Genomic DNA, 252,683 nt, shown 5'->3' with positions numbered 1-252,683 from the left:
TTCTGGGATCTCATCCTGCATTGAAAGGGGTCGTTTTGCGGTATGTTTTGTATGAGCATGCGGTAAACTAGGTGAGCATTTTGGTACTCTGGTGGAAGCAGACGTGTGATATCCATTTTATGTGTGATGTATCGCAGTTGTGTGTTACTGTTTGCAGTGTGTTTTCTCACTTCTAAGCATGTATTTTGAGTTTGTTCTCTTATATTTAAAGTGCAGGTCTCTACCTGAGTTGTGTGTCTCTTCCTGCAGTATCCGGTATGAGTCCTTTGTGAGACTTTGAGTGCACTTCTAGGACTTCAGAGATCTGTTTCAGACTCCCAGGACAGCGTGACTGTTGTAGCACAAATGCAAACTGTATGTGAGACAATGTGTGTCCTTGGCAGTACTCTGCATTGTGGCGTGAGAGGATGTTTGTTGGCTCAGTTTGTTCTAAAGCAGGTGAGTGTGTTTTGTACTGCTTCTACGTTATGCATGTTCTAGAGCAGGATAAGTACTGTTTATGTGATTAGTAGCTTTCCTGACCTGGATGAGTACTGTAGGTAGTTATGTACTAATCATGGGATTGTGGAGATTTGACTAGGGAAATTCACATTTTACTCAAATCGTTAGAAAAATTTAAGATTTAGGATTTAAGATGTTGCTATTGACTTCTCATTTCTCCGTGGTTCTAAATTTACAAAACCCATGTGTATGTCTGAATGTGGTGCAAATACGGAACTTAAGGTTATCCACTCCGGTTCCTTTTAATTGTTCTTGAGCAGGAAGAGTAATCTGTGAGTGTGAGTGTGGCATAGCTCTGCTAAAGTCTTTGTTCTAGAATGGAATGAGTACTATAGAAGATGTTAAATTCTAGAGCAGGATGGATACTGTATGTGGGGTATAACTGGAACAGTTAACACTATCTGAAGTTCTCTGGGTGTTGGAACATCGCAGGTGAACTGTGTATTGTAATCAATCTACTTCAATAAAATGTTAACCGATAAACAAAGCAACTGTGTCTGTCTTATCTCTTACAAAACATCAAATAGAACTGGGAATTGACATTAAATATTGTCAGCCATTATCTGTTTCCTGTGTAACGTCTTAGATGTCATTTATACAGACAAAGTGTGTGTACTCTAAGCATGTCCTAAGCATGCAGGAATATGTCGCTCAGCATGTCCTCCTCTTTCCATGCAGGAATATGTCTCTCAGCATGTCCTCCTCTTTCCATGCAGGAATATGTCTCTCAGCATGTCCTCCTCTTTCCATGCAGGAATATGTCTCTCAGCATGTCCTCCTCTTTCCATGCAGGAATATGTCCCTCAGCAGGAATAGGTGCCTCAGCCCGCTCGCCTCCTTCCAGGCAGGAATAGGTCCCTCAGCCTGTTCTCCTTCCAGGCAGGAATAGGTCCCTCAGCCTGTTCTCCTTCCAGGCAGGAATAGGTCCCTCAGCCTGTTCTCCTTCCAGGCAGGAATAGGTCCCTCAGCCTGTTCTCCTTCCAGGCAGGAATAGGTCCCTCAGCCTGTTCTCCTTCCAGGCAGGAATAGGTCCCTCAGCCTGTTCTCCTTCCAGGCAGGAATAGGTCCCTCAGCCTGTTCTCCTTCCAGGCAGGAATAGGTCCCTCAGCCTGTTCTCCTTCCAGGCAGGAATAGGTCCCTCAGCCTGTTCTCCTTCCAGGCAGGAATAGGCCCATCAGCCTGTTCTCCTGCTTCCAGGCAGGGATAGCTCGTGTGACGGTCTGCCAATTTAGCACCGTCACGGATACCCCTTTTCCAAGAGAAATGGCAAATAATTCCCACAGGGAGTCCTTACAAGGACTTTCCCCGTTGAATCCCCTGCAAGCTGAAACAGCAGACACAGGAGTAAATCTTCTTTCCCTCCAATAACAGGACGACACCGTTTTGGAGTGTAAGCTGGAATAGATTTTAATGGTGCCACATTTGGCCTTTTATGCAAGTCCCCAAGCAAGGTGTACGCCCACATGGACCTTGTTTGGGTCAGGGACCCAAACTTCCAAACCAATAATAACATATTTACAATGTAAGGCACTCCCACACAAGGCATGCAATATGTTCCCTTTGCCTGGGAGATAATTGGGTTAATGCAGTATCTGATCCAATTATCTCCAGGCAGAAAAGACGCGTATCTAAAAAGTCCCAAAAGTACACTAAAACACATGATATCCCAACAAATGTCACCTCCCCTGATAGCCCTGATCTGGGTGAACAACATACCCAATAATCACCCAGATCAGTTCAGGGGTTCAGAAATTCTATGGAAGTCATTTATTTGACTGACTGCAGGCATGGTCCCATGCCCAAAACAGTTTCAGAGAATCAGGGCTTGTGGTCGGTCTAGTTCGGTAGTTTGAAAACAAACAAACTACCGAACAGAGTCATTAGTCTTACCCTGGAGCTTGTTCCCTTCATCCAGACGAATGATACCACCTAACAGTGCTCTTCTAACTTGTATAGACACAAACGCATGCGATGATGGAAGTCCAGTGGTGTTCAGGAGTTTCTGTATCCGATTTTAGTTCCAGGAGATTCATGCCCAAACACCGCTGCCTGCGTTCATGCGAACAAGATGGCCGCCACCTCGTGGTTGTCCATAGGAATTGCGGCCACCCAGACGAACAATTAGAACACTGCTGTGAGAAACGTTCCAAGTTGTTAATAGGCGTTAACAAGCTCCATGGTGGTTTCTGATTTGTGCGGTTGTTAGGTAATTCGAAGTGCCGCTTTGAAAGTTCGAAGTGTGGCCATATAACTCCAAAAAGGCACGAACAGAGACTGTGACGGACACCCAGAGTGTGGAGGGGTATGTGCCGTCAGGGACGTCCTTCTCCCTTAGTAGGAGCAGTGCTGTAGTGTTCTCCAGTTGATATCTCAGCCGACCAATGATCCAATAAAGCTGTGAATCTCTTACAAGAGCTAGTAGTGATAGCTGTATAATGGCTCCCTACAATCACCAGACAAGGCTACATGTTGAGGGTTAAGCAGGAAAGTTTTAATGGTAGCCACACTGGCCTTTTATGCAAGTCCCCAAGCAAGGGGACCTTGTTGGGGACAGGGACACAAATGTATACACCAATCACAATAGAGTTACAATCTAAGGCACTCCCACACATGGCATATAATTAATTACTGTATCAACTCAATTATCTCCAAGCGAAAAATAATACATTTTCTGGAAATACCCCAAAATCACACAAGTACCCCATAAAAAGTATATCCCCAATCTGGGTGAGCAATCTATCCAAAAATCACCCAAATTTCAAGGGTTTGGGATTCGCATGGAAGTCTCATTTCTGACCGACCGCACATGAGGCTCCAGCCCAGAATAGTTCCTTAAAATCAGCTTGTGTGGTTTGTTTGATGGGTGTCCCTCTAATAATAAACCAGTACCCTGGTATAAGCCCAAAAGATAAACGAAGGCTGATGGTAGCAGAATGAAAAATCATATTGGGTAGTGTCCAGTGACGGGTCCGCCCTCCAATAAGTCAATCAGAAAAGTCAATACTGAAATAAACTGCAACGTAAACAGTAACTGATGGGAACATGATCAGTAGTCCCAATGGGGTGAGCATATGAGAGGGCCGCACTCGCTACCAACGTAATAAGTATCCATGTCCACACCAGGCTGCAGTACGAGAGGACTGCACCCTCTAATAATAAATTAGTGTCTATATCAGTGACTGGCCCAGTATATGAGGGGCCAGTCACTGATATAGACACTATATTTGCAATAATATCACTATCTGGCTGAGTAATGGGAGGGCCGCACCCTCTTATTAATACAATCAGAGACCCTGTCAGCCTTTGGGTGAGTATATGAGAGGGGTCACCCTCTAATCACATAATTTGCCTCAATATCAGCATTGGGGCGAGGTTATGGGAGGGTCGCACCCTCTTATAACACCATCGAAGTCCATAACAGCCTCAGGTTGAGTATATGTGAGGGGCGCACCCTCTAATAATGTAAGTCGTAGTAATATCAGCATTGGGCTGAAGTCTTGAGAGGGTCCACCCTCTAACAATGAAATTATTCCCATTACCAATCATGAGAGGTGGATTCAAAGCGGCAAGAAAACCAGACTGACAGAAGTCGAAACGATAACACAGCCTAGGGCCGCGCCCATGAGTCCAATAAGGGAGGGTGGCAGATAAGCTGTAAACTTGAGAAAATAAGAAAATTAAACGGCTGCTTGGATCCCGTGCAAGTGCGCAGGGTCCAAGATGGCCGCCAGTGGCCAGAGGAAATGCTGGTGACGTTCTCTGCGATCCACGAAAGCCCGGGGAGTCGGAGGAGGCCTGAAGCGAGGCCTCTCGACAACCAGAGCGGGAGGAAAAAAACGAAAGACACCAAGAAAGAAACGATGGAACTAAAAACCAAGAAAAAAATAAAGAAAACTGATACTTCATGGAAAAAGTACCATCACGGAAAGGAACTAAAGGACAGGAAAACCAAATAGGAAAAAAACAAACCATAAACATGACCGATCTATCTACCAAGACATAGTAAGGTATAGAATACGTAACCAAAGACAGAAGAAAATAACTAAGAAGATACCACAAACACCCACCGGTATGTCCTGAAAAACCGAACCAAACTATAAACACCTAAGGTCAAAAAAGATACACCTCGACCTAAAGGGCCGTACACGGGTTATACGAGAGAGACCTGACCTGACATGGCAGAAAATAAAAAACCTTTGTAACCGGGGGAAAAACCCCAGTTAGGATCATCAGCCCCCAAAGGGGCACAGCATGCACCACAACAGACAGTGAAGAATAAAAAAAGGAGTGAAAGGTAGATCAAGCCAGGCAGGGGAAGGCTAGACAGGCCTAAGGCAAAAACATATATGAAAGGAAAACACAAGGTAGGAATAATGGCATAAACAGGGGGAGATGACCGTAAATAACACCCCCTAAGATCAATATACAAATAAATCAGCCTTTATCTACCCCACCCCTTGCTAACTCCTGACTTTGTGCCAACATTTGGAACCTGGTTGCTAGGTAACCACACAACTTCGGTTCGAGGGCTTGCCAGATTAGGATGCCGTTCTGGCATCCGTGGAGGAGAATCCATTTGTGAGTAGGGAGACTGTAACGGACCGTTTCAGCAGACAAGGGGTTAAAATACGTTTAGGCGATATGCCCCTTTCTGAGAGACAGGCACAGCTACTGCAGAACACCAAACTCCCGAACTGGATACAAAATAGCACTCCAAACTGGAACCTCACGAATAGCTGCTAGCAGACGAACAGGAAAAGCAGACATCAGCTTACACTCCTAGCAATCGATCTCCAACAGCATACAGTGAATCCCCCCAAGAACGAGACAAGGCTCCGTGTTGAGGGTCAAGCAGTGGTTTGAGGTGCTGGTACACCCAGCCTGGTTTTTATTACAAGTGAACACATACAGGCCACACCCAGGGGGAGGCATAAAATAACCAATAGTATCACGGGTGCAACCCACACATCCCCTCCCCTTAGTGTGACACATAATCCCATTATACATACAGTTAAAACATACTTTTTACCCAACTTTCATAACTCTAAAACCATACATCACATTCACATAAAAATGCATATCCACAATCAATCCATTCAGGGGAACAACATATAAAAAAATGGCATGAATCAGACCAGGGGTTCAAAAGTTAGTAAAAGTATCTTTTGTTCCCCCTGGCTGGCAGAAAAAACATCCCCACAATGCATCCTGGTTTCCTCCCTTCTACCCTGGAGATAATTGGAGAAGTAATCCAATTATCCAGGACTAGAGGCAGACTCCATTAACCACATGGTTGCAAAACGACAAACACTTTAAAATACATAAAGTCACATTTTACACATAACACGCAGACATTTCACATATCCCCAGATAGCTCAGGTCTGAGTGCACATTATTAGGTGAATGGCACTCAGACCAACCGAATACAGTTTAATCGCCATAGAGCCAAAGTCTTTAATCACACGAATAGGCTCCATGGCATAGCTATCTGGGTTACCACAGCTCACACAGGGCAAGTACCAAATGACCCCACTGTATTTAAAGGGCCAGAATGAGTGACATACACTCTGGTATGGCCGAATACTGTTTTTAAAGGGCCCAATCTCCCAGGGCCATAGTCCAAAGGCAGCAGGCGGACAGCCAGGCTTCTCCAATGCAATGTGGCGAGATTGCTCTCGTCACAGAGACTGATTCGCGGTCAGCCTACCCCAGTTCTCTTTGACATTCTACATTCAGCCTATGTTCGACCATGTTACATCTTCACCATGATTAACTACGTTTGGCTGCGTTACTTATTCATTTAGGTTCGGTATGTTCGTCCACGCTGCATAGTCATTTTGGTTCAGTAGCCTACGTTCAGCCATTTTCAGTTTGGGTCAGTAGTACATTCTGACTACGTTTGGCTATGCTACAAATTCATTTTGGGTTCAGTTCATTTTGTCTCCATACATTTTGCCTGTGTTCGACCACGCTACATTTTCAATTTTGTTCAGTAAATTCAGCCTTCGTTTTGGCACATTAAATAGCCACTGTGGTTCAGTACATAGAGAATGCTACATTTTCAATTTGGTTCAATGCATTAGGCCTGCGTTCAGCCACACCACATTTCTCCTTGGTTCAATACATTAAGCCAACATTCATTGGCCATTACATACCATTTGTTATATAATCAGTTAGTCTCCAGGGAGTTTTACCCATTTTTACTGTACTGCACCCCTAAGTGCAATTTATACTATGTCCTACTTGTGCTTTTATGAATCTATTTAATAAATTGATTGTTATTGAGTCTCTCTCACCAAACAGTATTTGATGATATCCTACTTATTTATCTTCTACGCAATTTTCATTGAGATTTACAAAGTTGCCAAAAATAAACCATCACAATATCTTTGGCTCCAACAGTGCAACTCTTTTCATTATCTGACATATTTGGTTTATTATTTGACCTCCATAGTTGAGCAAATTTCATTTTTAAACAATTAGCAGGAGGTTAGAATACAATTCCAATTAATTATTCATATTTAAAGAAGTTCTCTAAGGCACTTTTACTAAATTAAGTTTTGTTTGTGACTATTAATTACTAAAGGGATTCTCTAGTGCCAGGAAAACAAACCCGTTTTCCTGGCACTGTAGAATCCTGCAGTGCACACCCCCATCCCACGTCGCTGAAAGGGTTAAAACCCCTTCAGGCACTTACCTGAATCCAGCGCCGATGTCCCTTGGTGCTGGGTCAGGCTCCTCCCACACCAGCATCCGCCGGCGGGGGAAGACCTTATGCTCATGCTGCGCGCATTAGACCTCCCCACAGGAAAGCATTATTCAATACTTTCCTACGAGGATTCCGGTGACGCTGGAGGTCCTCATGCATAGCGACCAAAAGTAGTCCCTAGTCCCTGGTAGACAGCCACTAGAGGAGGACTTAACCCTGCCATGTAAATATTGCAGTTTATAAAAACTGTAATAATTACACTTGCAGGGTTAAGGGTGATGGGAGTTGGCACCCAGACCACCTTAATGGGCTGAAGTGGTCTGGATGCCTACAGTGTGCCCCTTACGTTACATCTTGAGTCCATTACTTGTTTTGCTACTGCGTGGCTTTGCAGGCAGTCACACTACAGGTTTCTTGGAGGTTTTGGACAGCATTATCATATGCGTTGTCACTGCTCATTTCTCTAGGTTTTGCCGCAGTCAAGCTCTGTGGTGCGTAAGTTGTTTACAGCTTGGCTGTGAAGGAAAAAGAAACAAAGTTTAGAACTGTCTAAAAGTACTTTAATCAATGTGACAGAAGCTCTCATGTTATGGCTTTCTGAAGAGCGGTACCCTTGATAAAGGCAGCCAGTTGGTGCCGAAACGTTGGGGGGTTTGGTGACTCGTGTTTCTGTCTGAGGCTTGGAAGGATTTTTGTGGTAATTTATTACTATTATTTTATTGTATCTGCCTTTACTTCTGTTACTTTGTTTATATTTATTTTTTCTTATATGTTTACATTCTGGTACTTTTTTGTACATAATAAAATTTAAATATTTTTTTGAGATTGTTATGGTGTGCATTCTATATCCTATATACATTTGAATATTTAAAGCACTTGAGGGAGTGCTTATATGGTTTGCACCTGGCTGTTTTTATATTGTTTTGTCTCTCCATGTGCTGTTGATTTGAGAATGGCTTTTTGAAGAGGCCACAGACCCACTCACTATGGACCTGGTCCCAGGAGTTCCTGAAAGAAGATTGGACATTTGTGTAATGCTGGTATGCAAATGAGGCATATGTGATTAAATGTATATATTATTGCTTTTTATTGTATTTGGAAATGTTATTTGTTTTAATGTAATGTATTTAGAATTTTAATTGCTCATTTGCTAATGTTCTATGTGTTTTTTATTCTAAATGTTTGTCACCACATGTTTATTGATTAGTCCCTCAAGGCAAGTCCATGTCCAAAATAAAGTTTTGTATGTTAGTACCTTTTAGAACTGTGTGTCCTGTGTGGATTTTTAGGGAACCCAGTAACAGAGTTGTGGCGGAACCAACCTTGCCACTGTGAACTGGAGAAGCCTGGTTGCTAGTTAATAATATTGGATGTATGGTTTTAGAGTTATGAAAGTTGGGTAAAAAGTATGTTTAAATTGTACGTATAATTGGGTTACCTCTCAGGCTAAGGGGAGGGAATCTGTGGGATGTAACCATTGTGTGATTGGATAATGTATAATTGTATGTGGGGGTCTCCCTTGCAGGGGAGAATTGCATAAAAGCAGAGTGTGTGTGTAATTAAACCTGAGTTCTACCCTCAATTTGGAGTGCCGTCTCTTATTGGGGGAATCTACTACAAGGGATTGCTATGCTTGTCATATTCCCTTGCTACATCCCTGTTAAAGCTCTGGTAAGCGCTGGTTCCTGTTTTGCTCTCTGAAGAGTCTACGGTGGTTATGGTGTCTGCTGCAGTGCTTGGAGTCCTCAGGAAACGCTAGGAGCATTCTTCAACGGAGGTACCCAGTCCGGGTGCCAGGTAATCCGTTACAAGAGTCTTTGGACCTGTTGGCTCCCTCTAGCCCTGGGTTAAATCAAGAGAGCTAGGCCTGAGAGTCAGAAGTGTCTTCATAAGACTGACTGTAACGGACCGTTTCAGCATAAAAGGGGAAAAATCAGTTTAGGCGATAATCCCCTGTTCTGGACACAGGCACAGCTACTGCAGAACACCACACTCCCGATCTGGATACGAAATAACACTCCGAACTGGAACAGCTGAACAAGAAAAGCATACAATCGGCTTACACTCTTGGCAGTCAGCTTACAATCCAATCCCCCCCAAGAACGAGACGACACTTCATTTTGAGGGTTAAGCAGGAACTCAAGACTGGGACACCCAGTCTGGCTTTTATTACCAACAAGTACATACAGGACACTCCCAGGGGGAGGATGAAATTAACCAATCACATGGATGTACCTCCCACACATTTCCTCCCCTTAGATTAGCACTTAACATAATTAACAGGGACACATTTTTACCCAAGTTTTGGATGTACCCTAAATACTTGGGGTACATCCACAAATCCAATATCTCCAGATAGCCCTAGTCTGGAGGGACAACATATGTTAAAATCAGCCCATTCGGATAAACGGTTTGGGAGTTATGGGACTTTAAAGTATTGACCGACCGCATGGGTAAAGTATCCGAAAACAGTTCCATGCATTTTGGCCCTGCGGTCGGTCACAAACAAGGGAACGCAAACAGACGAATTACTTGGGTTATAGAGACTAAGAGGGATTCGCATGAATCCCCTAGTTCGTATGTTTCTTTCTACCGAACGACGGGTCATTCGGTAGTTTCTATACGAAATCCTGGAAGTCTGGAGGTCTCAGCGGTGTTTGCCTAGTCGAGTGTCCGATTTCAGTTCCAGACGCTCGACGGCAAAACACCGCTGTTCGGCAGTTAAAGATGGCCGCCGCCACGTGGTTGTTTCACGAATGGCGGCCACCCAGAGGACACATAATACATTACATGGATTGCCAATTACCTGTTTGCAACATTGTTGCAAACGGTAATTGGAGGCACACTTAGTCCTGGGTGGTCTGGTTGTTCGGTAGTTTCCTCCATACAATGAATGGAGTGATTCTACCGAACAATCAGATGAATGCTGTACACATATATAACCCAGGTTAACTGCATACAAAAATACATACAAGACATGAAAGTATTAAAGGCAGGATTACTGTACTACGCTCCACAGTCTTAAAGGTACAGTAGTCCCAAAAGTTCCAATATGTCCATCACTGCTTTTAAAGGGCCAGCAGCAGCAATACAAATTGTTACATGCCCAAATATAGTCTTTAAAGTGCAATATGTCCAGGGGCCATAGTCGCAGGGCAGGAGGCTAGCAGCCAGGCTTCTCCAGCCCACAGTGGCGAAGTTGGTTTCGCCACACTGACTATGAGCAGAGCTGCAGAGGGAACGATACCTGCCTGGAAGGGAAGCTGCAGAGGGAACGATACCTGCCTGGAAGGAAAGCTGAAGAGGGGACGATACCTGCCTGGAAGAATAGTCTGGTTGGGTGGAAGAGTTCTAGAGAAACCCCAGTCAAGCTTTGGCGACTGGGGATGGAGTGTTCCAGGATCCTGGCCTACGGAGTACAGGAGCTCCGTTACAGAACATGATTCTCAGGCAAAGGACACTTGTACCATATGTTATTAATACCGGTGTCTATCAATTTGCTTTAATCATTAATTTCACATCATTGGTTTGTTCATTTTTTGCCGTATGATTTTTCTTTTTTTGCAGAATCCTGCTTGGATATATATTGCCTGCCAATACAACAAACTTATATGTATAATATATACAGTATTGTTATTGGTATTATTAGCCTGTAGTTGTATGTTATATATCTCTTTAACATTTTGGTATGAAAAAAAGTAAAATATTGTATAAGTAACAATATATGGGGCGTATACAGATACATAGGTAATTACGAATATATATTCGAGATTACACAATTATACAGAGCTAAATTTCTCCTCCCCTCCTACACCCAACAGATATACAAATAACCAAAAAAGTGTAGCGCTGCATATAAGCATAAACCAAAGTTAAAAGAAACTTGACCAAGTAAAGTACAGTGGTGATAGTAGATATCGACAAAAATACCTTGTAAAGGATCCTGCTATCCGTGCAGCGCTGATCCTTGTAGCGTCTCCCGAAATCCAAGCTGAAAAGAGTGAAGTAGTGATTATAGCTCCCAATTCCCCAAACATGAGTCGAGACTTCATGAAGGGGTAAAACGAATGTGTTTATTGATGGCCAAACTCAGCCCTTTTATGATGGTCTTCCACCAAGGACACTCCCACATGGGACCTTGTGGAAGACTGTAACAAAATATACAGAACCAATCGTACTTTACAAATATTACACCCACCCACAGGAAGAGTGTAACCCCTCCTCTCTATCCCGGAGATAATTAACTTAAGTGGTTGAAGAGAACCTAATTATCTAAGTGATACTTTGATTCATGGTTCTGGACCATTTGCTACCCCGCAGAAAGCGGCCTATCAAAGGCTCTTGATCGACCGGAGTGTCGTGAATCGTACTATGCGCCGTCTAAATAGCGGAACGTATCCCGTTAATGAAACAGTCGCATCCTTCCAAACGGTCCGTAGTGAAAATTATGATAAAGATTCAACATCGAGGTAGATAGGGGTAATAAAAGGATCGCAGTCCCTTTCCATACCCCAGCGAACTCCAAGTGTTCCATGCGGATAAGTTATTTCGGGGAATACCTGTTGTCCATGAGTCCCATAATAGGTCTCTAGTTGGTTGCGATAGTCCCTTGACATACCAGTCTCCCTTGGAAGACACCAATCCACCAACTCTAGCCGCTCCTGCATTATCAATAGATGATGTTCTCCTTTTGGATCTGCTCGAAGGCAAGTTAAAACTGAAGAAGCAGAGGATGATCCCAATTAACAACAATCATTGTAGGTGCCACGCTTGGCTCCTTTACCTCGGTAATGAGTACTATCGAAGTCCTTGCCATTCTGATCCCAATTTCATAGGTGTGCCCGGATCTCAGGCAGTGAGCTTTCAGCCGATGTCTGGCCCGGTAGTGAAGTGGTCCTGGGAAATAGTCAAAGGATTATGGAGCCTTTCCGCCGTACCCGTCGGATTTCCTTACAAAAAATCGCTATCGCTGATGTGGGAAGGTGTAATCCGCCCAAGGTGGAATCTATTCCGAAGTAGAGGTACGTAGTTACTCGGAACTGGGATCGAACCGACTCCTCTCTGTTCACTATGAATCCCAACAATTCCCGAAACAGTAACATAAATCTCGTTTGTAGACGTAGTCAGGAATTGGACTTGCAAAAGGTCAGCAAGTCGTCTAGGTATGCTACAGCGGATACCCTTTTCTCTTCAGTGCGCCATGACCAGCTTCCGAAACTTCTTGAGGCACCATGTGAACCAGTAGGTAAGTGTCCTTCAAATCCAATCTTGCAAACCCCTTTCGAGGAGTAGGTCTCCTAATAGATGTATACCTTCCTTCTTGAGTTGTCGGTACGCCCCAAAACCATTGGGTTGGTCTAGATTGATGACTGGGCGATAGTCTCCTGTCTTCTTCCTTACTACCAAAACAATAGTCCGTCCGCTTGAGGTCCTTGTTCTTTCGTCCCTAACTTCAAAGGTGTAAAATCCATCTTTAATTGGGCTGTTTTGCGCCGTTCTGTGCCACTGTCTGCCTTGCGTTCCTCCAACCTACATATTGCCCTTTGCACCCATTCCTTCACATCGTGAGTTTCTAGAGGTGTCTTGGGTGGGGTCAGTTCCGCAAAGTATAGAATTTTTACTCGGGGATGATCATGTCCAGTAATTTATCCTAACTTCTCTTACACCTTTACGTGGACCCCGGCCTGATCGGGATATAGATATCCCCGCAGTGACACCGAGCTCCCTGGTGAGGACTATCTTGTTCGTTCATAGAGGGTATGGGCATTCCACCCTGAGCTTGTTTCGGACTTCTTTTCCCTGAAGCCGGAAGTTGGCAAAGTGTGCCCGGTGCTCCGGTAAACCCCTCTCGGATGACCCTGGATGTCGGGTGGTATGTGAGTCAAACCAGATTGTCCAGTGTGCCTAAGGAAACCTTTCTTGCTAGGCGGATTCTGTCACTTTATCTCTTCCGATGGAGACTCTCCATTCTCTCATGATCTCCAGAGAAGGGGGAGGGGTGAAGTCCTCGTCCCCTGATGATGGAGCCTGAGATGTTTAATGGACAGGACGTTCTGAGGGACAGTTCCGCTAAGTCGGGGTGTTCTGTTTCCCCTTTGGGGGAGCCGTGTTGCGCCCTTCCAATGGTGTTTAGGTGTAAGGTGTCCGACTTGTTAGTCAGTATCTTGGAGAGGACTTCTTCCTCCGGAGCTGCCCTGGCGGCTTTAATCCTCCCCTGAAAATCGGTCAGGGGAATTGAGGGAAGTCCGACCTGTTGGTTAACACCTTTTCGGTCTGTGGAGCCAGGATCGTACAATAGTACGCTTATTGCCACTCAGTGTGCCTCTGTGTACAACTGTGGTCACCCAGAATTTCGATCAATAGGTACCACTTTCTCAGGATCTGGGTAGCGGTCTGAGAATGAGGACACCCTCAGTAGGATCGGGATGAGCGGTCTGTGATGTCGGGGCGTAGCCCGAGTATGTATAATCCAAGGGTTCATCCTTATATGTCCTAGATTTGTGGAGTTTGGCAGTATTGTGAGTTCTCCTTCTCGGTTAAGGGTGTGCGGATCCTCCAGTTGAAGCATAGAGGTGTCGGAACACATGCATCTAGTGTGCCCTGGTCTGTGCATACAATGACAGAGCGTACTCTGAAGGTAGAAGCCCTAGAAAAGGGCGTGGGGGTCACCCCTTCGTACCTATGCCACTAGCACCGTAGTAAGACTAGCCTGGGGGTCATCCAGCGTAGGGGGGGGTCACCCCTGTATGTATGTCTCTTATGGCATGTTGAGACACTCTCTCGGTTTGTGGGGCACCGAACAGGTGTCAGGTACGGCAGTACACTTATTGCCACTAGTGGGCCTCCACGTACAACTGGGGGTCACCCAGAATTGTTTCAGTCAGTACCACTTAAAGATTTCCTGGGAGTGGTCTTAGGAGGGGGTCACCCTCAATAAGACCGGGATGAGCGGTCAGTAATGTCGGGACGTAAGCCCGTGTATGGGGAGGTACGGTAGCCTCCAAATTATCCAAGGGGTCACCCTTATTGGATATAGTACTGTGGAGATTTGGCAGCACCGTGAGCTCTCCTTTCTGGTTCTGTCGACATACATGTATCCATTGTGTTCCGGTCTGTGCATAGGGTAACAGATCGTACTCCGTGGTTATCAGCCCGTCCTAGGGCGTGAGGGTTAAACCCCAGTATATATATCTCCCTAGTACTGGAATCGGATTCGCTTGGGATTCGCCCAGCGTAGGTTCACCCAGTCTATGTATGTCAGTAGGACAGGGACCAGATTCGCTTGGGGGTCACCCAGAATAGGGGGTTTCCCCCGGTATAAGTATGTCAGTAGGACAGGAACCAGATTCGCTTGGGGGTCACCCAGCGTAGGGGTTTCACCCCAGTATAGGTATGTCACTAGGACAGGGACCAGATTCGCTTGGGGGTCACCCAGCGTAGGGGGGTTACCCCAGTATAGGTATGTCACTAGGACAGGGACCAGATTTTCTTGGGGTTCATCCAATGTAAGGGGGGTCACCCCTGAACCACAATGTCACTTTGGAGAGGTGTCTGCCATGCTTGGGGTTCACCCAGCTTAAGGGGGGTCACCCCTCCATTATGTGCCTCCACTACTGTGTCCTGTATCCCTGTGGTGATGGAGTATATCCCGTGGTTGTGAGGTCCAGTGGGATTAGGGAGCTGAGTAAGTTATCAGCTCTATTTAATTTCCCTGCCAGCAGATAGAGTAAAGCATCCACTATGTGCCCACAGCAGGGAAAAGTCCAGTCTTAATCCTCCAGATTTACAAGAAAACTTTTATTCCACATGACATTTGTATGTAACATTATAGAGCAAACTGCCAGCAGACCTGAGTACTGCATCCAGTATATGCACACAGCAGGGATCAGTCCTACATAAGTGGACACTCCATGCATAATCCTGTCAACTTTATTCCACCTGCCAGTGTTGTGTAACAGGATTGATTTTAGCAGTGAACATTTAATACATAATCTCCCAGAAAAAGACTTGGAGAACTTCATTTCACAGGAACTTTATTTTTGACAATGTAGAGCAGACTGCCAGTTCGTGGGAATCACGAACTGGCTAAAACCGAATGGCCGACGTGAATCTCGCGAGATTAAAGATGGCCGCCGTTCGCGCGCAAATGCGCCGTGCGGTCGGCGATCGCGGCCCGCCGGTACAGTACTGAGTCCACCCGGTACCCCCAACCCCCAGAGACCTGCCCTGAAGTCCTGGCACCAGAGCAAACAAAACGCGATCACGGTAAAAACGCTGCAATCCGCGCAAGATTAAATCGGAGAAAGTGAAACAACAAAGTACCAGCAGAGACAAGTCCAATAGAAAAACGTAAAATCAACAGCAAAAAAATCAGGATAGAAGGACCAATGTAATCCCCACAAAGCAAAAGGGAATTAGCAAATTATCATATTAAAGAGACAAAGCTAATACCAACTGAAAAGGCAACTAGCAAATTATCAGGGAAGAAAAGCAAGTCTAATACCAAAATGTAAAAGCAATTTAGCAGATAATCAGGGTAGGGAAGGGAGAGGGTAGCAGGGGACAAATACCACACCATAAACATTCAAATATAATGATAAATGTAATATAAATGAAAACTGTTTGGAGCAAAATACTCTGACCTGTGCCTTGGCTGGTAAGCGGCAAAGAAAGAGGAAATCATGTGACTGTCAGGGCTTTATATATGGATGTGATGCCTGTTACTGATTGGTTTAAAGTTTTCTGATTGACTTGTGCTGCTGGAGGCATAAAGTAAAGAAAGTTATGCAAAATACTCGCCTCCTGTCATTATTAAAATTAAGATTATAGGTACACTACGTTAGCATAATCTACAATTATCTCCGGGCAAAGAGAAACATGTTCTTTTTATTTTATAACAAAACAGTATTAAAATATATAACTTATATTTCACCGAACATAATCCCCATATTCCACATACCCCCAGATAGCTTGGATCTGAGCGCATATTATAGGCGAATAGCGCTCAGATCCCACGAACACAGTTAGCAAAAACGTCAAGCAAAGTCCAAGTTCACCAGTTGTTTGTGCAATTCAATCCGAAGAGAGCTCCGTAACTGTAGCTACCTGGGGTCGGTAGGTCTTTGGTGAAAGAAAGTCCCGAACGGCAAAGAGATTAATATGTTCGGGAGATATTACCCGTATAGATGAAGACTTCGTACGTATCAGCGGTGGGTGGCGGAATAAGTGTCCGAAAATAGTTCCATAGGATTGTTGCCTTTCCACCGCTGAGCGTTCAACGGTTTTAAAATGGCGACCGCCACGTGTTAGTCACATGAACGAGGGCCACCATGCTTTTCGTTAATTAACTTGCGTTTAACCGCAAGATCTGGGAGGTAAATGAGGGGCACACGACCTCAGTGGGAGGTCGGGTGCTTCGGTAGTTTTATTCGGTTCTTTAGTATTATACAAATTAAGCATAATATGCATGGTCAAACGAAATGCTGTTTCTGAGGCTGGTAAACAGGGATTTCGTTACATACCTAAAATAGAAATAAAATCCAATAGTGTAAAACTACTAATATGCAAAAAGTAAAGAAAGTACCAATTAAGCATATTAGGTGATGTGCATCTCTGTAATGAGAAGGGGTGTGGTCTAATGACATCAACACCCTATATCAGGTGTGCATAATTATTAGGCAACTTCCTTTCCTTTGGCAAAATGGGTCAAAAGAAGGACTTGACAGGCCCAGAAAAGTCAAAAATAGTGAGATATCTTGCAGAGGGATGCAGCACTCTTAAAATTGCAAAGCTTCTGAAGCGTGATCATCGAACAATCAAGCGTTTCATTCAAAATAGCCAACAGGGTCGCAAGAAGCGTGTGGAAAAACCAAGGCGCAAAATAACTGCCCATGAACTGAGAAAAGTCAAGCGTGCAGCTGCCAAGATGCCACTTGCCACCAGTTTGGCCATATTTCAGAACTGCAACATCACTGGAGTGCCCAAAAGCACAAGTTGTGCAATACTCAGAGACATGGCCAAGGTAAGAAAGGCTGAAAGACGACCACCACTGAACAAGACACACAAGCTGAAACGTCAAGACTGGGCCAAGAAATATCTCAAGACTGATTTTTCTAAGGTTTTATGGACTGATGAAATGAGAGTGAGTCTTGATGGGCCAGATGGATGGATTGGTAAAGGGCAGAGAGCTCCAGTCCGACTCAGATGCCAGCAAGGTGGAGGTGGAGTACTGGTTTGGGCTGGTATCATCAAAGATGAGCTTATGGGGCCTTTTCGGGGTGAGGATGGAGTCAAGCTCAACTCCCAGTCCTACTGCCAGTTTCTGGAAGACACCTTCTTCAAGCAGTGGTACAGGAAGAAGTCTGCATCCTTCAAGAAAACATGATTTTCATGCAGGACAATGCTCCATCACACGCGTCCAAGTACTCCACAGCATGGCTGGCAAGAAAGGGTATAAAAGAAGAAAATCTAATGACATGGCCTCCTTGTTCACCTGATCTGAACCCCATTGAGAACCTGTGGTCCATCATCAAATGTGAGATTTACAAGGAGGGAAAACAGTACACCTCTCTGAACAGTGTCTGGGAGGCTGTGGTTGCTGCTGCACGCAATGTTGATGGTGAACAGATCAAAACACTGACAGAATCCATGGATGACAGGCTTTTGAGTGTCCTTGCAAAGAAAGGTGGCTATATTGGTCACTGATTTGTTTTTGTTATGTTTTTGAATGTCAGAAATGTATATTTGTGAATGTTGAGATGTTATATTGGTTTCACTGGTAAAAATAAATAATTGAAATGGGTATATATTTGTTTTTTGTTAAGTTGCCTAATAATTATGCACAGTAATAGTCACCTGCACACACAGATATCCCCCTAAAATAGCTATAACTAAAAACAAACTAAAAACTACTTCCAAAAATATTCAGCTTTGATATTAATGAGTTTTTTGGGTTCATTGAGAACGTGGTTGTTGTTCAATAATAAAATTAATCCTCAAAAATACAACTTGCCTAATAATTCTGCACTCCCTGTATACACAGGTAAGATATCTCAAAGAAAAAGTGGAGGCATTGTCAGGAATGTTAGTGAATGGAGAGTAGAGGATACAAGATCAGAAGCCAGCTAAAAAACAAGCTGGTTGTAAAATTAAAAAACCTCTCTCCCTGTTAAACTAACATAGGAGCAATAAAGAATAGAGAAAATAATAATAATTATAACCACATGATAAACAGAAAAGGAGTTAGGCAAAAAGGGCCGTGCCCATAACCGAAGAAAAAGAAGCAAATGCCCAACGCGCGTTTTGGTGCTATTTGAGATGCACCTTCATCAGTGGAAAACATTCTACTAACCAGAAAATCTCTTAAATATCTTATCTCCCAATGGTGTATGTCTGCAATCATCCAATACACTGTCCGGACAAATGAGAGGGGATGTATCCCACGCTTGATTGCAATTACGCTTTGATTCAAGTGTAAGCGAGTTTCATACTCCTTTTCTATTGGTTGTCTACTCCCAGGGTGGAGGGAGTCCAAGTCCCTCCCAACGTGGTGTGGGCTAGGCAGAGTCAGTATCACAGCATCCTCCAATGGATGGTGAGTTGGCGGGTAATTAAATTGCCCGTCCGTCTCTGTGGGCTATCACTAATAGCTCCATATCCTCCCACATGGTGAGGGATCATTCACAACATCCTAAGGCATCCATCACTAGCCGATATGGGTACCAAGTATATGTAATTGGTCCCGTCGGAGCTATTCTCGAGTAATGTTCACTACAAACTTTTGGTGTCAAATGTACATGGAGATCTGGACGTACAATTTAACTATTTGAGAATTAGTGGATTAGAATATCTTTTCAGATCCCCTCTGTAATGGCACCCCAAGGAATAAAAGGGTTAAGCTGCCGTTTAGTAGTTCTTCCCCTTCCAGAGATACAGGCACAGCTACTGCAGAACACCAAACTCTCAAACTGGATACAAGGGAATGCTCCAAACTCCCGAACTGAAACCTCACGAATAGCTGCTAGCAACAGAATATTCAAGGATATATATATTTTTTTTGACAATCTTTATTTAGTATCTTTTTTCATGTGGAATACAAGTAACGGTGAGAAGCTGTACAATGTGTCCTTTTCAACAACAGCATCTGTAATAAAGGAAAACTGTGCCGCTAAACTGTGCACTTCTAACAGTCGGTTTTACCCAATGCACCAGCCTGGGTTCAGGCCTGCGACTGTGGCCTTGTCAGGTTGTTAGGCTATTCGTAAAGTGACCACTGCTGTTTTGTTGTTTGTGGTCGCTTCCCCACCATATGTTCCCGTCTACCTCTCAGCCCTGTGTGTTAGGCGTTAGTACACCGGTTCTCCTTCTATATGTCAGTCGTAACTGTATCCCTTTTTTTTTTTTATGAGCCCTTTGTACGTTTGTGTCGGGTGTTTTACTGTTGTGTTTACGGTATGTAATCTACAGTACTGGTGACCGTCACCAAGGTCTATATTCCACGTTCCGTGGTTGTATAGCTACTCCTCAGTTATTTCACCGTTGTGGAGCCTACGGGCTGGTGCGGTTACGCTCTCTGGGCTCTTGTTGCCGGCAGTCGGTCTTTGTGCAAGATTAGTCGGTCTTAGGGGGTGTGTCCGGGTTTCTGCCCGTGCCACAGTCAGTTGTGTTGCTGGTGTGGGAGTCTGTGCGTTTGTATCGGATCAGGTCAAGTTTCCACCCCAGGTGCTACTCAGTTCTACAGCTGTGTCTCTCTATCTGCTGAGTACGCGGGGGTCCGGTGTTATGTCTCCCATTCTGGTACGCTTTCCCTGATTTGGTGTAGATGGTTTAAGTTTCGTGTGTCTGTCTGGGTTTAACCAACTGTTGTGTGCTTCCCGTCCTATCCAGGACAGATCGTGTCCCTAATGTGGGCCTGTCCGCCTGAATAAATGGTCCTTAAACTGTCTGCGTTAGTCGTTCGGGGAACGGTCTGAGGTCCAGTCATGAGGCGGGGGGTGGGTGTTGTCGATATTGGGGCGGGGGGTAGGTGGGGAGGTTAGGTATGTGTGTTCTGGGCTTCTGAGGGCCCCTGGGGTATCGCACTTGGGGTCGCTAATCTGTTGGCTAGGTATGTTGCCCATGGATACCAGGTCAGTGCACACTGCTCCTGTCTTCCATGGAGGTCTGCCGTTAGAGTTTCCATTGAGTGTATTTCTTCCACCTTTGTCACCCATTGCTGGAGGGTGGGCGCCCCCTTCTGTTTCCACATCGCTGGAATGAGGGACTTGGCTGCATTGAGCAGTGGTAGCGTTAGGGACTTCTTATATGCCTTTATGGGAGTGGGGGTGTGGTGTAGTAATATCGTTAGGGGGTTTAGAGATATCCCTGAGCCTGTTATTTCGTGTATCTCCTCCCTGATCTTCTCCCAGTATGAGGCGATTACGGGTCATGTCCACCATATGTGGAAATGTGTGCCAAGGTGTGAGCCGCATCTCCAGCATGTGTCCGGGGTGTTCTCGTGCATGCGGTGTAAAATGTCGGGTGTTCTGTACCAGCGAGTTAATATTTTGTAGCTCAGTTCTTGGTACTTCGAACTGATGTGTGAGGGTGAAGATCTTGTCCCATTCCTGTGCGGAAAGGGCCTCTCCCGAGTCTTTCTCCCAGTGGTCCTTGAATCCAAGCACCACATCCCCACTGGTCTGGATCTTGAGCATGGCGTATAGGGTCGCGATACCCCTGGGAATGTGTGTTCGTTGTATGCACAGGAGTTCAAAGCTGGTGAGGGGTCTGAGCAGGTGCCCACGTCCCGGTAGGGATTGGAAGTATGATTTTATTTGGTGGTATCGAAACTGTTCGAGTAGCGTTGGCGTTCTATCGGGGCAGAGGTCTCTGAGTGGTTTAAGTCCTTATGTGCCATACCATTGGTGTAGATACATCCAATCTGCCTGTTGGAGGCCGGATAGGTCGTTTTTGGTTAGGGCATCGGCAAGGTCCGGGTTGTGCGTGACGGGCGTTAGGGGGCTAGGAGAGGTGGTAAGCTGCAGTCGGTAGCGTGTAGCTATCCACACTCTAAGCGTGGCATCGATCAGGGTTTTTTTGGTGTGTAGATCTGCGTACGTGGCAGTGTGTAGCCACAGTCTGGAGGGTATTTTTCTATCTGTCTGTTCTAGTTCCAAAGTCACCCATTGTTTTAAGGGGTGTTGTACGTGCCAGTCCGTTAGTCTATGCAGGTGTGTGGCGCGGTAGTGCGTCTCTATGGGCCTCCCATCTGTTTCGGCAGTTCTAGGGTGGATTTTTTTGTGCAGGTAGGGCGAGAGTTCCAAACGAATCGGCGGATGGCGGTCGTTATGGAGCCGAAGAAGGCTCTGGGCACAGTGATCGGCACTGTCTGGAATAGATAAAGTATCCTGGGCAGCACATTCATTTTAACCGCATTGAAACGCCCAAACCAGGAGACATAGTATGGGGACCATTTCTTAAGGTCTGCCTGCAGCGATTGTAGTAGCGGGATAGTTATGGTGGTATAGTTGAGACGGGTCCTTGGGCAACCATATACCCAAGTATTTCAGTTTAGTGTTGCACCATTTGAATCGGTACTGGGCGTAGAGGTGTGTTGGGGGATCTTTGTGGGATGGGAGATGGAGGGCCTCGGACTTATCAGTGTTGAGCTTAAGGTTAGAAATCGCTCCAAACTCTCGGAAAGACGTGAGGAGGTTAGGCAACGAGAGCAGCGGCTGTGTAAGAAAGAACAGCATGTCGTCCGCGTATGCGGCTACTATGTATTCATTACGACCAGTGCTGAATCCTGTGATTCTCCCATTCCATCTGACCGCCCCCAAGAACGGTTCCAGGGAGAGGGCAAACAGGAGGGGGTATATTGGACATCCCTGGCGGGTGCCATTCCGGATCGGGAAAGGGGCAGACAGTGCCCCATTAATGCGGATCCTTGCCGTGGGACTCATGTACAGGGAGAGCACCCATGACAGCATGTGTGGACCAAATCCCATGTGTGCGAGTGTGCTCTCCAGATACAACCAGTCCACCCGGTCGAAAGTCTTTTCGGCATCAGTTGACAGTAGCAGAAGTTCCTTTCGATGCGTCCGCGCTATGTGTAGGATGTTCAGTGCTTTGATTGTGTTATCCCTCCCTTCCCTACCTGGGATAAACCCGACCTGATCTGAGTGTACCAGGTGGGAGAGGTGTTTCGCGACTCTCAGGGCAATGGTTTTAGCAAATAGCTTCAGGTCCGCGTTTAGCAATGATATGGGGCAGTAACTTGCGCAGTTCGTCGGGTCCTTGGGTATCACTGTGACTTGCCCTCCTTAGGTATCACTGTGACTATAGCTGCCAATGTGTCTGTGGGAAAACGGCCCCCTTCCAGTATGGAGTTGAGACCTCGCAAGAGGTTCGGTAATAAAATGTCTCGGAACGTGCGCGGGTATGTCAAAGGGAGGCAGTCTGGTCCTGGAGCTTTGTGGGTTTTGGAGAGTTTTAGCGCCGCTGCTAATTCCTCTATCGAGAGGGGTTGTTCCAGGTCTTCCTTCATTTCAGAGGTTAACTTTATGTCTACGTTTCGTTCTAAGAATTCCGAAATTTGGTTAAGCCGCGTCCGTAGTGGGCTGGGGGTGTTGTATAGGTCTGTGTAGTATTCTTCGAATGCTCGCTGAATTCCGTCCGGCAGACGTGTTTCAGCTTTATCTCGGGGTTTTATTTTATGTATGTGGCTCGCTATCCGTCGGTCGCGGAGCTGGCGGGCTAGCAGCCTGCCGCTTTTGTCCGAATGTTCAAAAAAGAACCGGGCAGATTTTCTAAGGGTGCGTAGGAGTCCCTGGTCTAGTATGTCTCGTCTCTGTCTTCTGAGCGCCGTCAGTCGGAGGAACGTGTCCTCGTCCTGGCTTTGCTTATGAGCTTGTTCCAGTTTGGCAATTTGTGTGTTTAATTTGGCTAGCTGTCGTGTGTGTTCTTTTTTCCGTTCTGTACAGACCTTAATATAGTGTCCTCGAACGACGCATTTATGGGCCTCCCAGGCGGTCAGGGGTGGTGTGTCTGGGGTGTTGTTGGTATCGAAGTATTGTGCCAATGCTTGTCTGACTGGCTCTGTGTCTTCTAGTTTGAGCCGCAAGTTCTCGTTTAGCTTCCAATGTCTTTCCACCGGTTTGTGTAGTGGGGATTGGATCTGGACTATCAGACCTATGTTTGCCCGGCGGAGTATGGGTAGGGCCTCCTGTGCTAAAAAGATGTAGTCAATCCGACTGTAGCGCTGATGCACAGCCGAATAGTAGGAATAGTCCCTGCTGTCCAGGTTCGCCGCCCTCCAGCAATCTACTAGTCCACTCCTTGTCAGGGCTCTCCCCGCAGAGCGTATGCAGTGACCTGGTATAGAGCATTCCCCTCTAGATGTATCTAGCCTAGTGTCTGGCGGTGTGTTAAGGTCTCCTGCCACAATTAAGAGGCCCTCTCTGAATTTGTTTAGCAGTGTGAGTGTTTTGTTCAGGAAGACATGTTGCTTTCGGTTTGGTGAATACAGGCAGGCAAATGTGTAAGTGTGTTCTGCAATGGTCCCCTTGATAAATAAGTATCTCCCCCCTGGGTCTGTCCATTGCTCTGCGCATACGAACGGGACATTATGTGAGAATAGGATAGCCACTCTGGCTTTTTTTTCGTCCGTGTGGTTTTAGTAATACCCTGTGGGGTAACGCCCGTTTTTCAAGGTGGGGGCCTCAGCACCTTTAAGATGTGTTTCCTGCAAGAACGCCACCGAAACGCCCTCCTCCCATAGGGTACGGAGTATTTGGGATCGCTTCTCGGGGACGTTCAAGCCTCTTACGTTGTTAGACCACAGGGTAAGCGGCGCCGGCTCGTATTTGGAGCCCATCTCTGTCTGCGCTTGGTGTGGGGTGTGGGTATGACAATGAATCACGGGTTAGAGTTTAGGGGGTGAGTGGGGAGCAGTCAGGTCGATGTCAGGGGTAGGAGTGTCGGTCTGTAAAGAAGGTAACTATGACTCGCTTCGGAGTCAGTCGCCCACCGGTGTCCAGTCCCCACGGGGTGTGTCACCGGAGTAGCCTCCGAGTATAGGTACAGTGTGTCCGTCACTTGGGGTAAGTGGGTCATCCGGTCTGGAGCAAATGGTCGTATGTATCGCACGGCACCCAGCCCACTAGTCGTGTCCATCAGGAATTTTTCCTTCGGTATGGGGATGTTTTATGATCATGCCTCCCCGTCGATTTGCCACCGCGGGACCATGGGTCTCCGGGGTCTCTTTAGTGTGAGCCTGGTTGAATGTCTGGTCCCGTGGCACCTTCAAGGTCTTGGTCTCCCCTAGGCCCCCCCCCTCCGGCCCAACCACCCCGGTCCAGAGTTCGTTGATGGGTTTCCCTTCCTCATGTGTATGCGTGTGGGTATGCATGTGTAATGGGAAACTTGTAAACATCGTTAACATTATAAACATTACAGACCAATCCGCATTATTAAACTTTCCCTTCTCCCCCTCCCCCATAGATCGAACCCCTCCTCCGGCGGGTGGTGTGTTGACCTATATTGCCAGTGAGCTTGCAATATAGCTGGGAGAGATCCGGTCCGCGGGCCCCCTTGGGTGTGCACATTACAACCCAGCCCCTAGGAGAGCAGGCAGCAAATTATGTCCCTTGGCGGTCCCTCCGCAGTCGTGGGGCGCAGGGCTCTGTGAGCACGTTCTATTCCGAAATCTGCCGGTGCTCTGTCCCCTAGGATGTTGGTGAACAGGCCCAGCAGGAGCTCTGGTAGTGCCTCCCCAGCGGACTCAGGGAGGCCCCTTATGCGGATATTATTCCTCCGCCTGCGGTTGTCCAGGTCCTCCAGATGCCTCCTGAGCTCTAGTAAGACATTGCCTTGTCTGGTAGTGGCGGTATCTGTGGCTTGGCGGTGGTGTAAGTTTTGGGGCCGGTCGGCCTCCAGGTCCTCCACTCTGCGTTCCAGGGCCGTCAGGTCCCTCCGCACCTCCCTGACTTCCTCTCTGATTGCGGCCCTTATTTCAGCCAGCATCTCCGTCTTGTCAGCGCGGGATAACATGTTAGCAGAGATTGTGGCCAAGTCTGCTGCTATTTGGGTAAATGATTCCCCTCTGCCTGGGCCCTGTGTTAGGCTGTCGTTGCTGCTCGCGTCCGGGGATGCCGGACTCGCGGTGTGCCGAAGTACCCGTCCATGGGTCCCGAGGTGCGACCCAGCGAGCCAGATTGTGAGGGGCCTGGGGTGTTTTGCCTTTTAGTTTTTCCCATCATGGGTTAATTTGTGCGTGTGTATCGGTGCTGTAGTGAGCTGGGGCCTCAGAGCTGTAATGAGATGCGTCCTACTCCATACCCGGTCAGGCCACGCCCCGGGATATAATTTTTCAATGTAGGGTAATAGCTGCTTGATCCAAGGATAAATCTGACTGTCGTTCTGGGGTCAAGAAGGATTTTTATTTTCCTAGTTTGTTGCAAAATTGGAAGTGCTTCAAACTGTTTGTTTTTTTTGCCTTCTTTTGGATCAACAGCAAAATACAAAAGTAAGGACGGCTGAACTTGATGGACGCAAGTCTCTTTTTAGCTATGTTACAATGTAATAAGCAGTTCTCTATCAGGTACAGAGAAAACCATGGGGCTGGGAGGGGGGATTACCCTGTAATGTTGAGTTGGAAATCCCTTGCCTGGGCTGTTGCATAAAAGGCCATGCATGGCCTCCAATAAACCACTTCACCCCCAGCATTCAGTCTCGACTAATGTCTGTGGGGGAAAGCTATACCTGCTGTGACAAACTACCCTTTGCCACTGGCTTTTGGAGGAGCCTGATTGCCAGCCTCCTGCCCTATGACTATGGCCCATGGCTAACACTGTGTTCCCAGACTGAAAAAAGGCTTGTTCATGCCTTTTTCCCTATGTGGTTCGGTAAATTGAATTCACAGAACAAACCGCCGACCACCCTGCCTGTGGAGTGTGCTGCTCGTTAACCACCCAGAAGCTGTGGTTAACCGCAGCTTAATTGACGAATGGCTGGGTTTCCGGCGTTCGTATAAACGAACACGTGGCGGCGACCATTTTGTTTAGCTGTACGCGCTCAGATGTGTTTTGTCATCGAACGCCTGGAACTTTTTTCGGCTACTATTTCCATGAACACCGCTGAGACTTCTACCTTCTGTGCATTCGGCTAAATTCATACAAACGTCATCTTAATAAAGGTGAGACTTTTTTGACCTAGGCGACTTCTCTTCTCAGTGACAATACCTCCTGCTGCACTGAAGGTCCTTTCTGACAGGACACTTGAAGCGGGGCAGGCCAGAAGTTCTATCGCAAATTGGGATAGCTCAGGCCACAGGTCAAGCCTGCACACCCAGTAGTCAAGGGGTTCATTGCTCCTCAGAGTGTCGATATCTGCAGTTAAGGCGAGGTAGTCTGCTACCTGTCGGTCGAGTCATTTTCTGAGGGTGGATCCTGAAGGGCTGTGGCGATGCGTAGGAATTAAAAAGCTCCGCATGTCCTCCATCAACAACACGTCTTTAAAGCGTCCTATCCTTGCCGGCGTGGTCGTGGGAGGAGGAGGATTACTTTCACCTCTTCCCCTGTTAAATTCCTGTTGTGCTGTGACAGCAGTGGTTGACGTGGCTGAAGTTGCTGGACCAGGAGGAGGATGGCGGCTTTGAGTTTGTGTGCTGCTTGTACTCATGTATCCCTGTTATCTACATTGTAGCGGAGAGCTGATATCCCACAGCTATTCTCCACGTAAGATCCCAGTGAGGCTCAGGAACAAGGCAATAGTAAATCCACAGGCAGAGTTTCCAGCAGGCAAAATCCCCAGAAAGACAGCAGTATCCCCACAGCACTCCCAATAACTGGACGACACACAGTTTCAGGAGCAGAACTGACAAGCTTTAAACCACAGTGCCTTATAAAGCATGCTCCCATGCAAGGGAGGGGTTTCCAACAATTGGTACAGTGTCCAATCCGGGATTAGTAAGAGGAGGGGAGGAGATGTGTGGGAGGGATTAGTAACCTCCCACACATCTCCTCCCCTCCTCTTACATCATAATCCCCTTATACTGTACCCAAATTCCCCCAGCTTCTGGATGTACCCCTAAACGTAGGGATACCCCTTTAAAAATCCTCTGATAGCCCTGATCTGGGTGAGCGGCATACTCAAAAATCACCCAGATCGGACCAGGGGTTCGGGAGTTATGACAGATTTGACCGACCGCATGGGTAAAGTATCCGAAAACAGTTCCATGTATTTTGGCCCTGCGGTCGGTCACAAACAAGGGAATGAAAACATGTGAATTACTTGTGTTATGTAGCCTGGGGAGGATTCAAATGAATCCCCCAGTTCGTGGGGTTCTTTCTACCGAACAGCGAGCCGTTCGGTAGTTTCCCCACGAAGTACTGGAGGTCTGGAGGTCTCAGCGGTGTTCGCCTAGTCAAGTGTCCAATTTTAGTTCCAGACACTCGACGGCAAAACACCGCTGTTCGGTAGTCTAAGATGGCCGCCGCCACGTGTTCGTATCCCGAATGGCGGCCACCCAGAGAACAAAGACCACACTGCACGGATGGCTAATTACCCATTTGCAACATTGTTGCAAACGGTAATTGAAGGCACACTTCACACAAGGAGGTCTGGTTGTTCGGTAGTCTCATTCCCTTGCTTTATTCGAATGATTCTACCGAACAACCAGAGGAATTCATTTCTTTTACACACATAAAACTGGCAATATACACGAATACATTGATTCCCATGAATTTTGTAGGACAGCCCAGCACCATCCGCTACATACATCCTCTGGCAATAATGGTTGCGCATCACTCATTTCTTCCAACTGATGTGTAAATAACTCCTCTGACATACCAAGTGAAGCGGCTTGGTGCTAGTGTTGGTGGTGGCGGCAGGCGGGCGAGTGGTAACTTGAGAGGTGCCCGAAGCTAAACTGGAGGAGGATGGTGCGTCAAGCTTTCAAGCGGAAGCTGTAGAAGATTGGGTGTCCTGTGTTAGCCAGTCAACTATGTCCTCAGAACTTTTCCAGTTCAGGGTACGTGACCTCTGAACACTGGGCATTATTCTAGGGCCAAAGGGAATCACAGCACCACGACCACGACGGCCCCTGCGGGGTGGCCTGCCTCTGCCTGTCATTTTTTTTTTTGATTAGTGGTACTATGCGTGCAAGCTACTGTGACAACAGATATAAGGGGCACTGTGCACTGGCAGAAGTTGGCAGAGTAGACGCTGTAGGCCTGACACACACGCTTGCAGACAACTAACTGCTATTCAATCTATTACAGTCAAAATTTTATTTTGTTTAAAAATGTACACTACTGTTACACCAGATATGAGTTGCACTGGTGTGACACTGTGCCCTGGTAGGCCCTGAAACGCACACGCGTGAAGGAAACTGACTGCTATTATATTACAGTCCAAAAAAGTTTAGTTTTTTTTTTTAAATGTGTATCGTATAGGGCTATTCCAAGCTAGGGAAATAAGAAATATATGGCATAGTGCAATACTGTATATATTATAATTGTATATATGGGCAAGTGACAAATGTTCACTCACACTTTAACATCCCAAGAACTGCCTTCAGAAATATACTTGGTGTGTCTTCTTTGCTTCAAATACTTGGTAAATGTGGATCTCACATAAAAAACAAAGTGCAAAAAAATAGATTGGATGACTGTATGAGTAAAGAGTAAAAAAAGCATTTATTACTTACATCAAAGTAAATAAAAGCAGGTAAATGAGTCCAACGCGTTTCTTCCCTGTTAGGGACTTCCTCAGGGACAATCTTTAACAAAGATGATGAATAAAAATACATCCAAACCTAGTTACAAACATCCCCTAATATATACCACCCCCAATCAGTCCCAATGATGGTTCTGCAGATCATTCCATTTCTCTTCAGCTGTTTGCAATTATAATTTGAGTTACTTCCGGGTTTCGTGTGTCCTGTGCGGTCACGTGACTTCCGTGATGACGTCATGCGTTCCAGCTATGCGTTCCACCTTCATTTCGGCTGTCACTCATAATGACAGGCTGAGATGTTGAAAAAAGTCCAAAAAAGACTGTTTCTGAATAGAAATACAAATGGGGGGAGTGTACAAAAGGGAATGGCAAAGAGGATAAAGAGATATTGCTAATTTAAAGGTTTTTTGAATAATATTTATTTATAAAAGACAAAACAAACACACCAATAACCTGTGTTTCTTACATTGATATATTTGTCAGTGTGCATGAATGCCTAACTCCATACTGCATAAGGCAGCATGCACACTGCATAATGTAATATGCACAAGCCAAGATATTCCAAATAATGCCATAAATGCGTTAAAAAATAATTCTGCAAAAAATATATATATAAAAAATAGTAATAATAAAAGATGCGAAATAATAAAACATGGTAGTTTTTCTACCTTCAACAGAAAATCTGTAATTTTAAAATTAAGGCATATCTAATGCCACTAGAAGACCAAGTATTTATAATTTTGAGAGGAAACGTTCCTCTATAATCGATGGTAGGAAAAAATAGAATAGATTCTTGGCTTGTTCAATACCAAAAAACATACAGAGGGATATATGACAATATACACCACCCATAGAGAGCAAAAGAAAAGAGAGCAGAGGAAAAAAAGCAAGCTATTGGGACACCAGATATGAGTGAGTGGTGGCACGGGGCAGGCCCTGAAATGCACACTCGTGAAGGAAACTGACTGCTATTATATTACAGTCAAAAAAGTTTTTTTTTTTGTTAAATGCAAGCTATTGTGACACCAGATATGAGTGGTGGCACTGGGCAAGTGGGCACAGTATACGCTGTGAGCCTGACACACACGCTGCCTGACAACTAACTGCTATTCAAACTATTACAGTCAAAATTTTATATTTTTTTTTTTAAAGGTACACTACTGTTACACCAGATATGAGTTGCACTGGTGTGACACTGTGCCCTGGCAGGCCCTGAAACGCACATGCGTGAAGGAAACTAACTGCTATTATATCACAGTCAAAAATGTTTTTTTATTTTTAAATGCAAGCTATTGTGACACCAGTGAGTGAGTGGTGGCACTGGGCAGGCCCTGAAACGCACACTAGTGAAGGAAACTGACTGCTATTATATTACAGTCCAAAAAGTTTTTTTTTTGTTTTTAAATGCAAGCTTAAGCTATTGTGACACCAGATATGAGTGGTGGCACTGGGCAAATGGGCACAGTATGCACTGTGAGCCTGACACAGAAGCTGGCAGGCAGGCAGGCAACTGCAATTACATTACACAGAAAAAAAAAGCAGACTGATGTTCTAGCCCTAAAAAGGGCTTTTTGGGGTGCTGTTCTTACAGCAGAGATCAGATGAGTCCTTCAGGACTGTAGTGGACACTGAATACCCTAGCCTAGCTATCAATTTCCCTATCTAATCAGCACCAGCTACACTTTCCCTCCTCTCACTAAGCATGCAGCTTCAGAATGAATTTAAAATGGATGCTGGGAGGGTCTAGGAGGGAGGGTCTGCTTCTGATTGACTGGAATGTGTCTGCTGACTGTGAGGTACAGGGTCAAAGTTTACTCAATGATGACGGATAGGGAGCAGACCGAACAACGCATATGTTCGCCATCCGTGGCGAACGCGAACAAGCGATTTTCGCCTGGAACTATTCGCCAGCGAACAGTTCGGGACATCCCTACAAGTCACAAATTTCTTTTTTGAGTAGAGCATTTTCTAAAATCATAACTCTTTGCAAAGGTCATACTATAATATGCGGTGATTTTAACTGCATATTGGATCCAAACATGGACATAAAGAGGAGTGGTGGTAAACATCCGTTACACCAGACCACCCTCTTGAGTTCAACATTTTCTAAACTTATTAATTTGCATGATCTATACGATACATGGCACAGTTTATACCCAAACGATAAAGATTACACCTTTTTTTCAAATGCACATAGCACTTACTCTCGGACATGTGTCTAGTGGATAAATTAACATTAATGAATGTCTCTGAGATAAAAATAGGTACTAGGGTTTGGTCTAATCATGCACCGGTTGTCACCACCTTTAGAGCACAATTCGCAGTAAGGGGTAGAAGCACATGGCGCCTTAATGAAATCTCTCTTAAATCAAACAAACCTAGTCTCCCAAATAAGCACGACAATTAGGTATTTTTATAATGATCATCTCTTTGATACTTCAAGCTCTGTAATAAAATGGATGACACTTAAGGCAGTCCTGAGAGGGTTATTTATTCAAGCAGGCTCAATACAGAAAATAAAGATATTGGCAGATAAAGAAAGTCTCCTAAACAAACTTAGTGAATTAGATAAAGCAAATAAATTGAACCCCACTAAAATAATATCTAAACAGATAGCTGTAATGAAACAAGAAATACAAGAGATGTCCGTAAATATAATAGAGAGACAATTAAGGAAACTAAAACAGACACATTACTTGCAGGGCAATAAGGCTGGTAAATTAGAAAGCAAATTAAAGTCCCAATATTTACAGACTAAAATTCCATTCTTGATAGATTCAAACAGCATAAAATTGTACAATCCGCAAGATGTAGTGGAGGAGTTGGGCTCCTTTTACCAAAAATTATATAATTTAAGGCTGGATATAAATATGTACCAGCCTTCAAAAGATGAAATATCTACTTTTCTTAATGAGGTTAATTTGCCTAGATTAACTACTCAACAATGTAATGTTCTTTCTGAACAGTTTTCTGAAGATGAAGTAAGAAAGGCGATATATACACTTCCTAAAAATAAAGCTCCGGGCCCAGATGGGTTTTCAAATAATATTTTTGTAATTTTTGATGCTCACATCTTGCAAATGTATTTAATTATTTTAAGGTAGCTGGGTCTTTACCGGAAGAAATGCATTTGGCCCATATTATTACTTTACCCAAACCAGGTAAAGTGCCCAATGAATGTGTTAATTTAAGACCGATTTCTCTACTAAATACAGACATAAAAATATATGCAAAAATTTTGGCTACACGAATGAAACCTATGTTAACAGATTTGATTTCACTGGAGCAATCAGGGTTTGTACCGTCAAGAGAACCAGATGACAATGCCCGCCATTTTTTAAATTTAATCACTTGGGCACAAGTCAGCAAACAGAAGGGTTTATTATTAGCCCTCGACGCAGAGAAAGCGTTTGATCGACTAAACTGGTCTTATATGCAGGAAGTATTGCTAAGAATGGGGTTCCCCCAGGGGCGGTTTCTGGGGAGCGCTGAGTGCTGATGTGTGATCCTGGCTCGCCGTGTCCCAGTCTCTCACAGAGTGCGGCCACAGCATGCCTTATCACCGCACCTGGGACGAGTTCGCTCCGGCCGCAGAGAAACTCTACCAGGCCGACCCCATGAAAGTTCGCGTGGTGCTAAAGTACAGACACTGTGATGGCAGCCTGTGCATTAAAGTAACAGATGATGTTGTGTGTTTACTGTACAGCAGTGTTCCCTAACCCCCGGGCTGCGGACCGGTACCGGTCCGTGGATCAAACGGTACCGGGTCGCCCGGATCCCCCCCCCCGAGATTCTCCCCTGCCGGGTAATGCAGGGCTGGCATTGCCCAAGTGCCAGCCCTGCAATGTGCCTGCGGACCGGAGGGGAGATCAGAGATCTCCCTTCCCGGTCCGCAGGCACTGTGCTGACAGCCGGCAGGGGAGGGAGTGAGAGAGGACCCGGGAGCTCTTACCTGCAGCTCCTCCGGGTCCTGCTCTTGCGAGATTTAGAGCGTTGCCGCGGTAACCACGGCAACGCTCCAAATCTCGCGAGAGTGAACTCTAGCCCTGTAACTGGGCTAGAGTTCATCTCACCACCGCTGGGACCACCAGGGAATCCCCACCGGACCACCAGGGACTAAGAAATGTCCCCCCTCCTCCCAGTAAAGGTAAGAAGGGAGGGGGGACATGAATATATTAATTTTAATAAAATAAAAAAAAAGAAAAAGCCACCCTACCCTCCTTACCCCCCCCCATACACACACTGCCCCCATGCACACACTACACACACTGCCCCACAAACACTGCCCCCATGCACACACTACACACACTGCCCCACAAACACTGCCCCCATGCACACATTACACACACTGCCCCACAAACACTGCCCCCATGCACACACTACACACACTGCCCCACAAACACTGCCCCCATACACACACTACACACACTGCCCCCATGCACACACTACACACACTGCCCCACAAACACGGCCCCCATACACACACTGCACACACCGCCCCACAAACACTGCCCCCATGCACACACTACACACATTGTCCCACAAACACTGCCCCATACACACACTACACACACTGCCCCCATGCACACACTACACACACTGCCCCACAAACACTGCCCCCATACACACACTGCCCCACAAACACTGCCCCCATACACACACTGCACACACCGCCCCACAAACACTGCCCCATGCACACACTACACACACTGCCCCCATGCACACACTACACACATTGCCCCACAAACACTGCCCCCATACACACACTGCACACACTTCCCCACAAACACTGCCCCATGCACACACTACACACATTGCCCCACAAACACTGCCCCATGCACACACTACACACATTGTCCCACAAACACTGCCCCATACACACACTACACACACTGCCCCACAAACACTGCCCCCATACACACACTGCCCCACAAACACTGCCCCATACACGCACTGCACACACCGCCCCACAAACACTGCCCCCATACACACACCGCCCCACAAACACTGCCCCATACACACACTACACACACTGCCCCCATACACACACTACAAACACTGCCCCCATTTTTATTAACTCTCACATGAACATGCTATATACATTCAGTCTGCGTATGTGTGGGACCCTGAACCAACAATTTTGAGTCTATGTCTTTATGTGACTGTGTTTGTGATTTTCGGACTATGTATGTGTCTGTGTGTTTTTTTAATATATGTGACTGTTTTTTTTTTGTCTTATTAAATCAAAACAAGCGGGCCACGGAAAAATTATCAAACGTTTACCGGTCCGCGGCGATAAAAAGGTTGGGGAGCACTGCTGTACAGGACCGACCAGGCACAGGATGTAAAGAGGATTGAGAAATTCCACAGTCAGCTGATGAGAGTAATGGTTGCCAGGGAATCCCGCAGCACTGCCATGGAAGCAGACTGAGAATCTGATAGCGCAGAGAAACGTGTTTCGGAGTAATCACCATGAGACGATGAGGGAACAACTGAGAAAACAACATGATTATAGGATGCTCAGATTAACTGAGAGAACGCTGAAAACAAACAAGAGGGCAGTTTGTGTCTATTTGGACATCTGGGGAAGTTTTAGATATTCTTTCAGTTGAAAGACTCTATTTATTTTTGGAATTGGATCAAGAAATATAAACCCAACTCTGGACAGCATTCTTCCAAAATAAGCAGTGTTTGGCAGGATGTAAACTTGTAACTTTTTTTTATTTTTATTTTTTTGACATGGCAAAAATTTATACTCTAAAAATTCAATTAGCAAAATGAGTCTGCCATGTGGAATGGTTTTTACAAGATCCTTCTAAAACAAAAAGCTAGATAAATGCTTGAATTTTTTTTTCTCTCTTCCCCCCTATTTTTTCCATTTGTACCTCCAGTTATGTGTGCCCAACCATGCAATCTTTGTCTTAAATCATTATAATTTTTGATTGCGCAGAATCCCATTTTTATTTCAATTGTGCTATTTACATATGTTTTAAAGTGCAAAAATAGTGTGCCCAATGTTAATAGAGCTAATATGGTTATATTGTGTAAATCTGGGGATTCCTGGACATTCCCTGTGTGAGGACACCAATACGAATTCTGGCTAGCACATCAAAATGTCTGTCTCTTCTTGAAAACAGGGTTATTAATGCATAAAAAGTTAGACTGTTTTGTTGAAGAAATGCTTTGTTTCCCCCCCCCCCCCCCTTTATTGAATCTTCTATATGTACCTGTTGGGGAAAAAAAACTAATTTTAGAAATGAGTTAAAGAGGAACTGTCATGTTTGAGTATTTTTGAATCCAGCAAATAAAGATATCTGTTATTTGAGTTAAAAAAATGGGGTTCCCCCTAGCATTTTTGAATAATATAAGGGTTCTTTATTCTAATCCTGTGGCCAAAATATATAACTCTGGATTTTTGTCCAGATCATTTCAAATTACAAATGGATCCAGACAAGGATGCCCACTATCCACACTGATTTTCATTTTGTGCATGGAACCCCTAGTAAGACACATTAAAGTCCAGGAAGGAATTAAGGGTTTAAATACCCCAATAGGGGATTTAAAAATCGCTCTTTTTCCGGACGATGTCCTATTATTTCTATCAGCTCCAGAATCCTCAATGCCTCAATTATTGAGCATGCTTGAAAGATATGGCCAATTGTTATATTATAAAAAAATAATTCAAAAAAATCACAGGCATTGGTATTAGGGCTCTCAACAGATACTACACAACGCTTAAAATCATTATACCCATTTGACTGGCACAAAACATCCATATCGTATTTAGGTATCAAACTTCCCATAACACAAACGCTGATAATAAAAGAAAACCATCTACCATTAATACATAAATTAGACCACCAACTCAAAAATGGGAAAATAAAGAAATATCCTGGTTGGGTCGTATACAAACAATAAAAATGATGATTTTGCCCCATATTCTATATCTTTTTTGGACATTACCAATTACCATTCCAAATACCATACTTCGGAAGTTCCAGGCACTTATCAATGCGCATATCTGGAAAAGGAAACCCCCACGAATCGCACAAGACCAGCTTTGGCCCCCATTTGCTAAAGGTGGTTTAAGTGGTCCAAATGTCAAAACTTATTATAAGGCTACACTACTTGCTCAAGGTCTTTCAATACTTGAAAGGGTTTCTCCTCCGTTATGGCTGGCACTAGAAAGTGCACGGTTTTTACAAGGCTCATTATCGTTCGCACTATGGTCTGGGAATATAGTTCCTAATACGGCAACAGAGTTGTTCCCAACCACAAAAACTCTTCTCCATATATGGAGAGAGTCAATTAACCCCTTAAGGACACATGACGTGTGTGACACGTCATGATTCCCTTTTATTCCAGAAGTTTGGTCCTTAAGGGGTTAAACTTTCGGTAGCACAAGATTTATTATTTTTTGCACCCCTGCAGACTTTGACTGTTTTTACGCCAGACTTGCAGTTGGAACCTTGGACACAGCTAGGCGTATGCCATATACGGTCATTACTTAATGGCTCAGGTGCTGAATCATTTCCCGACTTGGTTAAAGAGTACTCCCTACCACCCAGAGAAATATTCACATATCTAAGGATTAGGAATATTCTATACACAATCAAAATTAAAGAGATTCAGTCACCAGCACCGTTTGCACTAAAATGCATGAGGAAATTGCCTAACAGCAAAGCATTGTCTTTTTGTTATAATACTCTGCTAACACAGGAGGAACCTAAGAAACAGAAATATGTTCTAAAATGGGAAAGTGATTTAGGGGAATCATTCTCGCTAACAACTTGGTTTCAGGCACAAAGGAAAACTAAAGAGGTTTCCTGTAGTCTTAATCACTGGGAAACTTACTGCAAAATTATTATGCAATGGTATTGGGTGCCAGCCAAATTAGCACATATTTACCCAGGGGAAAGAGGAGAATTAGCCCTATAAGGTCTCTAATGCAATAAGGTAGGGAGCAGATAAGGGGATAACCCTAGGTAAATAAATGGAAAGAGAAAAACGAATCTGTGCCAGTATGGTACTAAGAAATCTGTCCCAATGTTAAACTGAAAAGGGAACAATAAATTCTTTATTAATTAACTAAAAACAAACTGATACTGAGTCACTAGGTACTAATGTCTCTAGGTGCTAATGTCTCGAGGGACAATAGCTGAGGCAGAAGGTGTGACTAATACCGTATACTACATAAAGAGCATCCCCAAACGGGAGGGGAGTAAATAAGACATACACAAATACAAATAAAAAGAAGCGGGCATTAACCCCAAACGGGGGGAGTGGGGTAATAAGGCCCACCCAAAAAGTAGAGGTATAACTTCCGCTGCTCAATGCAAGTGATATGATTACCACACAGTAGCATACAATGTTACTAAATGAGTAGATAGCAAAATCACCAGCTATATGGTAATCGATACAGTGTAGCTTAAACTGTCAGGCTGCTAGAGAAAATCTCAGATACACAGCACCGAGAGTGTAAAGTATATGTACTGTATGATAATAACACAATAGCTGGGAGATAAATTGTAAATGTATAGCTGTGGCTAATCAGTTTGCTCTTTCTCCTTCTTTCTTTATCCCTTCTTTTACCCCCCCCCCTTTTTTTTATTTTATATCTTGAAGTATTCAGACTGTTTTAAGTTGTTCATTTGTGAACCAATATCAAGGTTTAATTCCGGATTATAAGAACGCATCTGCTTTTTAACTGTCCAGCTGCAGATAACTAACTCCACACATAGTTGGCTGGTATGCATGGAACCCTCCATGGGTCTCTATTAAGCCTCCTCCTCTCGAACACCAGCCCTCTGGTGTACAACAGCCTGATTTATCTTATGTGTTTTTTTTGCAGTGAGTCTCCGATCAGTCTCTGGTCAGTCGCACAGACAAGCAGAAAACCCGCCGCCGATGCCAGTTAAATCTTTAGAAAAAAGAAAGGTGTATCCCGCGCCTAGTATATTATATGTGTAAAATATACATACATGTGTTCTCAAGTATATTCAGAAGAAACCGAACCTCAGAATAAAACAGAGAATAAAAAACAATAGTGCAATACAGTAATTAAAATATTTTTGACGGTGGTGAGTACAGCTATATATAATCCACTCACATTTATACGAGCTATAACAGAGCTCAGCTGTGCAGCGCTTGGACGGTACAATCCCCGTCTTGGGATATGTTGTTGTGGTATATACAGGTGCTTCCAAAGTGCAATATGCGTGGTATATGCAAAAAAAAAGGAAAAATGGCAGCCAATGGTGAAGTAAGTACCAGTAATGGTGTAAATAATGGATAGTATTGTACTTACAATTGCTAGAGCATGTAACCTGCTCTAGTGTGGTCAGCTTAGGTGGTATAATCCCCACCAAGGATATACAGGATCCAGGAGGTAAAAGAATGAATATAAAAAGTAACTTTAAAAGTATACTTTAATATTAACAAAATATAAACAAAAACCATAAAAGGTATAAAAAGTTAATGTCCCACTTAACGCGTTTCGCCTCACAGGGCTTCTTCAGACTTCTGTACATTATCCACAAGGTTTGGGAATCCTTGTTTGTATACTGCTGCCTGTCCATTATTAACTATAGTGAGCGCCTATTACTCTATCTTTTTCCCAGTTAAATCTTCCCATAGTTTCAAATCAAGCCGCCCTACCATATACATCAGCCAGGGTCAACTTTTGTGGGTTTCACCACAAGACTCTGTTCAGTAGTGCTCTTTCAAAACTTTCGTTCTCAGCGCGAGGCATTCAGGGACCTCAGTCTTCGGCACTCCAACACGCCACAAACATACGTGCCGCATCGCTTACATCATGCCATTCAGACGATGCCGTAGTTGTATGTTATATGGTTCTATGTCTCCTAGTTAGTACATAGTACTTTAGAGTGCTACAAGGGTGCAGATTGCTTTTAGTTACCCATAAGTTTATCAGTTGTCAGAAGCCATTAGTTATGGGAACCATGTTTATAACAAACACCCCCCTCATGTTTCATACTATGCCTCCCTATGACAAGTCCCAGTGGCTCCAATAATGATTTTCTTCTGTTTCAGGTATGGCTATAACGGCTGCTGCAACAGTACATTTAATGGCAGAGTGGAGGAGAAAACGTTTAGGGTTTTAGGAGTCGATAAGCATTCTCACAATTTGTTTTTGGGTCCAGATTTGGTTGATGCACTGAGCCATGTTCAGTTGGGAAGAGACAGTATTTCCTTCCAGTAACTGGTCAGGAGCCGTGGTTACATCCGATACATTATCTTACAACCAGCATAGTTTCAAGTTTTCAACATTTCTCACTGGTATTACTTTGCTCAGTCTTGCCAATGAATTACATCATTAAGTCCTTCATGCTTATCATCCTAGCAACATAGGACATTTTCTTGATATGTAGTCATTACTGAATCAGTAAAGGTACAAGTAGGCCTTTGTTGATTATTTCTGTTCTGACATTAGGTGGTATTAATATTTTTTGCCCTCTTTTTCAGGCTTATCCTTTCACCGGTTTCAGCACACCACAAGCGACTTGCTCTAACTGGTATATCTCAAACCCTATTGTATGTCCCCGACCACAAATAATTAAATATTTACAACATTGTCTGCTGAAGTTTTCCCTCACACACAAACCAGCTATGGAGAACCTCTGCCCCTCCGCTAACTCTGAATAGAAACATAGAATGTGACAGCAGATAAGAACCATTCGGCCCATCTAGTCTGCCCAATTTTCTAAATACTTTCATTAGTCCCTGGCCTTATCTTATAGTTAGGATAGCCTTATGCCTATCCCACGCATGCTTAAACCCCTTTGCTGTGTTAACCTCTGTGACGAACCCATCTGTATAGACTTATATTGCTGGTTCTTCTGTTTGCCTTGATTTCATGGATTTCCTGTCCGTATGCCCTTGTTCGTCTGTTTTCCCTAGTACCGATTGAAACTACCGAACAAACGGACACCCAGGAGAGGAGTGTGCTGCTTGTAAACACCTTGACCACAAGTAGAACGTTGCGGTTAACCGCAGACCCCTCTCCATTCCATTCGTACGGGTGGTCGTCGTTCGTATGCCGACCACGAGGCGGCGGCCATTTTGGACACGAGGAGAATCAGCGGTGTTCGGTGCAAAACCTATGGAACTAAAAATGGATGCTTTATCTACCGAACACCGCTGGAGGCTGCCGCCCACCTTCTATTTCGTTGAGGCGTACGAACACCGGTCAGTTCGGGAGTTTCTATAATTCGTATGGACTTTACCCAGGTAGCCATCCCATGGAGTCATTCGTATACCGAAGGACTTGTGAGAGACTTTGACTCCATGGCGATTGAACTGTGTACATCGGATCTGAGCGCTATTCGGTAGGAATATGCACTCAGATCCAGGCTATCTGGGGATACGTTACACGAACCATATGCAATCGGTATTTCTGACTTTATGTATTTTATTGTATTTTCTTTATTATGTTTTAAAATGGCGATGGTCTCTATCCTTGGAGATAATTAGGTTTCTCCCTAATTATCTCCGGGATAGAGAAGAATGATTTATGGGTAAAATGGGAAGGGCTTGTATTGAAGCCACTGCGATTGGCTACTGTCCAATATATTTTACAGTCTTCCACAAGGTCCCCTAGGGGAGTGTCCACCTTGTGAAGACCCGCATAAATACCGGGCAGGTAGCCCCCATTAAACACATTCCTGTTTGACCTTCAAGACGGAGCTTTGTCTCGTTTGTGGAGGGATTTACTATTGGGACAGCGTTTTCGTTTATTTCTAGCTGTGAAAGGATTTCGGATGGATTGCTGATCGGGAGTTGCCGCATTCGTATGCTCCGTTCGGGAGTTTTACGATCGGTTGGACTAAAACTGCATTTCTGGAGAAAGGGGATTATCTACTAAACGGCGGCCCCGTTCCCCTGGCGGTGAGTGTCGTAACAACCTCTACCACTTCAGCTGGAAGGCTATTCCATGCATCCACTACCCTCTCAGTAAAGTAATACTTCCTGGTATTATTTTTAAACCTTTGTCCCTCTAATTTAAGACTATGTCCTCTTGTTGTGGTAGTTTTTCTTCTTTTAAATATAGTCTCCTCCTTTACTGTGTTGATTCCCTTTATGTATTTAAATGTTTCTATCATATCCCCCCCTGTCTCGTCTTTCCTCCAAGCTATACATGTTAAGATCCTTTAACCTTTCCTGGTAAGTTTTATCCTGCAATCCATGAACCGGTTTAGTAGCCCTTCTCTGAACTCTCTCTCTCTAACGTATCAATATCCTTCTGAAGATACGGTCTTCAGTACTGTGTACAGTACTCCAAGTGAGGTCTCACCAGTGTTCTGTACAATGGCATGAGCACTTCCCTCTTTCTACTGCTAATACTAATAATCTGAGCTAACACAACATGGCTGGCTGCTAGGTTGTCACATTGCCCCTAACAATGCTTCCCGCACAGACACAGGCCAAGAACAGGTGTACCAAGAACAGGTGTAGGGAAGGGGGTGGAACTAGATGCGAGCTTGAGCAGGAAAGGGCAGGGAAAAGTGTAGTGTGCAGCCACAATGCGTGAGGCGTAAGGAACATCTGGCGTGGGAGGTATGTCACGGTGTGAGTAGGTATACCAGGCCAGAAATTAAAATTAAGCTCATTGAGTCGGAGGGCTTGGCAGCGATGATAGAAGCAACACGTTCAAGTAACTAATTTAATTTAAAAGGAATTAAAAATGTGGACATATTGATCGCACTTTAACATCTGCAATTAGAGGAGTTTGTTATAGTGAATACAGTGTTCCTTTAATAGTCGATCACCTAAATAATAACCATTAAAATCCATTTACACAGCATTACACGCATTCAGTAAACTTAGAAGTAGGACAGTTAATCACTTGCAGCTCGTTAGATGCAGGGCTCTCCTTTAACGAGTCAGCCAGCCCCTAGCAACATGTCAGTATATTGGAATGATATCGAATAGACGCACAGGATTACAAACTGAACAGGCAGGATTTAAATCAGAATAATAGAAGCTAAATGTCATGATAGGGAACCCCTTGAACCAGGTATGGTCTCCTGGAAGTAAAACCAAGTAAACATGGAATGAAATAACGTCAGGCTTCGAAGTAAATCCATGCAAAAATGGTTTATTTATAGGCTGAATTTAACTATGTGCTACATGGTCACCAGGTAACATGCTCCATGAAATCTGCCAGACATATTAGATGATTTGTTAACATCTGAAAATTACATCTACTGGTACAACAGCTTTAAAGGGTTATTCCAAGCAGGGCCAGCCTTAGGCCATTAGGCGCCCCCCAAAGACAGTCAGCCACAGTTACAGTCACACACACAGGCAGACAGACACAGTTACAGTCACACACACACACAGGCAGACAGACACAGTTACAGTCACACACACACACAGGCAGACAGACACAGTTACAGTCACACACACAGGCAGACAGACACAGTTACAGTCACACACACACACAGGCAGACAGACACAGTTACAGTCACACACACAGGCAGACAGACACAGTTACAGTCACACACACGCGCAGACACACAGGCAGACAGTCACACACTGTCACACACACACAGGCAGACAGTCATTGGGCAGATTAGATGGGCCGAATGGTTCTTATCTGCCGTCACATTCTATGTTTCTATGTTCACACTGTCACACACACAGGCAGCCAGTCAGACACAGTTACAGTCACACCACAGTCAGACACAGTCACATACACACACAGGCAGACAGTTACAGTCACACACGCAGACAGACAATTACAGTCACACATGCGCGCAGACACAGGCAGACCGTTACAGTCACACCCGGGCAGACAGACACACACAGTTACAGACACACACACACAGGCAGACAGTCAGACACACACAGACTGACAGACACAGAGTAGAGTCACACAATTACCTCTTTCCATTATGGCTGGAAGTGAGGAGTAAAGGCAGTGCAGCTCCTGTAGCCTAGTTGTTGGGGAAGCAGGGACTCCTTCCTGTGCAGCAGTTACCAGGAGATTCTGGGAGCTTTAGGCTCTGCCCCTGCTGCCATTTTAGCCCCTCTGGGCAAGCTCCCCCATCCCCTCCCCCCCCCCCCCCCCCCGCTGCCTTGCTCTATACCTTTTTAGTCCCGGGTGGAAAATAATTAATCCTCCATCCGGGTACTTGCTGTCCCTGCACTCCTGTCACCCGGCCATGTTTGAGCTGTTGTGGCCACATGGCACACCCTGCTCCATGACGCACTTTGCTCCCTCTCCGCTTGCACACCCCTAAGGCCGGCACTGATTCCAAGCACCATCACCATGTCAGTGATGTGAAGTGGTCATGGTGCCTGGAGTCTGTATGTATAGCTTTTCCGTAAAGCACAGTCCTGTCAGAAGTGTAACACCAACTCCAGCGCTGTAAGCACTAGCGACAGACAACCAATGGGGCATACACACGTCCCCCCCTCAGTCCTTTCTCCAGCCTGTACCTCCCTCTGTGAGTGGGAGTGACATGACCAGAGGAGGATAGGGCTGCCGAAAGAACAAGCCAGCAAGGCTTACTCCATCCAAAAACAGTGCTTTATCTTATTTGATTGGAACAACCCTTTAAAAATATATATATAAGTGTAACATAAGCGTTTGACGGATCTTAGTACCATACTGTCCGGTGTGTGGATACAGAACTCAAAGTTAATCAGGAGTTGATCCTTCGATGGGTGTTGATGACATCTATGTAATAGTATGATTAGTGTTTAATTCAGCTAAAAATGAATCATCCTCAGCAACTGACCCAGTTACAGCTGCAGGAATGAGTGGAAGATCAGTTGATGCTTTTGATAACATTTCAGTGACTTTATCAGCCAGGATGGTAACATCCGATTCGTCTGATGCTATATTACTGTAGGCGTCATTCATGCTTATAAAACATAAAAAATTATCATCGCCCAATCTTTCACTGCTTGTAGAGTTTACATCTGCTGGATTGCTTGTATGATCAGTTGCTTCTTGTGCAAAGCTTTCAATGGTGCTATCAGGCTCGTCGGGTGAGATATTATGGATATCAAATTCACTTTGTAAAAGATGTATAAATGTATTGTCTTCATTACCAGACCCTTCACTGCTTGTGGACTTGTTGTCTGTCAGTATGATTGGAAGATCAGTTGGTTCTTTTCATAAATTTACACTGGTATCAGACAGGACTGTAATCTCAGATTCATCCGCTACAGTGTTTATAAAACGTAAAAAATCTTCATCACCTGACCCTTCACCAGACTCTTCACTGCTTGTGGACTTGGTGTCTGTTGGCATCATTGGAAGAACAGTTGGTTCTTTTGATGAATTTACAATGGTATCAGACAGGACTGTAATCTCAGATTCATCTTCTACAGTGTTTATAAAACGTAAAAAATCTTCATCACCTAACCCTTCACCAGACCCTTCACTGCTTGTGGACTTGGTGGATGTCGGCATGATTGTAAGAACAGTTGGTTCTTTTGATAAATTTACAATGGTATCAGACAGGACTGTAATCTCAGATTCATCCGCTACAGTGTTTATAAAACGTAAAAAATCTTCATCACCTGACCCTTCACCAGACCCTTCACTGCTTGTGGACTTGGTGGATGTCGGCATGATTGTAAGAACAGTTGGTTCTTTGGATAAATTTACACTGGTATCAGACAGGACTGTAATCTCAGATTCATCCGCTACAGTGTTTATAAAACGTAAAAAATCTTCATCACCTGACCCTTCACCAGACTCTTCACTGCTTGTGGACTTGGTGTCTGTCGGCATGATTGGAAGAACAGTTGGTTCTTTTGATAAATTTACACTGGTATCAGACAGGACTGTAATCTCAGATTCATCCGCTACAGTGTTTATAAAACGTAAAAAATCTTCATCACCTGACCCTTCACCAGACTCTTCACTGCTTGTGGACTTGGTGTCTGTCGGCATGATTGGAAGAACAGTTGGTTCTTTGGATAAATTTACAATGGTATCAGACAGGACTGTAATCTCAGATTCATCCACTACAGTGTTTATAAAACGTAAAAAATCTTCATCACCTGACCCTTCACCAGACCCTTCACTGCTTGTGGACTTGGTGTCTGTCGGCATGATTGGAAGAACAGTTGGTTCTTTTGATAAATTTACAATGGTATCAGACAGGACTGTAATCTCAGATTCATCCGCTACAGTGTTTATAAAACGTAAAAAATCTTCATCACCTGACCCTTCACCAGACCCTTCACTGCTTGTGGACTTGGTGGATGTTGGCATGATTGGAAGAACAGTTGGTTCTTTTGATAAATTTACAATGGTATCAGACAGGACTGTAATCTCAGATTCATCTGCTACAGTGTTTATAAAACGTAAAATATCTTCATCACTTGACCCTTCACCAGACCCTTCACTGCTTGTGGACTTGGTGTCTGTCGTCATGATTGGAAGAACAGTTGGTTCTTTGGATAAATTTACACTGGTATCAGACAGGACTGTAATCTCAGATTCATCCGCTACAGTGTTTATAAAACGTAAAAAATCTTCATCACCTGACCCTTCACCAGACCCTTCACTGCTTGTGGACTTGGTGTCTGTCGGCATGATTGGAAGAACAGTTGGTTCTTTTGATAAATTTACAATGGTATCAGACAGGACTGTAATCTCAGATTCATCCGCTACAGTGTTTATAAAACGTAAAAAATCTTCATCACCTGACCCTTCACCAGACCCTTCACTGCTTGTGGACTTGGTGGATGTCAGCATGATTGGAAGAACAGTTGGTTCTTTTGATAAATTTACAATGGTATCAGACAGGACTGTAATCTCAGATTCATCCGCTACAGTGTTTATAAAATGTAAAATATCTTCATCACCTGACCCTTCACCAGACCCTTCAACGCTTGTAGACTTCGTGTCTGTTCGAACTATTGGAAGATCAGTTGGTTCGTTTGATAAATTTACACTGGTATCAGACAGGACTGTAATCTCAGATTCATCCGCTACAGTGTTTATAAAACGTAAAAAATCTTCATCACCTGACCCTTCACCAGACCCTTCACTGCTTGTGGACTTGGTGACTGTCGGCATGATTGGAAGAAGAGTTGGCTCTTTTGATACATTTTCACTGGTATTATCAGACAGGACTGCGATCTCAGATTCAACCTCTACAGTGTTTATAAAACTTAAAAAATCTTCATCACCTGACCCTTCACCAGAACCTTCACTGCTTGTAGACTTGGTGTCTGTCAGAATGATAGGAAGATCAGTAGGCATTTTTGCTAAATTTTCAACAGCATTATTAGACAGGGCTGTGATCTCAGATTCATCCAATGCTACTATTACACTTGAAGTTACCGCCTGGTCAGTTGGGTTAGTTTCCAGAACAGCTGCAGTGTTAACAGGCATGCTAGTGTTTGCATATTGAACAGTTGTAGTTACAGAAGAGACATTTTTGGGTTCACTTATGGTTATATCAAGAACATTAATGATTGCATCACTGACACTTGTTCCCATGATACTTATGGTTGTAGGTAGAACAGTTGAAGTAGCATCAGTGACACTTGTAGTTATGGGTAGAACAGATGGACTTACATCAGGGACACTTGTGGTTGTAGGTAGATTAGTTGGAGTAGCATCAGGGACATTTGTAGTTGTAGGTAGAACAGTTGGGCTAGTATCTGTGGCACTTGTGGTAGAAGGTAGGACTGTTGTGGTAGTATCCACGGCACTTGTGGAAGTAGGTAGACCAGTTGTGGTAGTATCCACAATACTTGGGGTTGTAGGTAGAACAGTTGTGGTAGTATCCACGGCACTTGTGGTAGTAGGTAGAACAGTTGTGGCAGTATCCACGACACTTGTGGTAGGAGGTAGAACAGTTGTGGTAGTATCCACGGCACTTGTGGTAGTAGGTAGAACAGTTGTGGCTACTTCTTGTATGTCTGGAACAATTGTAGTTGTAGCTGGAGCTGCTGGGGTAACAGTGTTTTTTGTTGTGGCTGGAGCTGTTGGGGTAACAGTGTTTTTTGTTGTGGCTGGCACTGTTGTTGTGGAAACAACTTTGGCTGTAGTTGGTATAGTTGTAGTGGCAATGGCCTTGTCTGTAGTTGGCATAGTGTTGGCAGAAACAGTTGTGATTGAGGATGGCACTGTAGTTGTCACTGTTGTTGGTGGAATGGTTGTGGTGGTTGAAGGCATTTTGATTACCGGATCTGTAATAAAGTAAAGTAAAGCGATCAACAACAGTTTTTCATGTTATCATATCAAACGTTTTTCTCCTCTGTCTCTCTTCCTCCGTGCATCTCATATGTTAACCCCTTAGTGACCAGACCATTTTCCAATTTTTTTTTACCAGGGCTGTTTTTACATTTCTGCGGTGTTTGTGTTTAGCTGTAATTTTCCTCTTACTCATTTACTGTACCCACACATATTATATACTGTTTTTCTCGCCATTAAATTGTCTTTCTAAAGATCATCATATCCTATAATTTACTATAAATTTTTGTTATAAAATATTATGATTTTTTTTTTTTTTTTTTAAACACACTTTTTCTCACTTTGACCCCTAAAATCTGTTAAGCGTCTACAACCACCAAAATAAACCTGTGGTTAAGAGTTCCTAAATTTTGTCCTGAGTTTAGAAATGCCCAATGTTAACATGTTCTTAGCTTTTTTTTTGGAAAGTTATAGGGCAATAAGTACAAGTAACACTTTGCTATTTTCAAACCATTTTTCTTCAAAATTAACACAAGTTACATTGTAACACTGATATCTGTCAGGAATCTCTGAATAACCCTTAACATGTATATATTTTTTAAAAGAAGACAACATAAGGTATTGAACTTGGGGTATTTTGACTCTTGTCATGCGTCCATTTTACCACCAATCTATGCCAAATTAAAAAAAATAAATAATAATTGGTGACTTTTTGACAGACATAGCAATTTAAGAATACATGTACTGAAAACGTTGTGTTACTGCCAAAGAACACCCCAATATGTGTTCAGCAACATCTCCTGAGTACAGTATACAATATTTTTTTTTATTCTTTATTTTTATTGTGCATAGTGTTACATACGTGCTCGTTCCGCCCCAAAAGCAGGTAACAAGCCAGAGAGTTTACAAAGCATACATACATACATTTTTAGGACTTCGGTACAGCGTGCACATTTTTGAAGGTTAGTAAACAAGCATTAACTATCATAAGAGTAAGTTAACTTTTGTAAGAGTAGATTGTATTATCGGTGGTACATAGCTTGGTAGTGAAATTATGTTGTGTCAAACTGCAAAAACATTCTGAAGACGGTCAATCTGGTAACTATGTGTTCTGCTGAGTGTCATGTTGATAATGGGAAACTATCTGCCCTTTCCTGAAATGCTATACTGCAGTACTGGGTCACAGTTAGATTACAAAGTGTTAAAGTCATGAGCTAAGCAATGCGTTATACATCTGTTGCCTAGTGCTCTAAACTCAAATGTGTGATCAAAAGCAAAATCAAATAATAATAATCAAGTGTATCTACTGGCTGGTCAGCGCAACACAAGGTATGGTATGTTGGTGAAAACTCAGGGTGGACGTGTCCGGCTAGGTCAGATAACATACATATAAATTGCTTTGTTAAGGTATTAGCGACATGTAGAGGCAGACTTTTCAACAACTTAGACAGATTCAGATAATCATAAGATGTAGTCTATATGGGTTACTTAGACATGAGTGAGTGTAAGACAAGCCAGTGAAGCATGAATGACAGCAGAGTAAACTATTAGAAGCAAGTAAATATACATCGTGTGAGATTGATAAACCGACAAAATCAAGTTGTGTCAGATAGGGGGTGACAGTTAGTACATTTTAGACATTTTAGACTTGAGCAGGCTGGCATTAGCGCTATCAGTGAAGAGATCTCGTGTCATGCTCGGCTATAATTATCCCTACTGTAGCTTAGTGATCGCTGGGCGTCATTTGTGAGGTTACTGCATATTTTGCATTGGTATTATATTTTGTTAGAGTGCCCCTCTTAAGCTGGTAATGAGACAGCTTCTATGTTTGGGTTACCCTGGCATATCAACTAAGGGGCAAAACAAAACGGACATATGTGACGGAACCATCCGTCTGTCTAGTACTTTCGTGGATCCGGCTAGTTTAGGCCATCCGTCTAAAGGACTGAGTTGTGATGTTATAAAGCATGTTTTACCGTTCCAGCCTGGTTTCCAGCTAACATATGGGTGGCCGCCATTTTGGGACTGTTGCACGTGTTCGCGGCCATCTTGCGTACGAACAGCGGTGTTTGCCTGTGAACGCGTGGAACTAAAAACGGATACCCAAACAGGCGAACACCGCTGAGACCTCCATACACCCAGAAGTTCGTGTTGGAACTACCGAACAACGAGCCATTCAGTAGTTACTTGTAATCAGCTATGGGGAATCCAGCGAACTCGGAGATAGTTGTGGATGATGAGGATTTCGTATGATTTTAACCGGCGAACGGAGACCAAAACTTGTGGAACTCTTTTCGGCTAGAAGATCCGTGCAGTCGGTCAAAACTTCAATCGTCCATAACTCCCGAACCCCTTAACCGAATGGGCTGAGATTTGGACAGAGTGTTCCCCTAACCAAGACCTTTCAAGCGGTGCTGGACTCAAGGGTGTACCCCCTGGTTTTGGGGTACATCCATAACTGGGGTGAATTATTGTACAGTTTAATTGTGTTATGTGATTATCTGAGGGGAGGAGAGGTGGGGGTGTTACCCTGTGTATAATTGGTTATTTTCATCCTCCCCCTGGGAGTGCCCTGTGTGTGCCCTTTCCTAATAAAAAGCAGGCTGGATGTTCCAGTCCTCAGATCTTGTTTTGACCCTCAACACGGAGCTTCAGTCTCGTTATTGGGGGGATTCTTATTTACGCTCAAGGACTATTATTGGGAACTTATGCCGTTTGGTGGATATCGTTACTCGAGAGATTACTACTTCCCCTGGTTATGGTTCGTGGATGATACAGTATACGAATAAGGACTTGATATGGTGAGAGGGGAAGGTAGACTAAACGGTGACTTACTTATTAAGACAAAAGGTGTCTTAACAATTGGTGGCAAGCGACGGGATGAATCCCACAACACAGAAGGAAAGAAATGCAGTATGAACAGTTAAGACGTGCTACTCTTAAGGACATAATAGAACGCCGAGGTCGATCAGCAAGCAATTTAAAGAAACGAGAAATTATTGCTTTGCTAAGGGAAATGGATGCAACACAGGGAACGGAGAACGCTAATGTGCCCAGCAGTTTGGATTTAACACCCGAGGAGATACAATTTAACCAGGCAGTGCAAATAAGGCTGGCACACTTTGGCCCCAACCCCTCAGCAGATATTGTGGAACGTGTGCAAGCCGCAGTAGCAGCACACCAAGCGCTCCAAGGAAGAGGAGCTGCAGCAGCAGAGGTACCCAATAACGATTCCGGAAGGAAAAAGGTACCATTTGCTGCATTCAAAAATTGTATTGAAAATGAAGGAGAGATCGATGGGTTCCTGGCCGATTTTGAGAGGCAGTGTGCCCTCCATCAGGTACCCACAGACCAATGGGTCACCATCCTCTCTGGGAAATTATCCGGCCGGGCTAGTGACGCATTTCGGGCCATCCCAGAGGAGGAGATCACCAGCTACCGGGCAGTGAAGGATGCGCTCCTAGCCAGGTATGCGGTGACCCCAGAAGTTTACAGACGGCGCTTCAGGGAAACCAACAAACAAAGTGGCGATTCGTATGTGGAATGGGCCTGCAGAGTTCACCGTACTGCAGCCCACTGGATGGCAGGATGCCAAGCAGTATCGGTAGAGGTACTACAGGTATTCTTACTGGAACACTGTTTCGAGAAATTGCCTACCGGGGTCCGGGAGTGGGTCAGAGATAGAAAACCCTCTACCCTACCTGAGGCGGCCCGGTTGGCAGACGAATATACTGATGCTCGCAAACTGGACAGTACCGTTGTTAAAGTTCCGACCAGAGTGGAATACCGACCAGCAGCCCATCCGACTCCAACAACCTACCAACCCCCAGTGCATCGCAGCCCAGTAGTACCACCGTCCAATAATTATGTACAGCCATCCAAATTTAATGCCAGGGATTATTCCCAACCCATCCGGTGCTTTCTGTGCAAACAGTTGGGACACAAGCGCCCGGAGTGTCCGCTGAACCAAGCTAACCAAGCTCAGTCCTGGAGGAGATCAGCCAACCCGAATCAGCGACCACCACAGCCTGCTGCTCACTGTGTAGATCAGGAGGAATTCTGGGGTATTTTGCACGAAGCCGACCCGGTGCAAGCCGCCCATCAGGACAATCGCCAGCAACACCGGCAGACTGTGAAACTAAATGGCCGGGTGGTAAATGGACTTAGAGACACAGGAGCCACCATGACACTGCTCCAAAAGAACTTGGTCTCAGAACACCAGCACACCGGAGACACAGTGGCCGTGAGGGTAGCAGGGGGAGCCGTATTCCGGTTACCTGTTGCCCGGGTTCACCTGGACTGGGGAGTGGGCGCTAGACACGTGGATGTTGGGGTTATGAAAGACTTGCCCGCTAATGTGCTTCTTGGTAATGATTTGGCCCCTTTGGTTTCGGCCTATGCTCCAATGGGCCCCTTGGACGTTAACCCAGTGACTACTCGCTCTCAGACCCGTGCCTCTGGAACCAGCCCACCTGCCGAGGAGGCCCAGGTAAGACCCCTTTCCCCGACTGACACCTTAGCTCAGACCCCCTTACGTTGGGATTCCCCAGAGGAGTTTGGGAGGGAAACCCGGGCAGATCCTACCTTACAAAAGTACAGGGACAGAGCAGATGCTGGAGAGGAAGGGATAGACGGAGAGCGGTATAAGTGGGTGGGGGACAGGCTATACAGAATCCCGAAACCTTCTCAGAAAAAGATAGCCCCTCCGCAGAACCACCAGCTGGTGGTGCCCGCGGAATACCGGCAGGAGCTTCTGCGGATAGGGCACGATGTCCCTTTAGCAGGACATCTAGGGTCACGTCGCACAGCCTATAGGATCTCCCAGAATTTCTTTTGGCCCAACTTCAACCAGGCTGTACGGATATATTGCAGTACTTGTGACACATGTCAACGGGTAGGAAAACGGGGGGACCACCCTAAGGCTAAACTAACAGCGATGCCTATTATAGGGGAGCCCTTTTCCCGCATAACTGTTGACATTGTGGGTCCACTGGCCAGGGCTAGTCCATCAGGCAAGAAGTATATTCTTACTGTAGTGGACTATGCCACTCGCTATCCAGAGGCAGTAGCGCTGTCGAACATAGAGGCAGAGACAATTGCTGATGCCCTGGTTAGGATTTTTACCCGGGTTGGGTTCCCTAAAGAGATCCTCTCCGACCAGGGAACCCAATTTACTGCGGTGCTCACCCAGCAGCTGTGGAAAGTATGTGGCATTAAACCCTTGCTTAGCTCGCCTTACCATCCACAGACTAACGGTCTCTGCGAGCGTTTTAACGGTACCCTCAAGCAGATGCTGAGGACCTTTACGGACACTTGCAGGGACTGGGAGAGATTCTTGCCGCACCTTCTGTTTTCATACCGGGAGGTGCCCCAGGAATCTACTGGGTTCTCCCCTTTTGAGTTACTGTATGGGAGACGGGTCCGCGGACCCCTAGATCTCATCCGGGGACACTGGGAAGGGGAGACTGAGCAAGAAGGGACCCCCATAGTGCCATATGTTCTGGAACTCCGGGACCGCATGGAGAAACTATCCCTGATGGTAAGGGAGAATCTCCGGGCGGCCCAGGGGAAACAGAAGAGGTGGTACGATCGGGGTGCCCGACAGCGAGCCTTCCAGGTGGGGCAAAAAGTATTAGTGCTCAAACCTGTGAAGGCCAACAAGATGCAAGCCTCTCGGCAAGGCCCGTACAGGATAGTGGCGCAGATCTGCGATACTACCTATTTGATAGCCAGCTGTTCAGACGAAAGGGTCCAGAGATCCTTTCATGTGAACATGCTGAAAGAGTATCAAGAACGACCTGAGAACATTGCAGCTGTATGTGCCCCAGCTACAGATGACCCTGAGAATTTGCCTCTCCCTGATCTATTAGAAAGGGACCCCCAGACTGACCTCACCTCCCTCGTACAGTTAGGAGACCGGTTAAACCCCACAGAAAGGATCCAAGCGAAACAGTTGTTATGGGAGAAGCAAGCAACTTTCTCCCAGGAGCCAGGTTACACCCACCTCGCTATACACAAGGTAGAGACCCCCGGACAGACCCCCTTACGACAGCCGCCCTACCGTATCCCTGAAGCAGTCCGAGATGGAATGCGGAAGGAGATACAGGAGATGACCCAGCTTGGGGTCATCGAACCCTCGGACAGCCCTTGGGCTTCGCCTGTAGTCCTAGTACCTAAGAAAGATGGGACCACCCGGTTCTGTGTGGACTACAGGCGACTCAACGAGCGGACTACCACTGACGCCTACCCAATGCCCCGGGTAGACGAATTATTGGATCGTATTGCCAGGGGACGTTATCTGACCACCATAGACCTATGTAAGGGCTACTGGCAGATTCCCCTGGCCGAGGATGCTATCCCCAAGTCGGCCTTCGTCACCCCATTTGGCCTGTACCAATTTAGGGTCATGCCTTTTGGGATGAAGAATGCCCCGGCTACTTTCCAACGGATGGTGGATAGACTCCTGGATGGCTTCCAAGAATTTGCCTGTGCATACTTGGACGACATAGCGATCTATAGTGGGTCCTGGGAGGAACACCTGGTACACATAGGGGTAGTGCTGGATAAGATCCGGGCCGCTGGCCTGACATTGAAGCCAGAAAAGTGCCATGTAGGTATGGCAGAGGTACAGTACCTGGGTCACCGAGTGGGATGTGGGAACCAGAGACCAGAGCCCGCCAAAGTAGAAGCGGTGGTTAACTGGCCCACACCCACTACTAAGACCCAGGTATTGGCCTTCTTAGGGACAGCAGGGTACTACCGACGTTTCGTTCCTGACTACAGCTCTATTGCTAAGCCCCTGACAGATCTGACGAAAAAGAATTTGCCTAAGCAGGTCCTGTGGTCCCCGGCTTGTGAAGCTGCGTTCCAGGCACTGAAACAAGCTCTCGTGAATGCCCCTATCTTGGCTGCCCCAGTCCTTAACAAACGCTTTCTCGTTCACACAGATGCTTCCATGTATGGACTGGGGGCTGTGTTAAGCCAAGTTGGGGAAGATGGAGGAGAGCATCCTGTCGCATACCTCAGCCGAAAATTACTACCCCGAGAAGTGAGTTATGCGGCAGTTGAAAAAGAATGTTTAGCCCTAGTCTGGGCATTGAAAAAGTTAAGTCCCTACTTGTATGGGCAAGAATTTTCCCTTGTAACAGATCATAACCCCCTCGTTTGGCTTAACCGGGTCTCAGGCGACAATGGGAGACTGCTGAGATGGAGCTTGGCATTACAACCTTACAACTTTACTATTAGCTACAGACCCGGAAAGCTGAACGGAAATGCGGATGGCTTATCACGACAGACCGACATATCCACCACCTCGTAAGTCCGGACATCCCCAAGTTGACCCGCCACAGGGTCAAGCCGGGTCTGCCGGAGTGTTCCACAAGGGGGGAGCCGTGTGACGGAACCATCCGTCTGTCTAGTACTTTCGTGGATCCGGCTAGTTTAGGCCATCCGTCTAAAGGACTGAGTTGTGATGTTATAAAGCATGTTTTACCGTTCCAGCCTGGTTTCCAGCCGTTCACCTCATTCTGCACGAACTCCCTGTCTAACATATGGGTGGCCGCCATTTTGGGACTGTTGCACGTGTTCGCGGCCATCTTGCGTACGAACAGCGGTGTTTGCCTGTGAACGCGTGGAACTAAAAACGGATACCCAAACAGGCGAACACCGCTGAGACCTCCATACACCCAGAAGTTCGTGTTGGAACTACCGAACGACGAGCCATTCGGTAGTTACTTGTAATCAGCTATGGGGAATCCAGCGAACTCGGAGATAGTTGTGGATGATGAGGATTTCGTATGATTTTAACCGGCGAACGGAGACCGACTGCAGGGCCAAAACTTGTGGAACTCTTTTCGGCTAGAAGATCCGTGCAGTCGGTCAAAACTTCAATCGTCCATAACTCCCGAACCCCTTAACCGAATGGGCTGAGATTTGGACAGAGTGTTCCCCTAACCAAGACCTTTCAAGCGGTGCTGGACTCAAGGGTGTACCCCCTGGTTTTGGGGTACATCCATAACTGGGGTGAATTATTGTACAGTTTAATTGTGTTATGTGATTATCTGAGGGGAGGAGAGGTGGGGGTGTTACCCTGTGTATAATTGGTTATTTTCATCCTCCCCCTGGGAGTGCCCTGTGTGTGCCCTTTCCTAATAAAAAGCAGGCTGGATGTTCCAGTCCTCAGATCTTGTTTTGACCCTCAACACGGAGCTTCAGTCTCGTTATTGGGGGGATTCTTATTTACGCTCAAGGACTATTATTGGGAACTTATGCCGTTTGGTGGATATCGTTACTCGAGAGATTACTACTTCCCCTGGTTATGGTTCGTGGATGATACAGTATACGAATAAGGACTTGATATGGTGAGAGGACCCTTGGTCATCCAGGGTCAGTCTATGTTCGTCATTATAAAAGTGTGGGAAGAGACAAAGCAATCTGGAGATAAAAGTGCGGCCTTGTGGAATGATGCGCATAGCAAAATTTAAGGAACCTAATAGGAATTGTAACTCTATACAATTGCATGAACTTAGAAGGATTGATGCAAGTGAGTATGTTCCCTATCTTGTCTAAGCTTCCCTGCATGGCAATAGAATCTAGTTGGATGCCTAGGAAGTTGATGATAGTGTCCGGGCCTTCTGTTTTCTTAGGGGATACTGGAATCCCAAAGTAGTCAAAAAGGCTAATGGCTTCACTGAGGTTTCTTGGGGGGAAGGTGTTTTCTTTGACCATTAAAAAGTCACCTAAATGATAATGGATATAATAATGGATAGTCATAATGGATGACTGTGGGGCATCTGGATATGTTTAGTAACAACCAGCATAGAGTCTCTGCAAACATGTCAAATATTTTAGGGCTACTTTTTGACCCAAAAGCTAAACGTGAAAAAAAATAGTAACTGCCTTCCCATTTAATGCTATGTAGGTGCCAAAGTGTGGGATGGATTGGTAGTAGTTTAAAAGGGTTGACTATATCAGTCTTGCTTAAACAAGCTCCCACCCCTGCTTTGATGATGGCTGTAATGGCATGGTCAATGGTGGCGCACTGTAGGGAAAACTCCTCAGAGGGACTCAGTGAGTTGAGACTCGGAATTGTAGAGGTGTGGGGTGCTGATAAGTCAATGATTAGCCTTAGTTTTAAGAAGGTTTTCTCTGTGACCACACCGACGGGGTTTGTCCTCCATGCAGTAAATGGTGGGGACTGGAAAGGCCCTAGCAGGAAGCCCTCAGCAAGTACTTGTGCTATGAGAGTGTTTACAGCCGTGGGCTTCTGCTGTGCTGACTGCAAGTTAGGGCATTCTATATTCCCTGAAGGCATGTGTATGATTGAAAGCCTCCCAAAAATGCTGAGACTAGGAAATCCACCAGATATCTAGAAGGATGTGTGGACAGTAAAGCTGACAATGTATTAATGTTAGTACAAAATGAAACAAGGTAGGAACACTCCAATAATGAATACAAGTTAGCCCCATAAGGAGCTCTGTGCGAACTAGATATAAGGTGCTCACTTACATGGGGCTCTATCCCCAAAAGCCCATATACATGCAAATACAAATTGAGTAAGGAGCACAACCATAAATGTTTATATACACAAAAAAAAAAATCTTTATTCAATGGGTACACATTAATAGAATATCTCATTACATGAAAAACCAAGATATAAAGTCATATCATGTTGTAAATGAACAACCAGAAAAATTCTGTATATATATATAAACGCCAAATGTGTAATGTATGAATAGCAAAATACCAATATCCCTGGAGACCAGTGTAAACACGCCCCCTCTGGCCCCTCCTTGTGGATCACCAGATCATTATTATCACAATTTCATTGCACTGGTTTGCACTTTCAAGTTTAAGCACTGGCACTTTGTTAAAGACATGAGCAGCATTTGTGATCCTAAAAGGTCAATACTATACAAATGAGATTCCCTGACTTCACAGTATAAATATGGCACACAGCTATGGTAGGTGCATCATAGTCATTTTGAAAGGGAGATCACGATTTTAAGTGTGGCTTTTGTAGCCATTATTTTGTTTATATATTTGTTTGCAATTGCACTGTTCAATTTTCACAATTCACTTTCTGCATACTAGGGGTAACCGGGCAGAGAGTTCAGGGAACCCTGCTTTGAATACATTAGCACTTTAATGCACAAGGGTGCACTGAATATGGAATGTCTTGTTACAAGGGGGAAATAAACAGTTACATTTTGTTTGTTTTAAACTGTTTCCAGTATTCATGGCCAAAGGCATTCTGTTCCCGATCGAAGGACAGACACTAAGACTGGGACAGCTTGTTCTCTGTGCATGCGCCAGAATCTCCCTGATGATGGGGAACGCTGGCGCCTAGGAAGTAATCCGGAAGGTGAATAATAGACGCTTAAGCGTCATGATCACCACGGCAACAAGTCCATTTATTGAGGATGTCAGCTTGATTAATGAAACGCTGATGCCGGGCGGTGTCTGTTCATGCATTCAGAGAGCAGGATGGCCGGCCCTCTACACAGCTGATCTGTAAGTCTTTTTTGATTATTGTCTTTATTTAAACACTGTGTGCTTCATTTGTTTTATGTTTGCTGACCTGATGAAAGCTCCCAAGTGGAGCTGAAACGTTGACTATTGGAGTAAAATTAGATATTTTTTTTTTACAAACCCTGGGAGTGCTGACTATTTCTGTTTCATGTCTAAAAGTGCAGTCGAGCACCGGGTCAAATATACACTGAGTGAGTAGGAGTGCAGGGCTTTTTATATATATATATATATATATATATATATAAATGTAAATAATTTTTAATTTAAAATCTGTTTTATAACTTTAAAGGACCACTCTAGGCACCCAGACCACTTCAGCTTAATGAAGTGGTATGGGTGTCAGGTCCAGCTAGGGTTAACTAATTTTTTTATAAACATAGCAGTTTCAGAGAAACTGCTATGTTTATGAATGGGTTAAGCCTTCCCCCTATGTCCTCTAGTGGCTGTCTCATTGACAGCCGCTAGAGGCGCTTGCGTGCTTCTCACTGTGATTTTCTGTGACCGGCTGAATGCGCGCGCAGCTCTTGCCGCGCGTGCGCATTCAGCCGACGGGGAGGAGAAGAGGAGGATCGGAGGAGGAGAGCAGGAGGAGATCTCTCCGCCCAGCGCTGGAAAAAGGTAAGATTTAACCCCTTTCCCCTTTCCAGAGCCCGGCGGGAGTGGGTCCCCGAGGGTGGGGGCACCCTCAGGGCACTCTAGTGCCAGGAAAACGAGTATGCTTTCCTGGCACTAGAGTGGTCCTTTAACAAACTTTTTTACAGGCATGGGGGGACAGCCTGAGAGCTCTCCCAGGCACTCCCCCTGCAGGCACTGCACAAGCTGGCTATTCCAGCAATGTGATCGCAAAAGACCCACATGGCCCGAGGGGGCAAGTCCCCACATCGCGATCGCCGGCAGGGGATCGCCACCGGTCAAGTAAGTGAATAATTTGGCACAGACGTACCAGGTACATCCGAGGTCGTTAAGAACAGATTTTTGTCGGACCTACCTGATACGTTAGAGGTCGGGAAGGGGTTTGTGGCAAAACTAGCCACTTAAGAATGTATTTTTATGTATGGGATACTATCCTTTTAAGACTGTGAGAACCAAGTTAATACCTGTATATGTATATTGTGCGAACGAGAGCATTCATATGCTGGCAGCAAGAAAGCCACCAGCATTCATACAGTAGTTTCACGAACAGTGAATTTCAACACTGTTCGTGAAACAAACTAACTACCGAATGGGAGACCACACACAGGAGGTCGTGTGGCTCCCATTAAATATTGCAACAATGTTTCCTTCGATAATTATTGAGATTCAGGGTGGCCGCCGTTCGGCTACCGACCACGCGGCGGTGTGCCATCTTGGATCCTTTGTTAGCCTAGCGGTATTTGGTCGTCGAGCGACTGGAACTAAAATCGGCTACTCGACCGCTGGACTTCCAGGCCGTTCGGGTGCACCGGTTCTTTGGTAGTTTGTTCCCCTATTGGCAGTCGGTACTTTTAATGTGAATGTAAAACACTATGTGTTTCGTGCGGCGTTCGGTTAGTTATGCTGGGATCTGAGCGGTACTTTCACAAAATGTGTACTCAGACCCCAGCTATCTACCGAATGGTCATTTGTTAAAATAAGAGGAATAATGGGAAAGTTACCTTAACGCTGGTCCGGAATCATCTGGTACCTAAAAATAATCTAACTATGGACTGTGTTGCTGTACGGGTGGCGGGGGCGATTTACAAAGTACCCACTGCCAAGGTACATTTGAATTGGGGAACGGGCACGGGAATGTGGAGGTGGGGATGATGCAGGATTTACCCGCTGACGTCATTTTTGGCAACGACCTAGGGGAGCTGACTTCAGATTTTGTTCCCTAACCCACCTTTCAGGAAGCGTACCCGGCAGCAGGCCCGCACCACAGCTCCACCTAACCACTCTGAGGCTCAGGTAAGCAATGAACCCCCCATGCCTGCTGTCATGCTCTGGGCGACCCCTCTAGAATTTGGTTCCAAAGTGGCCCTAGACCCCTCCCTGCAGATATATAAGGATCGCATAGACAAAGACCAGGCAGGGCTAGAAGGGGAAAGGTACACCTGGGACAAGGGGCTGCTGTACCGCCACGCAGAAAAAGTAGTGGCCAGATCCATACCCCTACCTGTTAAACTGTTAATAGTGCCTCGGAAGGTTAGACTGGAATTATTACGCATCGCCCATGATATTCCCCTGTCTGGGCACTTAGGAATCAGCCGCACTAAGCACAGGCTGACCCAGAACTTCTTTTGGTCGGGTATCTCACAGGACGTTAGACGATATTGCCAGACCTGTGATACCTGCCAGAGGGTAGGGAAGAATGGAGACCGATACAAAGCTCGGCTCCTTTCTCTACCCATAATTGAGGAACCCTTCAGTAGGGTGGCGGTAGATACCATAGGACCCATAGCAAAACCCAGCCCCTCCAGCAAGAAATATGTCTTGACCGTGGTGGATTATGCCACCAGATACCCTGAGGCAGTGGCCTTGACGAACGTGCACGCGGAAACAGTAGCAGATGCGCTGATGCGAATATTCTCCCGCGTGGGATTTCCCCGGGAAATTATTTCGGATAGGGGCACTCAGTTTACCACCGAAGTCACACACCAGCTCTGGAAGATATGTGGGGTACAACAAATCTTGAACTCCGCTTATCACCGCCAGTCTAATGGGCTCTGTGAACGATTTAACGGAACACTCAAACAGATGATCCGTACGTTCATAGACACTAAGAAAGACTGGGAAAGGTTTCTACCCCACTTACTATTTGCCTATAGGGAAGTACCCCAAGAATCCACCGGGTTCTCTCCTTTTGAACTGTTATTCGGGAGGAGAGTGAGGGGCCCCCTTGATTTAATCCGGGAACACTGGGAGGGAGAAGGGACCATTAAAGGGAAACTCCAGTGCCAGGAAAACAATCCGTTTTCCTGGCATTGGAGGTTCCCTCTCCCTCCCACCCACCAATCCCCAGTTACTGAAGGGGTGATAACCCCTTCAGTCACTTACCTGAGGCAGCGGCGATGTCCCTCGTTGCTGCCTCCTCCTCCACGCCGCTACTCCTACTGTCTCCGTCGGCCGGTGGGCGAGACTGATCCCGCCCACCGGCCGAGGAGACCTAATGCGCATGCGCGGCAATGCCGCGCATGCGCATTAGCGCTCCCCATAGGAAAGCATTGAAAAAGATTTTCAATGCTTTCTTATGGGGAAATGAGCGACGCTGGAGGTCCTCACACAGCGTGAGGACGTCCAGCGACGCTCTATCAAGGAAAATCCTTGCTACAAATCAGGAAGTGACCTCTAGTGGCTGTCTAGTAGACAGCCACTAGAGGTGGAGTTAACCCTGCAAGGTAATTATTGCAGTTTCTAGAAAACTGCAAGAATTACACTTGCAGGGTTAGGAGTAGTGCGAGTTGGCACCCAGACCACTCCAATGAGCAGAAGTGGTCTGGGTGCCTGGAGTGTCCCTTTAATGGTACACCCATTGTAACCTATGTGCTGGAGTTTAGGGAACGCCTGGAGGCTCTGACCCAGACCGTACGCGACAACCTCTAGGTGGCCCAACAACGACAGCGCAGATGGTATGATAAGGGAGCCAGGGAACGCAGCTTTCAGGTTGGGCAAAAAGTATTAATCTTACGGCCCGTCCACAAGGACAAGCTGCAGGCTTCCTGGCAGGGCCCATACAAGGTGGTAGAACAGATATGTGATACCACCTATGTGATCGGTCCGCCCACTGGCACGGGAGGCAAACGCATGCTCCATGTGAATATGCTCATGCCATACCACGAGCATACCGAAGAGGTAACTGCGATCTGCGCGCCTGCTACCAAGGATTTCGATAATCTGCCACTCCCAGTCCTCCTAGACCAAGAGGGCCAGAGCGGAGACCTGGGAGAAGTACAGTTAGGGGAGCGGTTAAACCCCCAGGAGCGAACCCAAGTCCAAAGGCTAATCAGGAAAAAAGGAGCCACTTTTTCCAAACCCCATTGGCCACTCACAAGGTGGAAAACCTAGAACAGACCCCCCTTCGCCAACCCCCTTACCGCATACCAGAATCTGTGAAAGAAAGTATGTGTAAGGAGATTGATGAGATGCTACAGTTAGGGGTGATAGAACATTCTGACAGCCCCTGGGCCTCCCCAGTAGTGCTATTACCGAAACGGGTCTTCTGTGTAGACTACCGGAGGCTCAACGATAAAACGATCTCAGACGCTTACCCTATGCCCCGGATAGATGAGCTCCTAGACAAAATGGCCAGGGGCCAGTACCTCACCACGATAGATCTGTGTAAAGGGTACTGGCAAATTCCGCTAGCCGAGGACGCCATCCCCAAGTCAGCATTTGTCATTCGTTTGGCCTGTATCAGTTTAATGTCATGCCATTTGGGATGAAAAATGCCCCGGCTACCTTTCAGAGGATGGTAGATCGGCTACTGGATGGGTTTCAGGAGAATGCTTGCGCCTATCTAGATGATATAGCCATTTTCAGCTACTCCTGGCCCGAACACCTGATCCACATAGGAGCCGTACTAGACCAGATTAGGGAGGCAGGACTGACCCTCAAACCTAGTAAGTGCCACATAGGGATGGCAGAGGTTCAGTACCTAGGGCACAGGGTAGGAAGCAGACACCAGAAGCCTGAACCCGCTAAAATAGAGGCAGTCGCCAAGTGGCCAACCCCCTGCATCAAAACGCAAGTCCTCGCATTCCTAGGTACCGCAGGGTACTATCGTAAATTTGTGTCCAACTGCAGCACCCTAGCCAAACCCCTCACTAACTTAACCCGTAAAAACCTCCCCAAGATAGTGGTATGGGCCCCAGAGTGTGAACAGGCATTCCAACAGCTCAAGACGGCGCTTATTAAATCACCTGTACTTTCTGCTCCTGATCCAACTAAACGCTTTCTCGTCCATACAGACACTTCTATGTTTGGATTGGGAGCAGTACTGAGCCAAGTCGGAGCAGATGGCGGCGAGCACCCAGTGGCTTATCTAAGCAGAAAACTTTTACCCAGAGAAGTAAGCTACGCCGCCATTGAAAAGGAGTGCCTGGCTGTGGTGTGGGCCCTCAAAAAGCTGCAACCCTATTTGTATGGGCAACCATTCACATTACTCACAGATCACAACCCGTTGGCGTGGCTGAACAGGGTGTCCGGAAACAATGCCAGGCTGCTGCGCTGGAGTTTGGCACTGCAACCTTTTGACTTTACTATTCACTACCGCCCTGGGAAGCAAAATGGCAACGCCGACGGGTTATCCAGACAAACAGACCTTGAAAAGTGATCTGAGAGTACTCCTCCGGACATCCCCAAGCCGATCCGTTGGGATCAGACTGTGTATGCCGGCTTGGTTCTGGGGGAGCATTGTGGCAAAACTAGCCACTTAAGAATGTATTTTTATGTATGGGATACTATCCCTTTAAGACTGTGAGAACCAAGTTAATACCTGTATATGTATTTCGTGCGAACGAGAGCATTCGTATGCTGGCGGCAAGAAAGCCACCAGCATTCATACAGTAGTTTCACAAACAGTGGATTTCAACACTGTTTGTGAAATGAACTAACTACCGAATGTGAGACCACACACAGGAGGTCGTGTGGCTCCCATTAAATATTGCAACAATGTTTCCTTCGATAATTATTAAGATTCAGGGTGGCCGCCGTTTGGCTACCGACCACGCGGCGGTCAGCCATCTTGGATCCTTTGTTAGCCTAGCGGTATTTGGTCGTTGAGCGCCTGGAACTAAAATCGGCTACTCGACGGCACGAATACCGCTGGACTTCCAGGCCGTTCGGGAGCACCGGTCCTTCGGGAGTTTGTTCCCCTATTGGCAGTCGGTACTTTTAATGTTAATGTGAATGTAAAATAGTATGTGTTTCGTGCGGCGTTCGGTTAGTTATGCTGGGATCTGAGCGGTACTTTCACAAAATGTGTGCTCAGACCCCAGCTATCTACCGACCGGTCATTCGTTAAAATAAGAGGAATAATGTGAAAGTTACATATTTTTATGTGAAATGTCAGTTCTGCTGTACGGAGGGATAATCCACTTAACTGGATATTCTAGTGGGAGTATTCCTCTCGTACAGCAGTGCATGATGGGAGAAATGTCCAGGTTGTCCAGTAGACATGTGCAATTTGTTTCGGTCCGAATATGAATTCGGACGAATTTCGGGCAATTCGGACATTCGGGTACTTCCGAATTGCCGAGATGCCGAAGTGTCAAAGTGCCGAAGTTCCGAAGCACAGTATTGCCTAAGTACTAATATACTTACCCAGTGAAAGAAGAAGAATGTTACATTGTAAACAATTTTAAATAAAAAGTATACAAACATAGCCAGGATTCAGCTGTAAGAATTTGCAACACTTACAACAATCAAGCATTGGGTGGGGGCCCTAAAGTAAAATAAAGGGGGGACGACATAATGTCCTCCCCCTTGGCCCCCACCCCTGAGTGGTGGGTGGGGGCCCTATAGTAAAATAAGGGGGGGACATAATGTCCTCCCCCTGGCCCCCACCCCTCAGCGGTGGGTGAGGGCCCTAAATACTAATAAGGGGGGGACCTAAGGTCCTCCCCCCTGGCCCCCACCCCTGAGTGGCGGCTGGGGGCCCTAAAAAATTTTTGTCGTCCCCCAGGTGACTAGAGGTCCCCAAACCCCTAGTCACCCTCCCCCCCAATAAAAACTATCCCCCTACCTACCCCCTCAACTTAAAAACTAATGGGGGGGACCTTTAACTAAGTACATGTAAAAAAAAACAACAACAAAAAAAACTTACCATTCAATGTTTTCTTTCTTCTAAAATCTTATTTTTTCAGCCCCAAAAAAGGCCAAATAAAAAACCATAATAACCGACGCAATTATAAAAAAAAAAAGAGCGCTAAAATAAATAATCCATCTTCACCCATGGAGGGCTCCGCGCAGACTGAGCTCTGTAGGGCGGGGGAAGGCTTATAAAGCCGTGCCCCGCCCTGCAATTAGGCTCAGAGCACTCTGATTGGTGGGTTTAAGCCATCCAATCAGAGTGCTCTGACAGGTAAATGAAGAGACTGACATTTACCTGTCACAGCACTCTGATTGGTTGGTTTGAAATCCACCAATCAGAGTGCTGTGTGTCATTTTACAAAGCGTGGGAAAGTTCTTTGGAATTTTCCCACGCTGTGTAATTTGACTCATAACTCTCTGATTGGTGGATTAAGATTCAAACCTACCAATCAGAGAAAACATTGAATGGTAAGTTTTTTTTTGTTTGTTTTTTTTCAGGTACTTAGTTAAAGGTCCCCCCCATTAGCTTTTAGGGTGAGGGGGTAGGTAGGGGGATACTTTTTATTGGGGGGAGGGGGTGACTAGGGGTTTGGGGACCCCTAGTCACCTGGGGGGGACGGCAAAAAATTTTAAGGGCCCCCACCCGCCATTTAGGGGTGGGGGCCAGGGGGGAGGACACTAGGTCCCCCCCTTATTCCAATTTAGGGCCCCCACCCGCCGCTCAGGGGGGCCAGGTGGGGGCCTGGGGGGAGGACATTAGGTCCCCCCCTTAATAGTATTTAGGGCCCCCACCTTCTGCTCAGGGGTGGGGGCCAAGTGGGAGGACACCGGGTCCCCTGATCAAATGTGTTATGGAACAATGTCTACAATTCAATTAAAGATGTACAATTATATTTTAGGAAAGTAGTTATCTGCCCAATTGTCAAGTGATCTCTATCGTTGGCCATGACCTGTCTATCTTGAGAATGTGTTGTGTGTTAGTCATTTCTCCCGAGCTGCTCGTCGGTGTGTTTGTGCTGCTTGGAGTTCCAAGGACAGTCTGCAGCTGTAAATTATCCCTGGGGAAGCATTTCTGCCCTAACAATCTCTATCCAGATTTACAGTATAGGAGCTGCCTTAGGTTCTGGGTTCATCATGTGGGAGAAACTATATCTAGATTCACCATGCTGGTCAAACTGCTTGTAGAAATATAGTAGTACCAGAAAAAGAGTATCTAGTCTCACTGTGTGGAAGAAACAGAATATAGACTTGTTGCATGGGAGGATCTCTATCTAGACTCTGAGTGGGTGGGAATCTGTATCTAGACTCTGAGTGGGTGGGAATCTGTATCTAGACTCGGAGTGGGTGGGAATCTGTATCTAGACTCGGAGTGGGTGAGCATCTGTATCTAGACTCTGAGTGGGTGAGAATCTGTATCTAGACTCTGAGTGGGTGAGAATCTGTATCTAGACTCTGAGTGGGTGAGAATCTGTATCTAGACTCTGAGTGGGTGAGAATCTGTATCTAGACTCGCAGTGGGTGGGAATCTGTATCTAGACTCGCAGTGGGTGGGAATCTGTATCTAGACTCGGAGTGGGTGGGAATCTGTATCTAGACTCGGAGTGGGTGGGAATCTGTATCTAGACTCGGAGTGGGTGGGAATCTGTATCTAGACTCGGAGTGGGTGGGAACCTGTATCTAGACTCGGAGTGGGTGGGAATCTGTATCTAGACTCGGAGTGGGTGGGAATCTGTATCTAGACTCGGAGTGGGTGGGAATCTGTATCTAGACTCGGAGTGGGTGGGAATCTGTATCTAGACTCGGAGTGGGTGGGAATCTGTATCTAGACTCGGAGTGGGTGAGCATCTGTATCTAGACTCGGAGTGGGTGGGAATCTGTATCTAGACTCGGAGTGGGTGAGCATCAGTATCTAGACTCGGAGTGGGTGAGCATCAGTATCTAGACTCGGAGTGGGTGAGCATCAGTATCTAGACTCGGAGTGGGTGAGCATCAGTATCTAGACTCGGAGTGGGTGAGCATCAGTATCTAGACTCGGAGTGGGTGAGCATCAGTATCTAGACTCGGAGTGGGTGAGCATCAGTATCTAGACTCGGAGTGGGTGAGCATCAGTATCTAGACTCGGAGTGGGTGAGCATCAGTATCTAGACTCGGAGTGGGTGAGCATCAGTATCTAGACTCGGAGTGGGTGAGCATCAGTATCTAGACTCGGAGTGGGTGAGCATCAGTATCTAGACTCGGAGTGGGTGAGCATCAGTATCTAGACTCTGAGTGGGTGAGCATCTGTATCTAGACTGAGTGGGTGAGCATCTGTATCTAGACTCTGAGTGGGTGAGCATCTGTATCTAGACTCTGAGTGGGTGAGCATCTGTATCTAGACTCTGAGTGGGTGAGCATCTGTATCTAGACTCGGAGTGGGTGAGAATCTGTATCTAGACTCGGAGTGGGTGAGAATCTGTATCTAGACTCGGAGTGGGTGAGAATCTGTATCTAGACTCGGAGTGGGTGAGAATCTGTATCTAGACTCGGAGTGGGTGAGAATCTGTATCTAGACTCGGAGTGTACCATTACATGCATTACTATGGCAGTATTGGAGATACCATTATGCAAGTTACTATGCCAATACTAGTTACCATTATGTGAGTTACTATGCCAATACTAGTTAACATTATGTGAGTTATGTGACAGACCCATCCGTCGGGACTAAAACTATTTGGGTTCGTCTGATTTGCCCAGTACTTATGGTCCCTGAGAGATTATGCGAAGGGTTGTGACTTTGTATAAAAGACATTTCAAGTACAGCGGAAACTAATGAACCGCCCAAGCTACCAAAGTCCTCGAGGTGGCCGACATCGGACAAAGGACCACGTGGCGGCGGCCATTTTAACTTCGAACCCGCCGACCCGTATTATCGACGATACTTCGACAGTTCAACGAAAGTCGAAGTACCGACCCACCTCGAACGGGACTTAGCCATTTTTAGGCCAGCAAGTGACCGACCGCACAGCCCGAATCCAGGGAACTATTTTGGGCGAGAAAAGATACCTGCGGTCGGTCATAAACGGACATTCGCGTAACTTTTTATTCACTGAAGGGATTGATGTGATTTTTGAGAAGGGTTATGTTTTCAGTATGCTGAATCTGAATATGTGTCTCTTATGTGAACATGATGAATGGATTTGAAGTTATGAAAGTTATATAAAAGTATATTTCAAACTGTATGTATAATAGGATTATGTGTCACACCAAGGGGAGGGAATGTGTGGGATGTAACATCGATGCCAGTGGTTATTTTATGCCTCCCCTTGGGTGTGGCCTGTGTGTGTGAAATGCAAATAAAAGGCAGGCTGGCTGATCCAGTCCTCAGTTCATGTTTTACCCTCATAATGGAGCTTGGTCTCGTTATTGGGGGAACCGGGAATACAAGTGACTAACGACTGTGTCTGGAGCTCGGAAGGTGGTACCGTAACAACTGGTGGCAAGCGACGGGATGATCTTCAACGCCCAAAGAAACCGCTACGACCAAGAATAAAATGGAACTACAATACCAAAACCTGAGAAGAGCTACCTTAAAAGACTTATTGGAACAAAGGGGCGGACAGGCCAGTAACCTCAAGAAGAGGGACATTATTGCTTTATTGCTGGAAATGGATGGAGTACCAGCGGCAGAGGGAGCCAATGGACCCAGCCCCGACGACAGAACCCCCGAGGAGGCAAGATTTGACCGGGCGGTAAGAATTCGGCTGGCCCATTATGGCCCCAACCCCTCCGTAGAGATCATCACCCAGGTTCAAGCCGCTGTGGAGGCCAGCCTGCTACGCCAAAACGGTGCTGCAGCGGCCCCAGTCACAGCAAACCCGGGGGACAAACAGAAAGTGCCATTTGCGGCCTTCAAAGCCTTCAGTGAGACCGAAGGAGAGATTGACGGGTACCTTGCGGATTTTGAGCGGCAATGTGCCCTGCACAAGGTACCCCCGGCAGACTGGGTTGCTATACTGTCCGGCAAGTTATCCGGCCGGGCCAACGACGCTTTTCGGGCTATTCCGGATGAGGAGATCGGGGATTATGTTACCGTCAGGGAAGCTTTACTTGCCCGATATGCCGTTACCCCCGAGGCATACCGGAGGAGGTTCCGGGACACTGCAAAGACCACTGGGGACTCATACGTGGAATGGGCCTGCAAGGTACATCGCACAGCCGCCCACTGGATGGCAGGATGCCAGGCGGTGTCGGGAGAAGAGGTGCTGCAGATGTTTCTATTGGAACATTGTTTCGACAAATTGCCGACAGGGGTCAGAGAGTGGGTACGAGACCGTAAGCCTTCCACTCTACATGAGGCGGCTCGCTTGGCCGATGAGTACACTGACGCTCGCAGACTGGACAATTCCACCACCAAGGCCACAGCCCGAGCGGAATACCAACCAGCCGCTGCCACGTATCAGCCTCCCATAAACAGACCATCCGCACCCCCTCCAGCTGCCCAATACCAACGCCCACCCCGGTTTAACGCCCGAGAATACTCTGAACCCCTTCGGTGCTTCCTGTGCAATCAGCTAGGGCACCGGCGACAGGAGTGCCCGATGAACCGTGCGAACAGGAACCAGTCCTGGAGGAAACCCACGGGGGCCCCTTCCCCAGCACCTCTTCCAGCAGTCCACTGTGTAGAGGAAGAGGAATGCTGGGGCATATTACATGAGGCGGACCCTGTTCAGGCTGCCCACCAGGACAATCGACAACACCACAGACAGAGTGTAAAGGTCAACGGGAAGGAAGCCAGTGGGCTACGAGACACTGGTGCAACCCTGACTTTGCTCCAAAAGCACCTAGTGTCCGAAGCTCAACATACCGGGGATACCGTGGCAGTACGAGTAGCCGGGGGTGCAGTATTTCGTCTACCCGTGGCCCGGGTACATTTGGATTGGGGAGTGGGCGCTAGACACGTGAATGTGGGGGTCATTAAGGATTTACCCGCTGATGTTCTTCTTGGCAACGACTTGGCCCCCCTGGTTTCGGCCTTTGCTCCCATGGGCCCCGCTGCAGTGGACGCTGTTACGACCCGTGCCCAGACCCGTGCCACTGAGGCCGGCCCACCTGCTGTTGAGACCCAGGTAAGACTCTCTACCCCGACTTGTACCTTAGACCAGGCCCCGTTCGGCTGGGATACCCCAGAAATGTACGGGAAGGAAACTAGGGAGGACCCGACGTTAGCCAAGTACAGAGCCAGGGCCGACGCTGGGGAAGAAGGAGTAGGTGGAGAACACTACGAGTGGGTGGGGGATAGGCTGTACAGGATCCCGAAACCTTCCCCGAAACCGAATGCCCCTCCGCAGAAACGACAACTAGTAGTACCTGCAAAGTATCGGCAGGAGATTCTGCGGATTGGGCATGACGTGCCGTTAGCAGGTCATCTAGGTTCCCACCGCACAGCTCATCGAATCACCCAAAACTTTTTCTGGCCCAATTTTAACCGAGATGTGCGGATGTATTGTAGCACGTGCGACACTTGTCAACGGGTAGGTAAGCGGGGAGATCATCCAAAAGCTAGGCTACAGCCGATGCCTATCATTGGAGAGCCCTTTTCCCGCATAGCCGTTGACATTGTGGGTCCACTGGCCAGGGCTAGTCCATCCGGTAAGAAATATATTCTTACTGTGGTAGACTACGCCACCCGTTACCCAGAAGCAGTAGCGCTGTCTAATATAGAGGCAGAGACGGTTGCTGATGCCCTGGTTAAAGTCTTTACTAGGGTCGGGTTCCCTCAGGAGATCCTCTCTGATCAGGGAACCCAATTTACCGCTGTGCTCACCCAGCAGCTGTGGAAGGTGTGCGGCATCAACCCGCTACTTAGTTCACCCTATCATCCACAGACTAACGGTCTCTGCGAGCGATTTAATGGTACCCTCAAACAGATGCTGAGGACCTTTACTGACTCTTGCAGAGACTGGGAGCGATTCCTGCCTCATCTGCTATTTGCATACAGAGAGGTGCCCCAGGAATCAACTGGGTTCTCCCCCTTTGAGTTACTCTATGGGAGAAGGGTTCGTGGACCCCTAGATCTCATTAGAGGACACTGGGAGGGGGAGACGGAGCAAGAAGGGACCCCCATAGTGCCATATGTTCTGGAACTCCGGGACCGCATGGAGAAACTATCCCTGATGGTAAGGGAAAATCTCCGGGCGGCCCAGGGGAGGCAGAAGCGATGGTACGATCGGGGCGCCCGACAGCGGGTCTTCCAGGTTGGGCAGAAAGTCCTAGTGCTCAAACCTGTGAAGGCAAACAAGATGCAAGCATCTTGGCAGGGCCCGTACAAGGTGTTAGCTCAGGTATGCGATACTACCTATCTTATAGCCAGCTGTTCGGATGAAAGGGTACAACGATCCTTTCATGTGAACATGCTCAAGGAGTATCAGGAACGACCCGAGGATGTTGCAGCAGTTTGTGCCCCAGCTACTGACGACCCAGAGAACTTACCTTTACCTGACCTGTTAGAAAGGGATCCCCAGACCGACCTTACTAGCCTCGTACAGTTAGGTGACCGACTAAGCCCGGCCGAGAAAACCCAGGCCAGACAGCTTCTGTGTGAGAAGCAGGCGACGTTCTCCCAAGAACCCGGGTACACCAACCTAGCTATACACAAAGTCGAGACACCCGGACAGAACCCCCTACGACAACCCCCATACCGTATCCCGGAAGCAGTCCGAGAAGGAATGCGGAAGGAGATACAGGAGATGACCCGGCTGGGGGTTATTGAGCACTCAGATAGTCCGTGGGCGTCGCCCGTAGTCCTAGTACCCAAGAAGGATGGGACCACCCGGTTCTGTGTGGATTACAGGCGGCTCAACGAGCGGACTACCACTGACGCCTACCCGATGCCCCGGATAGACGAGTTACTAGACCGCATTGCCAGGGGGCGCTATCTGACCACCATTGACCTATGTAAAGGGTACTGGCAGATCCCCCTGGCCGAGGATGCTATCCCCAAGTCGGCCTTCGTCACCCCGTTTGGCCTATACCAGTTTAAGGTTATGCCATTCGGGATGAAGAATGCTCCGGCTACCTTCCAGCGTATGGTGGATAGGCTCCTCGATGGCTTCCAGGGATTTGCATGTGCCTACCTGGACGACATCGCGGTCTACAGTGAGTCTTGGGAAGACCACCTGGTACACGTAGGGGTAGTGCTGGACAAGATTCGGGCCGCCGGCCTGACTCTGAAACCAGACAAATGCCATTTAGGCATGGCAGAAGTACAGTACTTGGGTCACCGGGTGGGTTGTGGGAGCCAGAGGCCCGAACCTGCTAAGGTGGAAGCGGTAGCTAACTGGCCCACACCTATCACCAAGACCCAAGTGCTTGCTTTCCTAGGGACAGCAGGGTATTATCGACGTTTTGTCCCCGACTATAGCACGATTGCCAAGCCCCTGACTGACCTGACTAAAAAGAACTTACCTAGGCAGGTCCTGTGGTCTCCAGCTTGTGAAGCCGCGTTTCGGGCTCTGAAGCAGGCTCTTGTGAATGCCCCTGTCCTGGCTGCCCCAGTCCCTAACAAACGTTTTCTTGTCCACACAGACGCTTCCATGTATGGACTGGGGGCTGTGCTGAGCCAGGTCGGGGAGGATGGAGGAGAGCACCCTGTCGCATATCTCAGCAGAAAGTTACTACCTCGAGAAGTGAGTTATGCGGCAGTAGAGAAAGAGTGTTTAGCCCTGGTCTGGGCACTGAAGAAACTGAGCCCTTACCTATACGGACAAGAATTTTCTCTCGTGACAGACCACAACCCCCTTGTCTGGCTTAACCGGGTCTCTGGGGACAATGGCAGACTGCTGAGGTGGAGTTTGGCATTGCAGCCTTACAATTTCACCATCAGTTACCGGCCCGGTAAGCAGAATGGGAATGCGGATGGGTTATCCCGGCAAACAGACGTCCCTATCCTACCTAAGTCCGGTCATCCCCAAGTTGACCCGCCACAGGGTCAAGCCGGGTCTGCCGGAGTGTTCCACAAGGAGGGAGCCATGTGACAGACCCATCCGTCGGGACTAAAACTATTTGGGTTCGTCTGATTTGCCCAGTACTTATGGTCCCTGAGAGATTATGCGAAGGGTTGTGACTTTGTATAAAAGACATTTCAAGTACAGCGGAAACTAATGAACCGCCCAAGCTACCAAAGTCCTCGAGGTGGCCGACATCGGACAAAGGACCACGTGGCGGCGGCCATTTTAACTTCGAACCCGCCGACCCGTATTATCGACGATACTTCGACAGTTCAACGAAAGTCGAAGTACCGACCCACCTCGAACGGGACTTAGCCATTTTTAGGCCAGCAAGTGACCGACCGCACAGCCCGAATCCAGGGAACTATTTTGGGCGAGAAAAGATACCTGCGGTCGGTCATAAACGGACATTCGCGTAACTTTTTATTCACTGAAGGGATTGATGTGATTTTTGAGAAGGGTTATGTTTTCAGTATGCTGAATCTGAATATGTGTCTCTTATGTGAACATGATGAATGGATTTGAAGTTATGAAAGTTATATAAAAGTATATTTCAAACTGTATGTATAATAGGATTATGTGTCACACCAAGGGGAGGGAATGTGTGGGATGTAACATCGATGCCAGTGGTTATTTTATGCCTCCCCTTGGGTGTGGCCTGTGTGTGTGAAATGCAAATAAAAGGCAGGCTGGCTGATCCAGTCCTCAGTTCATGTTTTACCCTCATAATGGAGCTTGGTCTCGTTATTGGGGGAACCGGGAATACAAGTGACTAACGACTGTGTCTGGAGCTCGGAAGGTGGTACCGTAACAAGTTACTATGCCAATACTGGGGATTCCATTATGTGAGTTACTATGCCAATATTGGAGTTACCATTATGTGAGTTACTATGCCAATACTGGAGTTACCATTATGTGAGTTACTATACCAATACTGGAGTTACCATTATGTGAGTTACTATGCCAATACTGGAGTTACCAATATGTGAGTTACTGTGCCAATACTAGAGTTACCATTATGTGAGTTACTATACCAATACTAGTTGCCATTATGTAAGTTACTATGCCAATACTGGAGTTACCATTATGTGAGTTACTATGCCAATACTGGAGTTACCAATATGTGAGTTACTGTGCCAATACTAGAGTTACCATTATGTGAGTTACTATGCCAATACTGGGGATTCCATTATGTGAGTTACTATGCCAATACTGGAGTTACCATTATGTGAGTTACTATGCCAATACTGGAGTTACCATTATGTGAGTTACTATGCCAATACTGGAGTTACCATTATGTGAATTACTATGCCAATACTGGAGTTACCATTATGTGAGTTACTATACCAATACTGGAGTTACTATTATGTGAGTTACTGTGCCAATACTAGAGTACCATTATGTGAGTTACTATGCCAATACTGGAGTTGCCATAATGTGAGTTACTATGCCAATACTAGTTGCCATTATGTGAGTTACTATGCCAATACTGGAGTTGCCATAATGTGAGTTACTATGCCAATACTAGTTACCATTATGTGAGTTACTATGCCAATACTAGAGTTACCATTATGTGAATTACTATGCCAATACTGGAGTTACCATTATGTGAGTTACTATGCCAATACTGGAGTTACCATTATGTGAGTTACTATGCCAATACTGGAGTTGCCATTATGTGAGTTACTATGCCAATACTGGAGTTACCATTATGTGAGTTACTATGCCAATACTGGAGTTGCCATTATGTGAGTTACTATGCCAATACTGGAGTTGCCATAATGTGAGTTACTATGCCAATACTGGAGTTGCCATAATGTGAGTTACTGTGCCAATACTAGAGTTACCATTATGTGAGTTACTATGCCAATACTGGGGATTCCATTATGTGAGTTACTATGCCAATACTGGAGTTACCATTATGTGAGTTACTATGCCAATACTGGAGTTACCATTATGTGAGTTACTATGCCAATACTGGAGTTACCATTATGTGAATTACTATGCCAATACTGGAGTTACCATTATGTGAGTTACTGTGCCAATACTGGAGTTACTATTATGTGAGTTACTGTGCCAATACTAGAGTACCATTATGTGAGTTACTATGCCAATACTGGAGTTGCCATAATGTGAGTTACTATGCCAATACTAGTTGCCATTATGTGAGTTACTATGCCAATACTGGAGTTGCCATAATGTGAGTTACTATGCCAATACTAGTTACCATTATGTGAGTTACTATGCCAATACTAGAGTTACCATTATGTGAGTTACTATGCCAATACTAGAGTTACCATTATGTGAGTTACTATGCCAATACTGGCGTTACCATTATGTGAATTACTATGCCAATACTGGAGTTACCATTATGTGAGTTACTATACCAATACTGGAGTTGCCATTATGTGAGTTACTATGCCAATACTAGAGTTACCATTATGTGAGTTACTATGCCAATACTGGAGTTGCCATAATGTGAGTTACTATACCAATACTGGAGTTGCCATTATGTGAGTTACTATGCCAATACTGGAGTTACCATTATGTGAGTTACTATGCCAATACTGGAGTTACCATAATGTGAGTTACTATACCAATACTGGAGTTGCCATTATGTGAGTTACTATGCCAATACTGGAGTTACCATTATGTGAGTTACTATGCCAATACTGGAGTTGCCATTATGTGAGTTACTATGCCAATACTGGAGTTACCATTATGTGAGTTACTATGCCAATACTGGAGTTACCATTATGTGAGTTACTATACCAATACTGGAGTTGCCATTATGTGAGTTACTATGCCAATACTGGAGTTGCCATAATGTGAGTTACTGCTTTCTGCTCAACTTTTTGATTGAAATTATGAATTTCAATATATTTATTTCATGACTGTACCTCAGCTGAGGATCTATGCAACACACAGTGCAATATATATTACTACGTGTTATAGTGTTCTTAGATTATGTGGGTGGTTGAAGCTACATGGTGATTGAGCTCTGCAGTTTCCACTTCTCATTTGTAAACTCACCCATAATTCTCAGACATATGTGCCTCTGGCTATGGTTACTCTCCCTTCTGTAAATATCTCTCAATTTGAGCTGCTTTACTCTACATTACTGCTCGTACCAGTGTATGGGGTCCAGATGATCTGGTGTGGGCCCATTTTGGCTTGGACCTCTTATCAGTGCTCCAAAATATTTCTAGTCATTTGTTTTGAACCATTAGCATGTTATATTTAATGTATCTTTGTGTATATATTTCTTTTCTGACAAACTGAAAATGTCAAATTCTGTTCGTTTTATAAAATATTTTATTTTTATTTTTTTATTTCAGCCTCTATAAAATATTTGTGGAATGAAAATCATTAACCAGTATAACGTGTCCGTTATCTTGCAACATTTTACACAGGATCTGAAATGTTAGTATAAAAGTAAAAATACTATTTTCTCACATGGAGTAGATGTCACAAAATAGAATAATAAAAATGGTTAAATACTTTGCTTATAGATATTAGGAATGGCAACATAATGTGGAAATGATGCTGAGAAGCAGACATTAAGTCCACATACAGTAAACACAAATTCTAAAAGGTATCTAAAACTACTATAGCAATTTATATCAATCTCTTGAATGCTAGTGTAATATTAACAATGAAATGGTAGAGTCCATTCACTCTACCCCCCTCCTTGACTATGTGAATGGTATGTCCCATTGGAACTTCCTTGATTGTTTGGAAGCCGGTAGGTTGCTAACATTTGCAACTTATTTGTAGGAATTAAATCAGTGACTAGTGGCTTCTGGCAGAGAAATTTGTTTTTTTTTTCTACATGCTGGTAATCATAACTAGATTATAAATGAGGGTGAATGACGCTTTATTGACTAGATTACATTGCGCATGTTAGAGTGCATAGTGTAGAGGAGCGGTCTAGATGCAGTGGACTAATTTATTTAAACTGATGTATCAACTGTTTTCACTCTACAATAAACCAGACCGATGACTGACCGATGTTTTCCCTGGCAGTGTATTGGATCCTTCATGTGATCTATAACCATCAGGTAGGATCCTCCCCAACACTCACTATAATTGATATATGTATTCACATATGTTTTTTATATATATATATATATATATATATATATATATATATATATATATATATATTAATGATAAAAAATAGTATTAAAGAGACACTATAGTCACCAGAACAACTACAGCATATTGTATTTGTTCTGGTGAGTATAGTTAGTCCTTTCAGGCTTTTTTCAGTAAACACTGTCTTTTCAGAGACATTACAGTCTAGATACCTCCACTATCAACTCCTCAGATGGCTGCTAGAGGTGCTTCCTGGGGCAGTGCTGCACAGTGTGACAGACATTCAGTGTCTCTACCCTCTGCATGCAGACACTGAACTTTCCCCATAGAGATGCATTTATTCACTGTATCTCGATATGCCTGGATTAGTCAGGGTGGCATTTGCCTCTGCCCGCTGCCCTCTGCCCCTCCTCATTGGCAATCTCAGCCAATCCAATGTTTTCTTATTGGAAAGAATTATAATTGGTGGAGATCACTTCTAAAGATGTCAGTCAAGAGGGGAGATCAGGGGCAGTGCCAGCAGCAGCAGACTGGAAAAAGATTTTACTATATTTAGGGGGGCAAGGGGAGGCCAGGTGGGCCAGATGGTGGTTTTAACACTATAGGGTCAGGAATTAATCTTTGTGTTCATGACCATATAGTATTCCTTTAATGCAAACAATGCAATAATAAGTTAATCATTTATAAGCCAGGAATGATGTCTGATTTCCTTCAGAAAATAGCCACAACTTAAACCACCCGCCAGTTATTGATAGCTGAGATAAAATTTAGATTGGGTAATTGTGGTGAAAGTAACCTTGCCACTGGGTTTTGGAGAGGCCTGCTTGCCAGCCTCTTGCTCTGTGACTATGGTCCCTGGGGTGTATTGCCTTTTAAAAACACGATTTGTGCATATTGGGACTTAGCACAATGCCCCTTTCAAACATGTGGTGGCGGCCATCTTAAATTGTCCAGCAGTGTTTTGTCGTCGAGTGTGCACGGTGGGGCAAAAATAAGACTTCCAGGAAATTCCTGAACCCCTAAATTTATCTGCGTGATTTTGGATATGTTGTTCACTCAGATCAGGGCTATTAGGAGATGTTACTTTTGTGGGGATATGTTGTATTTTGGGGGACTTTTCGGGGTTTGTAAAAATGTATATTTTTCTGCTTAGAGTTGCTGTAATTGAGTTAGTCCATTGTCTTTGTTAATTGTATCACAGGCAGAGGGGAGGGTGTACATTTTCTGGGAGTGTCTAACTGTTCAATACTGTTCTGATTGGCTTTGTGACTTTGTGTCCTGTGCTCACCTGGGTGGTAACCTTGTGGGGAAAATTGTATAAAAGACAATATACCCTCAGATCTGCTGAGTTCCTGTTTTACCCTCAACATAGAGCCTTGTCTCAAGTGTGGGGTGATAGGCTGCATCTACCCTGGGGATTGCTATATCACTAAACTCCCCAGGGATTATAATCACTAAGCTCTTTTAAGAGCTTGTTCCTGCTACTCTCTCCTGGAGGAGAGGTTCACCCACTGGATCCTGGAGCCTTGTCGTAGGTCCAGGGTGGGTAGAGGACGGTGAGTTCCCAGCCAAGCTTTAACAATGGATGTGGGGACTGCGGTGCTGATGGTGTCTGGTGCGGTGCTGATGGTATTAGGAGCATCAATTGATGGAGGGCCCATCACAGTAATGGTCTGTAGACATTGTGGAGAATAATTGTTTATACTATGTCATTCATAGAACTTCCAATAACACTCACCTGTGCAGTAGACATCAAGCTTTATGGACCCGGTGAGTTTGTAGACATAGAACCTCCCAGGACAAGCTTTGACAGGAATGGAGGATCCAGGTAGGCAGCCAATCATTGCGTTAATGATAAGAGGCACCATCTTAACTCCCTCTCCCATAGCAGGATGTGGGCCATCAAGACTAAAGGGCTCAAGGGAGCCACACTTAAGGGGGCCAACACATCCCTCTATGAGGCTTAAACCAGCACGACCAGTGAATCGGAACCAGCCAATGTTGTATCGGTCGTTACGGAACCTGCCGGTGGACTGGATGGTGGACAATCTGGTTTCTCCATCCAGCTCCTGATAGTTTTCACAAGGATCAGCACACTGAATGTTTCCATTAACAGTCAGACAGTCCAGGTCATTTGGACAGACATCGGATGGACAGAGAGAATCCCTTTTGTTTAAACATAGGAAAATCCCTTTCTTATTGATGCAGGTGGCTGGAGGAGAGCACTTGTTAAGTGAGGCATCTGCACATTCATCGATATCAACGCAAGTCTTCTTTTCCTTGTCCCAGGTGTATCCTTTGGAACAGCATTGGGAATCTTTGCAGGACAGAATTCTAGTGCAGTTCAGACCATTTCCAATATATCCATCTTTACAGGAGCAAGAAACGTATCCCGGTCGTTCATCGCAAATCACTCTGGTGACGTTACAATCATTGCAGGTTTTAGCAACTGGAAGACAAAAATACGCAGACTGTATATAAATATTACTATAGGAATAAGGATCAGACTGTATATAAATATTACTATAGGAATAAGGATCACACTGTATATAAATATTACTATAGGAATAAGGATCACACTGTATATAAATATTACTATAGGAATAAGGATTGCACTGTATATAAATATTACTATAGGAATAAGGACCACACACTGTATATAAATATTACTATAGGAATAAGGATCACAGACTGTATATAAATATTACTATAGGAATAAGGATCGCAGACTGTATATAAATATTACTATAGGAATAAGGATCGCAGACTGTATATAAATATTACTATAGGAATAAGGATCGCAGACTGTATATAAATATTACTATAGGAATAAGGATCGCACACTGTATATAAATATTACTATAGGAATAAGGATCACAGACTGTATATAAATATTACTATAGGAATAAGGACCACACACTGTATATAAATATTACTATAGGAATAAGGATCATAGACTGTATATAAATATTACTATATGAATAAGGATCGCAGACTGTATATAAATATTACTATAGGAATAAGGATCGCACACTGTATATAAATATTACTATATGAATAAGGATCGCAGGCTGTATATAAATATTACTATAGGAATAAGGATCGCACACTGTATATAAATATTACTATAGGAATAAGGATCACACTGTATATAAATATTACTATAGGAATAAGGATCACACACTGTATATAAATATTACTATAGGGATAAGGATCACAGACTGTATATAAATATTATTATAGGAATAAGGATCAGACTGTATATAAATATTACTATAGGAATAAGGATCATACTGTATATAAATATTGCTATAGGAATAAGGATCACACACTGTATATAAAATTACTATAGGAATAAGGAACACAGACTGTATATAAATATTACTATAGGAATAAGGATCGCAGACTGTATATAAATATTACTATAGGAATAAGGATCACAGACTGTATATAAATATTACTATAGGAATAAGGATCACAGACTGTATATAAATATTACTATAGGAATAAGGAACACAGACTGTATATAAATATTACTATAGGAATAAGGATCACACACTGTATATAAAATTACTATAGGAATAAGGAACACAGACTGTATATAAATATTACTATAGGAATAAGGATCGCAGACTGTATATAAATATTACTATAGGAATAAGGATCACAGACTGTATATAAATATTACTATAGGAATAAGGATCACAGACTGTATATAAATATTACTATAGGAATAAGGATCACACACTGTATATAAATATTACTATAGGAATAAGGATCACACACTGTATATAAAATTACTATAGGAATAAGGAACACAGACTGTATATAAATATTACTATAGGAATAAGGATCGCAGACTGTATATAAATATTACTATAGGAATAAGGATCACAGACTGTATATAAATATTACTATAGGAATAAGGATCACAGACTGTATATAAATATTACTATAGGAATAAGGATCACAGACTGTATATAAATATTACTATAGGAATAAGGATCACACACTGTATATAAATATTACTATAGGAATAAGGATCACAGACTGTATATAAATATTACTATAGGAATAAGGATCACAGACTGTATATAAATATTACTATAGGAATAAGGATCAGACTGTATATAAATATTACTATAGGAATAAGGATCACAGACTGTATATAAATATTACTATAGGAATAAGGATCACACACTGTATATAAATATTACTATTGGAATAAGGATCACACTGTATATAAATATTACTATAGGAATAAGGATCACACACTGTATATAAATATTACTATAGGAATAAGGATCAGACTGTATATAAATATTACTATAGGAATAAGGATCACAGACTGTATATAAATATTACTATAGGAATAAGGATCACACACTGTATATAAATATTACTATTGGAATAAGGATCAGACTGTATATAAATATTACTATAGGAATAAGGATCACACACTGTATATAAATATTACTATAGGAATAAGGATCACACACTGTATATAAATATTACTATAGGAATGAGGATCAAACACTGTATATAAATATTACTATAGGAATAAGGATCACAGACTGTATATAAATATTACTATAGGAATAGGATCAGACTGTATATAAATATTACTATAGGAATAAAGATCAGACTGTATATAAATATTACTATAGGAATAAGAATCACAGACTGTATATAAATATTACTATCGGAATAAGGATCGCACACTGTATATAAATATTACTATAGGAATAAGGATCACACACTGTATATAAATATTACTATAGGAATAAGGAACACAGACTGTATATAAATATTACTATAGGAATAAGGATCACACACTGTATATAAATATTACTATAGGAATAAGTGTAACGGATCACCTGGCACCCCGACTTGGTACCTCCGTTAATGGATGCTCCTAGTGCTTCCTGAGGACTCCAAGCACTCTGGCAGACACCATAATCACCGAATCTGAGAAACCTTTAAATTCTCCCAAGCGTATGAATGTTGTAGACCATTGAATAGGAACCATACGAATAGGCTTGTACTCCTAGCAGTCAACTGGAACAGCATGCAATAAATCCTTCCCCCAATAATGAGACGACACATCACTTTGAGGGTAAAACAGGAACTCTGGACTGGCTCATCCAGCCTGGCTTTTATTACACTAATCCACATACAGGCCACACCCAGGGGGAGGCATAAAATAACCAATCACATACATGGTTCAGCCCACACATCCCCTCCCCTCAGATAACATTAAACTCAATTATCCGGTACACTTTTTCAGCCAAGTTCTGGATGTACCCCAAAACCCGGGGGTATACCTTTAAATCCAGCATCGCTGGATAGCCCTTATTCAGGGGGACAACATATTCAAAATTCAAGTAATTCGGATGAATGGTTCGTGAGATATGGGGTTCCAAAGATTTGACCGACCGCATGGGTAAAGTATCCGAAAACAGTTCCATGCATTTTGGCCCTGCGGTCGGTCACAAACAAGGGAAGGAAAACAGGCGAATTGCCTGTGTTATAGAGCCTGGAGAGGGTTTGAATGAATTCCCTTGTTTGTGGGGTTCTTTCTACCGAACGGCTGGTCATTCGGTAGTTTTTATACGAATTCCTGGAAGTCTGGAGGTCTCAGCGGTGTTTGCCTAGTCAAGTGTCCGATTTTAGTTCCAGACACTCGACGGCAAAACACCGCTGTTCGGTAGTTTAAGATGGCCGCCGCCACGTGTTTGTTTCCCGAATGGCGGCCACCCAGAGGACAAAGAATACATTACACTGATTGCCAATTACCTGTTTGCAACATTGTTGCAAACGGTAATTGGAGGCACACTCATTCCTGGGTGGTCTGGTTGTTCGGTAGTTTCACTCAATATACTGAATGGAGTGATTCTACCGAACAATCAGAATGCTGCATACAAATCACCCAGGATAAACTTAACACATCTATAAATACATATATAATATTACAGGCAGTACACTTGAATATGCTTCACAATCTTAAAGGGACAGTAGTCCCAAAAGTCCCAATATGTCCATAGATGCTGTTAAAAGGGCCAGTAGCAGCAATATACAGTACAATATGCCCCAAATAACCCAGGGGCCATAGTCAGTAGGTAGGAGGCTAGCAAACAGGCTTCTCCAGGGCCCAGTGGCGAGGTTGGTTTCGCCACAATAAGGATCAGACTGTATATAAATATTACTATAGGAATAAGAATCACAGACTGTATATAAATATTACTATAGGAATAAGGATCGCAGACTGTATATAAATATTACTATAGGAATAAGGATCACACACTGTATATAAATATTACTATTGGAATAAGGATCAGACTGTATATAAATATTACTATAGGTATAAGGATCACAGACTGTATATAAATATTACTATAGGAATAAGGATCACACACGGTATATAAATATTACTATAGGAATAAGGATCACACACTGTATATAAATATTACTATAGGAATAAGGAACACAGACTGTATATAAATATTACTATAGGAATAAGGATCACACACTGTATATAAATATTACTATAGGAATAAGGATCAGACTGTATATAAATATTACTATAGGAATAAGGATCACACACTGTATATAAATATTACTATAGGAATAAGGATCACACACTGTATATAAATATTACTGTAGGAATAAGGATCAGACTGTATATAAATATTACTATAGGAATAAGGATCACACACTGTATATAAATATTACTATAGGAATAAGGATCAGACTGTATATAAATATTACTATAGGAATAAGGAACACACACTGTATATAAATATTACTATAGGAATAAGGATCACACACTGTATATAAATATTACTATAGGAATAAGGATCACACACTGTATATAAATATTACTATTGGAATAAGGATCAGACTGTATATAAATATTACTATAGGAATAAGGATCACACACTGTATATAAATATTACTATAGGAATAAGGATCACACACTGTATATAAATATTACTATAGGAATAAGGATCACACACTGTATATAAATATTACTGTAGGAATAAGGATCAGACTGTATATAAATATTACTATAGGAATAAGGATCACACACTGTATATAAATATTACTATAGGAATAAGGATCAGACTGTATATAAATATTACTATAGGTATAAGGATCACACACTGTATATAAATATTACTATAGGAATAAGGAACACAGACTGTATATAAATATTACTATAGGAATAAGGAACACACACTGTATATAAATATTACTATAGGAATAAGGATCACACACTGTATATAAATATTACTATAGGAATAAGGATCACACTGTATATAAATATTACTATAGGAATAAGGATCACACTGTATATAAATATTACTATAGGAATAAGGATCACACACTGTATATAAATATTACTATAGGAATAAGGATCGCAGACTGTATATAAATATTACTATAGGAATAAGGATCAGACTGTATATAAATATTACTATAGGAATAAGAATCACAGACTGTATATAAATATTACTATAGGAATAAGGATCGCAGACTGTATATAAATATTACTATAGGAATAAGGATCACACACTGTATATACATATTACTATTGGAATAAGGATCAGACTGTATATAAATATTACTATAGGGATAAGGATCACAGACTGTATATAAATATCACTATAGGGATAAGGATCACAGACTGTATATAAATATTATTATAGGAATAAGGATCAGACTGTATATAAATATTACTATAGGAATAAGGATCAGACTGTATATAAATATTACTATAGGAATAAGGATCACACACTGTATATAAAATTACTATAGGAATAAGGAACACAGACTGTATATAAATATTACTATAGGAATAAGGATCGCAGACTGTATATAAATATTACTATAGGAATAAGGATCACAGACTGTATATAAATATTACTATAGGAATAAGGATCACAGACTGTATATAAATATTACTATAGGAATAAGGAACACAGACTGTATATAAATATTACTATAGGAATAAGGATCACACACTGTATATAAATATTACTATTGGAATAAGGATCACACTGTATATAAATATTACTATAGGAATAAGGATCACACACTGTATATAAATATTACTATAGGAATAAGGATCAGACTGTATATAAATATTACTATAGGAATAAGGATCACAGACTGTATATAAATATTACTATAGGAATAAGGATCACACACTGTATATAAATATTACTATAGGAATAAGGATCACACACTGTATATAAATATTACTATAGGAATGAGGATCAAACACTGTATATAAATATTACTATAGGAATAAGGAACACAGACTGTATATAAATATTACTATAGGAATAAGGATCAGACTGTATATAAATATTACTATAGGAATAAGGATCACAGACTGTATATAAATATTACTATAGGAATAGGATCAGACTGTATATAAATATTACTATAGGAATAAGGATCAGACTGTATATAAATATTACTATAGGAATAAGAATCACAGACTGTATATAAATATTACTATCGGAATAAGGATCGCACACTGTATATAAATATTACTATAGGAATAAGGATCACACACTGTATATAAATATTACTTTAGGAATAAGGAACACAGACTGTATATAAATATTACTATAGGAATAAGGATCACACACTGTATATAAATATTACTATAGGAATAAGGATCAGACTGTATATAAATATTACTATAGGAATAAGAATCACAGACTGTATATAAATATTACTATAGGAATAAGGATCGCAGACTGTATATAAATATTACTATAGGAATAAGGATCACACACGGTATATAAATATTACTATTGGAATAAGGATCAGACTGTATATAAATATTACTATAGGTATAAGGATCACAGACTGTATATAAATATTACTATAGGAATAAGGATCACACACGGTATATAAATATTACTATAGGAATAAGGATCACACACTGTATATAAATATTACTATAGGAATAAGGAACACAGACTGTATATAAATATTACTATAGGAATAAGGATCAGACTGTATATAAATATTACTATAGGAATAAGGATCACACACTGTATATAAATATTACTATAGGCATAAGGATCAGACTGTATATAAATATTACTATAGGAATAAGGATCACACACTGTATATAAATATTACTATAGGAATAAGGATCACACACTGTATATAAATATTACTATAGGAATAAGGATCAGACTGTATATAAATATTACTATAGGAATAAGGATCACACACTGTATATAAATATTACTATAGGAATAAGGATCACACTGTATATAAATATTACTATAGGAATAAGGATCACACTGTATATAAATATTACTATAGGAATAAGGATCACACACTGTATATAAATATTACTATAGGAATAAGGATCAGACTGTATATAAATATTACTATAGGAATAAGAATCACAGACTGTATATAAATATTACTATAGGAATAAGGATCGCAGACTGTATATAAATATTACTATAGGAATAAGGATCACACACTGTATATAAATATTACTATTGGAATAAGGATCAGACTGTATATAAATATTACTATAGGTATAAGGATCACACACGGTATATACATATTACTATAGGAATAAGGATCACACACTGTATATAAATATTACTATAGGAATAAGGAACACAGACTGTATATAAATATTACTATAGGAATAAGGATCGCACACTGTATATAAATATTACTATAGGAATAAGGATCAGACTGTATATAAATATTACTATAGGAATAAGGATCGCACACTGTATATAAATATTACTATAGGAATAAGGATCACACTGTATATAAATATTACTATAGGAATAAGGATCAGACTGTATATAAATATTACTATAGGAATAAGGATCACACACTGTATATAAATATTACTATAGGAATAAGGAACACAGACTGTATATAAATATTACTATAGGAATAAGGATCACACACTGTATATAAATATTACTATAGGAATAAGGATCAGACTGTATATAAATATTACTATAGGAATAAGGATCGCACACTGTATATAAATATTACTATAGGAATAAGGATCACACTGTATATAAATATTACTATAGGAATAAGGATCAGACTGTATATAAATATTACTATAGGAATAAGGATCACACACTGTATATAAATATTACTATAGGAATAAGGATCACACACTGTATATAAATATTACTATAGGAATAAGGATCACACACTGTATATAAATATTACTATAGGAATAAGGATCAGACTGTATATAAATATTACTATAGGAATAAGGATCACAGACTGTATATAAATATTACTATAGGAATAGGATCAGACTGTATATAAATATTACTATAGGAATAAGGATCACACACTGTATATAAATATTACTATAGGAATAGGATCACACTGTATATAAATATTACTATAGGAATAAGGATCACACACTGTATATAAATATTACTATAGGAATAGGATCAGACTGTATATAAATATTACTATAGGAATAAGGATCACACACTGTATATAAATATTATAGGAATAAGGATCACATACTGTATATACATATTACTATAGGAATAAGGATCACACACTGTATATAAATATTACTATAGGAATAAGGATCACACACTGTATATAAATATTACTATAGGAATAAGGATCAGACTGTATATAAATATTACTATAGGAATAAGGATCACACACTGTATATAAATATTACTATAGGAATAGGATCACACTGTATATAAATATTACTATAGGAATAAGGATCACACACTGTATATAAATATTACTATAGGAATAGGATCAGACTGTATATAAATATTACTATAGGAATAAGGATCACACACTGTATATAAATATTATAGGAATAAGGATCACATACTGTATATACATATTACTATAGGAATAAGGATCACACACTGTATATAAATATTACTATAGGAATAAGGATCACACACTGTATATAAATATTACTATAGGAATAAGGATCAGACTGTATATAAATATTACTATAGGAATAAGGATCGCACACTGTATATAAATATTACTATAGGAATAAGGATCAGACTGTATATAAATATTACTATAGGAATAAGGATCACAGACTGTATATAAATATTACTATAGGAATAGGATCAGACTGTATATAAATATTACTATAGGAATAAGGATCACACACTGTATATAAATATTATAGGAATAAGGATCACATACTGTATATACATATTACTATAGGAATAAGGATCACACACTGTATATAAATATTACTATAGGAATAAGGATCGCACACTGTATATAAATATTACTATAGGAATAAGGATCAGACTGTATATAAATATTACTATTGGAATAAGGATCACACACGGTATATAAATATTACTATTGGAATAAGGATCGCACACTGTATATAAATATTACTATAGGAATAAGGATCACACACTGTATATAAATATTACTATAGGAATAAGGGCAGACTGTGTATAAATATTACTATAGTAATGTTGTGGACAAAATATATAGCTTAGTAAAATGCCTATTTACTCCATTTAGTTATAATCAGTATTATCTAATAAATTACTAAAATGGCCACTAGATGTCACTCAGAAGTACCCGACCCATCAACTAAACACTCTCATTTTCAAGATGGTGCTGGAATCCAGGGGAGAACTTCATGACGACAGTAATGACATATGATGGCACACCCAGTAGGACATGCTTTGATAAATCACTTAACACTTAACCAATTGTTGATGAATTCTTCTCTGCTATCTATAATTATGCATATGATGTATTTCTGCCTTATAAGGGGTCCCGGCCCCCTGATTAAAACATTCCTGAGTTTGTCATCAACCTGGAAATATGGTGTCCCGTGTGTTTACTTTGGAAAGCATGCAAGCACATATTGAATGAATTTATGTGAATTATTGTGTTTTATTATATATAGATAGAAGTAGATAGGAAGTTACGGAGTGATATGTTGTATGGACGGCATTTGGTAAGTGAAGCTGATACAGTAATAGAGGAATATTTGAACATGCTAAGTGTAATAGGCAAGTGAGATTTATTGGAATAATAATCAGGTGGAAAATGGCTATAGGAGCTGGTGGTTGGATTTTGTTAAATAATAGAATGTTTATTTGTTTTGTACTTTGGTGGAATGTACAACTGAATTTAGGGGATATTGTAAGTGAGAATGGGATATATATATAGAGGGAGAGACTTTTGAGATGAGGCAGTGAGGGATAGTATGTATTGGTCTATACTGACTAATAAAGTTATGAATGACGGTTGCTGTGTTTGAGTATATATATCTTTATGGGTTGTTAAATGCATAATGTTCTCAACTGTCCTATTTAACTTGCCAGGTTTATTTATAGTTTAGTATTTCATTTTGCAAAGAATGTTGCTTATCTGACTTATTTTATTAGTTATAATATAGTGTAATGTTGAAAGTACGTCAGCCACCTCCATAAAAGATGGCGCCTAGTACAGAACGAGGTTGGCCCTGCCAGCCCCGTGACCTCTACCCAATTAACATTATCTACGGTCACGTTTTCTCCTAAAGTAACGTCACTTCCGCCCTTACCATGCCCCCACCTCCTGTCTCTTCCTTTCCCACACATGTCATGGTCGTCACCCCCCTCACTTCCTCCCTCTCTATCATTTCCTTCACCGCCCCCGTCATGGCTGCCTCCATCATGGGGCATACCCCTATTATGCTCGTCCTATTTTGAGACATGCTGTTTTCCTTAAACTCTACATATTATGAACAGAAAGTTATAATTACTAAAACAATCATGCTATTTGTTTCCCTGTAACAGAAATGTGTCAGTGACAATAATAATTAATGGTATACATTTTTATTTTTTTAAATTGCGTGTAAATTATAAAGGTGTTTTAACTTTGCGAATATCTGTCTTTTAATTGAAGAAATGTCCCTGCTGTAAATATTGCACTCACAGAATAAAGGAGTAATTCAAGCCCATCAAGGTTTCTTTTGATCTTGCAATGAAATTCATCAAGGGTACATGCAAAAAAAGAAGAACTGGACATAGTGTGAAATCTTAATAATATAAAAACACGCTTTTATTGGAACACTTACAAGAAGTGGAAAATAAAAATGCCCATCACAAGTCTGTATCCCTTTCTCCAGAGTGGTAAATGGAAGAAGCAGGTAACAGGAATTGCAGGCAAAAATCAACACAGCTCTATGGGTTTCGTCTATACAATAGACTTCATCAGGAGCAGTAATAGTAAAACATATCATATAATAAAGTAAAATACATCAATAAAAGTCCTATGTCTTCTGTCTTCTTTTAAAAGTCCCTCTCGCCGTATTCCACGCCCTGTGTGCTCCATAACACCTGTTCCGAGTTCTCTCGCGTCCAAGTCCATATATGGACTTCCGCCTGGTCACTGTGGAACGCACATGCGTTCCATCGATCCGGAAGAGATCTTCCTTCTCTACGTGTCCCTCTCAATGCATTATTTTATATTGTGTATTTTTGAATTAAAGTTTTTTTTGTGTATTTTTGAATTAAAGTTTTTTTTGGTCATTTGTTTGTGCCAATTATCCTTTTTTCATATACACATATTTTTACTTTATCCTGGCTTTTTATTCTACTTTTTATTATATTTTTATTAATTTTATTTTGGTTTTATAAAAAAACCTCTGGAAGCTACTGGCAGCCCAAGAAATCCTAGGTGGGGATCATTCCACCAACGCTGACATCAATGAGCAGTTGGTCTGCTCTGTATTTTTAAGTACATTTTTAATTATTTTCCACGAAGGAAGTTAAATAGAGAGCACTATTTGGTTGTTTCTGTTCTTTGAGTTTTGGACATCCCTGACGGAGAGGCACTCACCATATATCCCACAAGCGGGGATTATACCGCTGTATGCGCTTTACCCTAGAGCTGGATTGATGCTCTTATAAGTGTGAGTTCTCTACCATTACTTCAATTTTATTTCATCTGAGCTATACATATTGCACTATTGGTTGATTTCCTTTTTTTATCTTCTATATTATCCAAATTACATCAGAAGGCCTTGTTCCCGTATTCTACACTCTAGAACGACAGTGAGAACATTTAGGTTGGACTTTCTTTTATATTTATTTACACTATTGGAATTGGACATTGTTTATCTACTGTGGCGCAGCCCTTTTTTATATTTTACTTTTGGAATTAAATTGAGTATGGAATGAAAACTCAAAACGTTTATTAGAATTATTAACCGGTTTAATCTTATCGACCAAAAGATCTCCTCTCTCGATATTTCTAACTTTTTCCACCTCTCTATCCAGTGCTTCTTTCTCATAGCCCTTCTCAATAAATTTGTTGGTCAAAATAGCGGCCTGTTCTAAATATACATCTTGGTTAGAACAATTTCTTCGGAGTCGGGTATACTGGCTTTTAGGTACTCCTCACAGCCATCTAGAATGGTGCCCACTTGTGGATTCAATATAACTATGGATATCTGTGGGTTTGAAATATGTTTTGGTGTGGATTTGACATCCTTGGACTGAAATGGTCAGGTCCAAAAAATTAATAGAGGTGGAACTATACTCAGGAGAAAAAACAAGGGAAAAAATATTGTTGTTAAGATACCCAAAGAAATCTAACAGGTGTTCTTCAGACCCCTTCCATATTACAAGGATGTCGTCAATGTAACGACGCCAAAAGATGAGGTCCGCCCCATGTGGATTATTGTTCCAAACAAACTGTCATTCCCAATAATCCATCAAGATGTTCGCATAGCTTGGGGCAAACCTGGTACCCATGGAAGTGCCCTTGAAAAACATGAAAAAAATTGTGGGTTAGTATAAATTGGATTGCTTATAGCAAAAACCGAACAAATCCCTGATTAGAAACATAGAAACATAGAATGTGACGGCAGATAAGAACCATTCGGCCCATCTAGTCTGCCCAGTTTTCTAAATACTTTCATTAGTCCCTGGCCTTATCTTATAGTTAGGATAGCCTTATGCCTATCCCATGCATGCTTAAACTCCTTTACTGTGTTAACCTCTACCACTTCAGCTGGAAGGCTATTCCATGCATCCACTACCCTCTCAGTAAAGTAATACTTCCTGATATTATTTTTAAACCTTTGTCCCTCTAATTTTAGACTATGTCTTCTTGTTGTGGTAGTTTTTCTTCTTTTAAATATAGTCTCCTCCTTTACTGTGTTGATTCCCTTTATGTATTTAAATGTTTCTATCGTATCCCCCCTATCTCGTCTTTCCTCCAAGCTATACATGTTAAGATCCTTTAACCTTTCCTGGTAAGTTTTATCCTGCAATCCATGAACCAGTTTAGTATTCGGATAGTACACACACTGCACTCACACACACACACACTGCATTCATACACACACACACTGCATTCATACACACACTGCACTCATGCACACACTGCACTCATACACACACTGCATTCATTATGTACACACACTGTAAATAAATATTCGATTAATATATTTTTTTTAGGATCTAATTTTATTTAGAAATTTACCAGTAGCTGCTGCATTTCCCACCCTAGTCTTATCCTCGAGTCAATAAGTTTTTCCACTATCCGATAGTAGTATCGGAAGGTGGTCTTTTTCTCGGACAACATGGCAGTGGTACACGCGGTGAATCGTCAATCCATGAACCAGTTTAGTGATTAAGAGTGGTATCCCTATCCAAGCTACTCTTAACCGCTGTTAGGCCAAGTTAATGGTCAATAACCTTTGTATAGGGATCCCACATTTAGGGAAGCCCACATATATCCTTCCTGCCATTCTATGGACTCCAATTCCTGTAGAAGGTGTTTGGTAATTTTGTTTTGGATATATAGGGGCTTAATATGTTTATACATGTTATAACCATGATTCGATACATATTTATCCATATTTTTACATTTTTTCGCTCTCCCTATTTTCTTCCTCCTGGTGCCGCGAGTTGCTTGAGTGGAACGCATATGCATTCCAGCCGCGGATAGATGACGCATTGAGAGGGACGCATAGAGAAGGAAGATCTCTTCCGGATTGGTGGAATCTGTGACAATAAAGAGCTTCCTTGCATTAGAAGCTGGCTAGACAGGTTCTTTTCTTTCGTTTCACTTATCACTCACAGGGCACTATCACCATGTGCAGGCAACCAACACTCTAAGTATGGTTCTGCACATTAGCACTATGTAAGTTTTTTCATATTCTCCTTTCCTCCTTTCCAGTCCTACTTTTTACACTAATTTAAGGATATCCTGAAGTTTAAGCACCAGCAACAAGAAGGATCGAAAAATCCAAGTCCTTTGCAACACAGAATACTAGCTATTATATATGTTCTATCTGTCTAGTTACTGTTTTCTTACAGTATCAAGCCTCATACAATGTATTCACATTGTCTCTCACTTTCTAGCTTATAGAGACATATTTCTGTTTGTCTAGCCAGCTTCTAATGCAAGGAAGCTCTTTATTTTCACAGAGCTGCTGTTTAGACTCAGGACCCATCCTTGTACAGTGGTTTGACACTGCTGTCTATTGTTCTCCATATGTACATATTTCTCAGATCGTCTAGTCAGTTCCCTACGGAGGGTAGCTCCATATTTTGACAGAGCTCCATTGACTAGCGATTCACCTATTTGGTATATGGACATTTGACATAATAGGACTGACACCTGTGATCCGTTTTGAGCATATACTTTAATGGGACCGGACCGGTGTTTTAGGAGGATAGCCTATAGGCTTTAATTCTATTATTGTAATTTTGGAATTGTCCCAGGCACTTTAGAGGGGGTACACGCTATGTAATTTCTTGGACTACGATATCTTTTTTTTTTTTTTTTTTTTTTTTAATTTGACAATTTTTATTTTCATAGGTCAAATGGGGTACAGAAGGAAAAAGGGGAACAGGGGAAGGTTATAGTTCTTACATCCAATATAATCACCTTTTACATATATTGCATGAAATCAAATGTTTCTTGATGTATATTAATGAAGGGGATGTGAGAGAGGTCGCAACAGTGATCAACATGCAATTCCTGGGCTACCATTGTGTTGAGCTTGGAGCCGATTCATTTGCGCTCTATCGAGCGGCCTCGCTGTATGAGCATTGCTATGTAGCTTAAGTACGGTTGTACCATGAGCCTACATGTTTCCCTGGGTGGAATTCAAATAGTGAGAACTATCTACAAGTGGAAAACAGCGTGATGGGGGGGAGGGGTTACAAAAAGAAGAGAAGGGGGAGGGAGGTAAAGGGAATTTGCACTTCAGTAATATATGGTATGATGATATGTTATATAACATGACACTTCAGTTGAATAACATGATACTTCAGTTGAGCACCCTCAATTGTTCCGGCCAGGCATGTGAGTGCCCTTAGTGCACCCCTGTGCCAAGTTCGGTTACCTGTTGGGGAATAGGTAGACCAGTACTCAACTTTGAGTGTGTTGGGGTGGTGGCAGTGTTGTAGGTTTTTTGCGCACTTCCAGTGGTGCGATGGTGTCTGAACTGTCAGCGTGGTGCGCCCATATGGCCGCCCACGGTGCCCATGATGTTTGAAAGTGTTGTTTTTGTAGGGTAGTGTTTGCTGAAATTTTTTCGTAGGAGTAGTATTGGTAAGTTTTGGATAAAATTTGATGTTTGGACGGGCACTGGGGTTGTTTCCAGTGGACTGCAATAAGATTTCTTACTGCCATGGCGGTGAGAGCTAGTTGACTCCTCACATGTTTCGGGGTGGGTTGTGGGTAGGAGAGGAAGAGCCCTGTGCGTATGGTTATAGTTGGCGTATTGATGCCTGCCGATGTTGGCATGTCTTGTGCCGCTTCCCATAGGGGCTTTATGCGTGGGCATGCCCACCATATGTGTACCATCGTACCTATGTCTTTGCCACATCTCCAACAGTAAGGGGAGGCCATTCTATACATTTGTATGGAGCCTGTGGGGGGGGTCAGGTACCACTTGTAAATTAGCTTTTTGTGGGCTTCGATGTGTGAGTAGCACTGTGTATGACCTTTGAGCGCATGAAGGGAGTCTAGCACTTCTTGGTCTGTGATTATGTCTCCGCAGTCTGCGCGCCATTGGGCCACGAAAGTGGGGGGGTGCAGTGGTGTCGATTTCAGGATTGTGTGGTAGCAAAGAGCAAGGGTTTTTGGTTTGGCTGGGGTTTTCCAGCATCTGTGTAGGGTTTCTAGCTCTTTTGAGCCTGGGTTGTCGGTTACCGGATTATGCGCTACATGAGAGGGTATTACGCTTCTAAGTTGCATATAGGGGAAGATGGAGGAGTTATTTAATTGAAATTCCTTCTGCAGGTCCGGGAATGGTTTAATGGTGTCATGGAGCAAAATTTGATCCAGTTTGGTGATTCCTTGTTTGACCCACGAGTTCAGTGAGAGCCATGGTGAGATTGCTTTCACGGCCGTTAGTGGGGTGTGTGGGTGGAATTTGTCTGTGTTACCATGTTTGCTGCATAACGAGTCCCATTGGCGTATGGTTAGCTCTGTGGTGGAGAAGAGGGTTTTAGTTTTCGGGCGAAGCGTTTTGGGGGTCCAGAAGATGTCTACTAGAGGTGTTGTGCCCGATTGGGTGGTCTCCATGTCCACCCATTGGTATAGTCCTTTAAGTGTGTGCAATTTGACCGCTGTTTCTAGTTAAGGTGCCTTATAATAATCGTGTATGGCTGGTAGACCAACTGCGCTCTCTGTAGAGCGTTGGTGTAAAAGGCGATGGGAAAGCCTGGGTCTGCGAGATTCCCATATGTAGGAAGATACAGGTTGTTGAAGCTTTTTAAAAAAAGAGGGTGGAGCTGGTATGTGTAGTAAGCGGAATACAAATAAGAGCTTCGGGAGTAGGACCATTTTAATGGTATTTAATCTGCCGAGCCAGGACAGTTTCACTGGTTTCCATTTAAAGCATTCCGATTTGCTTAGCTGTATCAATGGTTTGTAATTATGGGTGAACATACCATCCACTGTGGGTGCTATCTTGACCCCCAGATAAGTGATATGCTCTTTTTTCCAGTCAAAGTTGTAAGTCTGAATGAGTTTTTGAGTCAGGGAGTGTGGGAGACCTATGGGTAGGGCCTGAGTTTTTGTTTGGTTCAGTTTATAGTATGCTAGTTTGCCATATTTCTGTAGCAGCTGCATGAGTGTTGGTAGTGATGTCGACACGTCGCTCAACGACAGGAGGATGTCATCAGCGAACATAGAAAGTTTGTATTCTTTCTGTCCTACCAGCATTCCTTTGATCTTGGGGTGGTGTCTGATGATATAGGCTAGGGGTTCCAGGGAAAGGACGAATAGCAGGGGAAATGTTGTAGTGATGTTAAATGGGGTGGACAGGAATCCAGCGTTCGCTACTTGCGCCGTTGGATTGTTGTAGAGTGCCATTATGCCAGAGATTATCTGTGGGGTGAAGCCAAACAAATGTAAAAACGTGTTGCATATAGTTCCAATTGATTCTGTCAAAGGCCTTATCAGCATCTAAGGCCAAGAGAAGGCCCTACTTGTGGTTGGTGTGTGCATGGGCCAGGATGTTCAAGATTTTCCAGGTGTTGTCAGAGCCTTGTCTTGTCTTTACAAAGCCAGATTGGTCATTATGCATCAGTTTCGGTAGGATGTCAGACGGTTCGCTAGCAGTTTCGCGTAGAGTTTGACATCTGCATTGAGCAGGGAAATGGGGCGAAAGTTGGGGCGCTGTGTGGGAGCTTTCCCTGGTTTTGGGAGGGTGGAGATGTGAGCTTTCAACATCTCAGGGGGCAATGAGCCCCTCGAGAAACTTTGGTTAAACAGCGTCGTTAAATGTGGGGATAAGAGTGATGCAAATGCAAATGCAAATTTGTGTAGCCGTCAGGGCCGGGCGTTTTGTGTTTGGGCATTTGTATAATAGTTTTTTCCAATTCTTGTATAGTGAATGGTGCTGATAAAGCAGAAGTGTCTTCGGGGGTGAGTTTGGGTAAGTTTGCCTTGGCTAGGAATGCGTGAATGGCAGGTAAGGAAGGGGGTATAGTTTGAGGGTCATCTTTAAGGTTGTAGAGTGTACTGTAATAAGAGGCGAATGCGTCTACTATGTCTTGCGGGTTTGAGAGTTTGTTTCGAGTTTGTGTTTATGTATGCTATTTTTGAGTACGCAGTGCGCGTTTTTATTTGCGTTGCCAGTAGCGCACCCGCTCTGTTGCCTTGGGTGAAGAAATTGTATTTACAGCGTCGGAGCATATAAGTCGTTTTATGGAGCTCCAAGTCGCGGAGTTTGGTTTGTAGCGCTAGGATCTGGCACTGTAGGGTTTGTGTCGGGTCCGTTTTGTTTCTGTGTGTGAGGTCTGTCAATTCTAAGATAAGTGTGGTGTAATCTCTCATGCGTTGTTTTTTAGCATAGCGGCCTGCTCTGATCAAAAGTCCTCATATGACTGCCTTATGGGCTTGCCAGACGATAGACATGTCAGTACCGGGGTCACATTCGTGTGGAAGTAAGAAATTATTTTGGCTCTGATTTGCTCAAAAACCTTGGGGTCTGTCAAGAGGGAGTCGTTGAGTCTCCAGGACCCTCTACCCATGGTGGGGAAGCGTTCGGCGAGAGTTATAGTAATTGGCGCATAGTCCGACTAAGTGATCAGGCCTATTTGGGCCCGGAGTACTTTGTGCATTGTGGTGGCTGGTATGAGGAATCTGTCGATTCGGGTATAAGTGTTGTGTGCTGGGGAATGAAAAGTATAGTCACGGTCCATAGGGTGGAGGATTCTCCAGGGATCTAGGAAGTTGTTGTGAAGTATCTGGTCGCATTGTGCCGAAGTGACTTTATTTTGTTTGCGTGTGGATGCGGTAGTGAGTTTGTGGGCCGATGTCGTATCTAGTGAACTGTCCATAAGGAAGTTGGTGTCTCCTCCTAAGATAAGTTCCCCAAATTTGTATCCGTTAGCAATTGCGAAAATGTTAACCAGGAAGTCTATCTGGTTCGGATGAGGGCCATACATGTTAAGGAGGGTATATGGCTCATTATTTATATAGCATTGAAGCAGAAGGTACCTTCCCTGTTTGTCACCAATATTTTTGACCAGTGAGAATGCCACAGATCTACCTATTAAAATGGATACACCTCTTTTTTTTTTTTTCTTGTAACATGAATGGTAGTCATGGGGGAACAGTGCTGAGCAAAATTTAGGGCGGTGGCCCCGTTTAAAATGCGTTTCTTGAAAGAATGCGATGTGGGCTTTTTGATGTTTGGCCTCCGCTAACGCTAGCCTCCTTTTATTCGGGGAGTTTAGCCCCTTGGTATTTAATGATAATTTTGTGAGTGTCATTGATGTGAGTAAGGTCTAATAGCTTGTTGTGCAGGGGAGTAGCTTGTAGCTATATCTCTCCTGGGCCGGCTAGTGATTGGGTTCGGGTCATGAGGTAGGAGGTTGAGGACTGTCTCCTTGACTGCAGTTTCACTTGTGGAGTGTGGCACGCTTGCTGTGTCTGAGTTTCTGGACGTTGTACTGTGTCCATGTATAGTCACGCCGGGGGATAGGCGCCTGAGTTGGTGCAGAGTGTGGGCAAAAGGTGTGGGGGGCAGAAGGGGGTAACTGATACCTGTGGTATAACAAAGTAACCAAATATTGAGAACTATATACCAAATTCCGTCTCGGCAAGTGCCTTTCATCTTTGATGGTAAAAACGTGGCTCCCATGAGCCTGTGGGGGGGTTGGCAGGTGGCAATGAGGTCGACTCTCTACGTTCAGAGAGGATTAAGTTTTGCCCTGGGTGTGTGCGTCACCAAACCCGCGGGTCCCGAGTAGGGGCCCGGGGGTGTGATCAGGTTCAAGTGGATAGTTATAGGTGTGCGGTGGCTGCACTAGACATCGAACTTAATCGCCGCTCTTGGTTAACGTAGAGCGTTTACTCAGTACAGTGTGCAAAATAAAATCAGGTCTCTCCCCGCAGTGGCTGCTCCCAGTTTCTGGGGTGCCGGCACTGTGGTAAGGTTTTTTGGTGGCCTCTCTAGGCGCTTCAAACTGGGTACAGGCATACATATACAGATGTTAAACAGTAGAAGAGTTAAATTGTAAATAAAAATAAATTAAAGTATGTAAAACATGGCTGGAGGAAGATAGTGGTGGGCGTATGTGCCCTAGTATGGTATGTGGATGTGGTGGAGTGAAAAAATGGCAATGTCACTTATCTGAGGCCACCACGGTCCAGTCGCTTGGGACTTTCAGCAGCTGTCGCCGTTTTTCTAATTAGGGAGCCCCGTTAGGTCGAAGCGGCACAGCAATGTACCAACTTGCCAAGATTTCCCTACCTTCTTCATCGGTGGCGATGTACCGGTCTGCGCCGTTGTGCCTGATGATCAGCCGGATGGGGAACCCCCATCTATAGGGTATGTTGGCGTCACGCAAGGCCTTTGTGATGGCGGTCAGCTCTTTCCTTTTCATTAGCGTTGCTGCAGAGAGGTCTGTGGACCCTGCACCAGAGTCTGCCCCAGTTTCCTGGAGGGGACTGCTTGCTCGCCTCCTGCCTAGTGATTATGGTCCTGGGAAGAGGGGATCCTTTAAAGAACTATATTTGGGCATCATGGGGTTCATAATGCTGTCCCTGGCCCTTTAAATACTCTGGAGCAGTGTTTGTACTTTTAAACTGGCACTTCGAATGCAGTCGAAGTGCCGAAGTCGTCGAAGTGGCCGCCATTTCGGGACTTCAACACGTGTTCGCCGCCATTTTAATTCCCGAACAGCGGTGTTTTGCCGTTGAGTGTCTGGAACTAAAATCGGACACTCGGGTAGGCGAACACCGCTGAGACCTCCAGACCTCCATAAATCCGTACCGAAACTACCGAACGTCCCGCCGTTTGGTAGACAGACTAAGTGAACTATGGGGATTCATCCGAACCTCAGGATATCCATGGCTGAACGGATTCAAATGATTTTTGGGTATGTTTGTATTTGGAATGTGCTGAGTAATAATATGCTTTTATTAATATTGGATGTATGGTTTTAGAGTTATGAAAGTTGGGTAAAAAGTATGTTTTAAACTGTACGTATAATTGGGTTACGTCTCAGGCTAAGGGGAGGAGATGTGTGGGATGTAACCATTGTGTGATTGGGTAATGTACTAATTGTTGTGGATCCCTCCCTTGCATGGGAGAATGTCTTAAAAGGAGGTTGTGTGAATAAACCTGGAGTTCCTGTTTAACCCTCAAAGGGAGGATTTATTGTATGCTGTTCCAGTTTGAGTGTAAATCTATTCGTATGGTTTCCTATTAAACTGTCTACAGCATTCATATGCTTGAGAGGATTTATATGCTTCTTCGGTTCGGTGATTGTGGTGTCTGCCAGAGTGCTTGGAGTCCTCAGGAAACGCTAAGAGCATCCTTTAACGGAGGTACCCAGTCGGGGTACCCGTCGATCCGTTCCACTTGACTCCAGCAAATTTTTCTGGTAGGTCTTGCATGTGTCGTGATGCTCTCATAGTTTTTTCTTTAGTTGTGTAGTAGTGCAGTTTGGCGATTGCGTCTCTGGTTAATGCTGCTGGTAGAGACCGTGGCTTGGGTAGCCGGTGTATGCGGTCGATGAGGAAGTCCTGTTGTGAGAGGTCTGGATCCAGATGCTGAAAGAGGCAGGCCGCATAGGCTTGGAGGTCTTGAGGTGGTATCTCCTCCGGTATGCCGCAAAGACAAATGTTGCTTCACCTGTCTCTGTCCTCATGGTCCGCAACTTTGTCTTGTAAGCGGCTCAGCTGTTCCTGGAGGTTAGTACAGGCATCCGCCAGTGAGTTGTGTGCGGATATAATTTCCTCCGTCTTCTCTTCCAAGTGTGACGTCCTGTCACCAAGCGCATGGATGTCGGCTCTTATTTCCCTCGCCATTTTGGTTAGGTCTGCTTGCAGGGAGGCCTGCATGGCCTTCAGCATCTTGTGGACCGAGAGGTCCGTGGCAGGGGCTGCCGCCGGTTCGGAGACCGGCATAAGGTCGCTGGTATCCGAGGAGGCCATTGGAGATCTCGGCATGTCGGCGCCATCTTGGGCCTGCAGGCGCGGTAGCGAGAGCGCCTCTATTTGCAGTAAGGTTTGCTTTTGTTTAGTTTTTTGGGCGGATTTCGATGCCATGCTTCTTGTCGTGCCTGTTGTTGGCAATAACAGATGGTTGCAGGCAGGAAATGCTTTTTTAATCACTGTGGAGGGTCGGAATATGGAGGAGCTAACAGCTCATGCGACCGTCTTGTTGAGCTGTAAGGCCACGCCCCCCCAGACTACAATATCTTTAAGTTTACAGCCTTACCCTATGAAATTATAATTCCAGATTGTACTCTGTTACGATTGTCTAGCAGGAGGTTGGATCGCTTGGATGTCCTGGTTCCCGAAGTCAGAGAGGCGAACGATGCTCCAGTCGGGGCGAACGATGCTCCAGTCGGTAGAAACCTGTAAGTGTAGAATCTCCCACTAGCTATAGCAAAGCTAGGATTCCCGGATCCCTACAACACGAGTCGAGGCTACGAGTTGAGGGAAAACAAACTGACTTTACTGGCACATAAGCATGGCAATTTATGCAAGTCCCCAGGTCCAAGGACAGCCCCCTGTGGACCTGGTGGGATACATGTACAATACAACAAGTTAACCAATCATAAGACATTGTATCATTTGAACTTGTTACCGCCCAGCTTGGAGATAATGAATCCAACGGTTACAGTAATACAATTATCTCCAAGCCCCCAAAACCCACGTTTATTTCACATACAGAAAACAGCTTAAAAATACATAACTCCAACAGTTTAATAGCTACTTCGGTACTTTCACCACTCATTTTATAGCTCCAGTCCGTGTGCACTAGTTCACCGAATAGCGACTCAAACTCACGAACCCGCTGCTGTATTTCGTCGAGGGAAAGTATGTTCGTGTATTTGGGTCGCAAGCTGAAAATGGCGGCCATGTTTTAGGTGCAACAATAGGCAGCGGGACCTCGGCATCAAGTCGTGGAACTAATAACGGCCAGAGCTGTGCCCGAATCCCCGCTCTCTGGCTGGATGTCGTCGCTGTTCGGGATACAAATTTAGCCCGCCGTGAAGGGGCACTTAACCTGCGGTTAACCGCAACATTCCACGTTCTAATTGAGGCCACACACCAGATTGAAGGTGGTCCCTGTTCGTGCCTCTTTCGGTAGTTTAACCATCGGCAGCTAAGGCACGAACGGATATATACTGGGGCCGTCAGTTAGTCTGCGGTTAACCGCAAACCAAAACTCCCTGGGTGATCAATTGGTGGCACACGCTCTCAGCCGGGTGGCCGACCGTTCGGTAGTTTGAGAGGTGACCGGGGTTAAGTGGCGACACACGCCCGGAGCCAGGTGGTCGGTTGTTCGTTTGACGAACTGGGGTATATATAATCCCTTCGGGAGAGGGTGCAGCATTCAAGTACTGAAGTCATAATATACACAATAGTCAATATAATCCTGGTTGGTAATAGTTTTGTAACATACTCGTACTTCTGGACTTCAGTATCCAGAAGTTAGAGTAGTATTTTTTGTTATTTCTAGTTTAGGGGTTAAACCCCAGGACACTTCTGGAGTGTCCGATAAGGTGTGTTTTCTCTCCATAGGTTGCTAGGTTAACCCTCTTTTTCGAGGCTTGGCCATCACATGTGGAGTTGATTTATATCCTTTGTGTTAGGTGAGATATAGCCCTGGAGAAATGTGCTACAACTTTAATGGAGATAATTGTGGAGTTTGAAAAGGAAAACCTTAAAAACGTGACACAGGAATTAGAAAATTTAGAGAGAAATAATAAATTTGATAGAAAAAGTATAGATTATATACAAAAAGAAAGGATTGCATTTGACACGGTTCAAAATGGTGCCGAAAACATTGCAACAACGAAAAACAACAAATAAAGAAGAGACAAACGAGATAAAGTTAACCAATTTTCTCCATTAAAAATAAGAACAGAATTAGAGAATTCAAAGACAGGCGCAGCACTCAACCGATTTTTGTTGATTATAAGCAGAGAAAACCCAATTATGGCAATAACTATAATTCGTTCCCACCTAAAAAGAGAGAGAAAAAGTTTGATCCATAATGATTCATCTAAAAAGCAACAAATTCCTTATAAACAGGTCCCTACTCATGCTAGGAGGAAGATCCCCATCCCCACAAGCACATGCAAGTAGAGATTTTTTAGAGAGGGAGCGAGACCCAAGGGGAAAGAAGAAAGAAATAAGTCACTACTTCCTACCCAGAATGTCCAAAATAGATCTGACCAATCGTTTAGCTCCCCTCAGAGATCAGAATACTCCAACCAAAAAGAGGAGGTTGAGTATAGAAAGAGAGAATCCCTATTAAAATCACGGGAAGAGGAGGAACTTATGGGGATATTTAATATATCCGATGCACTTCTCACAAATGAAGAATGTTTGATTTTAAAAAAAGGTATGAAATCTACCCCTAATGTCCCCCCTTCGTTTCAGATCTATATTGATATGTTAAAGTTTACTAGAAAGTTAAGCCTAAAATGGTTCTTTATGAAGAAATCTGTAACGATTATATATACCCCTACACGCGGGATCCAGCCAAACAGAAGACAGCACAGAGGAGAGATACGTCTACCGGACCTTAGAGTGGCCGGACTCGACGTAATAGGAGAAGTACAGAGTCAGGTACGATCCGAGGTCAAGGGCACAAAGAGACAGCGTAAACGAGAACTAGCCGGGGTCTGGTACACAGGAATCGGCAAGCCGGCAAACAGTACAGACAAGGATAAAGCGAAAACGAAGTCAGAATACAAAGCCAAGGTCAAATGCGGAGAAACACAACTGAACACAACAAGCACTAAAGCAGGGGTAGGCAACCTTCGGCTCTACAGATGTTTTGGACTACATCTCCCATAATGCTTTTACAGCCATATTGCTGGCAAAGCATCAAGGGAGATGTAGTCCACAACATCTGTAGAGCCGAAGGTTGCCTACCCCTGCACTAAAGGGAACTGTAGCAGAAACCACGATAGGGCAAGGAACTAAGGGAAAAGGGTGAGTATAAGTAGCCTTCAAACTAATGTGATTGGCTCCTGTCACTTCCACACCCCCAACAGGTAAGTGTATGGGGTGATTGGCATGACAGGAGCCAATGGGAGCCTTTTTGCAATTTAGGCTCCCACTGTCTCTTTAAGAGCGCGCCCGAGACTCTAGCGGTCACTGCCCGTCTTCCTGTTAGGAGAGTCGGATGAGCCGCAGGACCGCGCGCGGCTTGAAGAGAGGACCGCGGCCGGCCCCCGGATAAGGTAAGTACCGCTACAGTACCCCCCCTGAGGACACGCCCTCCTGGGCGGGCAGGACCAGGCCTGGCAGGAAAACGTGAATGGAAAGAACGTACAAGGCGGGGAGCATGAACAGCATCCGCAGAAATCCAACTGCGCTCCTCAGGCCCATAACCCTTCCAATGTACCAAGTACTGAAGCCGACCCCTAAGGAAACGAGAGTCAAGAACAGCAGACACTTTGAACTCCTCATGACCCTCCACAGAGACAGGAGGGGGAGGGGGAGTATGCCGGGTATAGCGGTTGCGTACGTAAGGCTTCAACAACGAGGTGTGAAAAACATTAGGTATGCGCAGATTCTTAGGCAGACCCAGGGCATAAGAAACGGGATTAACCTTATGTATAATGCGATAAGGACCAATGAAGTGGGGAGCCAATTTCATAGAAGGCACCCGGAGGCGAATATTCCGTGTGGAAAGCAAAACCCTGTCCCCCACAACATAGGAAGGAGCCGCTCTGCGATGCTTGTCCGCCTGAGCCTTCTGGCGGGCAGCAGAGTCCACCAAAGAACGCTGAACCTGCTCCCAAGTATTACGCAAACCAGCCAAATGCTCATCCAGAACTGGCATGCCCTGTGAGGAGAATGCAGCCGGAAGAACCACGGGATGCTGGCCATAGACAACGTAAAAAGGGCTTTTGCCGGAAGAATCATGAGTGGCGTTATTCCGAGCAAATTCAGCCCAAGGAAGCAGGTCAGACCAATTGTCCTGATGGTGAGACACAAAACAACGGAGGTACTGCTCCAGAGACTGGTTGGCACGTTCAGCAGCTCCATTATACTGGGGATGGTAAGCGGAAGAAACTGAGAGAGAAATACCCATCTACGAACAAAAGGCTTTCCAGAACCTGGAAATAAATTGGCTACCCCTATCGGATACAATAGATAAGGGAATACCATGTAATCGAAACACTTCTCTAGCGAAGATAAGAGCCAGTTCCTTGGAAGTGGGCAACTTGCGAAGAGACACAAAGTGAGCCATTTTGGAAAACCGATCTACTATCATTAGGATGACTGTGTTACCATTCGAAGGGGGTAATTCAACAATAAAATCCATCGATAGATTAGACCAAGGTCTCTCGGGAACGGGTAACGGATGCAACAGCCCACAAGGAACTCTACGAGAGGATTTCATACATGCACAAGTAGTACAAGCACTTATATAGTCAGTAACATCCTTACGTAAGGTATCCCACCAAAAATACCGAGAAACGGCTGACACCGTTTTGGAAATACCAGGATGTCCAGCAGTCTTAGTATCATGATACAGTGACAGAATATCCCATCTCTCGGGAACGTCAACGAACAATTTATCATTAGGCCTCTCGCTAGGTGCCATGCTTTGTTTCGCTTGTATGGCCTGCAAGAGGGACGAGGAAATAGACAATATAGTAGTTGCTATTATCCTGTCTGGGGGAATGACAGGAGTAACATCAATCTCCTGTTTGTCAATAGTCTCGAACTGTCTGGACAGAGCGTCCGCTTTAGTGTTCCGATCACCTGGCCTATAGGTGATTATATAATTAAAATGAGACAAGAACAGTGACCACCTAGCCTGCCTGGAAGACAATCTTTTAGCTTCGCTAAGGTAGGATAGGTTAGACCAGGCACGTGTATTGCCATCCTTTTTAGTCATAAGAGTAATAGGTGCTACGATAGACGAAAAACCTTTGATAAAACGTCTATAATAATTAGAGAAACCCAGAAAACGCTGGATGGCTTTCAGACCTTGCGGCAGAGGCCATTCTATGACCGCAGCGAGCTTCTGGGGATCCATCCGAAAACCCTTAGCGGAAATCAAATACCCCAAAAACTGGACCTCGGATTGGTCAAATAAACATTTTTCTAGTTTACAATAAAGACCATTAGCAAGAAGGGTCTTCAGAACTGTCGTAACATGTCTGTGATGAGTGTGTAAGTCTGTAGAATATATTAAAATGTCATCCAAGTACACAATAAGAAATGAGTGAATAAAGTCCCTTAAGACATCATTAATAAATTCTTGGAATACTGCTGGGGCATTGCAAAGCCCAAATGGCATGACGGTATACTCATAATGACCTGACCTAGTGTTAAAGGCTGTCTTCCATTCGTGGTCCTTTTTAATACGTATCAAATTGTATGCTCCTCTAAGATCTAATTTGGTGAATACCGTAGCATGTTTGAGCCTGTCAAACAATTCTGTCATTAATGGTATAGGGTAAGCATTTTTGATGGTGATTTTATTAAGACCTCTATAATCAATGCAAGGTCTTAAATCACCTTCTTTTTTTGATACAAAGAAGAACCCCGCTCTTAGGATCTCCTAATAAATCCCTTGTCTAATGATTCTTTAATGTACTCCTCCATGACACGGTTTTCTTGAACCGATAGAGGGTACACCCTGCCCTTTGGAGGTATAGTGCCAGGCAACAAGTCAATAGCACAATCGTAGGGTCTGTGAGGCGGTAATTTGTCAGCCTCTCTTTTATCAAAGACAGTCTTTAAAGATACTGAGAGGGTATAGCCGTAGACAAAGGAGGAGTGGTAGGAACATTAATAGAATTCACAGGCGTGACTTCAATAGTACATGACTCATGGCAGGCTTCACTCCATGATTTTATGGACTTGGACGCGAGAGAACTCAGAACAGGTGTTATAGAGCACACGGATTGGTGGACAGGGCATGGAATACGGCGAGAGGGACTTTTAAAAGAAGACAGAAGACATAGGACTTTTATTGATGTATTTTACATGATTGTATTATGTTTTACTATTACTGCTCCTGATGAAGTCTATTGTATAGACGAAACCCGTAGAGCTGTGTTGATTTTTGCCTGCAATTCCTGTTACCTGTTTCTTCCATTTACCACTCTGGAGAAAGGGATACAGACCTTTGATGGACATTTTTCTTTTCCACTTCTTAGTAAGTGTTCCAATAGAAGCGTGTTTTTATATTATGATTTCACACTATGTCCAGTTCTTCTTTTTTGCATGTACCCTTGAGGAATTTCATTGCAAGATCTAAAGAAACCTTGATGGGCTTGAATTACTCCTTTATTCTGTGAGTGCAATATTTACAGCAGGGACATTTCTACTAAACAGTGTTTCCCTATGAGCGTTCTCTGCTTTTGTTTTTTCTAGGTGTATCTTGTTTTGTGTATTTGTTTGTGAGGATTTGGGGAGTACTTTGTTACAGCCTAGATCTATATCCCTAATATACCGCTGCATTTGGGTGGTCTTTTGGTTTATACACACATGAATCCAAATGTAACCATACTGTTATTCTTAATAACCCTTTTCTTAATCCAATTTTGTTCACACCACTACCAGCATAAGCACACACCCAGTGGCGGATCCAGAGCCTGATCTCGGGAGGGGCACTTGTAGATTATTTAAAAAAAATAATCCTGGCACAATAACCACTACAGCTCAGTGTAGTAATTATGGTGCCAGTAATGCCAGGATCCCACCCCAGAGTAAGTAGTCATACCGTTTAAGAACAGTTTGACAACTTACCTGGGGTCTGCTGGGATATAGGGCATAGGAGAAGTGGTGTGTGTTAGGGGTGAAGTGTGTGTGAAAGGTGCAGTGTGTGTGTGAGCGGTGAAGTGAGTGTGAGTACGTAAGGGTGGCAGTGTGTGTATGGGGGCACTGTATGTCTGTGTGGGGCAGTGTGTGTATGGGGGGCACTGTATGTATGTGTGGGGCAGTGTGTGTATGGGGGCACTGTGTGTATGGGGGGTCGTGTGTGTGTGTTTGGGGCAATGTGTGTATGGGGGGCAGCAGTGTGTGTAGGGCACTGTATGTGTCTGTGTGTGTATGGGTGTGCAGTGTGTGCGGGGCAGTATGTGTATGGGGCAGTGTGTGTATGGGGCAGTGTGTGTATGTGGGGCAGTGTGTATGGGGGCAGTGTGTATGTGGGGCAGTGTGTATGTGGGGCAGTGTATGTGTCTGTGTGTGTATGGGTGTGCAGTGTGTGCGGGGCAGTATGTGTATGGGGCAGTGTGTGTATGGGGGCAGTGTTTGTGGGGCAGTGTGTGTATGGGAACAGTGTTTGTGGGACAGTGTGTGTATGGGGACAGTGTTTGTGGGGCAGTGTGTGTATGGGGGTGGGCAGTGTTTGTATGTGGGGGCAGTGATTGTATGTTGTCAGTGTGTGTGTAGTGTTTGTATGTGGGGCAGTGTGTGTATGGGGTCAGTGTGTGTAAGGGGGAAGTGTGTGTAGTGTGTGTATGGGGGCAGTGTTTGTGGGGCAGTGTGTGTATGGGGCAGTGTGTGTATGGGGCAGTGTTTGTGGGGCAGTGTGTATATGGGGTCAGTGTGTATATGGGGTCAGTGTGTGTATGGGGGCAGTGTGTGTGTGTGTATGGGGGCAGTGTGTGTAGTGTGTGTATGGGGTCAGTGTGTGTATGGGGTCAGTGTGTGTATGGGGTTAGTGTGGGTAAGGGGTTAGTGTGTGTATGGGGTCAGTGTGTGTATGGGGTCAGTGTGTGTATGGGGTCAGTGTGTGTATGGGGTCAGTGTGTGTGTATGGGGTCAGTGTTTGTATGTGGGGTCAGTGTGTGTATGGGGTCAGTGTGTGTATGGGGGCAGTGTGTGTATGTGGGGCAGTGTGTGTATGTGGGGCAGTGTGTGTATGTGGGGCAGTGTGTATGGGGTCAGTGTGTGTAGTGTGTGTATGGGGCAGTGTGTGTAGTGTGTGTATGGGGTCAGTGTGTGTATGGGGGCAGTGTGTGTAGTGTGTGTATGGGGGCAGTGTGTGTATGGGGGCAGTGTGTGTAGTGTGTGTTTGGGGTCAGTGTGTGTATGGGGTCAGTGTGTGTATGGGGTCAGTGTGTGTAGTGTGTGTATGGGGTCAGTGTGTGTATGGGGTCAGTGTGTGTATGGGGTCAGTGTGTGTAGTGTGTGTATGGGGTCAGTGTGTGTATGGGGTCAGTGTGTGTAGTGTGTGTATGGGGTCAGTGTGTGTATGGGGTCAGTGTGTGTATGGAGTCAGTGTGTGTATGGGGTCAGTGTGTGTATGGGGTCAGTGTGTGTATGGGGGCAGTGTGTGTATGGGGGCAGTGTGTGTATGTGGGGCAGTGTGTGTATGGGGGCAGTGTGTGTATGGGGCAGTGTGTGTATGTGGGGCAGTGTGTATGGGGGCAGTGTGTATGTGGGGCAGTGTGTATGTGGGGCAGTGTGTATGTGGGGCAGTGTGTGTATGGGGTCAGTGTGTGTATGGGGTTAGTGTGTGTATGGGGTCAGTGTGTGTATGGGGTCAGTGTGTGTATGGGGTCAGTGTGTGTATGGGGTCAGTGTGGGTAAGGGGTCAGTGTGTGTATGGGGTCAGTGTGTGTATGGGTCAGTGTGTGTATGGGGTCAGTGTGTGTGTATGGGGTCAGTGTTTGTATGTGGGGTCAGTGTGTGTATGGGGTCAGTGTGTGTATGGGGGCAGTGTGTGTATGGGGGCAGTGTGTGTATGTGGGGCAGTGTGTGTATGTGGGGCAGTGTGTATGGGGTCAGTGTGTGTAGTGTGTGTATGGGGGCAGTGTGTGTAGTGTGTGTATGGGGTCAGTGTGTATATGGGGCAGTGTGTGTAGTGTGTGTATGGGGTCAGTGTGTGTATGGGGGCAGTGTGTGTATGGGGTCAGTGTGTGTATGGGGTCAGTGTGTGTATGGGGTCAGTGTGTGTATGGGGTCAGTGTGTGTAGTGTGTGTATGGGGTCAGTGTGTGTATGGGGTCAGTGTGTGTAGTGTGTGTATGGGGTCAGTGTGTGTATGGGGTCAGTGTGTGTAGTGTGTGTAGTGTGTGTATGGGGTCAGTGTGTGTATGGGGTCAGTGTGTGTAGTGTGTGTATGGGGTCAGTGTGTGTATGGGGTCAGTGTGTGTATGGGGTCAGTGTGTGTATGGAGTCAGTGTGTGTATGGGGTCAGTGTGTGTATGGGGTCAGTGTGTGTATGGGGTCAGTGTGTGTATGGGGTCAGTGTGTGTATGGGGGCAGTGTGTGTATGGGGGCAGTGTGTGTATGTGGGGCAGTGTGTGTATGGGGGCAGTGTGTGTATGGGGGCAGTGTTTGTGGGGCAGTGTGTGTATGGGGCAGTGTGTGTATGGGGCAGTGTTTGTGGGGCAATGTGTATATGGGGTCAGTGTATATATGGGGTCAGTGTGTATATGGGGTCAGTGTGTGTATGGGGTCAGTGTGTGTATGGGGGCAGTGTGTGTATGGGGGCAGTGTGTGTGTGTATGGGGGCAGTGTGTGTAGTGTGTGTATGGGGTCAGTGTGTGTATGGGGTCAGTGTGTGTATGGGGTTAGTGTGTGTATGGGGTCAGTGTGTGTATGGGGTCAGTGTGTGTATGGGGTCAGTGTGGGTAAGGGGTTAGTGTGTGTATGGGGTCAGTGTGTGTATGGGGTCAGTGTGTGTGTATGGGGTCAGTGTTTGTATGTGGGGTCAGTGTGTGTGTATGGGGTCAGTGTTTGTATGTGGGGTCAGTGTGTGTATGGGGTCAGTGTGTGTATGGGGTCAGTGTGTGTATGGGGGCAGTGTGTGTATGGGGGCAGTGTGTGTATGTGGGGCAGTGTGTATGGGGTCAGTGTATGTGGGTCAGTGTGTGTAGTGTGTGTATGGGGTCAGTGTGTGTATGGGGGCAGTGTGTGTATGGGGGCAGTGTGTGTAGTGTGTGTATGGGGTCAGTGTGTGTATGGGGTCAGTGTGTGTAGTGTGTGTATGGGGTCAGTGTGTTTTTTGGTCAGTGTGTGTAGTGTGTGTATGGGGTCAGTGTGTGTATGGGGTCAGTGTGTGTAGTGTGTGTATGGGGTCAGTGTGTGTATGGGGTCAGTGTGTGTAGTGTGTGTATGGGGTCAGTGTGTGTATGGGGTCAGTGTGTGTAGTGTGTGTATGGGGTCAGTGTGTGTATGGGGTCAGTGTGTGTATGGGGTCAGTGTGTGTATGGGGTCAGTGTGTGTATGGGGGCAGTGTGTGTATGGGGGCAGTGTGTGTATGGGGGCAGTGTGTGTATATGGGGGCAATGTGTGTATGGGGGCAGTGTGTGTATGGGGCAGTGTGTGTATTTGGGGCAGTGTGTATGGGGGCAGTGTGTATGGGGGCTATGTGTATGTGGGGCAGTGTGTATGTGGGGCAGTGTATGTGTCTGTGTGTGTATGGGTGTGCAGTGTGTGCGGGGCAGTATGTGTATGGGGCAGTGTGTGTATGGGGGCAGTGTTTGTGGGGCAGTGTGTGTATGGGGGCAGTGTTTGTGGGGCAGTGTGTGTATGGGAACAGTGTTTGTGGGACAGTGTGTGTATGGGGACAGTGTTTGTGGGGCAGTGTGTGTATGGGGGTGGGCAGTGTTTGTATGTGGGGGCAGTGATTGTATGTTGTCAGTGTGTGTGTAGTGTTTGTATGTGGGGCAGTGTGTGTATGGGGTCAGTGTGTGTAAGGGGGAAGTGTGTGTAGTGTGTGTATGGGGGCAGTGTTTGTGGGGCAGTGTGTGTATGGGGCAGTGTGTGTATGGGGCAGTGTTTGTGGGGCAGTGTGTATATGGGGTCAGTGTGTATATGGGGTCAGTGTGTATATGGGGTCAGTGTGTGTATGGGGTCAGTGTGTGTATGGGGGCAGTGTGTGTATGGGGGCAGTGTGTGTGTGTATGGGGGCAGTGTGTGTAGTGTGTGTATGGGGTCAGTGTGTGTATGGGGTCAGTGTGTGTATGGGGTTAGTGTGTGTATGGGGTCAGTGTGTGTATGGGGTCAGTGTGTGTATGGGGTCAGTGTGGGTAAGGGGTTAGTGTGTGTATGGGGTCAGTGTGTGTATGGGGTCAGTGTGTGTATGGGGTCAGTGTGTGTGTATGGGGTCAGTGTTTGTATGTGGGGTCAGTGTGTGTATGGGGGCAGTGTGTGTATGGGGGCAGTGTGTGTATGGGGGCAGTGTGTGTATGTGGGGTCAGTGTGTGTATGTGGGGCAGTGTGTATGGGGCAGTGTGTATGGGGTCAGTGTGTGTATGGGGTCAGTGTGTGTAGTGTGTGTATGGGGGCAGTGTGTGTATGGGGGCAGTGTGTGTAGTGTGTGTATGGGGTCAGTGTGTGTATGGGGGCAGTGTGTGTAGTGTGTGTATGGGGGCAGTGTGTGTATGGGGGCAGTGTGTGTAGTGTGTGTTTGGGGTCAGTGTGTGTTTGGGGTCAGTGTGTGTTTGGGGTCAGTGTGTGTATGGGGTCAGTGTGTGTAGTGTGTGTATGGGGTCAGTGTGTGTATGGGGTCAGTGTGTGTATGGGGTCAGTGTGTGTAGTGTGTGTATGGGGTCAGTGTGTGTATGGGGTCAGTGTGTGTAGTGTGTGTATGGGGTCAGTGTGTGTATGGGGTCAGTGTGTGTATGGAGTCAGTGTGTGTATGGGGTCAGTGTGTGTATGGGGTCAGTGTGTGTATGGGGTCAGTGTGTGTATGGGGGCAGTGTGTGTATGTGGGGCAGTGTGTGTATGGGGGCAGTGTGTGTATGGGGCAGTGTGTGTATGTGGGGCAGTGTGTATGGGGGCAGTGTGTATGTGGGGCAGTGTGTATGTGGGGCAGTGTGTGTATGGGGTCAGTGTGTGTATGGGGTTAGTGTGTGTATGGGGTTAGTGTGTGTATGGGGTCAGTGTGTGTATGGGGTCAGTGTGTGTATGGGGTCAGTGTGGGTAAGGGGTTAGTGTGTGTATGGGGTCAGTGTGTGTATGGGTCAGTGTGTGTATGGGGTCAGTGTGTGTGTATGGGGTCAGTGTTTGTATGTGGGGTCAGTGTGTGTATGGGGTCAGTGTGTGTATGGGGGCAGTGTGTGTATGGGGGCAGTGTGTGTATGGGGGCAGTGTGTGTATGTGGGGCAGTGTGTGTATGTGGGGCAGTGTGTATGGGGGCAGTGTGTATGGGGTCAGTGTGTGTAGTGTGTGTATGGGGGCAGTGTGTGTAGTGTGTGTATGGGGGCAGTGTGTGTAGTGTGTGTATGGGGTCAGTGTGTGTATGGGGGCAGTATGTGTATGGGGGCAGTGTGTGTAGTGTGTGTATGGGGTCAGTGTGTGTATGGGGTCAGTGTGTGTATGGGGTCAGTGTGTGTATGGGGTCAGTGTGTGTAGTGTGTGTATGGGGTCAGTGTGTGTATGGGGTCAGTGTGTGTAGTGTGTGTATGGGGTCAGTGTGTGTATGGGGTCAGTGTGTGTAGTGTGTGTATGGGGTCAGTGTGTGTATGGGGTCAGTGTGTGTAGTGTGTGTATGGGGTCAGTGTGTGTATGGGGTCAGTGTGTGTATGGGGTCAGTGTGTGTATGGAGTCAGTGTGTGTATGGGGTCAGTGTGTGTATGGGGTCAGTGTGTGTATGGGGTCAGTGTGTGTATGGGGGCAGTGTGTGTATGGGGGCAGTGTGTGTATGTGGGGCAGTGTGTGTATGTGGGGCAGTGTGTGTATGGGGGCAGTGTGTGTATGGGGCAGTGTGTATGTGGGGCAGTGTGTATGGGGGCAGTGTGTATGTGGGGCAGTGTGTATGTGGGGCAGTGTGTATGTGGGGCAGTGTGTATGTGGGGCAGTGTGTATGGGGTCAGTGTATGTGGGGCAGTGTGTGTATGGGGGCAGTGTGTGTATGGGGCAGTGTAGGTGGGGCAGTGTGTGTATGTGGGGCAGTGTGTGTATGTGGGGCAGTGTGTGTATGTGGGGCAGTGTGTGTATGGGGTCAGTGTGTGTATGGGGTCAGTGTATGTGGGGCAGTGTGTGTAGTGTGTGTATGGGGTCAGTGTGTGTATGGGGCAGTGTGTGTATGGGGTCAGTGTGTGTATGGGGTCAGTGTATGTGGGGCAGTGTGTGTAGTGTGTGTATGGGGTCAGTGTGTGTATGGGGCAGTGTGTGTATGGGGGCAGTGTGTGTATGGGGGCAGTGTGTGTAGTGTGTGTATGTGGGGCAGTGTGTGTAGTGTGTGTATGGGGGCAGTGTGTGTATGGGGTCAGTGTGTGTAGTGTGTGTATGTGGGGCAGTGTGTGTAGTGTGTGTATGGGGGCAGTGTGTGTGGGGGGGAGGGGAGGAGGGAAGGGAGGCTTTTTAATAAAAAAAACAAAAAATGTAATAAAATATATTTATGTCCCCCCTCCCTTCTTACCTTTATTGAGGAGGAGGAGGGACATTTCTGGATCCCTGGTGGTCCCAGTGGGGAATCCCTGGTGGTCCAGTGGTTCCAGTGAACTCTAGCCCGCGCTCCAGGGCTAGAGTACACTCTCGCGAGATTTGGAGCGTTGTGTTTAAGAGCTTTTCTGGGAAACTCCCACGCTACCTGAACAAAATGCATTCCCCAGCTGTTCCCACTTCCTATAACCTCCGATCCAGTACCAACGCTTTAGTTAATACTTTGTCTACCTCAATACACAAAGAAAGCAGCCCGATCCTCCTTCTCCTACAGAGCGCCGCAATTGTGGAACGACGTCCCGCACGATTTAAAATCTTCCCTAAGCCTAGAGTCCTTTAAGAGATCCCTCTCTACATACCTCAAAACAGAATGCACCGGTCATGGTTGATGATATATTTCCTACCTGTTCTATGTTACATTTTGTATTTATTGTGTATTAATATTGTTTTTGTATTTTATTGTACCCTAATGTAACAATGCAATGAACCTTTCCAAACAAAAAAGGCCGGAGGGGACAAAGACCATTTCAACTATACAATACATAACCCCAAGCGAAAGAACTTAATTATAAAAGAGCATTATTTAATATAAAAAAGCAGCGTATCATATGCTTGAAAATAAAGCTTAAGCTAAATTAAAGGGGCAAACACATCAAAAAAAAAATTTTATCGAAACTGAAGCAGCAGACCCCGCAATACACATGGCTCCCAAGAAGGAGAAAGCCCTAAACATTGAGAAAAAGAAAGCAACAATTGGTACATACTATTCCCCCAAAATGGCACAAGACAAAAAGTCTCCCTAGATTAGTATCACTTGAAAGCGGAAAACATAAAAAATGAAAAGGAGTATTACAATGCACAATTTTTAAGAAAAAAGAAAGGAAAGGAGAAAGAAAGGAGAGAAAACTCGTAGAAATATGTATTATCAATGCACTTTCTTTTTTTTTTTTTGTCACAAGGAAAGAGAGTAAAATGAAAAGGAAAAGAAAGGGTTAATGGAGGAAGGAGAGGAGAGGAAGAAGGGATAAAGGGAAAGGGGGGAACACACTTAAAATATGTATATTACTAAAATGAATATGAAACATGCATTCACTGTATTATGTAGGTAAAGTAGAATCAACCTAGAGGAGAAAATGGGAATTACATGAGGTGGGAAAGCTAACAGAGGATATCTTGGATACAATAACAAAAACATAAAGGAAAATGCCCTAGATAAATTTAGATAACTGCATAAAGGTTCAAATAAGGGGTAATCTGCAGATAAGCTGCGGGGTCAAAACAATATGAATGAAAATTAATATGGCAGCGTCTTCAGTTGAATAGAAAATAAGGCCCAATATCCTGGTTCGGAGTCCTGCGACGGCAGCAGGTTTAAATATGAGGACTTCACATAGAAGTTCTTCATATAACGAAATGAATGTTCAAGTAGATTGTGTGATGTGGAGCTTTCTCCGGAGGCCAGATATTAGACGGCCGAATGGGGAAGACATGAGAGGATTTGTGAGTTGGCTACTATTTGAGGGGAGGTTAGAATGGAGGAGGGATTGGGGGAAACAGTGGCTAGATGTCACTTAATATATTATCTATTAATGCAAGGGGTTTCAACTCAGGACAGAAAAGAGGATATCTGTACAAATTATTGATGGATAGCAAAACGGATATTGGTTTCGTCCAGGAAACACATTGGGTTAACTCCATGACTAAGCTATGGAACTATAAAAAATATCAAGTGGTCCATAGAGCTGATTTGACTGGAAAAAATAAGAAAAGAGGAGTAGCAATTTTTTTTTCAAGTAGCCTGAAATATGAGCTCGTTTATGAGGAGGCTGACTCTGGTGGCAGGTTTTTAATAGTAATAGCTCGAATCAATGATATACTGTATACCCTGGTAAATATTTATGCTCCAAATCAACTTCCATATAGATTTTTTGAAAGCTTAATACAAAAGGTTGACCGCGTATCGTCTGGTAGCCTGATCATTGGTGGGGATTTTAATTGCATTGTAGATACCAAGGTAGATAGGAATAGAAGCAAGCCGGAGAATAAAGTTGATAGTCAAAAAATAGGATCATCAATGATGCAGACCTTTCTAGCAAAAAACTGCTTGTATGACTGTTGGAGAACATTAAACCCAGAAGCGCGAGATTATACGTTCTATTCAAATGTCCATCAGTCATACACTAGAATCGATTATTTCCTGGTTAGGGCTGGCACTTTGGATCGAATTAATAAAGTGACAATTGGACCTATAACATGGTCTGACCATGCACCAGTATGCTTAGTTATAAAGAATAATCCCGAATATAAAAGCAGAGACAGATGGAGATTAAACGAAACTTTATTAAAATCAGAAATCAATGTAGAAGAACTGAGCATTCAGGCTAAAGAGTTTTTTGAAAACAATGATACCGGGGATGTCTCTAACGCTATGCTGTGGTGCACTTTTAAATCATACATGAGAGGATGTCTCATTAAATTAGGTGCCAATATAAAAAAAAGAAAGGAAGAGAGTTGAACGAGCTTAATATTGATTTGGCAAAATTGGAACATATACATAAGACTACTTTAGATTATAATACCTTGGAGGATATTAAGGAGATTAGGAAAAAAATCCTAGTAAAAAACCAAGAGAAAATAAATAAAGCATTGCTAACACTAAAGCAAGGATGGTACTATGGAAACAATAAAACAGGGAAAAATCTTACAAATAAATTAAAAAATAAAAATAAACTTCAATCCATAAAATGTATAATAGCTGGAAATAAAAAATGTATTTCGCCAACTCAAATAGCCAATGCATTTGAAGAATATTATAAAAGTCTATACAATTTAAAACATAAAGACCCGTCTGAAGGGGAAATACAGCAGTTCTTGGACAAATGAAATCTGCCAAAAATAGCTACGGAGAAACTAAACCAGCTAAACATGCCATTCTCCATACAGGAGATTAGTAACACCATCAAAGCACTAATAGTTGGTAAAGCCCCAGGTCCAGACGGTTTTTCATCAATTTTTTATAAAAAAACTTAATGGCATAATTTCCCCATATCTATTGAAGACATTTAATGAATTCGCCACTCACAAAGCTATTCCAGCAGAAATGCTCCAGGCTTCCATAATGCCAATCCCTAAACCAGATAAGGACCCAATATATACGTCAAATTATAGACCAATTTCTCTTATTAATTTAGACATCAAAGTCTACTCAAGAATTTTGGCTGATAGACTCAAAAGAAATATACCAGATATTGTACATATTGATCAGAGCGGGTTTGTAGAAGGTAGAGGTACGTCTGATAACATCAGGAAATTATTGAATGTTTTATACCATGCAAGTCAAAGTTCGTCCCCTTTTGCCTTGGTTACCCTTGATGCTGAGAAGGCCTTCGACCGAGTAAATTGGAAATATCTGGAAGAGGTCTTGAAGGCCTTCGGCATAGATGGTCTATATAAGGAATGTACAATGGCCCTATATAAAGATCCTCAAGCCAGAGTCACAGGATTTATATTCCAATCGAACTGGTTCCCAATTAGAAATGGGACGCGACAGGGCTTCCCTTTGGCACCCCTCCTATATATCCTTTCTATAGAGCCATTGGCAGCTGCGATTAGACAGAATGAGGGTATCAGTGGGTTAATGGTGAATACAATGGAGAATAGAATTACACTTTACGCAGATGATGTTCTATTGTCTCTTACGGATCCTATCAGATCTATTCCAGCCACATTCAGTCTTATTAAAGAATATGGCAAAATTTCTGGCTATAAACTAAATATAAAGAAAACACAAATTTTGACAAAAGGTTTAAGCAGGCCTGGGGAAAATATGCTTAAAAAGGAATTCAATTGTGACTGGGAAGTTAGAAATATAAAGTATTTAGGGGTAAGACTATCTTTGGAATTCAGAGAAATTGGAGAACTTAACTACACAGAAATCGCAACCCAATTTAGGAATACTCTAAAAAATTGGAGGGGGTTAGAATTGTCTTGGTTGGGGAGAATTGAAGCAGTAAATTCCTATCTACTTCCTAAATTGACATTCTTATTTGGAAATCTCCCGCTGAGGGTGTCCCCCCAGACGATACGCGGTCTCCAGAAACAAATAACAGATTATATCTGGCAGGACAGACGACCTAGAGTGTCATTGGGAATCTTACAGAGACATTGGAGGGACGGGGGAGTATCCTTTCCGAATGTACAAAAACTATACATGAATAATATGGTTGCACACTTAATCAAGTGTGATAACTTTACAATACCAAGACCAATTTGGTTAGATATCGAAAAATCGGATTTTTGTAATATCGAACCTCTATTCCTTTTGTGGTGCGATAGTGAATTGGTAAAAAATATAAAATCTAACAATCCGATGAACAACACAATGATTTATATAGTAAAATATCTAAAGAAAAAATATGGCACCAACCACATATCAAGAAATGCTCCATTAACATGCTTAAAATATTATATAAAAGATATAAACATTCAAGAATGGGAAAATTGTGGAATTGTAAGATTTACAGAACTGTTAGAGGATAACAAAGTATTGTCATTCCCAATATTACAGATTAAATATAATCTCCCTCCCAAAGAAATATTTAATTACTTAAGAATAAAATCTTTTATTATGGGAAAGACTTTTTCAGAAACCTCTCCAATCGATCAGTTTATATTATCCCATTATAGAAAAAAAATAGCTTCCAGATTCAACCAATTCATAAGGAGACAAAACCAAATTGATAAAGTGTCAGCTATGAATAAATGGGAGCAAGAACTTAAGTTCTCCTTGCCGGTTGAAAACTGGCTTTCGGGCCTACAATTAGTAAAAAGATACATACATGGGGTAAACGTACGGGAAGTATACTTTAAACTAGTATACCGATGGTACCTGGTGCCTACTCGCCTCCATAGATTTCAACCCACACTTCTACCAGACTGTTGGAGATGTGGCAGGGAATTAGGTACATTCTCTCACATATGGTGGGACTGTGAGGAGTTGAAACCTATGAAAATTATTTTGTCTGATTTGGTAAATCTTATTTTGAAAATACAAACGGTTATCACGGCTCAAATGTTCCTGTTTCATTTAGATATGCCAAGGGTCAAGATAAAATGTAAAATCCTAATGATACACATTTTTATGGCAATCAAATTACTTATGGCTAGAAATTGGAGAACTATGGGCCTGTTAGATTGGCATGAGATTTGCATACAAGTGGATTACCAAGGCAGGATGGAAGCAGGCATAGTAACAAATAAAGTCTCCAAAGAGAAATATGACGAGATCTGGGCCCCTTGGAATAGATACTATAAGTCCTAAATAATAAACACCCCCCCCCCCTCCCCAAATTCCCCCTAAGGCAAGACAGTAGCTGTAACGGATCGCCTGGCACCCCGACTGGGTACCTCCGTTAATGGATGCTCCTAGTGCTTCCTGAGGACTCCAAGCACTCTGGCAGACACCACAATCACCGAATCCGAGAAACCTTTTAAATTCTCCCAAGCATATGAATGCTGTAGACCATTGAATAGGAACCATACGAATAGGCTTGTACTCCTAGCAGTCAACTGGAACAGCATACAATAAATCCTTCCCCCAATAATGAGACGACACATCACTTTGAGGGTAAAACAGGAACTCTGGACTGGCACATCCAGCCTGGCTTTTATTTCCATCTTACACATTTAAGCCTGCCCACAGGGGAGGTGTAAAATATCCAATAGCATAGATGTTACCTCCCACACATCTCCTCCCCTTAGATTAACACTTAACCCAATTACACATACAGTTAAAACATACTTTCTACCCAACTTTCATAACTCTAAAACCATACACCACATTCACATAAAAATACGTATCCACAATCAATCCATTCAGGGGAACAACATATTAAAAAATGGCATGAATCAGACCAGGGGTTAAAAAGTTAGTAAAGTATCTTTTAAAACCCCTGTTAGCATGACTTTCCAGCTCAGACCGGTTACCTCCCACAATGCCTCACAATCCCTCCCCTCTGGCCTGGAGATAATTGAGGAAGGAATCTAATTATCTCCAAGGACTGAGGCAAAACTCCATTACCCACATGGCAGACAAAAAGACAGTAAAAGACAAAATACTTTAAAATACAGAAAGTAACTTTTTATCCATAACACACAGACATTTCACAAATCCCCAGATAGCTGGGATCTGCGCGCACAAAACTACCGAATAGCGCGCAGATCCTACTCACACAGTTCACTCGCCACGGAGCCGAAGTCTTTAACTACACGAATGGGCTCCATGGCATAACTATCTGGGTTAACACATTCACATAAGGTCTGGTCCATAGTCCAAAGGCAAGAGGCGGGCAAGCAGCCCCCTCCAAGGACACGTGGCGAGTTCGGTTTCAAGTGTGTGAAAGAGTCTAATGAATGAGTAATTTTGTTGTCTTGAGTATGGAATTTGTAAAAACAATATATAAAAAAGAGAGTGGAAAAAAAATGGTCTCAACAATAATATGTCTAATATGTCTAATATTTAATTCATTGTAATATATTAAACCTATTTTTTTTTTTTGTAAATGTATTATATGGATGTGGATGAAATTTTAAATGGAAAATGAAATGAAAAATAAAATATTTATAAAGGTAAAAAAAAAATAATATAACAATCTATACATGTACTAAACATTTAACACCCACATTGTAGATGCAAAATTGCCAACATTATTTGAAGAGAAAAATTAGAATTTTCCTGTATTAATCTCTTCACATTCTGTCAATGATTTTAACACTGTATATGGATATCCCTTGACTAGAATTACAGCATGCTGTAAATTATCATGAACGTTGGATATATAATGCAGACTCTGTGCCAAAAATCTAAATTGCCAGCTATAAAATAAAAATGCATGACATATTTAGCTTGTCTAAAATAAAATAAAAAAAAAACTATCCTAAAAGGTATCAACAAAACAGACCGCCTCCTACAACCAATAGACTAACTATAGATGGACCCATATTCAGAAACCTATCAGACCTTCTGTATACTAGCCCCTTCAATATCCATGCTAACTCAGATATCAAAGCAGCTATTTATATCGCCTTTTATGGCTTCCTTAGACCTAGAGAATTCACGGTTGTCAGACAATCCGAAGTCAGTGCAAGTCTAAAACGATCCGACCTGGTCAAACACAACGAACATTACATTCTCATTACAATCTTCTAAAACTAACCAGACTAAGCACCCTACTACAATCCCTCTCTTTTCGACAAACAACTTCTGGTGTCCCGTTAAAATACTTGATACATTTCTATCCACACGCATCAGCTACCCAGCTAACTCTCCCTTACTGCTTCTTCACGGACACCCACTTACCACTTCCAAGTTAATTTTTTACGTTAGAACGTTGTTGCTAAGATTGGGGCATAACCCCTCTTCCTTTTCGGGCCACTCCTTCAGGATCGGGGCAGCCTCTGCAGCCTCCAGGTATGGACACACCAGTCCATATTAAAAAAAGACTGGGCAGATGGAAATCCTCTGTCTACAACACTTCTATTCCGCAACCTGAGAAATAACTCAGGAAAGCATTTACATTTTTAGCTTTAAATGTATGCAACAAAGTGTGTTTTCTTCTATATATTTTGCCCTTTTTTATTACAGGCCTACCTGTATGTTGGTTTCGGCACAACACTACCAACTTTCTCCCTTTCCTCTATTACATATACTATTTAAGTTCTGGCCACAAGTAAATGCAATAGGCCTGAATTTGTGGGAGGAGTTTTCTCTATATAAACTCAACCCCCTTACTTACCCTATGCCGTTTCCTGTCTGAGTGACCCCACCCACAACTCCTTTAACTATCTTATTACATCATCCCTGGTAGGCCCTCTTTTATCACAGGCCTACCCATATGTAGGTTTTGGCACAACACTATCATGTTTCTCCCTTTCCTCTATTACATATACTATTTAAGTTCTGACCACAAAAGGTATAATTGCAAACTGCAATACTCTGGTATTTTGGCATCCTGTCTACTGGACTAATACGGCTAATTCAATCTATATATATATATATCCAAGGTTGATGTGATCCCATTGGCTGTGTGAGGCTAGTGAATAGTTGATTGTGGACCCTCGATCCTGGAGATAAAAACATTTTAATACGCACCAAACCAGGAAAGCGCAGATAATGGAGACACGTCATGCAGTTAGATACTCACATGAAATGAGAGCTGAAACCAAAGAAACAGAAAAAACGTAGTGTTAATATTTTCTAATCTCTGATTACATAGCCGGACTTCCTTTATTTATTAATAATGATCTAATCTCTGATTACATAGCCGGACTTCCTTTATTTATTAATAATGATCTAATCTCTGATTACATTGCCGGACTTCCTTTATTTATTAATAATGATCTAATCTCTGATTACATTGCCGGACTTCCTTTATTTATTAATAATGATCTAATCTCTGATTACATTACCGGACATCCTTTATTTATTAATAATGATCTAATCTCTGATTACATAGCCGGACTTCCGTTATTTATTAATAATGATCTAATCTCTGATTACATTGCCGGACTTCCTTTATTTATTAATAATGATCTAATCTCTGATTACATTACCGGACTTCCTTTATTTATTAATAATGATCTAATCTCTGATTACATAGCCGGACTTCCTTTATTTATTAATAATGATCTAATCTCTGATTACATTACCGGACTTCCTTTATTTATTAATAATGATCTAATCTCTGATTACATTGCCGGACTTCCTTTATTTATTAATAATGATCTAATCTCTGATTACATTACCGGACTTCCTTTATTTATTAATAATGATCTAATCTCTGATTACATTACCGGACTTCCTTTATTTATTAATAATGATCTAATCTCTGATTACATAGCCGGACTTCCTTTATTTATTAATAATGATCTAATCTCTGATTACATAGCCGGACTTCCTTTATTTATTAATAATGATCTAATCTCTGATTACATAGCCGGACTTCCTTTATTTATTAATAATGATCTAATCTCTGATTACATAGCCGGACTTCCTTTATTTATTAATAATGATCTAATCTCTGATCACAAAGCTGGACTTCCTTTATTTATTAATAATGATCTAATCTCTGATTACATTGCCGGACTTCCTTTATTTATTAATAATGATCTAATCTCTGATTACATAGCCGGACTTCCTTTATTTATTAATAATGATCTAATCACTGATTACATTGCCGGACTTCCTTTATTTATTAATAATGATCTAATCTCTGATTACATTGCCGGACTTCCTTTATTTATTAATAATGATCTAATCTCTGATTACATTGCCGGACTTCCTTTATTTATTAATAATGATCTAATCTCTGATTACATAGCCGGACTTCCTTTATTTATTAATAATGATCTAATCTCTGATTACATAACCGGACTTCCTTTATTTATTAATAATGATCTAATCTCTGATTACATAGCCGGACTTCCTTTATTTATTAATAATGATCTAATCTCTGATTACATAGCCGGACTTCCTTTATTTATTAATAATGATCTAATCACTGATTACATTGCCGGACTTCCTTTATTTATTAATAATGATCTAATCTCTGATTACATAGCCGGACTTCCTTTATTTATTAATAATGATCTAATCTCTGATTACATTACCGGACTTCCGTTATTTATTAATAATGATCTAATCTCTGATTACATAGCCGGACTTCCTTTATTTATTAATAATGATCTAATCTCTGATTACATTGCCGGACTTCCTTTATTTATTAATAATGATCTAATCTCTGATTACATAGCCGGACTTCCTTTATTTATTAATAATGATCTAATCTCTGATTACATTGCCGGACTTCCTTTATTTATTAATAATGATCTAATCTCTGATTACATTACCGGACTTCCTTTATTTATTAATAATGATCTAATCTCTGATTACATAGCCGGACTTCCTTTATTTATTAATAATGATCTAATCTCTGATTACATTGCCGGACTTCCTTTATTTATTAATAATGATCTAATCTCTGATTACATTACCGGACTTCCTTTATTTATTAATAATGATCTAATCTCTGATTACATTGCCGGACTTCCTTTATTTATTAATAATGATCTAATCTCTGATTACATAGCCGGACTTCCTTTATTTATTAATAATGATCTAATCTCTGATTACATAACCGGACTTCCTTTATTTATTAATAATGATCTAATCTCTGATTACATAGCCGGACTTCCTTTATTTATTAATAATGATCTAATCTCTGATTACATAGCCGGACTTCCTTTATTTATTAATAATGATCTAATCTCTGATTACATTGCCGGACTTCCTTTATTTATTAATAATGATCTAATCTCTGATTACATAGCCGGACTTCCTTTATTTATTAATAATGATCTAATCTCTGATTACATAGCCGGACTTCCTTTATTTATTAATAATGATCTAATCTCTGATTACATAGCCGGACTTCCTTTATTTATTAATAATGATCTAATCTCTGATTACATTACCGGACATCCTTTATTTATTAATAATGATCTAATCTCTGATTACATAGCCGGACTTCCTTTATTTATTAATAATGATCTAATCTCTGATTACATAGCCGGACTTCCTTTATTTATTAATAATGATCTAATCTCTGATTACATTGCCGGACTTCCTTTATTTATTAATAATGATCTAATCTCTGATTACATTACCGGACTTCCTTTATTTATTAATAATGATCTAATCTCTGATTACATTGCCGGACTTCCTTTATTTATTAATAATGATCTAATCTCTGATTACATAACCGGACTTCCTTTATTTATTAATAATGATCTAATCTCTGATTACATTGCCGGACTTCCTTTATTTATTAATAATGATCTAATCTCTGATTACATAGCCGGACTTCCTTTATTTATTAATAATGATCTAATCTCTGATTACATTGCCGGACTTCCTTTATTTATTAATAATGATCTAATCTCTGATTACATTACCGGACTTCCTTTATTTATTAATAATGATCTAATCTCTGATTACATTGCCGGACTTCCTTTATTTATTAATAATGATCTAATCTCTGATTACATAGCCGGACTTCCTTTATTTATTAATAATGATCTAATCTCTGATTACATAACCGGACTTCCTTTATTTATTAATAATGATCTAATCTCTGATTACATAGCCGGACTTCCTTTATTTATTAATAATGATCTAATCTCTGATTACATTGCCGGACTTCCTTTATTTATTAATAATGATCTAATCTCTGATTACATAGCCGGACTTCCTTTATTTATTAATAATGATCTAATCTCTGATTACATAGCCGGACTTCCTTTATTTATTAATAATGATCTAATCTCTGATTACATAACCGGACTTCCTTTATTTATTAATAATGATCTAATCTCTGATTACATTACCGGACTTCCGTTATTTATTAATAATGATCTAATCTCTGATTACATAGCCGGACTTCCTTTATTTATTAATAATGATCTAATCTCTGATTACATAGCCGGACTTCCTTTATTTATTAATAATGATCTAATCTCTGATTACATAGCCGGACTTCCTTTATTTATTAATAATGATCTAATCTCTGATTACATTACCGGACTTCCTTTATTTATTAATAATGATCTAATCTCTGATTACATTACCGGACTTCCGTTATTTATTAATAATGATCTAATCTCTGATTACATAGCCAGACTTCCTTTATTTATTAATAATGATCCAATCTCTGATTACATAGCCGGACTTCCTTTATTTATTAATAATGATCTAATCTCTGATTACATAGCCGGACTTCCTTTATTTATTAATAATGATCTAATCTCTGATTACATTACCGGACTTCCTTTATTTATTAATAATGATCTAATCTCTGATTACATTACCGGACTTCCGTTATTTATTAATAATGATCTAATCTCTGATTACATAGCCGGACTTCCTTTATTTATTAATAATGATCTAATCTCTGATTACATTGCCGGACTTCCTTTATTTATTAATAATGATCTAATCTCTGATTACATTGCCGGACTTCCTTTATTTATTAATAATGATCTAATCTCTGATTACATTACCAGACTTCCTTTATTTATTAATAATGATCTAATCTCTGATTACATTACCGGACTTCCTTTATTTATTAATAATGATCTAATCTCTGATTACATAGCCGGACTTCCTATATTTATTAATAATGATCTAATCTCTGATCACAAAGCTGGACTTCCTTTATTTATTAATAATGATCTAATCTCTGATTACATTGCCGGACTTCCTTTATTTATTAATAATGATCTAATCTCTGATTACATAGCCGGACTTCCTATATTTATTAATAATGATCTAATCTCTGATTACATAGCCGGACTTCCGTTATTTATTAATAATGATCTAATCTCTGATTACATTACCGGACTTCCTTTATTTATTAATAATGATCTAATCTCTGATTACATAGCCAGACTTCCTTTATTTATTAATAATGATCTAATCTCTGATTACATTGCCGGACTTCCTTTATTTATTAATAATGATCTAATCTCTGATTACATAGCCGGACTTCCTTTATTTATTAATAATGATCTAATCTCTGATTACATTGCCGGACTTCCTTTATTTATTAATAATGATCTAATCTCTGATTACATTGCCGGACTTCCTTTATTTATTAATAATGATCTAATCTCTGATTACATAGCCGGACTTCCTTTATTTATTAATAATGATCTAATCTCTGATTACATAGCCGGACTTCCTTTATTTATTAATAATGATCTAATCTCTGATTACATAGCCGGACTTCCGTTATTTATTAATAATGATCTAATCTCTGATTACATAGCCGGACTTCCTTTATTTATTAATAATGATCTAATCTCTGATTACATAGCCGGACTTCCTTTATTTATTAATAATGATCTAATCTCTGATTACATTACCGGACATCCTTTATTTATTAATAATGATCTAATCTCTGATTACATAACCGGACTTCCTTTATTTATTAATAATGATCTAATCTCTGATTACATAGCCGGACTTCCTTTATTTATTAATAATGATCTAATCTCTGATTACATAGCCGGACTTCCTTTATTTATTAATAATGATCTAATCTCTGATTACATTACCGGACATCCTTTATTTATTAATAATGATCTAATCTCTGATTACATTGCCGGACTTCCTTTATTTATTAATAATGATCTAATCTCTGATTACATTACCGGACATCCTTTATTTATTAATAATGATCTAATCTCTGATTACATAGCCAGACTTCCTTTATTTATTAATAATGATCTAATCTCTGATTACATAGCCGGACTTCCTTTATTTATTAATAATGATCTAATCTCTGATTACATAGCCGGACTTCCGTTATTTATTAATAATGATCTAATCTCTGATTACATAGCCGGACTTCCTTTATTTATTAATAATGATCTAATCTCTGATTACATAGCCGGACTTCCTTTATTTATTAATAATGATCTAATCTCTGATTACATTGCCGGACTTCCTTTATTTATTAATAATGATCTAATCTCTGATTACATAGCCGGACTTCCTTTATTTATTAATAATGATCTAATCTCTGATTACATTGCCGGACTTCCTTTATTTATTAATAATGATCTAATCTCTGATTACATTACCGGACTTCCTTTATTTATTAATAATGATCTAATCTCTGATTACATTGCCGGACTTCCTTTATTTATTAATAATGATCTAATCTCTGATTACATTGCCGGACTTCCTTTATTTATTAATAATGATCTAATCTCTGATTACATTACCGGACTTCCTTTATTTATTAATAATGATCTAATCTCTGATTACATAGCCAGACTTCCGTTATTTATTAATAATGATCTAATCTCTGATTACATTACCGGACTTCCTTTATTTATTAATAATGATCTAATCTCTGATTACATAGCCGGACTTCCGTTATTTATTAATAATTATCTAATCTCTGATTACATTGCCGGACTTCCTTTATTTATTAATAATGATCTAATCTCTGATTACATTACCAGACTTCCTTTATTTATTAATAATGATCTAATCTCTGATTACATAGCCGGACTTCCTTTATTTATTAATAATGATCTAATCTCTGATTACATTACCGGACTTCCTTTATTTATTAATAATGATCTAATCTCTGATTACATAGCCGGACTTCCGTTATTTATTAATAATGATCTAATCTCTGATTACATAGCCGGACTTCCTTTATTTATTAATAATGATCTAATCTCTGATTACATTGCCGGACTTCCTTTATTTATTAATAATGATCTAATCTCTGATTACATAGCCGGACTTCCTTTATTTATTAATAATTATCTAATCTCTGATTACATAGCCGGACTTCCTTTATTTATTAATAATGATCTAATCTCTGATTACATAGCCGGACTTCCTTTATTTATTAATAATGATCTAATCTCTGATTACATTGCCGGACTTCCGTTATTTATTAATAATGATCTAATCTCTGATTACATAGCCGGACTTCCTTTATTTATTAATAATGATCTAATCTCTGATTACATTGCCGGACTTCCTTTATTTATTAATAATGATCTAATCTCTGATTACATTGCCGGACTTCCTTTATTTATTAATAATGATCTAATCTCTGATTACATTGCCGGACTTCCTTTATTTATTAATAATGATCTAATCTCTGATTACATAGCCGGACTTCCTTTATTTATTAATAATGATCTAATCTCTGATTACATAGCCAGACTTCCTTTATTTATTAATAATGATCTAATCTCTGATTACATAGCCGGACTTCCGTTATTTATTAATAATGATCTAATCTCTGATTACATAGCCGGACTTCCTTTATTTATTAATAATGATCTAATATCTGATTACATAGCCGGACTTCCTTTATTTATTAATAATGATCTAATCTCTGATTACATTGCCGGACTTCCTTTATTTATTAATAATGATCTAATCTCTGATTACATTGCCGGACTTCCTTTATTTATTAATAATGATCTAATATCTGATTACATAGCCGGACTTCCTTTATTTATTAATAATGATCTAATCTCTGATTACATAGCCGGACTTCCTTTATTTATTAATAATGATCTAATCTCTGATTACATTACCGGACTTCCTTTATTTATTAATAATGATCTAATCTCTGATTACATTGCCGGACTTCCTTTATTTATTAATAATGATCTAATCTCTGATTACATTACCGGACTTCCTTTATTTATTAATAATGATCTAATCTCTGATTACATAGCCGGACTTCCTTTATTTATTAATAATGATCTAATCTCTGATTACATAGCCGGACTTCCTTTATTTATTAATAATGATCTAATCTCTGATTACATTACCGGACATCCTTTATTTATTAATAATGATCTAATCTCTGATTACATAGCCGGACTTCCTTTATTTATTAATAATGATCTAATCTCTGATTACATTACCGGACTTCCTTTATTTATTAATAATGATCTAATCTCTGATTACATTGCCGGACTTCCTTTATTTATTAATAATGATCTAATCTCTGATTACATAGCCGGACTTCCTTTATTTATTAATAATGATCTAATCTCTGATTACATAACCGGACTTCCTTTATTTATTAATAATGATCTAATCTCTGATTACATAGCCGGACTTCCTTTATTTATTAATAATGATCTAATCTCTGATTACATTGCCGGACTTCCTTTATTTATTAATAATGATCTAATCTCTGATTACATAGCCGGACTTCCTTTATTTATTAATAATGATCTAATCTCTGATTACATAGCCGGACTTCCTTTATTTATTAATAATGATCTAATCTCTGATTACATAACCGGACTTCCTTTATTTATTAATAATGATCTAATCTCTGATTACATTACCGGACTTCCGTTATTTATTAATAATGATCTAATCTCTGATTACATAGCCGGACTTCCTTTATTTATTAATAATGATCTAATCTCTGATTACATAGCCGGACTTCCTTTATTTATTAATAATGATCTAATCTCTGATTACATAGCCGGACTTCCTTTATTTATTAATAATGATCTAATCTCTGATTACATTACCGGACTTCCTTTATTTATTAATAATGATCTAATCTCTGATTACATTACCGGACTTCCGTTATTTATTAATAATGATCTAATCTCTGATTACATAGCCAGACTTCCTTTATTTATTAATAATGATCCAATCTCTGATTACATAGCCGGACTTCCTTTATTTATTAATAATGATCTAATCTCTGATTACATTACCAGACTTCCTTTATTTATTAATAATGATCTAATCTCTGATTACATTACCGGACTTCCTTTATTTATTAATAATGATCTAATCTCTGATTACATAGCCGGACTTCCTATATTTATTAATAATGATCTAATCTCTGATCACAAAGCTGGACTTCCTTTATTTATTAATAATGATCTAATCTCTGATTACATTGCCGGACTTCCTTTATTTATTAATAATGATCTAATCTCTGATTACATAGCCGGACTTCCTTTATTTATTAATAATGATCTAATCTCTGATTACATAGCCGGACTTCCGTTATTTATTAATAATGATCTAATCTCTGATTACATTACCGGACTTCCTTTATTTATTAATAATGATCTAATCTCTGATTACATAGCCAGACTTCCTTTATTTATTAATAATGATCTAATCTCTGATTACATTGCCGGACTTCCTTTATTTATTAATAATGATCTAATCTCTGATTACATAGCCGGACTTCCTTTATTTATTAATAATGATCTAATCTCTGATTACATAGCCGGACTTCCGTTATTTATTAATAATGATCTAATCTCTGATTACATAGCCGGACTTCCTTTATTTATTAATAATGATCTAATCTCTGATTACATAGCCGGACTTCCTTTATTTATTAATAATGATCTAATCTCTGATTACATTACCGGACATCCTTTATTTATTAATAATGATCTAATCTCTGATTACATTGCCGGACTTCCTTTATTTATTAATAATGATCTAATCTCTGATTACATAGCCGGACTTCCTTTATTTATTAATAATGAACTAATCTCTGATTACATAGCCGGACTTCCTTTATTTATTAATAATGATCTAATCTCTGATTACATTGCCGGACTTCCTTTATTTATTAATAATGATCTAATCTCTGATTACATTACCGGACTTCCTTTATTTATTAATAATGATCTAATCTCTGATTACATAGCCGGACTTCCTTTATTTATTAATAATGATCTAATCTCTGATTACATAGCCGGACTTCCTTTATTTATTAATAATGATCTAATCTCTGATTACATTGCCGGACTTCCTTTATTTATTAATAATGATCTAATCTCTGATTACATTGCCGGACTTCCTTTATTTATTAATAATGATCTAATCTCTGATTACATTACCGGACTTCCTTTATTTATTAATAATGATCTAATCTCTGATTACATAGCCAGACTTCCGTTATTTATTAATAATGATCTAATCTCTGATTACATTACCGGACTTCCTTTATTTATTAATAATGATCTAATCTCTGATTACATAGCCGGACTTCCGTTATTTATTAATAATTATCTAATCTCTGATTACATTGCCGGACTTCCTTTATTTATTAATAATGATCTAATCTCTGATTACATTACCAGACTTCCTTTATTTATTAATAATGATCTAATCTCTGATTACATAGCCGGACTTCCTTTATTTATTAATAATGATCTAATCTCTGATTACATTACCGGACTTCCTTTATTTATTAATAATGATCTAATCTCTGATTACATAGCCGGACTTCCGTTATTTATTAATAATGATCTAATCTCTGATTACATAGCCGGACTTCCTTTATTTATTAATAATGATCTAATCTCTGATTACATAGCCGGACTTCCGTTATTTATTAATAATGATCTAATATCTGATTACATAGCCGGACTTCCTTTATTTATTAATAATGATCTAATCTCTGATTACATAGCCGGACTTCCTTTATTTATTAATAATGATCTAATCTCTGATTACATAGCCGGACTTCCTTTATTTATTAATAATTATCTAATCTCTGATTACATAGCCGGACTTCCTTTATTTATTAATAATGATCTAATCTCTGATTACATTGCCGGACTTCCTTTATTTATTAATAATGATCTAATCTCTGATTACATTGCCGGACTTCCGTTATTTATTAATAATGATCTAATCTCTGATTACATAGCCGGACTTCCTTTATTTATTAATAATGATCTAATCTCTGATTACATAGCCGGACTTCCGTTATTTATTAATAATGATCTAATCTCTGATTACATAGCCGGACTTCCTTTATTTATTAATAATGATCTAATATCTGATTACATAGCCGGACTTCCTTTATTTATTAATAATGATCTAATCTCTGATTACATTACCGGACTTCCTTTATTTATTAATAATGATCTAATCTCTGATTACATTGCCGGACTTCCTTTATTTATTAATAATGATCTAATCTCTGATTACATTGCCGGACTTCCTTTATTTATTAATAATGATCTAATATCTGATTACATAGCCGGACTTCCTTTATTTATTAATAATGATCTAATCTCTGATTACATAGCCGGACTTCCTTTATTTATTAATAATGATCTAATCTCTGATTACATTACCGGACTTCCTTTATTTATTAATAATGATCTAATCTCTGATTACATTGCCGGACTTCCTTTATTTATTAATAATGATCTAATCTCTGATTACATAGCCGGACTTCCTTTATTTATTAATAATGATCTAATCTCTGATTACATTACCGGACTTCCTTTATTTATTAATAATGATCTAATCACTGATTACATTGCCGGACTTCCTTTATTTATTAATAATGATCTAATCTCTGATTACATAGCCGGACTTCCGTTATTTATTAATAATGATCTAATCTCTGATTACATTACCGGACTTCCTTTATTTATTAATAATGATCTAATCTCTGATTACATAGCCGGACTTCCTTTATTTATTAATAATGATCTAATCTCTGATTACATAGCCGGACTTCCTTTATTTATTAATAATGATCTAATCTCTGATTACATAGCCGGACTTCCTTTATTTATTAATAATGATCTAATCTCTGATTACATTACCGGACTTCCTTTATTTATTAATAATGATCTAATCTCTGATTACATTGCCGGACTTCCTTTATTTATTAATAATGATCTAATCTCTGATTACATAGCCGGACTTCCTTTATTTATTAATAATGATCTAATCTCTGATTACATTGCCGGACTTCCTTTATTTATTAATAATGATCTAATCTCTGATTACATTACCGGACTTCCGTTATTTATTAATAATGATCTAATCTCTGATTACATAGCCGGACTTCCTTTATTTATTAATAATGAACTAATCTCTGATTACATTGCCGGACTTCCTTTATTTATTAATAATGATCTAATCTCTGATTACATTGCCGGACTTCCTTTATTTATTAATAATGATCTAATCTCTGATTACATAGCCGGACTTCCTTTATTTATTAATAATGATCTAATCACTGATTACATTACCGGACTTCCGTTATTTATTAATAATGATCTAATCTCTGATTACATTGCCGGACTTCCTTTATTTATTAATAATGATCTAATCTCTGATTACATTGCCGGACTTCCTTTATTTATTAATAATGATCTAATCTCTGATTACATTGCCGGACTTCCTTTATTTATTAATAATGATCTAATCTCTGATTACATAGCCGGACTTCCTTTATTTATTAATAATGATCTAATCACTGATTACATTACCGGACTTCCGTTATTTATTAATAATGATCTAATCTCTGATTACATAGCCGGACTTCCTTTATTTATTAATAATGATCTAATCTCTGATTACATTGCCGGACTTCCTTTATTTATTAATAATGATCTAATCTCTGATTACATTGCCGGACTTCCTTTATTTATTAATAATGATCTAATCTCTGATTACATTGCCGGACTTCCTTTATTTATTAATAATGATCTAATCTCTGATTACATTACCGGACTTCCTTTATTTATTAATAATGATCTAATCTCTGATTACATTGCCGGACTTCCTTTATTTATTAATAATGATCTAATCTCTGATTACATAGCCGGACTTCCTTTATTTATTAATAATGATCTAATCTCTGATTACATAGCCGGACTTCCTTTATTTATTAATAATGATCTAATCTCTGATTACATTGCCGGACTTCCTTTATTTATTAATAATGATCTAATCTCTGATTACATTGCCGGACTTCCTTTATTTATTAATAATGATCTAATCTCTGATTACATTGCCGGACTTCCTTTATTTATTAATAATGATCTAATCTCTGATTACATAGCCGGACTTCCGTTATTTATTAATAATGATCTAATCTCTGATTACATTGCCGGACTTCCTTTATTTATTAATAATGATCTAATCTCTGATTACATTGCCGGACTTCCTTTATTTATTAATAATGATCTAATCTCTGATTACATAGCCGGACTTCCGTTATTTATTAATAATGATCTAATCTCTGATTACATTGCCGGACTTCCTTTATTTATTAATAATGATCTAATCTCTGATTACATAGCCGGACTTCCTTTATTTATTAATAATGATCTAATCTCTGATTACATAGCCGGACTTCCTTTATTTATTAATAATGATCTAATCTCTGATTACATAGCCGGACTTCCTTTATTTATTAATAATGATCTAATCTCTGATTACATTACCGGACATCCTTTATTTATTAATAATGATCTAATCTCTGATTACATTGCCGGACTTCCTTTATTTATTAATAATGATCTAATCTCTGATTACATAGCCGGACTTCCTTTATTTATTAATAATGATCTAATCTCTGATTACATAGCCGGACTTCCTTTATTTATTAATAATGATCTAATCTCTGATTACATTGCCGGACTTCCTTTATTTATTAATAATGATCTAATCTCTGATTACATTACCGGACTTCCTTTATTTATTAATAATGATCTAATCTCTGATTACATAGCCGGACTTCCTTTATTTATTAATAATGATCTAATCTCTGATTACATAACCGGACTTCCTTTATTTATTAATAATGATCTAATCTCTGATTACATAGCCGGACTTCCTTTATTTATTAATAATGATCTAATCTCTGATTACATTACCGGACTTCCTTTATTTATTAATAATGATCTAATCTCTGATTACATTGCCGGACTTCCTTTATTTATTAATAATGATCTAATCACTGATTACATAGCCGGACTTCCTTTATTAATTAATAATGATCTAATCTCTGATTACATAGCCAGACTTCCTTTATTTATTAATAATGATCTAATCTCTGATTACATAGCCGGACTTCCTTTATTTATTAATAATGATCTAATCTCTGATTACATAGCCGGACTTCCTTTATTTATTAATAATTATCTAATCTCTGATTACATAGCCGGACCTTTGTTATTTACACCCTGTTTCAAATTATTATGCAAATTATATTTTTCTCATTTATCTAAATAATTGATGTAAATAACAGTCAGCACAATTCTCATGTTATCAACTATTAAGAGTACAATTCAAATTTTATTGAACAAACTTCCTAATAATAACTTAATATTACAGGCTGCTCACTGTTTACTAGACCATTCAGGGGTGGGTGCCAGGGGGAGGACAATAGGTCCCCCCCTTATTCTATTTTAGGGCCCCCACGCACCCCTCAGGGGTGGGGGCCAGGGGAGAGGACATTAGGTTCCCCCCCTTATTAGTATTTAGGGCCCCCAACTGCCGCTCAGGGGTGGGGGCCAGGGGGGAGGACATTAGGCCCCCCTTATTCTAATTTAGGGCCCCCACCCACCGCTCAGGGGGGAGGAGAATAGGTCCCCCCCCTTATTGGTATTTAGGGCCCCCACCCACCGCTCAGGGGTGGGGGCCAATGGGAGGACATTAGGTCCCCCACTTATTCTAATTTAGGGCCCCCACCCGCCGCTCAGGGGTGGGGGCCAGGTGGGAGCACAATAGGTCCCCCCCCTTATTCTGATTTAGGGCTCCCACACGCCGTTCAGGGGTGGGGGCCGGGGGGGCAATAGGTCCCCCCTTCAGGTTAGAAGCCCTCACTCGCGCGGCTCAGGAGGGGGGACTTTTTTTTTTTAAAGTGAGCAGCCTGACATGCCCCTACTCACGGTATAGCGAGTAGGGGCATAATTTACTAATACTAAGTAATCTTTACTTAGTATTAGTAAATTTGTCTGAAAGACCAATTCAGGTCTTTCAACCTTTTAGTAGATAGCTCCCTAATACCGTGGGAATTAGGGAGTTATCTACTTATTCATTCCTGTCATTACATTGACAGGCTAAGTAACTTACATTTTATATGAATGTATGTTACTTGATTGTTGTAAGTGTTGCAAATGCTTACAGTTGAATCCTGGCTATGTTTGTATACTTTTTATTTAAAATTGTATACAGTGTAACATTCTTAATTCTTCCACTGGGTAAGTAAATTAGTGTACAATACTGTGCTTCAGAACTTTGGCAGTTCGCCAACTTCGGCACTTTGACACTTCGTAAATTCGGTAATTTCGGGACTTCAGCAATTCGGCTATTCATCTATTAGGAAATTCGTAAGTATCCGAATTGTCTGAAATTTGTCCGAATTCACATTCGGACCTAAAGAATTGCACGTGTCTATTCTAAAGAAGGATATCATGGCACTAGAAAAAGTGCAGAGACAAGCTACAAAATTGATAAAAGTAGTGGAGCATTTTAGTTACGAAGAAAGGTTAAAAAATAAACAGGGCTCTACGTAGGACACGAGGTCACACATTTAGGCTGGAGAAAGGAGATTTAATCTAAGGCAAAGAAAAGTTTTTTTTACAGTAAGAGCAATAAGGATATGGAATTCTCTGCCTGATGGTTTTATCAGAGTCCATGTAGATGTTTAAACTGCAATTGGATAAATACTTGCAAGAACATAACACACAGGGATATAATTTCGAATTAGTGGGGTAATAGTTGCTTGATCGAAGGAGACATCTGACTGCTATTTTGGGGTCAAGAAGGAATTTTTTCCTAGTTTGTTGCAAAATTGGAAGCACTTCAGACTGTTATTTTTGCCTTCTTTTGGATCAACAGCAAGAACATATGTAAGGAAGGCTTAACTTGATGGACGCAAATCTCTTTTCAGCTATGTAACTATGTAACTATGTAAAGATATGGCAAGTCACAATGTGGAAGCATGGGAGATTAAAGATTATACAAGGGCTCCCCACTGTCCCATTTTTTTATATTTTGGAGTCCTCTACATCCATCCTGATTTTGTTCAGTGATATTTCACATCTGGAAACACTAGGGGGCAGTGCTGAGTGAGTGCATTATTAGATGTGGGGGACACTAGAACCATGCAGACAGTGTTTCAGGATCTACTTGATCTTGCACGTTAGGGTTTGACACCCCCTTTAGTGGTATGGCAGACAGTCTGCCCATTATGGGTATTACCAGTGACGACAGTTGTGTTGTTGGCAATGTCCCTGAAGAACCGCCCATCTATGCCAATTCCGTATATCCCAATGTTGGGAGGTATAATATGATGCCAACATTAATCTTGGTGGGACGATCCACTCTTTTCTCAGATTGATAAGTGTAATGAACTCCTTGTATTTCGTATACTCCATTCACTCCGTTCGCACACTACTGAAATGCTTGAGGCTTAAGTGATTATAGCCTGTTTGCATAGTACGCTGGTTTGTACTCTCCCGAAATCCTAAGGTCATGGAAAAAATCAATCAGTTCGCCGTTCACATACCCAAACATCAGTCGAGACTTGATGAAGGGTACAACTGTAATGTTTTATTCCGTCCAAATTACCCACTTCTTGTCAGGATCGGGACAGGGATCCAACACGCAGAGTACAAACAGTAGCCAGATACGTATACCGGACCTTAGAATGGCCGGACTAACGTAAGTAGTACAGTATAGAATGGTCAAAGACAAGCCGAGGTCGAGGGTAACAGAAGACAGGTAAGCGAGAGACAAGCCGAATCAAGGGTAACAGAGATAAGCAGAGTAAGGTAAACAAGCCGGGTCAAAACCAAAAGGGATAATAGAATACACAAGCACTGAGTGACTAGAGCAAGCTAGAACCACGACAGGGCAATGAGCTAATGAAAGAAGCTCTGTTAAATACCGTGTTCAGAGCAGTAACCACGCCTCCGAGGCGTCCTAATTGGTCCTGCAGCAATTGACTGACAGGTCGTTCCGGGGGAGTGTCCTGATGACTACTTCCTGCCTAGATGCTGTAAAAGGCAGTCACTCCCTCGCGGCCGGCCTAGCATGACTGGATAGACCGCGGGGAAGGGAGCCATCAGACCGTCTGGATGGAGGAACAGCTAAGTCTCTACCTCTTTCGGAGGTAGAGACCACAGGTACCCTGACAGTACCCCCCCTCTCAGATACGCCCACCGGGCGGAATGAACCGGGACGAGATGGGAAGCGAGAGTGATACGCCCTGCGGAGACGGGGAGCATGAACATCCTCCTGAGGTACCCAACTCCTCTCCTCAGGACCATATCCCTTCCAATCAACCAGATATTGTACTCTCCCCCGGGAGATTCGAGAATCAATAATAGAGTTAACCTCATACTCCTCCTGACCCTCCACCTGAACGGAGCGAGGAGGGGCTATTGTGGAGGAAAATCTGTTACATATGAGTGGTTTCAGCAATGAAACGTGAAACGAGTTCGGGATGCGTAAGGTATTAGGAAGAGCTAAACGATACGCAACTGGATTGATACGGGTCAACACCCTGTAGGGTCCAATATAACGAGGAGCGAACTTCATGGAGGGCACTTTTAAACGGATGTTCCTCGTGCTCAGCCATACCCTATCACCTGGAACAAAGACCGGAGCCGCCCTTCTACGTTTATCAGCGTGTTTCTTGACCAACATAGAGTTGTGCACAAGGATTTGTCGAGTTTGATCCCACAACTTCCTCAAATTGGCAACATGAACATCAACCGACGGCACCCCCTGGGAAGGAGAATCCGAAGAAAGAATAGACGGATGAAAACCATAATTCATGAAGAAGGGGCTTGAATGAGTAGAATCGCAAACGAGATTGTTGTGTGCAAACTCCGCCCAAGGAATCAAACCGACCCAATCATCCTGGTGTTCAGAAACAAAGCATCGTAAATATTGTTCAATTTTCTGGTTGGTACGTTCAGCAGCTCCGTTAGACTGAGGATGATAGGCAGAAGAAAAGTTTAATTTAATACCAAGTTGAGAGCAGAAGGACCTCCAAAAGCGGGAAACAAATTGGGAGCCTCTGTCCGATACAATTTGAGAGGGTATCCCATGTAGGCGAAAAATCTCCTTAGCGAATATCTCTGCCAATTCGGGAGAGGACGGGAGTTTAGGCAGGGGAATGAAGTGTGCCATCTTAGTAAACCTGTCAACCACGGTGAGGATAACAGTCTGTCTTTTAGAGATAGGTAGATCGACAATAAAGTCCATGGCCAAACAGGACCATGGTTTTTCTGGAACCTCCAAGGGGTGCAGGAATCCACATGGAAGCATATGGGGTTGTTTGGTTTTAGTACAAACTTCACATGCAGCGATGAACTCCTCAATATCCCTCCGTAAAGCAGGCCACCAGAAGTCCTTAGAGATCAACGCGTAAGTTTTGCGAATACCAGGATGTCCCGCCATCTTGCTATTATGTAAACACTGTAAAAGTTCCAGTTGAAGAGCAGGAGGAACGAAATGACGGCCCGCAGGAGTCTGTTTAGGTGCTAGATGTTGCAACTTAATGATCTCGGCCAGTAATGGAGAATGAATCCTGAGATTCGTATTAGCAATGATATTGCATTTCGGAACTATAGAAGAAAGAACTGGTTCAGGTACAGTAGAAGGTTCATATTGGCGAGATAATGCATCGGCTTTAGAGTTTTTAGAACCAGGTCTGTAAGTCAGTACATAATTGAAGTGAGTCAGGAATAAGGACCAACGAGCTTGTCTAGAGGATAAGCGCTTAGCCTCCCCAATATAGGACAAGTTTTTGTGGTCCGTCAAAATCGTAATAGGGTGTAGGGTCCCCTCCAACAAATGTCTCCACTCCTTTAAGGCTTTAATGACTGCTAACAGTTCCCTTTCCCCGATGTCATATCTGCTCTCAGGCCCAGAAAATTTCTTAGAGAAGAAACCACAAGGGTGTAACGGTTTATCCACCCCTAACCTTTGAGACAGAACAGCCCCAACTGCTGTCTCAGAGGCATCGACCTCGAGCAAGAAAGGCAGAGTCGTATCAGGATGGACTAGAATGGGAGCCGAGGCAAAAAGTTCCTTGAGAGTCTTGAAAGCACCAAGAGCTTCCTTAGACCAGAACTTAGTATCAGCCCCTTGTTTGGTCATATTGGTAATAGGCGCAATGATAGAGGAGTATCCTTTAATGAAGCGCCTATAGTAGTTGGAAAAACCAATAAACCTTTGGATAGCCTTGAGTCCTTTGGGCAAGGGCCAGTCTAAAATGGATTGGAGTTTTACAGGATCCATTTTAAAACCTTCCCCAGAAATCACGTATCCAAGAAAGTCTACCTGAGACTGATCAAAACTGCACTTCTCCAATTTGCAATATAGGCCATGTTGCAGCAGCTTGTGTAATACCTTTCTGACCTGTCTATGGTGAGTCTCAATCTCCTTAGAGTGTATTAGTATGTCGTCCAGGTAAACAATAACACAATCATGCTGAAACTCCCTAAGTACCTCATTAATCAAATCTTGAAATACTGCAGGAGCATTGCATAGTCCAAATGGCATAACAGTGTATTCGTAATGGCCATACCGGGTATTGAATGCCGTCATCCACTCGTGACCTTGCTGGATTCTCACCAAATTGTAAGCCCCTCTGAGATCTAACTTGGTGAAGATTTTGGAGCCCTTAAGACGATCAAATAACTCGGTAATAAGTGGGATAGGATAGGCATTTCTGACAGTTATTTTATTCAAGCCTCGGTAATCGATACAAGGTCTCAGCGTGCCATCCTTCTTCTTAATGAAAAAGAACCCAGCCCCGGCCGGAGAAGAAGACCTCCTGATTAATCCCTTTTCTAAATTCTCCCGAATATACTCCTCTAGAACCGAGTTTTCCTGAACAGACAAAGGATATACATGGCCCCTCGGAGGCATAGTGCCGGGTAGAAGCTTAATCTTACAGTCAAATGACCTGTGTGGAGGCAAAGAATCGGCATTCTTCTTGTCAAACACTGCCCTTAAGTCTAGGTAAAGGTCTGGTATTTGTCTTTCTGTGGACTGAGTAGGATTCTCCGGTATGTTAATATTAGCTAATGGAGAAACCTTGCACAAACACCGATCCTGGCAGCCCTGGCCCCACGAGAGTATCTCTCCTAACTCCCAATCGATAATAGGGTTATGTTTTTTCAACCATGGGTACCCCAGAACTATGGGAACGGAAGGAGACGAAATGAGCATAAGAGATAAATTCTCCACGTGTAGGATACCAACATTTAAATCAATGGGTATGGTCTCACGAAAGATAACAGGGTCTAGTAGTGGTCTACCATCTATGGCCTCAACGGCCAAAGGTGTCTCCGTTAGCTGGGATGGGAAATTGTTCTTACTAGCAAAGGCTTGGTCGATAAAATTCTCAGCAGCACCGGAATCTATCAATGCCATAGCCCTTACTACTTCCTTCCCCCAAGTTAAGGAAACTGGTAGCAGAAGCCTGTGATCTTTATAATTAGGAGTAGAGGACAAAATAGAAACACCCAAGGCCTGTCCTCTAGAGAGACTTAGGTGCGAGCGTTTCCCGGGCGGTTATAACAGTTCGAGAGTAAATGACCCTTGGCTCCACAATACATACACAAACCCTCTCTTCTCCTGTGCTGTCTTTCCTCCTCAGAGAGGCGGGTATACCCTATCTGCATAGGTTCAGTAAGCAAAGATATCGTGGAGTCAGGACTTGGAAAAGCGGGAGCTAACCTAAAAGAAGGTCTCTGGTTCCTCTCTCGAGTGTTCTGTCTCTCTCTTAGACGTTCATCTATACGAGAGATGAACGAAATTAAATCCTCTAAATTCTCAGGGAGTTCTCTGGTAGCAACCTCATCAAGGATTACATCAGATAGGCCATTCAAAAATACATCCATATACGCCTGCTCATTCCACTTGATTTCTGCCGCCAGAGACCTGAACTCTAGTGCATAATCCACCAGTGTTCGGTTCTCCTGTCTCAGGCGCAACAGTAATCTGGCTGCATTAACCTTTCTACCTGGAGGGTCAAATGTTCTTCTAAAACCAGCTACAAATGCGTTATAGTTATAAACTAATGGGTTATCGTTCTCCCATAGTGGGTTGGCCCATCTCAGAGCTTTCTCAATGAGTAGGGTGATAATAAATCCTACTTTTGCCCTATCTGTAGGATAAGAGCGAGGTTGCAATTCAAAGTGGATACTAACTTGGTTTAAAAAACCACAACACTTCTCAGGAGCCCCACCATAGCGTATTGGGGGGGTAATGTGAGAAGAAGCACCCACTGTGGCTACCTCTAGACCTGAACCGACAGGAGAAACAGGGGTATTACGTATCTCCTCTGGTGGGTTATTGGCACAAGCTAATAGAGCCTGTAGCGCAAGCGCCATCTGATCCATTCTGTGATCCATGGCTTCAAACCTAGGATCAGGAGCAGCCAGCTGACTGTTTGTACTTGCAGGATCCATTGGCCCTGTCGTAATGTCAGGATCGGGACAGGGATCCAACACGCAGAGTACAAACAGTAGCCAGATACGTATACCGGACCTTAGAATGGCCGGACTAACGTAAGTAGTACAGTATAGAATGGTCAAAGACAAGCCGAGGTCGAGGGTAACAGAAGACAGGTAAGCGAGAGACAAGCCGAATCAAGGGTAACAGAGATAAGCAGAGTAAGGTAAACAAGCCGGGTCAAAACCAAAAGGGATAATAGAATACACAAGCACTGAGTGACTAGAGCAAGCTAGAACCACGACAGGGCAATGAGCTAATGAAAGAAGCTCTGTTAAATACCCTGTTCAGAGCAGTAACCACGCCTCCGAGGCGTCCTAATTGGTCCTGCAGCAATTGACTGACAGGTCGTTCCGGGGGAGTGTCCTGATGACTACTTCCTGCCTAGATGCTGTAAAAGGCAGTCACTCCCTCGCGGCCGGCCTAGCATGACTGGATAGACCGCGGGGAAGGGAGCCATCAGACCGTCTGGATGGAGGAACAGCTAAGTCTCTACCTCTTTCGGAGGTAGAGACCACAGGTACCCTGACACTTCTATACACAGACCCCCAGCATTGGGTCTCTAGAAAAACATAATAAAACACAACCAAAACACACCAACAACACACCGCTGAGTGTCTGTGTCTAGGAGATAATTTTGCGTATTTTGCTGTTACGAGACCAATCTCGCCACTGTGCATTGGAGGAGCCTGGTTGCCTGCCTGCTGCCTTTTGACTATGGACCGGCATTTAAATACTTTATTTTCCTATGCTGAAAGGTCTATTCATGTATTTCTGCCCTGGCATTTGGTAGTGTAGCGGATGGCATTGGGCTGTCCTAAAAATTGCATTTATTTCTATGTGTTCGGTTAAATTTTAACATGTATATGTGATGTGTATGCAGCATTAGTCTGATTGTTCGGTAAAATCACTCCAGTTATTATGCGAGTGAAACTACCGAACAATCAGACCACCCCAAGAGTAAGTGTGCCTCGGCAATTGGCAATTTGTGTAGTGGGTTCTTTGTTCTCTAGGTGGCTGCCATTCGGGAGACGATCTTGTTCTTGGGGGGATTTATTGTATGCTGTTCCAGTTCGACTGCTAGGAGTGTAAACCTTTCGTATGGTTTTTCCTATTCGGCTGTTTACAGCATTCATATGGTTCCGGTTCGGCTGTTTACGACATTCAAACGGTTTCCTGTTTGGGTGATTGGTGTCTTCAGTAGCTGCCTGTATATCTGGAAGGGAATTTATCCCTAACCACTTTTAACCCCTTTTATGCCTGGGGGTGCCGTTACATTTTGTGTTTTGGGGTACTTATTGGACTTTCTGAAAAATGTGTGTTTTTCTACCTGGGGATAATTAATTTAATGTATTATCTGACTTAATTATCTCTCAAGCAGAGGGGAGAGATTGTGTGTAATGTATGGGAGTGTCTCACTGTATGACTGTTTTTATTGGTTTATTCCCTTTGTGTCCCTGTGCCCAACAAGGTTCACCTGGATGTCACCCTTGTTGGGAAACTTGCATAAAAGGCCAGTGTGCCTCCATTAAAATTGAGTTCCTGCTTAACCCTTGTGACAAAACCATCCATTTGTCTATTGTGGTGGATTCGTCTATTTTGCTGTAATTGCGTGTAATGGCTATTTCCTATAGCCCAACCGTACGAATGACTATTTTCACCGAACAAAGCTACCGAACGGATGGCCACCCAGAATAGAAGTGTGCTGCTGGTTAACCTCTTGATCCCAATTAGAACGTTGTGGTTAACCGCAGACACTTCTCAATTAAACCGATTTCAGGGTGGTCGTCGTTCGTATGTCGACCACGAGGCAGCGGCCATTTTAAAATGCACGAAAGCCCAGCGGTGTTCGGCTCTGATTTCATGGAACTAAAAACGGACACTCTTTCTGCCGAACACCGCTGAACCAACGGGTCACCTAGCTGTCTCGACGAACACGTACGAACACCGGCTGTTCGGGAGATTTTACCGCATACAAAAGTACTGAACCCAGGTAGCCCTCCCATGGAGTCAATCGCATACCGAAGGACTGTACGAACTTTGACTCCATGGCGATTGAACTATACGCATGGGATCTGAGCGCTATTCGTCAATAATATGCACTCAGATCCAGGCTATCTGGGGATATTGTGATACGAATGTAAAATATTCGGTTATTATTAAGTTATCTATTTTTTATGTACTTTCTGCTTTTGTGTTTAAAATGGCGATGTGCCTTTGTCCTGGAGATAATTGAATTACTTCCCAATTATCTCCAGGGCAGAGGGGAGGGAAACATAATGCATTGTGGGAATAGTCTATGACTGTATGTCTGGACTGTACTTTTGTCCTATTGTAATTAGTCTTCCATTTGGTCCCCTAGGGGAGTGTCCACCAAGTGGGAGACCCGCATAAATACGGGCGGGTAGCCCACAGTAAAGCCAGATCTTGTTTGACCCTCAATACGGAGCTTCTGTTTTGTTTGTGGGGAGTGGGAATTACTATTGGAACAGCGCTTTTCGTTATTTCTAGCTGTGAAAGGAGTTCGACTGATTTGATGGTCGGGAGTTTGACGGTCGGCTGTATGGAAACTGCATTTCTGGAGAAGGGGATTATTCACTAAACGGCGGCTTCATCTATTTGGCGGTGAGTGTCGTAACAATTGGTGGCAAGCGACGGGATGAATCCCACCGCCCAGAAGGCCAGCTACAAACCCCAGAGTGGAAATGCAGTATGAGGAATTAAGGCGTGCTACCCTTAAAGATATATTGGAACGGGGGCGTGGCTGACCGCCGAGCAAGATGGCCGCTCAGTGAATTGCTCTGGCACATGGGCTCCGACAAAAGTAAATTTAAACAAGACTGAAACCGCAAAAAAGACTCCAACTACAATGGCTTCCTCTAAAACAAAGAAACCTGGCACCAAGGCTGACAAAAACAGCTTTTTTGGGCAGAAACCCGCCTCTGCAAGCGAGACCGCACGGGTGGCTACTCAAGATGGCGCGGACGATTTAGACACCATGCTGCAGCACCCGACGCCAGAATCCACACTGCCTGCAGAATACCTCACGCGGGACCACTTTGAAAGAGCTATGGAGGTAATGGCAGCAAAACTCATAAACACCTGGCAGACAACAGCGGAACAGATTAAAAGCGAGGTGAGAGACCTCACCACAAGAACCGCCACAGTGGAACGACATTGTGAGGAGTTATCCTCCACGCAGGCAGACATGTCGGGTCAACTACAGGCTCTCCAACGCCAAATAGAGCACATAGATACCCGGGTGGCAGACCAAGAAGACAGAGCGCGACGAAACAATTTAAGGCTCAGAGGCATCCCAGAGTCTGTCACTCCGGCTGACCTACACACCTACGTGCAAGGCCTCTTCCGTGCCTACGCTCCAGACATCCCGTCTGACATGCTCCTAACTGACAGAGTACACCGAGTCGCGAGGCCGCGACACCTACCTGAAGCCACCCCGCGGGACGTCCTAGTGCGAGCGCACTATTACCACATCAAGGACCTGATCCTCCGGACACATCGCAGCAAAAATTACCCGCATACTGACTACCCATCGGTACGCATCATGGCGGACATCTCTGCAACCACCCTCCGACGCAGGCGAGAATTCATCCAGTTCACAACAGCTCTCCGCTCCAACGGAATCAGATACAGGTGGGGCTTCCCCACGAAGATCATACTCACCAGAGATGGGGCAACCACTACCATCTCGTCACCGGAGGAAGGGAAGTCAGCACTCGTGAAATGGGGCCTAGATTCCACGCCGACACCAGGACCACACTCCTACTCACCCCGAGGAAAGCGCAATGGAAATATGGACTGACCACTTAACACCATGCTCGTACTAAATAACGAACTGATAGAGGCACCGTAATGCAAGTATTGAACACGCTGATTTTCATGCTAAGTTTGTGAGTATAAAAACTGTTCCATTCAACCCTGTGCAATTGGCACTAGGTCCCAAGTTACTTCCAAGTTGGCCCCCCTCCCTTACTGGCACTGGTGGCTGCGAGCCGGGCGCGCATATCCCCCATATATTTGCCGTGATAAGTGCCCGACGCTAAGCCTAATAAATCTATGGCGCCCTTACCCATCCAATACCACACCTCCGCCAATATTACGCCTGCCTGCAGCAATAGCATCTGATCCCGCTGCACACATAATGCCTCCGACCACGGCTAACACCCTCTGAACAGGGGTTAATTATCTACCTGCCGCGGCCCAACTAGGCCGTCGAACCCTGGGTAAAGTACTATTTGGCATAGGATTAGGCGTTTAGCAAACCACGCAAGCGCCCAAATACCCCCTCTAGGGACCTCGGGAGGGGTAGCTCATATGGCGGGACACTAGCGAGCAGGATCGCCTAGCCACTCATGTTAGCCCACTATATTATGGGGCCCTACACCCGTCCATACCGGACTGCAATTTCTTGGGTTTATGATGTATGTATACACTGTGTAATGCTACGAATCAACAGCAGTTTGTTCCGAACCAACCAACAATGTATGTATGCTTTGTGTATTCTTGCATGCCTCCTACAATGCACAAGTTAATAGTACGTCTCTTATAATAATTGTTTAATAACTGTTAAAAAAAAAAAAAAAAAAAGTTATCACCCTCACACTGAAGGTTTCTGTTCAAAACACCTCCTTATTATGGAGCCCAACCAGCCACCCAATTGGAAAACTACTTCCAATACCCCACGGTACGACCAGAGTACCAGCACTACAGGTTTCCTGTACACCCCACTACACATCCCCGCCCAACCCCCCCCCCCACCGCACACACCCCACGCTGCTTAACAACACTGTTGAGTAATAGTCACCTCCTGGCTACGTGTCGACATGATCTCAGCAAAACACGCCAACAACACTAACATGCTGATATACTCACACAACACCAAAGGCCTCAACACCCCTCATAAGAGGCGAATCCTACTAGAAGACCTGAAGAAAGCCAAGGCAGACATAGTCTGTATCCAAGAAACCCATTTTGTCACCAACCGAACCCCAAACTTTGCACTTAGGGAATACCCAATACAATACCACGCAACGCACACGTCAAAATCTAGAGGCGCTTCCATCTTACTACATAACTCTCTGACGGTTGAAACACTCCGAATCAAAAAAGATAGCCAGGGTAGATATGTGATCCTCCAATGCATCATAAACAATATCCCGATGACAATAGTGAGTCTCTATAGCCCGAACGACCAACAGCGTAACTTTTTACATAAAGTCCTAAATAAAATACCAAATGACATGACAAACCCTCTGATCATATGCGGAGACCTTAACCACACCATGGACTCACGCATTGACTCTACGATACCCACCGCCTCAGACAGGCACCTTAGACTAAACAACACAAATAAAGCACTCACAAAACTTCTACAAGAATATGGTCTGTATGACGCGTGGAGAACAAGGCACCCACTACCAAGAGAATATACATTCTACTCACATGTGCACAAAACTCATTCTAGAATAGATCATATACTCATATCAGGCACCTTACTCCCACAAATGGAAGAATGCAACATTGGAAGCATTGTATGGTCAGACCATGCCCCAGTGACCCTCTCTGTGCACAACCATTACCAACATAGAGGGAAACCACCATGGCGTCTCAATGACACCCTATTGTGTGATAATACATACGCGGCAAGCCTAACCGAACATCTAGAAAGCTATTTCCAGTTAAATGACAACCCAGAAGTAACACCCGTATCTGTATGGCAAGCTCACAAAGCTGTTATGAGAGGTCACCTGATAAGCCGAGCCTCCTATCTCCACCGTCAACGCAACAAAACACATATAGACCTCCTCAGGCGACTGCGAGATGTCACAGCAAATCACCTCTTGAATCCATCAGACACCTCGGCAACAAGCATTAAAGATATTACTAAACAGATCAATGTCAAATCGCTAGAAAAAACAGCCCACGTCCTTACCAAACTGAAAATGACCATGTACACCCAAGGCAACAAGGCAGGGAAACACTTATCCCATATGCTCAGACAAAAACAAGCGAACTCCAAAATCCCTTTCCTCCTCACTAACACAGGTGATAAGCTTCACAACCCTCAAGACATCAATGATAACATGGCTGACTATTATCATTCCCTCTACAACCTCAACACAGATCCAACACTGCACCAACCGGGAAAGCCAGAAATAGAAAACTTCCTAACCTCAGTAACTCTGCCCACGCTCACAAATGAACAGAAAGACGTCCTCAACCAACCTATAACGACGAAGGAAATACTAGACACCATCCATTCCCTCCCACTTGGGAAATCACCAGGCCCAGATGGCCTATCTAACGCCTATTACAAACGCTTTGCCCCCACTCTAGCTCCGTATCTACAAAATGTTTTTCACCATGCGCTACAAACAGGAACATTACCAAAAGAGATGCTCATGGCGCATGTAGCCACCCTCCCCAAACCGGGAAAACCACCCAACAAATGCCAAAACCTGAGGCCTATATCTTTGCTGAACACTGATGTTAAGATTCTGGCCAAAATTTTCTCGAATAGGCTCACACGTATAATCCCAACGATCATAGGGGATGACCAAGTGGGGTTCGTAGGGGGCAGACAAGGCTCAGATGGCACGAGGAAAACCCTAAACATACTATATGAGATACAACACCAATCAACCCCCTGCGTTCTGCTATCATTAGACGCAGAAAAGGCCTTTGATAGGCTACACTGGCCCTTTTTACTCTCAGTCCTACGAAAATTTGACTTCCCGACTCAGTTTATATCGCTAGTTACTGCCCTATACTCTTCCCCAACGGCCAGAGTGGTGAATGGGGGATTTATATCTAAACCGTTTGATATCTCCAATGGCTCAAGGCAAGGCTGCCCACTCTCCCCGCTGCTTTACATTCTTGCATTGGAACCCCTAGCCCAATTAATCAGGGAGCACCCTGACATTCATGGGATTAAGATACGTGACGCAGAATACAAATTGTCCCTTTTCGCGGATGATATCCTCCTAACCCTTGAACAGCCGCAAATATCATTGCCCAACTTCCACAAACTCCTCTCCCAATACAGTCTATGCTCTTATTACAAATTAAATATTGCAAAGACCCTAGCACTAGGAATAAATATCCCAACCCCCGCCTTACGACACTTACAATCAAATTTCAGTTATGACTGGAGACAAGACTACATAAAATTCCTAGGGGTCAACCTCACACCCACCGCAAATACATTACATAAAGCAAACTATGTAAAGCTACACACCGAGATCAAGAACCTCTTGCAAAGCTGGAAAAGCAAATACATATCTTGGACAGGCCGAATAGCGGCGATAAAAATGATAGTAATGCCAAAAATTCAGTATTTATTCCGCACCCTCCCAATCAAACTGTCAAAGCAATACATCATGGACCTACAGACTACTCTGACCAACTACATATGGGACCACAAAAAACCAAGAGTGGCCAGGACGACCTTATATAGACCCACCTCGCAGGGAGGTATGGGCCTCCCAGATATTGAAGGTTACTATAAAGCCGCCCATGTTGCACCCCTTATCACACTCGCACACCGACATGACCTACCGGCATGGGCTGAAATAGAGAAATCACACGCTCAAGGGATATCCATACCCCTCCTGGCATGGCTACCTGTCACGGTTCTCGCCGCGACATCCAGACTGCAAGTCGAGGTCGCCCCAGAAATACCCGATGAGGGATTTGAACCCAGGTACCTTGCTATCCTGAACCTGCTATTTTGCCTCTGAGCCACCATATCAGCTCTAGAGATAGCCAGAAGTACATCTTGCCTTGTATCCAGCACTGGGGGCTGGCCGTTATCTGTGGCTGCTCCAATACTCTCGCACACCTGAAGCTGATGGCCGTTAGCCAGGTATATAACCCTGCCTCTCCCAGAAGGCAGGGTCAGTTCATTGGCTCTGGTTCCTGTTATTTCGTGTTCCTGTTGTCCTGTTGGTTTTCGGCTCCTGACCTTGGCTTTGTTCTTGTTGATCCTGTATTCTGGCATCCTCTGACCTCCGGCTTACCCACGACGATTCTCCTGCTCTTGTCCTTGTCTGTACTTCGACCCGGTGATCCTGAATCAGCCCCCGTGCACAGACTCACAGGCCAGGTGAGTTCTTCCCTGACCACCTCGGCCTGTGTTTAATTGCAAGGGTAAGCACATCTCTGCAAACTGGACTCCCACCAAGGTAAGCCGCGACAGAATGAACTGACCATAATGGAGTCTGCAGAGATGTCTCAATTGCTTACCCAGCAAGTATCCAGTCTGGCCCAGACTGTCTTGGAGCTGCAGCGAGAAGTCAGTTTTCTTAAAGGCACGGTACGCCCAGCCCTGGAACCTGGTTATCCTGAACCATTTACCGTTATGCCGGAGAAATTTGATGGTAACCGTGCTTCCTTCCTGTGCTTCAAAACAGATTGTGAATTGGTGTTTTCCCTGAAGTCTCGGACTTATGCTAATGACTTCATAAAGGTCCGAGCAGCTATTAACCTGCTGTCGGGAGAAATCAAACAATGGGCACATGAAAGGTTGCAGTCTCAGAGTCCTGTCCTTGCTGGATGGGATGCTTTCATGACTGCCATGGAGGCACAGTGCAAGATTTCTAGCAAGACCGCTGTACCTAAACCAGCACCACGTCCCAGAGGATCCCAGATTCCAAGAAACAAAGGGAACCTATACCATTACCACAATCCCGTGCTGCCTCCTTATGCTCCTGTTCCTAGGGAGGTCCCAGAACAACCCTACCTTCCTCTTGATTCTGATGAACCTATGGAAATAGGATTGGTCCAGCGCAAGGTGACTACTGAAGAAAGAGACCGGCGGAGAAATCATGGTCTTTGTTTTTATTGTGGTGAAAGAGGGCACCTTATCTCACACTGCCCAATTCGCCCACATCGGCCAGAAACCGTTCAAGTTGGGGTTGTGCATACCCATCCGGCCAAGTCTGCACCTCTGCCTGAGACACGCCAAAGTCACTGTCAGTCTGGTCCACGCTCCGTGACACATATGAGTACTCAGACCACGGTAGTTAATACTACCTGTGTTTCTCTAAAATCAGATACCAGTGCCTCTGAAGTATCTCTGCCTCCAGTCCCGGAGACTTCTGTACCTCTTCTTGAAGAAACTGCTGTTCAAGCAAGCACCACTTCCTACCTGCCCAGAGGAGAATTACCTACCAATGCACATAAGGAAAAAGGTACAGAGAGACTGACTCCTGGGATCAAGGTACTTACAGCCTCCTCCAAGTCTGGTACCATAAAATCCCAGGATGTAAAAAGACTCTGCTCTGGATACCTGAATGATAAAGACTACCTGAGTGAGATTGAGACCGAAGATGAATACGATTTCCAAGCAGAGCCTGTTCACGCCCGGAGGGCGTTCTTGACGGGGGGGTACTGTCACGGTTCTCGCCGCGACATCCAGACTGCAAGTCGAGGTCGCCCCAGAAATACCCGATGAGGGATTTGAACCCAGGTACCTTGCTATCCTGAACCTGCTATTTTGCCTCTGAGCCACCATATCAGCTCTAGAGATAGCCAGAAGTACATCTTGCCTTGTATCCAGCACTGGGGGCTGGCCGTTATCTGTGGCTGCTCCAATACTCTCGCACACCTGAAGCTGATGGCCGTTAGCCAGGTATATAACCCTGCCTCTCCCAGAAGGCAGGGTCAGTTCATTGGCTCTGGTTCCTGTTATTTCGTGTTCCTGTTGTCCTGTTGGTTTTCGGCTCCTGACCTTGGCTTTGTTCTTGTTGATCCTGTATTCTGGCATCCTCTGACCTCCGGCTTACCCACGACGATTCTCCTGCTCTTGTCCTTGTCTGTACTTCGACCCGGTGATCCTGAATCAGCCCCCGTGCACAGACTCACAGGCCAGGTGAGTTCTTCCCTGACCACCTCGGCCTGTGTTTAATTGCAAGGGTAAGCACATCTCTGCAAACTGGACTCCCACCAAGGTAAGCCGCGACACTACCAAAACAGAACAGGCCAAAAACTTCCGAATTACTGCCCACAACAGCGACAACCCTAGCCATATGGGACACATATCGAAAGAGGATGGGGGCAACAGCGACACTCTCCCCGGCACTCCCTTTGGAAGCGCTACGGCTCCTAATCCCAGACTTCAACCACAAACTCTGGCATAGGCACGGAGTGATAACTATGTCGCAAATAATGCAGAGAAATGACCTTACACCGCTACCATCCCTCCAAGCGGAATTCAAACTACCAAGTACTGCGACCTTCTCCTACAGACAATTGAAATCCTGGACCCAAGCTCAGCCCGACCCCCCATACTCTGACAGGGTGAACGCACACTGGTTAACCCTACTACAAATATGTACGAAAACTAAACCAGCAACTAAACTTATCTCCACGATATACGCCTCAGAACACATACAACCTCAGATAAAACCGCCATCTTTCAAAATAGCATGGGAACAAGACTTCGGTTACCAGCTCAACGATGAACAATGGCAATACATCTACCGAGCTCACAAGAAAATGACCCTCTCTACAATTCACACAGAACTCGCACGTAAAATATTGTACAGATGGTACCTAGTGCCCACCAGACTCAAACACAGCTATCCGGATGCGTCAGATACATGCTGGAGGTGCACCGCCCACAGGGGCACCATGATACACATATGGTGGCAATGTCCGTCACTTGGCAGTTTCTGGGCCCAAGTCGCAAACCTAATACAACACTGCACCGGAGTTCGCCTCGACGCCTCGCCAGAGACTTTTTTACTCCTCCTACTGCCACAAATGCCACACCTGCACCTTCGATACTTAACGTACCACATCATAATTGCTGCTCTTATACTCATTAGTCGCCAATGGAAGAAAACAAGCATTCCGACGATAAACCAATGCATCACAGTGATAAACAATACCAAAACCTATGAAATTCTGGCACGGAAGAGAAAACAGGGAAACATCTACTGGCAAAAAGCATGGGAACTATGGGACAACACCCAACTTGAACCTCTTAACGTATAAGAACTACTCACTCCTGAACCAAGCACATAATTTCCTTGACTGGAACTACGTCACCACATCCCAGGGCACCACGAAACACATATCCGACACATAGTCAATCACAAGCACGACACGCCACGTAGCTAGCTATGCACTCTCACACTCTGTTGTTACCCCTCACCCCTACCCACACCCTCTCTGCTTTTACCTCCACTCCTCTCCCCCCTCCCGTCCACACATAAGCGAACTTACAATGGCATACAATAATAAGTAAGGCATGGGATAACATCCTGCCCTCCACTAACCGAGACCCGCTAACATACACCAACTCTAACCAAACCTGACAGGCCTACTCATCTTGTGAAACTAGGCTGCCAACTAATAATGATTTCACCTTACTTTGTACAGTTGTATATATAATGCTTATTAAACTTAACACATGTCAATGGTCAATAATGTCTCAAGTATGCCTAACCCCTTTTTCCTTTCTGTATCCCCCCCCGTTAACAACAAAAATAAAAATTGTCAAATTAAAAAAAAAAAAGATATATTGGAACGCAGTGGACGATCAGCGAGTAATCTCAAGAAAAGAGAGATTATTGCCATATTATTGGAGATGGATGCAGCACAGGGAATGGAGAGAGCTAATGTGCCTGGCATACTGGATTTAACACCCAAGGAGATGCAATTTAACCGGGCAGTCCAGATAAGGCTGGCACACTTTGGCTCCAACCCTGCAGCAGATATTGTGGTTCAGGTGCAAGCCGCAGTAGCAGCACAACAGGCGCTCCAGGGAAGAGGATCTGCAACAGCAGAGGTACCCCATAATAATAATAATGGAAGGAGAAAGGTACCATTTGCTGCTTTTAGAAATGTTGTTGAAACAGAGGGAGAGATTGACGGGTTCCTGGCTGATTTTGAAAGGCAGTGTGCTTTACACCAGGTACCCGCAGAAGAATGGGTCACCATCCTCTCTGGGAAGCTATCCGGCCGGACCAGTGAGGCATTTCGGGCCATCCCAGAGGAGGAAATTACAAGTTACCGGGCAGTGAAAGATGCTCTTTTGGCCAGATACGCCGTCACCCCTGAGGCGTACCGGCGGCGATTCCGGGACACTAACAAGCAGGCTGGCGATGTGGAGTGGGCATGCAGGGTACACCGCACAGCAGCCCACTGGATGGCAGGGTGCCAAGCAGTAACTGGGGAAGAGGTGCTGCAAGTGTTTTTGTTGGAGCACTGTTTTGATCGGTTGCCTGCAGGAGTCAGAGAGTGGGTTAGGGACCGCAAACCCGCTAACTTACCAGAAACTGCTCGTCTGGCCGATGAATACACCGATGCACGGAAGCTAGATCAGACAGCAGCCAAGGTCCCTACCCGAGTGGAGTACAAACCGGCAGCACCTCCAACCACTACTGTGTATCACCCACCAGTACAACGCACCCCCACAATACCACCAGCGAACGATTATGTTCAGCCAGCCCGATTCAACGCCTGGGATTACTCTCAGCCGATCCGGTGCTATAGGTGCAATTGGGGCACAAGAGACCGGAGTGCCCATTGAATAACGCTAACCAAGCGCAGTCGTGGAGGAGACCAGCCGGAGGAAATCAGCAGCCACCCCAGCCTTCCGCTCACTGTCTTGAGCAGGAGGAATTTTGGGGTATACTACACGAAGCAGACCCAGTGCAAGCAGCCCAGCAGGATAACCGTCAGCAACACAGGCCGACCGTTAAACTGAATGGCAAAGTGGTCACTGGTCTGAGAGACACCGGAGCAACTATGACCCTGCTCCAAAAGAACCTTGTTTCCGAACACCAGCATACTGGAAATACTGTAACAGTAAGGGTAGCAGGAGGCGCCGTGTTCCGTCTGCCTGTTGCCCGAGTTCATTTGGATTGGGGAGTGGGCTCTGGACATGTGAATGTGGGGGTTATGAAAGACTTGCCTGCCGATGTCTTGCTTGGGAATGATTTGTCCCCTTTGGTTTCTGCTTATGCTCCAATGGGACCTGCTGATGTCAACTCAGTGACTACCCGTGCACAGACCCGTGCTGCTGGAACCAGCCCACCTGCTGCTGAGACCCAGGTAAGACTCTATTCCCCGACTGATACCCTAGGGCAGACCTTTGTTAGCTGGGATTCCCCAGAGGAGTTTGGGAGGGAAACCCAGGCCGATCCAACCCTCCAGAAGTATAGAGATAGAGCAGATACTGGAGAGGAAGGGGTAGATGGGGAGCGGTATGAGTGGGTGGGGGACAGGTTATATAGGATCCCTAAACCGTCCCAGAAAAGTGCTGCCCATCCGACGAATCGACAGCTGGTGGTGCCCGCAAAATACCGGCAGGAGATTCTGCGGATAGGGCATGATGTTCCGTTAGCTGGACATCTAGGGTCCCGCCGCACAGCCTATAGGATCATGCAGAACTTCTTTTGGCCACATTTTAATCAGGCTGTGCGGATATATTGTAGTACGTGTGACACTTGTCAACGGGTAGGGAAGCGGGGGGACCACCCAAGGGCTAGGCTTATGTCTATGCCTGTCATTGGGGAGCCCTTTGCCCGCATAGCCGTTGACATTGTGGGTCCACTGGCCAGGGCTAGTCCATCCGGTAAGAAATATATTCTCACCGTGGTGGACTATGCCACTCGCTATCCAGAGGCAGTAGCACTGTCTAACATAGAGGCAGAGACAGTTGCTGATGCCCTGGTTAGAATTTTTACCAGGGTCGGGTTCCCTAAGGAGATTCTCTCTGACCAGGGAACCCAATTTACCGCTGTGCTCACCCAGCAACTGTGGAGGGTATGCGGCATTAAACTGCGAGAGATTTAATGGCACCCTCAAACAGATGTTGAGGACCTTTTCTGACACTTGCAGAGACTGGGAGCGATTCCTGCCTCATCTGTTGTTTTCCTACAGAGAGGTGCCCCAGGAATCTACTGGGTTCTCCTCCTTTGAGTTACTTTCTGGGAGAAGGGTCCACGGATCCTTAGATCTCATTAGAGGACACTGGGAGGGGGAGACAGAGCAGAAAGGGACCCCATAGTACCGTATGTCCTGGAACTCCGGGACCGCATGGAGAAACTGTCTCTGATGGTAAGTGAGAATCTCCAGGTGGCCCAGGGGAGACAGAGGAGATGGTACGATCGGGGTGCCCGGCAGCGGGTCTTCCAGATTGGGCAGAAAGTGTTAGTGCTCAAGCCTGTGAAGGCGAACAAGATGCAAGCATCTTGGCAGGGCCCGTATAAGGTGTTAGCTCAGGTGTGTGATACTACCTATCTTATAGCCAGCTGTTCAGATGAAAGGATTCAGCGATCCTTTCATGTAAACATGCTAAAGGAGTATCAGGAGAGACCAGAGGATGTAGCTGCAGTATGTGCCCCTGCTGCAGACGAGAAAGGGACTCCCAGACTGACCTTACTAGCCTTGTACAGCTAGAGGATAGGTTGAGCGCCACAGAGAAGTGACAGGCAAGACAGCTTCTGTGGGAGAAGCAGGCGACGTTCTCCCAAGAGAACAGCTACACTACCCTAGCTGTACATAAGGTAGAGACCCCTGGACAGAACCCCCTGCGACAGCCCCCTTACCGTATCCCTGAAGCAGTCCGGGAGGGAATGCGGAAGGAGATACAGGAGAGGACCGAGCTTGGGGTCATCGAACACTCCGATAGCCCTTGGGCTTCGCCTGTAGTCCTGGTGCCTAAGAAAGATGGGACCACCCGGTTCTGTGTGGACTACAGGCGGCTCAACGAGCGGACCACCACTGACGCCTACCCGATGCCCTGGGTAGACGAATTACTAGATCGCATTGCCAGGGGACGCTATCTGACCACCATAGACCTGTGTAAAGACTACTGGCAGATTGTACCAATTTAAGGTCATGCCATTTGGGATGAAGAATGCCCCGGCTACCTTCCAGCGTATGGTGGATAGACTTCTCGATGGTTTCCAGGAATTTGCTTGTGCATACCTGGATGACATTGCGATTTACAGTGGGTCCTGGGAGGAACACCTGGTACATATAGGGGTGGTACTGGACAAAATTCGGGCCGCTGGCCTGACATTGAAGCCAGAGAAGTGTCATCTAGGCATGGCTGAAGTGCAATACTTGGGTCACAGAGTGGGGTGTGGGAGCCAGAGACTGGAGCCAGCCAAGATAGAGGCGGTGGCTAACTGGCCCACACCTATCACCAAGACCCAGGTGTTAGCCTTCCTGGGGACAGCAGGGTACTACCGACGCTTTGTCCCCGACTATAGCACTATTGCTAAGCCCCTGACTGACCTTACTAAAAAGAACTTGCCTAAGCAGGTCCTGTGGTCTCCGGCTTGTGAAGCTGCGTTCCAGGCACTGAAACAAGCTCTTGTAAATGCCCCTGTCTTGGCTGCCCCAGTCCCTAACTGGTTGTTACCCAGAAAGTTGTTACCCAGAGACGCTTTCTCGTCCACACAGATGCTACCATGTATGGACTGGGGGCTGTGTTGAGCCAAGTCACGGAGGATGGAGGAGAGCACCCTGTTGCTCAGTCGAAAGTTGTTACCCAGAGAAGTGAGTTATGCGGCAGTGGAAAAGGAATGTTTGGCCTTGGTCTGGGCATTGAAAAAGTTAAGTCCCTACTTATTTGGGCAAGAGTTTTCCCTGGTGACTGATCATAACCCCCTCGTTTGGCTTAACCGTGTCTCAGGAGACAATGGGAGGCTACTAAGATGGAACTTGGCACTACAGCCCTACAATTTTACGATCAGCTACAGACCCGGTAAGCTGAACGGGAATGCAGATGGGTTATCACGGCAAACCAACGTCTCCACCACCTCTTAGTCCGGTCATCCCCAAGTTGACCCGCCAAAGGGTCAAGCCGGGTCTGCCGGAGAAAGCCCAGCGGTGTTCGGCTCTGATTTCATGGAACTAAAAACGGACACTCTTTCTGCCGAACACCGCTGAACCAACGGGTCACCTAGCTGTCTCGACGAACACGTACGAACACCGGCTGTTCGGGAGATTTTACCGCATACAAAAGTACTGAACCCAGGTAGCCCTCCCATGGAGTCAATCGCATACCGAAGGACTGTACGAACTTTGACTCCATGGCGATTGAACTATACGCATGGGATCTGAACGCTATTCGTCAATAATATGCACTCAGATCCAGGCTATCTGGGGTATGTGATACGAATGTAAAATATTCGGTTATTATTAAGTTATCTATTTTTTATGTACTTTCTGCTTTTGTGTTTAAAATGGCGATGTGCCTTTGTCCTGGAGATAATTTAATTACTTCCCAATTATCTCCAGGGCAGAGGGGAGGGAAACATAATGCATTGTGGGAAAAGTCTATGACTGTATGTCTGAACTGTACTTTTGTCCTATTGTAATTAGTCTTCCATTTGGTCCCCTAGGGGAGTGTCCACCAAGTGGGAGACCCGCATAAATACGGGCGGGTAGCCCACAGTAAAGCCAGATCTTGTTTGACCCTCAATACGGAGCTTCTGTCTCGTTTATGGGGAGTGGGATTTACTATTGGAACAGCGCTTTTCGTTATTTCTAGCTGTGAAAGGAGTTCAACTGATTTGATGGTCGGGAGTTACCGCGTTCACTTATTTACCGTTCGGAAGTTTGACGGTCGGCTGTATGGAAACTGCATTTCTGGAGAAGGGGATTATTCACTAAACGGCGGCTTCATCTATTTGGCGGTGAGTGTCGTAACAACCCTCAACACGTAGCTTGGTCTTGTGATTGGAAGGGAACTGCTATATTCACACTGGGGATTGCTATATTTCTTATACTCCCCTGGGTTCTAATCACTAGCTCTTATAAGAGCTGTTCCTGCTATGCTCTGTGGAGTAGGAGAGGTCTTTCCCACATGGTTCTGGATATCAGAGGTTCGTCCAGGGTGGGAGGAAGACAGCGAGATCCCAGCTAAGCTACGGTGCTTGTGGTGTTCGGTGCGGTGCTTACAGTCCTTAGCGTCAGCTAGGAAGCATCTGCTGGTGGAGATACCCAGTTGGGGTGCCAGGTGATCCGTTACATAGGGCTTCAGCATGTTAACATGTTACAGACGTCAGACTCCGGTACCAGAGCACAGGCCGATCACATAGGTAGTGTCCTCTTTTCGTTCCACTTCCCGGTATGGGCTCTGTCAGGCCGCCTGCAGCCTGTTATGTCGGACGGGTACCAAAACATTCTGCCCGACTTGAAAGGGACGGCTCCTGGCGCCCCGATCATACCATGTGCACTGGTGCCTCTGGGCCACCTGGAGGTTCTCCCTTACTAGTTTCTCCAATCGGTCCCTACATGTCAGCACATATGGGACGATGGTGGTCTCTTCCGGATCCCCAGATCCCTCCCAGTGTCCCCGAACTAGATCTAGGGCCCTCTCACTATCCGCCCGAATATTAGCTCGAACGGGGAAAACCCAGTAGATTCCTGGGGCTCCTCCAGATAAGTGAACAGTGAAGGAGATGGGGCAGGGTTTTTTCCCAATCCTTGTGAGTCACTGTAAAGGTACGGAGCATTTTCTTCAACGTACCTGTTACGGTACCTCTTGTAATAAATGCCCAGACCGCCGTTTAGTGGATATTCCCCGGCCACAATACTGTAGTTGGTAGCGTATGCGGTATAACCATGCGAACTGCTAGTTAGGGAATCCTCCAAACTCTCGAACAGTACCGGTACGGCTTTCTACCTTCTTGAACTCCAATCACACGAATCGCCACTTACAGCCGAACGGCAATAGGTCCTAAGCGGCATATAATCCCCATAAGCAGTCTCTAGTCGCTGGTAATAAAATCCCCCCCAATAACGAGACCAAGCTCCATTATGAGGTGTAACGGACCGTTTCAGCATAAAAGGGAATAAATCGGTTTAGGCGATAATCCCCTTTTCCAAACAGGCACAGCTACTGCAGAACATCAAAACTCACGAACTGGATATAGATGAATAAGGTAGCACTCCAGCTGGAACCTCACAAATAGCTGCTAGCAGATGAATAGGAAAAGCAGACATCAGCTTACACTCCTAGCAGTCAAATCTCCAACAGCATACAGTGAATCCCCCCAAGAACGAGACAAGGCTCCGTGTTGAAGGTCAAGCAGTGGTCTGTTTATTCAGGGCTACCTGCCCCTGTATTTATGCAGGTCTCCCACCTGGTGGACACTCCCCTAGGGGACCAGATGGAAGACTGAAACAGCAGACAGACATGTATCACTTTCGTACACACAGCCACAATACTTTCCCACCATGCATCTTGGTTTCCTCCTCCCTGCCCTGGAGATAATTAATGAAGTAATTCAATTATCTCCTAAGACAAAGGCCAGACTCCATTATGCACATGGTGACACAGAAACAGACTATCACTTTAAAATACATACAGACATATTTTATACATAAAACACAGACATGTAACATATCCCCAGATAGCTCAGGTCTGGGTGCACATTATTAGGTGAATGGCACCCAGACCACACAAATACATTTTAATTGCCATGGAGCTAAAGTCTTTAATTATACGAACAGGCTCCATGGCAGGCTATCTGGGTTACTACAGTTCACATAAAACATAAAATACCGAATTCCCTGCATTCACCAAATCCATACGAATGAGAACCAGGGGCTGGAGGTTCAGCGGTACCTGCACGTAAAAGTGTCCGATTTTGGTGCATGAAAGCCGGGCAGAAAAGTGTTGGCTGCCCGGGGAGCTCCAGAACAGCGCCACCTAGCGGCCGCTAAGTGTAACAGCGGCCACACAGTTAACAGGCAATTCACCGCAGCTTCAGGGAGGTAAATTGGCAGCACACTCCAGCTTCTGGGTGGCCAATTAACAACGCCGGCCGGCTTCCCACGGCTCTGGGGAGGTTGGTGAATGGCTGTTTGTTCGGTAGATGAAATCTACCGAACTGCTGTGCAGAAAGGGAGAAATAAATCCTTCTGCACAGTAAAATTAACCCTTTAGCTGCCGGTCCATAGTCCAGAGGTAGCAGGCGGGCAACCAGGCTCCTCCAATACAATGTGGCGAGATTGGTTTCGTCACATCTCTCCCCCTTTCCAAAAAGACTAACAGGGTACCTGACCTCCTGCCGGTCAGTGCCCTTGTTAGTCCAGCAACCCACCCACAAAGCAAAAAAAACAGTACAGCCCACCCACAATAAATAGTTACTACACCTGGGTAGAGGAGAAGTTTGTCCAGGTCCAGGTGCCTCACCACGGCTGTGTAGGGGACTGGTAGGCTGCCTTGGTGGGTTGCTGAGTGGGCAGAGACCAGCGGTACTCTGTTCTGGTGCCAGCACTACCACCGGAGTAGTCTGGTTGGAGCCTGGTTGCTGGAGACGGACTGTCTCCCCCTTAGTTGCATAGCTCTGCTGCTGAGTGGGGAGACCGGTTGTCTCCCCCTTGGATACACAGCTCTGTCGTGGGGGGGTAGGACCGACCATCCCTACCCCCTGTGTGGTAAGTGCAGAGACCACGGTCCCATCTGCACTGGTGGGGGGTTTACAGTCTCCCCCTGGTACATTAAGCTGCCGCTGGGGAGAGGGGGTAACAAGTTCCTCTCCCGATAGAACACTCTGCACATTAATGATCCGCCGCTGGGGAGAGGTGGTAACAAGTTCCTCTCCCATACATACTTTCAGTCTTTGCGGAGGGAGACCGACTGTCTCTCCTCCCAATACAGAGTCCTGCTGCTGGGGAAAGGAGACTGGGCTCTCTGTTCCCTGCTGGATACTCTGCCGCTGGGGACTGGAGACTGGGCTCCCAATTCCCGGCACATCACACTGCCGCTGGAGAATGGAGACTGGGCTCCCAAGTCCCGGCACATCACACTGCCGCTGGGGAATGGAGACTGGGCTCCCAATTCCCAAAAAAACACGCTGCCGCTGGGGAGGGAGGACACTGCTCTCCTCTCCCTGTATTTCCCACTGCCTTCCTGGCATACCACTCTGCTGCTGGGGGGCAGGAACAACTACCTCTGCCCCCTGTAACTCAGCCTGCCGCTGGGGAGGGAGGACACTGCTCTCCTCTCCCTGTACTTCACACTGCCTTCCTGGCATATCACTCTGCTGCTGGGGGGCAGGAACAACTACCTCTGCCCCCTGTAACTCAGCCTGCCGCTGGGGAGGGAGGACGCTGCTCTCCTCTCCCTGCACTTCACACTGCCGCTGGGGAATGGAGACTGGGCTCCCAATTCCCTGCCGGACCGGTGGAGAGACCTCGGTCCCATCTCCACTGGCCACCTGGGGTTCTTCCCAGTAAAACGGTACAATATCTTCCCAGCTGAAGGGGTCTGGATCTGGGTCTGCGCTTCCCTGCTGAGCCTTCTCACTGGAGTGGAACAGATTTTGGTAGCCCTGTTCCAGCTCCATCTCTCGGGTTACTAGGTGGACCAGGTCTTGCTCTATCTCCTGAGTGTCGTCCCAGTCATACCTGCTCTCCCTCCACTCAAAGAGATCACTGAACCGGGCTTGTGTGGTGCTCCCAAATTCAGGCTCTGAGAAAGACTCCCATAACAAGCCAGGACCATCCAACTCCTCTCCCTCTGGCTTGTCATGCTCGGCTGTCCAGGGTATATACTGTGCCATATACCACCAGAGCGCCTGGTAGGCATCCTCCAGCCATAGCTCCTGCCATACCCGGTGCTCTAGTTCCTTCACCCATTCCTCCAGGGGCTGCTCTCCCAGGAAGGGCATCCGCAGGGCCACTTGCTTCTGCAACCGCTGCTCTTCACTGGGGAGACTCTCACCCCGCTGGTATTGTACATTATCCAGGGCCTGGTACCAGATGCCTTTCCTTATTGCATCCCGGTCATCCATGTCACCCTTATTGTACTCCACTGCTGGTTCCATCCTGGTGCTGTCAAGTTGTAAAATCCAGAGCAAAGGTGTCTCCTGTAGCTGTCCTTCGGGCTGTAGGAACGATCCCGCCGCTTGCCACCAATTGTAACGGACCGTTTCAGCATAAAAGGGAATAAATCGGTTTAGGCGATAATCCCCTTTTCCAAACAGGCACAGCTACTGCAGAACATCAAAACTCACGAACTGGATATAGATGAATAAGGTAGCACTCCAGCTGGAACCTCACAAATAGCTGCTAGCAGATGAATAGGAAAAGCAGACATCAGCTTACACTCCTAGCAGTCAAATCTCCAACAGCATACAGTGAATCCCCCCAAGAACGAGACAAGGCTCCGTGTTGAAGGTCAAGCAGTGGTCTGTTTATTCAGGGCTACCTGCCCCTGTATTTATGCAGGTCTCCCACCTGGTGGACACTCCCCTAGGGGACCAGATGGAAGACTGAAACAGCAGACAGACATGTATCACTTTCGTACACACAGCCACAATACTTTCCCACCATGCATCTTGGTTTCCTCCTCCCTGCCCTGGAGATAATTAATGAAGTAATTCAATTATCTCCTAAGACAAAGGCCAGACTCCATTATGCACATGGTGACACAGAAACAGACTATCACTTTAAAATACATACAGACATATTTTATACATAAAACACAGACATGTAACATATCCCCAGATAGCTCAGGTCTGGGTGCACATTATTAGGTGAATGGCACCCAGACCACACAAATACATTTTAATTGCCATGGAGCTAAAGTCTTTAATTATACGAACAGGCTCCATGGCAGGCTATCTGGGTTACTACAGTTCACATAAAACATAAAATACCGAATTCCCTGCATTCACCAAATCCATACGAATGAGAACCAGGGGCTGGAGGTTCAGCGGTACCTGCACGTAAAAGTGTCCGATTTTGGTGCATGAAAGCCGGGCAGAAAAGTGTTGGCTGCCCGGGGAGCTCCAGAACAGCGCCACCTAGCGGCCGCTAAGTGTAACAGCGGCCACACAGTTAACAGGCAATTCACCGCAGCTTCAGGGAGGTAAATTGGCAGCACACTCCAGCTTCTGGGTGGCCAATTAACAACGCCGGCCGGCTTCCCACGGCTCTGGGGAGGTTGGTGAATGGCTGTTTGTTCGGTAGATGAAATCTACCGAACTGCTGTGCAGAAAGGGAGAAATAAATCCTTCTGCACAGTAAAATTAACCCTTTAGCTGCCGGTCCATAGTCCAGAGGTAGCAGGCGGGCAACCAGGCTCCTCCAATACAATGTGGCGAGATTGGTTTCGTCACATCTCTCCCCCTTTCCAAAAAGACTAACAGGGTACCTGACCTCCTGCCGGTCAGTGCCCTTGTTAGTCCAGCAACCCACCCACAAAGCAAAAAAAACAGTACAGCCCACCCACAATAAATAGTTACTACACCTGGGTAGAGGAGAAGTTTGTCCAGGTCCAGGTGCCTCACCACGGCTGTGTAGGGGACTGGTAGGCTGCCTTGGTGGGTTGCTGAGTGGGCAGAGACCAGCGGTACTCTGTTCTGGTGCCAGCACTACCACCGGAGTAGTCTGGTTGGAGCCTGGTTGCTGGAGACGGACTGTCTCCCCCTTAGTTGCATAGCTCTGCTGCTGAGTGGGGAGACCGGTTGTCTCCCCCTTGGATACACAGCTCTGTCGTGGGGGGGTAGGACCGACCATCCCTACCCCCTGTGTGGTAAGTGCAGAGACCACGGTCCCATCTGCACTGGTGGGGGGTTTACAGTCTCCCCCTGGTACATTAAGCTGCCGCTGGGGAGAGGGGGTAACAAGTTCCTCTCCCGATAGAACACTCTGCACATTAATGATCCGCCGCTGGGGAGAGGTGGTAACAAGTTCCTCTCCCATACATACTTTCAGTCTTTGCGGAGGGAGACCGACTGTCTCTCCTCCCAATACAGAGTCCTGCTGCTGGGGAAAGGAGACTGGGCTCTCTGTTCCCTGCTGGATACTCTGCCGCTGGGGACTGGAGACTGGGCTCCCAATTCCCGGCACATCACACTGCCGCTGGAGAATGGAGACTGGGCTCCCAAGTCCCGGCACATCACACTGCCGCTGGGGAATGGAGACTGGGCTCCCAATTCCCAAAAAAACACGCTGCCGCTGGGGAGGGAGGACACTGCTCTCCTCTCCCTGTATTTCCCACTGCCTTCCTGGCATACCACTCTGCTGCTGGGGGGCAGGAACAACTACCTCTGCCCCCTGTAACTCAGCCTGCCGCTGGGGAGGGAGGACACTGCTCTCCTCTCCCTGTACTTCACACTGCCTTCCTGGCATATCACTCTGCTGCTGGGGGGCAGGAACAACTACCTCTGCCCCCTGTAACTCAGCCTGCCGCTGGGGAGGGAGGACGCTGCTCTCCTCTCCCTGCACTTCACACTGCCGCTGGGGAATGGAGACTGGGCTCCCAATTCCCTGCCGGACCGGTGGAGAGACCTCGGTCCCATCTCCACTGGCCACCTGGGGTTCTTCCCAGTAAAACGGTACAATATCTTCCCAGCTGAAGGGGTCTGGATCTGGGTCTGCGCTTCCCTGCTGAGCCTTCTCACTGGAGTGGAACAGATTTTGGTAGCCCTGTTCCAGCTCCATCTCTCGGGTTACTAGGTGGACCAGGTCTTGCTCTATCTCCTGAGTGTCGTCCCAGTCATACCTGCTCTCCCTCCACTCAAAGAGATCACTGAACCGGGCTTGTGTGGTGCTCCCAAATTCAGGCTCTGAGAAAGACTCCCATAACAAGCCAGGACCATCCAACTCCTCTCCCTCTGGCTTGTCATGCTCGGCTGTCCAGGGTATATACTGTGCCATATACCACCAGAGCGCCTGGTAGGCATCCTCCAGCCATAGCTCCTGCCATACCCGGTGCTCTAGTTCCTTCACCCATTCCTCCAGGGGCTGCTCTCCCAGGAAGGGCATCCGCAGGGCCACTTGCTTCTGCAACCGCTGCTCTTCACTGGGGAGACTCTCACCCCGCTGGTATTGTACATTATCCAGGGCCTGGTACCAGATGCCTTTCCTTATTGCATCCCGGTCATCCATGTCAAACATAAAATACCGAATTCCCTGCATTCACCAAATCCATACGAATGAGAACCAGGGGCTGGAGGTTCAGCGGTACCTGCACGTAAAAGTGTCCGATTTTGGTGCATGAAAGCCGGGCAGAAAAGTGTTGGCTGCCCGGGGAGCTCCAGAACAGCGCCACCTAGCGGCCGCTAAGTGTAACAGCGGCCACACAGTTAACAGGCAATTAACCGCAGCTTCAGGGAGGTAAATTGGCAGCACACTCCAGCTTCTGGGTGGCCAATTAACAACGCCGGCCGGCTTCCCACGGCTCTGGGGAGGTTGGTGAACGGCTGTTTGTTCGGTAGATGAAATCCCCTAGGGGATGAAATCTACCGAACTGCTGTGCAGAAAGGGAGAAATAAATCATTCTGCACAGTAAAATTAACCCTTTAGCTGCCGGTCCATAATCCAAAGGCAGCAGGCGGGCAACCAGGCTCCTCCAATACAATGTGGCGAGATTGGTTTCGTCACATGAGGGTAAAACATTAACTGGCTTTACTGTGGGCTACCTGCCCGTATTTATGCAGGCCTCCCAGTTGGTGGACACTCCCCTAGGGGACCAAATGGAAGACTGAAATAATAGAAGGACATGAGGACATTTCAGACATACATCCCCCCCAGTATTCCCAGCATGCATCACAGTTTCCTCCCCTCTGCTCGGGAGATAATTGGGAAGTAATTAAATTATCTCCTCGAGCAGAGGCACATCGCCATTTTAACTACAAGTTATAAAAGACATTAAAATATATAACTTTAAAACTGCCGAACATATTGTATTCGTATAACCCATCCCCGCTGGGCTTTCGCATAGTCAAAATGGCCGCCGCCTCGTGGTCGACATACGAACGATGACCACCCTGTCTTCGGTCTTAATTGAGAAGTGGCTGTGGTTAACCTCAATGTTCTAATTGTGATCAATAGGTTAACAAGCAGCACACTTCTCTCCTGGGTGGCCGTCCGTTCGGTAGTTGCGGTCGGCAAACAAATGTATTCCCTTAACCCAGGCATACGAACGGGGAATACAGGCAAATGGTAAAACAGACGAACACAGTATGTTTAGTCCAGACGGATGGGTCTGTCACAGTACCATTAAAGCGCTCACACAGGCCATTGGTCTGGGGGTGGTAAGGGGAACTCAGAATCGGTTTAACCCCTTAAGGACACATGACATGTGTGACATGTCATGATTCCCTTTTATTCCAGAAGTTTGGTCCTTAAGGGGTTAATGCCCCATAACCTCCACAGTTGGTGGGTCAATTTGGCAGTAAATTGGGTGCCCTGATCCGAGAGAATCTCTCGGGGAAAACCCATCCGGGAGAACACTTGCATCAGGGCTTCAGCCACAGTCTCTGCCCGAATATTGCTTAGGGCGACTGCCTCGAGATACCAAGTGGCGTAGTCCACGATGGTCAGAATGTACTTCTTTCCAGAGGGACTAGGCTTAGCTAGAGACCTATGATATCGACAGCTACCCTGCCGAATGGATCTGCGATTACGGGCAGGGGATGTAGCGTTGCCTTGTGTCGCTCACCCCGTTTCCCCACTCTCTGGCAGACCTCACAGGCAATACTGCCTCAGATCCTTAGATCTGCCAGGCCAGAAGCAGCTTTGGGTGAGCGAGACGCCATATGACTCCTTCCTAAATGCCCTGCCAAGGGGATATCGTGAGTGTGACGGACCGCTGGCACTCCGACCAAGTACCTCCACCAATTGATGCTCTTAGCGCTTGCCGAGGTCTCCGAGCACTCCAACCGACACCATCAGCACTGTGGACCCCACTTCCAGCGAGGCAGCTGCGCTGGGGTCTTGCCGTCTCTCACCCACCCTGGATCCACGACCAGGAACCAGCTCCCAGTGGGTGAACCTCTCCTAAATCCAGAGAGCGTAGCAGGAACAAATCAAGCTATTACAAGAGCTTACTCTGTGTAGGTATCCCTTCCCCCAAACATGAGCCAAGGCTTCAAGAAAGGTGCAAGTAGGTTTGGTTTATTGAGGGCTACCTGCATGGTATTTATGCAAGTGTCCACCAGGTGGACACTCCCCTAGGGGACCTGATGGAACAATGGGACACATTTTGAATATCTATGCAAAAAATGGCCAAGGTAAGGTATACCAATGTATAGGAACAGAGAAGGGGGTAACCCAATATAATTAATATGCAAAAAGGGGGAGGGGAAAAGTGGGGAGAAGAAAGAGTCTGTTCCTAGTAGAGAACAATAAAAAATCCTTTATTATAACTAGTGGGACATCAAAAGAAACTAACTCAGCAGTGACTGCCTGACAAAAAAAGGGAGTGTCAGTTGTGTAAGTCAAAAACCGAGAATACACAAATAAAAAAAAACACAAAATACATAAATAAGAGAAAACTATGAACATAAACTACGCACATAGAGTAAATTTTATACAGGGTGGGTAAGTTAGCGCCGTAACACTCAAGCTTAATGCCGTGCTAAGCCTCAATCTGCTAAGCCAATATGTTCCTATTCTTAACAGCTCATAGTGTCTGGCTGCGAGGGGAATAGTCTCATATACCTGGTACAGAAAAGAGACAGAGAAATATCGAGGAGAATACACAAATCAAAAAAACACAAAATACATAAATAAGAGAAAACTATGTACATAAACTACGCACATAGAGTAAATTTTATACAGGGTGGGTAAGTTAGCGCCGTAACACTCAAGCTTAATGCCGTGCTAAGCCTCAATCTGCTAAGCCAATATGTTCCTATTCTTAACAGCTCATAGTGTCTGGCTGCGAGGGCAATAGTCTCATATATAATGTACCGTGGTACAAGGCAACAAGCTTGTCAGGTGAAAAGTGAAACCATTCAATGTCTAAATAGACAGGTAATATGATATACCAGATGATGTCGTAGTGGACAATGATATATTGATCGGGTATGGAGCTAATCTCAACCGGAGGTGTCTATTGGACAGTTTATACGATTGGTGCCATTGTCACCCTTGGTATGCTAGACCAATATATATCAATTCACAGCAGCTCGTAATGCGCAGTAATGCAGAGCGATACTAAGTATCCACAAAGGGACACGTGTATCCAAATGTACTGGCAGAGCCGGTGATTGCCCTAATCAAATAGAAGATAACTATGTGCACTGTGGGTGCATAGAATGATAGAAAGTATCAAATAGTACCTGTCAGGATGTTATAGCATTCTTGACTCGAAATATTGTAACATAAGCAATCTGTATAAGGCAGAAGTCGGAAAGGTGCCTTCAAGGGCACCTGGTACAGAAAAGAGACAGAGAAATATCGAGGAGAGAAGAATATATAAGGCGTAATAAAGACAGGTACTAATATTATTTATTTATTTATTTATTAAAAATTCTTAAGAAACGCAGTCTTATTACCCATAGGGTCTCGATGCGCATACCAGCAATAAAACAGACAAAACAATATCCAGCAAACAACAGCATTATAATCACATGCATTTGAACCAAGTTAAAAATTTCATGTCATCCCATACGCCTGAGCAAATAAAACTGTTTTTAAGCTCCGGCGAAACTTCAGTAGATCATTCTCAAGTCTTAATGTCAGAGGCAGGGAGTTCCAAAATTGCGCTCCCTGAACATCACTCGTTCTCCCTCCGCACTTTTTCTTTTTAAAATTTGGAATCTTCAATAAGGCTAAATCAGCCGATCTCAAGGATCGACTGGGAGTATAGCGTGTGAATTTATCCTTCAGATAGTCTGGTCCCATACCATGGACTGCCTTATATACCAAACAACCATTTTTAAACAGAACCCGTTCACGAACGGGCAGCCAGTGCAAGGCTCTTAATGATGGAGTGATATGGTCATTACGGGCCACACCCGTAAGTAGCCTTGCAGCTGCGTTCTGTATCAACTGTAGCTTGTGTATGATGTTCTGAAGCAGTCCAATGTACAGAGCATTGCAGTAGTCCAATCGGCTACTGATGATGGCGTTGACCACTGATGATGGCGTTGACAGGAGATTTGATAATAGTAGGCGCCAAGGAAACCAACCCTGTGTAAATTATAATAAGAACCCTGATCGGAACTTAATTAGACACACTCTGTGCAAGGAATGTTACTGTGTTACACACTCACTCTGTGCGAGGAATGTTACCGTGTTACACACTCACTCAGTGCGAGGAATGTTACCGTGTTACACACTCACTCTGTGCGAGGAATGTTACCGTGTTACACACTCACTCTGTGCGGGGAATATCACAGTGTTACACACTCTCTCTGTGTGGGGAATATCACAGTGTTACACACTCACTCTGTGCAAGGAATGTTACTGTGTTACACACTCACTCTGTGCAAGGAATGTTACCGTGTTACACACTCACTCTGTGCGAGGTATGTTAGTGTTCTCACTCACTCTGTGCGAGGAATGCTACTGTGTTACACACTCACTCTGTGCGAGGAATGTTACCGTGTTACACACTCACTCTGTGCAAGGAATGTTACCGTGTTACACACTCACTCTGTGCGAGGTATGTTAGTGTTCTCACTCACTCTGTGCGAGGAATGCTACTGTGTTACACACTCACTCTGTGCGAGGAATGTTAGTGTTCTCACTCACTCTGTGCGAGGAATGCTACTGTGTTACACACTCACTCTGTGCGAGGAATATCACAGTGTTACACACTCACTCTGTGCGAGGAATGTTACCGTGTTACACACTCACTCAGTGCGAGGAATGTTACCGTGTTACACACTCACTCTGTGCGAGGAATGTTAGTGTTCTCACTCACTCTGTGCGAGGAATGCTACTGTGTTACACACTCACTCTGTGCGAGGAATGTTAGTGTTCTCACTCATTCTGTGCGAGGAATGCTACTGTGTTACACACTCACTCTGTGCGAGGAATGTTAGTGTTCTCACTCACTCTGTGCGAGGAATGCTACTGTGTTACACACTCACTCTGTGCGAGGAATGTTACCGTGTTACACACTCACTCTGTGCAAGGCAGGTTGTAGCGCAGATTCCCAAACACAGTCCAACCAGCAGGATCTTCATTGTTTAATTCATTAAATGTCTGTAAAAAAAATCATAAAGATATTTTAATATCAAATGCTTCTCACACTTTCTTAATTTATTTCCACAATTTAATCTAATCCATTTTTGTCACTTTCAAGACATTTCTGTACCAACCCACCAGAAACGTATGGGCAGGTGCCTAAAATGTGGGAAAAGTTGGGTCACTGGACCTGTATTTAAATATATAATTGCGTTCCTTCTACAATATCCCGTTACCTTACCTTCCTACCCTCCACTTCTGTCAGTCATTATCAGACTGGAGCAATTTAAATGGAGTCCAAGAGAAATGGGATTATTTAAACGTTACACTGCTAAAGGCAACACGAAATTGCATTAGGCTGGTCAGGAAAATCAGAAAAAATAAGAAACCGCTGTGGTATTTTTGTTCGGTATTGACAGATAAAAATGAAGGAAAGGGACCTCAGTTAAGAAAAAGGATAAATGAGTCATTTATTACACGTGAATTTACAGAGGAAGAGGTTCTATTTCAACTGCCAAAAGTAAAGACAAATAAGTCAATGTGACCTGATGGAATACACCCAAAGCTATTAAAAGAGCTCAGTGGTGTACTAGCAAAACCATTAACAGATTTATTTAACCAATCATTGATAACAGGAGTAGTCCCAGAAGATTGGAAGTTAGCGAATGTTGTGCCCATTCACAAGAAAGGTAATAGGGAGGAGTCGGGCAACTATAGGCCAGTAAGCCTAACTTCAGTAGTGGGGAAAGTGATGGAAACCATGTTAAAGGATAGGATTGTTGAACATCTAAAAACACATGGATTTCAAGATCAGAGACAACATGGGTTTACTTCAGGGAGATCATGCCAAACTAATCTTATTGATTTTTTTGATTGGGTAACTAAAATTATAGATCAGGGTGGTGCAGTAGACATTGCTTACCTAGATTTCAGTAAGGCTTTTGACACTGTTACACATAGAAGGCTTATCAATAAACTGCAATATTTAAGTTTGGATTCCAATATTGTTGAATGGGTAAGGCAGTGGCTGAGTGACAGGGAACAGAGGGTTGTAGTCAATGGAGTATATTTGAAGCATGGGCTTGTCACCAGTGGGGTACTTCAGGGATCTGTACTTGGACCCATTCTCTTTAATATTTTTATTAGTGATATTGCAGAAGGTCTTGATGGTAAGGTATGTCTTTTTGATGATGATACTAAGATATGTAACAGGGTTGATGTTCCAGGAGGGATAAGTCAAATGGCAAATGATTTAGGTAAAATAGAAAAATGGTCCGAGTTGTGGCAGCTGACATTTAATGTGGATAAGTGCAAGATTATGCATCTTGGACGTAAAAACCCAAGGGCCGAGTACAGATTATTTGATAGAGTCCTAACCTCAACATCTGAGGAATGGGATTTAGGGGTGATTATTTCAGATGACTTAAAGGTAGGCAGATAATGTAATAGAGCAGCAGGAAATACTTGGTTGTATAGGAAGAGGTATAAGCAGTAGAAAAAGGGAAGTGCTCATGCCATTGTACAGAACACTGATGAGACCTCACTTGGAGTATTCTACGCAGTACTGGAGATCGTATCTTCAGAAGGATATTGATACTTTGTAGAGAGTTCAGAGAAGGGCTACTAAACTGGTTCATGGATTACAGGATAAAACTTAAAAGGAAAGGATAAAGGAACTTAAAATGAAGGAAAGACGAGACGGGTGGATATGATAGAAACATTTATATACATAAAGGGAATCAACACAGTAAAGGAGGAGACTATTTTTAAAAGAAGAAAAACTGGGGGTGGGGCCTGACCGCCAAGATGGCCGGACGTACTCTTTGCTAGCTCCGGCACCAGCGGGCGCAAAAACATAAACCATGTTCTACCAAACACTGTCAGCGGTGCATGGTGCCCGGAAAACGACACAGGACCCTGAACGGAACATGCCGATACCTGTCTCGCATCGAAACGCAAAACGAGCGCTTGAACCGGCCATGAGGCCCAAACAGGAGCGGAGCCTACAGCCTGGGGGAGGCAGCCGATCGCCCGGCAAGGGAGCCGCTCAGAAGCACGAATCAAACGCTGCCCTGCTACCCCCCCCTCTGGACCGGCGGGGGATATATTCTGGTCCGCGCTGGGGGTTCCCACCCCCGCAAAGCTACAAAAACGAGCGACAAAAACTGCGGTGAGACAAAAATGCCAGGGCTCAGGCAAGATGGCGCCACTGACAAAGCCAACGACGCAACACACCCGGTTAAGGCCCCCCAGGCATACCTTGGACTTCTTCGACCAACTCTGTGCAAGCCTCTGGACGAAGCTCAGTGCACAAGGTCATGCCTTCAGGCTAGCGAGGAGACTGGCGGCGGCATGGATTCGCCCAGCAACCCGGCGACTCCTGTGTGGACTCCGGCTAAGCACCGCTAGGGCGGCCTCCCGACGGCGCCGAAAAAAAAGATGGCGGGAAAAGGCGACATGTCCCGCGGCGACAGCGCTCACTCCCACTCACACCAGGGTGAGACCAGCCAGCATACCTAAGCTGTCTACCACACTAACCTCACCAGCCACCCGTACCCCAACCTGCGACACCAAGACTCGCCAGAACGGTGAGCGCCACACAGGGACCTCGGGAAGAGCCCGGCGAGAGGAACAGCCGAAAGCCTTAACCCCTGGTGCGCTGGCGATCGAGGGAGACAGACACCTGTACACCTGCAGCTTCCCAGTCCAGGGCATTGGCTGAGCAGTCCATATGGATGCCCACGGCACGCACAGGACACAGGTCCTTTTGTGTCCAGCTAACAGCCTGGTCACAGCAGGATTTCAGGCGTTCTCAAAGTGCTGCAATTAGCTGAACGCCAAGAGACACAAATGCTTATTTAATTTGATTTGTTTTCATGCCTATCTCGTATCCTGTATGCACAGTATACTCCTATCGCAATTTTTACTACCTACTACCATAGCATAGCATGTTTACCTATAAATCAGATTGCATAAACGTTACCTACTCTTGCACAAAAGCTAAAACTAACATGTATTACTATGTTCAAAATTACTTTTTTCATAATGCAACACTGGATGTAAGAATATGGTATATGTTATATAATCAACCATAATGCATGCCCGCAGCCTGTTACTTAGCCTGTGATTTACACGACAACCCACCCTCGCTATGTTTTCGATCTTTAGCTTAGAACAGTGCCATTTTGTTTTTTTGTGTATGATGCCATGGCTATCCTTATGTCACATATAGTGCATAACAGTCTGCGTACTGTACATGCACAATGTGTTATTAATTTTTATTTTACTTAATATATTGCTTAACTGCATCTCGCAGTGAACTTAAAGACAGGGGGCTTCATCCTGTTATGTCTTACTGCGTTTAGTGGCCAAGAGAGTAATAACTGAAGTGTCCAGGCACAGTTACTGTTTGTTTTTTTGTTTTTTTCTTTTTGCACACGTTAGTTACACTATGTAAATCGTGCCCAATAGCGGGCAGAACCTTAAACTACTATCACCTGTCTAGCGTAGTGCGATGCTGCGTTCACTAGCCTGACACCGTGTTAAACACATCACTATGCTTTTTGAGACATACATGTCGCACTACATACAAACTACTTAACCTTAAGCGTTAGACCTACTCACTCTTATAAAGCGACATAAACAGACCAGACAAGCGACCTCACAGTCTAACTGTAACGGCAACAGTAACGGCAACCAGTATTTATGGACTTTATCATAGAGTATTTTATTTACATTGTTTTTTATTGATTTATATGTATAATAAATAGTTATATTTTATTATTTTTTATTACTCTGAGATTTCCATTATATATTTTGTTCCTGGTTTACATCTTTGTTCCTTGGTGGGGATTATACCACCTATGCGCTACTAACTAGAGCGAGGTACGCTCTGGTAAATGTGAGTATGATATTTCTATTCACTTGTCACCCATATCAATATTGGTATTTACTACACTATGTGGATTCTCCTGTCTGTTTTTTCTGTTTGAGACCATCAAGACGTGGACCACCTCATATTTATCCTAGGACGGGGATCATTCAGTCTATGCGCTAAAACAGCAGAGCTCTGTATTTAGCTCTGCCAAATGTGAGTGTATATCCAAATATTTTCTCTATTGTTTTTGGATTACCTACAGGGTTACACTATTATTTTGTATATTCTTCTTTTTTTTTAGGTATACCATTGAAATTGTATGACCATAAGGATTTGAGTACGTATGTTCGTATCCAAATAAGGGCGCGGTTTTCTTTTTTCTTTTTGTTCACTATTGTTTTATCATAAGGTGGGGAATCCTTGTGTTGGTCACTGCTGCCCATCATATAGCACTTATACCACTATAGCGAGCGCCTATACTCTGTTTGTAATAGTTCAGACAAGCCAGCTGTCAGACGCCGGGCAAGGGGGTGACTTTCTGACATTGGCTTCTTATGTTCAAACATGTCCTTGACAGACACCTGACTGTGGGCAGATGAGCAGGAACTGCTCAAGGCGAGAGACGGAGTGGCGGATGGTTGAGAGGGGGCAAGGAGGACAGCAGTGGTTGATGGATGAAGATGCTGGACCAGGAGGAGGATGGCGGCTTTGAGTTTGTGTGCTGCTTGTACTCATGTGTTGATCCCATAGGCGTTTGTGATGTGCAATCATGTGCCTACGCAAAGCAGTTGTACCTAGGTGGGTGTTGGACTTCCCACGACTCAGTTTCTTTTGGCACAGGTTGCAAATGGCATCGCTGTTGTCAGAGGCAGACACACAAAAAAAATTCCACACTGCTGAGCTCTGCAATGACGGCATTCTGGTAGTGGACACAGCATGCGTTGATTGGTGTGCTGTTGGGCTGACCCCGTGTGCCGATGCATGCTGTCTGACTGTGCCACTAGCTCCTTGTGACGACCTCCCCCTGCTTCCAACTCGTCTCCTCCTCCTCTCTGTCTCCCCATCTGAACTTTAGCCCTGTTCTTCTTCTTGCCGAGCGGGCACCCACATGACATCCATGGACGCATCGTCATCATCAACCGCTTCACTTGTATCTGACAACTCAGCAAAGGAAGCAGCAGCGGGTACAACATCATCATCATCACACCGTACGTCCATGTGTGTAATGCTGCCTGACTGAGACATATCCCTGTTATCTACATCCTCTGGCAATAATGGTTGCACATCACTCATTTCTTCAAACGGATGTGTAAATAACTCCTCTGACAGATAAAGTGAAGCGGCTGTGGTGCTAGTGTTGGTGGTGGCGGCAGGCGGGTGAGTGGTATCTTGAGAGGTGCCCGAAGCTAAGCTGGAGGAGGATGGTGCGTCAAGGTTCCAAGCGGAAGCTGTAGAAGATTGGGTGTCCTGTGTTAGCCAGTCAACTATGTACTCAGAACTTTTCAAGTTCAGGGTACGTGGCCTCTGAAAATTGGGCATTATTCTAGGGCAAAAGGGAATCACAGCACCACGACCACGACGGCCCCTGCGGGGTGGCCTGCCTCTGCCTGTCATTTTTTGGGGGATTAGTGGTACTATGCGTGCAAGCTACTGTGAGACCAGATATGAGTGGCACTGTGCACTGGCAGAGGTTGGCAGAGTACACGCTGTAGGCCTCACACCCGCTTGCAGACAACTAACTGCTATTCAATCTATAACCGTGAAAAAAGTTTTGGGGTTTTTAAATGCAATCTATTGCGACACCAGATAAGAGTGGCACTGTGCACTGGCAGAGGTTGGCAGAGTACACGCTGAAGGCCTGACACACACTTATGAAGGACACTGACTGCTATTATATTACAGTCAAAAAGTTTTTTTGTTTTTAAATGCAAGCTATTGTGACACCAGATATGAGTGGTACTGGGCACTGGCAGGGGTTGGCAGAGTACATGCTGTAGGCCTGGCACACACTTATGAAGGACACTGACTGCTATTATATTACAGTAAAAAACGTTTTTTTGTTTTTAAATGCAAGCTATTGTGACACCAGATGAGAGTGGCACTGTGCACTGGCAGAGGTTGTCAGAGTACACGCTGTAGGCCTGACACATACGCTTGAAGACAACTAACTGCTCTTCAATCTATAACAGTGAAAAAAGTTTTTTGGTTTTTAAATGCAATCTATTGCGACACCAGATAAGAGTGGCACTGTGCACTGGCAGATGTTAGCAGAGTAGACGCAGTAGGCCTGACACACCCGCTTGCAGACAACTAACTGCTATTCAATCTATAACAGTGAAAAAAGTTTTTGGGGTTTTTAAATGCACGCTATTGTGACACCAGATATGAGTGGCACTGTGCACTGGCAGAGGTTGGCAGAGTACACGCTGTAGGCCTGACACACCCTTATGAAGGACACTGACTGCTATTATATTACAGTAAAACACGTTTTTTTGTTTTTAAATGCAAGCTATTGTGACACCAGATAAGAGTGTCACTGTGCACTGGCAGAGGTTGGCAGAGTACATGCTGTAGGCCTGACACCCGCTTGAAGGACACTGACTGCTATTATATTACAGTCAAAAACTTTTTTGTTTTTAAATGCAAGCTATTGTGACACCAGATATGAGTGGCATTGTGCACTGGCAGAGGTTGGCAGAGTAGACGCAGTAGGCCTGACACACCCGCTTGCAGACAACTAACTGCTATTCAATCTATAACAGTGAAAACATTTTTTTTGTTTTTAAATGCAAGCTATTGTGACACCAGATATGAGTGGTGGCACTGGGCAAGTGGGCACAGTATCCACTGAGCCTGACACAGAAGCTGGCAGGCAGGCAACTGCAATTAGATTACACAGGAAAAAAAAAGCAGACTGATGTTCTAGCCCTAAAAAGGGCTTTTTGGGGTGCTGTCCTTACAGTAGAGATCAGATGAGTCCTTCAGGACTGTAGTGGACACTGAATACACTAGCCTAGCTATCCATTTCCCTATCAAATCAGCAGCAGCTACACTTTCCCTCCTCTCACTAAGAATGCAGCTTCAGAATGAATCTTAAATGGATGCTGTACAGGAGGTGGGAGGGTCTGGGAGGGAGGGTCTGCTGCTGATTGGCTGGAATGTGTCTGCTGACTGTGAGGCACAGGGTCAAAGTTTACTCAATGATGACGAATAGGGGGCGGATCGATCCGCGCATATGTTTGCTCGCCGTGGCGAACGCGAACACGCTATGTTCGCCAGGAACTATTCGCCAGCGAACCGTTCGGTACATCACTACTTTTTATACATTTTTATAACTTTCTCATTTTACATCGTACATGAATAAAACTTACATTTTTATGAACAACACAACTTGTGGAACAACATATTCAAAATTCGTACAAATCCGTTCAGGGGTTACAGAAATATTAAAAAGTCTCTTTGAACCGACCGCACGCCTGTTTGTATGCCCAAAACAGTTCCACAGATTCAGGCTGTGTGGTCGTTCTATTTCTGCCCTGAAAATAACAAAGTCCCATCCGAAGGCGGCGTTGGAATTGTCGAACTTACTTCGACTTCTGTCAAAGTGCCGAAGTGAAACCGGGTTCGCATTTCTGTGGGGTTCAATTGTCTACTGAAGGTCTATTTTACACCCAAAATGACAAATTCCCATTCGAACGTGTGTTCGAATCTTCGAACGGGACTTAGTCTCCAGCCGCAGTGTCGAAGGGCAGGGGAAGGTACAGGTCAGCGGTGTTCGTTCAAATGTGTGGCCGATTTCCGTTCCACGCATTTGATGGCATACACCGCTGACCGCGTTCGACTGGATTAAAATGGCCGCCGCGACGTGTTCGACTGTCTAATGGCGCCCACTTCGACGACTTCGGCACTTCGACTGCATCCGAAGTGCCAGTTTAAAAGTACAATCCATTTCTTTGTACCACACAGTTAAAGGGCCAGAAACAGTATACAAAAATCCATTATGCCCAAATGCAGTTCTTAAAGGGCAATACATCCCAGGGCCATAGTCGCAGGGCAGGAGGCTAGCGATCAGTCCTCTCCAATGCCCAGTGGCAAATGGCAGTTTGTCACAAGGGGCAAAGGGTTAAAAATAATATCATGAAGTATTACTTTACTGAGAGGGTAGTGGATGCATGGAATAGCCTTCCAGCTGAAGTGGTAAGGGTTAAGGGTAGTGGGAGTTGGCACCCAGACCACTCCAATGTGCAGAAGTGGTCTGGGTGCCTGGAGTATCCCTTTAAGGAGGATCCTATGCTAAGAGATATACAAAATATTGCTGGGACTGAGGTGCTACATCAGCTAAAGAAAGTTAATATATAAACAAAGCTCCAGGGCTTGATGATATTCACCCACAAGTACTTAAGGAGCTAAGTGTGGAAATAAGTGAACCTTAAGTTTTAATTTTTCAAGATTCTTTTCTTTCAGAAATAGTATTGGAGGAAGGCAGATGTGGTTCCTATATCCACAAAGGGTTCAAAATCCTTGCCTGGAAATTATAGACCTGTGAGCTTAACTTCTGTGACTGGGAAATTATTTGAACGGTTGTTAAGGGATAATATTCAGGAATTCATTGGTAAGAAGTGTGTTATTAGCAATAATCAGCATGGTTTTATGAAACATAGATCATGTAAAACTAACCTGATTGCATTCTACGAAGAAGTAAGTAGAAGTATAGATCGGGGTGTTGCAGTGGATGTGATCTACTTGGATTTTGTAGGCATTTGATACGGTTCCTCACAATAGGTAAGTTTTAAAACAGGCCTGGACTAGCCATTGCGCAAACCAAGCTAAGGGCTGAGGCTGACAAGGGAGATCAAAGGATCTCCCCTGGTAGCCCATTGTTAGTTAAACATGCAGAGCAGTGCAGAGAGCATTGAGATTCACTGCTGGCTGAGATCTTCATTCGCAAGCTCCAGATTACCATGACAAAGCTCTCAGTAACGCTGGAGCTAGTCTACTAAGAAGCAGAAAGTACAGTGAGTACACTGGACCACCAGGATGTCCTGACCCCTCTGATATCCCCCCTCCCAGCCTGAATCTACTATGCCACCGAACAGCCTATAAATACAAACTTAAACCCCTTACACACACACACACACACACACAAAACTTCCCCTATCCAAACACACTATAGCCGCTGTACGCACACACCAGTTTATATTATACGTGCACACTCCATATATCAATACACACACTACACCCCATTTACATGCACATTAGATAAATGTATATGAACACACCCTCTAGACACCCACACACTACACCCTATAGACAAACAAACACTCTTTACAGTTGCAAGAAAAAGTATGTGAACCCTTTGGAATGATATGGATTTCTGCACAAATTGGTCATAAAATGTGATCTGATCATCATCTAAGTCACAACAATAGACAATCACAGTCTGCTTAAACTAATAACACACAAAGAATGAAATGTTGCCATGTTTTTATTGAACACACCATGTAAACATTCACAGTGCAGGTGGAAAAAGTATGTGAACCCTTGGATTTAATAACTGGTTGAACCGCTTTTGGCAGCATAAACTTCAACCAAACGTTCCCTGTAGTTGCAGATCAGACTTGCACAACGGTCAGGAGTAATTCTTGACCATTCCTCTTTACAGAACTGTTTCAGTTCAGCAATATTCTTGGGATATCTGGTGTGAATCGCTTTCTTGAGGTCATGCCACAGCATCTCAATCGGTTGAAGTCAGGACTCTGACTGGGCCACTTCAGAAGGCATATTTTCTTCTGTTTAAGCCATTCTGTTGTTTGGGTCATTGTCCTGTTGCAACATCCATCTTCTGTTGAGCTTCAGCTGGTAGACAGATGGCCTTAACTTCTCCTGCAAAATGTCTTAATAAACTTGGGAATTCATTTTTCCTTTGATGATAGCAATCCGTCCAGGCCCTGACGCAGCAAAGCAGCCCCACACCATGATGCCCCCACCACCATACTTCACAGTTAGGATGAGGTTTTGATGTTGGTGTGCTGTGCCTCTTTTTCGCCACACATAGTGTTGTGTGTTTCTTCCAAACAACTCAACTTTGGTTTCATCTGTCCACAGAATAATTTGCCAGTACTGCTGTGGAACATCCAGGTGCTCTTGTGCAAACTGTAAACATGCAGCAATGTTTTGTTTGGACAGCAGTGGCTTCCTCTGTGGTATCCTCCCATGAAATCCATTCTTGTTTCGTGTTTTACGTATTGTAGATTCGCTAATAGGGATGTTAGCATTTGCCAGTGACTTTTGTAAGTCTTTAGCTGACACTCTAGGATTCTTCTTCACCGCATTTAGCAGTCTGCGCTGTGCTCTTGCAGTCATCTTTACAGGACGGCCACTCCTAGGGAGAGTAGCAGCAGTGCTGAACTTTCTCCATTTATAGACCATTTGTCTTACCATGGACTGATGAACAGCAAGGCTTTTGGAGATACCTTTATAACCCTTTCCAGCTTTATGCAAGTCAACAATTCTTAACCGTAGGTCTTCTGAGAGCTCTTTTGTGCGAGGCATCATTCACATCAGGCAATGCTTCTTGTGAAAAGCAAACCCAGAACTGGTGTGTGTTTTTTATAGGGCAGAGCAGCTGTAACCAACACCTCCAATCTCATCTCATTGATTGGACTCCAGTTGGCTGACATCTCACTCCAATTAGCTCTTGGAGATGTCATTAGTCTAGGGGTTCACATACTTTTTCCACCTGCACTGTGAATGTTTACATGGCGTGTTCAATAAAACATGGCAACATTTCATTCTTTGTGTGTTATTAGTTTAAGCAGACTGTGATTGTCTATTGTTGTGACTTAGATGATAATCAGATCACATTTTATGACCAATTTGTGCAGAAATCCATATCATTCCAAAGGGTTCACATACTTTTTCTTGCAACTGTATATCCCCTAGACCAGGGATAGGCAACCTTTGGCACTCCAGATGTTGTGAACTACATCGCGCATAATGCTCTTACACCCAAAATGCTGGCAAAGCATCATGGGAGGTGTAGTCCAAAACATCTGGAGTGCCAAAGGTTGCCTGTGCCTGCACTAGACACACACACTACAGCCCCTGCTGCAGCCCCAATATACATTCACACTGCACCGTATATAAATACTACAAATAAACACACACATTATTGCTTTCTTTCTACTACAGCTAGACAGATACACACACAGTCTCTACAGCCCCTAGATGCACACGGTTTACATTCAGTGGAAACACCTACACACTGCGGTCCCTAGCCACACATAGTACACCACAGATTCCTTTACACACAAACTACACCACAAACAGTCTCCTCTATGCTCGTGCAATCCCACAACACCTTTTACTGGCCATGCCCCATTGTGTCCTCTGGTATCCCTCAAAATAAACACAGGGCATGCTCCCATGCGAGAGCTTTTCAGCAGGGCTTTGCACAGGGCTTTTGACGACATGATATGCCCCTCTCTGTCTCCGTCCCTTCCCCTGTGCTGCTCTGCCTTTAAATGCACTGGCTGAATATTTTTCCCAGCCCAGCCCTGGTTCACATTAACCCCTTAAGGACTGAGGACGGTTCAGGACCGTCATCTGCATTTTTGCATTGCCGACCGCTGACGGTCCTGAACCGTCCTAAAGGTCTTAGTTACTTACCCGATCGCCGTCGTTCCCCCGATGGCGATCGGCAGTGGTCCCGGTGTGGGGAGACTGCCTGCAGCCCAGACAGTCTACCTATGACAGATTAGGACCCCTGTGGCCATGTGATCGCTCAACAGGGTGACCACATGGTCACAATAGGTGTCCATGTGTCTGCCTGCAGGGGGACTGTCTGTGCTGACAGGCAGTCTCCCTGCTAGTGTAAAATATATACATCTCAGGCCCTATAATAAATGAAACCATTCATGTAAGAACAACCACCCATCATACTCATACTGAATATCTTATATTCGATTGTAGCGTAAGCCACTTCGCCACTGTGGTTTGGAGGGGGCTGCTTGCCCGCCTCTTACCCTGTGACTACGGTCCCTGGGCGATTTGGCCCTTTATGCACGGTATTTGGGCATACTGTGGGTTATTGGGCTGCCCCAGGATTATGGGCCCTCTCATCAGCCCATACGAAACTTATACTCCATGGCGTTTGAACTGTGTTTGTGGCATCTAAACGCTGTTTGGATATGTTGAGCGCTCAGATCCAAGCCATCTGGGGATAGGTTGAATGTGGGGGTTCTGTTTAGTATAACAGGAGTTATGTATTTTTATGTCTTTTGGTGGTTGCTGGTAACATGTGCTTAATGGAGGCTGTGTTTGTCCCTGGATATAATTAAATCAGCTTCTCCATTGTCTCCAGGATAGAGGATTCTGGGGAACTAGTTTGAGCTTCTAAAAACCATGCTTCCAGAAGGTCAAATGCACATTTGTACTAACTTTTGAACCCCTGGTCCAATTCGTATGATTTTTGAGTATGTTGTTCCCCCGAATGGATTGATTGTGTATATGTATTTTTATGCGAATGTGATGTATATTTTGGGAGTTATGAATGTTGTGTAAAAACTGTATTTTCCCTACCTAGGATAATTGTATTTTCCTGTGTGTACAGATAATTAGTTTACAGGTAGAGGGGAGGGCTATGTGTGGGATGTAACTATTGTGTGATTGGTTAATGTACGTTACTGTGTGTGTCCCTCCCCTTCATGGGAGCACCTAATAAAAAGGGCTGCAAGCTAGCAGCCAGAGAGTTCTATTTTTACCCTCAACTTGAGTCCTGTCTCTTATTGGGGGAATCTGCTACAAGGGATTGCTATGCTAGGCATATTCCCTTGCTATAATCACTGAGCTCTTGTAAGAGCTTGTTCCTGCTTCGTTCTGAAGGGAGATAGCTGCAGCCTGCGGTGCTTATGGTGTCTGGTGGAGTGCTTGGAGTCCTCTGGAAGCGCTAGGAGCATCTTTCAACGGAGGTACCCAGTCGGGGTGCCAGGCGATCCGTTACATCGATATTATCTCTTCACCTCTTTATCCGGTCATACTAGGAATTAACTGGTTAAGGGACCACAACCCACAAATTACTTGGTCTCCCTTCTCTCTCACCTTTAACTCTGCGTATTGTAAGGAGACATGCTTACAACATATTCCAATTTTTCAGATTATTGAAGAACCAGCTATACCTTCCTGTTATTCTGAGTTCTCAGACGTATTCAGTAAAAAGGAAGCTGAACAACTCCCACCTCATCGTCCCTACGACTGTCCCATAGACCTCATACCTGGTGCCCCCATACCTTTTGGGCACATCTATCCTCTCTCTGAATCTGAATTAAAAATCCTCAAGGAATACTTGGATGAAAACCTCCGTAAGGGGTTCATTAGACCTTCCAGCTCACCTGCTGCCTCCAGTATGTTTTTCGTGAGAAATAAAGACCAGACTATACGTCCCATCATAGATTACAGAGCTTTAAACAAAATAACAGTTAAAAATCGTTATCCTCTTCCCCTGATAAATGAATTGATTGAACGGTTAAAAACTGCTACTATCTACACCAAGCTCGACCTCCGTGGGGCATATAACCTCATTAGAATAAAAGCTAACGACGAATGGAAAACTGCCTTCCGAACAAGATATGGACTCTACGAGTATCTTGTGATGCCTTTCGGCCTCTGCAATGCCCCTGCAACCTTTCAACATTTTATAAATGACATCTTCAGGGATCTTCTAGATGTCTGTGTTATCATTTATTTAGATGACATTCTTATATATTCTAATACTCTTGAGGAACACAAAAAACACGTGAGATGGGTGTTATCCAGACTTAGAACTCATAAATTATGCGCTAAACCAGAAAAATGTCTTTTTAACGTCAATGAAATAACCTTTTTAGGTTACGTTATTACCCCTCATTCGATAAGCATGGATAGTTCTAAAATCAATTGTATCCTCAACTGGCCCATTCCTTCTAATGTAAAAGAATTACAACGTTTTCTGGGGTTTGCCAACTTCTACAGAAAATTTATTAAAAATTACTCTGACGTAGCTCATTCACTTAATTCACTTAACAGCAAAAAACATAATTTCCATTGGAATGAAAAAGCTCAAAAAGCCTTCGATGAATTAAAAAGAAGATTTACTACTGCTCCTATTCTTCAACTTCCAAACCCCACATGTCTCTATGTCCTTGAAACAGATGCTTCAGAAACAGCCATCGGAGCTGTCCTCTCCCAACACAAAACTCCTCAAGATCGTCTTCATCCAGTTGCCTTTTTTCACGTTCAATGTCTCCTGCCGAAAAAAATTAACCTATAGGAGAAAAATAATTATGGAGTATAAAAGCAGCCTTAGAAACCTGGCGACATCTTCTTGAAGGAACACAAGCTCCTATAATGCCCACATAGCTGGAGGCAGAACTTGGTCACCTATGGCCGTTACATTGACGATATTTTTTTCATTTGGGAAGGAGAGGAGGAGGATCTGATACAATTTCTGGAACATCTTAACACTAATACATGGGGAATTAAACTCACGAGCACCTGGAGCAAGTCCCAAGTAATTTTTTTAGATCTAGAAATATATATAGAAGGAAATGAGATTAAAACTAGGAACTACTTTAAAGTAGTAGAAGCTAACAGCTATATAGGGAGAGAAAGCTGCCATTTTTCTCCATGGCTGGAGAATGCCCCTAGAGGACAATTCCTCCGTATATGCCGAAACTGCACTGATCTCTCAATCTTTGAAATACAATCTGACAGAATTAAACAGGACTTTATAGATAAAGGCTATGAGGAACTCAAACTGGAAACCACTAGAAAAGAAGTGGAGGGAATAGAAAGGGAAGGCCTTTTGAAATATAGAGAGAAAAAAGAAAACGAGTTAAAAGAAATACCCTTTATATGTAACTACAGCACAGATAACCATAAAGTTAGAAAGATAGTCTCCAAGTTCTGGCCCATCCTTTTGCAGGATCCGACAGCAAAATAATTTCTCCCAGAAAAACCGCACTTTATCCATAGAGGAGTTAGAAATCTCTGCAGCACCCTTACATCTAGCTTTATAAAAGAAAAAAAGAATAACAGAACATTCCTAAACACAGATAAAGGCTTTTATGGGTGTGGGAGCTGTTTAGCATGCAGGAGGACAACAAACAAAAAAAGACACATAAAAAGTTTCAAAAGTAAAGACGGAATAGAATAACAAATAAAAGACCTTTTAACCTGCTACTCCAATAATTTAATTTATTTAATGATATGCCCTTGTGGATTATACTATATTGGTAAAACCACAAGGGCATTACATATCCGCATAGAAGAGCATGGCAGAAACATCACTAAAGGCTTTGAGAGCCACAGCGTGTCTGCACACTATAAAAGACACCATAACTGTGTACTGTGCTACTAAGATGAGCCGAAACGAAATGGAATGGATTTTTAAATTAAACACCTTAATCCCCTATGGTCTTAATGCGGATTTTGAGATGTGCCATTTTTTAAAGTAAGAATTTTAGGTTGACAGGTTTTTAAATGGTAATGCAAATCTTCCCTTCTTTTATTTTTATGGTCTTATTGGATATCCTTTTAAATCACTACTCTTTGCTTTTCTTGTCTTTTAAAAGCAGCACATCAGAATTGCTGAATGTATAGAGAATGGTTTTAATTATTATATTGTTTAATTAATTAAGTATGGGCTGTAACACACTTCTATATCCCTTTTGTTCATATATAAATGTTTGTATTGAATTTTTAGGGGTCAGATTACCCCCCACAAGAAACTCTAATCCTTTTTAAATATCAGTGAGCAATATAATAAGGTAAAATATACATAGAGGAGAGGTTGGAGTTTAGATTAAACATACCAAATTGAGAGGCGAAAGATAAACCTTTTTATTCAAATGATATATAAGTAATGAATATAAATACAAGAATGTAATCATATGTTATATTGTGTACCAATTTCCCCGTTGTCATGTCAACCGACATATACAGAGATCGTGAGTGCCGAGCGCATAGTGATGACGTATCGGCACACAGACGTAAACCGGAAGTGACGAGTGGATCAGGAAACAAACTGAGAGTGAGGCTTGGAACGCAGGGCGTCACCGTTTCCACGGTGAACGCCCGCGATTCAACAAGCCGGAAATCAATGACAGTACCCATGAAGAGGTACTTATAGCAGGAGCCAGTCCAAGGAAGAAGCAAAGATTTTTTCTCCAAACATCAGTTGAAGAAGCCAGATCGGCGAAACGCGTCCTGGGGACCTTGTGAGGAAAGAGACTCTTACATTGGACTTTTTTAGCCATTTTAGTGGTATTTTATGTATAGAAGATATCTTATATTATTATTACTTTTTTATATATGATACAATAAATTGCTTATTATTTTTTATACCACTTGTGGCATCTCCTGCTATTTTCACAAAGAAGGCTTGTAGTCCTTAACTACATACACCCTCAGACCAGAGCCGATGTGGAGGGCTCTGGGTTTGTAAGTACAAAATTTTACCTGTTTTAATATCACCACTGGAACCCACAATATTGCACCATAGATGTCTGTGTTTTAATCTAGAAAACCAGTGACAAAAGAACAACTACCCAAGAAGGGATAGGGTCGCCTTCACGGACCCCACAGGCGATCACAGTGAGCTATATATTGTTAGCTCCTGAAAGTGTGAGTGGGCATATTTCCCCTATTCTTTTATATACCACTTATTCATATTACAGTATACACTATGTGTGGTTATTTTGCCTTTTGTCTTTAAGGTACAGCATACCTCCATTAGGACTCCTGTATTAAAATATTCTAAGGTAGAGGTATTGCTATATATTCCGCACTGTATATCACAAGTTATATATTACTAGCGCTTCACCTACACCCTTCTATACTTTGTCTTAAGATAAGTTTTTGGTGTTATAGCAGCTGTAGTTTGCGGTGTTATACAACAACCACCCATCTTTCCATAAATAGCGCCAGTACACTCTATTTTCTTCAAGCTCCTATAATGGTTTATACTGACCATAAAAACCTTGAATATCTTCACTCCAACAAGACTCTCTCTGCTAGGCAAGTAAGATGGAATCTTTTCTTCTCCCGGTTTAATTTTCTAATTGTTTTTAGACCTGGATCTAGGAACAAAAAGGCGGATGCCCTTTCCAGAATTCACCAAGACCTTGAATTGGAACCTCCTCCGCATACAGTCATCGGAATTTTAACGTCTTTCATAGATGACATAAAAGGCCTAAGTAAAGATGCTCTTGAACTTCCTAAATCAATTAAGTTATCAAAGAAAGATGGTCTCTATTATTTCAATGATAGGATTTACATTCCTCCCGCATTCAGAAATAAAATACTCAAATTCATTCATGACTCTCCTCTGGCTGGTCATCCTGGTATAAAAAAGACCCTAGAATTATCCAAAAGATATTATTGGTGGCCTCGCCAGGACACCACCATCGAATCCTATGTGAAAACTTGTTCAACCTGCCAAAGATCCAAATCTGAACATCATCACCCCTTTGGTCAATTATTGAATATACCGATTCCGGAGAGACCTTGGCAATCCATTTCCATGGAACTTCCCCCTTCTCAACATCATACCACCATTTTAGTAGTAGTGGACCGCTTCACAAAAATTTCCCATTTTATCCCTTTGAAGAATTTACCCTCATCATCTGAACTCTCAAAAGTATTCCTCGATAATATAGTGAAACTTCATGGACTTCCAGATGAAATCATATCAGACCGAGGAACCCAGTTTACCTCCAAATTCTGGAACGCATTGTGTGCTTCTCTTCGTATTCAACGTAAACTGTCTTCCGCTTATCATCCCCAAACCAATGGGCAAACTGAAAAAGTTAAACAATGCTTAGAGCAATATTTACGATGTTATTGTTCCCACTTACAAGATGACTGGATGACATGGTTGCCCATGGCCGAATTTGCATATAACAACTCAGTTCATACAAGTAGCAAAATGACTCCCTTCTTCTCCAATTATGGGTTTCATCCCTCTTCGTTTCCTGCTCATACAATTCCTTCATCTAACCCCACTGTATCAAGTCAAATCTCTCACATGTCCTCCCTATTTCGAAAATTACATGAAAGTCTTGAATTAGCATCCTCCAACCAAAATAAGTTTTTTGATACCAAGAGACAACCTCCCCTCGCTTATAAAATTGGTGATCTTGTCTGGCTCTCCTCAAAAAACATATCCACCAACCGTCCTTCAAAGAAACTAAGTTCCCTTTTTATTGGTCCTTTTCAAATATTGTCTATCATAAACCGCAACGTTGTGAAATTGAAGCTTCCACCTACTTTTCACCCTGTCTTCCATGTTTCCTTGCTCAAACCCCATCTTCCTGACCCTTTCCATAGAGATGTAATTACTACTCCCGATCCTGTTTTGGTACAAGGTGAAGAAGAATACGAAATCCAAAAGATTCTGGATTCACGGATCCATCGTGGCTCTCTACAGTACCTCATTAGATGGAAGGGTTACGGAGTTGATGAAGATACATGGGAAAACTCCTCTGTGATCCATGCCAATAGGTTAATTTCCGCATTCCACAAACGCTACCCTTCTAAACCACGTTGATGGCACCCTGTGGGTGCTCCTTGCAGGGAGGGTACTGTCATGCCCCAACCACTGGTATTTCCTTGTCTCTTCCGGGTTGACGGAGTTTAGCCACACCCCCTCTCTGACGCGGTCTCGCCACGCTACATAAGGCAACCGCGCCAGATACAAGACGCTGGATTAATGAACAGCCTTACCGCGATATCAAACCGGCTAAAAGTTTCTCTGCAACATACCTGTGTACCGAACCGGACTGGAACTCAAACTAACCTCCTTCTCCTCTCCTCGACCACGGCTAGTATCTGGACTTCTCTCATCCTGTATCAGAAAGAACCTCCCCGGAGGAGAACTCCGGGAACCTGATTTTCACCCTCTGGAAGCTAAGTCAATTGTTTCATCTGTGATAAGAGCTTCCCCTCTCTCAGGCCTGCTGAGCATTCCTTCCATAGTCTGCTCTCAAGTCCGTTAAGCATTCAGGCACCAGCTGCTTCCTGGCCTGCTATCTCTAAACCAAAACGAATCCCTCTTGTTACAACTTCAATTATAGCTCTCTACATTTTCCTAAAGCTTGCAAACACCAATGTGCTAGATTGCATGTATATAGGAAGCTGCTTACTCCAATTAAACCAACAGCGAAGTAATTAAAGATACAGTACCTGTATTTTCCTATATTAAAAAATACAATTCCTATATTATTCTCTAATTTTCCTAATCATCAATTTAAGTCCTAAGAAATCTGCAGTTGCGCTCCATATCAATCTATGTAAACGTGACACATACTAAGTGTATTTTTATATTAATATGTAGATATATTAATATAAAAATACACTTATAATTAATATAAAAATATACGTATAATTAAATTACACACGTATATTATAAAATACAAATAATAAGTAATTTAAATTAAATTAAAAAATGTAAAAATAAAAAAAACGCATATATATATTTAAATTCTACGTGTGTATTTATGTAATATTTTTTAAATAATTAAGTAATTTTATTGATTGCAATTTAAGGGACCTGCCTGCCAACCCAGGTCGAAAGTCCAGAGAATTTAATTTGTTTGCACTATATTTTACCCTGTAACGTTCTACGACACCCTAAAACCTGTACATGGGGGGTACTGTTTTAATCGGGAGACTTCGCTGAACACAAATATTAGTGATTCAAAACAGTAAATCATATCACAGCGATGATATTGTCAGTGAAAGTTACTTTTTTTTAACTTTTTTTTAATTTTCCGCACACAAACAGCACTTTTACTGATGATATAATTGTTGTGATACATTTTCCAGTTTTGAAACACTAATATTTGTGTTCAGCAAAGTCTCCTGAGTATAACAGTACCCCCATGTACAGGTTTTATAGCGTTTTTGAAAGTTACAGGGTCAAATATATGGGTCAAATATTTTTACATTGAAAATGGCCAGGTTGGTTACGTTGCCTTTGAGAGCGTATGGTAGCCGAGGAATGAAAATTACCCCCATGATGGCATACCATTTGCAAAAGAAGACAACCCAATGTATTGCAAATGGTGTATGTCCAGTCTTTTTTTAGTAACCACTTAGTCACAAACACTGGCCAAAATTAGCGTTCAATTTAGTTTTTTCTTTTTTCACACACAAACAAATATGAACGCTAACTTTGGCCAGTGTTTGCGACTAAGTGGCTACTAAAAACGTCTGGACATACCCCATATTGAATACCCTGGGTTGTCTACTTTAAAAAAAAATATGTACATGTGGGGTGTTATTCAGAGATTTATGACAGATAATAGTGTTACAATGTCACTATTGATACATTTTAAAAATGTATGTTTTGAAACTGCAATATCCTACTTGTACTTATAGCCCTATAACTTGCAAAAAGCAGGTAAACACTGGGTACTTTTAAACTCAGGACAACATTTTGAATCTATTTAGCAGTTTTTTTCATTCGCTTTTGTAGATGAGTAAAAGATTTTTCACATAAAAGTCAAAAAACATGTATTTCTTTCAATTTTTCATCATATTTTTTTCATTATTTTTAAATTAAATTACATGAGATTATATAAATAATGGTATGTAAAGAAAGCCCCTTTTGTCCTGAAAAAAACAATATATAATTTGTATGGGAACAGTAAATGAGAGAGCGGAAAATTACAGCTAAACACAAACACCACAAAAGTGTAAAAAGATGCCTGGTCGCAAATGTACAACATCGCAAAAACAGTCCGGTCCTTAAGGGGTTAAAAGAAGTCTGTCTAGATGAAAATTCTTGTTCCTGGGCTTAAAGATAGAGTACAGATAGTCATTAATGGTAAATTTTCAAGCTGGACAGAGGTGGTAAGTGGTGTCCCTCCTTAGTAATACAAGTAATACAATGTGAGCAGGATATTACTTTGCTGCAGAGGGATTTAGATAGACTGGGGGACTGGGCACTCAAATGGCAGATGGAATTTAATGTAGAGAAATGCAAAGTTATGCACTTCGAGGTAAAGAATGCACAAGCAATTTACACCCTAAATGGTAGTAAATTAGGGATAACAACACACGAAAAGGACTTGGGAATTGTTATAGACAACAAACTATGCAACAATGTGCACGCCAGGAGAGTGCTTTTTGGAGGGAAGGGACCTGAGGCTAAGGGGAACAAATGCTCCCTAAGAGTAAGCCAAGTTATGCACATCGGCGTAAAGAATGCACAAGCAACTCACACCCTAAATGGTAGCATTTCAGATGCAGAAGCTTCTGAAAATTGACTGGTAAAAGCACCAAACGCAACTGGATCTATTTTGGGCTAAGACCACGTGTGCGGCTGGTCAGAACTTTAACACAGTGGCGCTTCCCCTATACTGCATGGATTTGAGAGTGTGGCGAAAGTGACCTCGCCACTGGTTTTTAGAGGGGCCTGTTTGCCAGCCTCCTGCCCTGTGACTATGACCCTGGGATGTATTGCCCTTCTAGGAACTGATTTGGGCATATTGTATTTTATTATGCTGCTGCTGGCCCTTTAAGAACCATCTGGGGACATACTGTGGAGTTACTGTATGTATCAGAGGCACATGGTGAGAACAATGGATGGCAGCCATTTTAACTCACAGACACAGTTTGGACTTTTCTACAGGGTGCCATCTCGCCGGTATTTGGTGCACAAAGACATCGTGCAGTAGTTTTAAACTATACAACAGGGGACACATTATACAGTAATTATTTTTCATATAGCCTGTATATGTTCTGCGGAATCTGCATTAAACTGTATCTTCCAAACTACTGAACGGATCTGGGTGAATTTTGGATATGTGGTTCACCCAGATCCTCCGGTTCCGAGGATATACTATATGGGGTTATTGCATGTTTTGGGGGTCCCTGTGATATGTTTTATAAAACTGCATTTCTCTGCCTGTGATAATTATATTACCCATTGTGTTCAGTAATCATATCACAGGCAGAGGGGATGATTTTGTGTTGGAGTGTCTGTGTGTATTGTACGGATTGATTGGTTGTATTTCAAAACCCTGTGGGCAGTACTATGTTTGTGGATTGTGAATAAAAGAGGCTGTATGTGCCAGTACAGTCAGTTCTGTTTGACCTCAAAACGAAGTGTCGTCTCGTTATTGGGGGAATTGGATTGTATGCTGATTGCCAGGAGTGTAAGCTGATTGTATGCTTTTCCTGTTCAGCTGTTTACAGCATTCATATGCTTGAGAGCATTTGTATGCTTCTCCGGTTCGGTGGTTGTGGTGTCTGCTGCAGTGCTTGGAGTCCTCAGGAAGCGCTAGGAGCATCCTTCAACAGAGGTACCCAGTCGGGGTGCCAGGTGATCCGTTACAGAGAGCTATTTGCACAACTCTGGCGCTCAGATCAGGGCTGTTTGGGAATATAGGACATGTGGTTATTATATGTTTTTATGATGTTTTGGGGTATTTTTATGTTTTTGTGCTTGGCTCTCTGGGAGATAATTAGCTTACCGGTCTTTAACTAAATTATCTACCAAGCCCAGAGATTCCTGGGAGGGACTTGTATTGTATTGTTTGGAGACCCCCTGCTGGGGTCTGTGCATAAAAGGCAGAGTTTGGCTCATTAAAATCAGTTGTACTCCCAGAACTATGTGTCGTCTAGTTAGTGGGAGGGGAAAGGGCTATTCGCTGCTCAGCATCTTGTTCCAGCTCGTGGAGGATTCATTGGGGGAAAGTCCTTGTAAGGACTATTGCTCCCAGGACTATGTGTCTTCCAGTCCCTGGAAGAGAATATAGCTAGTCCCCTATCCTGTTTTCCCTGGTTCCAGCTATGAAACAATCCTTGGTGGAGGTACCCAACCGGAGTACAGGGAGCTCCGCTACAGTACTAGAGAGAGCTGTTATGGTCATAGCTACAATTCTGTCAGGAGGTACTATAAGTGACTCCTCTTGGTCATCAAAGTCAAGAGCATCAAATTGCCTGTAAAGGGAATGCTAGTGTGATAAAATAAAATAAGAGACCACTGAATTTTGTCTAGAATTCAACCGTTTAGCATCGCTGATATAAGAAAAAAACTAAATTTTTATGGTCTGTAAGTATCATGATTGATATATTAAAACCCTCCAGGTGGAGTCACCACTCTTTCAGGGCATGAATAATAGCTAACAACTCTCTGTTCCTTATGTCATAGTTCTTTTCTGCCTGTGTCGATTTTCTTAAAAAGAAAGGTACCTTTGAGAAGGTACTGCCCCCACACCAATTTCAGATGGTTTATGAGGATTGAGGTAGACAAGCACAGGAGCAGAGGAATATGCTTGCTTCAGAGGCTCAAAAGCCTGCTTGGCTTCATTAGACCATTGCTTGGTATTAGCACCTTTCTTGGTCTTGTTGGTGATGGGCTGGATAAACCTTCGATGATTATTGGCAAAACCAACAAATCTTTGGTTAGTGTTAATGGACTTATTTGGGTCCATTTAAAACCCTTCACCAGAAATAACACTTCTCAAGTTTACAATACAGACCAATCTCAAGAAAGTGTTCAAAGAACGGTACGTACATAAATGTGCTGTGTTTCTGTCATGGGAGACTTACCCCAACACACAGAAAAGTGGAAACCCACAAAAGGTGGACCCGAAAGACATATTACCGAGCCTTAGAACGGCAGGACTTAACGTATTAATAGAGCAAGAAACAAGGTCAAGATAAACCAAGATTACAGAAATACTCAGATTCAAGACAAAGCTGGGTCAGGATACCAGAAATCACAAGGTCAATACGAAGCCGAATCAGGATACCTAAAATCACAATGTCAATACGAAGCCGAGGACAAACACAGAAAGTCACTAGGGATTCACTAGGAGCACAAAGCGAGGATCAATACAGAAACCATGATAGGGCAATGAGTGGACAAGCCTTATATAGGCTCAAATAAGTTCCCTTTGGTCCACGCCATCTCTGCAACCCCAAACAGCATTGGGTTGCCTAGATGACATAGTCCCTTTAACCCCTTAAGGACCAAACTTCTGGAATAAAAGGGGATCATGACATGTCACACATGTCATGTGTCCTTAAGGGGTTAATGTCATGACATCATGGAAAAATATTTAATATAAAGGGAAGGTAAGTAATATATATTCAGGCTGCTTGGCCAGGTGGAGCATTTGGCATGCGATAATGTTGTCATGCGGTGCGTTCTGCCCACGTGGCCTGAGGAGGGGAGTGGCGCTGGCAGCATGTACAGGTAAGTTCGTGACAGTTTCAAGATCAGGTGTGTGTGTATGAGGATTTCAGAGATAAACAATAACAAAACTTTTCAGGTACTCTCTTAAGACATCATTAACAAGATCTTGGAACATGGCAGGTACATTACATAACCAGAATGACCAGGTACTCATAGTGACCACTACCGGTATTAAATGCCGTTTTCCCACTCATCACCCTCCTTGATCCTAACCAGATTATAGGCACCTCGTAAGTTAAGTTTAGCAAACCATGTGGACCCTTAACCCCTTAAGGACCAAACTTCTGGAATAAAAGGGAATAATGACATGTCACACATGTCATGTGTCATTAAGGGGTTAAAGAGGGTCAAAGAGATCAGTGATGAGTGGAAAGGGATATATAACTTTTTCACAGTGATTTTGTTCAAACCGCTCCTGCAGGTGAAGAAGACCACTAAATGAATTCCTTTTGAAGTGCCTGCTGGATATATTTTTACATGACTAGATCTCCTTAAGAGAAAGTATAAACCCTATCTCTAGGTGACGTAGTACCAGACAGTAAGTTCATGGCACAATCCAAAGGTCTATGAGGCGGAAGACGGTCTGCTTCACCCTTATCAAATATTTTCCAAATCACCATTCTGGGAAGGTACCACAGTAGATGAGGGGGGAGTAATAGGAATGTTTATATTTCTTATAGGTTTAACCATTGACAGATATTTTCCCTGACAAAAGAGACTTGGGGCTTTTATTTGTTCAGTAACCCAGTCAATAGAGGGATTGTGCTGGTAGAGCCATGGAAAACCCACTACAGAGAAGGATGGAGAAGAGATGCGTTAAAGTGTAATCGCCTTATGTAATACACCAACAGTCATTGTGATATTTTTTTTTTTTTTTTCATGAGTAATATGTGGATTGACCAGAGGTCTACCATCTATGGCTTCTATGGCCAATGATGTCTCTCGGTCTACAATAGGAATATACATTCTAGTAACAAAGTTAATGTCTATTACATTTTCTGCTGCTCCTGAGTCAATTAAGGCACGGGTAGGTAGAACAAGAGCCATGCCAAGATCAGGATAACAGAAATACACGGAATTAGTAGCCAGGCCGAGATCAGGATAACAGAAATACATGGAATCGATAGCCAGGCCGAGATCAGGATAACAGAAATACATGGAATCGATAGCCAGGCCAAGATCAGGATAACAGAAATACAGGGAAATCGATAGCCAGGCCGAGATCAGGATAACAGAAATACATGGAATCGATAGCCAGGCCGAGATCAGGATAACAGAAATACATGGAATCGATAGCCAGGCCGAGATCAGGATAACAGAAATACATGGAATCGATAGCCAGGCCAAGATCAGGATAACAGAAATACATGGAATCGATAGCCTGGCCAAGATCAGGATAACAGAAACACATGGAATCGATGGCCAGGCCGAGATCAGGATAACAGAAATACATGGAATCGCTAGTCAGACCGAGATCAGGATAACAGAAATACATGGAATCGATAGCCAGGCCAAGATCAGGATAACAGAAATACATGGAATCGCTAGTCAGACCGAGATCAGGATAACAGAAATACATGGAATCGATAGCCAGGCCAAGATCAGGATAACAGAAATACATGGAATCGCTAGTCAGACCGAGATCAGGATAACAGAAATACATGGAATCGATAGCCAGGCCAAGATCAGGATAACAGAAATACACGGAATCGATAGCCAGGCCAAGATCAGGATAACAGAAATACACGGAATCGATAGCCAGGCCAAGATCAGGATAACAGAAATACATGGAATCGATAGCCAGGCCAAGATCAGGATAACAGAAATACAGGGAATCGATGGCCAGGCCGAGATCAGGATAACAGAAATACACGGAATCGATAGCCAGGCCAAGATCAGGATAACAGAAATACACGGAATCGATAGCCAGGCCAAGATCAGGATAACAGAAATACATGGAATCGATAGCCAGGCCAAGATCAGGATAACAGAAATACACGGAATCGATAGCCAGGCCAAGATCAGGATAACAGAAATACAGGGAATCGATAGCCAGGCCAAGATCAGGATAACAGAAATACAGGGAATCGATAGCCAGGCCAAGATCAGGATAACAGAAATACAGGGAATCGATAGCCAGGCCGAGATCAGGATAACAGAAATACAGGGAATCGATAGCCAGGCCAAGATCAGGATAACAGAAATACACGGAATCGATAGCCAGGCCAAGATCAGGATAACAGAAATACATGGAATCGATAGCCAGGCCGAGATCAGGATAACAGAAATACACGGAATCGATAGCCAGGCCAAGATCAGGATAACAGAAATACATGGAATCGATAGCCAGGCCAAGATCAGGATAACAGAAATACAGGGAATCGATAGCCAGGCCAAGATCAGGATAACAGAAATACACGGAATCGATAGCCAGGCCAAGATCAGGATAACAGAAATACACGGAATCGATAGCCAGGCCAAGATCAGGATAACAGAAATACACGGAATTAATAGCCAGGCCGAGATCAGGATAACAGAAATACATGGAATCGATAGCCAGGCCAAGATCAGGATAACAGAAATACACGGAATCGATAGCCAGGCCAAGATCAGGATAACAGAAATACAGGGAATCGATAGCCAGGCCGAGATCAGGATAACAGAAATGCAGGGAATCGATAGCCAGGCCGAGATCAGGATAACAGAAATACATGGAATCAATAGCCAGGCCAAGATCAGGATAACAGAAATACAGGGAATCGATAGCCAGGCCAAGATCAGGATAACAGAAATACACGGAATCGATAGCCAGGCCAAGATCAGGATAACAGAAATACATGGAATCGATAGCCAGGCCGAGATCAGGATAACAGAAATACACGGAATCGATAGCCAGGCCAAGATCAGGATAACAGAAATACACGGAATCGATAGCCAGGCCAAGATCAGGATAACAGAAATACATGGAATCGATAGCCAGGCCGAGATCAGGATAACAGAAATACAGGGAATCGATAGCCAGGCCGAGATCAGGATAACAGAAATACACGGAATCGATAGCCAGGCCAAGATCAGGATAACAGAAATACATGGAATCGATAGCCAGGCCAAGATCAGGATAACAGAAATACAGGGAATCGATAGCCAGGCCAAGATCAGGATAACAGAAATACACGGAATCGATAGCCAGGCCAAGATCAGGATAACAGAAATACACGGAATCGATAGCCAGGCCAAGATCAGGATAACAGAAATACACGGAATTAATAGCCAGGCCGAGATCAGGATAACAGAAATACATGGAATCGATAGCCAGGCCAAGATCAGGATAACAGAAATACACGGAATCGATAGCCAGGCCAAGATCAGGATAACAGAAATACAGGGAATCGATAGCCAGGCCGAGATCAGGATAACAGAAATACATGGAATCAATAGCCAGGCCGAGATCAGGATAACAGAAATACACGGAATCGATAGCCAGGCCAAGATCAGGATAACAGAAATACAGGGAATCGATAGCCAGGCCAAGATCAGGATAACAGAAATACACGGAATCGATAGCCAGGCCAAGATCAGGATAACAGAAATACATGGAATCGATAGCCAGGCCGAGATCAGGATAACAGAAATACACGGAATCGATAGCCAGGCCAAGATCAGGATAACAGAAATACATGGAATCGATAGCCAGGCCAAGATCAGGATAACAGAAATACAGGGAATCGATAGCCAGGCCAAGATCAGGATAACAGAAATACACGGAATCGATAGCCAGGCCAAGATCAGGATAACAGAAATACATGGAATCGATAGCCAGGCCGAGATCAGGATAACAGGAATACATGGAATCGATGGCCAGGCCGAGATCAGGATAACAGGAATACATGGAATCGATGGCCAGGCCGAGATCAGGATAACAGGAATACATGGAATCGACAGCCAAGCCGAGATCAGGATAACAGAAATACATGGAATCGATAGCCAGGCCGAGATCAGGATAACAGAAATACACGGAATTGATAGCCAGGCCGAGATCAGGATAACAGAAATACATGGAATCGATAGCCAGGCCGAGATCAGGATAACAGGAATACATGGAATCGATGGCCAGGCCGAGATCAGGATAACAGGAATACATGGAATCGACAGCCAAGCCGAGATCAGGATAACAGAAATACATGATTATGAAGACTTGGCCAAGTTAGAGGTCTTGCAAAAAGAAGAGGTCCGGGAACAGAGATGGGGGTGACCCAATTTGTTAAGTATACAAAAAGAAAGGAGGAGGGGGAGGGGAGAGAAAGGATCTGTTCCTGAATTAGAGTGTGCACCAAAATCCCAAAGAGAATAGTTAAAAGAAATACTTTATTCATAGATATACATCAAAATAGCTATCCCGGCTATAATTGTCTGACTGGGTATATAACAAATAATCGCAGTCAACTAGCCGAGAACCAACAACATGAAAAACAATAAAGAGATACAAATTCGTAAGTAAGGGGGAAAGGATACACTAGTTAGAATATCAAGTGTATGGTGTGCTGGGCTGGGTGACGGACCCTCTCTGTGGGAATTAATGAGAGAGGGGGCGATAAGGGATTTCCCGTATACGGGTATTGTGGTGAAAGTCCTTACTTAGTATTCTAATCCACCAGTCACCCGTGGGTTAAAACCCAGGGCCCAGCTCAATGAGCAGTAAGTTAGTTTCCCTATAGTCTTAATGTGGCCACCGGGGGGCGAGACTCCTTGTAGTTATAGCGATACGGCCCTTAATGTCAACATGTCTCTGTTAATCAAAAAGTAATGCTGAGACTGTCGAATGTAGCAAGAGAGTCAGTCTGAATATGCCCATACATACAAACACAACCCAGGTCGTGGTTCCCAGACAACTTAGTTGTTGTGATCTGCGGTCGGATATAGGGAAACCATATGTCTGGTTGTGTATTTGGTGAAGTAGTAGGGCTGGTGGCCACTTTCCTCTGTCAACCTTAGCCAATGTCTCCTATAGAAAACCTGTGGTGCCTCCAATGGTCAATGTCATCTACTCAATACAGGGGAAGGATAACTTCAGTCCTGCATAGTAGTGGGTGGCCATAGGGGGCCCAGTATACCTGGGTCGACTGGAGAGCTTACGTTCCCCGGTTAGGTCGTTGCCGTCCAATCTAAGTGTTAACAGATAAGTTATACAGCGATCTAACGAGTGTCAAATACGGGCACTCAGAGTATCGTGTCCCAGTTAGGTAGGTATATATAGAGAGCAACAAAGTTAGAGAGGTGCCTTCGAGGGCACCCGGGGATAGGAAAGGTAGTAACGTAGATAAAGGAGGAGTACAGAGTTTGCTATAGGTATATTAACTTAAATCCACAATATCCTGCCCATTGAAGATAAGTAAAAGGCTATTAGTTTGTCAGCAGATGGACATGAAAGTCAATTTTGGTGCTAGATTGTTCATTGACACAGAGCTAGAGGTTCACTGGTACGTGTAATAGTGAACTGTAATGACTAGTCTGTGTACACTGCAGAACAACTTGTAAAAAGCACGTCAAAGAGACAATCAATTTTGTCTACATCAATTTACGGGACCTGCGGGAAAAATATATATATATATCTCTGTCCCACGTCCCGTTGTTATACCCTGGTCGGTAAAGTCTGAAGTGCCCCAACTGGCAAGTGCCGTCTACTCTAGGTGCAGGGAAAGATTTAAATATCGTCCTGCATGTTAGTGAGTAGTGGTAGGGAGCACCGTATGCCTTGGTCGGCTGGAGAGCTCGCGTGCCCCGATTGGGTTATTGCCGTCCACTCTTAGTGCTGAAAAATAAGTTTATACAGCAATCTGACGAGTGGCATAGAGGAGCACTCAGAATATCGCGCCCCGACGCGCGTTTCGCCTGACTCACAGGCTCATCAGGGGGAACTGATTCGTCAGTTTGTCAAGACTAAATAGCCCGCCCTTAACTTTCATTGGTTCCCTGTAGTTTGAAACCAAAGAGGGATTGTACGGTGGCCGGTATGGCTCAGAAAGGTGTCTAGAGTTAGATGAGAGAAATTCTCCGGTTGCATTATCATGCCAGGAGTCCATGTTTCTATGTAATGGAAACATATATGTCTTGTGGGTGACATTAGTTTATGCTGAGACCTTGGAGGAGGAGAAAAGAGCCTTTGGAGGGGAGAGACCAAGAAATGGTTTGCTCCCATGGCTCCTATCCTACTGGTGGGTCACCGCAGGGAAAGTCAAGTGTTGTATGGTCCACGAAAGGAGGGTTAACTCGTCTATAGACCAAAATCCCGAAAAAATCGATTGGGATAGATATGTTGATGAAACAATAGAGTACTCAAGTTAGGGGTTTAGGTAAGGTCCGATAGGACCTATGGTGAAGCCCTAAGGGTTTGTCAATTGAGGTCCAAGGTAGACTGGGTATTTACGTTATACTGTACTGAAGCCAATCCTCAGGGCAGTACAGGACAGTAGGTGTGTGCATGGATTCATGGTTACATGAATCAGTTACTTGTGTAGAAATGGTGTGTAGTTAAACTCCTCATTCAGACCTAGAGGGGCTAAGGTCCTGAATGAGAAGATCCACTGAGATTCTTTCCTGAGCAGACTTTCATTGAAGTCTTCCTTTCTAGGGTTCGGTAATAGTTTCTCAATTGCCTGGAAACTTAGGTTCAACGGATTACCCTCGTGGAAATTGATAATGTGTCTGGCTACAGGTTTTCTATAGGAGACATTGGCTAAGGTTGACAGAGGAAAGTGGCCACCAGCCCTACTACTTCACCAAATACACAACCAGACATATGGTTTCCCTATATCCGACCGCAGATCACAACAACTAAGTTGTCTGGGAACCACGACCTGGGTTGTGTTTGTATGTATGGGCATATTCAGACTGACTCTCTTGCTACATTCGACAGTCTCAGCATTACTTTTTGATTAACAGAGACATGTTGACATTAAGGGCCGTATCGCTATAACTACAAGGAGTCTCGCCCCCCGGTGGCCACATTAAGACTATAGGGAAACTAACTTACTGCTCATTGAGCTGGGCCCTGGGTTTTAACCCACGGGTGACTGGTGGATTAGAATACTAAGTAAGGACTTTCACCACAATACCCGTATACGGGAAATCCCTTATCGCCCCCTCTCTCATTAATTCCCACAGAGAGGGTCCGTCACCCAGCCCAGCACACCATACACTTGATATTCTAACTAGTGTATCCTTTCCCCCTTACTTACGAATTTGTATCTCTTTATTGTTTTTCATGTTGTTGGTTCTCGGCTAGTTGACTGCGATTATTTGTTATATACCCAGTCAGACAATTATAGCCGGGATAGCTATTTTGATGTATATCTATGAATAAAGTATTTCTTTTAACTATTCTCTTTGAGATTTTGGTGCACACTCTAATTCAGGAACAGATCCTTTCTCTCCCCTCCCCCTCCTCCTTTCTTTTTGTATACTTAACAGAAATACATGGAATCGACAGCCAAGCCGAGATCAGGATAACAGAAACACATGGAATTAATAGCCAGGCCAAGATCAGGATAACAGAAACACACGGAATCAATAGCCACGCCGAGATCAGGATAACAGAAACACATGGAATTGATAGCCAGATCAGGATAACAGAAATACACGGAATCGATAGCCAGGCCGAGACCAGGATAACAGAAACACATGGAATTGATAGCCAGATCAGGATAACAGAAATACACGGAATCGATAGCCAGGCCAAGATCAGGATAACAGAAACACATGGAATTAATAGCCAGGCCGAGATCAGGATTACAGAAATACATGGAATCAATAGCCAGGCCGAGATCAGGATAACAGAAATACACGGAATCGATAGCCAGGCCGAGATCAGGATAACAGAAATACACGGAATTGACAGCCTGGCCGAGATCAGGATAACAGAAATACATGGAATTAACAGCCTGGCCGAGATTAGGATAACAGAAACACATGGAATTAATAGCCAGATCAGGATAACAGAAATACACGGAATCGATAGCCAGGCCGAGACCAGGATAACAGAAATACACGGAATTGACAGCCTGGCCGAGATCAGGATAACAGAAATACATGGAATTAACAGCCTGGCCGAGATTAGGATAACAGAAACACATGGAATTAATAGCCAGATCAGGATAACAGAAATACACGGAATCGATAGCCAGGCCGAGACCAGGATAACAGAAATACACGGAATTAACAGCCAGGCCGAGATCAGGATAACAGACATACATGGAATTAACAGCCAGGCCGAGATTAGGATAACAGAAACACATGGAATTAATAGCCAGATCAGGATAACAGAAATACACGGAATCGATAGCCAGGCCGAGACCAGGATAACAGAAACACATGGAATTGACAGCCTGGCCGAGATCAGGATAACAGAAATACACGGAATTAACAGCCAGGCCGAGATCAGGATAACAGAAATACACGGAATTAACAGCCAGGCCGAGATCAGGATAACAGAAACACATGGAATTAATAGCCAGATCAGGATAACAGAAATACACGGAATCGATAGCCAGGCCGAGACCAGGATAACAGAAATACACGGAATTAACAGCCAGGCCGAGATCAGGATAACAGAAATACACGGAATCGACAGCCAGGCCGAGATCAGGATTACAGAAATACATGAAATTGATAGTCAAAGCCGAAATCAGAAAACAGGAAATCCAATACACTGTATAAACACACTCAGGTAACAAAAACTGCACAAAATAACATTAATAAAAAATAAAATAGATACTGCTAAAATATGTAATAAAACATTAACAACTAATAAACCACAAACACAACAAAAAGAGGATAAAAAAGATCTACGTCTCAAAAAGAATAGAAATAATGAAGTAATTAAAACACGCACTGATAAAGAGACACTGAGAATACGATGGGTGGGGGTGATAAGAGCGATGCTCCGGTGCTAAGATCAAAGACCTGTAAGGTGCGGAGAGCGGGGGATATTTGGATCCATCCATTGCTTCCTGGACTTCATGGTTTTAACTTGTTGATGGAATCTTACAATGTAATATTGCAATTTTGGTCTAAAATTTCCAATAAACTTTGATTCTCCAACAATTTACACAATCTGGTTAATTATCAACAAACTGCAGTAAATTAAAACCAGAACGTTGATATATACAGTTATAATTAACTGTCACTATTGTAGAGTTTTTATAATTTTACCTTAGGTTTGTTAAGTGAATAAACTCATGGTGGAAAGAGGGGTTTACAGGAGCAGGGGACACTTATCACTGATAGGGGGAGATAACATATAGGTACGTGAATTCCAACAGCCCAATCTTGGCTCTATACCTGCTTCCATTACGTAATGTACTATTATTTGTGCATATCCAGTTATATGAAGAGTTTGAGCTATTCACTTATTAGGGGAGTATATTTTATAATTTGAGCGTACAGAGATTTATCCATGTTCTGTTCTAGATATTGGTCTAAGGTACCAAAAGTGGGTCAGAACTCGCAGTCACGTCACATCACTGAAGCTACGTTTACATTCCATCAGTCACTCCTTTTTAGATCAGAAGATTTTGATAAATCTCACCCAGGGAACACGTGGAAATTGTTGGAAACTGCAAAAAGAAATATTTTACCTAACAAATGTATTTCCTAAAATACAACACGGCGAATCTATAAAATCCCCTCACAAGAATCTGTCCCAATGGGAGCTCTAATTAGTAAAGGAGGAGTATTAACACGGAGAAATTAGACTCCTCTGTAACATCAGATCTTCAGTGTAAAACCACAAAATTGAAAACGTTCACCTATAGTGCTGCTGCCCCAGCCCTGCTAATGCTCCAAATGTAGCCAGCTATACAAGCAACAAGTACCACAAGGTGTGCGCAAGCAAGCTGTATAAAATACTACGGACACAGCGCATGAGAGAATTAGCACAATGGATCTCTGGTATGTTTCTGTGTTAATTCTCTCACACAAAGTACTTTTTTATTAGAATATGATACACCTGACGTTGGATTGGCAGAGAACAAATATTACAGTTTTATAAAATTCCAGCAATCCAAAGGAAAGATTTAAAAACCCATGTGAAGGACAGTTACAATATTCTGCATGGAAAGCACGCTGGTAGAAGTAAATGTTACACGTACAGAGGGTTCTTACAGAAGGAATGGTAGCAGTAAATGTTACACGTACAGAGGGTTCTTACAGAAGGAATGGTAGCAGTAAATGTTACATGTACAAAGGGGTCTTACAGAAGGAATGGTAGAAGTAAATGTTACATGTACAGAGGGTTCTTACAGAAGGAATGGTAGAAGTAAATGTTACATGTACAGAGGGTTCTTACAGAAGGAATGGTAGCAGTAAATGTTACACGTACAGAGGGTTCTTACAGAAGGAATGGTAGCAGTAAATGTTACATGTACAGAGGGTTCTTACAGAAGGAATGGTAGCAGTAAATGTTACACGTACAGAGGGTTCTTACAGAAGGAATGGTAGCAGTAAATGTTACACGTACAGAGGGTTCTTACAGAAGGAATGGTAGCAGTAAATGTTACACGTACAGAGGGTTCTTACAGAAGGAATGGTAGCAGTAAATGTTACACGTACAGAGGGTTCTTACAGAAGGAATGGTAGCAGTAAATGTTACACGTACAGAGGGGTCTTACAGAAGGAATGGTAGCAGTAAATGTTACACGTACAGAGGGTTCTTACAGAAGGAATGGTAGCAGTAAATGTTACACGTACAGAGGGTTCTTACAGAAGGAATGGTAGCAGTAAATGTTACACGTACAGAGGGGTCTTACAGAAGGAATGGTAGCAGTAAATGTTACACGTACAGAGGGTTCTTACAGAAGGAATGGTAGCAGTAAATGTTACACGTACAGAGGGTTCTTACAGAAGGAATGGTAGAAGTAAATGTTACACGTACAGAGGGTTCGTACAGAAGGAATGGTAGCAGTAAATGTTACACGTACAGAGGGTTCTTACAGAAGGAATGGTAGCAGTAAATGTTACACGTACAGAGGGTTCTTACAGAATGAATGGTAGCAGTAAATGTTACACGTACAGAGGGTTCTTACAGAAGGAATGGTAGCAGTAAATGTTACACGTACAGAGGGTTCTTACAGAAGGAATGGTAGCAGTAAATGTTACACGTACAGAGGGTTCTTACAGAAAGAATGGTAGAAGTAAGTGTTACACGTACAGAGGGTTCTTACAGAAAGAATGGTAGCAGTAAATGTTACACGTACAGAGGGTTCTTACAGAAAGAATGGTAGAAGTAAGTGTTACACGTACAGAGGGTTCGTACAGAAGGAATGGTAGCAGTAAATGTTACACGTACAGAGGGTTCTTACAGAAGGAATGGTAGCAGTAAATGTTACACGTACAGAGGGTTCTTACAGAAAGAATGGTAGAAGTAAGTGTTACACGTACAGAGGGTTCTTACAGAAGGAATGGTAGCAGTAAATGTTACACGTACAGAGGGTTCTTACAGAAAGAATGGTAGAAGTAAGTGTTACACGTACAGAGGGTTCGTACAGAAGGAATGGTAGCAGTAAATGTTACACGTACAGAGGGTTCTTACAGAAGGAATGGTAGCAGTAAATGTTACACGTACAGAGGGTTCTTACAGAAGGAATGGTAGAAGTAAATGTTACACGTACAGAGGGTTCTTACAGAAGGAATGGTAGCAGTAAATGTTACACGTACAGAGGGTTCTTACAGAAGGAATGGTAGCAGTAAATGTTACACGTACAGAGGGTTCTTACAGAAGGAATGGTAGAAGTAAATGTTACACGTACAGAGGGTTCTTACAGAAGGAATGGTAGCAGTAAATGTTACACGTACAGAGGGTTCTTACAGAAGGAATGGTAGCAGTAAATGTTACATGTACAGAGGGTTCTTACAGAAGGAATGGTAGCAGTAAATGTTACACGTACAGCGGGTTCTTACAGAAGGAATGGTAGTGTGAAGAAATGACTATATTATTAGATATTTTGTTGCATAGTTCTTGCCTTTTTGTGTACTTTTCATTCGGCAGATGGGACTGCCGAACAGAGACCACCCCTGGCTCACTTAACTTCAAAGCCGGCATCACTTTCACCCTCTATGTGTGCGGTCAGCGTTCGTACTGTCGAACGCCACGTGGCAGAGAAAACCGCGGCCATCTTGTTTTCGCCAAACAAAGGCAGCGGGACTTGGTCGTCGAGTGTCTGGAACTAAAATCGGACACTCGACTTCCCAATCACCGGTCCCCATCATGCGAACGCTGGAACTAGTGATACCGATTAGCTAGGAGAGCGCTAATCGGTACAAATACGCACACGAATGAGGGGAACAATCGCTGCTAGGAGCCAGGGGAATTCATTCGGTACTTTTATGCATTTCTTCCCCTTTTCTGAAGTGACCGGCAAAACCACACGAACCTCTGGAACTATTTTGGGCAGTCCGCCCCCAGTGGACCGGTCACAAAGGACTTCCATACTTTTTGCGAACCCCTGAACCGATCCGGGTGAAATTTGGATATGTTGGTCACCCGGATCGGGGCTATCAGGGGATATAGCATTTGTGGGGATACCCCAGGTATAAAGGGGTGTTCCAGAAATTGGGGAAAATAGTGAATTTTCAGCCTGGAGATAATTAGGTTGTTACTATATCAGACCTGATTATCTCCAGGACTAGGGGAGGGAACTGCCTGTTTGTATTGGGTGTGTTTTATATTTTTACTGTTCGGGATTGGATAAATGTTACTCCTCCCTGTGGGATGTCCCCTTGCATGGGGACCTGCATAAAAAGCCATGTGTGTGAATAAAAGTTAGTTCTACTTGTATCCTGAACCTGGACTCTGACTGTTATTTGGAATTCGTATGCTGTAACAAGGGAATTATCTTATGCAGCTGTTTTATTCCGTATGGATTTCGGTTCCTGTAACTATCACAGCAAGCTCGCACTACCTTAGACTCTGACCTTTCGGGAGGAAACTACCGAACGCGGTTTGTCTAAACTTGGTTTCCTTACAACTGGTGGCAAGCGGAGGGATTCGAATCCCGAATGGACGTTACAAACCAAGCAAGGGAATGAATGGCTCAGCAGTACCAGCTACTTAAAAGAACCACACTAAAAGATTTACTGGAAGCTCGAGGCAGAGTGGCAAGTAACAAGACAAAAGCCACGTTAATTGCGGAATTAATACAGAGCGATAATACCAGTAATACGGAGATGGATCAAGAGGAAGAAACCGTGATGCAAAAGGACATCCGATGGATGGTCAGTCTATTGGGACCCAACCCAACTACAGAGGCGCTTTTGCAGGTCATGGCACAAGCCAGACAAGCGCAAAAAGAACGAGAGGACCGGGATAGGCCGGCACAAGGAGATTTACTACACTCCCCGGGAAGTACTGGGGAGATACCAAAGAAGGTAAATTATGCAGCCTTTAAATCGTTTAATGACAATGAGATGGAAATTGACAGTTACTTGCAAGACTTTGAACGTCAATGTGCGCTGGAGGGATTAGACTCCACAAAATGGGCTGCAGTCATTAGCAGTAAATTGTCCGGTAGAGCAGCCGAGGCGCTGCGAGCAGTACCTGAGGGGGACATACATAATTATGAAAAAGTAAAAGACATTTTGTTGGCCAGATATGCTGTAACTCCGGAGGCATACCGGAAAAAATTTAGAGAGCTGAGGAAGACTGGGAGAGATTCCCATACGGAATGGGCTTTTCGGCTACAACGGGCGGCCCGCAATTGGATGAAGGGCTGCCAAGCAACCACTCTGGAGGATGCTTTGCAACTTATGTTACTGGAGCAATTTTTTAATCACTCTGCAGAGGACATAAAAGACTGGGTTAAAGATAGAAAACCAAAAACTGTGGAGGAAGCCGCCAGGCTAGCGGATGAGTATCAAGATAATAGGAGGAAGGAGCAAGGGGTGAGCAGACCACCTTTTAAGCCTAACTACCAGGCTCCAACAACCCCTACCCCTCCTAGACCCTCCATGAATAACCCTTCACCGAACCCAGCAAACACACCACGTCCTCCTGCAGTGTGCCATTATTGCAAGCAACCAGGGCATTACAAGAATCAGTGCCCTCGCTTAAACCGGGGAAGCTGGGAAAGGCAACCCCCACAACAACCCAGGGCAGCTGCTCATTGTGTGCAACAGGAAGGCACAACCGGTGTCCCTAACCAGGAAGAACAGTGGAGTGTATTACACGAGGTCAACCCAGTTCAAGCTGGGGGTGACAACCGGGACCACCACCGCCAATGGATTACCGTAGATGGCGTGGGGGCCCGGGCTCTGAGAGACTCTGGGGCTACTTTGACTGTGGTGCAACCTCACACGATCAGAGCGCAAGCTCGCACCGGACGCACAGTCGCTGTGAGGGTGGCTGGGGGCGCTATTCACAAACTGCCCACCGCTAATGTCCTTGTTGATTGGGGTTCCGGGTCCAAACAGCTGGAGGTGGGGATTATGCAAGAACTACCCGCCGAGGTTTTGTTGGGGAATGATGTAGGATGCTTGACCTCTCAACTGGCCCGAGACCCCCCTGCCGAGGCATACCCAGTTACCACCCGAGCTCAAGCCAGACTGGAAGCTCCGCTGCACTCTGAGGAAAACCAGGTAAGAGTCGAAATACCCCCCTTACCCGATCCTACCTTTCCTTTCTGGGATACCCCCCAGGGGTTTGAACAAGAGCAGCGTACCGACCCCACATTAGAGGGTTATAGGAAGGCAGCAGCCGTTACCCCAGGGAACAACCCGCACGAAAAATTTGAGTGGTATAAGGGGTTACTGTATAGAGTGACCGAGGGGGTGGGACAGGGGGCCACCCAGGTCATCAAAAGACAATTAATTGTACCCCGTAAATTCCGGGCTGAGTTGTTAAAACTCAGTCATGACATTCCCCTAGCAGGACATTTAGGGGTTAAAAAGACAAGAGACCGGTTAACCCAAACCTTCTTCTGGCCCAGGGTCACCCAGGACCTCAAGTATTACTGCAGGACGTGCGACGTCTGCCAAAGGGTGGGAAAAAGGGGAGACCTTCGGAAGGCCAAACTTCACCCATTGCCTATTATAGAACAGCCCTTTCACCGAGTAGCGGTAGATTTAATAGGACCCCTCAGCCGACCCAGCCAGTCGGGCAAAAAGTTCATACTAACCGTGGTCGACTACGCCACTCGGTACCCGGAGGCAGTCGCCCTCACCAATATAGAGGCCGAGACCGTGGCCGAAGCCCTTATTCAGATTTTCACCCGAGTAGGTTTCCCACAAGAGATCCTATCCGATCGGGGAACTCAGTTCACGGCTACCCTGACACAACAATTGTGGCAGAGCTGTGGAGTGAAACCCCTGTTCAGCGCCCCGTACCATCCCCAGACTAACGGGCTCTGTGAACGTTTCAATGGCACTCTAAAACAGATGCTAAAAACATTTACGGAGTCCCACAAGAACTGGGAAAAATTCCTCCCCCACCTTCTGTTTGCCTACCGTGAGGTGCCCCAGGCCTCCACTGGGTTTTCCCCCTTCGAACTCCTGTATGGGAGAAAAGTTCGGGGCCCACTGGAGCTCGTACGGGAGCACTGGGAGGGCAATACAGACGAGGGGGGAGTCCCTATCGTCCAGTATGTTCTGGAGTTCCGGGACCGTCTGCGGGCGCTCACCGCATCGGTTCGGGAGAACCTGCAGACGGCCCAGGAGGACCAGAGGAAATGGTACGATAGGGGAGCCCAAGATAGAGTACTAGAATTAGGGCAGAAGGTGTTAGCTTTGAAGCCAGTTAAAAAGGATAAGCTACAAGCCGCATGGCAGGGACCATTTAAGGTGGTAGAACGGGTTAGCGAGACCACCTACATCGTGAGCAAATGCTCAGATGAAAGGCTGACCAAAGCCTTCCATGTGAATATGCTCAAACCATACTTTGAGAGAACAGAGGATGTGGGCGCCGTGTGTGCGCCCGCCACAGAAGATAGTGAGGGACTACCCCTCCCCGATTTACTAGACACCGCTCCCTGTACTATTGACCAAGTAAGCTTGGGTCAAAATTTAAACCCCCTGGAGAAAGGTGAGGCCACGCAACTGCTGCAGAGATACCAAGAGATGTTTTCAGCCACCCCAGGCTATACCTCCGCTGCGGTACACCGCGTGGAAACCCAGGGAGAGACGCCACTGCGGCAACAACCATATCGGATCCCGGAAGCAGTGCGTGAGAGTATGCTCACCGAGCTAAGGGATATGTTACAGTTAGGGGTAATAGAACCCTCGCAAAGTCCTTGGGCCTCCCCGGTAGTACTAGTACCGAAGCGCGACGGTACCACGCGCTTCTGTGTAGACTATCGGAGGCTTAACGATCGTACCATAACAGACGCCTACCCCATGCCCAGAATAGATGAGCTCTTAGACCGTATGGCGGGGGGGAACTACTTGACTACCCTGGACCTGTGCAAAGGTTATTGGCAGATCCCCTTGGAGCCTGCGGCCATCCCCAAGTCGGCATTCGTCACCCCTTTCGGGCTATACCAATTCAAGGTTATGCCCTTTGGGATGAAGAATGCCCCGGCTACCTTTCAGAGGATGGCCGATAGGCTCCTGGAGGGGTTTCAGGACTTCGCATGCGCGTATCTAGACGATATTGCCGTCTACAGCCGCACATGGGGAGATCATCTGGGCCATGTGTCCAGGGTACTCCAACGAATCCACCTCGCAGGGCTCACGTTAAAACCCGACAAATGTCACGTAGGTCTGGCCGAGGTACAGTATCTCGGCCACAGGGTGGGCTCCGGTAGACAGCGTCCAGAGCCAGCGAAGGTAGAGGCCATAGCGAACTGGCCCCAACCTAGGACCAAAACCCAGGTACTAGCTTTCTTAGGGACGGCCGGTTATTATAGAAAGTTTGTCCCAGAGTACAGCGCCCTGGCCAAACCCCTCACCGACCTTACCAAAAAGGCCCTCCCCAAACAGGTTTCCTGGACCCCAGAGTGCACGGACGCTTTCCAGAAGCTTAAAGCGGCATTGAGTGAGGCTCCTGTGTTGGCAGCACCCGACTACACTAAACAATTTCTTGTACACACAGATGCCTCCATGTTCGGACTGGGCGCCGTGCTAAGCCAAGTGGGCACAGACGGCATGGAACACCCGGTGGCATACCTCAGCCGTAAACTGTTACCCCGAGAAGTCAGCTATGCCACCGTAGAAAAAGAATGCTTGGCCCTCGTGTGGGCCCTCAAGAAGCTACAGCCCTATTTGTATGGGCGGGCATTTACCCTTATGACGGACCACAACCCCCTGGTATGGCTTAACCGGGTAGCTGGAGACAATCCCAGGCTATTACGGTGGAGCCTAGCCCTTCAACCTTATAATTTTACTATGCAGTACCGGCCCGGAAAACAAAATGGTAATGCGGATGGCCTGTCACGCCAGACCGAACTGGACTCCTAAACCGCTACTTTTCTCGGACATCCCCAAGCCAACCCGACAGGGTCTAGGCGGGTATGCCGACCTATGGACTTATAGGGGAGCAGTGTGAAGAAATGACTATATTATTAGATATTTTGTTGCATAGTTCTTGCCTTTTTGTGTACTTTTCATTCGGCAGATGGGACTGCCGAACAGAGACCACCCCTGGCTCACTTAACTTCAAAGCCGGCATCACTTTCACCCTCTATGTGTGCGGTCAGCGTTCGTACTGTCGAACGCCACGTGGCAGAGAAAACCGCGGCCATCTTGTTTTCGCCAAACAAAGGCAGCGGGACTTGGTCGTCGAGTGTCTGGAACTAAAATCGGACACTCGACTTCCCAATCACCGGTCCCCATCATGCGAACGCTGGAACTAGTGATACCGATTAGCTAGGAGAGCGCTAATCGGTACAAATACGCACACGAATGAGGGGAACAATCGCTGCTAGGAGCCAGGGGAATTCATTCGGTACTTTTATGCATTTCTTCCCCTTTTCTGAAGTGACCGGCAAAACCACACGAACCTCTGGAACTATTTTGGGCAGTCCGCCCCCAGTGGACCGGTCACAAAGGACTTCCATACTTTTTGCGAACCCCTGAACCGATCCGGGTGAAATTTGGATATGTTGGTCACCCGGATCGGGGCTATCAGGGGATATAGCATTTGTGGGGATACCCCAGGTATAAAGGGGTGTTCCAGAAATTGGGGAAAATAGTGAATTTTCAGCCTGGAGATAATTAGGTTGTTACTATATCAGACCTGATTATCTCCAGGACTAGGGGAGGGAACTGCCTGTTTGTATTGGGTGTGTTTTATATTTTTACTGTTCGGGATTGGATAAATGTTACTCCTCCCTGTGGGATGTCCCCTTGCATGGGGACCTGCATAAAAAGCCATGTGTGTGAATAAAAGTTAGTTCTACTTGTATCCTGAACCTGGACTCTGACTGTTATTTGGAATTCGTATGCTGTAACAAGGGAATTATCTTATGCAGCTGTTTTATTCCGTATGGATTTCGGTTCCTGTAACTATCACAGCAAGCTCGCACTACCTTAGACTCTGACCTTTCGGGAGGAAACTACCGAACGCGGTTTGTCTAAACTTGGTTTCCTTACAGGTAGCAGTAAATGTTACACGTACAGAGGGTTCTTACAGAAGGAATGGTAGAAGTAAATGTTACACGTACAGAGGGTTCTTACAGAAGGAATGGTAGCAGTAAATGTTACATGTACAGAGGGTTCTTACAGAAGGAATGGTAGCAGTAAATGTTACACGTACAGAGGGTTCTTACAGAAGGAATGGTAGAAGTAAATGTTACACGTACAGAGGGTTCTTACAGAAGGAATGGTAGAAGTAAATGTTACACGTACAGAGGGTTCTTACAGAAGGAATGGTAGAAGTAAATGTTACACGTACAGAGGGTTCTTACAGAAGGAATGGTAGCAGTAAATGTTACACGTACAGAGGGTTCTTACAGAAGCAATGGTAGCAGTAAATGTTACATGTACAAAGGGGTCTTACAGAAGGAATGGTAGAAGTAAATGTTACATGTACAGAGGGTTCTTACAGAAGGAATGGTAGCAGTAAATGTTACACGTACAGAGGGTTCGTACAGAAGGAATGGTAGCAGTAAATGTTACACGTACAGAGGGTTCTTACAGAAGGAATGGTAGAAGTAAATGTTACACGTACAGAGGGTTCTTACAGAAGGAATGGTAGCAGTAAATGTTACACGTACAGCGGGTTCTTACAGAAGGAATGGTAGCAGTAAATGTTACACGTACAGAGGGTTCTTACAGAAGGAATGGTAGAAGTAAATGTTACACGTACAGAGGGTTCTTACAGAAGGAATGGTAGCAGTAAATGTTACACGTACAGAGGGTTCTTACAGAAGGAATGGTAGCAGTAAATGTTACACGTACAGAGGGTTCTTACAGAAGGAATGGTAGAAGTAAATGTTACACGTACAGAGGGTTCTTACAGAAGGAATGGTAGAAGTAAATGTTACACGTACAGAGGGTTCTTACAGAAGGAATGGTAGAAGTAAATGTTACACGTACAGAGGGTTCTTACAGAAGGAATGGTAGCAGTAAATGTTACACGTACAGAGGGTTCTTACAGAAGCAATGGTAGCAGTAAATGTTACATGTACAAAGGGGTCTTACAGAAGGAATGGTAGAAGTAAATGTTACATGTACAGAGGGTTCTTACAGAAGGAATGGTAGCAGTAAATGTTACACGTACAGAGGGTTCTTACAGAAGGAATGGTAGCAGTAAATGTTACATGTACAGAGGGTTCTTACAGAAGGAATGGTAGAAGTAAATGTTACACGTACAGAGGGTTCTTACAGAAGGAATGGTAGCAGTAAATGTTACACGTACAGAGGGTTCTTACAGAAGGAATGGTAGCAGTAAATGTTACACGTACAGAGGGTTCTTACAGAAGGAATGGTAGAAGTAAATGTTACATGTACAGAGGGTTCTTACAGAAGGAATGGTAGCAGTAAATGTTACACGTACAGAGGGTTCTTACAGAAGGAATGGTAGAAGTAAATGTTACATGTACAGAGGGGTCTTACAGAAGGAATGGTAGAAGTAAATGTTACACGTACAGAGGGTTCTTACAGAAGGAATGGTAGCAGTAAATGTTACACGTACAGAGGGTTCTTACAGAAGGAATGGTAGCAGTAAATGTTACATGTACAGAGGGTTCTTACAGAAGGAATGGTAGCAGTAAATGTTACACGTACAGAGGGTTCTTACAGAAGGAATGGTAGCAGTAAATGTTACACGTACAGAGGGTTCTTACAGAAGGAATGGTAGAAGTAAATGTTACACGTACAGAGGGTTCTTACAGAAGGGTATATTGATATTATATTGGCAGAAAATGAAGCTGGGATGGCAAACAGCTAAACGATTGGCACAGAGATATCTATGACTGTAACCTATATAGTCTACAAGATTCATGTCGTCCTCTATACACACAGACACTAAACACTATATAACTGCATCACTAATGGTTTACAGTAATTAGATAACATTAGGTAAACTGACATAGATACATCTACAAATAATGTATTTAATAATAATGACTCCTCTGCCCAATTTATTCCCAGTCCTACCTGCTCATCTTCATTACAATTCGGTGTCTCTTCGGTTTGTTCCCCAGCAGAACTGAGGTCCACGATCTGTAACATAATATTAGATATATTGAAGGCTCAGCCAACCACAGTTGTGTTCAGAGCAGCAGGTATGTTTGGTAAGTCGCCTGAGGTACCTGCAAAGCTTGTAGAACTGCATTGCCATCTGAACAGCGACATCAACTTGTCCCCAGGACACAGTGACATTAAACAAATATGTGCACAGGAGCTCAAGGTCAAGGACACATACATGCCAGGCATAGGTGTGCGCAGCCTATTGCATTAGGGTGTGCACCCTAAAGCACAACACACGCCGCATGTGTATATATATATGTATATATATATACATATACATACACACACATACATATACTGCTGTTTGTGTGTGTGTGTGTGTGTGTGCTGTTAGTGCACTGTGTGAGGGTGCTGTGTGTGTATGTGTGTGTGATGTTAGTGTGATGTGTGTGAGGGAGCTGGTAGTGCACTGTGTGTGAGGGTGCTGGTAGTGTGCTGTGTGTGAGGGTGCGGTTTGTGTGTGAGGGTACTGTTTGTGTGCTGTGTGTGAGGGTGCTGGTAGTGCGCTGTGTGTGAGGGTGTTTGTGTATGTGTGTTAGGGTCCTGTTAGTGTGCTGTGTGTGTGAGGGTGCTGTTTGTGTGATGTGTGTGTGAGGGTGCTGTTTGTGTCATGTATTTGTAAAGGGTGCTGTTAGTGTGCTGTGTGTGAGTGTGCTGTTTGTGTGAGGGTGCTGTGTGTGTGTTTGTCAGGGTGCTGTTAGTGTGCTCTGTGTGTGTGTGTGTGTGTGTGTGTGTGAGGATGCTCTCTGTGTGAGGGTGCTGTATGTGTGCTGTGTGTGGGGGCTGTTTGTGTGCTGTGTGTGTGAGGGTGCTGTTTGTGTGCTGTGTGTGTGAGGGTGCTGTGTGTGCGCGCTGTTTGTGTGTTCGGAGGGATTGTGAAGGTAGGGGCAGATTATAACCACCCTCCCTTCTTACCTTATGTAGGGAGGGGAATCCTTGCTGTCCAAGGGAGAGTGAACTGTAGCCGTCGGGGCTAGAGTTCACTCTTGCGAGATCTGAGCATTGCCACGGCAACGCTCAGATCTCGCGAGAGGAACCTGACGGAGCTTCTGTCTAGAGCTCCCCGGGTCCTCTCCTGCCTCCCTCCATGCTGCTGTGGGCTGGTGAGGTAGATCTTTGATCTCCCCGCCAGCCCATGGAGGCTTAGAGCAGAGCCGGCAGGGGTCAAGTCCTGGGGAATAAAGTGTGGGAACTCTCCCAAGATTCCCACCCCCCAAAAAAATAATATACACTCGTGTGTGTATATATATATATATATATAATATATTACAAAGATCCTTGCACTGACGCTTACAATCCTTTTGCTTTTCCTATAGGCTTGTCGGGTGCCAGTCCTTTTAGGGATGTTAATGTAGATAAATAGAAAATGCAGGCTGCACTCACGGACTTATGAATTCAATAGTATTTATTCCATCAAACAAGTAGAAAAAAATCGACGTTTCGGTCCGCACAGGGACCTTCCTCAGGATCAAGTGATACAAAAATACATAAAATTACCTCAAATATATAGCGAAATACATTATAATTAAGTGACTTACCCCAGGTGCAGTGTGTAATCTCCGGCGTTCACCGCTGAACACCGCGCATGCGCGCCCCACTGAGTGCCCTCACACTGACCCGTGGTCCATGCGTGAGGATGTAGCAAACACTTTGTTGCCGCGGCAACGTTTGTACACATTACCATGGAAACCGCTGTGGATCAAAAGCGAAAATGTGACACTAATGCACAATAACCCAATTGCGTGAATAAGAAAGTGATTAAAGAGAAATTAATAAAAATAACCTATAATTTAAAATCAAGACTTTGATTAAACAAGCCAGAACAGGCTAATTAATAACATAAATCGTCTAACCCCTATTGCTGTGTCATTTGTTGTAGGAAAAAGGACTTACTTCTATAGGGATAAAACCGATGCATAATTTATGATGGACTGTAATAGTCCTATCTCACTGTGCTTGGAATTACTCCTTTGCACTTTAACTTTTAAACTCACAAAACTGAGTCTTCTACATACAATAGTTAATAACCCTAATTCGCTAAGCTTGAAGAAATTTAAATAATCCTTTCAAATGGTTCCTCAATATTTAGGAAGGTGGTCAAATCTAATTACTGTACCACTCATGACACCTGCTAAAGAATCATAAACATAACCTTAGTATTGCATAGAACTGTATTAACCTGGCAATCTTCCATATAAACATCCTAATAGGTATTAGTATGGTTAACTAAAACCTAAAAATTATGTTTATCATTAACTTCAACCATAACCATTATATTAGGTCAATAGTTATCTCGTTGAACCAATAACATACTTTACACTATACAAACACAAAAATGGCTAGTGTATCTAGATGCTCCAAATACCTATCAAGAAATTATTCAAAAAATTATTCAAAAATTTTTTTTACACAATTATGGCAAGCAGCACATTAAGCTAGAGGAACGAGTGATACGTTATCATTTCTTTAAGTCCTCTTGGTGAGACAGTGTCCAATCTGAATATCCAAAATGTTTCTCTATTAAGCAATAGCCTCCCTCTGTCTCCTCCTCTGCGAGGCTCTGGAATGTGATCTATCGCAGTGAATTTTAACGATGTAAGTGGATGCTGTAAGTCCAAAAAATGCCTTGCGACTGGTTTGTCGCTCTTTCCATCTCTATAAGCAGTTTGAATATTAGAACGGTGCCCTCGTATACAACCACACAATGGGGTTTCTGTTTTGCCTATATACAATAGGCCACAAGGGCAAGAGATTTTATACACCACAAACAACGTTTTACAAGTAATCACATAATTAATGTAAAACCTTTCATTGGTATGTGGATGGTTAAAGGAGCGTGATGGCACCATATGGCTGTAAGTCACGCAGTCAAGGCACCTAACGCTTCCCCGTTTTTGAACATTCTCCGCCTGCATATAACTTTGTATGGGATCCATTTTCACCAAAATGTCGCGCAGATTTCTATTGCGCTTATAACATATAAGTGGGTTTTGTCTGAACGTCGGAGGAAGTGTAGTATCTTGTGCCAACATATTCCAATTTCTTTTGATGGTATTGGATAATTTGATAGCCGTATCATTGTAGGTTATTGGACATACTATTCGACTCTGTGGTGTAGTGTTGTTTTTGGACTATATTGTCTTGCTTGTTGTAAGGACAATTTTAATTCTGCCTTTTTGTATCCCCGAGCCAAAAATCTTTCCTTCATTTCCAATAATTGTTCTTCCCTCTTCTCATGTATGTACGTAGTGGGGAATCGCGATGCAGCCTAGAACAAAATCTAACCCCATTAAACCCCCCAATAACGACAGACCACTTAGTATGGATGAAACAGGCCACAGCATTTATTATCACAACTAAATTACTGCATAACACATCCATAACTTTATTTATTAAATCTCTTCTTTTCTGTAACCAAAACATTAGACATAAATAAGCATAAATTAACATATATACATATATAACTCCACCCATAGTGTTATACAGTGACCCAACCGTCCTTGCCAATAAAAACATGGAGTGGTTCCTAATCACCACTCCCTCTCACCTCCCCCCTCGTCATAAAAATCCTTCCAATGCCTGCCATCAGCCGACCTTATCCACGCTCGATGGGCACGAGACCTCAGGCAACCTAAAGTTAAACCTTTAGAGCAGGGGAGGTTTGAGACCTTAAAAAACTTGTTCATCTCATTCCATCTACTTAAACGTAACCTCAAACTCAATTGGCAAGGACATACCCCCGGCTAGCTGCGACAAAATATAGTATAGGGTGGGCGGGAGGGAATCTGTTTGCTGGCCCGAATCCCAAGTGGCACTGAGGTAAGACCTCCCCCACACTGTCTTACACAGAACATAATCACACCCACAGATTCTTTCCAACCAATCCCATGCATCTATCCCCACACTCCTACATGTGCCCTTGTCCGCTTAGCTGCGCTATCTCCCCAGGGCCTTGTATGTACGTAGTGGGGAATCGCGATGCAGCCTAGAACAAAATCTAACCCCATTAAACCCCCCAATAACGACAGACCACTTAGTATGGATGAAACAGGCCACAGCATTTATTATCACAACTAAATTACTGCATAACACATCCATAACTTTATTTATTAAATCTCTTCTTTTCTGTAACCAAAACATTAGACATAAATAAGCATAAATTAACATATATACATATATAACTCCACCCATAGTGTTATACAGTGACCCAACCGTCCTTGCCAATAAAAACATGGAGTGGTTCCTAATCACCACTCCCTCTCACCTCCCCCCTCGTCATAAAAATCCTTCCAATGCCTGCCATCAGCCGACCTTATCCACGCTCGATGGGCACGAGACCTCAGGCAACCTAAAGTTAAACCTTTAGAGCAGGGGAGGTTTGAGACCTTAAAAAACTTGTTCATCTCATTCCATCTACTTAAACGTAACCTCAAACTCAATTGGCAAGGACATACCCCCGCCACAACCCCGCTGCTTTACGCCTAAATCAGCGGGGGACCCCACCACAACCAGCCATGGCCTGTTCCACCACTTCACGCAGCGCTAGAGTAACAGAGGTCAAGTCCGACCTCCAGCAAGCGCACCCCTCCCTTCGAGATACCCAGGCCACCTTTGGCCAAACCCAAAAGGCGAACTGGAAGTGTTCATGTTTTAGTTGTTCATTTTGTCCGTTATACGTTTAGTCATTTTTGTCATGGCCATGACAAACCTAGAAACCCATCTATTCTGTTGACCGACGGCAGCGCACCAGGGCACTCACATTGCGGAGTGCACTGCCAACAGGAAAGGGCGATAGGCGCAGCCTAGCCCCTGGGAACCTCAGGGAAGAAACAGAATGCGTAACATGTCCCGATCGAAGAGCACCCAAGTCCTAAACCACCACCGACCCACGTCATTCCACCCAGGGATGACAAAACCCCTGGTACCCCATGAGGCGGGGCAGCTGACCCCGTATGAGGAGGAGCCACACCCCCTTCACGTAGCCGGAGCCAGACCACCGAACCTCCGCCATTCGAGCCCTCTGAACCAGCGGCGCAGGCACGCCCAGCCTGGCGGTGTCTGTAGCCACCCCCAACCAAAATAAATGCCCTTTGAATTCCCCACCATCCTTATCCAGGAAGTCGAGCCCCCAAGAGGAACACCCCAACTAGATGGACGCGGGGGTGAAAAACCCATCTCCGAGAAACAAACCGGGGAGGAGGCCGAACAATCCCAGGGACGGAACAGTACTCCCAACGAAAACAGGCAAATGACGGAACCCTGCACCGCCCCCGATCGGAACGGTATATTACAGACCATCCTGGAAACCCATTACCGCTTGCTAGGACAAAATACAAACAGTATATCTACATATGATACCTCCAAATTAGTGACAATGGCATCTAGATATACCCCCACTTATCTGGTGTAGTTACAACAGCCTCTCAAGGTCGTGGCCCAGTTCCTGACCTTTTACAACATATACATAGACACAGAGGGGAATGAGATACGGCTGTACATAATCTAAAACAGGAACAGAAAAAAAAATTACATAGTGTAATACCGCAAAAGAAAAGATAATGCGCTGATACAAGATTGCACTCACAAGATCAAAGTGAATAACTCACCAGAACAAGTGCCTGCCCGGATAAGCTTGGGCGGCTGGACGTCTCCACTCTCCACTGGAACTCCAAGCGGACCAAAAATGGAACGAGACTTCAATAGAGGTAGGTAGAGACTTCCACAGCTTGGTAGGAGCCCAACCATAACCCCGTGCATCCCACCTACCCCAGGAGGATGCAGAAAGTCAACCCTGCAACATCCAAGAATTGCACAGATCCTATCGATGAAACAGCCAACCTCAACCAACTTACCCTTCCCAATGACAACTGCCATCGAGCTGCGAAACCTGCCAACGCTTACTCAACGGAACCAAACATGTATATGAGCAGTCAAATCCCGGGACCCAAAAAGAAACGTACCCATCCGTCCCGAACCCTCCAACCTTACTGGAGCGGGCCCCACGCCGCCCCAGAGATTGCCTACAGACCAGCTTCAGCAGACCGCTGGACCAAGTGACCACACCTCCACCGCCATACAAATCGACCCCGTGACACCTCCACCCGAGTACGCTCTATAATGAACAAGACAGAGCATCGGCCATCATATCGGTAACCACCGGACAAACCCTGACCAGCCGCCCCTAGACTCAAACAGCACCGAGCCAGAGTACCAGAGTACCTCCGGGGTATAGGGTACTGTAACATGTGAAAGACAGCCAGCAACACCCCACGATGGTCCCCAAGGAAAACCCACCCCCTTGTTCGTGAGCTGGGTACCACATGCCTACCATGCCACCAGAAAGGGGGACCTCCAAGAACACCAGCGTCCGCCAGAGCCAGCGTATTGGCAAGAGGCAGCACACCCCCGAGAGCCCAAATGGCCCAAAACCTGCTGCGGCGGCGAAACAGTTGGAAGCCAGCAGAAAAGGACACAGGGGGCCAGATTGCACAAGCCAGCATTAGAGGAGGCCCAGCAGGAACCCCATACAGTCCCAAGGGCAACCCCAACAGGCAAAGCCCAGCGTACCCCGGAGAGCCCACGGGTAGCGCAGCCGAAACCCACGACGCCCCTCCAAGCCCCCGACGCCTCCTGCCTGATGCCCCAAACCGCAGCCAGGGGCACCGGCGTTTCCCTCACAGGAATTGATCCCACTATCCAGGAGACAAGAGCACACATCCTGACCCACGAATAAGGCCTTGGCCACGGAACTCAGAAACTCCAAAACACTATCCCAAGAAAACCACTGCAACAGCAGAGTGCGTACGTGCGACACTGACGGCCCCACATAAGCGACATCGGGAGCAACTTACGTGGAGGCACATAGCCACCCAATTCTGACAATCAGAACACAGCCCAGAAACAACAACTCGACGGGCGTACCGGCAGCAGCCGGAAGACCAATTCCCCCGCCGCCTTCGTCAGCAAGGCCCCAGGCCCCGCAGCCCCACCCACGCATACCGCTGCGCCGAGCCACCAACTCAAACCCAGCCCCCGGAAGGAAACGGGCACCTATAACGATTGGGAAGTAATCGAGCGGTCATGGGAAACTGGACCCACACCACCCGAAGGAGCTCTCCCATGGACTGGGGGTCCAGCACCAAGAGCACCCACGTCCCCATCCCGACAGATCGCAGAGAGGACGAAAAACGCACCGTGCTGAGGCACCAGGTGAGACCTAAGCAAAACCAGAGGCCGGAGCCCATCCGGCCCCAGGCCAAGAAGGGTTGCACCGCCAACTAAAGTGCAAAACGTACCTCCACCAACCCAGCTCCTCCCACGGACGATACGCGTCCGGAAAGTGTCCTGACCGCAGAACCACGCAGCGCATGCCCGGGGAGCCCTCTCCCCGACCATGCAAACCAGAACACAGGGTGCATTTGAACATGTGCCATGGGGTGTAACCGACCAGAGCATGCTCCCCACGACCCTCCTGGAGCCCCTAATGTCCCTCTTAGTCAAGGGACCCCCGTGGCAGGAGGGAACATCCCTGCAATAAAAGCCCCTCCCCACCATCAGCTCCCTAGCATTGCGCGCAAGCCAAGCGGGCCATATAAGCCCAGCAACACCCAGAGTCACGCGAACTCGGGACGCTGCAGGAAAGCGCACTGAAACATACGATGCATACTGAAATTCAAGGGGGAGGGGGAAGCGGCGGCCATGCACCTAAGTACTTGTATTCTATTTCAGTTGTTTACTTCCGTTTTCGTTCTTTTTTTTTTTTTTAATGTTGTTTTGCTTTTCTTTTATATTTGTTTTGTTTTTTTATTTCATTTCAGTTTCTGTTTTTCTTTCTTTTTTTTTTTTATGTGAACGATCAATCTTCTTGTATAAGTCATAGCACTTTTGTCGTATGCACTTTACTTTTCTCTTTTTTTTTTTTTTTTTGATAATTTATTCCAGTTGGCAATTTACAGTGCATTCTTTTTTTTCTTTTTTTTTTTTCATTTTTTTTTTTGAGTGTGCAAGAGGACCAGACTGAATAAAGGAAGGAACAACGTATGCACGCGAAGCGCGAAAAGGAGGGGGGAAGCGTACTCACCGGTCGCAGCCTGGCGATCCAAGCCTGGCACTGCGCTCACAGAAGGCTGAGGCGAAGAAACAGCAGTCCCAGCATCCACAGAAGACCTCAGCTGTGATCCAGGCGCCACCTGCTGGACGGTCCATGAACTGCAGCAGTATCCTGAGAAGAAGCAGCAGAGAAGATGAGAGCCCACGCCCCAGAGGAGATGGCCGAGGTAAGTGACCTACACAGGGTGGGGGGGGCAGGCTAGGAAGGGGGGGGGGACAGAGGGGAGGCCGACAGGGAGAGACAGAGAGGGGGGGGATAAAGCAGAAAAGGGGGAACAGGAGGGGGAATGAGAGCAGATGGGGGGGGGAAAGGGGGCCACCGGGGGTGGTGTGGAGAGGAAACCAGGCAAGAGGAGGGGGGGGACCAACCAAGGGGCCCCCCAGCGGAACAGACAGCCCAACAGGGGAAAGGGGGGGGGGACAGCTGAGACAGCCCTGGGAGCCTTCCTCACCGGCAGAGGAGGCTCCCGACTCACAAGGGGACCCCCCACGCACCCCCAACGGCGGTACCACGGTACCCCGCGCAGCCCGCGAGGGCCTACTCACCACCACACCACCCCGCGGGCCGCGGGGGGACCCGGACTGTTGCCGAGCGGCCGCCTGCCGCCCGGATGGCTTCAACCGCCGCCCACCGCCCCGGACCGCAATCCAGCACAGGCGGCCGGGGCGGATGGTGAAGGAGGGAGAAAAACGTGTAGCCGCGCGGCAGCCGCACCAGGAGGCCGCGCGGCGATAGCAGGCCGAATCCCCGGCCTTGTAGCAATAGGCCGCGTGGCTGTGGAAGCAGAAGGCCGCGCGGCGGTACCAGGCCGCATCCCCGGCCTGGGAGTACCAGGCTGCGCGCCAATGGAGGCGGCTGGCCGCGCGGCAGTGGCAGGCCTCGTGGCAAAAAGGCCGTGCCACGCGCGCGGCCGCAGAAGGCCGCAAATCACAGCCACTGGAGGTAGGCCGCGTGTCTGGAGCCCCCAGACACGCGGTCCTGTTGATGCCTCGGGCCCGGGCTCCACCTCATCAACCGGGCCCGAGTAGTGGGATCAGGGAAGAGCCTGGCAGGTGGGTGGGAACGCCTGCCAGTGCTGTTGCGGCCCCCAGGGGCAGGGACCGCATGGGAGGCAGCAGGGGAGACCACAGGGGGTGCTCCAGGGGGAGGTAGGCCACGGGGGGGGCCCACACCGGTAGCCATACCTCAATAATGCTTGCCCATTGTACCCACAGGTGCCGGCCACCATCCACGCTGCAGCAGCCCTGAGGGAAGCCAGAAGCCTCAACCATCAAGCTGTGTAACCTGCAGGCCCAGGCAAACAGGAGCTGGAGACAGAACATAATCACACCCACAGATTCTTCCCAACCAATCCCATGCATCTATCCCCACACTCCTACATGTGCCCTTGTCCGCTTAGCTGCGCTATCTCCCCAGGGCCTTCACAAGAATTTTTCCGTATTGTTCTTAAGAACTGTGCTTTAGGTAATGACGCTTTTAATCGTTCAGGATGTGCGCTCTGTGCATTAAGAAGTGTGTTACGATCAGTCGGTTTTGTATAAAGAGAATATTGAAAGCTATCATTCTCAATCCAAATTTGAAGATCTATCTGCACTTATTTCTGACGTAAATCTAATTGGGCTGTCCAATTCATTCAAGTTGCCCACCATCTGTTGTGCCTCTTGTACTGTGCCTGTCCAAATTATTATTAAATCATCAATAAATCTGAAAAAATTCATAATTTTGTCCCCATATATGGGCAATGTAACGGACTGTTTCAGCCCACAAGAGGATAAAACCCAGTTTAGGCGATATCCCCCTTTTCAGATACACAGGCAGCTTCTGCAAGCACCAATCTCCCAAACTGGAAACACACGAACACTGGAAAAGCTGAAAAAGAAAAGCATATGAACAGCTTACACTCCTGGCAGTCAGCATACACTCCAATTCCCCCCAAGAACGAGACGACACTTCGGTTTGAGGGTCAAACAGAATCTGAGGTGCTGGCACACCCAGCCTGGTTTTTATTGCAGTTGTTACAAATACAGGTCCGCCCACAGGGAGGTATAAAACAACCACTCACACATCAGTTACATCCCACATATTCCCTCCCCTTATCCTGAGAGAAAACTCAATTATACATACAGTTAAAACATACTTTCTACCCAACTTTCATAACTCTAAAACCATACATCACATTCACATAAAAATACATATCCACAATCAATCTATTCAGGGGAACAACATATTAAAAAATGGCATGAATCCGACCAGGGGTTCAAAAGTTAGTAAAGTATCTTTTAAAACCCCTGCCAGCTCAGACCGGTTTTACAGAGCCCTCTCTCCTGGAGAAGTAATCCAATTACCTCCCAGGACACAGACAAGACTCATTATGCACATGGGGACACAAAGACAGTAAAACACTTTAAAATACATAAAGTCACCTTTTACACATAACACACAGACATTTCACATATCCCCAGATAGCTGGGATCTGAACGCACAAAACTACCGAATAGCGCTCAGATCCTATTCACACAGTTCAATTGCCATGGAGCTAAAGTCTTTCCCATAGTCTTTCATTATATGAATAGGCTCCATGGCATAGCTATCTGGGGTATCACCGCTCACACAGGGCCAGTACCGAATGGCCCCACTGTGTTTAACAGGCCAGAATGAGTGACATGCACTCTGTGTAACGGACCGTTTCACTTACAAGAGGATAAAACCCAGTTTAGGCGATATCCCACTTTTCCATAGACCAGCAGCTACAGCAATCACCAATCTCCCGAACTGCAAACTGTACGAATTCTGGAATCTCCCGAACTGGAAAAGCATACAATCCGCTTACACTCCTGGCAGTCAGCATACAATCCAATTCCCCCAAAAACGAGACGACACATCGGTTTGAGGGTCAAGCAGAATCTCAGGTCTGGAACACCCAGCCTGTTTTTTATTACAGTTGTGCACATACAGGACACACCCAGGGGGAGGCATAAAACAACCAATCAAGTAACAGTACAACCCACACATCCCCTCCCCTCAGATAAGCAATTAACATAATTGTTACATACAGTAAAAATACAGTTTCCACACATACTCTGTAACTTTAAAACCATACATCACATTCACATAAAAATACATATCGACAATCAACCCATTCAGGGGAACAACATATTAAAAAATGGAATGAATCAGACCAGGGGTTCAAAAGTTAGTAAAAGTATCTTTTGTTCCCCCCTGGCTGGCAGTATTTTACCTGGCTCAAACAGTAAAAGTAAAACATCCCCACAATGCATCCTGGCTTCCTCCCTTCTGCCCTGGAGATAATTGGAGAAGTAATCCAATTATCTCCCAGGTCAAAGACAAAACTCCATTACACATGTGGGGACCTAAATACAGGATTATGTTTTAAAATATATAAAGTCACTTTTATTACACCAAACACAGACATGTTACATATCCCCAGATAGCTCAGGTCTGGGTGCACATTATTAGGTGAATGGCACCCAGACCACACGAATACAGTTTAATCGCCATGGAGCTAAAGTCTTTCCCATAGTCTTTCATTATATGAATAGGCTCCATGGCATAGCTATCTGGGGCCATAGTACCGAATGGCCCCACTGTATTTAAAGGGCCAGAATGAGTGACATGCACTCTGTTAGGGCCGAATACTGTTTTTAAAGGGCCCAATCTCCCAGGGACCATAATCACATGGCAAGAGGCTGGCACGCAGTCCTCTCCAGGCCCAAGTGGCGAAGTCGGTTTTGCCACACTCTGTTAGGGCCCAATCTCCCAGGGCCATAGTCCAAAGGCAGCAGGCGGGCAACCAGGCTTCTCCAGTTCACAGTGGCGAGGCTGTTTTCGCCACAGGCAATATGTGTGTTGATTCATATACATACATATATACATTAGCATTGTAAGGGTATTTATATCGGCAGACATTTTGTGCTATGATAGAAATTAAAATGTATATTGTCAGAGTCACTCTGAACAGAGCAGACTCCATTTTGTTATTTTCAAGCTAACAAAAGACACAAGATTTCTATCCTTTCTGTAACGCTAACTACTGAGCTGGGAGCTTAGTAATGTTTGTATATACAAATCAAGTGATAAGAAATGAGAACGGGGGATGGACAGACTGTCTAAATGCTAATGGAATAGAATAAATTCTAAACCCAGACATTTGTGACAGAGAAGATTAAATAATTACATTTTACTTTCGATATTGTATAAGGTCCCATTGTAATTTAGAGGTCATATTTAGTTTATAACTGTCATATTAGAAATTATAGCAGAATTTGCCAGACACATAGTCTGAAGAAAGCCCAAAGAAATTCTTTGAACTGACAGAAAACTTAAGTTATAGATAACCATAAAGATAAGCTAAATAACGTCAAAATAGCCACCAGGAAAAATTAACTCTTTCCTGGATAGGTATGTTTAGTGGGACGAGACTGCCCTCTATAGACCAAATACTTAAATTGCTATCTGGAAGGTAACCACACCTCCAGTTTTCTATTGGTCTATCACCTAGTGACGAACAGAGAATGTTTCCCTTTAAAAGTTAAGACAAAGGGAAGAGAGAGGGGAAGCAAAGGAGTGAGCAGTCGGGGGAAAAAGTCAAAGAGTCGGAAGCAGGCTAAGAAAGAAAAACAGAGTCAGAGCGAGAAAGAAACATTCCTTGACACTTAGCTACCTGAGAACATCTGATGAGAATGTCTACTCAACTGGTAATTATACTGGTTTCATTTAATTGATCTAAATTAATTAAAATTTTCTAATAGCATGATATATGACTGGATAAATCACGATCAGATTTCGATATTTAGAAATCTTAGTTAACTAAGAAGTATATAGTTATAACCATTCCATTCTGCAGATGGAATTAGAATAATTATGTATTTATGTGATTTATCACATGTTAGCATATCGTGATATTTATCCAGGTGTAATGATTTGCTCTAAAATAAGATAAAATATCTGTTTAGGCAAGTTAAAATTCTGCTTATAGAACATGGTAGATTACTCTTATTGGATGGTTCCAGTAAATGACTAATGAGCTGGTTTGAATGTTATTTTATTTAAAATTACATAAGAATAGATCTTAATTACCTAGGAGGTCTAGCCAGCATTGAAAGGGTTATTCTAACTGTTAGCAAAGTTTTATGGCCTTACGCTGCAAGCTCTGTGAAACACCGTCATAACTCTTGTCTTGACAATTGAAGCTGTGTTAACCATTGGAATGTGTCTTGCCATTAATTGCATACCATGTTATACTGAATATTCATTGATTATTGTCACGCATGTTACTTATTATTATTATGTAAATTGTCACAATAAATTGTATCTATTTTTATAACAAATTGTGATTTTATTTATATGGAATACATTTCGCTTACATGATAACAATCTTTGGGATCTGAGAATTGAAATAGTGGTCAATTCTCAACTGTTTACTATTATCATCCCATAAATATCCCCACAAATTGGAGGCACGGTGCTGAGATCGTTTAAGTTGAAATTATATTCCATATACAATAATATTGGTGTAATTCATGCAATATTAATCTTGATATAGAAAAGAGTTTTGTATTGAGATTAAATCAGTGTATAAAAATATGGCCAGCGACGCATCTGTATCAGATAATACTGAAATAATTGAAGACCTAAGAAAAAATGCTTTAGTCCATATTCATAAACATATGAAAAATGATTTAAGTTATGAGATTTGGTTGAAAGGCATAGAATGGGAAGCTAAAGAAACCATTCTAAGTGATACAAACATAATAACATATCTTAAAGAAATTGCTGGACAAAAGAACATAGAAAGGAAAATGGCGTTCATAATACACTCTTGGCCTTTCTTTATGACAGCACTTCTTAAAGCGTTTGATGAAAACAAGGTATTGAATACCAAATTGGACACGTACAGTGAACAATTGGGCATTCAAGATGGGAAATACCAAGATTTACTTGCTGAGCATAAAACTCGTCAGGCTGATCATGAAAAAGAAATTAAAGCTTTGACGGATAAATATGCACAGGAAATGAGTCAGCTTAAAATGCAATTGGATGAGTATGAAGAGGAGAATCAGAAATCAGACAGTGAAGTTAGTAGCCATCATTCTGTGCCAAAAAGTTGCACAAAAAGGCAAGAAAGGGCTACCTGTAAATCCCCTCCTTGTTATGATTTTCCCACACCAGACCAGGTTTTCATAAAACAGTCTCTAAGAAAAGATGTGAGTAATTCAGGAATATCACCTGTGAAACAGAATTCTCCATCTCCTGGCATTGCCAAACAATCTTGGCAATCTTGGGCAGAACAGTTTGAAAAGACTGTCTTGTCCAAGCTTGAGAGGGAGATTCCAGTTCAAGGTGACAGGAATGAAAACAGACATGGATCTGTACACTGGCAGGATTCTGATGCTGATCAGAATTGTGACAGTGAACGAGAAGCTCAGAGTGATGGGAGTGAAAGTGATTGCACTGTCCACTCTGAAGGCCATGTGACTGAAATGCCATCTGCACTGTTGTATGGGTCTAATTCCTCTTCAGCAGACAGATCGCATAGACGTTTACCCAGACACGGGGAAAACAGAAACAGAGATCGTAAATTAACGATGCCTGTTTATGAAACGCCAAAGGTTATTAAATTCCTTAGAGAGACTGTCCCACAATTTTCTAGAGGTTCAGGAAACATATCTGAACATCTGGAAAATTATGATAGAGCCATGAATTCATTGGGCATGTATGATGACATCCATAAGAAATGGTTCATCACGTGGACCTTTGATTCAATGTGCCGTGTTTATCTAGAAAGTCTTCAAGCTATACAGTTAATGTCCTGGTCCAAGATGAAATATGAAATAATCTTCGAAAATGGTAAGTATAAAACCATTGCTTCTGCAAAGAAAGCACTTTATAACTTAAAGTGCTGTCCAGATCAAAGCCCCAGAGAATTTTTAATAATTCTTAAAAATGCATACTCCGTGGCCCAAAGAAAGCCCAGGTATGAAAGTATAGACTTCAAAGATCTGTATTTTCATGCCATGTCGGTAAACATACAAATGAATCTCGCAAGAGATTACGATTGTAAGTTACCATTAGAATGGCTAGTCAGTCAGTGCATGAAATTGTATACTATACACCATACACATGACGAAAATCAGCCAAAGGTTAAGAAACCTGGTGATAAAATGGTGTCAGAGACTAAAATTCAGTTAGGTTTAGAAACCCAACAGAAAAAGAGGACCTATTCGGAGGTTCTGAAAACACCAAAACCTCAGAAACAGGAAAATGCCAGAAGCAATTCTGCAAACTCCTCTGATAATAACTCTGAAAAATCCAATGCCAATGGGAATAAACGCCCCTGGGTTAATAAAAACCAAGGCAATTCCCAATGGAGAAGGAATCCTCAGGGAAATAGGAGATATGGAAACAGAAACAACCAATCTGCTTCCAATAACTCCCAACAGTCTCAGCCATCCCAGCCAAATTCTAATGGGCAAAGACAAAACGGCAATGGGGGAAATAATTTGCGTCGTCAGGTTGGTCAATTCACAGACCAGATGGGCAAATTAATGGAGCAAATAACAAAGATCAACCAAGCCTTTGCTATCAATCCTTTTTAGGGACAACTTCAATTGCAGAGCCACCTGTGCAACTGCAGCAGCAACAACAAGTGCCGCAGCAAATATAGCTACAGTGACTAAACAGGATAGGTTGTCAGTAGATGTAATGCCTAACCCTGTTTCCTTTCCAGGTACTAACAGTCAAATAAACAATAGTTGTGTTAGGAAACCTATTGCCTACCCCGTCACTTCACTTCCGGAGGAAGGAGGCGCAACATGTTCCTCTGTTTTTTCATTTCAGCCAAAAGCTAAAATAGCCCCAGCAGCCACTAGCTTCCAGGATCCAGACCTGAAATGGTTAACTGATGAGATGCCGACCACTAGTTCCCGCTTGACAGTTCAAGATAATCCTAAAAAAGGATGGGCCTGTGGGTAAGACTGAGCATTCCTCAGTACAGGTAGAAACTACTGCTGTGACCGGTGATGTATGGAAAACAAGTAATATGTTGACACATTCTAAATTCTTATGTGAATTAGAAGAACATGAAGGAAGGTACTACATGTCTGTAGAAATACAGGATTCGCTACCCCAGCCTTTCAAAGGGTTAATAGATACTGGTTCACAAGCCACCATCTTATCCAATACCTACTTCCAGCAGGTAATGGACTTAGCAACGGATAAGCCGAAGCTAAGTGATTTCCCCAATGCTCTGTTGAGTGTTGGAGGAAATGCCCTTCATGTTATTGGCAATACCTGGTTAAAGTTTAAAATAGGTAACAAAACCTTTAGACACCCGGTGATAGTGGTAGATCTCCCCTATAACCGACTGATTCTGGGTATAGACATACTCAGAAGGCTTAACACAATTATTGACTGTGTGAATGGAATTGTATGGTCACAAGCTAAGGTTTCTATAACCTATGAGAAATCACACGTACAATCTGATCGTAACTGCCATGTAATAGAAGAAAGACCTGACTCGATAGGAATAGTCAGTCACTTCTAGGCTTGAAGAAGCCAGCCTGAAATCTTTCCAGGATTTCAGGAAAGGCTAGAAGAGCAAATATCTTTAGCTGATGGTTGCTCCAACGATGCTGAGCGACAACAGCTAAAGGAAATCCTTAGGGAATTCCAAAATATTTTTGCCAAAGATTCCTACGACTGTGGGTTAACTAACCTCCACGTAGCCAGAATACAAACTGATCCAAATTTACCACCTGTATTTATCAAACAATATAGACTCCCATTAGCGTCATATGATGGTCTACAAGACATCATTCAGAATTTAAAGGAAAGGGGCATTATACGTCCAGTGCACAGTTCGTATAATAATCCGATCTTGGGGATTCTGAAACCTAATGGACAATGGCGTTTATGCGCTGACTTATGACAGCTAAATAAACGCGTCTATATGTCTGGTTGGCCAGTGCCATACATAGTTATATACATTTTAATTTCTATCATAGCACAAAAAGTTGTTACTCCATATATCCTTGAGTGGGGATCATTCCACTTCACGCATTTCATACCAGAACTGGATTTTAGCTCTGGAAATTGTGAGTAAAACTTACATTCTCTAATACATCCATTTATATCTACGTACTGTACCATTGGGTTTCCTTTCTTTTTGTTCTTCTTTCCATATGGTGCACTGAAAAATACAACCTACATCTAAGACGAAACACCGTTGTCCTACAGGAACTTCTCTTACTGTGGACTATTATTCTGGACTGTATTTGTAATTATTTTATGCTTAGACTAATGAGAGATGCAGGAGTTTGTTTGTCTGATTAACCGAGTTACGCCTGGGTCTGATTGCATTAGTAACGGAGATTGTCTATACGATTCCCCTCAGGAGGAATACGGAAACAATCCACTGAAGAGACTCCAGAATACCAGCAACAAACCTTACCTCAAACCTTAAACAGGGTATATAAATAACTACGTTCCGGTGCGAATTACTCACGTGAGATAGATTGAATTTGAAATAACATCGGAAAGTTCACAAGCCTAAAACTATAACGGTTTGATCGGTTACTATAAAAAAAGAAAACCGGAGCTGGCAAAGGGGAAGACACTCCCTCAGATAAGTTTTTTTAAACTTTTTTACTTCTTTATTTTTTTCGTTGATGTAAAAAGTGAAACTCATGTTGAACAATAATATCAGTAAACTGAATAAAGAAAGAGCTAAGAAGTGAGTTTGAGAAATCAATAATATCTCAGACATGGTGATGGGTAAAGAGTAAAAAAGGGAGAGTGGAAAAATTAGCCCCGAAGAGAGTAAATAAAGCTGAAGGAAACTCCCAAATTTAAAGGGGACCAAGTGAAAGACTAAGTGAAAGATAGAAGACCGTGTAACAAAATGGCAAATAGAAAACCTCAAGAAACGAAAGGAACATTAAAAAAAGATAAACAACAGCAACATGATAAGAGTGTAACAAATTATTTCTCTCCCCAACAACAGAAGGATCAACAAAGGGTTAATACCCAACAAAATTTGGATATATCCACTACAGGTTCAGATATCTTGGAACCAGACGATAAAAGAGTGAGAGAATCTCTTATAATTGAGCAACTTAATGTGAGCCTACAAAACAACTTGGTAGAAATAAAAAAAGAAATAGCTACCAAGACACAAGAAATCAAACAAGATATTAAACAGGAAATCAACCAATTAACTATAAAAGTTCAGAATTTTGAAGATAAATTGACTGAAACAGATTTCCAGATAATTAAATTAAAAGAAATCAATGATAAAATTAAAGAATAAGTTACATTCTTGGAAGCAAAGATAGATGATTTGGAAGACAGATCAAGAAGGAAAAACCTCAGTTTTAGAAATTTAGAAGAGTTATAAGAGCACCAAGAATTAAAGGATAAATTGAAAGAGTTGTTTGCTGATATGGGATTATCAATTTAAGAACATGACGATACAATAGAGAGAGGCCAAAGAGTCTTTAAACCCCAACACATTGAAAAAACCTTTCCTAGAGATGTGATCGTTCGTTTTTATTCCTTTGACTTTAAAGAAAAAGTTTTGAAGGCATTTAGACAGACAGCAAACAAAACAGGACGTTTCCAAAATGTAATAATAATGGCAGACATATCATACAATACTCGTATGGAAAGAAAAGCCTTTAACCCATCAATTCAGATCTTAAGAAGGCATGAGATAAGATAGAAGTGGTCTTTTCCATTGAAATTAATTCTCACTTATGATAGCCGCTCTGAAGTCTTTGAGACACACGAGAAATTAATAACATGGCTATCACTTAAGAATTTGGTTTAACCATGTCTGGGTATAACGCTTGATGTATATATTTTATTTCTTTTTTTTTATTTCTTTTTTTTTTATAAGAGATAAATATATAAGATGCAGAAGGGTACTTTTTGAAATGATACGGTAAAAGCACTATGGTTGAGGATGAATTACACTAAAAAAATATCTGAATCATAATTTAAAGTGCGGACCTTACTAGATAAGGATGATTAAGATCAAATAATGATGGTTTGCCGTAGATTTGCACTTTAGAGATGGTTGTATAAATTACTTTAATATACACTGATATAGAATTGTAATGACAGAAGGTCAAATTTAAGGGTAAATTCTAATAGAAGATAGATAATTTATAAACAATAGAGTATTTTTTAATTTTTTTTATTTAAAACACAATAGTAAAAGAAAAGACGGTAGGGAAAAGGAAAAATAATAGAAAAGTGGTTAAGTAAGAAAAGGCTTACCCCAATATGGTTGAAAACATAAATAATTAATTAATTGAGTTATTAAGGATAGAATATCGATAACAAAGACCTAAAGTAATTAAGACAAAATTTATTATCTGGCTAAATGAGAGATAAAGAAGGGAAATACATTATAGAGATATCTTAATTTCCCCACTCCATTTAAGGTAGGCCCCACTTTCTGTAGTAACACTACAGTTTTCTCTGTAACTAATTTAGTTACAAAGATAAAAGAGGAAGTGTTACGACACTCACCGCCTGGAGAGTGAAGCCGCCGTTTAGTCGATAATCCCCTTTCTCCAGAAATGCAATTCCAGTAGAATGCGGTAACTCCCGATCAGCAATCCATCCGAAATCCTTCCACAGCTAGAAATAAACGAAAGCGCTGTCCCAATAGTCAATCCCTCCACAAACGAGACAAAGCTCCGTTTTGAAGGTCAAGCAGAATGTGTTTAATGGGGGCTACCTGCCCAGTATTTATGCAGGTCTCCACCAGGTAGACACTCCCCTAGGGGACCTGGTGGAAGACTGAAAAATATATTAAACAGTAGCCAATCACAGTGGCTATAACACAAGCCCTTCCCATTTTACCCATAATACATCTCTTCCTATCCTGGAGATAATTAGGGAGAAACCTAATTAACTCCGAGGATAGGAACCATCGCCATTTTAAACTCAAACACAAAAAATGCAATAAAATACATAAAATCAGAAGTACCGAATATATAGTGTTCGTGCCACGTATCCCCAGATAGCCTGGATCTGAGGGCATATTCCTACCGAATAGCGCTCAGGTCCGATGTACACAGTCCAATCGCCATGGAGTCAAAGTCTCTCATAAGTCTTTCGGTATACGAATGACTCCATGGGACGGCTATCTGGGTAAGTTCATACGGATGAAAGAAACTCCCGAACGGAACAGTGTTCGTATGCCTCCAAGGGAATAGAAGGGGAGACGGCCGTCTCCAGCGGTGTTCGGTAGATAAAGAGTCCGATTTTAGATCCATGGGTTTTGCACCGAACACCGCTGATTCGCCTCGTGTCCAAAATGGCCACCGCCTCGTGTTCGGCATACGAACGACGACCACCCGTACGAAATGGAATGGAGAGGTGTTTGCGGTTAACCACAACGTTCTAATTTGTGGTCAAGGTGTTAATGAGCCGCACACTCCTCTCCTGGGTGGCCGATGTTCGGTAGTTCCAATCGGTACTTTAGGAAACGTACGAACAACAGCGTACGGACAGGAAATCCACGAATCCAATGAAAACAGACGAACCAGCAATACAGGTCTATGCAGCAGGGTTCGTCACAGGAAGTATGTCCCAAAAAGGTTTTGTAAAGTTTAGGACTGTAGACTATTTTTTGGTCTTGCAGCCTGATATGAATGTTTTATATGTTTTTTGTGTAAATGCATTGAGAGAAGGGGGAGAGGTTTTGCCGAATACTAGTTGACTTAAATGTTCAGGATAATGTCGGTGAATGTTTAGGGGCTGAACACTGTTGTTAAAAGAAATAGGTTGTATCATTCGCTAATACAAGAAAATATTCAAATTAGTTTTCTTCAAGAAACACATTGGTTAGAAAATATGTTGCAGAGTTGGGGAGGAGATAGATTCCCTATAATCAAACATGCATCTTTAAATAAAAAGAAAAGAGGGGCTGCAATATTGTTCTCTAGAGAGATTGAAGTATACATTAAATATCAGGAATTTGATGAATCTGCCAGATATCTAATTTTGGTGTGCGAAATAGATAAGACTTTCTTCACTTCGGTAAATATATATTTGCCAAATGTAGATCCAGTTTCAAAGTTAATTAAAATAATGAACAGGGTACAGAACATAATGAAAGGCACATTGATTATAGCCGGATATTTTAACTGTGTAATGGACCCCAAGTTAGACAAAATATCACAGGGCAACCCAAAGAATGACACTAAAACTATAAAACAATCTAAGAGATTGATGGCCCTCTGTAAAAGGTATGATCTTTACGATGCATGGCGTGCCATAAATCTAGTGCACACGGCTCACACTCGAGAATAGATATGTGTTTGGTAAATGCTAAGACAATTCCGATAATTATAATAAAAAAAAAATTTTGGTCCGATCATAACTTTATATAGATTGATATAGGGAAATCCTATAGATATCCAATGCACTTTTGGAGGTTAAAAGATACGTTAATTAAAAACGACTTAAATAAAAAGGACTTATTAAATCTTTTAAAATTGTTTTTTGAGGAAAATAATCCTAACGAAACTTCACATACTATAAACTGGTGCACGCATAAGGCGGTAATGAAGGGTTATATAATTAAAATAGATCATATACAAAGGGAAAGTACAGATAAATCATTAACAGATTTACACATGGCTTATTACAATCTATCTAAATTGAATAAATTACAGCCATCACAAGAAAGGAAAATCAAATTAAATAATTTACAAAATTTAATAAACATAAAAACAGAGGAAAAAATAAAAATAAACATAAATAAATTGAAAGTGAACACTTACTATACGGGGAATCGTGCAAATACACACTTTACTAGGAAATTGCAAAACCAGAAATCTAGAAATAGAGTAGAAAAACTTGAAGATGACCTTATGATTTATACCTCTCCAGAACAAATCGGACAGAAATTCAATAAATTCTATCAGGAACTATATCATTTAAATTTAAAACCAAATAATAGAGAAATACAAAAATATTTAACTGATACAAAAATTACGAAGATTCTAGATGAAGATCTCTTAATATTAAACCAACCAATTTCTGTAGAAGAAGTTGATAAGCAAATTAGCAAATTAGAATTAAATAAAACCCCTGGACCTGATGGATACACAAATCTATATTATAAAATGATGAAACCAATATTGATTAAACCCATTACAGATCTTTTTAATGAGTTTGCATTAAATAATAAAATTCCTAAAGAATTAATTCAATCGAATATTCTCCCTATTACAAAATCAGGCAAAGATACTAGATATGTAGAAAATTATAGACCAATTTCACTAATCAATGTCGATGTTAAATTGTACGCTTCAGGGTCAGCTGGGGATATATAAAGAGCCTTCTGAAGGAATATGAATTTAGAGGTATGATTTTTAACGCCATTATGGCACTATATTCGGTTCCATCAGCTAGGACTGTTGGAGCCAATATAAGTGCAGAGTGGTTTGATTTGAAGAATGGCACAAGGCAGGGGTGCCCTTTGTCACCCCTGCTCTACATATTGTCATTGGAACCTTTAGCAATTAATATAAGGGATAATTGTAATATTAGCTTTCACACCAAGGTAAGGGAAATCAAAATGTCGCTATATGCAGACGATACTACAATTATAATGACTTCTCCTGAACAATCCCTATCAGAACTAATGAAAGAAATGAATAAATTAGCTTTGGTTTCAAACTATAAATTAAATCCACAGCAATGTATAAAAATATGGATAAATCGACAGTAAAAAAACTGAGAGAGGAATATAAATTCACCTGGAATAAAAAAGTAATACATCATTTAGGAGTTTTAATTCCAGCTAGAGTGGAAAATACAATGGAATTGAATGTTATGGAATTATTAAAATACACTAATAAAACATTAAAATCATGGAGAAATGTGCAAACATCATGGTGGGGCAAAATAAATGTTGTAAATTCATATATAGTACCCAAATGGTCTTATTTATTTTCAATGATTCCTCTTAAAATTTTGAAGAGCTGGCTAGATTTAATTCAATCCAGTTTTTCCTCTTATATTTGGCAAAATAAAAAGCCTAGAATTAGACTAAAGATACTTTCTAAAAAAACAAAACAAGGTGGTTTAAACTTTCCCAACGCAAAACATATCTATTATGCGAATATAATTAAACATACGGTATATAGAAATTACAAGAGCAACATGTGAATGTAGACCCTTGGTACATTATCGAAGCAGAAGAAACGAAAACTAGCAATTTGGAGTATTATCTATGGTTAAACAGTGATAAGAAACATATAAAGGCCCTTATAGATACATCATCAATTTTATACCAACTTTTACAAGTCTGGGAGGAGATAAAAAAAGCTTTGGGAATTGCCAAATATTTACCAAAAACCTGTAAATTAACTGTACTAGAACAAAATATAAAAGATTTATCATTAAAGAATTGGCCAAATAAAGATACAATTTCAATTTCACAAATAATGAAAGATGATAAGATTATCTTATTTCAAGAAATGGTGGAAAAGTTTCAAGTCCCTAATAATGACATTTTTACATATTTAAGAATTAAAAACTTTCTTGATATTAATGTTTTGAAATCTTCACTCCAGTTAACAGGTCTTATGGAAAATATATTTGGCAATAAATATGTAAATAACGTAATTTCTAAAGCAAATCTCCTCATAGACGTACTTAATGACAGCCCAACGCAAATAATCAAATATTGGGAGCAAGAACTGGATCTAACAATAACACTGGAAGAATGGTGTTCCTCTATGTCACATACTTCCACAAATATACATTGCTTAAATTTGCCAGAGTGCCATTTTAAAGTCATAAATAAATGGTATTTAACACCAAATAAAGTAGCCAAAATGTATCAGAAGTGTGATCCCACATGCTGGAGATGTGGTAGTAGCTTGGGTTGATACACCCATATATGGTGGTTTTGCCCTGGCGTTAATAAACTATATTATGATTTGACAGGAATAAAATTAATATTTTCACCTACAGTTGCATTATTACATGTAAACTGGAATCTAAAATCACAAAATGATATCTGTATTGCTGTGCACCTGCTTTATAGCTATGAAAATAGTAATAGCCAGAAATTGGAGGTCTTCTTTACCCCTCCAAAAACAACATATACTTTTGCAAATCAAAACACAATTAAATATGGAAAAATCGCTTACGATAAATCATATTTCTCAAATAAAAAAAAAATGATGTGTGAAAACTGGCTAAACAAATTGTCAACTATGTAAGATATATCCTGAACTTGAAGTCAGAATATTTGTGATATTTTGAATATGTAAGGCTTTACTCCCATGCTCAATAAATCTTCAATTCTTCTCTGTATATCCTTCGTGAGATCATGTCTCAATTGTTTATAGGTCAGTTGGTATTGTAGTTGAGTCCTCAATTCTTTAGCATAATCTGTATATTGCATGACCACAATACCTCCTCCCTTGTCAGCTGGACGTGTTATAATATTTGAATCTTCTGCCAAATTCTGAACGAGTTTTCTTTGTTTATTCGTCAAATTCTGAGGTTGCCTTTTATATTTGAGGGTCTGTGATCTAGACTCATTCATCACTGTAGACATATATGTCTTTAAAGCTGGATTATTTGTAACTGGATCAAACATTGATTTTGGCCTTATAATTCCCTGTTGCTGGCCCCCAGATGGATTAAATTGAACCGATTTCTTTGCATAATATTCTTTTAAACGTAAATTTCTTCCAAATCGGAACATCTCTGTGTTCCACTTAAATAAATGTGGTTTAGAGGTGGGAACAAAAGAAAGGCCTTTGCTTAAAATCTGTTCTTCATCTGATGTTAAAGTTCTCTCTGATAAATTGAAAATGGGCATTACTTCCTTGGAGGTTTTGAGCGATTGCTTAAAGGTCTTACCCCCTTGTCCTCTCCTGATGTGGCTTCGTCTTGGCTTTTTAATCGGCTGCGAGTTGTAGTCGCTCCCCCTGTTGTTTCTAAAAATATTTTTGTTGTTGTCTAGTGGTTTCATTATCCGAAGCAGACTCCCCAGAAGTAATATCAATTGTGGGGACCCTTGGTCTTTGCATACGTTTTCTGGGGCGTCTAGATCTTTGTTGCCCCCCTGAAAGCCACTTATATACAGTGTTTCCCGGTAGTCCTCTTTAACACGTTCTAATTTCTGTTTTTTGAATTTAATTAATTCATTTTAATATTTGATGCCCTCTGTTGAATTCTATAAGAGTACACGTTGCGTTTCTATCTCCACAATTTTTTGGCGTACTTCTATTAAGTCCGATTTCACATCCTTAATTACAATCAACATTAAGTCAAGAGAAGCTCTGTTTAACACCTGTGTCCATTCCCTACAGACTTGTGGCTTAAGTCTGCCTATAGTTGGGACATTCATTATTCTGAATCCTCTAGGGATTTGTTTAGATTTAAAATAATCAGAGAGAAACACCTCATGGAGATCTAGATCCACTGCTGAAAATAAATGTCCTTATTAGTATAATGTGTAGTAAATTCCAGACTGGATTTATCCCATAGTATAGCTTTAGTTTCTTCCGGTGTAAATTGCAAAGTGTCTGCATTCTCTGCAAAATTAAATTATAGCTTATTTTATTCATTTCTCTTTAATCACTTTCTTATTCACGCTATTGGGTTATTGTGCATTAGTGTCACATTTTCGCTTTTGATCCACAGCGGTTTCAATGGCGATGTGTACAAACGTTGCCACGGCAACGATGTGTTTGCTACATCATCACGCATGAACCGCGTGTCAGAGTGAGGGCACTCAGTGGGTGCGCATGTGCGGTGTTCAGCGGAGATTACACACTGCACCTGGGGTAAGTCACTTAATTATAATGTATTTCGCTATATATTTGAGGTAATTTGATGTTATTTTTGTATCACTTGATCCTGAGGATGGAATAAATACTATTGAATTCATAAGTCCGTGAGTGCAGCCTGCATTTTCTATTTATCTATATATATATACGCACACACACATACTCAGACACACACTGTTAAGACACCTTCCGTGTCTACGAGTAAAAGCGCCGTTTAGTTCACCTTCCCCTCTCACCGTATCAATTCTCTGTTCGTATAATTTGTAATCCACGAACCATAACCAGGGGAAGCGGTAATCTCCCGAACAGGATCCGTGAAGAGACTCCGGTTCCCGAACAGAACTCCATGAACTGCCGCTAACAGCCGAACCACGACATCCACCAAGCGGCATACGTTTCCCATAAGCAGTCTCTAAGCGTGAATAATAAATCCCCCCAATAACAAGACAGAAGCTCCGTATTGAAACAGGATCTGGATTTACTGTGGGCTACCCGCCCGTATTTATGCGGGTGTCCTACTTGGTGGACACTCCCCTAGGGGACCAAATGGAAGACTGAAATTACAGAAGTACAGGAGGACATTCCAGACATACAGTTACAGACTTCTCCCACAATGCAACATGGTTTCCTCCTATCTGCCCTGGAGATAATTGGGAAGAAATGCAATTATCTCCAGGACAAAGACCCATCGCCATTTTAAATATAAAACCAGAAAATACATAAAAATACATAACTTTATAATAACTGTACATTTTATATCCACATCACATATCCCCAGATAGCCGGGATCTGAGGGCACATTATTGACGAATAGCGCTCAGATCCCATACGTATAGTTCAATCGCCATGGAGTCAAAGTTCTTACAGTCTTTCGGCAGGCGATTGACTCCATGGGAAGGCTATCTGGGTTAAATACTTTTCGTCAACGGTAAAACTCCCGAACAGCCGGTGTTCGTACGGATTTGTCGAGACAGCCAGGTGACCCATGGTTTCAGCGGTGTTCGGCAGAAAGAGTGTCCGTTTTTAGTTCCATGGAATTAGAGCCGAACACCGCTGGGCTTTCGTGCGGTTTAAAATGGCCGCTGCCTCGTGGTCGACATACGAACGACGGCCACCCTGAAGTCGGTTTAATTGAGAAGTGTCTGCGGTTAACCACAACGTTCTAATTGGGATCAAAAGGTTAACCAGCAGCACACTTCTCTTCTGGGTGGCCATCCGTTCGGTAGTTTTATTCGTGGCAAACAGTCATTCGTATGGCTATGATACTGGAAACAGTCATTTGGACGGACGGAATAAAATAGGCGAATGCACCAAAAATAGACAGACGAATGGTTCTGTCACACACACTTACAGACACACACACATACATTCACAGACACACACACACACACACACACATTCACACACACACACACAAACTTAAAGACACACTTTAAGACACACTTACACTCACAGACACACACTCACAGACACACACACACACACTCACAGACACACAACAGGCACACACACATACATTCACAGACACACGCAATCACAGACACACTTACAGGCACACACGCATACATTCACAGACACACACAATCACAGACACACACATACATTCACAGACACACACACACTCACAGACACACAGGCACAAACACATACATTCACAGACACACACTCACAGACACACACACATACATTCACAGACACTTACAGACACACACACATACATTCACAGACACATACACACACACTTACAGAGACACACATACATTCACAGACACTTACAGACACACACACATACATTCACAGACACATACACACACACTTACAGACACACACACACATTCACAGACACACAAACACTCACACACTCACAGACACACATACATTCACAGACACACACACTCACAGACACACTTACACACACTCACAGGCACACACATATACACTCACAGACACACACACACACACATTCACAGACACACATACACACACACACACATGTACAGGCACACACACTCACACATTCACAAATTATAATTTTTTAATTAAAAATTGTCCACCCAGCCTCCCTACCTGGTGAGCTGGCATGGACTTGTCCCTGGGGTCCAGTGGGTTGGGCGCCTATCTCCATACAACAAGCGGCGAGGGAGCTGTGTGCTCCTGCTCCTTCTCGCTGCGCGGGCTGTCTGCTGTAGCTGGGAGCCGGAATATGATATCATATTCCGGCTCCCGGCATCAGCAAACGGCACACGGCGAGAGGGAGCAGAGAGCACACAGCTCCCTCGCCGATTGTTGACGGGGGAGGGGGAGGGCATTTGGGGGTGGCAGAGTGCCTGCAGGAACAGCAGGAATGACGTTCCCACGCGTTCCTGCAGGACTCACAGCCGTGCCGCGGGGATTAGGGTGCGCCCAGGCACACCCGGCACACCCCGTGCGCACACCTATGATGCCAGGCATTGTTTTACCACTTTCTAGACCAATTAACAAGAAATTGAGAGAAGGTATAATATTAAAAGACTGAATCCTCCTGAGGCCTTCCATATTTTGCAGCCTCAGCCGCTACACAAGGACCTCCTTCCACCTTAGAGGAACACATCACGTTGAAACTAAATCATTTAGATGTGCCAAGATAACCAATCAAAATGATAAAATAAAAAAAAAAGATACTCACTAATTCTGTGCAAATCCCTACATTAAATTGTCATCCTTGTTGTAACGGATCCACGGGCACCCCGACTGGGTATCTCCGTTGAAGGATGCTCCCAGTGCTTCCTGAGGACTCCAAGCACTGCAACAGACACCACAACCACTGAACCGGAGAAGCATATGAATGCTATCAAGCATATGAATGCTGTAAACAGCTGAACAGGAAAAGCATACAATCAGCTTACACTCCTGGCAATCAGCATACAATCCACTTCCCCCAATCACTTTATACTATTATTACACACTATTACATTATATTATTATGACACACTATTACATTATACTATTCTTACACACTATCACTTTATACTATTATTACACACCATCACATTATACTATTACACACTATCACATTATATTATTATGACACACTATTACATTATACTATTATTACACACTATCACTTTATACTATTATTACACACTATCACATTATACTATTACACACTATCACATTATACTATTATTACACACTATTACATTATACTATTATTAAACACTATCACTTTATACTATTATTACACACTATTACATTATACTATTATTACACACCATCACATTATACTATTACACACTATAACATTATATTATTATGACACACTATTACATTATACTATTATTAAACACTATCACTTTATACTATTATTACACACTATTACATTATAATAATATTACACACTATCACTTTATAATATTATTACACACTATTACATTATAATATTATTACTCACTATCACTTTATACTATCATTATACACCATCACATTATACTATTACACACTATCACATTATATTATTATGACACACTATTACATTATACTATTCTTACACACTATCACTTTATACTATTATTACATTGTATTATTATGACACACTATCACTTTATAGCATTATTATACACTATCACGTTATATTATTACACACTATCACTTTATATCATTATTATACACTATCACAGTATATTATTATTATACACTATCACATTATATTATTATTACACACGATCACTTTATATCATTATTATACACTATCACATTATATTATTATTATTATTATTATTATACACTATCACTTTATATCATTATTATACACTATCACATTATATTATTATTATTGCACACTATCACTTTATATCATTATTATACACTATCACATTATATCATTATTATAAACTATCACATTATATTATTATTACATACTATCACTTTATATCATTATTATAAACTATCACATTATATTATTATTATACATTATCACTTTATATCATTATTGTGACGAGACCAATCTCGCCACATTGCATTGAAGAAGCCTGGTTGCCTGCCTGCTGCCTTTTGACTATGGACCGGCATTTAAATACTTTATTTTCCTATGCAGAACGGTCTATTCATGTATTTCTGCTCTGGCGTTCGGTAGATTCTAGGATTTACTGAATGAACTCATTTAACCCAGATATCTGTGCCATGGGGCCTATTCGTGTAATAAAAGACTTTGGCTCCATGGCAATTGAACTGTATGTGTGTGGTCTGATCGCCATTCAGTAATAATGTGCGCTCAGACCTAAGCTATCTGGGGATATGTTGCATGTCTGTATTTTATGTAATAAATGTAACCTTGTGTATTTTACTGTCTTTTTACTGCCATGTGCTTAATGGAGTTTTGCTTCTGTCCTTGGAGATAATTGGATTACTTCCCAATTATCTCCAGGATAGAAGACTCTGTGGAACTGGTTTTGGGCAGAAAAGCCATGCTTCCTTTGGTCACAAAGGACTTCGATCTTGTGACGAGACCAACCTTGCCACATTGCGTTGGAGGAGCCTGGTTAATTTTACTGTGCAGAAGGATTTATTTCTCCCTTTCTGCACATCCGTTCGGTAGATTCTATCTACCGAACAAACAGCCTGTTTGCAACCTCCCCAGAGCTGTGGGAAGCCAGCCGGCGCCGTTAATTGGCCACCCAGGAGCTGGAGTGTGCTGCCAATTTACCTCCCTGAAGCTGCGGTTAACCGCAGCTTAATTGATTGTTACTGGGTGGCCGCTGTTACAATTAGCGGCCGCTAGGTGGCGGTGTTCTGGAGCTCCCCGGGCAGCCAGCGCTTTTCTGCCCGGCTTTCATGCACCAAAATCGGACACTTTTCCGTGCAGGCACCGCTGAACCTCCAACCCCTGGTTCTAATTCGTATGGATTTGGTGAATGCATGGAAATTCAGTATTTTATGTTGGAACAATGTTTTAACCCAGATAGCCATGCCATGGAGCATATTAGTGTAATTAAAGACTTTGGCTCCATGGCAATTAAACTGTATTTGTGTGGTCTGAGTGCCATTCACTTAATAATGTGCACTCAGACCTGAGCTATCTGGGGATATGTTACATGTCTGTGTTTTATGTATAAAATGTGTCTTTATGTAATTTAAAGTGATAGTCTGTCTTTGTGTCCCCACGTGTGTAATGGAGTTTTTCCTTTGTCCTGGGAGATAATTGAATTACTTCTCCAGGGCAGAGGGGAGGAAGCCAGGATGCATTGTGTGGATGTTTTATTGCTGTATATCCTGAAATGCTAAATGTCTGTCCATTCTTTCAGTGTTCCATCTGGTCCCCTAGGGGAGTGTCCACCAGGTGGGAGACCTGCATAAATACAGGGGCAGGTAGCCCTCAATAAACAGACCACTGCTTGACCCTCAACACGGAGCCTTGTCTCGTTCTTGGGGGAATTCACTGTATGCTGATAGGGACTGACTGCCAGGAGTGTAAGACACTTGGGAGCTTTTCCTGTTCGTCTGCTAGCAGCAATTTGTGAGGTTCCAGTTCGGGAGTTTGGAGTGCTACCTTATTCCCTTGTATGCAGTTCGGGAGTTTGGTGCATTCACCTATATCCAATTCGTGAGTTTTGGTGATTTTACAGTAGCTGTGCCTGTTTGGAAAAGGGGATTATCGCCTAAACGGATTTTAACCCCTTGTCTGCTGAAACGGTCCGTTACAATTGGTGGCAAGCGGCGGGATCGTTCCTACAGCCAGAAGGACAGCTACAGGAGACACCATTGCTTAGGATTTTATAATTTGAGGGCAACGCATGTCTGAGTACAGCGACCCTGACAGCACCAGGATGGAACCAGCAGTGGAGCATGATGAGGGTGTCATGGATGACCGCAAAAGCAGTCCGCAAAGGCATCTGGTACCAGGCACTGGGTATGGTGGAGTACCAGCGGGGCGAGAGACTCCCCAAGGAAGACCAGAGATTGCAGAAGCGACTAGCCCTGCGGATGCCCTTCCTGGGAGAGCAGCCCCTGGAGGAATGGGTAAAGGAATTAGAGCTCCGGGTATGGCAGGAGATGTGGCTGGAGGATGCCTACCAGGCGCTCTGGTGGTATGGGGCACAGTACCTGCCCTGGACAGACGAGCATGACAAGCCAGAGGGAGAGGAGTTTGATGGTCCTGGCTTGTTATGGCAGTCTTTTTCAGAGCTCTAATTTGGGAGCCCTACACAAGCCCGGTTCAGTGATCTCTTTGAGTGGAGGGAGAGCAGGTATGACTGGGACGACACTCTCGAAATTGAGCAAGACCTGGTCCACCTGGTGACCACCTAGTGATATGCCGGGAAGGCAGTGGGAAGTCCAGGGAGAGGAGAGCAGTGTCCTCCCTCCCCAGCGGTAGCGTGATTTTTTGGGAATTGGGAGCCCAATCTCCATCCCCCAGCGGCAGTGTGATGTGCTGGGAATTGGGAGCCCAGTCTCCATTCTCCAGCGGCAGTGTGATGGGCCGGGAATTGGGAGCCCAGTCTCCATTCCCCAGCGGCAGAGTATCCAGCAGGGAATAGAGAGCCCAGTCTCCTTTCCCCAGCAGCAGGACTCTGTATTGGGAGGAGAGACAGTCGGTCTCCCTCTGCAAAGACTGGAAGTATGTATGGGAGAGGAGCTTGTTACCACCTCTCCCCAACGGCGGATCATTTATGGGCAGGGGATAGAGAGCTCAGTCTCCATTCCCCAGCGGCGGAGTGTTCTATCAGGAGAGGAGCTTGTTACCCCCTCTCCCCAGCGACAGCTTAATGTACCTGTAACGGACCGTTTCAGCATATGAGGGGTTAAAATCCGTTTAGGCGATAATCCCCTTTTCCAAACAGGCACAGCTACTATAAAAGCACCAAAACTCACGAATTCGGATATAAATGAATGCACCAAACTCCCGAACTGCATACAAGGGAATAAGGTAGCACTCCAGCTGGAACCTCACGAATAGCTGCTAGCAGACGAACAGGAAAAGCAGACATCAGCTTACACTCCTTAGCAATCAATCTCCAACAGCATACAGTGAATCCCCCCAAGAACGAGACAAGGCTCCGTGTTGAGGGTCAAGCAGTGGTCTGAGGTGCTGGGCACCCAGCCTGGTTTTTATTACACTTGTACACTTACAGGCCACACCCAGGGGGAGGCATAAAATAACCAATAACATAGATGGTTCAGCCCACACATCCCCTCCCCTCAGATAACATTAAACCCAATTATCCGGTACACTTTTCCAGCCAAGTTCTGGATGTACCCCAAAAACAGGGGGTACACCTCTAAATCCAGCATCGCTGGATAGCCCCCATTCAGGGGGGAAACATATCCGAAATTCAAGTCATTCGGATGAACAGTTCGGCAGATATGGGTTTCCAAAGATTTGACCGACCGCATGGGTAAAGTATCCGAAAACAGTTCCATGCATTTTGGCCCTGCGGTCGGTCACAAACAAGGGAATGAAAACAGACGAATTGCCTGTGTTATAGAGCCTGGAGAGGGTTTGAATGAATTCCCTTGTTTGTGGGGTTCTTTCTACCGAACGGCGGGTCATTCGGTAGTTTCCATACGAATTTCTGGAAGTATGGAGGTCTCAGCGGTGTTTGCCTAGTCAAGTGTCCGATTTTAGTTCCAGACACTCGACGGCAAAACACCGCTGTTCGGTAGTTTAAGATGGCCGCCGCCACGTGTTCGTTTCCCGAATGGCGGCCACCCAGAGGACAAAGAATACACTACACTGATTGCCAATTACCCGTTTGCAACATTGTTGCAAACTGTAATTGGAGGCACACTTAGTCCTGGGTGGTCTGGTTCGGTAGTTTCACTCAATATAATGAATGGAGTGATTCTACCGAACAATCAGATGAATGCTGCATACATATCACCCAGGCTAAACTTAACACATGAATACATATACAATATTACAGGCAGTACACTAGAACATGCTTCACAGTCTTAAAGGGACAGTAGTCCCAAAAGTCCCAATCTGTTCATAGATGATTTTAAAGGGCCAGTAGCAGCCATATACATCATTACATGCCCAAATATAGTTTTCATAGAGCAGTATGTCCAGGGGCCGTAGTCCAAAGGCAGCAGGCGGGCAACCAGGCTCCTCCAATCCAATGTGGCGAGATTGGTTTCGTCACATCTCTCCCCCTTTCCAAAAAGACTAACAGGGTACCTGACCTCCTGCCGGTCAGTGCCCTTGTTTGTCCAGCAACCCACCCATAAAGCAAAAAAAACAGTACAGCCCACCCACAATAAATAGTTACTACACCTGGGTAGAGGAGAAGTTTGTCCATGTCCAGATGCCTCACCACGGCTGTGTAGGGGACTGGTAGGCTGCCTTGGTGGGTTGCTGAGTGGGCAGAGACCAGCGGTACTCTGTCCTGGTGCCAGCACTACCCCCGGAGTAGTCTGGTTGGAGCCTGGTTGCTGGAGACGGGCTGTCTCCCCCTTAGTTGCATAGCTCTGTCGTGGGGGGGTAGGACCGACCATCCCTACCCCCTGTGTGGTAAGTGCAGAGACCACGGTCCCATCTGCACTGGTGGGGGGTTTACAGTCTCCCCCTGGTACATTAAGCTGCCGCTGGGGAGAGGGGGTAACAAGCTCCTCTCCCGATAGAACACTCTGCCCATTAATGATCCGCCGCTGGGGAGAGGTGGTAACAAGCTCCTCTCCCATACATATTCCTAGTCTTTGCGGAGGGAGACCGACTGTCTCTCCTCCCAATACAGAGTCCTGCCGCTGGGGAAAGGAGACAGGGCTCTCTATTCCCTGCTGGATACTCTGCCGCTGGAGAATGGAGACTGGGCTCCCAATTCCCGAAAACTCACGCTGCCGCTGGGGAGGGAGGACGCTGCTCTCCTATCCCTGTATTCCACATTGCCCTCCTGGCATATCACTCTGCTGCTGGGGGGCAGGAACAACTACCTCTGCCCCCTGTAACTCAGCCTGCCGCTGGGGAGGGAGGCCACTGCTCTCCTCTCCCTGCACTTCACATTGCCCTCCTGGCATATCACTCTGCTGCTGGGGGGCAGGGACAACTACCTCTGCCCCCTGTAACTCAGCCTGCCGCTGGGGAGGGAGGCCACTGCTCTCCTCTCCCTGCACTTCACATTGCCCTCCTGGCATATCACTCTGCTGCTGGGGGGCAGGAACAACTACCTCTGCCCCCTGTAACTCAGCCTGCCGCTGGGGAGGGAGGCCACTGCTCTCCTCTCCCTGCACTTCACATTGCCCTCCTGGCATATCACTCTGCTGCTGGGGGGCAGGGACAACTACCTCTGCCCCCTGTAACTCAGCCTGCCGCTGGGGAGGGAGGCCACTGCTCTCCTCTCCCTGCACTTCACATTGCCCTCCTGGCATATCACTCTGCTGCTGGGGGGCAGGAACAACTACCTCTGCCCCCTGTAACTCAGCCTGCCGCTGGGGAGGGAGGAGGCTGCTCTCCTCTCCCTGCACTTCACATTGCCCTCCTGGCATATCACTCTGCTGCTGGGGGGCAGGAACAACTACCTCTGCCCCCTGTAACTCAGCCTGCCGCTGGGGAGGGAGGATACTGCTCTCCTCTCCCTGCACTTTACACTGCCGCTGGGGAATGGAGACTGGGCTCCCAATTCCCTGCAGGCTCGGTGGAGAGACCTCGGTCCCATCTCCACTGGCCACCTGGGGTTCTTCCCAGTAAAATTGTACAATATCTTCCCAGCTGAAGGGGTCTGGATCTGGGTCTGCGCTTCCCTGTTGAGCCTTCTCACTGGAGTGGAACAGATTTTGGTAGTCCTGTTCCAGCTCCATCTCTCGGGTTACTAGGTGGACCAGGTCTTGCTCAATTTCATGAGTGTCGTCCCAGTCATACCTGCTCTCCCTCCACTCAAAGAGATCACTGAACCGGGCTTGTGTGGGGCTCCCAAATTCAGGCTCTGAGAAAGACTCCCATAACAAGCCAGGACCATCAAACTCCTCTCCCTCTGGCTTGTCATGCTCGGCTGTCCAGGGCAGGTGCCGTGCAACATACCACCAAAGCGCCTGGTAGGCATCCTCCAGCCACATCTCCTGCCATACCCGGAGCTCCAATTCTTTTACCCATTCCTCCCTGGGCTGCTCTCCCAGGAAGGGCATCCGCAGGGCTAGTCGCTCCTGCAAACGCTGATCTTCCTTGGGAAGTCTCTCACCTCGTTGGTATTCCACAATGTCCAGTGCCTGGTACCAGATGCCTTTCCTTAATGCCTCCCGGTCATCCATGTCACCCTCATCGTACTCCACTGCTGGTTCCATGCTGTTGCTTTTAGGGT

At 43.6% G+C, this 252,683-nt stretch overlaps 2 protein-coding genes across 2 annotated transcripts; one reads left to right on the top strand and one right to left on the bottom strand.

Annotated features, from left to right (window-relative positions):
• The first annotated feature begins 32,471 nt into the window (after nt 1–32,471).
• LOC134600486 (signal recognition particle 9 kDa protein-like) lies at nt 32,472–34,654 on the top strand. Its single transcript, XM_063445019.1, has 2 exons — nt 32,472–32,617; nt 34,237–34,654. The coding sequence occupies exons 1-2, from the start codon at nt 32,476–32,478 to the stop codon at nt 34,353–34,355; spliced, it is 261 nt and encodes an 86-aa protein (XP_063301089.1). The 5' UTR covers nt 32,472–32,475; the 3' UTR covers nt 34,356–34,654.
• An 8,974-nt stretch (nt 34,655–43,628) lies between these two features.
• On the bottom strand, nt 43,629–216,423 carry LOC134586276 (mucin-2-like). The gene is made up of 6 exons (XM_063441762.1): nt 216,364–216,423; nt 171,600–171,679; nt 78,234–78,944; nt 45,302–47,110; nt 44,156–45,127; nt 43,629–44,035 (listed from the first exon to the last, which is right to left on the bottom strand). The coding sequence occupies exons 2-6, from the start codon at nt 171,658–171,660 to the stop codon at nt 43,629–43,631; spliced, it is 3,960 nt and encodes a 1,319-aa protein (XP_063297832.1). The 5' UTR covers nt 171,661–171,679; nt 216,364–216,423.
• Nucleotides 216,424–252,683: the final 36,260 nt, after the last annotated feature.

The sequence above is a fragment of the Pelobates fuscus genome, chromosome 1 (assembly GCF_036172605.1).
Source record: "Pelobates fuscus isolate aPelFus1 chromosome 1, aPelFus1.pri, whole genome shotgun sequence".
Taxonomy (NCBI): Eukaryota; Metazoa; Chordata; class Amphibia; order Anura; family Pelobatidae; genus Pelobates; species Pelobates fuscus.
The sequence above is the reverse complement of the archived record's forward strand: the minus strand, read 5'-3'. Positions and strand labels throughout refer to the sequence as shown.

Excerpts from the sequence above, each read along its gene's own strand:
- LOC134600486 (XM_063445019.1), top strand. The coding sequence starts at position 32,476 with ATGCCTTATCACCGCACCTGGGACGAGTTCGCTCCGGCCGCAGAGAAA. Across the intron at positions 32,618-34,236 it reads AGTAACAGATGATGTTGTGT|CACTGCTGTACAGGACCGAC; the intron begins GTTTACTGTACA and ends AAGGTTGGGGAG.
- LOC134586276 (XM_063441762.1), bottom strand. The coding sequence starts at position 171,660 with ATGAAGATCCTGCTGGTTGGACTGTGTTTGGGAATCTGCGCTACAACC. Across the intron at positions 47,111-78,233 it reads GCTTGATGTCTACTGCACAG|ATCCGGTAATCAAAATGCCT; the intron begins GTGAGTGTTATT and ends ACTTTATTACAG. Across the intron at positions 44,036-44,155 it reads AGAGTCTGGTGAAGGGTCAG|ACAACAAGTCCACAAGCAGT; the intron begins GTGATGAAGATT and ends TCATACTGACAG.